The sequence below is a fragment of the Drosophila albomicans genome, chromosome 4, assembly GCF_009650485.2.
Source record: "Drosophila albomicans strain 15112-1751.03 chromosome 4, ASM965048v2, whole genome shotgun sequence".
Lineage (NCBI taxonomy): Eukaryota > Metazoa > Arthropoda > Insecta > Diptera > Drosophilidae > Drosophila > Drosophila albomicans.
This window is the reverse complement of record NC_047630.2, coordinates 477931-693380: the sequence shown is the minus strand read 5'-3', so window position 1 is coordinate 693380 and position 215450 is coordinate 477931. Positions and strand designations below refer to the sequence as shown.

Here is a 215450-nt window from a genome sequence, read left to right as displayed (position 1 = left end):
TTTAAACGCAGTTGTGAACGATAAATCGTTTAATACAAATTTATTAAACACTTTTTTTTTTGCATTTTCTTAAAAAATTTGATTTACTTTTAAGTTGGCTAAATTTTTGATTTTGTTTGTACAATGACCGCCTATCCTGACGGGACGGGGATGTTCTTTTATGCTGCATCTACCATGCGTGAACTTACCCGGTCCTGGTCGGTCGGCATCTTTTATCATTTATATGTAGATAAACACAAAAAATTAAAAAAATGATGCTCCAATCGAAACTCCGTTCTTTGTTAAATTCAAATTAGAGAATAAAGAGACTAACAGGCATGCTCCGGTATTCACTTTTCGTTTTGGGACCAAAACCGAGATTTTCGTTTAGAGGTGCTCCGGTTTTCACAAGTTGTTGGTCATCGTTTTGCTATCAGAACGTTCATTTTTTTACTGCTGAAACAGCTGACTTGTGTTTTGGTCAGAAGTAAACAACGCGAAAAAATGCCTTTCGTATGTCTAATTTCCTGCGTGGATAAAACTCACAAAGGGATAATTCTATCCTGCATGGATGATTTAAGCTTCTCCTGAATGAAATATATTTGCCTTTTGCCCCCTTTATAATCGATTTCAATCCGGCGATTTCAACTACAGATTTCAACTGCCCGATTTATCGGTGCATCACCAAAACGAAAATTGTTGTTGCTGACGACAAAATTTTATTTGTAAATTTGAGGTGGGGTCAAAAATTAGTCGTTTTAAAAATAATTACAAGCCTAATTGATCTTCTGGCGGTCTTAAAATAACGACAATAAACCAATGAGTCAAATATTTTTTTCCTTTTGCAAATAAGATCCGATTTAATGTAGAAAAAGGCACTTACTTTTCATTTCGACAAGAAAAAGTTTCTCGTTTTGCAATTCGAAAGAATCTTGTGAAAGTGAAAACGGGAGCACCAATTTCCAATATGGAAAAGTGAATACCGGAGCATGCCTGTAATTTTAAAGCTAGCGCTTATAAGCGCTCGCAGCGACGTCGCTACGCTACTGCTCATTCTAACAAAGTTTCTTTGGTTTCGGGTTTAACCAACCCATCATCAACGGAAGTCTATGCGTGTGCCCGGAGTCCCAGTGCTCTTACTAAGCCCCTTTAAGCATTTGTCACTACGTGCCCAGTGTTCTAGACATACCCTTATTAGCCTTGCAGACTTAATTAGTGAACTTAATAATGAATGGGGTCTCTTAGGCGGAAATTTGAAACTTGTCGAGGATATTTGTTCTATATAGAGGTGTTCGAAACTTCATCTTCTAGGGCGTCTGATAGTCTGCGTATAGCTAATTTTATTCTGTATGGTTGCTATTGTAGCAAATTACTGTTCTGTAGCCAACGTCACTGCTGAAACTCACGTCTTTATATAGAGCCAGCTTTAGAATTAATCTTTAGTCTGTAATTTAAATCAATAAAGAACGGTTCCAGTTGGAACCTTGATAAAACATTCTTTTATTATTATTTCAATATAAATAATAAATATAAAATATCTGTCGCCCGAGTGGAAAGTTCGCGTATCAATAGAGCAAAGCTGTTTTTAAGTGCTCCATAAAAGATTTCGGTCAAATCGCGAATCGATAGAGCAAAACGTGAAAACAAATCGTGTACCGAGAGTGCAAAACGTCTACTGAGTGCACGATTCACATAAGGTTATTATCCCAAATAGAGATTTGTGATCATCAAAGGATGACTGGGAAATAACAACAAGCCAAAGTACATTAACGACCAGTACAACATTTGCAAAACCTTCACGACCATTAAGTTAGTCGGTCATAAGAACAACTCGATAAGACTCGGCAATTAAGTTAGTTAATAAACCCACAACAAATCGATTAAGTTAGCGGGTGAGATTGAAAGAACTGCATCGGTGGAGCACAAATTCTGTAAGATTTTTTCACAGAATACTCTCAAGGAGGTATGGATCAGTGAGTAGCAGCTGAAAAAAGGAACAACCCCGTCCCATCAGAAAAGGTAGCCACATCATTGTTAATTTAAGTTAGATGTAATAAAATTTTACGGACAAGAAACGAAAATCGAGAACAATTAAAGAAAATTAAATAAACCAAAAGCAAAGCAATCGCCAAAAGCACAAGACTCAAAGAAGTCCATATATATTATCGTAAATGAAATCAGTAAATGAGTACGTAAATCTGTGTAAAACGATAAATTTAACAAAAAGATCCAAACGGTGATATAAGTTATTCCAACTATGTGATTCCTAAGGGAACGTCCAAAGTAGAAGGAAAAAACCATCCACTGCACATTCAAAGTTGACACTTGGAGAATTTGCTGCTTATATTATTTGTGAATTTCGCATTTTCTTATTTTTTATTTTTTTTTTTTAGTTTTTATTTTATATTTTTTTGTTTTTAATCACCTCTAAATCGTTTTCCGGAAAACCATTTGGAATTACCCAATCAAAAGAGGCGTTGACATTGCGATTTGTATCCAGCCAAATTTTTTGTAAGTCACCTCGACGAATAGAAACCTTGCTTGTATCTATTGAAATATTTAACCCCCCCGCAAATTCCCGCAAATTATTTAAATGCTATCTGAATATACACATAATAACTCATACTACCACATAAGTTGTTATTTGAATCCTGTTGTATCTTGCTAGATATGCTCCACGAAACACAAATATTTTAAGGTTAGAACCAACAAAACTACTGCTTACGTATTTCATTAAAAACATGACAACACAAAAGCACATATAATTAAACACTTATACAAATATTATCTACATACCATGCGGAACATTTTCCAATTTAAGGTATTTTAATTGGTCAAACTGTTTAAAAATACGAGAACGCCAAGATTAAGAAACTTGACTAGTCAGCAAGGTTGCACGCACCACGTAGCAAGAACAGCTGACTTTCAACGGCTGGTGCAAGTCGAAGGCTGCACAATAAAATACCAATTAAATATTTTCGATGTCTAGGGACTTTTATAAGCTGGAAATAATTGTAACATTATTGATACATTAACATGAACTTCTTAGGTTTTGGCCAAAATAAAGGAATTTCATCCCAATGTGCACTGGTTATAAACTATTACTATAATCGATCAACAAAAAAATAGTGTTTAATTCGTTCTTCTCGCTTATGACTAATCGTACTAACTTAATTCGAACCCCCATACTAAGTCCCGAAGAAGAAAACAAGCCAGTGAAGCACAAAGACAGCGAACAATCAAGAGACAATACAATAAAAAGTTAAACAGACTACTATTTGAAGCTGGAAAATAACCTCCTGGTCCTATGTCAAATGGACAGAAACGACAGAAAAACGTTAATATACAAACAAACAACGACGAATTGCAGAACCCTCCGCAGAAACTGACGCTCTCACAACTAGCTATGAACAAGCAGTTGTGAGAGCGAGACTCATACAGATGTAGAACAAACAATAGAAGAAAACGATGAACAAGTGGACCAGTATGACAACAAACACGTACGAATTTTATGATTACTCTGTTGTTAATTTTGTAGAATAAATAATTCATCTCTACTTTACTGAATCCAGCAGAAACTACATCAAATCTACATTTGTAAAAACCCTCTTTCCAAATAAAAAAATCTTTTTATGGCGTCTCAATAGGGGAAAGAAAAAATTTTCGAAACAGTAAATGCAATAGTCCCAAAAACAACTCACCTGTCAGAAACTCAGAAAGCAAAGCTTAGCCAACTCTTAAAAAAATTTCCAAATGTCTTTGCCAACCTAAACCAGAAACTCACCTACACTACTAGCCCACAAGGCACAATAAGATTATCATCGGATACCCCTGTACATTCAAAGTGAGCATCCAATAACAGTGAAAGACGAAGTGAATAAACAGATAAAAGAGCTTGTTTGTAGGGGGGCGAGTAGTATCGAGTAGATACCCTGCAGAACTGGAGGTGTCGATTGGCCATGGGTAAGTGCTTACCTCGCCGATCACTACATGGGTACTTACTAAAGTGACCCTATAGTAAACGAACGTCGAACCACCTAGTCGACTCGAGTTTGCGATTGGCCATGGGTAAGTGCTTACCCCGTCGATCACTACATGGGTACTTACTAGATTGACCCTAGTAAACGAACGTCGAACCACGTAGTTAATAAATGTATGCGTATAAAAGCATAAGTACAAAATAACGGCAGGCATCGCTTTTGTTTTTGTTATTTTGTGGAATGGGCATACACAAGATTAAAGACAAAACTTCGATTACGCTTTACATCGTTGTTTGCTTACGCGTCTTTGTTTTATTTTGCTCAAACGCAGCTGTGTTTGCTGGCTGATGAAAGTTTTGCAAGCATTTGAGTTGAGAAGTGCAAAGCGGATCCGCGATCAATTATTTGGTGAGCTACTTAAAAAATAATTTATGTATGTATTATATGTTTAATGTGCACTTTGTCACTATCGATACAAGTACTTACTTCACAGACCCTTCAATGGGGTCCGATGTAAGCACTTATTTTACCGGCCGTTTCATGGGGTCTAATGTAAATACTTTCTTTAAAGACCCTAATATGTTGCGCTATTTGACTAGTTCGTGGGTAATCGAGGCGGTGGCGATTGACCCTATTTGCGGACATTTCGTAAAAAAACGAAATTAAAGTAGTGGTGGTCTGCTGGTAAGTGCTTATTTCACCAGCAACGAACTAGCGCTCAGAGCTGCAGGGTAAGTAAGAACACTTTCACTTTGCTAATTTTGATTTGTAACTTGCACAATCACGTCTTTATTAAAACTTGTAGAAAGAATACTTGTAGTTCACACAAAGAAAGTAGAACATATTATATACTATGAAAAAGGCACTAAAAGTGGTCAGGGTGACAAACATGAGGAGAAACTAGATCAGTGTGACTGCGCGTGTGACCTTCTATACTAACTTTGTCAAACCGTTGGTGCTCGGCAGGATGCCAGATTGAATGATGTGGGGATACACATCAGTGCCGAGCACCAAGGACACCACCGATGGCTGGAACCAGCGTTCGTCGGCAAGCGGAATGCTGCGAAACTGCTCCAAGTTCTCGCCATCGACAGGTCGGAGGGGGTGCGGCGGCAAAGTTGGGAATCAACCTGCAGCAGCACCTTTCGACGGAAGTCTGATGTCCGCGAGCGGATGATCGCCGTGCAGACGCCCTTCGTACCAACGCGGGTGACGGATAGTCGATAGGCCGTTGCTAATGATGCGCTGATACGGCTGGTCGCAGTGCACGGGTCGATCAGTGCTCGCATCTCGAACGTTTTACATCCGGTGTCGATAAGGATGTTGGCCGTCGGCAGGATGCTCACAGCCTGCAACAAGGATGAGAGCGATGTCGGAAAAGCCCCCTCGGGCGGAAGTGAGGCCGGTCGATAGAAGGACGGCGAACGGGAAAGTGACCGTGCTGGAGTTGAAGACCGAGCCGGTTCCGGTTGGTCGTCGCGTCGTCGCTGACGACTGGGGCGCAGTGGTGTCATGTGCGCTTTTTTCCCGTCAGATTTGGATTTTTTTGAAGTGTGATTGCGGGAAAAATATGAAAACAGCGGGCAGCGGGAATTCTGGCTTTTTGACCAAAGTTAAGGACCTTTTTCTTTAGTTTACTTTTACTCAAGTTTTAGTGATGTTTAAATTGAATTTAACAGCTGAAATGTTAAAAATATATTTCTATCGACAAAATATCGATATTTACTTGTATCAAATAACTTCCCTCAAAAGTTTGCACCTAAATTGGAGCGATTTGCATAACTAACATTGTGAAATTCGCTTGCGCTAAAACTAATTGACGATGCCAAAGGAAGTCTACAAGCTACGAATGGTTTTGGAATTTTTTTTCTGTTTTATTTTCTTATCTGATCATTTTTTTTTTTTTTTTTTACTGTATGTTTTATATTTTGAATCTTCTCTTACGAGACTAACAAAATGTGTTTAAATCTTAAAAATACTACATTATTCTAACAGTTTCTTAAACTGTATTTATGGTAGGCGGTCCTAGTAATTGTCGCTGGATGAGACGGTCGTTACGACGAAGGCGGAAACGGCTGCATACTAATGTTAGTGCTCTAGCAAGGTGATTTGGATGGTTCGACAGCTTGATGTAGTAATTTTCCATGTGTTGTGCTATTTCATCTCGGACGGGAAGTATATTCAAGTCTCTCTGAATGTTTTCACTCCGAACGTACCACGGTGCCCCGGTGATAGTTCTAAGGATCTTTGCTTGGGCTCTCTGCACGATCTCTACGTTGCTGTTGCTGGCGCTCCCCCACAACTGAGAGCCATAAGTCTAGATTGGTTTCAGAACGGAGTTATAGAGCAGTACCTTGTAATCCAGACTAAGGGGGGAGCGTGAGTTTATAAGCCAATGCAGACTATTTGCCTTCAGCCTTAGGTGAGTTCGTTTAGCTTCAATGTGCGTGCGCCAGGTGAGCCGTCTGTCGAGATGTACGCCAAGATACGTTACTTCATCTGATTGGGGAAGCACGGTGTTGTTTAGTGTAAGGTTGGGGCAATTTCGTCTATTTAAAGTAAAAGCTACATTTTTGCTCATTTACTTTTATACGCCAGTCTGAGAGCCATTTCTCTACAGCGTCTAGATGGGTCGCAAGTTGCGCTGAAGCTTGTTGTGGAAACTTAGATTGGCTAAGGATCGCGGTGTCGTCGGCAAACGTAGACATAGTCAGTTGTCTACTCGTAGGGATATCAGAAGTGTAGAGTAGATATAAAGTCGGCCCGAGAACGCTGCCTTGAGGAACACCAGCTTCGATATAATGTTCAGCTGACATGACGGTATTGCATCTCACTACAAATATCCTGTTGTAAAGATATGACTTCAAGAGTTTATGCGTGCTATTAGGGAGCATTATTTTGATTTTGTGCATTAGGCCGTCAAGCCATACTCTGTCGAATGCTTGAGAGACGTCCAAAAATACCGCAGTGCAGTACTCCCTATTCTCGAATGCTGTTCGAATTTCTGATGTTATGCGGTTCACCTGTTCGATAGTTCCATGCTTTTCGCGAAAACCGAATTGATGTGCTGGGATACTATTATGTCGTCTTAAGTATGGTATGATACGGGTTAAAAGGCATTTCTCAAAGAGTTTTGATAGACACGAAAGTAGGCTTATTGGTCTGTATGAGGAGGTGAGAGTGTGGTCTTTTCCTGGCTTTGGTATCATTATGATGATTGACTTTTTCCACCTCTTCGGGAAGCAGCCGATTCTTGTGCTGTTAGAGGTTAGCATGACGGGGGTGTCATTACTAACTGGCTGTTGGTTTAGGCCAAAGAGTACAGGCGAGTGGTCTGATGATAGATCCGGTAGAGAACAGGCGCTAATCAGATTACGTGGGATGTTTTTTGTAACTGCGAAGTCAATCAAGTCTGGCAATTTTCTTGGATCCCTAGGCCAGTGAGTTGGTGAACCAGGGGAAACGCAGTCAAGCTTGTTGCTATTGATTTTTGCAACGTTACCCATTTTCGAACTCTGTGGACTTTGTTTTCTTTTAATGTTTACGTAGCGATCCATGCCAGTCTGTATGGTCGAACCTTGCTTTTTACTTGGTGCGTTTGTCAGTGCTAACTCAGCTGACACAGCAGGTGGAACGATCGACGGTATCGGGTATACAGACGAAACTGATGTTGTTGTTGTCGTCATTGCATTTACAGTTGCAACTGACGTCACTGTGCTAATAACCGTGGCCAGACATGTGAGCAGTTGGGGCGAGGCAAAGCAAGGAAGGGGGGAAACACATTTATCGCTTACCTCGCTTTGCGCTGTCGGTAACGCAGACGGAGAGAGAGAGTGCGCCCGTTCGTTGAGAGTAGGCTTGAGTTCGTTTTTCGGTGTTGGGGTTAACGCTCGCGGTTGATCGGCAGAAGCGTTTGTTTTTGCTGATTCGTCTGCATCTGTCGACACAAAAGTGAAATATGCATTGCTAAGAGAGCGCCGACGCTCGTCTAGCTGACGTTGGCGCTGCGACCGAAGCTCGCTTTGGTTCATCACCTTATTTACTTTATGTTGATTTTATATGTTTATTATTATTAGTTACAAAAGTGCACTAGTTTTAAACACAAAATAAAAGTAAGTTGCGACTTTTCATCGCACTAAGCGTCTTTTCGCCGTTTGTCTTGATTGATATCGGGTTTTTTTTTTTTTTTTTTTTTGTATAATTGGTTGTCTTCCGGAGCACAAAGTGAAATAAAAAACACGTCTGCACTCGTTGACGTTCGAATTATAATTATAAATTACAATTATAATTGCAAACCAAAAAATGAAATGAATGAATGAATTTACATATGTATATATTTTATCTTAAAACAGAACAAGTTCCTAAAATCAATCTTAGCTCTAAATATTGTGCTCATCCAAAGCCTTAAGAATAACCTTTTCAGTTTATGTTTTTTTTCACTGTAAAGATGGTCGCACGTGACATCTGTCAGAGAATTACCAATTATATTTTATATTACGTATTGAACTGAGGGTTTATAAATGAAAAACATATACCACATTGCTTTATAAATATAAGCTTTTTTCTTAACTTTTTTCTCTGGAATTCCGCTTTTTTTTAGCTTTTTGTTTTCGCTGATCCAACTTTTTTTGCTTAGAAAAAAATGACACCACTGCTGGGGCGAGCGCTGCGTGCCTCCTTGAAGTGCAGGAGCGTGTGGTGGTTCTTCTGACACACCCTGCAGCTTCCCGCGCTGCGGCTGGATTGCCCGGAGTGTTGGTGGGCCAGACAGTTAGAGCAGTACTTAATAATCAGTACTGCTCTCAACCGTTTCTCAGCTGTCAGCCTGAGAAAGCACTGGCACTTACGTAGTGGGTGGATCCCACGGCACACGCGACACCGGAAGGAGTTGGTGCCAGCGGGGCGGCTCTGGTCGGCGGCTGCATGTGATGGCATGCTACATGGAATGAAACAAGAACAAATGATTATTACATTGTCTTTACATTGTCAATGACACATGGAACAGGACAGTATAGGACAGCACAGGACGACGAATAGAGAAACGAAGTAGGGTGTTTTTCGTCTTTGTGTGTGTGGTTTGTGGTTTGAATGAATGATGGGGTAGATAAAAATTAGGAGTGGTGACGGGCTTCCGGAATGGAAGAGTCACCCGATATCTGCCTCATCTGCTACGTGAAGTTGTGTTTTCGCAGCTAACCCAGCTTCGACGGAATATCCTCCGCCTCCCAAAATTTGGAATTTAATCTGTCGAGTTGATCGTCTGCTTGGATGGTGACTCTCGTCGAAAACGCAGAGACAGCTGTCGACACATTCTAGAAGACGGGGCCGGTGAGAGTCCAACCAAACACGGTTTCTTGCCCAAGGAGTGAGCCACAAATGTTTGGCCGGGAGCCGCTCAGGATGACTGGCGGAAGGATAACCACGCCAATCAAAATGTCTATCTGAGCACCTTTGTAGAAGTATGGATCTGCCAGTTCAATCGCTGGTAGCTCCTTTAGGAAGCCTTTCGGCACACGGAATGATGGCAGCTTGTCTGCCAATTGTGGAATGACGAACGCTGAGGTCTCGATATGGAGCTTCGGCTTCGTTGGAGAACCAATGCTGAAGTTGCATAACTTCTGCGGTTGGCCCGCAATTGCATGATTCAGCCCAGATACTTGGGCTTGCACGGATTAGATGTTCTGATCGTTAATAGCAAAGTAATTTTGCACATTTGTTGCCGAGTGATTCGGAGTGGACTGTATGTTGGAAAGTGTGGCTGAAGTGGAAGAGGCACCATTGTGGGCACTGTCGCCCCGATGGAGAAGAGTGTGGTACCGCCTCTTGCATGTGAAGCAATTGTGCGCACTCGTACACTCTCGGAGTTGGTGACCTCTTGCAAAACAATTCAAACAGAGGCTTTTCTGTTTGATGTAGGTCATCCGATCATTGACCGACATTTCAAGGAAGCTTGGACAGACCCGGACAGGGTGATTCTCTTTTGAGCACAAGTCACACGATTTGCCTTTCTGAGTGACTCGGGCCTTGAAAGAATTAACTCGCTTTGAACTCTGCTAGCGGTAGAGTTCTGCGAATTGAAAGTTTGTTTCACGTCCTCAATAGCCTCCAGTGTACGATAACGCTCGTTGAGGAACGTGCTCATGTCCTGCCATGCGGGAATCTTGGACTTGTTCACCAATGATTGCTCCCATAACGAGAGTGTGAGCTTGGGGAGTTTGGATGAGCAGAGGAACACCAGGATGCAGTCGGCGAAAGGACTAGAGACGGAAATGTCTGAGTGCTCAAGAGCGGTCTAAATCGTGCCATGCAGATCTTTAATCGCTGCCCCCGACTCTTCCGAAACCGTGGACAGGTTGAAGAGTATTTTGAGCTGGCTCGTGATCAATAAGCGCTTGTTTTTAAGGCGCTCACAGAGAGCACTCCAAGCCGACGCGAAACCATCATTCGTAAGCGGAAACTTGGAAATGATATCGTTGGCCTCATATGCGTTTTTAGAATTGAGATGGAAAAGTTTTTCAACCGGAGTCAACCTTGGATTGTTGATGATGATAACGGAAGGTCGGCCACCGCAAGTAATCCCCACGGAAAACTTCGGTGTCGACTGGAGGGAGCCGGCAGCGGACGACAAGCGACGGGCTGTGGTCGGAAGCTTGAGTGAGTTTGGATGTGAATGGATAAATGTATATAATATACATATATATGTATATAGATGTGATGATATATGTGCGTGTATAAGTAAATGTATGGTGATGTATGTGTGTCGTATGTATATATATACATATTTGCGACATTTACATATAACACAACATCTATATTTATATATATATTTTTTACATTTATCCATACATATACATATATATGGAGTGTAGTGGATCTACGCGCGTTTTTCGATGAATGTGCAAAACTTTCTTGAAGAGCTTGCATACACTGGAGTGTGTTAAAGTACATACAAGTACGGCCAACACGGAAAATACAAGCGAACTCTTTTAAACTGTATATATACTTACACATACTTTTACATATATGGATATATATATATATGTATATACTGTGCAAAGTATACACAAAGTAGAAAAGATAGCGGAAATTGCCGGTGGAAACGCTTATATACTTATATATATGTATTCTGTGTCATATATATATGTAAGTAATATAAAAATGGCGTGAACACGACACTTCGAAAAAATGTATGCAAAAAAGTGTATTACTTATCTTTAACCAATTGCTGTTGCTGGAGTCGAGCGATATCCGGCTCGAAGGACCAAATGCTTGTAAGGGGGCGTCGAATAGGTAAGTAAGAACACTTTCACTTTGCTAAAAATTGTAGAATGAACACTTGTAGTGCGCACAAAGAAAGTAGAACATATGATGTATGAAAAAGACACTAAAAGTGGGCAGGGTGACCAACATGAGGAGAAACTAGATCAGTGTGCCCAGTATACTAACTTTGTCACTATCGATATCAATCGATCGCGACCACATTGTCAGCTGTTTTGAGTGGTCACACCTGCCATCTTCTGACATCAACAGAGCTTTTAGAAGATGGAATAATTCGACCGTCTCGGACCCCATACAATTTGCAACCTACATATATAGAGAAGACCGCATTGTCTATTATTAATGTAACGAATTCGTTTGGTGCTGTTGTAGTTTTCATACAGTAGCTGGCTTCTCCTGCTTTGCTCAGTAATATATGGGTTTTGAAAATGGATAATGTGCACCACTATATAACAATAGTACATTAAGTAATCACCCACAAATGGCTAGACTTTGTAAGAGGAGTGGAATGTGGAGGGTACATTAAACAACGATGAAAGAGAAAGGAAAGGAAGGTAGGTTAAAAAAGAATTTGTAGCCACTCTCTAGCACAGCACTGATGTTGTTGTGTGCATACGCCCTGGATTAGAAATACCTAAAGTGCTGTTTTGCCTCTCAAAAAATAATGTTTTATGAGGGAACGAAAAAGGTTTTTTCCATGGTCAACATAACGTCAAACACGTCAACAACTATCAGCTGTCAAAACAAAACTAAGGGCTGAATCGCGCTGAATTTCAACATGGCTACCTAAATATGAATGGACTATAGAAATAGTTAAGTACGAGACATATTTAATTTATAACAATATAACACAAGTCGCTTTAACCCTAACAACATTGCAAGTAGTTGCGCCCATAGGCCAAAATTCAAAAAATCGACATTACCAAAAATTTACGAAAAGTAAATAAATTGTTTCAAAAATGTCCAAGCATCTTAATGGCATACGGGATTTTTCTTAACATCTAACGGAACTTTCTTTTGTGATGTTTTTTTTGTGTTTGTGGACAATTTAATATATGTATTCTTTTTTCGCTTATTTTTATGTTATTATTTTTTATAGCGCTTCTTATAACTGCGAGCTTTCACGCATGTACGTCTTTGATCTTTGATGCACAGAAGAGGGCACGAATGCAGAAAAAACTCGAAGAGTAACTTGTTTGGTAGTAGAAAGCAGAAAGATAATTTAAATACTCTTATACTTATTTTGGATGCTAATAATCAAATTTTAGCACTGCAACTCCAACGAAAATATTTTGGCGCACCATCGGCATATAAGCCGTACTAAGGTTGTATGAGAGCTATAGGACATAGTCTTCCGAGTAGCCAATTTTTTAACTATATACAAAATATTTTTTTAGATTTTTAGCGAAAATTTCATAGCGATATCTCTACGGGAAATATTTATGGCCGCGGCTCCATATAAGCCCAACCACTGTGAAGTGTAAGCATTCACGCTGCTGTTTATGTTTTATTTAAAATATTTTAGATTCCTCCAATCAATATCGATATTTTCGTCTGCTTCCTGGCGGCCTTGTTCACTATCCTGTGGCATAGCCGAATTTTCTCTTTTGTTTGTGCTTTGCTCGTTGGCTGTTTGCTTTGCTCCGAGTCATTGGCGCAAAAAGACTCTGAAGTGACTGCCGAAGCATTGAATAGTATGGGGAGAAAGATTCTAAACACTCACTCAGGCTCCAAACCGCTCCATCTCGTCATATTTCGTCCAAAGTCGACAAGGAAAAGGCAACTTCCTGTAGCTCAATTTCGTGCTAAAATTGATCATCTGTCTCCTTCTGCTACTTCGTCTGTCAAAACTCCTTCGTTGCCAAGTCGACTTGCCGATGCTCCAAAACCACCAAGTGCTGTGCATCGTCAGGTAACCACACGATCTGTAGTAAAACCCGTACAATGGCTCTCAACAACTTCGTCACCGTTTCTGACAAACTGGTCCAATTCGAGAATCGGGTCAGAGGGCCTGCAGCCGAGGACGACAACGTACATGCGTACGAGATCCGTCGTGACCGGCTGCAAGAGCTCTGTGACAATGTAGAGGCCGGTTATGCCACATGCGCTGATGCATTGCATCGAGACGGCGCTAATGAAGGCATAGAAACCATGGGGGCAAAGTACGATCACTGTTATTCAGTGTATGAGCGGTGTCTCGCCCGTGTGAAGGGGCAAATTACCCAAGTATCCGGGTCAAGTGTGACACATCTGCTCCTCCTGTTTATTCCAGTGGCTGCCGGCTCCCTCCAGTGGACACCGAAGTTTTCCGTGGGGATTACTTGCGTTGAACGACCTTCCGTAATCTTTTCACGGCCATCTACGTCAACAATCCAAGGTTGACTTCCGTTGAGAAATTCTTTCATCTGAATTATAAAACTACAGATGAGACCAAAGAGATCATTGCCAAGTTTCCGCTTACGAATGATAGTTTCGCGTCGGCTTGGAGTGCTCTCCGTGAGCGCTTTGACAACAAGCGCTTATTGATTACGAGTCAGCTCAAAATACTTTAGATACGCTGGATCATCCTGTCCACAGCAGAGTACAAAGCGAGTTATCTCTTTCAAGGCGCGAGTCACTCAGAAAGGCAAATCGTGTGACTTGTGCTCAAAAGAGAATCACCCCGTCCGGGTCTATCCGTGTTTTCTTCAAGTGGCGGTCAATGATCCGATGACCTACATTAAACAGAAGAACCTCTGTTTAAATTGTTTTGCAATAGGTCACCAACTCCGAGAGTGTACACCGCGCGTGCACTAATCAATTCAGGGTCCGAAGCGACTTTCATTTCTGAGCGTTTATTCCAACGCATAAAGTTACCATTCCAGTCCGTGCAAGCCCAAATAACTGGCGTGAATCACGCAGTTGCGGTCCAAGCGCAGAAGTTATGTCACTTCAGCATTGGTTCCCCAACGAAGCCGAGGCTCCATATCGAGACCTCAGCGTTCGTCATTCCATTTCAGTCATCTTGAGCGGTTCCCGGGCAAACATTTGTGGCTCACTCCTTGGGCAAGAAACTGTGTTTGGCTGGATTCTCACCGGCCCCGTTTTCCAGAAAGTGTCGACAGCTGACTCTGCGTTTTCGGCATGAGTCGACATCCAAGCAGACGATCAGCTCGACAAACTCATTTCCAAAATTTTGAGAGGTTTAGGATATTCCAGCAAAGCTGATAAAAGAGTCCGATTTCGTTTGAGGAGAAAACTTCGTTAACACAACTTTTCGTAGCAAATGTGGCAGATATCAGGTGACTCTTCCATTCCGGAAGCCCGATGGCATTGAATTCGGTCATTCCAGATCCATAGCGCTGGCTCAATTTCTTAAGAACGAGAATCGTTTGTCCAGAAACGATTCTCTAAAAAGCAGTATAATGCCGTTCTCCAGGAGTACACGGACCTGGGGCACATGCCTATCTGCCTCATCATGCCGTCTTCAAACCAGATAGCACCACATCGAAGGTGTGGGTCGTTTTTAACGCTTTTGGTCCACCCTCAAATGGCAAGAGTCTAAATGATTTCCTTCATCCAGGGCCCATTCTCCACTCGGATCTCACATTGCAGATCCTCAAATGGCGATATTTTCGGTATGTGTTCAATGCGGACATAACAAAGATGTATCGTCAAATCCTAATGGACTCAAAGCACACACCTTTACCAACGAATTCTGTTTCGTACGTCGGACAGTGAGATCGGTGACTTCGAGTTACACACAGTTATATTCGGTGTCAACTGCGTGCCGTTCCTGGTCCCCCGAGTCCTCCAGCAACTCGCTGAAGACATACGCTTGCAGCTTGCAAGTCGAGTCATCTCCGGCAGCATGTACGTGGACGACGTTCTGGCAGGAACACAGACTAAGGAATAGGCCATCAGGAGCATTACGGAAGTGTGTGCAGCCCTGGACAGCGCTGGCTTCCCACTGAGGAAGTGGACTTCGAACAACAAGAGCTTGCTGAAGAGCTGGCCCCTTTCGTTATCCGAGCCAAGATCTTCATGCAGGAGATCTGGCTCAAAACGCTCGACTGCACAGTGGTTGGGCTTATATGGAGCCGCGGCCATAAATATTTCCCGTAGAGATATCGCTATGAAATTTTCGCTAAAAATCTATATGTCCTATAGCTCTCATACAACCTTAGTATGGCTTATATGCCGATGGTGCGCCAAAATACTTTCGGTGGTGCGCCAAAATACTTCCAAGATATGTATAAGAGTATTTAAATTATTTTGCTGCTTTATTCTACCAAACAAGTTACTCTTCGAGTTTTTTCTGCATTCGTGCCCTCTTCTGTGCATCAAAGATCAAAGACGTACATGCATGAAAGCTCGAAGTTATAACAAGCACCTATAAAAAATGATAAGCGAAAAAAGAATATATAAAATTGTCCACAAACACAAAAAACATCACAAAAGCAAAAAAAGCAGCAGATTGCGTCGCAAATTTGACCTTGAAAACAGTAAGATAGCCTAAGTTTATTAATGATTATACACAAATCTGCAAGTATCTGCAGCTACATTTAAAGTTTTTATTTCCTTTAAAGATTGACAAATACACTGATAACACACATTAAGGGGGGATCGGGGCGCAACGTATTTAAAAGTCTATTTAAACATGAAAATGAAGTACACAAAATACATAAAATCAAGTATAAATAATCAAACATATACAACAAATAATAAATCAATCAGATTAATTTCACAAGAAGAATTTGTTAAAGCTAATACCTAAAACTTTAAAGTTTTTTTTAAATTATCGAATTTGGACATCTCTTTCAAATTTTGGAATTGAAATGCCATTTTGTTTTGACGAAAAGCTAACTTAACGCAGCTGCGCTGCAAAGTTCAATAGGTTTTCGCGATTTGCATTCTGTTTTTAGAAAGTTCCGTTAGATTTTAAGAAAAATCCCGTACGCTATAAAGATGCTTGGACATTTTTGAAACAATTTATTTACTTTTCGTAAATTTTTGGTAATGCCGATTTTTTGAATTTGGGCCTATGGGCGCAACCACTGTGGAATGTGACGAACCCGTGGATCTTTTACTTTTACTGTGATGATTCAGAAAGGGCGTATGGAGCGGCGATCTATGTCCGCGTTGAAACGGCGAACAAAGTGGCCACGCATCTCCTCTTCGAAGACAAGAGTGGCTCCTATCAAGTCACACTCAGTGCCACGTTTGGAACTTTGTGGTACAGTCCTCATGGCTGAGCTATCTTCGGCCTTCTTTCTGAATTTTCTAGCAGAGAGTTTCCAGACTGTCTTTTGGATAGATTCAACAATTGTTTCAACTTGGTTGAACAAGTCACCATGCAAATGGACAGCCTTTGTGGCCAAAATAGTCCAAGTAAGCGACTCCAAAAGTTGGTCGCATGTGCGATCCAAGCACAGTCCGGCAGATCTCGCAAGCCGAGGTGTCCTGCCACAAGAGTTGATTCATAACCCTATGTGGTGGCATGGACCAGAGTGACTCCATCTCCAACCGGATCAATGGCTAACATCTTCAAGTTCCATTCCGGAGACTCTGCTGGAGCAGCGAATTAGGTGTAACATCGCCAAGTTACCTCCTACTCCTGATTTCCTGAGAAAGTTTTGGCAGTTTTCGATTTTTTTGATTTGCGGGGGCGGAAGGGGGCGTGGAAAAAACAAATTTGATCTGCGTGCAAACATAACAAATGCTGTCGAAAAAAATTATAGCTCTATCTCTTATAGTCTCTGAGATTCAGGCATGCTCCGGTATTCACTTTTCGTTTTCGTTTTGGGACCAAAACCGAGATTTTCGTTTTTAGGTGCTCTGGTTTTCACAAGTATTTGATCATCGTTTTGGTATTTCTTACTTCTGAAACAGCGACTTGTGTTTTGGTCAGAAGTAAACAAAGCGAAAAAAATGCCTTTCGTATGTCCAATATGCTACGTGGATAGAACTCACATAAGGATAATATTATCCTGTATAGATGATTTATGCTTCCCCTGAATGATATATATTTGCCTTTTGTCTTTTTTTGCAGTTAAAGATTTGAAACTTACGTTAAAAAAATCAGTGGAACGGCAATGTTTGCCACAAAAAAAGGGGATGCCACCTTTTTAATTGATTTCATTCTAGAAATTTCAAAAAAAAATTTATAAAATTTTAGCACTTAAATAATGTAATTAAATAAATTAATTTTTAAAAAACATATTTTGTCCAACTTCAACAAATTTAATGCCATCCGTTTGAATACACAAGTGTTTTTAACTTGCTTTTTCATTCCATTAAAAGTATGGCAACTTAGGCGATAACTCATGGTGTCGGATTTATCGGTCGCTCACCAAAACGAAATTTGTTGTTGCCGACGGGAAAATTTTATTTCCAAATTTGAGGTGGGGTCAGAAATTATTCGTTTTACAAATAATTACAAGCCCAATTGATCTTCTAGCGGTCTTAAAAGAACGACAATAAACCAATAAGTCAACTATTTTCATTCCTTTTGCAAATAAGATCCGATTTAATGTAGAAAAAGGCATTTGCTTTTCATTTCGGCAAGTCAAACTTGCTTGTTTTGCAATTCCCAAAAATGTTGTGAAAGTGAAAACGGGAGCACCAATTTTCCAATTTTTTGAAAACGAAAAGTGAATACCGGAGCATGCCTGAATGTGTGGTCACGAATTTTTATGTTTTTTACAACTTCCGTGCCAAATTTAGGCACATAAAGCTTTCAATGTAGCGTATTAGCCTATTCCTACTGCACCAAAAAACCTCGGTTTTTTCCGTTAAAGTCGAATGTTACGTTCGCCCAATGAGAAAACCCATAAGAAACAAAAAGTCGGTTCGAAACGTAAAAAAAAACTGAGTGCAGTGGAAAAAGGCTATTACTCTAAAATTTGTGGAGCTTGCAAAATGTAGATTTTTTGCAGGTCATTTATTTCGATCATCTAAGAGCGCCTCAATTAAAAAATTATAATTTTTAAAGATCATGTAAATATATTAACATTTCAATCGTACCCAAATTTCTTTTAAAATAAAAAGGCCTCTAAAGGTATTGATGACGTGACTTTGTTGTGGATATTTTTATCGAAGAATTTATAACCTTCAATGGTTTTAGTATTTTTCAATATTAATAATGTGGTCACACAATCATTATAAAAGAGAGTGAGCGAGAGTTCAAGTGTGTCTTTAAGTATGTGAAAAGTAAATATGAATATAAAAAAATAATAGTAACTTTTATTTTATTTGTGATATGTTCGTATATATATGTATATACTGTATATCTACATATATAAAGTAAATTTATTTGAACTACAAATATTATTTTCTAAATGCATAAAAAAAATTTATTCAAACATGTACACACATCAAAAGTGTACAATGTATCTGTCCTATTCGTTTCATTAGTTGGAATGAAATAGTTAGAAGTATAAAAGAAGAGTTGCCACGTTCTGTGTATTTTATATAAGCTATTGTTGCCGATGTTTCACAAAATAATTAAAGAGTGTTTATTATTTTAAATTGTAAAATTTGCATTTAACTTGTCGACTAAATTAAATTTTCATTATCAAAAATGAAAATGCTGCAAGTTGAATGTTATTTACAGTAGGTGGCAACAATGGAAAATCAGCCATTTATATTGTAGTAATTGTACCGTCCCGTTGAACGTGTAGTTTCGAGCATTTTCGTTTTAAAAGAGGTTACTAAAAAAAGGCAATTAAGACTTATACATTTTAGTGAGTACATACGAGAGATCAATATAAAGTAGTGATTGATATGTGCACTTTGGAGCTATTCGGGAAACACGAATTAAATATAACATATAATCATACTATTCAGCATACACATGCATGCAGATATACATAAATTTATGCACATACATACATATACGTACATATGTGAAAACGTTGAAATGGCTTGGCTTCACACAAACATACATATTGTGTATGTGTATATATCCCTACAGAAAGGCATATGTACATGTGTGTATCTATATTTTTATATGAGTGTTTTAGAATATGTGCATAAATATATATGGATATATGTATATATGAAAATACTGAAAAAATTGGATTTAATCGATACTTGTAAAATCATTAAAATTAAAGGGTATTGATAAATTTCTCAATTAAAATTATACTAAAATAAAAAGCTGGTTAGCTAGCTATATATGTATACATATACATATTGTATATGTGTGTGTTTGAAAAAAATAGTTGAGGTTTGCTCAACTCATTTTCAGCAGCTATAAATATGTAGTTTAGATTGTATTGTATAATTACATATTACATACATATGTGCGGATATGTATTTCTAATGCAAAGCATATGTGTGTGTATCTATGCATAAGTGTGAAGAGAAGTACAGACTTAGCGTGATTGCGTCAATGACTGACTGACCAGAGTTGTCAAGTGTGTTATATATGTACATACATACACTCATGAATGTGAGTGAATAAATCCATAGAATATACACGAGCCTTCCATCCATCACTACACTTCTTTCTATAAGTATCGTATCGTGTATATGAACTTCTATATAAATATCGAGTATAACTGCACGTATTTTAAATTGTTTACTTCGGACATTATTAATTTAAATAATGTTTCTTTATTTGTATAAATTTATTTAAAGGCTTCAATACACTGAGCAACGAATCGTATTTTGGAACTAACCGAAATATCAACCATAAATTTTAAACGATCAGGAAAACGAAGATTTAACCATTGAAAACAAAATTTCTACCAAAGGCCGTGTGAGTTCTTTTTATGACAACGATGATAGCGGTCGCCAAGTCGATTCTGGAATAGTCGCGATTGCATTCGGTAATGGGAATGGTACATCATTACCACCCACTATTACTACTACAATTACTGCGAAACATCAATTGGTCAAATTGAACATAATGCGCGAAGCGCTTTTTTCTCAGGACGGTTGGGGATGCCAACATGTTAATCAAGACACTAACTGGGAGGTGCCTAGCTCACCCGAACCGACCAATAAGGATCAATCAGGGGGACCTCCAATCTGGAAACCCAACATCAATAATGGCACTGACTTATGGGAATCGAATTTACGAAACGGAGGCCAACCGCCCGCACAACAAGTACCAAAGCCGTCGTGGGGTCACACTCCATCATCAAATTTGGGTGGGACTTGGGGTGAGGACGATGATGGTGCGGATACATCAAGCGTGTGGACGGGTCAATCGACAGGTAACACATCAGCATCAGCTGGAACAACTGTGGTTGGAGTAAATGCCGCAAGCGTTGGACCATCAGCTTCTGGCCCGCAATGGGGACAGAACGTTGTCGGGGTTGGCGTCAATGTCGGATTGGGATCATCTGGTAATAACAGTAGCGCCACATCTGGAACATTGCCTGCAGTGAGTGCAGGATGTAAGTACATATCTTTTAAGTATTCTGAAATGTTTTAATTACTAGGGGTACTAGGTATATATATATATATATAATATATATATATATAATATATATATATATAATATATATATATATATATATTATAGGTAGTTAGGCAGGCTCACGTTCCTCGCTTCAATGTATATTTCCGTGGTATAGATTTTTTGTTTTGCAGCTTAATACATTTTCACTTACAGCTCACATCTAACGAAGAATTTCAATTTGAAACCGTTGCATAACTTGCAACATGTTAACTTACCCTTTGACCTGTGCGTTTATGGTTCGCTTAGAGAAGACGGAGGATTTTTTACATACGGAAGTTCAAAACGTCATATGTACATATTAGTTTCGCAGCAAAATGTTGAATATCGTTACTATTCATCAAAAAATTTTCATTATCAACTTGATTCACTTACATAATTATACTGAAAAATTCGTCGGATTTAAGAGTGATTTTATTAGTGGCTTTTTTTTAGAAATATTCCTATCTTGTTGTATTTCTTTAATTGCATTAACTGTAGTTAAAGAAAAACTTCATCAAAATAGAATAAAATACAATTATATTTCCTGTTGCCAATAAGAGATAGTAGTCTTCTCCCTTATACCTGGTATAAATATTAATATCAAAAAAGCGCAGCTGCAGCTATCAGGTTTTAGCTGCAATGGTTGAAAATCTGGGATATCTGAATCTCTATATTGTATTTTGAATGTTATAGTATATCGATATACCAAGCATAGCCTTTGGTATATTTTAGTATTCTTTGGTACATTAATTCGGTATATTTTAAGAACATTACAGCACGGCGTAATGGTATAACGGGTCGAGCACACTCGATTGTATATTTTTACCAGCTGATTTCCATATATCCTAATATCTTTTGCTTACATACATTTCTAGGTGGAAGTGGCGGAAACAATATTACGGCACCGGGAACAGTTGGAGGCAATGTTGGTAATGGTGGTAATGGATGGGGAGATCCCCGTGAAATTCGTCCACTGGGTGGAGGAGGTGGTCCCATGGATATACGAAATGTGGATCCGCGTGCGGATACAATCGCAATGCGGGGTGTTGGCGCCGGTCCATCTGGGGGTGATCCACGAGACTTACGCATGATTGATCCACGTGATCCTATTCGAGGTGATCCACGCGGCATATCAGGACGTCTTAATGGTACGTCCGAAATGTGGGGACACCATCAACCAATGGCTCACAATCAGCAACTGCAGTCGCAGATTAACAAAATGGTGGGATCAGGTGTTGGAGCGGCTGGTGGTAATGTGACAAGCTCAAATCTTGTAGCTGGCGCGGTATCTAGTAATCTTGGCGGTCAGTGGGGATCAGCTCAAGCTGTAGTTGGTGGTCCCAAAGATATGACGAAACAGATATCTGGTTGGGAAGAGCCATCACCACCACCACAGCGACGAAATCTACCCAATTATGATGACGGCACATCTCTATGGGGACAACAACAAGCTCGCGTACCTGGAGGAGGTGGCAGCAGTGCACACTGGAAAGATATGAACGAAACCATGGGACGGTCACATTTAATGCGAACGCAAAGTTCCAGTGGCACTGTTAATGCTAACAATGTCCCGGTAGGTGGCAATCCTAATAATCCGATGACAAGCGTGGTAGGCCCGCAAACGCGTCTAGCTAGCGCAATCGGTGGACCAAGTGGACAGCATGGTAAGCCTGACGCGACTGCCATGTGGGTGCATCCAAGTGGTAATGTTGCAAATAGAAATAGTTCTGCCGCGAACTCGTGGGGTGAAGATGGACACGTTGGTAATTCCGGTAATAATTGGATCGATGATAAATCAAGTACAGCTATTTCACAAATTGCTGCAAACTCGTCAAGCTCGTGGAATGATTCACCTGGTGGTTGGGGTAAACAACAAACGAAATTGTCAACAAATGCAACTACTGGATGGAACAATGCAAATGCAACTGCTGGGAATGTTGATGGTGCTGATCTAACATCCGATTGGCCTCATGGCACTGGTCTTGTTAATAAAACACAGCAACAGCAGCAGCAACAAAAACAACTTGGAGGTATTAATGTCAACGTGCTTAGTACGGAAATGGTTAAGCAAAGCAAGCAATTTCGCATTTTGGTGGAAAACGGGTTTAAAAAAGATGACGTAGAACGGGCCTTACTGAGTGCCAACATGAACATTGAGGAAGCAGCGGAAATGCTGCGTGCCAATGCGAATTCATCATCCTTAGCTATGGAGACGGGTTGGCGTCGTCACGATGAAACGCTTGCTTCGTATGCTGACCACTCGAATGCAACAAGCAGTGGAGGATTTCCACCACAACGCTATCCTGTTGGTGGCGGAGCTCAACCTTCGATGTCATTTCCTCCGGTAAGTACTAATATACTAAATATAATCGTGGCGAGCTCAGTCGGTCAGCATGTTCTTTGGTTTTTGTAATTGCTTTTCTGTGAAGACGACTTTGTTTGAGTTATCTCAAAATAGTAGAAAGTTGAATTAAACGAAGAATGGAGTAAAAATTGACTTTTTAGCCTTTCATGAAAAATAATAATTATGTAAGTTGAGAGGACTACTTTATGACTACCATCATCTTTAAGACAAGATAAAATTTCCATTTATCATTATCTGCTTATTTCTTCATTTTCATTCTGAGTATGTGTATCTGTTACCTGAAAAGTTATTATAAAAAAATGATTTTACAGTAGTAACCACATTTAAAAACTTATATCATTCTAACCCATGGGTACACAATTTATAAAAAGCAAAAATTGTTTGAGCGTCTGGCTAAATCTTATTTTCAAAAATTGTAGAATAAGCTCGATATAATGTTATAGTACTGAATGTAATTTATCTTTTGATAAGATGCACTAAAAATGTAACAAATGTGTAACGATTAAAATAATCAGACAGCATACACAATTGTTGATTCCTTCAGAATAATATTGCTGTGTCAAAAGCCGAGATATTACAGTCATCACCGTCCATATGTGCATCAAGATCTTGTATAATTTAGATAGAGCTATATGTATGATAGAGCTATAATTAAAAAAATTTGTTCCAAATATACATTTCGTAATATTAATTATAATTTCAATACAGAGCTCTCACTGTAACTTCTTCTCTTATCGGCAGATGAACACGATCAAAGATCATTAGCACTTTTTTATACCCGCTACCCATAGGGTGGAAGGGTATTATAACTTTGTGCCGACAGGAAATGTATGTAACAGGTAGAAGGAGGCATCTCCGACCCTATAAAGTATATATATTCTTGATCAGCGTCAACAGCCGAGACGATCTAGCCATGTCCGTCTGTGTGTCTGTCCGTATGAACACCTAGATCTTAGAGACTACGAGAGATAGAGCTATAATTTTTTTTCGACAGCATTTGTTATGTTTGCATGCAGATCAAGTTTGTTTAAAATTTTTGCCACGCCCACTTCCGCCCCCGCAAATCAAAAAAATCGAATAACAAGCGTAATTTTAAAGCTAGAGTTGCGAATTTTGGTATATATAATAATAACTATAGTAGTTATGATTCCTGATTTGGTTGTGATCAGATAAAAATTTTGGAAGTTATTAAAGAAATACTTTTCTATGGGCAAAAACGCCTACTTACTAGGGGTTTTAGTTGCTTTGGCTGACAATCTGGTATATTAAGGTATATCGAATGCGGTACTATATCGATATACCACATATATCATTCGGTATATTTTTAGTATTTATTCAGTATATTTTGAGAATAATACCGCAAAATATATTGCTTTTATTCAAAATGGGTAGCGGGTATCTCACAGTCGAGTACACTCGACTGTAGCTTTCTTACTTGTTTTTTTTTTAAAAAAGATCAACATTTTCCTTCAATAGTTTTGTTATGGTCAATGTTTTCATTTTGCAAGTGCACTTGGCGAAGAACTAACTTGGCGAATTTTGATACAAACAATCAAAACTACTGTATTTTTGATTCCTGAAAGTATGGTTGCGTCATATGAAAATTGAAAATGTTAATCAAGATAATAATAAAAATTCGAAATTGGGTGATACTTATTAAATTGCTATCATTGCTTTTGTGGCGTTATGTTGTGAATCAAATACGCATTTTTCTACACTCAGTGGCGATAAGCTCTTTATACCACTTTCGTCGTACTTTATCGGGTCTCTCATGGAATGCCTTTTTCGCTGGAACTTCTACATTCATACGTGCGACACATCCGACCCAGAGTAATAGTTGTATTGAAAAACGACGTGTTCACACACGAATACTTATAGTATATGGAGTTAAAAGCTGCTATCTTAAAATTGTGTGGCTGGGTTTGTTTCTCTTGTCCATATTCATCTATTCTTACGTTGTTGCTCTGGCTACATTAAATTTATTATTAATTTTGTCTTTTATCTTTAGAATAACTTATTGGCTAATATGAGCGGCACTGGCGTTGCAGGAACCAATAATCCGAATATGGCTGCCTTACAAGTGCAAAAATATTTGAATCAAGGTGTTGGGCCACATAATGTCTCCGTCGGTGGAGGACCTCAGTCAGTTAATGTGAATGCAGCAAATGCATCAGTCGCATTTTGCCAACAAAACGCATCAAATGCGATGTCAGCACCAGCAACAGTAAATATCACTTCGAATGCGAACAATCAACCATCCGGTCAGCATATTCGTATGTTGGGACAGCAAATACAATTGGCAATACATAGCGGATTTATATCGAGTCAAATATTAACACAGCCTTTAACGCAAACAACTTTAAATCTATTAAATCAGTTACTTAGTAATATAAAGGTTTGTTTGGTCCTTTTACAAAAATATTGGTAATTTATTAATTTTATGTTAATAAACTTATTTATTTTTTTAGCATCTTCAAGCAGCGCAGCAATCTCTTTCTCGTGGAAGCAATGCTAATCCAATGGCTGTTAATGTGGCCATAGCTAAATATAAACAACAAATTCAAACATTACAAAACCAAATCAACGCACAACAGGCTGTCTACTTAAAGCAACAAAATTCACAACAACAACAGTCACAGCACTCATCTGGACATTTAAATAACGTGTCAAATGATTATTTAAGAAATCACGATGCAATCGCAACTCTTCAGGGCAATTTTTCTGAGCTGAATCTTAACAAGGTATGATCTATTAATGAGACTATTTATCAATTTTATTAATTTTATAACATTTAGTAATCTAAAAACAATAGTTAGACTATTTCGGCCAATCTGTAAGCTATATATAAAGTGAAAACTACCATGAGCGGCCAGCTTTAGTTGCATAACTTACGTCCGTTAGACATTGGCTTAAGTATTTTAGCGGAATTTCACACGTTCAGTTTATTTATTTTTTACAGTTTCCCCAATATTTGTTTGACTAGACTGTTCAGGGCATTTCAATTGTTGGCTACCAGAGAAAGTAAAAATAGTGCCAATGCTGACCCTGACTTCGAAAATTATAATTGATGTAGATGAATGACAGCAGATTTCGATTTGTCTTCTGCATAATCTGTGGCACTAGAAAAGAGTAAGGTTTTTAAGAGGAATCTTTTGAATTTTTTGATTATCAATTTAAACCAATAATTCAAAACGCTGTTTGATCCCGATTCGTCAACCTAGTCACGATATGTTGATGTTCCATCTCTTTTGGTGTTCTGGCCATTGCCTTGCTCTCCTTGGATCCCTGCATTATCGCTATTTATATTTCTTCCAAACATCTTTATATCTGTGTATGTGAGGTTGCGTATCAGCTGTAACTAGACAAATTCATAAAACTAACTAATCCAAATACATAAGATCAAGTTACCAAATTCTATATGAACGGGATGCTCCAATTAAAGCGTTTTAGAAATGTCATTTAGGTTTAAAAATCAAGGAGCACAACAAAAATCTTAAGAGAACGAAACACACTTATTTAAGACCGTTAAAGTAGATGGGTATTAGAACTTGGTGTTTACAGGAGACGTATGTAACAAGCAAAAGATGGCATCTCCCATCATCTGAAGGCTATTACTTTAATATATCGTGAAGGAATGAAAAGATTATATATTCATTTCAATTTGTCTTACTTGTATTCATAATATTTATAGCAAAGTGGATATCAAGGTGCACCCAATCAGCAATCTCGATTAAACCAATGGAAGCTTCCAGTACTAGAAAAGGATAGCATTGCTCCAGATAACACCGATTTCTCAAGAGCTCCCGGTACAACAAAGCAAACTCTTTCAAGCAATTCCAACAACATGGGAACGTTGGGCTTACAAAATGATGGGTAAGAGTGTATGAGAGAGAATATTTGCATTTATAATAAATTTTTATTTTAATGTAGCACTTGGTCAACTGGACGTTGCATTGGTGATGGTTGGCCAGATACATCAAATGATAATGAGAACAAAGACTGGACAGTCGCTTCAACAGCGGCAGCTGCTTATACCGATCTAGTGCAGGAGTTTGAACCAGGAAAGCCATGGAAGGTAACTGTAGAACTGCAGCCTGTTATCAATAACATACCCAAGCAGAAGTTTATTTTTAAGGGTTCTCAGATCAAAAGTATTGAAGATGATCCCAGCATAACTCCTGGCAGCGTAGCTCGATCTCCATTGTCTATTAATCCGACGCCAAAAGATGCTGATATTTTTGCCAACACTGCTGGCAAAAGCTCACCGACTGAACTTCCACCTCTTAGCTTGTCGTCGTCGACTTGGAGTTTTAATCCAAACCAAAATTTTCCTAGGTAATTAATTATATTAATTAAAAATATTCACAAATTTATCAAATTTATATGTGTAGTTGGTCGGACAACGCTCAACAGTGTGCCACCTCAGAGCTCTGGACTAGTTCTCTAAACAAAAGCGCGTCTCGAGGACCTCCGCCTGGGTTGAGCACAAATAAATCTGGTGGGGTCGGTGTCACTACAGCAACTACAGTTTCATCATCCGCAATTGCTGGCAGCTCCAATGGCTGGCTACCTAATCGTGGTATTCCCAACACTAACACAACTTGGACTGCAGCCAATACTTCTTGGAATTCCAGCTGGCTACTTTTAAAAAATCTTAATGCGCAGGTAATGTAAAAAAAATACTGATAAGTTGAGAAATCGATTTATTCTCAATTGCCTTATCAGCGGTGCTCTGGTTCTCACATTTACAAATTGGTGCTTCCGAATTCACTTTCACTAAATCATATCTTGTTGGTGGAATGTAAAAATAATAAATTTAGTTGAAGTAAAATATGTTATTTATAAATTAATATGTTTAATTTAATTTCGTAAATGTTAAAAGTGCATAAAAATTCTAAAAGTGATTAAAATGTGTTAAAATAATAATATTCTGTGGACTTCAATTTTAAAACTATAATTTTTTGTCGGCAACGTACTTCAGTGTTTACAACTCACACTACAAAGATTTTTGTGTAGTTACAATTTTTCAATGATTAAAAGTTTGTGATTTCCCAAACCACCAGTGATTTGCAAGACACCCCTGAATAATATATCAAAATCAAATTAGAAAATGTTGCATCGCAAACCTTGACTTCGAAAATCTCAATTGAATAGGTTGCAGCACTTAAAGCCAGCGGAATGAAAGTTGATTAATAACCGAATCATTCAGCTTAAAATTTGTTGGCGGAATGAGCTGTGGCACCGCCGAATGCAAATCAGGTGTTTTAAAGCGGATGCGATTTCTGACTTACATTTTTAGTTTGCTTACTATAATGAATGATAATAATGCTGATTTATTTTGCTCTGATTTCAGATTGATGGCTCTACCCTACGTACCTTGTGCATGCAACATGGCCCTCTTATCAGTTTTCATCAATATTTGAACCAAGGAGTTGCCTTATGTAAATATACAACACGGGAAGAGGCCAATAAAGCGCAAATGGCATTGAATAACTGTGTGCTCGGCAACACAACAATATATGCGGAGTCACCAGGCGATAATGAAGTTCAGAATATATTACAGCATTTGCCGCCACAGGCTCCGTCCTCGACAAATTCGACAATTACATCAAACGGTAGCGGAATTTCTGCCAGTAACAGCAGCGTTGGCTCTGGTACAAACTCAAACTCCGCCACAAGTAGTACCAGCAGCAGCAGCAATGCATCCAACACTGCAAGCAATTCCAATTCTGCTAACGGCACTGTGGTTTCTATTGCAAGTCCACCTGCAGTCGTCGGAGCGGTTGCATCGTCAGCAGCATCTATTAGCAACAGTAACAGCAGTAACATTAATAATGTAAATTCTACTTCTGTTAATGGGACGGTTAACAACGGCAACAATTCTGCGACCAAAAATTCTTCTAGTGGAGGCAACAATCCAACAATGGCATCAGGACACGCAAATGTTTCTACTGTCTCTGCAGCTGGCAACAATTCAACTTGGCGACAGGCACCTCCGACTCAAAATCAAGCTCTACAACAGGGTGTAAATAGACCCCCCGGTAGGGAAGCTGACTACGATTATATATCTCAATTTGTTTGTTCCATTGTTGATGATTAATTATGTGCAGAAAATCGAGACTCAAAAACCATAGATTTTAACGAAAAAAAAAAAAGAAAAATCACACACACTCACCTAACAAATCTTGATTTAAAAAAGATTGATTCAGTATGGAAGTCTATAAAGTAGATCGACTGATAAAAGAAAACATAGAATTTTGTATGCCTCTAGATTTATTATTTTTCGTTTAATGTTAATAGACTTTAGGGCCTGTATATGTAAGAAAAATATACAAATACACACCGAAAATAATTTCAGCTTAATATACATACCTTAATAACAATTTGTAGACATCCAATTTACCATATATTGCATACAAAATTAAGAGGTTCGCTCAATATCAATAATTGCCCATTATTATTAAACTTTAATAAAATAGTCAAAATGGAAAATATCGAAAGTGGAGTATAAGAAACGTCAGTCTCAGTTATGCAAACATTATTAACTATGTACAAGCAAGCAGTGGTAAACTGTGTGAGTGCCTCCGAAGACTCCAAGTATACATTAATTCTACTGACTGTTCTTTTTAAAAAGAAGGACAAAAATTGCAAATTAATTTAAAAATGTATAAGAAATCGCAAAAAGTTATTTACAAATTTTTAAGTTTTTTTTTTACTATTTTACTGTCAATATTCTTAGACATACTATAACTAACATTTTTGAAAATTTTCGGATTTTAGTCCACTTTTCGAATGTTCACAATTTTGTTGAAATGGGATCTTTCAGGTAGGGCAACAATATTTGAGACTTGGAGTTCTTGGTAATTAACCATATATGCTTATATATATAAATGCTTCCGTTGTCGCGAGATTCACGGATATGATTATCTTTGGTATTTAAAAAAAAACTATTGAAAAAACTTCAAAACCCAAAAAACATCGTTTTTTTGTTTTGTTAAAAATTGTACAATTTGTTGCTTCAAATAGTTTCCCATTTAAATATAATACATTTTATTTAAAAAGAATAAATATCGGAGGTATTGACACGTATTTTAAAGGTTAGATATGCTACCTCTGCTCGCCACTGTACGTAGGTAGTCCCTACGACGAAATGAATGAATGTCTAACACAATGAGTTTATAAAAACTTTAATTAATATTTTTTTTCATTTAAAAAAAGGATGAGAAATGGCAAAAAAATAATACCTGTGTTATATACATAATAATAGGAAGTTATAATCTATTATGGTTTTGCTTTCACTAAAGCATTCCCACCGAAAAATTCGGTTAAACATACACAAAGTTAGCTCACAATAAAAATACCAATGAAGTTAATTAGAAAATCAATCGCCTTTAAATAAATATACGTACACAACATATATTTTTACTCTTGGAGCATAAGTATCGGGAAATAATTCAACTTAGGTTAAAATTGTCAAATTATCGTTCGTATTCATTTTTAAAACACAAGTGCAAAAATGTGGACAACAAAATACTCATCATTCATTAAACAAAATTCCACTAGAACGAAAAACCCCAAAAACAAAGACTCAAATAATTGACTTCAACATACCTATAGATATTTTGAAACCTTTAATTTTTTTTTACTAGTTCGAAATTTTCTTTACTTTCCATATCGTAAACTATATTTTAGTAACCATAAGTCCTTAACAATTGTTCCTCTTCAGGTTTACAGTTTTGGTATACATACATATTACATATATTATGATTGTATGTACATTTTACTTATTTATCTTCGTAAATAGTATGTACGTACTAATTTATTAGAATGGTTTGCATGTTTCCAGTGACGAAAGCGAAATGACGTAATATATCTATGTATGCCATAAATGCACATACATTTGTCGATTCTTTGCTTTGCTTACAATTACAGTTAGTACGAATTTTATGTATTTCAGAAGCACAGTAAAATATTAACATAGTCTATACAACATGAATCAACATCTACATACATCTTAAATATCAAATAATTAGGTATCTTTAACAATAGCAACTAATTTCAATAAGCAATTATTCATATACATTTGTCGTATGCAATGATCAGTTGCAAGAATTGTATTTTCCAATAAGTATACATACAACTAAAACATGCTTATTAATTTCAAATGGGTAGCAATTTTATTTATGTACATTTTTGTATAATGTTTCGCACAAAATGTTTGTAACCAATTATGTACATGTGTCTGTATGTAAGAAATGTTAGTTAAAAAATATGGAATTTACGATGAATTCTAGATTGCATTTTTAAACAAATTCTAGAATTGTTTTTAGGGTAAGGGTAAAAAGAATTCGTTGTTGATCCTAGATCAAATTGAACCTCTAAATGAGTATGAACACAATTGAATTTTTGTTTGTGGTATTGAAATTAAATTTAATTTTTTGTGTTGAAACGTTGTGTTTAACGTTTGATGTCTCGATACTTCTAGAAATTTTCGGAATGAATTTATATAATTTGAAGGTTTGTCATTTTTAACGCATAATAATGAAATTGCAATATACAATATACGGTGGCGCATATAATATATTTCAAGTGTAAAAGTTTAAAAATGAGCAGAACCATTTTAAATATATATACTTTCTTTATATTGTGTGTAGATTTATATGCACTATAAATTTTTTAATAGTTAAAAAGGCTATTACAATTTTCAAGTTACGTTCACTTTATTAAAGCAATAAAAACTTGACATTTCTCACTCAGAAAATATTAGGAGGGAGAAAGACGTGAAACTTTGAAACAATATACATATAACTTAAGATAATGGTCATTCCTATATAATTAACACCAAAATTTGAATTTTCGAGTTATTTCACATGCGACAGGTCTTCGAAATTGAAATGAAAGCTTTGGAATTTTCTCCGAATATATATATCCAATATATATTAAATCCTATAATCGGTATAGAAATATTTTTTTACATTCAGATGATACGATATTCTATTTTATTAATTTTTATGCATAACAAAATTCTAAACTGTATTTTGAAAATAAATCGTTGAATTGACGGTCGAAAGTGGGTGTAAAATAATTTTAAAACACGATATGCCACGATCTTTGCCTTCATCCTTCCTTGATTGATTGTCAATTTGATTTGATTTGATTTTTTAGTCAATATTTTCTCCTTTTCACCTCGTTTTGGTTGTATGCGTTGATCATAAATATTAATACTTTATGGTATCAAAGATTTTTTTGGTTTATTTTATACAATTACTAGTTATGGTAAAAGATAGATAAAATCGGTTATCAAAATTTTAGTAATGGAGAAAAATGCACATTTTTTTTTTAAATTTTGAAGGATGGGCCGAAGAAAATCAATATTGTATTGTAAAATAATGTTGGAGCCAGCTTTGCAGTTAACTTCTAACAAAAAAGATCTGAATCAATTTTCAAAGTACATAGTGCACCGCCGACAAATTAAAAATAAACTAGTTTTGTGTTAAAAGTTACAACCGTAAATATAAACCAACATATATTATTTATATTATGTATATATGTGGTGAGTGTGTGTTATCGAATAAATGTTAATAATGTTTATCTGCAGTAAGTAGTAAGTAGTAAGATATTTCTTTTATTATTAATCGTAAGTTGAAAATGTTAACTGAATGGTAGACTTTGCGTTTTTTGTATTAATAATTGCTAAATGTAAATCTCTCACATCAGAAATGGAATAAAACTAATTATTTTAAGCATTATTGTGTTATGAAAAAATAAATTTTAATAATAAATATATTAAAGTTAGTTACTATAGATTTAATAACTCCTACAAAAATTACATACATATATAAAAGATTTCATAGCTGTATTTAAATTACGTCAGATAGTATTTTAAAGTACATAAAATATTACATGCATGTATTGGCGTATAACTTATATACATACATACATATATAAATTAGTGTCAAATTAAATTAAAAAATCCGATATTTATTTAAGATACAAATCACTTACCTAATACAAATATACATACATATATACTTATTTAAAATAAGCCTTTAAAATAAATATTTAAAATTCTGTGTAAACTCTTTCTTATTTTTGTTAATAAATTAGGACCTAACAATTAACTTTTTAATGTTGCAAATATTTTCCAGCAATATGGAAAATTCGAAGTACAATATTTATTTTAAAATATTGCGGTATTATTTTCAACATATACCGAAAATACTAAAAATATGCCAAATGGTGTATTTGGTATATTCATCGAAAAATACCATAGACAGCACAATATACCAGATTGTCGGCCAAAGCAACTAACCCTAGTTAATATGCGTTTTTGCCCATACAAAAGTGTGTAGGGGGGACGTCTTCCAGATAATAATAACACTCACTTTTTGTATTAGTAGAATTTGTAACTTTTACAATGACTTTTATTGCACTTCAAAATACACTTGTTGTGCCGGTCAGCGAATGTTGAACATACATATGTTATTAGGAAAAAGTACTAAAAGTGGTCAGGGTGACCAACATGAGGAGAAACTAGATCAGTGTGACTGCGCGTGTGACAAGGTCACACATCAGTGCCGTGCACCAGGGAGGTGAGGTCGTTCGATGGGGGTACGGCGAGCGGGAACGTGGCCGTGCTGGAGTTCAAGATCGAGTCGGTTCCGGTTGGTCGTCGCGTCGTCACTGACGACAGGGCATTCACGTATGTAGCTTTGTAGAAATCGGAGAAGAGGAGCAGGAGCATCACGCCATGAATCCCTTGGGGTAATCGCATTCGCGGAACAGCAACTGGAACTGATGCTTAAAGATGGCCACGAATTGCAACATTTGGAAGGTGGTCAGGTACTTCTTCCACCAAATGAACTCTTGGTACTTGGGTCCCATGGCAGCGATTATGTAATAGAAGTACATCACAATGAGTACGAGCGAGTTGAGCCCCATCCACACGGAGAAGGGCATGCAACATGGAATGAAACAAGAACAAATGATTATTACAGTAGCTTCTTTACATTATCAATGACACATGGAAGAGGACAGTATAGGACAGCACAGGACGACGAATAGAGAAACGAAGTAGGAGGTTTTTCGTCTTTGTGTGTGTGGTTTGTGGTTTGAATGAATGATGGGGTAGATAAAAATTAGGAGTGGTGACGGGCTTCCGGAATGGAAGAGTCACCCGATATCTGCCTCATCTGCTACGTGAAGTTGTGTTTTCGCAGCTAACCAGCTTCGACGGAATATCCTCCGCCTCCCAAAATTTGGAATTTAATCTGTCGAGTTGATCGTCTGCTTGGATGGTGACTCTCGTCGAAAACGCAGAGACAGTTGTCGACACATTCTGGAAGACGGGGCCGGTGAGAGTCCAACCAAACACGGTTTCTTGCCCAAGGAGTGAGCCGCAAATGTTTGGCCGGGAGCCGCTCAGGATGACTGGCGGAAGGATAACCGCGCCAATTAAAATGTCTATCTGAGCACCTTTGTAGAAGTATGGATCTGCCAGTTCAATCGCTGGTAGCTCCTTTAGGAAGCCTTTCGGCACACGGAATGATGGCAGCTTGTCTGCCAATTGTGGAATGACAAACGCTGAGGTCTCGATATGGAGCTTCGGCTTCGTTGCAGAACCAATGCTGAAGTTGCATAACTTCTGCGGTTGGCCCGCAATTGCATGATTCAGCCCAGATACTTGGGCTTGCACGGATTGGATGTTCTGATCGTTAATAGCAAAGTAATTTTGCACATTTGTTGCCGAGTGATTCGGAGTGGACTGTATGTTGGAAAGTGTGCCTGAAGTGGAAGAGGCACCATTGTGGGCACTGTCGCCCCGATGGAGAAGAGTGTGGTACCGCCTCTTGCATGTGAAGCAATTGTGCGCACTCGTACACTCTCGGAGTTGGTGACCTCTTGCAAAACAATTCAAACAGAGGCTTTTCTGTTTGATGTAGGTCATCCGATCATTGACCGACATTTCAAGGAAGCTTGGACAGACCCGGACAGGGTGATTCTCTTTTGAGCACAAGTCACACGATTTGCCTCGCTGAGTGACTCGGGCCTTGAAAGAGTTAACTCGCTTTGAACTCTGCTGTCCAGTGGTAGAGTTTTGCGAGTGGAAAGGTTGCTTCACGTCCTCAACAGCCTCGAGTGTACGATAACGCTCGTTGAGGAACGTGCTCATGTCCTGCCATGCGGGAATCTTGGACTTGTCCACCAATGATTGCTCCCATAGAAAGACCAGGATGCAGTCGGCAAAAGGACTAGAGACTGAAATGTCTGAGTGGTCAAGAGCGGTCAAGCACCGCTGAATCGTGCCATGCAGCTCCTTAATCGCTGCCCCCGACTCTTGCGAAACCGTAGACAGGTTGAAGAGTATTTTGAGCTGGCTCGTGATTAATAAGCGCTTGTTTTCGAACCGCTCGCAGAGAGCACTCCAAGCCGACGCGAAACCATCGTTCGTCATCGGAAATTTGGCTACGATCTCATTAGCCTCATCTGCGGTTTTTGAATTGAGAAGGAATAGTTTCTCAACCGGAGTCAACCTCGGATTGTTGACGTAGATGGCCGCGAAAAGATCACGGAAGGTCGGCCACCGCAACTTATCCCCACGGGATACTTCGGTGTCGACTGGAGGGAGCCGCCAGCCACTGGAGTACTCAGGAGGAGCGCATGCTTCACTCCTGGTTGACCCGGAAACATGGGTAATTTGCCCCTTTACACGGGCGAGACACCGCTCATACACTGCATAGCAGTGGTCATATTACGACTCCATGGCCTGTATGCCTTCGTGGTCGCCGTCTCGATGCAGTGCATCAGCGCACGTGGCATAGGCGGCCTCGACATTATCCCAGAGGACTTGCAGCCGGTCATGACGGATCTCGTACGCATGTACGTTGTCGTCCTCGGCTGCAGGCCCTCTGACCCGAGAGTCTTTTCCTCTACAGCAACGGCCAAATCGGAAAATATAAGCGAACTCTTTTAAACTTTATAGATACTTACACATACATATACATATAAGGATATATATATATATATATATACTGTGCAACGTATACACAAAGTAGAAAAGATAGCGGGAAAAAATGCCGGTGGAACGATTATATACTTGTCACATATACATATATAAGGTACGAGGAAGAAAAGAATGGGGCGAACACACTTGCACAAAAAATGTATGGAGAAAAAAAAGTGTATTACTTATCTTGAAAATCCAATTGCTTGCTGGGGTCGAGCGATAGAAAATCCGGCTCAAAAGACCAAGAATGTGTAGGGGGGACGTCTTCTAGATAGTAATAACACTTTCACTTTTTGTATTGGTAGAATTTGTAACTTTTACAATGACTTTTATTGCACTTCAAAATACACTTGTTGTGCCGGTCAGCGAATGTTGAACATATGTTATTAGGAAAAAGCACTAAAAGTGGGCAGGGTGACCAACACGCACAGTATACTAACTTTGTCACTATCGATATCAATCGATCGCAACCACACTGTCAGCTGTTTTGAGTGGTCACACCTGCCATCATCTGGCATCAACAAAAAGTATTTTTTTAATAACTTCAACAATTTATCTGATCGCAACCAAATTTTCAAGAATCGTAAATACTATTATTTGTATTGTACACACCAAAATTCGCAGCTCTAGCTTTAAAATTACGATTGTTATTCGATTTTTTTACCCGCTACTCATAGAGTAGAAGGGTATTATAACTTTGTGTCGGCACGAAATGTATGTAACAGATTCAACCTGGAGCATTTGTTATGTTTGCTCGCAGATAAAATTTGTTTCAAATTTTTGCACACTTCCGCCTCCGCAAATCAAATAAATCGAAAAATATAAGATCCCTAGTAAGAAGGCGTTTTTCCCATACAAAAGTATTTTTTTTAATAACTTCAACAATTTTTATCTGATCGCAACCTAATTTATTATCTATACGGATAGACGAACATACTTTATAGGGTCGGAGATGCCTTCTTCTACCTGATACATACATTTCCTGCCGGCTCAAAGTTACCCTTCTCCCTATGGGTAGCGGGTATAAAAATATATGTATGTATGTACCTACACTAGTCGGCATATTTATTTTGACGAAGGGCTATTTATTTTTCTCTTATTTATAATATCTTAATTGTAACATAAAGAATGTTTTTATTATTTTATAAATTAACAACATATTGTTCTTCGAATAAAAATAATATTTCGGTCCAATAATTAAATTACAACCGAAAATGAATAAAGAAAAGTAAATCCTCTTTTCGAGTCTGTAACTTTTAAGGCGATTAGGAACAGTGACTATCAAATTTCGAAGGATTTCTGGAGATATCTCATTTTTTATTTGTCCTTGGACAAAGGAACTCTCATTTGTCCTTAACAAGCTTCTCTAGAAGTCTACGCAAATGACAGCCTTTTAATTTTATTTGCTTTTGATATGTAGGGCAGATCGTTTGCCACAATTGGCTTTATATAATTTTCCTTTAAGAAATGACGAACACGAACTGATACATTATTTTTTGCCGTTAGATTCCACTGATCTTCAGCTGCTTGAGGCTTAAAAAAAGTACAATAATAATTAAATTTTTCTGTAATAATTCTATCTTTGCTTGGCGTTGTTTTACGTTGAAGACCAGTTCTCTCAAATTTTAAGCATCATTCTGCTTTTTATAGTAAATGTTGTAGTCCACACATTGACGACACACTTTATCTTCATTTGCAATGTCTTTTATTGGTATCCACGCTTTTTTAACCATGACTCTAAATTAGTTTTATTAAATTTGTAGTTTGTTCGTAAGGTTTTATAATCGATTATTCAATCACATTTTCTATTTTATTTGCATTCATCTTATCAGTTTAAAAAATGTAAAGCATAATCAATGCAAATTTTCTCATGCAAAGAGCTAAAATGAAATTCTTTGTTTTGGACAACACATTCGCAATGTACAGTAAGATTAAAACGTATCAGAAAGGTTTGGTCAAAATAAATATGCAGACTAGTGTATATACATATATATGTATATACAAATGTATATATTATATGTACATACATATGTTGTACCATTTTCTACTGCGCTGTTGCATTGCATTTGTAAGTATTCATCATTTCTTCGCGAACAGCATTCAAGTAAAAGTAGAATACTAGCCCAAAAAATTGTTTATAAACTCGGAATCATAAAATTTAGAAAATGGAACTAGTTATATTTATATTAACATACCTTAATATGTTTAGTTTTATAATAACAGAACCAGTCATTAAAGTCGGTAAGTGTGCATTACAATAATATTGTGTTTTAACATTCTTGGAAGACATGAATGAAGAGTACAAATATGTTTACATCCTATTTGTGGTATTATAGACTGACGAACAAAATATCGTCTTGACGCTGATCAAGATGATACATAAAGGGAAGGATGCAGCGTTGCCAATTTGTGGGGAACTCCCCAAAGTGCGGGGAATTTTAAGTTGATTGGGGATTTATTGGGGATTGGCATTATGTGGGGAAAATGCGGGAATTTTTACATTTTTTGATTTCCTGTCCTTTATAAATTTGTGACAGCACAAAAATGAGACGATGAATGGCGAGCTCACGCAATGCTGGATTTTTGTCAACATGGGCTTGAAGTTCAAAATAACATTGATGCTGAATGTTATTGGGGTAAAGTGTTTCGTCTGAAAAACGCTGCGGGAGAATACCTGCTTCCAAATATGTATAAAAATTGTTATTTCGTTGTGGCTGATACTGCCTTTTTCAAATGCATCGGTCGAGCGCAAATTTAGTGTTCTTAAGAATTTGAAAACTGAAAACCGTAATCGACTGAATAAAGATACTGTTGTATCATTTATGGCTGCAAGAGAAGGAATTAAAAAACTAGGCGGCAGCGTCAAGTTCAACCCGTCAAACAAAATGCTATCCACAAAATATGGAAAAGAATATGAATGTTAACTGTTTGAGTTTTTATTTTAATTAATTAAGAATACTTATATGAGTTATACTCAGCTTTTTATTGTTTCATTTAAAAAAAACCTATGTGGGGAATCAGCGGATTTTTGTCCCCAAATTTGGGGAATTTTATCCCGATTTTTGGGGAAATGTATAAATTTGCATTGGCAACCCTGGAAGGATGTCTCCATCTGTCTGTTATATACATACATACATTTCATGAAGGCACAAAATTATAAAACCGTTCTAACCAATGGGTAGCGAGTACAAAAATCGAATAGCAAGCGTAGTTTTGAAACTAGAGTAGAACATACAAAATTAACTACAGTTTATGATTCCCGACAATTTAAATTTCCGTAAAATTCAAAAATTTGCGTTTAGTAGAATCTTCTTCTTCATTTATAAGTGACTATGTGTAAAAGGGAGACCTATCAACTACTGGACTGTCACTGTTATAGAATGACACGAAATAAAATTGGACTTGGTGTTACATATATCAAGAAATTTTCTTTAGATAGAACCTTCCGTCCCATCATTCTAATAGTGGATGAGTGTAAGAGAGGAACGACTAATGTAGTATCATCCATTGATGTAGTATCATCCATTGAGGTCTGAAGAGGTGAACGTATTTTGGGTAATGTTTTGGTTATTTATCGAAAAAAGTGTGTATCGATGTAAATAAGCTTATTATTTCACTTGCTAATTTTGGAGCTTTAAAATCAAATAGCTAATAGCAAAATAGACAGAGGTACAAAAAACAATCGTTTAAAGAAAATCGATTAAAATAATTCGATAAAATCTCTGCAGCTGCTGGGCGCGGTAAGCGGATTGCATTGTTATGTAGCATCCGTTATCGTTCATAAATATAACTTGTTGCTTACATAATGTCACGATTCCTAATATTGGCACTTTGTATTTAGCTTAAGCCTCTTGAATTATCTTCTGAGACACTCGTTGAACGACGACTTAGATAGCAGGTATGACTCTAATGCCATTATTTTGTAGGCATTATTTGCTACTCATCAGCAGACGAAGAGTAGCGGGGACTAATATGGGAGCGTTCAAGAATTTCGTACGACATGAAGGGTTAAGAGGGGTCCGTTCAGTTGAATCTCCCTTCTCAAATCACTCCATTCAAATATTAATGCTCTGTTTCCATGTTCAATAAACACGAGCATGAGATTAGTATTGGATTTTCGAAAGCTCAATAAATAATCCATTCCCAATAAATATTCCATGCCAAACAAATATTGGGAATCTTGGGTAAAGCCAAATTCTTGACAACGCTGAACTGTTGGTCACTTAATACGAATACGAATATCGAAGACTTCTCTTCGGTTTCAAGAATCCTGCGAGAGAAAAGCGTTACGTTCTGCTACGTTTACGTTGATAACGAAATAATATTCTCGAAGATCGAGAAAGCTCATGTCAAGCACGTAGACTGGGTTCAAAAGGGCCAATATGAAGCAAACGTAAGAGTAAAATATAAAAATCAGTGAAAGTTAAGATCATTCCTGGACCGCGCAAGTTATTACAGATACTTTATTAAAGATGTCATGAATTATGCCACTAACGAGATAGAGAGAGTTATTGGTCATTATCTGGACGCTGCACTATATTTAAACTAGATACCCTAGATAGAAAGTATCAATAAATATTTTTGTCAAAAATGCAACCTTGCAATTTTTACAAATGTTTAAAGTCAGGTGATTAAGCAGCTGATTTTTGTGACAAAATTGGCGGGAAACTTTTAATAACTTTAAGCTCTTCGCAAATCCAAACTAAATAATATTTTTCTATTCTTTAAAATGGATATTGAAGTTGGAGGTAAGTGAATTATGAATAATAAACACAGTTTGTGTGGTAATTTGTTTAACGTTATATATGTGTACTGTTTTGTGTTGTCCAATGAAATCAAAAAGCTGACAAAAGTGTTCGTCTTCTGTAGAGGAAAAAAAGATGTTCTGCGTATTTGTGCGTTGTGTAATGTTTGTTAAACAATAGTAGACATTTTATATTAAATTGTAATAACAGTCCGGTTTGCGGCTTTTTGCGGCTTTTCCGATGCTTTAAATATTTAGATGTGCTTGAGTTCTGTCACGCCACGTTGCTGGACGTGTGGATGGACAGCGGGCGCCACTCTTCCGCGCTGGTTGAACTTGTATTTGGTCAAATAGATGAATGTACACTGAGTGACGACAAAAAAGAGAGCAATAAATAAAAAAAATAAAAAATAAATAAATAAAATTTCACGTATACGTCATGATGTCTATATGGGCATTGGAGTAGGCGTGGTCAAACTTACTTGAAAGTTTGCTTAAATATTTAGAGGTGTCTATTAATGAAGTATGCCAAGTTTCAGCTCGATAGATGCAATATTCGATTTTATGCCACCAAATCGGGAATTCGGACCATAGTGCGCTGGGCAAACATAGGCATTACTTATGTGGAGTTAAAGACATAAACACCTTTACTGATCATTAGTCTTTACCCTTCGCCATTTCGGAATTCAATCCTAATGCGACAATTAAAAAGTGGAAGACGCGCTCTGACGAGTCCAATGCACGAAGCTTATTTAATATAAGCCTGGCAAGGAATACTTTGTTGCGCATGCCTTGCGCTTGCACAGCAACGATCCTCAGCGAAATCTTCCTCACCCACACTATTAAAACAAATGATAAACCTCTGAATTGTTCTCAAATCTAAATGGTGCTGGAAGAAGCCCGCTTGCTATTCTATTTGGGAACAAATGGCGACTGTAATCTGGCTAATCTAATCTGACTATTCAAAGAGTTAGAAGTAAATTCGACAATATTAACACGGAAATAATGTTGCTTCTGGTTGTCGCGGCCAGTGTCTTGATCTTTGTTAGCTTCGTCTATTGCCGTATCACCAGAAAGAGAATCGCAGACAATAATATAAACGAGATGGTCGCTGAGATGGCATCGGCTGACGAGTAAAAATGTTTCGTCGGCATTCCCTAATATTGCCACTTTGTATTCAGTTTAAGCATTCTTTATTCAGTTCTGACTAATTTCAAATCAATTAATAAAGTACTTGTTTAATTCGATAATTTTTTGCCTACAGAAAGTTTTAAATAAAAAGAAGCAGAAAGGCCATCGTTTGCTACAGAAACACTTAATTTATATGAAACTTACGAAATATACTGCAATGCGAAACATCATTTATTTATTTCATACGGGAACAGCGCTTTAATACCGTTTATGACACGTGGACAACGTAGAAACCTGTGAGCAGAAACTGTGTGTCTGAACTAAAAAAAACTGAACTGGCGGAAATTTGAAAATAACTCCTCCTGTTAAATAGGAGATGAAAAAGGAACGTCAACTTTTTCACTAGGTGAGCATGTGGATTTTGCTGGGGCGAGGAGTTGATTTTGGATCGAGGTTGGAGACGGTCGGCCGGACGATCTTGGCTTTTTTTTTGTCTCGTGGAGTTGATTTTGGATCGAGGTTGGAGACGGTCGGCCAGAAGATTGTGACGAACGATCTTGACTTTTTTTTTGTCTCGTGGAGTTGATTTTGGATCGAGGTTGGAGACGGCCGGCCGGAAGATTGTGCCGGACGATCTTGACTTTTTTTTTTGTCTCGTGGAGTTGGTTGGCTATCGAGGTTGGAGACGGTCGGCCGGAAGATCGTGCTGACGATCTTGACTGTTTTTTTTTTCCTTGGAGGAGTTGAATTCTGATGAAGTGGTGACACGAGAGTTTGGTTACGTGCAGGAAATAGATTGTGAAATCGTGGCGGAACAATTCAACAAGAAGTGCAAATTACAAGCAGTCGAAGCGGCAGAAAAAAATACTAATCAACGAAATACAGTTGATAAATTAACGTTCGTCAGTTGCCTAAGCGCTTGATTGCACAACCAACAAAAACAACAACAACAGAAGCAGCAGCAGCTTTGAATCAGGCATTAAACACTGACGGTGTAGTGTACATGTGCATCCAACCGCAACATCCAAAGCAACAGCAACAACAACAACAACAGAAGCAGCAACGACAGCTACAACCAGAGCATCATCGCTGGATAAGTGCGGGCAACCGTCGCCGCAAGACACACGGCGCTTCAACGACGTGGAACAGCATCCACGACGTGGGATAGTGGGCGAGGCAACGCCGCCAACGCTGAGGCAGGAGGAGGAAACCGACTGGTGAGCCAGTTCCAGCCCGCCCTATTTTCGACCGCCAGTGCGGTACGTTCAAATACTCGCAACTGTCGTCACGTTGCGTAAACGGAGACAGCAATCAATTTGTTTTCTTGAGATTTGCTGTCTAAATTTTTCTGCTGCTCTTGTAAAGTAAATTAAAATTCCAAAATAAATTAAAGTAAATTCAAATTTATTTTCTTGTAAATAAATGACAGAGTAGGGACGACAAACACCTTCATACACTTATATAAAACATACGTATATAAATTGGTGAATAAATATATACAAACCGCCCGGATGTGTTACATATAAGAGAAGTTGTCCTTTACGCCGTTGCGGCTACATGTTGGTTTCGCTCGTCCTACTGCGTGATTTTGTTTGATCTTGCTCCTTTGCCATTTTGTCCAAATATTTGTATGATATCTGTAAATAAAAATTAATAATAAATTAAATGTTAGTTATTAAGAAAAATTCATGAATTATATAATAGTAATTACGTTGAACATGGTTGTGTGAGTTCTCAGCATGGAGAGGAGGGGAATTCCACAGCACTACGCCGGATTAAGAGCAGCCACTGATATAGTGGCCAACGCAAGGGAGATGGCGCCGATGTGGCCATCTCAGGCAGGGTGGGTACGCCGGGGTCCAACTGGGCCCTATTCAAACATAAAATTGGATCAGTGAGTGTATTTATTGTTGTTTTCTTTGTACTTACCGTCGTCAATAGTTTCTTTTGGATTTCCTTTTGTTTTTGCGTAATTTTCAATTGCGCGGCAGCTGTTTTGTTTTTCTGTTAGTGATGCGTTTCTTCTGTTATAAACAGCTGTTAATATCGGTGCGGACTGCGGGCCATTGATGGAACTCCACCTGAGTACCGATTAGCCAGCCGGCGCGGCCCCAGGGAAGGCAACCAGTCCGTATCAACCTTTACCTTTGAGGTGATCCTCGAGCCGACGCGCCATCATCGGTTGTACGGATTGCGCCTTCTAAAGCTTGCATGTAGCAAGCAGTATGCTGCACTCGGTAAACAGGCAGGGATCGGCGCTAGCTGACTGAAATGTCAGCAGCATTAGTTGCGATCATATTCTCTTTACGAGAGGTTAATTCTAACCAAAACATGTGCGATTTTTCACAATAAACCGTGGTTTTATTATACATATATAAAATAAAACGAAAATGTGTTTTAATTCATCGGGGAAAAACCAAACTGTTTGGATACCCTGCGCTACTACATCATATACAATGCGAACAAGAAGGCGTACTTTCCAGTTAGTTTCTTAAATACGAAGTGACCATCACAGTGGTTCTTAAAATACCAAACATTTCGTTCTTTAAGCTATCGATCGATCTTTTTTTGTATATGGGGTTGCGTGGTAAAAACGCGATTGAATAGCAATTTTTTTTAAAGCTATGAATAGCCCCGAATTTATATATAGCGTCCAACACTTGACTTTGTTCATTAATAATTTTGTATATTTAATTTCCGTTTTAGGTGCAATATTTCCACAAGAGGCGGAGCAAAACTTCAACTATCCGGAAATGGTATTCCAATATGCTGTGCATAAGCTAAATCTTGATAAAAGTCTTTTGCCTGATACTCAAGTCGTGCATCACACACAATATATCACGAATGACAGTTTTCAGGCAGTACAAAAAGGTGTGTTTGCTGTGAATGTTATGTTATTTGGTAATGTTTTTATAATCGGGCAAAAAATATATGTAAGAATGTACATGCAGAAGAAGTATTTACAGTAGGTCACAGCTTATTTCAACCAGCACCAACCGACAACTTTGAGTCAGTGTACTGGCCAAACTAAAAGAGGTATTAACTTTATTTAAACGCAGGATTTTAGTTTAATGTTTTAACATACAAGATACCTTTTCATTTATCCTCTATTTTTTTTTTTTACTATATAAAATTATTGAAAAACAAAAAAATGCCAAAAAAAGTACCACAGCTTATTTCAACCAGCTGAAAATAACTAAATATAAATATGTTAAACTGTGTATATATATAATATATAACACTATAACACTGGCCAATTTTGGTGGCGAAAATTTTGGATTTTTCCGATTTTCCGGACAATATAACGCGCGACGGTCTCATTAAAAATTTCATTGGGTACATTTTTGCTCTTCTAATGCACTATATTTTCGCGAAAAAATACCGTGAATGATGCTCTGCACCGTCTAAACACTTAGATGCATTATTTCATAAATTTTTGGACGGGATAATCCATTCCTTAAAGGAGTTATGACGTCATTTTCCTTCTCAATTGTGGTTCATGGACCCATTTTGTAAAATACGCGTGTCTCTTGAGATCTAAAGCTTAAAATGTCGAAAATCTAACTTCTAAGCATTAAAAAATACTATACACAATGCAATAGATCAATAAAGAACCGTTATTTTCCTAGGAAACTGATCTTTGCACAGCAGCAAAGTTGCTGGTTGAAATAAGCTGTGGTCCTTTTTTTTTTGGCATTTTTTTGTTTTTCAATAATTTTATATAGTAAAAAAAAATTAGAGGATAAATGAAAAGGTATCTTGTATGCTAAAACATTAAACTAAAATCCTGCGTTTAAATAAAGTTAATACCTCTTTTAGTTTGGCCAGTACACTAACTCAAAGTTGTCGGTTGGTGGTGGTTGAAATAAGCTGTGACCTACTGTATATTCTTGGCCAGCGTCAACCACCGAGACAATAAATCCGTGGCCGTCTGTTTATCTATCCGTCCGTGTGAAATACTGAGCCTCAGAGACTATAAGGAGCTATATTTTTTGTCGACAGCATTTGTAACTTTTGCACGTTTTGCCACGCCTACTTCCGACCTAGTAAGAAAAAAAATAGCCTTTAGGATTTCTTATAATTTTGTTACAATCAGATAAAATTGTAGAAGTTATTAAAAAATGTTGCAAAGGAGATACGACTGCTATAGTTTAGCTGCTTTGGTTGGCAATCTGTCATATTTTATACTCTATGGAATGTTTTGTATGCAATAGTACGATATAAAATAGTACGATATAAAAAATTTATAGTTTTAACTTGAATGAGCTTCCCAATCCAAGTGATATATTTTGTAGAACAATTAGCTGCGAATTTGAAAACTGAATTTGCTTGTGAGATGACTTTCTGCAGGAAGCATAATATCAATGTGATTATTGTTTAGGAATTGAGATAACTTATCTTTGTGACGTGGATGACGTTGGCATTCTATAGTTTTGTACGAAGTTCATAGTCCTCTAGAGCTTGTAGTGAATGTATATGCGCGACGAGCAGCTCTATCAAGACATTTTAAGTTCCCATATGATCTTGCATAGTTTTTCGCACAAATGATACAAATTTCATCATACTTTACTGCCTATTACTTTTTTTATTGTGCTAGTTGATTGTGCTCCTAGATTTTAGACGGCTTCTGTTAAAGTATTATAGAAGGCCAGTGCTTTCCAGACCCGATTATAAAGCGTTTGCAAAGTTTACGGATTCCTTAGTAAAATCTGCACTAAGAGAGATCCAGGCCGCTCTGGATAAAAATGCATCGTGAGTAGCAAGTCAGAGACCGCCAATGGTGCAAAAGTTAAAATGTCGTCACAGTAACTAAATCTAAAACGGTTCGCCATATAAAAAGAAGGCTGGCAAGCAATCAAATAGAGTAATTTTTTTTTTAACGTTGTAATAAATATTGAGCATTTTAAATTCCAAAAATGCACATAATGTCAAACGTTTAATCATGTTAATAACATGCAGACGGCAGTGAACTGCTATTTCAAAGAATTAAAAGTGTACTTGAGTAAGAAGGTCAAGTGGTCGTGCTTCATCGGCTAAGTGTTCGTGTGTTGCATCACACATAATACAATGGTTCTCCTAAGCTAGAGAAGACTGTTACAAATAAGAAGCTATTATTCGCTATATAACCCCTAAGATTTTAAGAAATAAACGACATACCATACAGTATCTCACAAAGAAAACAGCTAATGATAAATTAATATCAGCACTGCCTCATGTGTACTTAATCAAAAATTTACTTTTTATTCCCGCTACCCCTAGGGTATAAGTATACTAATTTTGTGCCGGCATGTATGTAACAGGCAGAAGGAGGCGTCAACAGCCGAGATGATACAGCTATGTCCAACCGTCCGTATAAACACATAGATCTCAGAGACTATAAGACCACTCTCACTTTCCTCCGTTAATCGAAAACAGTCTCGATTTTGGTACAATACTAACTACAGTATTTTTGATTCAAAAAATTTGGATCCGATCAGACAAATTATTATTATTAGGTGGCACTACAACCCATTTCGGGTTTTGGCCGACCTCAGCGTCTCCCTCCAGGCGCCTCTGCTCTTCGCGCGTCGCCTGGCCGAGCCAGCGCAGACGTTGTATTGTGATGCGCCGGACCACGTCCACGTCGTCGTACAACTCGTACAGCTCGTGGTTCATCCGAATGCGAAAGTCGTCTCCAATCCGAACGGTACCGAAGATCTTGTGAAGAATTTTTCTCTCGAACACTCCAAGCGCTGCTGTATCTGTCATTGACACTACCCATGCTTCTGCGCCATATAAGAGCACGGATAGGATGAGTGTCTTGTAGAGTGCTAATTTTGTTCGGCGAGAGAGGTTTCTATTGCACATTTGCCTACTCAGACCAAAGTAGCACCTATTGGCAAGTGTGATTCTTCGCTTGATCTCCAGGCTGACGTCATTTTTGGTGTTAATGGCAGTGCCAAGGTATGTGAACTCCTTGACCACTTCGAACGTATAGCTGTCTGATACCACATGGGAGTTTAGGCGCCGCGCCTCCCTGCTTGTCGACAGCATATACTTCGTCTTGCCCTCGTTTACCGCCAAACCCACTTTTGCTGACTCTTTTTCGATAGCGGAAAATGCAGCAGTGACATCACGCTTGCTGCGGCCAATGATGTCAATATTATCAGTGTAAGCAAGGAGCTGGACACTTTTATAAAAAATAGTGCCAGTTCGATGTACACTGGCTTTCCGCAAGACCCCTTCCATCACGAAGTTGAAGAGGTTGCACGACAGGGGGTCGCCTTGTCTGAAACCTCGAACGGTATTGAAAGGTTCGGAGAGGTTCGTTCCTACCTTGACAGAGCTGATGGTGCTGCTCAATGTCATCCTGCAAAGACGTATCAGCTTTGCAGGAATACCGAACTCAGACATGGTGGCATATAGGCGTTCCCTTGTCGGGCTATCGAATGCAGCTTTGTAATAGACAAAGAGATGATGTATGTCAATTCCATTTTCGTGGGTTTTCTCCAGGATTTGGCGCAATGTGAAGATCTGGTCTATGGTGGATTTACCAGGTCTGGAGCCGCACTGATAAGGTCCGATCAGTGTACTGGTGTACGGCTTCAGTCGTTCACATATTACGCTCGATAGGACCTTATATGAGATGGCAATCAGGTACACTGCGTATCTGTAACCAGATTTTCATTTTCATCTCGACAGTTAGATGCTCCGGTCTTGAAACCTTGTGTCAGTCCGCAAGACCCCTTCCATCACGAAGTTGAAGAGGTTGCACGACAGGGGGTCGCCTTGTCTGAAACCTCGAACGGTATTGAAAGGTTCGGAGAGGTTCGTTCCTACCTTGACAGAGCTGATGGTGCTGCTCAATGTCATCCTGCAAAGACGTATCAGCTTTGCAGGAATACCGAACTCAGACATGGTGGCATATAGGCGTTCCCTTGTCGGGCTATCGAATGCAGCTTTGTAATAGACAAAGAGATGATGTATGTCAATTCCATTTTCGTGGGTTTATTTATTTGGACGTTGACGTACTAACGGCAGTACCATCAAGTGGCCCAGCGATACCAAGCACGGGCTTGTTGACGCGCGGACAAAACAAAATAAATTTGTAAACAGCATGCATTAAACGAAAACCGCGAATAAATATTAAAAGACGCTGGACAGCTAATTAATTTAGATTAAAAATATGTTAGAATAAGTGTATAATAAAATAAATAACAATTAAATACTCGATAAATAAGCTAATAATAAGGTTTTAAGCAAAGGAATAGATTTACTAGAGCAAACTACGTTATTGAGATTATTATAGTTCACACACAGAATACGGAAGGGATTATGGCAAGCAAAGTTAGTAGATCTACGTGAAATGACAAGAGGAAGAAAATTCCTAGTGATCCTGACAGGAACTGCAAAACTAATTTGACTTAACAGCTCCAAAGAGTCTATTTCACCATTAATTAGTCTCTGTATAAAAACAGCACCTTGCATAGTTCTACGGTCAGAAAGAGAAGGAAGGTTTAGTAATAAAAGTCTACTTCGATACGGTGGTAATCTAATATTAGGATTCCAATTTAAACTACGAAGAGCAAATAATAAGAATTGTTTCTGCACCGATTCAATCCTATCTTGATAAACCCTATACTGGGGATTCCAGACAAGAGATCCGTACTCAAGGATAGGACGAACCAGTGAGACGTATAAAGTCTTAGTGATGTAGGGATCATTGAACTCTTTCGACCAGCGTTTTATAAATCCCAAAACACCCATGGCCCTATTTACAGCAGACAGAATATGTTTATCGAATTTTAGTTTTGCATCAAGCAGAACCCCTAAGTCATTCACACCTTCAATTCGCTCAAGAGGAGTATCATATAACATTTAGTTATTTAACTGGGAAGAACCCCTACAAAAGGTCATAAACTTACACTTATTGCAGTTCAGATGTAACATATTTACTCTGCACCAAGATTCTAGACGATTAAGGTCACATTGTAACAGTGAACTCGCAAGACTATCATTAAATGTCAGGCAAAGCTTAACGTCATCGGCGTACATAAGTACACGGGAATGCTCAATAACAGAAGGAAGATCATTTATGAACAAAGTGAACAATAGAGGACCCAAATGACTGCCCTGGGGCACACCAGAAGTGACTTGAACACATTTAGATACAAAACCATTAAAATAAACATTCTGAATTCTGTTGGAAAGGTATGAGGATATCCACTCAATTAGGCTATGAGGAAACCCTAAAACATTAAGCTTATACAGTAAAAGGTGATGATTAACAGAGTCAAAAGCTTTACTAAAATCGGTATAAATGACATCCGTTTGCATTTTATTCTCGAATCCTTTAATTACAATAGAAGAGAACTCCAATAAGTTAGTAGAAGTGGATCTAGACTTCACAAACCCATGTTGGTAAGGTGAAATTATAGATTTACACAGATGTTGCAGTTGAGAAGTTATAATTTTTTCAAATGCTTTCGGAATCGCAGACAATTTAGATATACCGCGATAATTTTGAACTTTAGATTTGCTCCCTTTTTTTAGGATAGGTATAATGTATGATTTTTTCCAGATTTTAGGAAAAGAACATGAGTTAACGGATAATTCAAACAATTTAAAAAGCGGTTTACAGATACTACCAGCACAATACCTTAGCACACAACTAGGTACTCCATCCGGACCAGCCGAAAAAACAGGTTTTATAGCCAATAGTTCCGTTAAAATAGAGCTTTCAGTAATTAAAGGACCAAAAATACAATTAGATGAATTTAACTGATAAGGATAAGAAAAGGAATTTTGAGAACTTGGGACAGAATATGTCGTTTGGAAAAAGTCCGCAAATAAATCGGCAACATCATGACCATTAGATACTTTCATATTTTCCAAAGACATAAATGCTGGTGATGACGCGGATCTATGCTTCGAGTTAACGAATTCGTAAAATCGCTTTGGATCACGCTGAAATCTTACTTACTTGATGGAACACAAGCATCAAATAGCGAGTTTAAAGTAGAATAAAAAAATTCCACCGCTATATCCAAGTTTGTAAACAAAGAAAGTTGGGACCAGTCAGTTCGAGATATAAGCAGAGAAAGTTTCTCAAAATCGGGTTTCCGAAAACAACGAGAAAGCTCACCACAACGTACACTCGATTCTGACGCAATAAATGGGAACTCCAACGTAATTTCTAAAGTGGGATGGTAAGGGTCTTCAGGGGAAGATATAGGAGATATTCTCGATAGAGAACATGAATCTGGGTCTAAAACAAAAATAAGATCTAGAGACCTGTTTAAGCAATTTGGAATATCATTAATCTGAGACAATGATACCCCGAAGAGACTATCAATAAAAACATGGGATACAGAGGGGGAAGGTCCATTTATATTCTCGGCTGAATGCCATGACACCCCAGCTATATTAAAATCACCAAGGACAATAAAGTGATCCCGATCAGAAAGCATATTAGAAATGTCATTAATAATAGAAAAATGAGCTAAATATAAAGCATCATCTGTAGCAGGAGGGATATATGAGCAAGAAATAAAAATGTTTAAACTACCAAAGGATAATCTAACAGCCACTAGCTCAATGTCAGAAGTGTGATCAATCAATTCTGAATTTAATTGAGCATCTACTGCGATTAAAACCCCACCACCGCGACGTACCTTGCGGTCACGTCTGTATACGGAAAATCTACTAGAAAAGATTTCCGTATCAAGGATGTCATTTTTTAACCACGTTTCAGTAAAGGCAATGACATTGAAAGGGAAAGATACACTATTTAAATATAAGTCAGTAAGTTTACTACAAATACCTCTTACATTCTGATAGCCAAGAAGTAAAGAGGATGTTAGTTTTTTGAACTGACAGACATAGAAGAAGGCTTTGCAATCAAATTCTTGCCACTACCAGGAAGAGAAACCGGAGACCGATTTTTCTTTTTCGCAACAAATTCTTTAACTAATAGGTGTTCCGGCCAAAACTCTTTACTGCACATCATGCTAAATTGTTCAGCGGGAACACTTATTTTAAAAGATGAAATCTCCCGTTCATACGAGAAATTAAATTTATCTACTTTAACCCTGGCTTGGGATTTGGACTTAATATAAGCCCGAACATCATCAGATGTCGTATCAGGGGAAAGCCTTGAAACGAAAATCTGCTTAAGAGGCGGCACTGCAACTAATGTATTGCGGACAACAGAGGTAGGAGCTGGAGGCGATTCTTGTATCGTTACAGCACTAATGATCTCAACAGAGGATGGTGATGGTTGAATTTCTTCAACCGTCTCCATCTCAGTCGGCAACAAAATCGAAGCCGGAGCCGGCGACTCCAATCTTAATGACGTAATGTCATGATCTGGAACATCCAGAGCTACCGAAGGTTGAGGGACGGAGAACTAAACGACATTAATTCCCCAGCAGGTGGTACAGATAAGCTTGGAACATCAACTGGGACAGAAAGCTCGATTGGGGTAATCGACAGACGCGTATTGGCCTTTTTACGCTTCGGAGACTCGGTCAAGAGCTTCATACTCTTAAACCCAGAATCCAAAGCAGAAAAGCTATCGGAGAGTTTTTTAAAGCCCGCCAATATATCTTTAAAACCAGTTCGCGTCTGCCGTATAAACCCAGCAATATCGCGTTCAGAGTCCCTACAATGTTCACAAGTCCATCTCAATCCAGACTTGGCCGAAATCAAATCAACAATACGGCCGTTAAAGCCAGCACATTTTTCATGTGCAACGTTGTCGCATAACCAGCAACAAACAAAAAACCCATTTTGGCACCAACTGGCACCCGGCATTTCTTGTTATAGCAGACCAACATGTTGCTAAAACAAAGATTATTAAACCAATTAAAAAAAAAACAAAAAAAAGAAATAAATCAAAATAGGTAAATTATTTGCAAACTAATATGATCTGTACTTACGAAGAGCACAAAACACAGAGAGTATGCACAGGTCGAGCGAGACGCAAGATAGGTAGGCAACTACAACACCAAGAGAGGGAGAGTTACTATTCTAAAGAGCGTTGAGAGCACAAAGCACAAGCACTGAGAGTAAAGCGCGGGTCGAGCGAGACGCAAGATAGACGATAGCCAACAACAACACCAAGAGAGGGAGAGTTAACTATTGTAACAGCGTTGAGCGCAAAGAAAAGCAAGTGAAAAAAGAAGAGCGCGAAAGTAAACAAAAATACAAAAACAAAGTGCAGCGGCAACGAAAACAGAATTGTTTTGCTAACAAAGCAAAGCAAAGTTTGACCACACAATTTGTTGTTATATTTTTAGAAAAATGATAATAATTTACTAAATACACGAAAGCACACAGCGATTTAACGATCAGTAGTTAAATACAAGTGAGAGAGTAAAATTAATGTTATAATAATTGTAAATAAATATGAAATTTAATGAAAAATCACAAATTTAAGAGGGAAGAAAAAAAAACACGTCCGACTGCGAATGCGAGAGCGAGCGAATCCAGGATTTGGCGCAATGTGAAGATCTGGTCTATGGTGGATTTACCAGGTCTGGAGCCGCACTGATAAGGTCCGATCAGTGTACTGGTGTACGGCTTCAGTCGTTCACATATTACGCTCGATAGGACCTTATGAGATGGCAATCAGGTACACTGCGTATCTGTAACCAGATTTTCATTTTCATCTCGACAGTTAGATGCTCCGGTCTTGAAACCTTGTGTCAGTCGGTTGACTTGTTGGTAAAATTTTCGAGCATCATTTCTGTTTTGCAACACCTAGAGTTCCTCGCACTCTCGCTTTTCTTGCTCCCGTTTTTTCCGTCTAAAAAGTCGCCTCTCTTCCTTCCTTTTCTCCCAGTAACGTTCACACGTAGCTCGCGTTGCGCCAAACTGAATCCAATGGCTGTTTCAGCGGCAACTCGCATGGAGTGGGATATGTGCGCCCAGAGTTCGCCGGCGTCAACAGGGAAAGGGGCAGGTTGGTGGAGCAGTTCCGAGAGGTGAGTGGAGTAGGCTGTTGCTGTCCGTTGTGATCGCAGCCTAGTGACGTCAAGCTTTCGTTGCGTGATGGGGCGTACGTTTTTCGCTCGGCATAGCCGCGTATCTTGGCTGCGGCAAGATAGTGGTCCGAGTCTATGTTGACTCCACGAAATGTTCGCACGTCCATCACGCTTGAGGCATGCCTTCCGTCCATCACAACGTGATCAATCTGGTTGCGCGTTTTTTAATCAGGGGATAGCCAAGTGGCCTTGTGGATGTCGAGGTGCCGAAATCTGGTGCTACTCACTACCATGTTTCGCGCCGCGGCGAAGTCAATCAGCCTGAAACCGTTGTTCGAGGTGGTCTCATGGAGGCTGAATTGACCGACGGTGCGGTCAAAGATGCGTTCGCGCCCAATCTTTACGTTAAAGTCCCAGAGGATGATCTTCACGTCGTGGTTTGGGCAGCGGTCGTATGTGTCCTCGAGTCTCGCGTAAAATACATCCTTAACAGCATCGTCCTTCTCCTCCGTCGGGGCGTGCGCGCAAATTATGCTAAGATTGAAAAATCTAGCTTTGTCGCGGATTGTAGCCAGCCGTTCACTCACTGGGGTGAAATTGGAGACGTGGTGGCGAAGTCTCCAGCTTACTACAAATCCGCATCCAAATTCGCGCCTCTCCGCATGGCAGCTGTAGTAGATATCGCAGTTTGCTCGCTTGGAGCAACCTTGTCCTGTCCATCTCATTTCCTGGACGGCGGTAATGTCAGCCTTTAATTTTTCGAGGGCATCCGCCAGTTGGATAGAGGCACCTTCCCAATTAAGGGTTCGGACATTCCAGGTAGGTAAATCGTAGTCCTTTTTCATTTTGCGGTGCTCGTAAAAATAAGGGGGGATCCTATCCGAGGCTTTCACTTTGGTTTTCCTTGGGCTTCTTTTTTCCGAGGCGGGTGCCAAACCCTGCGCTCAACCATTTACCGTCCGGATGACTTGCTGCACACATTAGCTCACTATCTAGCGGATGCTAAGATAGCTACCCAGGAGGTGTCACGAGGAGGCTGTGTGTCAACTTGCAATCATTCGTAGACAGGGATCGCACTGGCAGCCGCCAAGTTGACCGCAATCAGAAACTTTACTCTGTACGAATGAAAGCCAAACTCCTCCTGATCAGACAAATATCAGTTATTAAATGATCAGACAAATATCAGTTATTAAACAAATATTTTTGTATAGGGAAATTCGCCACCTACTAGACGTCTTAGTTGCCTTGGCTGACAATCTGGTATAATTTGCAATCTGTGGTATATTTTAAATGTGGTAATATCAATATACCAAATATGTCACTCGGCATTTTAAAGTATTTTTGTGATATATTTTAAGACTAATGGCGCGCTATTTGCTTTTATTCAAAATGGGTACAGTGTATCTTACAGTTGACCACACGCGACTGTAGCTTTCTTACTTGTTTTCATTTTAGTGTTTAGCCCTAATATCCAATCTATTTCATTGGGTAGATATGGAATGAACTGTAAAAGAAAATTCACGGTCTTTACAAAAAAAAAAAAAAATTTTAATTATTATTAATCTCTTTATTGAATTTATATAGTGTGCAATCTCATCCATATTGGCGTTCAGGCGATCTTTAGTCCGTCAAACTCGGCCTTGGCAGCCCATATCAATTCTATATGTGCGGAGCTTGATATACCAGATATAGGAACAGGTCGGTCAACCCAAGAATTTTCCATCAATGTACATCCATCAAAGCAATATGTAAATTACGCTTTCATCGATGTTATACAATATTTAAATTGGACAAGGTTTGGAATTTTATATGAAAAGAATTACGGTAAGCACTTATTTAATGTATTCTTCTGAAAAATATACAGAATATTTCACAGAAAAATGCAAATATTTACAATTTATACAGGTATATTAGCATTAAATCAACTTTCGCGTTCAGTTCAATCTGAACTGCACATTCGACAAGTATCGCCGACATCGTATTTTTCAGTTCTAAAGGAATTTAAACATAAGGAAATACACAATATAATTATTGACACTAATTCAGCTGATATTGCTATATTATTGAAAAATGTAAGTCAACAATAATATACCGGCAAAATGGCAATTTGCAAAACATCAATGTTAAGAAAAATTGTGTACTTGTTGTATTTAATGGAATAACCAACATTCCAAGGCGAATAATATCAACTCGTAATTTGGTCTGCACCTGTTTTTGAATGAGAAGTTTTTATACCCGCTTCCCATAGGGTACAAAGATATTATAACTTTGTGCTTATAAAGTATATACTTATATATTCATCATCAGCGTCAACAGCCGGGATGATATAGCAATGTCTGCCTGTCCACATGAACATCTAGAACATCTAGCACGCTTTTCCAGTTTGGGCAAAAAAGTTTAATTTCTACTTTCTATTTTGAACGTAATACAATATAAATATATAAAGCCGTTTTTTTGACTAAAAATGTGTAGCGGGTATCTTACAGTCGAGCACTCTCGACTGTAGCTGTCTTACTGGTTAATGTATTTGATAATACATTAATATTTATAGATTCTTCAGCAACAAATGAATGAGTACAAATATCAATACTTGTTTACAAGCTTCGATTTGGAAACGTTTGACCTAGAAGATTTTAAATATAACTTTGTAAATATCACATCATTTCGACTAGTCGATATGGGTGATGTAGCGGTCAAGGAAATTCTTAAGGACATTGATTTATATAATCGAAGAATATTTAAGCAAAATCAAACCGTTTTTAAACAACAAAAATCTGCTGTCATTGAGGTAAATATTTATAGAATTTATATTGATGACAGCTCTCAATATATTAAATTATTTTAGACAAATGCAGCATTAATGTTCGACTCAGTTTATGTGTTTGCCATCGGCTTACAATCAATATATCCTTTGATAAACCTATCAAACTCAACTTGCGACGATGAAGTACCGTGGAATGGGGGTCTAAGCTTAATAAATTATATTAATGCGGTATATTAATAAATACACATACATATATAAGTACTTAGTATTTCTTTTCGGATTTTATTAATTACGATAATTTCTACATGTATGTATTAGGTTGAGTGGAAAGGATTAACAGGTCCCATACAATTTAAGGAAGGACAACGAGTTCAATTCAAATTGGATTTGATCAAATTAAAGCAACACTCCATAGTTAAGGTTGGTGAATGGACGCCCCAAAACCATTTAAATATTACGGAACCATCATTATTCTTCGACACTGGGTCAATGAATGTGACATTAGTTGTTATCACAATACTGGTATGTATCATTTAAATATTATGTCTATAAGAAATACTGAGAGTTTTTTTGAGATTTGCATCTGAAACTCGACAAATTTGAGTTCAATATATTTCAATATAAATTTAGATGGGTAAAGTGTGTTTATACCCATTATTTAGAAGTTAAATGAAATCTTGAAAAATAAAAAAAATTTAAGTGAATAGTATAAGATCTTTGTGTATCATAAATTTGGATTTCGGTTGAAATTTGTTTGTTTTGTTTTTCTGTTTTTTGTTTATCATATGTATTCAATATTGTATAAACACTGAATATCCACTGCATTATTTAATATCTAATCGGTCTTCTTGCTATATTTAGTACATTAAATTATATTTTGGAGAATTTATTGGATACAGGGTACTGAGCTTAGCAAAATTTGATTTTCTAGCTTATAAAGATTAACATATAAGTTTAAGTTAGTGGTTTAATAAAACTTGCCATTCTTGTCTTTACCTTTTCGGCACCGGATCATTTCAGATACTCGGCTTGTGTCTTTCGGGTGGTTGTGCTTCGTGCACCCGATCATTTTTGCACACATGACACAATGGCTTGAGTCTTATGAATATCTGCTCAAATTCTGAAAATCATCCGAGTAATTTCTCAGACACTCGAGTGTTTTTCCACCACCTCCTCTCTTAATGCTTGTGAGTCGATGCGTCTCGCAGTTAGATCTTATGCCTATATATGATTTTGGCGAGTTGATACTTTGACAAATGGACAAACAAATAACTAACTAAAACTAATTCATAAAACAGAGAAATTTGCTAGTTCTTTATTTTCCACATATTATAATTTTACCGAGTGCTTGTGCGTTACCGAATACACACACCCGTAACCACCGGCACCGGCTTTACCCGAGTGCGTAAAAACACACATCGTAAATTGCCGAGTAATGCACCCTTTTTTGGTACAAAATAAGTAAGAAAGCTGCAGTTGAGTGTGCTCGACTGTGAGATACCCTCTACCCATTCTGAATAAAAGCTAAATATTATACTAAAACGTATATTTGGTGTATTAATATGGTACTACACACAGTATATACTATAGAGTGCAAAACATACCAGATTGTCAGCCAAATTTGAAAATTTGAAACAAACTTGATCTGCGTGCAATCATAACAAATACTGTCGAAAAAAATATAGTCTCTGGATTTAGTGTTTCATACGGACAGACGAACATGACTAGATCGTCTCGGCTGTTGACGCTGATCAAGAATATTTATACTTTATAGGGTCGGAGATGCCTCCTTTTACCTGTTAGATACATTTCCTGCCGGCACAAATTTATAATACCCTTCTAGCGGATATAAAAATATATTGCAACCAAGTTGTAATATCTCGAATGTTGTAGCCATTCAAATAGGCAATTGTTTGTGGTGGCGTCGAAGATTAATAAAACATTTTTTATTTGGAGGAAAAACGTTACTTTGAATGGATGACGGATGCTTTACTCCTGACTGACCCGGATAATTTGCTCCTTCACATGGGGGAGGCACCGTTCGTATACTGAATAACAGTGGTCGTATTTGGCCTTCATGGCCTCTATGCCTTAATTGTCGCCGCATCAGCGCACGTGGCATAATCGGGCTCGACATCCTAGAAAACTTGTCACCGGTCTGCCTCGGATGGTAATTTGTGAATTCCATCCCAAAAAAACTGCGCCGGCTTGACGGCAAGAACGAATCAGGCCAATTTCTGATACCCTGTTCTGTGTGAACCGTATTCCAATGAGGGCGTTCTGCATCGACCGAAACAAATGATAGTCAGAAGGGGCAAGGTCTGGGCTATAAGGCGAGTGGGGTTACAGTTCCCATTCATTGTTTTCCAAATAGTTTTTAACCGAAATGGAAACATGGGGCCAGCGTTGTCATGATGGAAAATAATTGCATCGTGCCTGGTCGCATATTCCGGCCGTTTTTCGGCTATTGCTCTCTCCGGTTGAGTTCATATGGAACCTATTTTCCATCCTTTCCAATGTATCCGGCTTCTTTCAAACGTTTTGCGATGGCTGCTTGACTGACTCCCAAAGAGCATGCTCACCATAAACTTAAACCAAAATAGGATGACTTTCGGCGGCAGTTTTCTTCATATTGAAGTAATGAAAAAGAATTCCCCTCAAAAACACTTTTCCAGGCACAAACATCGACATATTTAAGTGCATAAAAAATAATGTTCTTTACGCATCAATTGAATGACATATACTGAAACAGATGCACAATAACATTAGCTTTCCAACGCATGTCTGGAAACGATGAAAATTGAAACGATGGTAGAATAGTCATGCGACGCCATCTCTTAGCAAACCGCAATAAATTAAGTTATATACCCAATATTTTTCTTTTCCTATGATGGGAAATGAAAATAGACAAATTTGCTGGGCGTTGATGCTTTATCAGTTATATATGGCCCTAAGTTATAGTTATAGTATTCTACCATATAAAAAGTGAGTGTACAAATGGCTAAATTAATAATAATTGGCTTATTTAGCACGAAGTGATTTCGTGCTGGTTAAAAAATCAATTATGTAAATATATGAAATATTTTATTTACTCGTGTGTGATTCTATGATATTTTCAGGAAACGCCTTACGTTATGATGCGTTACGGAAAAAACTTTACTGGCAATGAACGTTTTTATGGGTTTTGTGTTGATATTTTGGAAACAGTAGCACGTGAGGTGGGATTCGACTACATATTGGACTTGGTGCCAGATCGGAAGTACGGCGCTAAAGATCCAGAAACTGGCCAGTGGAACGGCATGGTCGCAGAGCTTATGAAATATGTTCGTATTAATTTTGTATGATCTTAGATAGTTTAAAAATTTCTATAGAGTTAAGTTAAACGTATACGGTAATAGTATTCCATTTTGTCATGCACAATATAGTAGCACTTTAAAATTTATAGTATTAATAGTCTGTGTAAGCTTGGCTACCCTCGGATTAGAAGTTATCAAAGGAACCAGCTTAAACTTATAGTACTACATACAAAATATAGCTGATTGTCAATCAATGTCTACACCATAAAGTAAATATATTCTTTCGCAGATTCAACGACCGAGACGATTTACCATATCCGTCGTTTGCATACAAATCGATTTTGCTTAAACTTTTTCCCGCAGACAGTGACCAGTGTGAAATGCTCGGCATTTCAACTGTAGTCTTTCCTTGAAATCTGCATGACGTATTCGGTTAATTTTGAAGTTTTGCACGAGTTGGTATTACGCCAGCTCGCGTCCCACTGAAGTCTAGAGCGAACTTCAATTTCCCTGCCTAGAGATCTCAGGAATATCGGCATATTGCACTTGTTGCTGATATCAAGCCCCTCTTTGGCAGGAGTATCTGCGAACTCGTTATGCCTCGATGCCCTGGTGGCTTAGGATCCAGTAGTTACGCACGACCGCAGATGCGTTCAGCGACTCTACTGCCCATCTTCACCGTCCGTGAAGAAGTTAAGGGCTTCGGGGATGCATAACCCCTCCCGCCAGCAGCCCGATTCCACGTATACCGTGTTAATATGGTCAGTACAGGTAAGGGGGATAGCATAGTCAAAATCTATGCTAGTCTCCGTACCAATAGCGCTGTGGCCGTAGCAGGAAACCTAAAGGCCGATTATGATGCTATGGATTGCGCGTAAAGGTATAGGGGTTCGACGCCAGCTATTACATCGAGGGCTTTAGTGGGCGTCGACCTGATGGCGCCTGTGATGCATGGTAGCACTTGACGCTGTGTCTTTTCCATGATGGATGGATGCGTCTATTAATTCGTGGCCTTCCACCACCTTAAAATACCATAGGTGACGATAGGGCGAACAACATAGATATATGTCCACCGCTTAAGATGAGGAGAGAGGCCCCAGGTGCACCTAAGCATCTTTTTCGCCTTGTATCTCCAGTGACCTTCTTCACTCTTTCTAACACGTTGAGCTTCCATGTCAGTATGCTGTCCAGTATTTTACTGCTTGGCTGGGTACATCCTATTTTGTGTGAGGGGTGGGGGTATCTCTTCGTGAAGAGGATAAGATCCGTAAGGCCCTTCATGAGTCAGAATTGACGGTTTGGAAGGCGCCTGAAATGTCCGGAAAAGCTCCCAAGGCATATTCTTTAAAGTGGTCTGCTTTTTCAATGGAGGCTACTAGAGCATGGAGAGCCACCTCAATGGACTTGCCCTTTGTATACGCATGCTGATTGGGGCCAACAAATGCAACGAATTCTTTCTGATGTGCATATCAAGTAGCTACTCCAAAGTTTTTAGCAGGCAAGAGTTTAGGCTGATTGGCCGAAAGTCATTTTGTCTGCACTTGCCCGCCTTAGGCAGGAAAATGACTTTGGAGGTCGTCCAAATGGTGGGGATATAACACAATGCCAGTCACTGTTCTCTATTCCAATACATCCCGAGAAATAAGCTGAGAGCAGCGCCTCAAGAGTCTCTGCATTGCTCTCCGTCCACACTTCATCGCTTGACTTGAGCATACTGGGAGTGGGAGCCTGGTTGGACAGCAGTTTCCTCAGTCTGAAGGTGTCTTTAATGTTGTCCAGGTCTGAAGAATAGGCTCTTCATGAGGACCTTTTAAAAAAGCGGGTCATCTTCGCGTCGGCGTCGTTGTCCGTATCTTAGCAAATTGAAACATGCTAGTAAGCTCGTTACGAAGCGATGAGAGATCTGTATTCCACCAAGATAGCTTTGATCTTCTCGTCGGTCTGGAGAGCCTACAGGATTGTCGAAACCCGGAAAGTAGCTCTTCTGAGAGGACATTAACAGATGCTTCTAAGCCCGGGAGAATGGGGGAAAGCATACAGGTCAAAGTGTCTGATTGCATTCAACTTGGTGAATGCCAGCATGATTCCTGCCACTGCTTTCTTCAAGCCGACGCTCTACCTCCACGTGGTTCTCCCTGAATTTTCACTCGACAGCCGTTGAGTGGCAAACTAAAGCGCGCGACGAGAGTCGTAACTCTACAAACTAGGTTTTGGCGTAGGACTTGTAATCCACCCATGTAAAGCACAATTTCAGTGAAGGAAGTAAGAGCAGCCTCGGAAAGGAAACGATCTAACGTTGACGACCATGTGACATTTTCTACAGCTGCCATCCAGAACGGCATGAATTTGGTTGTGGTATCATTGTAGGTGCCAGGCTGCGGCGCCGAGTCTCTCACTTTCGGCCAAACGAGAGAATTGCAACGATCCGAATTACTGCCAAATTCTTTAACATCAGCCTGATATGCGCACATGCCCCAACAGAGGAAAAGGACGATGCTACCAAGGATGCTTTTTATGCGGAGCTCGACCGAGCTTATGGTCGCTGTCCTTCCCATGACATTAAAATTCTAATCGGGGATTTTAATGCCAAGGTAGGACGAGATGACATCTTTGGTGCCACCATCGGGCGATTTAGTCTACATGAGACCACCTCGAGCAATGGTCTCAGATTAATAGGCTTTGCAGCTGCTCATAATATGGTAGTTCGTAGTACTGGATTCCGTCATTTGGACATCCATAAGGGATCTTGGCTCTCTCCCGATCGACTGACCAGAAATCAGATCGATCATGTTGTGATCGATGCAAGGCACGCATCCCTGCGAGCTTCGGTAGAAGAAGTGCTTGAATTCCAGCGTCCTCTAACAAGGAATCCATGGTACGATCAGGAGTATCATGACGCAACAGCTGCAAAGGACGCCGCCTACAGAAGAACACTGCAGGCTGGGGCGACACGAGCTATTGCGGATGTCTACAGGTCGAGAAGGAGAGACGAAAAACGCCTTTTCAGACGCAAGAAGAAGGAGCAGGAAAGGCGAGAGTGTGAGAGTAGAGAGAGCAGCAGATGCAGGAATGAAGCACGTAACTTCTACCAGAGGGTCAAGCGTCTGACCCAAGGATTAAAGACTGGTGGAGTGGCGTGCAGGGACGATGATGGAAATCTTGTCACAGAAGCAGAGGTCGTGCTGAGGTTATGGAGGGATCACTTCTCGAGTCTGTTATCTGGCTCAAGCACAGACTCTGAAGACTATGATCCACGAACCCCAATCTATGGCACTGATATTGAAGTGCCAATCCCAAGTCATATCGAAGTCAAGGATGCAATCCAACGGCTTAAAAACAACAAGTCTGCAGGTGCCGGCAGAATTGTTAAAGACAGCTGGTGATATGTTGGTAGGGAGCATGCACCAACTAATTAGTAAGAAATGGCTCGCGGAGAGCATTCCCGACGATTGGAACCTCAGCATGATCTGTCCCATCCTGAAGAAGGGTGATGCCACGGTGCGCACCAACTACCGCGGAATTAGTCTTCTTCCAGTTGCATACAACGAGCGTATTGTGTGAAAGACTGAAACCTCATGCTGAAGCACTGATTGGACCTTATCAGTGCGGGTTCAGGCCTGGTAAGTCCACTGTTGACCAGATTTTCACCTTGCGCCAAATCCTGGAGAAGTCTTACGAAAACCAGATCGACAAGTACCATCTCTTCGTCGACTACAAAGCCGCATTTGATAGCCCCCGGCGAGATCGCCTATATGCCGCCATGTCTGAGCTTGGTATACCAGCAAAGCTGACTAGACTTTGCAGAATGACATTGAGCAACACCATCAGCTCTGTCAAGTTAGGAAGTGGCCAATCCGAAACCTTTACTATCAAGTGTGGCCTCAGACAAGGTGACTCCCTGTCTTGTATACTCTTCAATATTTTAATGGAGAGTATTATAAGAAAGGCTGGTGTGCATCGGACGGGCACGATATTAACCAACAGATGTGTCCAGCTCCTTGGTTACGCTGATGATATTGATATCATTGGCCGCACCAAGCGTGATGTCACAAGAGCCTTCGGGGCTATTGAAAAGGAATCAGCAAAAGTAGGACTAGCAGTGAATATGAAGAAAACAAAGTTTATTGTGTGCTCTAGCAGAGAATCGCGGCGTCTTAATTCTCAGCTGACTGCAGAGAGCTATAGCTTTGGGTCCGTCAAGGAGTTTATCTACCTAGGCACTGCTATAACAAGCACAAATGATGTCAGTCTGGAGATTAAGCGGAGAATAACACTTGCCAACAGGTGTTACTTTGGGCTCAGTAGGCAGTTCAATAGTAGAGCTCTCTCTCGACGCACAAAACCACACTCTACAAGACGCTCATTCTTCCAGTACTCCTATATGGTGCGTAGTGCTGGACAGTGACGCAGTCAGATGCAGCTGCTCTTGGAGTATTCGAGAGAAAAATTCTTCGCAAAATCTTTGGTCCAATCTGCGTGGACGATGTTTATCGCATCAGATACAACCACGAGCTGTATGAGCTGTACGGTGATGTTGACGTAGCCAGACGAGTGAAATCTCAAAGACATCGCTGGCTACGCCACATTGCCCGTATGGATGAAGACGCTCCGGCTCGTAAGGTGTTTGATGCGGTGATTGGTGGGACACAAAGGAGAAGACGACCCCGAACGCGTTGGCAAGACCAGGTGATGGAAACCCTGTCCACACTTGGTGTTACCAACTGGCGAAGGCACGCTCAGGACAGAGACGCGTGGAGGCACATTGCGCTTCAGGCCGAGACCCGATAAAAGGGTTATCATGGCCATATAATAATAATAATATAATAATTCTAAGCCCGGTATCGAGTTGATTGTACTCGGTGGACCAAGAAAATTAGAAACGAGACTGGAAAATTCCACCCAGTTCGTACTACGGGGATTTCTAAACGGCTCAACCGTAGATACCCTCATGGGTGCATTTAGTCGCGATGGTTTGCAGTTCCGGTCAGGATCACTAGGAATTTTCTTCCTCTCCTCATTTCACGTAGAACTATTAACTTTGCTTGCCATAATCCCTTCCGTATTCTGTGTGTGAATTATAATAATCTCAATAATGTAGTTTGCTCTAATAAATCTATTCCTCTGCTTAAAACCTTATTAATAGCATATTTATTGAGTATTTAATTGTTATTTATCTTCTTATACATACATATATCCTAACATATTTTTAATTTAGTTTAATTAGCTGTCCAGCGTCTTTGAATTTTTAATCGCGGTTTTCGATTAATGCATGCTTTTCACAAATTTATTTTGTTTTGTCCGCGCGTCAACAAGCCTGTGCTTGGTATCGCTGGGCCACTTGATGCTACTGCCGTTAGTAAGTCAACGTCCAAATACACAATATATATATTTAGAACAAGAAAAAATTGCATACTCTGGCATGCTCCGGTATTCACTTTTCTTTTTTGCTTATACTACGAACGCTACAGTAGAGCGTCTGCCTGCTATTTCCAGTCAAGTTCATAATATCAAGTACAGTAAAATAGTGGCAGTCTGATTACCCTTTTGCATATATAATTGCAGCCCGCTTCTTCCACCCTCGCCCGTATCGAAACTCTTAGTTCTTTGTAGTATCAAACATTATTACATTCGAGTCTGGCGCAATGTGTACAGTGTGGTTCACGGCGGAGATGCATCTGCGTGCAATAGTTATCAGTAAGTATTCCCGCAACTGATTGGCGCATCAATATTCGGGGTAATCCTGCCGCATCATGAGAACTTGTCGGGTCTGCAACCAGACATCGGCAGTGTTTTACTTTTACGACGACACATAAATACATATCTAATTTATTATATTATTATTATTAAATCAGTAAGTGAATAAATTTTGAGAAAATAATATATATATATATATACGCTAAAAAAATATAGGTAGATAAATAATTAATAATAATGAATATAACATGTATAAATCACATTGAATGTGTATTTTTAGAAAGCTGACTTGGCTGTTGGCTCTATGACTATTACTTACGCAAGGGAAAGTGTAATTGATTTCACTAAGCCATTTATGAATCTAGGTATTAGCATATTATTTAAGGTATGTAATACACAACTCACCGGAATTAAAGTTACTTGATTTTTCCACATTTGTTACTTGCTTACCAAAGCTTTATGTCCGATTAAAAAATAAACAATTTGTATACACGATACCCACAGGGTAGAAGAGTATTATAACTTTATGCCTGCCGGAAAAGTATGTAATACGCAGAAGAACTCATCTCCGACGCTCTATGATCAAGACGATAAAGCAATGCTCTTTGAAATTGAATAGCAAGAATAATTTTAATTCTAGAGCTGTGATTTTTGATAGCTTCTGCCTGTTATATGCCTTTTTTGCAGGCACAAAGTTATAATACCCTTCTACCCTATGGATAGCTGGTATTCAAATTGTATCTCGAAAATCATATTTAAAAAAATTTTAATTGCAGGTCCCAACAACGCAACCAAATCGATTATTTTCATTTTTGAATCCATTGGCTATCGAAATATGGATCTACGTGATAGCAGCATATTTGCTTGTATCGTTGACCATATATATTGTCGCAAAGCTTTCACCTATGGAATGGCAATTTATTATTCCATGTGATTTAGAGAATATAACAAAACGCAATCAGTTTTCGTTTTCGGATAGTTTGTGGTTTACAATTGGAACGTTGATGCAACAAGGATCCGATATCCATCCAAAAGCGGTCTCTACTCGTATTATTACCAGTATTTGGGGATTTTTTTCATTAATTATTGTTGCATCGTACACTGCCAACTTAGCAGCATTTTTAACTGTCGAACGAATGATGAATCCTATAGAAAATGCTGATGATTTAGCAAGCCAAACCGAAATATCTTATGGAACCTTAGAGAGTGGATCAACAATGACTTTTTTTCGGGCAAGTAGTACATTCTTTTGAGAAAAAATTTTATTATTCAAATACAAGGTAAAAATGTTAATATTTTTAAATTATAATGTAAAAATAATGGAGATAATGATAGGTAATTTGTGAATCGCTTATTGACTTTAGTTTGTTTGTTAATATGTTCTTCTTTTATATTTACACAACAATATTCACTAAAATTACCGTTTATAATTGTAGTTTCATTTTCGATTTTATTCGTAAGTCCTGTTTAGTGTTACCTGTCCAACATTTTATCACTATCTTTCTTGCGCATTGAAAGTAGCTTTCTTTTTCTCCAGCTCGGTGCACAATCTTAAAGGGAAAGGCTTCAGACTTCTTTGGGGGGCAAAGTATACTAAATTGAGGCAATGCCCCTCTTCCGTAGCATCATCCTTTCTCTCGTTTTTTTCTTTTTTTTTTTTTAGAACTTTGCTTTTACTTATTGAATCTTTTTCTGGTAATTGACATTGTTGTTTCATTGCTGTTGTTGTTGTCGTACCGCTAAAATTGCTGGCTCTGAATGAATGAAAATCGAAAGAAATCGAGAACTCGCAAGCGTAATTTTGCAGCTAAAGTTACTAATTTGTTTACAATCAGAAAAAAAAATTTTAGAAATTATTTAAGAATTAATTTTGTATTGCAAAAAAAATGACAACTTCAATCTTAGTTGTTAACAATCTGGTATAATTTGAATATAGTTCTATATATATTTCTCACAGTCGAGCAGACTCGACAAAACTAAAAACTTTGGACAGCTTGGCTCTCAGTTTAGGCCACCGTGTATTTTATTTTTTTTTTATATTTTTCATTATACCATTTATAAATTCATAAAACGAGGTTAAAATAAGTTTTTATTGGTGCGGTTAAATTTCAATCAGTTTGTATAATACGTAATACTCCGTCTAGGGATTGGTTTCACATTAAATACAATATAATCCAAATGAAATACCGAACCAATTCTTAAATGACTGTCTTCATTAGGATTCGATGATTGAGACGTACAAAAAAATGTGGCGAATAATGGATAATAAAAGGCAGTTGGCATTTACAACAACTTATGAAGATGGCATACGTCGAGTGAACCAAGGTAACTACGCATTTTTAATGGAATCCACAATGCTTGACTATATCGTTCAACGGGACTGTAATTTGACACAAATTGGCGGCTTATTAGATACGAAAGGTAAATAAATTTTGTTTACTACTCAAAAACTTAAATATTTATTTATATTTGGAAGCCTGTCTGCTGTTTATATTCTTTGTTACTTTTATCTAAATTTAATAATAACCTTTAATGCTTTAATTAAACTCACGTGGCCTATTAAAAATCAATTAGTAATTAAACATATAGCTTAAATCTAGGATAGGCAAACGGCCGATTTTTCAATCTCTACATAAGTTTTATTGTTCGTAACTGACTTATAAGAAGAATTTCGTTTCTTCAACTTTGCAATATGGCTATAAGCCATAGGCGACTTGTTCCGACATATATGCACTATGAGTCTTATTTACGAAAACATCGTAGATATTAAATAGTTGCCTTCGTGATTTAATCCGATTCAGTAATTGTAAGAATTTCGTTCACTCGCCTAATGTATGTATTTCGTTCGTTCCATATGGGCTTGCTATCGTTTTTCGCGTTTCCGCTGCATTCGATGCATTTTTGTAGTTGCTACCAAGATTGGCGTTAGTTTGAGCAATATGCAAAGCACTTCTACACAAAAAATAGGGTGTCATTTTTGACGCTGCAGTTTATGACTGTAGTAAGGCTTTGGGGTAAACTGACAACTGACAATTTAAAATCATTTGCTGATGGTGAATTGGTGGTGCATTTAAACCTAGTTGAATAGTCGTCGTTTAATGTGGTGCATAATGAGCTTTGAAGAGCTTGATTTTAACCAAATTGGAAGCAAGGAGAGACAAGATTGATGATATTTTTGTATCAATGGAAGTCTGTCTGCAGAATGAACCGCATCTACCGGCGAGCTCTACATTTAGATTTCCACAGCTAGAACAGCCGCTGGAAAAGGTAGCTGCTTCAAAAAGTGGACACGGGAACACAGAGTAGCTGGGAGGAGAGTGTCTTTTAGGGCACCTTTTCCGACTTGCGAGCAGTTTACGCAGTTTTTAATAAAGCGCTGCCATGGAGAACATGGAGCATGACATCGTCTCTTACGTGAAAGCACCATTGAAACACGTCATTGGTTGTTACCGAGCCTAGTGCTGTGGTTTTTGTGATCGCCCGAACCATTTAATTTATAATTGTTCCATCTTTTTAATTTTATCGGCTCTGCGTCTTAAAGAAGCAAAAAAGCTTATGTCTCAGCTGCCTAAATAAAAGGGCATATGCTTCGTGTTGGTAGCTTAGGTCCCTGTAAGTCTTGCGAAGCTAAGGATCACACCTTGGTTCATTTAAACAATTGTGTTCCACAGACGCAATGCGTTTCAATAGATCAGCTGAAAATCGTACAGACGTCTTTGTAGATCTTTCACGCGCATAACAGGTGTGTCCAGGTATGTCGTTCAGCACTGATGGCCATGTGGTATCAATTTGTTTAAAGTCTCAAGTTTCGGATAATTATACCGTTGTTGGTGCAGACAGACAGCCCAGCAAACGTACGACCGACCGAACCTCAGTTCTTTAAATCACAGCGTATTAATTTGCTTCTTAGGGCTAGTTTATTTTATGATTTGCTCTGCGTTGGTCGAATTTAGCAACAACGTATTCATTGTGCTCACTAACAAAGAGCTCGATTGCGATTTTTGCCGACTGGGTGTCGTTTGCCTGCGTGCGACACCGAAGTTTTGGGAGGCAGTTACACTCGCTGGCCCACTTTCAGTGACTTATTCACGGCAATTTATATCCGAAATCCGAGTCGGAAGTTTCGAAGTTGCTCCATCTCAACTCCAAGACCAGCGATGAAGCCCAAGCCATTGTGTCAAAGTCCCCTTTGACCAATGAAGGATTTCAGTCGACTTGGTCCAGCTTGACTGAGCGTTTCGAGAACACACGGTTGCTCGTGAACAGTCAGCTGAGAATTTTGTTTAACTTGCCCTCCATTGGGCAAGAGTCGGGTTCGGCTTTCCAGGAGCGGCAGAGCACCATTCAAGGGTGCCTGACAAACTTAGGTAACTCGAAAATCAACATCAAGAATTGGGCTTGTACCCTGGTCTTCTTGTGTTCTTTGAGGCTTCCCAAGTTGTTCCTTTTCCCTCTGGGAACAATCCATTTAAAACAAAAACGACATTCCAACGTGAGTTCACATCACTTTTCTTCTAGAGAGGTATCGGACCCTAGAAGCGATAGCGGAAGTGTCATCAAGCACGAACGCTCAGATGATTTCAAAAGCCTCTCGCAAGGAGGCCCCCGTCTCTAAGCAGGTCAACTCATTTGAGAGTAGAGTGACCACAAAGACCTAGTCCTGCAAATTGTGTTCCCTGGAGAACCATCCGATTCGATTGTGCCCTCGTTTCATTTTCAAATGAGTGTCAATGAAAGGGTCAACCACATTAAGCAACAGAAGCTGTGCTTTATCTGTTTCGCACGAGGCACAACTGCGCACAGCTGTTTTACGTGCAAGGGTCGTCATCATACACTCTTGCATCGACCCGACGCCGACAGTCAATTATCCCACTCCAACTCACTTTCCAAATCATGCAGTCCACTCTTTCCCCATCAGCTAATGTGCAATGATTCGGTGTTGCCAGTTTAGCTTATTATAAGCTAGTATTAGCATATTTGAAAGTAAAAAAAATATGCTTTATGACATGAAATTTCGGAGCTTGTTCTTTTTTTTTGCCGATGGTTATGTGCAGTTCATATGATCGTCAATTTATTTCTAATCGATAGTGTCATCGAAGATCGATAAGTTGGTTGAAGTGTTACCACTAATCATTTGGAGTTGTGAAATTAAATAAAGCGTTTGGTAAAATGCCGAAATTGATATGTGTATGTATTTATAAACAAATTTTTCGCAACATTGAAGAAGCACATGTTAGCAATCGGAAATAATAAGATATTTAATAAGATTATTCTTCACACATACAAAAAACTGTTGTCCATCACCTTTGGATTGATGTTTTTTCTTTTGAAAACTGTCGCAATGGAAATTTAAATACCTAATCAAAAATTGCCACCCACATAAAAATATAAAAAGGTTACATGTTTTCTCTCAATTGCGTGTAGCTTATTTTTCAGCATTATTTTGTTTAATTTTGGTTTATTCTAGCTTATTTTTTTTTTTTCAAAAGTCTAGCTTTTACGGGTGCTCAAAACCTGGCAACACTGCTGGCAGTTAACACACAAGGTGTTCTGCTGAGAACAGCTGTTATACACGTCTGCCATTACGGCGTTCGGTATACAGATCGGGCTCTGATCGATTTTGGTCAGAGGCCACCTTTATGTCTGAAAAGATGTACAAGCGCTTGATGCCATATACATTCGTTCAAAGCCACGTCTTTGGCCTGACTCAAGCTATAGCAGCCCAGCCCCGAAAGTATTGCCAATTCCTAATTGGCTCCCCGATGCGATCAGATCTGCAGATTGAGGCGTCGGCGTACGTCCTTCCCGAATCAGCAGGAAATCTGCCGTCCTGCTCTGCCTCACAAACAATCCTCGACAATCTGGCCGACCCTAAGTTCAATGAGAGTTAGCAGATAGACGTGCTTTTAGGCGCAGATATCCTCCCATCCGTTCGACTCTAGTCCGAACGTTTGTGGGACCCTCAGGTCAAGAGACTATTTTCGGTTGGATCCTGACTAACCCTGTGTCGGAATCCGTTTCTAAATCCATCTCGTCCTTTTCGACTCGACTGTACGTTGATCTTACTTCTACGATAGTAACTGTGACGGGACTCCCTATACATCTATTTCAGATTTCTCGGCTATATTGTCCGTCGACGTTCTGTGACGGGACTCCACTCTGAACCCTTTTCGTCTTGACAGTCCGTCGAATGAACCCCTACGAATGTTACTGTGAACCCCTACGAATGTTACGGGACCTTATTCTGAACCTAGGTCCAACGAACCTCTAAGATCGGTTCTGTGTTAGGACGTTACTTAAATTCTATTTCGACACCTTCGGCTCGACTGTCCGTCGAAAGAACTCCTATGAAGCGAAATGAACCTTTCTCCAAATGTGTGGAGGAGGAGGACCTTCAACCTTCCGGCAAATCCGTCGGAAGGATCGAACGTTGTCAAATTCTATCAAATCCTGCATATCCATACATGACACGCTAAGTGTGGCGGATAATCGACGTTTATCTTAAATTCGACACATTATCGATCAAAATACTTATGTATAATAAACTAAACACATTTTTTTAAAACGCGATCCATATCTATTTGTTTTTATATCCGCTATTATAATTTTGTACCGACAGGAAATGTTATGCTTTTTAGTTTGCAATTAAGTTTGTTTCAAATTTTTCCCACGCCCATTTGATAATATTTTCAAAACCTATCAAAATAATATACCACAAAAATACTATAAACAAGTAAGAAAGCTACAGTCAAGTGTGCTCGACCGTGAGATACCCGCTACCCATTTTGAATAAAAACAAAACATTGCGGTATTATTTTTAAAATATACCGAAAATACTACAAAAATACTAAAAATACACCAAATGGTGTCGATATAGTATCACATTCAAAATATACCATAGACGCCACAATATACCAGATTGTCGGCCAAAGCCACTAAGACCCCTAGTAGGTAGGCGTTTTTGCCCATACAAAAGTATTTCTTTAATAACTTCCACAATTTTTATCTGATCGCAACCAAAATTTCAGGAATAACAATAACTACAGTTATTATTATATATACCAAAATTCGACTCAAGCTTTAGATTACGCTTGCTATTTGATTTTTGTCGAAATTTTAAATAAACCTGATCTGCGTACAAACATTACAATAGCTCTATCTCTTATAGTCTTTGAGATCTACATAGGTGTTAATACGAACAGACAGACAGACGGACATGGCTGTTGACGCTGATCAAGAATATATATACTTTATAGGGTCGGAGATGAATGTTTCGGCCTTCCGTCCAGGTATTGGGTTGCGCCCCTCGGGGAGTGTCGTGGTGGTTGTGGTTAGATGGGCCCCGCTCCCCACACAGGAGGAACTGTCCAGTCCAAACAACTAACTGGCTCTTCAATTGTGTACCTTCAGAGAATCTTCAAGGGGGCGCTTATCAACGCCAATTCCAAATGTGCTGCATTTTGTCCGACCAAGTGTCATCTCATGTTTTTTCATCTCTCTGTTCGCTGAATACAAATAACAATTCACACATAGTTATAATATATTGTAAGTAGTATTAATGTAATTATCTATTAAGGATATGGAATTGCTACACCAAAGGGTTCTCCCTGGCGGGACAAGATATCATTGGCGATTTTGGAGCTGCAGGAAAAGGGAGATATTCAAATGTTATACGACAAATGGTGGAAAAATACAGATGAGACGTGCAAACGCAAAAGCAGTAATAAACATTCAAAAGCAAATGCCTTAGGGCTTGAAAGTATAGGTATAAATATATTCTAATATTTTTGTTACCTCTGTATTTGTATCTCTTGTATGCCTTAATATCAGGTGGAGTCTTTGTTGTGCTTATTGCTGGAATACTGATTGCCTTCATAGTCGCATTATCCGAGTTTTTAATAAACTTTCGTAATCAAGAAAATACAAAAAGAAATCACCAATGCATCAGTAATAAAAATAATTGCAATACAAGCACCGCATCAATTGTTGGAGATGCGCAGGACGATTATAGGCAACCACCACGATCGTTATGGGCAGAAGTTTTTGAGGAATTACGCTTTGCTTTGTGGTGCACTAATAAACGACAAAAACCACAGCTTAGAACGTGCTGCGAGAAATGTCAAATAAATAAATAATTAAAATATAAAAACAAGTATTCAAACTTATATTTGTTTATGCAACCAATTGGAGCTCAATTAATTATTAGCGCAACTTTATTTGATATATAATTGTTCACAATATAAAAATTACTTATATGATATCAAAGCTGTAACTTGTGGGATTTTATAAAATAAAGTCAATTATCTTACGCTAAGATGAGTCTCACTTGCCGCGGACAAAATATAATTTTTAATTTTGAGTGTTGAAGCAAACGCAAGTCCATAGTAATTTATTGCTTAATAACTCGGTATACACATTTTTATCGTAGCAGATAGCTATCAGCTATATCATCTCAGCGGTTGACTAATAACGAATGTACTTTATGTGTCAAAGATGCCTACTTCTACATGATACTACATACATTTTCTATACGCATCAAATTATAATAGCCGATATAATGATACATAAACGAATCTGCAAGCCCTGCTATTTTCGGATCGGCCTACTGTCTTGTTAAATGTATTCTTTAATACGATTGTATTTATTCATAAGTCCTAGAATTGCAGTCGCTTAAAGTTTAACATGGTGGTTATAGTAATAATATAATATAGACTATCATATAATCCTCATATCGTTTAAAGCGTTAAAGATGGGTCTTCTGTTTATAACACGTATTTCCGTTCGTCACAAAAATCCTCTATGGGTACAATATATACATAAATGACTTCAAATCAAATTTGTTCAATTTTATCCCACATACTCGTAATAAATACTCTACCCTTTCTTGCAAGTAAATTTTATTTTAATTTGATTACCAAGTAGATGCTCTATATATTTAATAGTTAATCACATTGCATATATGTATGTACCTGTACCTTGACATGTAACAATTAAGTGCATATGTAACAACTGACATATGTGTGTAAATATTTCCCAGTGAGCTTTTTCGATAGAAAAAGTATGTTGATACAGTACTACATTGAAAGAGTGCAAAATATAATATACCAGATTGTCAGCCAAAGCTACCAAAAAAACCGTCTTCCCCATACAAAAGTTTTTCTTTAATATCTCTTACATTTTTTATCTGATCGCAACCAAATTTTCAGGAATCATAGACAATAGATATTATGGTCTGGCTATAAAATTCAATTAGTTATTCAGTTTTTGTCGATTTGCAGAGGGTGAAGTGGGCGTGGTAAAAATTTGAAACAAACTTGATCTGCCTGCAAACATAACAAGTGTGGACGAAAAAAAAATAATATCTCTGTCTCTTATAGTTTCTGAGATCTAAGTGTTCATACGGACAGACGGACATGGTTATATCGTCTCGGTTGTTGACGTCAAGAATATATATATATTTTATAGGGCCGGTGATGCCTTCTTATGCCTGTTATGTAAATTTCCTGCCGGCACAAAGTTATAATACTCTATGCATAGAGGGTGGTAAGCATTTATCTAATTACGGTGGAAATCATCTAGTACATCCTTCAAATTGGCAGCACCGAGATGTGTATAAAATGTTTCTGATAACACGTTGAACGTTTTACAATTAATCCGGGCAAACATTCAAAAAATATAATTTTCTATAATTTGTTGCAATATTTCAGGTGTGCAGGTTTAAGCTACTGCACGATATTCTTATACCGTTTACAAGTAGATTAAAATGTGTTCAACAGACAGAAGGAGGCATCTGCGACCCCATAAACAATATACAAATGAAAAAAATAATAGAATCGAGCACGCATAATTGAAAGCTGAAAATTTGCTTGCGATCCTAAATACAAAAAGTAAGAAAGGCTACTTTCGACTGTGCTTGTCTGTGAGGTACCCGCTACAACATTTAAAATATACCACAGAGTGCAAGATATACCAGATTTTCAGTCAAAGCTCTTAGTTGCTAGTAAGTAGGCGTATCTGCCCATACAAAAGTATTTCTTTAATAACTACGACAATTTTTATCTGATTACAAACTTTTTGGGATGACAAAGACTGTAGATATTATTGTATGTCATAAAATTCGACTCTATCTTTAAAATTACGCTTGTTATCTAGGTTTGTTTATTTGTGAAGACGGTAGTGTGCAAAAATTTGCACACGGGTACAATCATTCCTTATATTTGGAGTTGTTGATATGCTTAAAAATTTTGACACTGTAATTTATGTAATTTCAATTTAATTAGCTCCATGTCTTTGGAATCAATATTTTTAGCGACAATAGTCGCAAGGAATAAAGATGCTTGAATGCTCAGAATATGAAGTTTGATCAATTTCATGCAATAAGTGTATTTTTTCAAGTAAAAATAGAAACTTCTTTTAATTTTTTTTGTCATTTTATTGCATTTTACATAAATATACAACAGAAGCCTATATTTTTCAGTCAATAATAAAAACTTAAGAAAGACAAACGAATTTTGTCATGATGATCTTTTCAATTTTTATTAATGTTAGTAGTTTGTAAAACTTGTCAATAGTGTAATGTAAAATGCTTAACAGAATACAAGAAAATTGCTGTTTTTTTAAATCTGAATTTAAGCAAAAGTTATTTTTGTAATTTGTTTGAAATATCATTATATAACTATTACATAAAAAATAATCTTTCAATGTCACAAAAGGAACACTGAGCATGTGCAATAGAAGACCTACTCTATGCGCAACCCTCGCTTGCCGATGTACATAAACACCAACTGGGGTGACTATAATGTAAAACGGGTTCGGATCTGCGACATTTATAAGCTGCCTGCGTTTGCGTATATTTTCAGAGATTATATGCATCTGTCTGCGAACTAGAACACCCGCAGTAAATCATTATTAAATTAAATTGTATTAGAAATGACTGTCAGTGTTGTTGAGCCGATGCTTCACTTAAATTACTAACATCTCTTTTGATTTGGTTCATATATAACGAGCATTTATTTCCAGAGTCTAAAACACACATAAACATTCAGTTTGATGTAAGCTAGTGGACTGTGTGGATGTCGTGGGTGCGTTTTTAAAAATTTGTTGGAAATAATTAAAATTTAAAATCTAGAGTAACCAAAGTTCCCTGTGCTTCTATAATCGAGGTCCGGTGTGGTACTCTTTTATTTTTATAAAATGCCAATGATTTACTGCTAAACATCGAATTATTTGAAACCTAATAATACGTTCATTTTAAATATGCTTATCAGTTCATAAAGCACCACGAATGTGCGCTTCTCTGCTTATAAAAAGAATTTGTGATTTTTTACTCAATTACGCACCTATTTATATAGTTATCTATTGATACGTTAAAATTATATATCCTTAAAACTTTGCAATATACTTTAAACATCATTAAAACAATTAAGAAAGCTACAGTCGAGTGTGCCCGCAACCCTTTTTAAGTAGAAGCAAAATATTGCGGCATTAATTTTAAAATATACCAAAATAAAAAACCGCAAAAATACTAAAAAAAATTTGTCAAATGGTATATTGATATGGGGCTACATTCAAGATATATTATACCGTGCAAAATTTGCAAGATTGTCAGCCAAAGCTATCCGTTTTCAACCATATTTACCAGAATATCAACTTAATATACCAAAAAAATTCTGATATTGAATAAGTTTATGGTGACGGAGAAGCCTCTGTCTTCCTGTTACATACATTGTAGGCACAAAGTATAAAACATCACATGCCAGTTGGAGATTTATTAATTTAAAATTAAACGAAATTAATTTAAAATAAATCAAATTCTTCTTCGTTAGGAAACTATTCAATTAGCGACCGTGTTTATGACTGACCTTACAAAGTCAGCCAGAAAAAAAAGACAAAGAGAGATTAAGAATCGCGTAATGTTAAAAATAAACGCTAGTTACAATGATAAACAAAAAATTAGGTTTATTTTCACCAAACGATGCGCAAAAGACTGTAATTTATTTAAATGTAGTAATTTCTCAAAAATTATATTATTCAAAAATTGTAAGTATACAAAACATTGTTAAACAATAATTAGCAAATTGTTGGGACTTTAATTTACACCACTTGAATAGGACTTTAGCACTTTAGCTGAAATCCACTTAAAAATATTCCAATTTTTTTTCCATTTTTTAAATTAAATTACTTAATTATAAATTAATAATATGTTATATTTAAAAAAAAAGTTTTAAATGTTTGAGCAACCTTTTTTCTGCAAAATTTCACACATTCGGTCCGGAAGGCAAGCATACAATTTTTACAAAGAATTGCTGACCATGCACTTGACGTGTTAGCCATCACATTCTCAATGATATTCAAGTCTGGCGAATAGCCAGCTTAATAACTTCACGTTTTAGCTCGGCATTAAACTATCCGGGCCGTATGTGAAGGTGTATTGTCATGCTGGAGTATGTATGAAGGTTGGAACAAATTTAAACGCACAGGTGTAATAATAATAATAAAAATGGCCGCCCACACTATAATACCTCCAGCACTGCTCTGTGACTTGTTAAGATGTAGTGGTTCTTTTCGAAAATCGTAAAAATAATAGTCGTAACCATCGAAACCCTCCAAATAAAAACGAAAAGACAACACGTCGCCACGTTGATTTTTAGTCTCTTCAGGTGTTGAGTATTATCTATAACACGCCGCATGGTTGTCAAATTTGCCTTAACGTTGCATTTTTCCATTTATATGTATATTTAAATAATAAAACCGCAATATTTGGCTTTTACTAAAATGGGTACCGGGTATCTCACAGTCGAACACACTCGACTGTAGCTTTCATACTTGTTTTTTTTTGTAGTTTGACAATAGATACCCCAGAATCCTTGTTAGCTTGGATTTTTTCTTCTACCCACTCAGATAATGAAGTACCATGCCCCATTTGAATTATTTTTTATTTAATATAAACTTCAAATAAATCAAATTATACTTTATGTTGTACACAGATAAAATTGGACTGTGTCACTCAACTAGAGCCTTATTTCATAATTTTTGGTACAAATATGTACATACATATTTATATAGAACATTTTGAGTACTCACAGATAGACGACAGCATAAACATAAACAACGAATATAAGCAAACAAGAGACGAAATTTCTACAAAATAATATGTCGATTAATTGTGGAATTGATAGTGATGGAGGAGGAGATAGACATGTGCACTGTCAAATCGAGATGAGTAAAATTGTATGTCCTAAGAACCTAACTCCAGGATTATCTGCAAAAAACATTACAGACACAAACACAAATCAACAAGTAAGTCATGTAAAAAAATACAAAAATACCGAAATTTATCTATCGTGGCATTCACCATCAACTTGGTACTTGGTATTTCATTATCAAAAGTTTTTCCAGCAACGTAAATAAAACAAATTAAATTTTCAAATCTATTTACATATATCGGGGAAATAAAAAACTTCTTTTTGTGCTGAAAATGACAGAATTTGTCGATATCAAAGATTATTAAACATAAAAAACAAACGACTCACGAGGCGAAAAATAATCAACTTAAAACCCATGTTCTTTTAAATATTGTATTTTAAAACAAAGAGTATTTAATCAATTTATTAAAAAGTGATTACTGGTCTAAGAACTAAGCACTAATGAGTATAAAAATAAAAATCAGAATCATTATTCCTTGTCATTGCCATTAATTGTAATTTGAATGCCACAACAAAAATATTGGGTTTCGGTGTAACCAAAAAATATGTTTACCACTTTGGTTTAAACGGATAGTGATGACTTAAATAGTATTTATATGTTTCAAAATTTATTGAGGCTGGGATTTTCGCTTAAAGGAGCGGTTTAACATTTAACTTTAGTAGTTCCCCTCCTTCTTGCATTCTCGCCTAATATACAAATTTCTCCCAGATAGCCACAGTTCAACTTCCAGACCGCGGAAGTTGGAGCTCGAAATTGGATTTTATCTTATCTGTCGTTGGATTAGCGATTGGTTTGGGAAATGTATGGCGTTTCCCATATTTGTGCTACAAAAATGGAGGTGGCGCGTTTATACTTCCCTACATCATTACATTATTCCTAGCTGGCATTCCAATGTTTTTTATGGAGCTAGCACTTGGCCAAATGTTAACCATCGGTGGATTGGGGGTATTTAAAATTGCACCAATTTTCAAAGGTATGTGACATTTTAATTTAAGAAATATATAAATTTTGTTTTTGTCTTAAATATAATGCTAATTGTTGTGACATGTGTGTCTCCCTCACGTCACATCGTTGTTTCACGCATAACCACGAATTTAAAATATCCATTTATGAGGTTTCATTAGAACTAACATGTCACCGTAAGGAATCTTAACTCATTTTAAACCAGGGGTGCTTAATCTATTGCTCTTGATGCTAATTTTCTTTATGTATATGTATATAAGAAAATACATATGTACATTGTATGTGGGCAATCGTCGTAAGTATATGTATATATGATGACCATTACATTGGCCAACCAAAAAATACCAACAATTTTGTCTTCTCCACATCGGCAAAATAGAAAGAAAAAATTGGCATATATTTTCTAATTCTGCTTATAGATCGACATACACCATCGGCATCAACATAGACCTACACGTTTATATATAATTCTAAAGGCTCCTTTGGCTAAGCATTTTTTTATGGAAAGGAAATGGAAATGTTTATCTTTGTATTCGTACCATATATAAATACCGTCTACCCATATTGAATAAAATATACCAAATTAATACCGCTAAAATACTGAAATATATCAAAGGCTATTTTTGAAGCTGGCGAAAAAAATTTTAGCTCTATCTCTTATAGTCTCTGAGATATAGGTGCTCATACGGGCAGACAGACAGACGGACATGGCTAGATCGTCTCGACTGTTGACGCTGATCAAGAATATATATATATATAGGGTCGGAGATGCCTCTTTCTACCTGTTTCATGCATTTCCCCCCGGCGCAAAGTTATAATACCCTATGGGAAGCGGGTATAAATATATGCGTACCTTTATAAAAAATTAAAAAAGTTATTCAAAGGGAACTGTCGCAAACAATCAGCATATTTCTTAATATTTTATCATGTAGTAAATTTACAAGAATTCCATTAATTAATCTCAAATTTCCATAGGAATTGGTTATGCTGCAGCCGTTATGTCCTGCTGGATGAATGTGTATTACATTGTTATATTGGCTTGGGCTGTATTTTATTTCTTCATGTCGATGCGAGCGGGTATGTTTTACTATTCAATAGTTTCAAATCATTAAAAAAAAAAAAAACAAAAAATATTTGAACATTTCAGATGTACCATGGCGTACATGCAACAATTGGTGGAATACAATAAATTGTGTCAATCAGTACGAACGAAAAAATTTACTTTGTTGGGATAAAATCGTTAATGGCACTACTAACAAAGTTTGCAATGTAGCTGCCACGAATATTTCATCTTTGGAGCTTACGGATCCAGTTAAGGAATTTTGGCAGTAAGTAGAAATTACCGTATAGATAAAGAGCTGTTCCCAGCATAATATATATTTCACATTAATTTTAGTGTGACCTTTTTAGCAACCTTTCTGACCCTTAACTTGTCGCTGAAATGGTAAAAAATAAAAATTGATATTTAAACAGATGAAATTACATTTATTGCCTATTTCTATGGAGACAATATCCCATGAACATATTAATGAAACTTAAATTTTTATTTAATTATCCTTCTTTATATTTGTGTTCACTTTGCTGGTAAAAGTCCAGAGTAATAGGTAGTCTATTTCTTCGTCTGTGGCACAACTAATTTGACATCCACATACATACATTCCAGTATCGGAGAATCGATTCGCTTAACATTTTTTCTTTGAGCTTGGAACAGCGAAATGATGCCGAAAATTTTTTTCGCAGCCTTTGTTATATAAAATTGCGCGGAAAAAACACGATTTCGCTTATCTGGGAACAACACTTAAGATTGATTAAATCTCAAGACTCTCAAGCATTTTTAAAAGGTTGTAGATATAGAAAACAAAAAAACCCAAAATTGCTTATTAGCCAGCGGTGCTACAAGACCGTTGTATATAAACGTTAATTACGAATTTCATAGTGAGTACTCTTTGTTATTTTTAGGCGCCGGGCTCTACAAATATCGTCTGGAATTGAGGAAATAGGCAGCATTCGCTGGGAACTCGCAGGTACTCTTCTACTTGTTTGGATATTATGCTATTTTTGTATTTGGAAAGGAGTCAAATGGACAGGAAAAGTGGTCTATTTTACCGCACTATTTCCATATGTACTACTAACTATTTTATTAATTCGCGGGATTACGCTACCCGGTGCGTTGGAGGGTATTAAGTTTTATATTATTCCAAACTTTTCAAAACTTTCCCATTCCGAGGTACGTTTGATATGAAATATAAATAAAATCAATTAATCATTGAGATATTTAAAGGTCTGGATCGACGCGGTTACACAAATTTTCTTTTCGTATGGACTGGGACTGGGAACATTAGTGGCTCTTGGCAGCTACAATAAGTTTACTAATAATGTGTATAAGTAAGAACATCAGGTTTTAAATTTTAAAATATTAGTTCTTAAATTCGAAATTTTTAAATCTAGGGACGCATTAATTGTTTGCACTGTAAACTCAAGTACAAGCATGTTTGCTGGTTTTGTGATTTTTTCGGTTATTGGATTCATGGCGCATGAACAAGAAAGGCCAGTGGCAGAAGTGGCAGCATCAGGTTCGTATATTGAATTTAAGTTTACAAATATCCAGGTATGATCATGTATTTTAATAATTTACAAATAATTTGTAAATCCCATTCTTACATTTTATAATTTTTTTTTTAGTAATTACGGTTACGTGAGTTTACTTATAGTATTTGGGCTTAGCAGTCAATTACGTGAAGAATCGAGTCATAGTTGTACTTTTTGTATGTAATTGGCTTGCTTCGTTTTTTTAAAAATTCATTCATATACTACATATGGCAGTTTTGCTTATTATAAGCTAGTAATAGCATATTTGAAAATATAAAAGCTTGTAAAATATAGTATGTATCTAGCTTATACTATAGCTTGAAATATAGCTTATTTTAAAATTCATCTAGCATATTCTTGTTTTAAATATATTTCCGACATAAACGGTTTGTTTTATAAGAAAAATAAGAAAATAGCAAAATAGCAATTCACACAAAAAACTATTATAAATCCATCACCTTTAAATTGATGTTTTTTCTTTTGGAAACTGTCGCAAAGGAAATTTAAAGACCTAATCATAAATATAGCCCTCAAAGATTTTTTCCTCCTACATAAAAAGATAATAAGGTTTCATGTTTTCTCTCATTTGGGTGTAGATTATTTTTCTGCATTATTTTTTTTTTAAATTTGGATTGTTCTAGCTTATTTTTTCAAAAATCTAGCTTACACAGGTGCTCAAAACCAGGCAACACTGTTCATATGGTGTATTTATTAATTCTTAATTTTTTACCTTGAATGGTTTGCTTCATGATGCACCAATATTTTTTTATATTATATACATTTTTCTTTAAATATATACATATATAAAAAAGAAGATATAAAATTGATTTCCACTTAATATAAAGCATCAGGTTATTTTGCTCAATAATCCATCATTCCTGAACATTAGTTTTTGCATTCAGCAGAAAATTTCACACTCAAAAATGTAAAATTATATTGGTATCACAATAAAATACCATATAATCAATTTACTGATATTTATCGGTGAACAGTTTTTTGCTATTCCGGGTTCACATTTTGTAAATAGTTAATTGAATAACTGAAAAAGTTAAATTTTGATTTGAATTTTGAATTTTATGTAAAATGCATATTGATTTAGTAACATTAATTATTAATTGAATGAACTACATACCGTTGAAAAAATTAAAATTATTAAACTGAACTGATTTCTGATCGATCATAAAAATGTTATAATTTCTGATCAGTATTATCAGTTAAAAATGCCTAAAGGTCCGTTTTATTGTTTTATTTTGATACGAGTATTTTTCATGAAAAAAAAAACAATAATATTATAGAATCCTGCATACATGATAAGAGCCGCGAAACTTTCAAATAGACATATGTATGACAAAAGTATATATGTGTTGCAAAATATATATATATTTTTTATTAAATCTTAATTCACATGTTTTTTTTTTTTGTTTTATTTGATTTCTTTAGGACCTGGATTAGCTTTTCTTGTATATCCCTCAGCAGTGTTGCAACTTCCAGGATCTCCAATGTGGTCTTGTCTTTTCTTTTTTATGCTTCTTCTAATTGGTTTAGACTCGCAGTTCTGCACTATGGAAGGCTTTATTACCGCTATCATAGATGAGTGGCCACAACTATTAAGAAAACGCAAAGAGATTTTTATAGCTGTAGTGTGTTTGTTGAGCTATTTAGTTGGATTGACCTGTATAACACAAGTGAGTTTTTCCTTAATATTTCATTCACCAAACCTATGTACTTATTTTAAGAGCATTTCGCTCACACTCTGAATGGACAGGTTCCAAAAGAAAACACCTCCGACCCGACGTTCTTGATCAACGCCAAAAGCCGAGACGATCTAGTCATGGCCGTCTGTCCGTATGAACACCTAGATCTCAAAGATTAAAAGATATAGAGATATAACTTGTTATGTTTGCACGCAGATCACGTAAATTGACAAAACTCGAATAACAAGCGAACAACAATCTGGTATATTTTGGTATATTTATAATGCCGCGCTGTTGTACTTTTATTCAAAATGGTTAGCAGGCATCTCACAGTCGAACACACTCGACTGTAGCATTCTTACTTGTTTTTTGTTATTATTGTACTATGTACAATAAATCGAAACACTAACTTTAAGATTACACATGCTCAAATCGATTTTTTTCAAAAACAGTACGGTATTTTTCTCATAATATACCAAATTAATATACCGAAAAAAAATACTAAAATCTTCTGAAGGCTAAATCTTGATCTGCGCTACATAACAAGTTCTGTCGAAACAAATTAAATCTCTATACAAAAGTTATAATACCCTCTCACAAAGTTATAATGTTGTATTAACATTTTTCGAGTACGATTTGTACTCTTTTGGAGTACCAAGCGGTTAGTGTGTTCAAGTACTTGTGCTGCACAACTACTACCTATGTACGCTATTAAATAATAAATTATCTTACTTTTTTTAATCACTTTTTCTTAGGGTGGAATGTATATTTTCCAAATTTTGGATTCGTATGCTGTTAGTGGCTTCTGTCTACTATGGCTGATATTTTTCGAATGTGTTTCAATATCATGGTGTTATGGCGTTGATCGCTTTTACGATGGTATTAAAGACATGATTGGATATTATCCGACTGTGTGGTGGAAGTTTTGCTGGTGCGTAACAACGCCGCTTATATGTTTGGTAAGATTGCCATTACAAAACAACAATCTAAATATAAATTATTGAATTGTATCATGTTTAATATAAATTTTTTTCCAGGGAGTATTCTTATTTAATATAGTGCAATGGACGCCAATTAAATATCTAGACTACAATTATCCATGGTGGGCACATGCATTTGGCTGGTTCACAGCATTGTCGTCGATGCTATATATTCCGGCATATATGATTTGGTTGTGGAAACGAACGCCTGGCGACCTATGCGATGTAAGATTTAACTTAATCCTCTAGTACCTACAGCCTGTGTGGGAACTAAAGAGTTCATTCTATAGCATAATTGTCTGATAGGAATAGAAATAGTTTTAAATATTGTATTAGTGCTAACAAAAGTATTAAGGCTTTATACAATTTCCTTTTGCGAAAACTGTATTTAGCTGGCCCATCCTACAAACGACATTCATTTTGGTATGCATGAAAACCAAATCGAGTGGTCGGATAAAAAAACTATTATTATCTTTTTATGTATATAAATACAAAAAATTAAATATATTTAATATGGTTCATTTTAACGAATATTACAGAAAATTCGGTCGATTGTTCGAATTGAAGAAGATATTCCACGATTACGTGAGAAAATGCAGAGGGAAGCCATTGCAAAGGAAATTGATGCGGCTTAAATGTAATTATTTAAGTAATTTTAGAAATATTTTAACATCCCTGCAAAGTGATTCTGCAGTTACAGTTATAGAAATAAATTTCGATTTTATTGTGTTCTTATCTTAAAGCCAGAAGAGAAATGATGATAAGCATTTCGAATATACATAATTATGATAATTTTTATTTTTTGAATTGTAAGTTGAAATATTTTTAATTAGTATAGAAAACTTTTTACTGTATACTATTGTAAAATATTTTGGCTTGAAGAAAACAAGTACCTAACGATTATTATCACTGGTAAACGATTTTAGCACAAATAACAAATTAATAATTTAGTTATTTTAATCAAATTTATGATTATCTATTTCTGGTTATCTATTGATTTATTGTTAAGTCAATGGCTTATTAGAAAGTAAACATATTTGTTAAATCTAGAATTTACTTATTAATAATAATTTAATAATCTTTAATCTATGCCTATATTGTGCTCGCAGGACTTTATCGTAGTCTATTTGTAAAAATTTAGACGTTAACTGTTTGTGTCAATTAGTTTTATTTTTTATATGCAAAAAAAAAAAATATATATATATATAATTATTTTTTCGCGTAACGCGAATGTTAAACAAAAAATAAAACAACGATTTTATTTTTAAATAACTTATAGACGAACTTTATTGGTATTGGAAAATTAGCGGGCTACGCGTCTTGTCTGAGGAAAGTGTCTTTAAAAACTAACTTTACAATATGTTGGGTTTGAACAAGAAACTTCATATTGCGACTTAGTGCTAACATGTTGAGTCCCCAAATTGCAATGGAAAATTTTAATTGATCTTTGGACTTTGAAAGTGGCGTGAGGTGGATCTTTTTGTTTGTGACGATTGGTCGCCGTCGCGACGGGTTTTATGTTTAGAATATGATCTTTATGTGAATGCAATAGTATCTTTTGGAAGATAGGGGAATAATTACGAGAATGTGTCACATACGAGAAATGAGTGTGGTGGTGGATATGTCATGTGTTTTCTTACTTGCTAAGTAGTATATAACAATAAGAATTAAGATTAATACAATTGTTATTGTTGAATATTTGTAGATAATATTTTCCTTATTGTTATACAAAATCATTATACCCGCTACCCATAGGGTAGAAGGGTATTATAACTTTGTGCCGGCAGGAAATGTATGTAACAGGTAGAAGGAGGCATCTCCGACCCTATAAAGTATATATATTCTTGATCAGCGTCAACAGCCGAGACGATATAGCCATGTCCGTCTGTCCGTCTGTGTGTCTGTCCGTCTGTCCGTCTGTCCGTATGAAACACTGGATCTCAGAGACTATAAGAGATAGAGCTATAATTTTTTTTCGATAGCATTTGTTATGTTTGCACGCAGATCAAGTTTGTTTCAAAATTTTTGCCACGCCCACTTCCGCCCCCGCAAATCAAAAAAATCGAATAACAAGCGTAATTTTAAAGCTAGAGTTCCGAATTTTGGTATATACAATAATAACTATAGTATTTATGATTTCTAAAAATTTGGTTGCGATCAGATAAAAATTGTCGAAGTTATTAAAGAAATACTTTTGTATGGGCAAAAACGCCTACTTACTAGGGGTCTTAGTTGCTTTGGCTGACAATCTGGTATATTGAGCCGTCTATGGTATATTTTGAATACGGTACTATGTCGATATACCAAATATACCATTCGGTATATTTTTTTTAGTATTTTTGCAGTATATTTTGAGAAAATACCGCAAAATATATTTCTTTTATTCAAAATGGGTAGCGGGTATCTCACAGTCGAGTACACTCGACTGTAGCTTTCTTACTTGTTTCTTTTGTTTCTATGTTTGATAATGGCACTATTTTAGTTACATTGTATTCTGTAAGCATAAGTGTTGTGAATTGTTGGACTCTATTTGATAATTTTACATTTTTTAGTTCGATTGTACAATTAAATATTTTGATTATTTTATCCTTTTCAATGTAAATGTCTAAATTGTTACAATTTTGGTTTAGTTTGGTTTGTTTTATATTCCAAGTTAATACAATATTTGGTTATACTATTTGGATAAGATCTTGTTTGCGATCTTTATTGAAAGTACAAACTGGTGTTTCATAACATATTTTATTATATTTGCAATGCATTGGTCATTTATGAACTTTTTTGAAATAGTATATCTAACAAAGTTATTATGTAAATAAAATTTCCCTTCAATGTTTTCATTAATTTCCGTCTGGGTATGGAATTATTTGGAAAGTTGTAACTTCGAGATTGCCAATTGGTATATAAGACGTCAGAAAAATTTAATTTGTTATTGGATTGAACCATGCTGAAATTTAATTTTTCATGATTAATATTATCTATTTGATCATGTTTAAATAGTTTCAGTTTAAAGATACCTGAGCGGGTTGATTGTAATATTCTCTTTTATTAATTACTTTCATTTTAAATTTTGATTTATAACGGGCTACTTTTCTTCCTCTGTTTGTTTCTTCAAAACGATTTTCGTCAAGTTTCTTTATATTACCTGTATTTTTGAAAGGGTTCGTTGTTTTAGACTTTACTAACGGGGCTTGTCTAAATCTTGTATCTACTTCAACTTTGTTTTCTTGTGAATTATACTCAGGGGTTCCTGCATAAATAAAAATGTCTGCTGGGGTTCTATTAGTAGCTTTATGCTTTGTTTTATTATTATTTATTATTAGGTGGCACTACTTCCCATTTCGGGTTTTGGCCGATCTCAGCGTCTCCCTCCAGGCGCCTCTGCTCTTCGCGCGCCTCCTCCAATTGGAAATACCCAGTAGATTGAGGTCCTGCTCTACTTGGTCCTTCCATCGGAGATTTGGACGTCCCCTTCGTCGTCCCCTGCTTGTCGACAGCATATACTTCGTCTTGCCCTCGTTTACCGCCAAACCCACTTTTGCTGACTCTTTTTCGATAGCGGAAAATGCAGCAGTGACATCACGCTTGCTGCGGCCAATGATGTCAATATCATCAGCGTAAGCAAGGAGCTGGACACTTATGTGGATTTACCACGTCTGAAGCCGCACTGATAAGGTCCGATCAGTGTGCTGGTGTATGGCTTCAGTCGTTCACATATTACGCTCGATAGGACCTTATATGATATGGCAATCAGGCTGATTCCCCGGTAGTTGGCGCATATCGTCGGGTCGCCTTTCTTCAGCACAGGACAAAGGACGCTGAGATTCCAATCGTTGGGCATGCTTTCTTCTAGCTATATTTTGCAGAAGAGCTGATGCATTCACCTTATCAGTTCTTCGCCGCCGGCCTTAAACAACTCTGCAGGCAGTCCATCAGCACCGGCTGCTTTGTTGTTTTTGAGTCGCATAATAGCAACTCGGACCTCGTCATGGCTAGGTAGTGGTATATCCACATTGTCGTCGATTGGTGGTATCGGGTTGCTTCCTCCAATGGCGGGATTGGTGCCGTCATCGCCTGCTAGCAGCTTGGAGAAATGCGCCCTCCATAACCTCAGCGTGCACTGCGTATCTGTAACCAGATTCCCGTTTTCATCTCGACAGTTAGATGCTCCGGTCTTGAAACCATGTGTCAGACGGTTGACTTGTTGGTAAAATTTTCGAGCATCATTTCTGTCTTGCAACACCTCGAGTTCCTCGCACTCTCGCTTTTCTTACTCCCATTTTTTCCATTTAAAAAGTCGCCTCTCTTCCTTCCTGTTCTCCCTGTAACGATCACACGTAGCTCGCGTTGCGCCAGACTGCAGCGTTTTTCTGTAGGCGGCGTTTTTTGCCGCAGCTGCGACGCGACACTCCTCGTCATACCATTGGTTCCGTGTGGGTGGGCGCTTGAACCCAATGGTTATTTCAGCGGCAGCTCGCATGGAGTGGGATATGTGCGCCCAGAGTCCGCCGGCGTCAACAGGGAGAGGGGTAGGTTGGTGGAGCAGTTCCGAGAAGTGAGTGGAGTAGGCTGTTGCTGTCCGTTGTGATCGCAGCCTAGTGACGTCAAGCTTTCGTTGCGTGATGGGGCGTACGTTTTTCGCTCGGCATAGCCGCATGCGTATCTTGGCTGCGATAAGATAGTGGTCCGAGTCTATGTTGACTCCACGAAACGTACGCACGTCCATCACGCTTGAGGCATGCATTCCGTAGAGTGCATCCTTAACAGCATCGTCCTTCTCCTCCGTCGGGGCGTGCGCGCAAATTATGCTAAGATTGAAAAATCTAGCTTTGTCGCGGATTGTAGCAAGCCGTTCACCCACTGGGGTAAAATTGGAGACGTGGTGGCGAAGTCTCCGGCTTACTACAAATCCGCATCCAAATTCGCGCCTCTCCGCATGGCAGCTGTAGTAGATATCGCAGTTTGCTCGCTTGGAGCAACCTTGTCCTGTCCATCTCATTTCCTGGATGGCGGTAATGTCAGCCTTTAATTTTTCGAGGGCATCCGCCAGTTGGATAGAGGCACCTTCCCAATTAAGGGTTCGGACATTCCAGGTGCATATCCTTAAATCGTAGTCCTTTTTCATTTTGGGGTGGTCGTCAACATAAGGGGGGATCCTATTCGAGGCTTTCGCTTTGGTTTTCCTTGGGCTTCTTTTTTCCGAGGCGGGTTCCAAACCCTGCGCTCAACCATTTACCGTCCGGATGACTCGCTGCACACATTAGCTCATTATCTAGCGGATGCTAAGATAGCTACCCAGGCGGTGCCACGAGGAGGCTGTGTGTCAACTTGCAATCATTCGTAGAAGGTTTGTAAGTCAATTAATTTCAAACTTGTTTTCATTACTTTAGTTAAATTATTCAGACTTATTACTTCTAAATAAGCTCTTTGAAAAATTGGAAAATCTATTTCGTTGTGAAAATAGACAATACTCTTTTTTGAGCAAAGATATTCTTTTATCATGTTTAATTTATGGAAATAGCGAGTTGTCTCGACTTTGTTATCATCACCTTTTAGAAATTCTATGTGTTTGTCAAAATAGTTTAAATGCCTTTCGGTTATAGGTATGTGATATTGACTATCTGCTTGAGCGCTATGTATAGTTGCTCCTGAGCCAACTGCATCTTCTCCTAGGAAGTTTTCTTCTATTTTGATACGCGAAAGAGCATCTGCTACATTGTTCTCCTTTCCTGGTAAATATTTGATTTCATAATCATACTCATTTAATTGGATCTTCCATCTTTCCAATTTCATATTAGATTCTTTAATATTACAGAGCCAAACTAATGGTTTATGATCACTTAAGATTTGGAAATTTCTACCGAATAGGTAAGAACGGAAATATTTAGTTGCCCATGTTCATTTAGGGTTCGACTTGCATAGCAGATTGGTTTATGTTCTTGTGACAGAACAGCGCCTATAGCAAAATTGCTAGCATCGGTTGTTAATGAGAACGGTTTCTCAAAATTTGGATAAACTAATATTGGATCGGATGTGATTAAAACTTTGAATTTTTCAAATGCTGCCACACATATGTAGGGTCTTTAATATTTATAATTGCGTTTTTCTTTAATTTAAGTATCGTTGGCTTTGCAATGTTTGCAAAGTTGGGAATGAATTTGCGGTAAAATCCGCATGACTTGATTTCTTTTGACGTTTTTGGTATTGGAAAATCAACAATTTGATTTTGTTTGGGTTTGGTTTTATTGCCTTGCGTGGTAATTATATGCACAAGCGAATTCTGTTTCCTTTTTCATAATTCACACTTTTCAAGTTGAAATTTCAAATTGGCTTCTCGAAGCCTTGAATAGACTTTAGAAAGAGATATATACATATGTTCCTCCAATGAAGTGGAGTAAATAATGATATCATCTAGATATACAAGACAATCGTTGAAGATCAAGTCTTCAAGTAAGTTATTCATACTGCGTTGAAAAGTCGCTGGAGCATTTTTAAGCCCAAAGACAATCCAGATTGGTGAACAACAGGGGAATTTAGATTTTCTAATTATACCCTGCTCTATTATTTCATTGATTTGTTTGTTGACCTCATGATCATAAGCTTGTGGATATTTATAAGGTCTCTTGTATATTGGATCTTCATGTTTTGTTTGAACTGAATGCTTGATCGTACTAGTGAGTCATATTGTCACTTTCCCTGTACTGGATGTCGCGAAATTCGTGTAAAACCTTTTTTAATTTTTCCACTTCACCTTTGTTGAGATGTTCTAACTGAACTCATTATACTCTTTTAGTTTATCTTCGATTGCAAAGTTGAAGGGTCTATCTTTAAGGGTGGATTTGTATAGTCCTCAATATAAGTTTCTTCGGAATTTTCTTCACTATTTTGAAATGTGAATTTGTAGTCTCCTAATGTGACTGCTTCGTTTTCGTAATCGATTTGAGATTTACTAGCTTTTAAATACTCCCTTTCTAATAACATATAGTAATTTTCAGAGAATTCTTGAATACAACATTTTTGTTTTATAGGACAAAGTCTACTAGGATCGAAAATATATCGCTTCTCGCGCGCACTCTGACATCAGCCTTAGCGGTCACGACTGTTTGTTGATTTATAACTTTTACGGCATATCCTACCGGCTGCGCCAATTATGACTTATTTTTAAATAACTTAGAGACGAACTTTATTGGTATTGCAAGATTAACGGGCTACGCGTCTTGTCTGAGGAAAGTGTCTTTAAAAACTGACTTTAAAACTTTGGGTTTGAACAAGAAACTTCTTTTTGCGACTTAGAGCTAACATATGTATAATGTTTTGTGTATGTGTTAGTGTTTTAATGCTGAGTCTTCAAATTGCAATGGAAAATTTAAAGTGACGTGAGGTGGATCTTTTTGTTTGTCGTTGGTCGCAGTCGCGACGAATTTATGTTTAGAATATGATCTTTGTTTGAATGCAATAGGACCTTTTTGTTTATTACTTGTCGCTGACGCGACAAGTTTATGTTTAGAATATAATATGATCTTTATGCGAACGCAATAGGATATTTTGAAGATAGGGGAATAATTACGATATGTCACTATATATATCTCTTCGAACTCTAGAGCACTTTGCACTTTGAATGTTTCACCAATTGTTATTATTTATTAGGTACTTCACTAATTATTTATGCAAATCAATTGCATTCACAACACTAAGCGAGAGTATATGTATCTCGCCGGGGCCTCCAAATGTTGAGCTACTAAGCTTTTTTAGTAACTTTTATTCGCAAGAATATTGTTTATAAATAAAACACGCGAATTCAAATTAAATGTTTATTGCTGTGGTACATATGTACATATATGTAACCACTTATGTTTTGGCTGTGACTTGAACACTTTCAAGCTTCGCCACCGACACGATATACAACAGAGTAACAATTCAAGAGTGAAAAGGCAATTAGCCGAAATAAATGTAATGTAACAGTGTCAGAGAGCATACAGTGCTGCCGGCAGAAGCAGCGCTGCTGGCAGACGCTGTCACAGCATTACATTAAAATGCGCCGTCTGTTGCTCCCGACAATTGTAATATAAGAGTTCCAAATTTCCAAACTTTTTTTTCTGTTCTAAATATTGACGCACCCTAACGTAGTCATCTCACTATCTGCACTTGCTTATCACTGTCTTCGCAAAGCTCTTGCAAAAGCTCGGCTTACCATGCGGTAGAGCAGTAGAGAAAAGCAATTAGATAATAGCAATTAGATACTTTGTGCCGGCAGGAAATGTATGTAACAGGTAGAAGGAGGCATCTTCGACCCTATAAAGTATATATATTCTTGATCAACGTCAACAGCCAAGACGATCTAGCCATGTCCGTCTGTCCGTCTGTGTGTCTGTGTGTCTGTCCGTCTGTCCGTATGATCACCAGATCTCAGAGACTACTTGTATAAGAGATAGAGCTCTAATTTTTTTCGATAGCATTTCTTATGTTTGCACGCAGATCAAATTTGTTTTAAATTTTTGCCACGCCCACTTTCGCCCACGAACATCAAAAAAATCGAATAACAAGCGTAATTTTAAAGAGTTGGTATGTACAATAATAACTAGAGTAGTTATGATTCCTAAAAATTTTGTTGCGATCAGAAAAAAATTGTCGGAGTTATTAAAGAAATACTTTTGTATGGGCAAAAACGCCTACTTACTAGGGGTCTTAGTTGCTTTGGCCGACAATCTGGTATATTGTGCCGTCTATGGTATATTTCGTCTATGGTATATTTGTTATATTTTTAATACTTATGCAGTATATTCGGTATATTTTGAGAATAATACCGCAAAACATATTGATTTTATTCAAATTGGGTAGCGGTTATCTCACAGTCGAGTACACTCGACTGTAGCTTTCTTACTTGTTATTGTCTCTCGGCAACCAAATTTTTATAACTCCACGTTCTACAATTATATAATCTGGCAAAGGAAAAAAACAAATCAACCTCAACTAGTGACAGTATATGCTAGGAGATACGCATATATATAAATATATATATAATAGTGCAGTGCTAAATTCGATAACTAATACAGGTATGTGAAAATAATTGTGAGTGCAGTGATAACCAATATCTCTTCATTATACTGACGGAGAATCCCCAGCAGTTCGTCTCATTTAGCTCAGCACTGGCGGATGGTAGCCTCTCTCTAGCGGTCCATTCCACCTCTACCACAACTATAGAGCGCTGACCCTAGTGAACATAATCTGTAATCCATTGGGTGCACAGATTTGGTTGGATGTCATAACAAGGTTGGCTGGTCATCGGAGCACCAAAGACTCTGATTCTGAAGGTCCACCACACACACACAAAGATCACGGACTGGCATTACATTGATTATTAATAAATCCTATGTGCCTGAAGACCAGGAATACACTGGATGAGTAGCGCATAGTACAACAACAGTACAACAATCCACAATGCAACATGAATAAATTCATTTATATAGTATCAATCATTCCTCTTTTGTTGCTATGATTTGCTGAAAAGCGACAGGAATTTCATCGTCGGTATCTTCTAGTTATTTTGTATTAAATTAGAAAACATAAAATTAATAATTCTAATTGAAATTGTTGGGGCATACTCGTGGATACAACAAAAAAATTAAATAATTCTGATTTTGGTACATTTATATTAATCATCTGTATATTTTTCAATATAGTACATTATCATCACAAACAAAATTCAATCATTCATTCGTCACTCATCTTCGTCATGGTATGACAGGAAGAACGACATCTGAGTAAAAACTACAAGTTACAAATGTATCATAAAAGATATACAAATGATTATATAAATGTGCCAATATGTTAAATGAATTTGTCCCGAGTACGCCTCAGACCTTAAGTCATTTTGTAAATATTCCTATAGATATAATCATATCTAATTATAAATATGTATCAATCGCAGTATCTTGAATTATTTTTATAATTAAACAAATCACATGAAGTACTGAATGAAATAATGTTTTTGCTAAATTTTCTTAGTATGGTCTGTCGAGTAAACGAAAAGAAGATGTCGAATATATAAAAAGAATTAAATATGAACTAAAGTAGGGGTAACTCATAAAAAATTCGACAGTTACCATGGTCGGGAGGGTAGAGACGAGGAACAAAAAATCTAGATTCCTCTACTAGGTAATTTCTTAGAAGGAAACTCCACTGAATCGTTAATTCTTCATTTTTATTTTCTATAAAGCTTTTTTGTGTATAATATTGTACATACCGTTTGCGTATTACTATTTGGATGTGTTAGCGTAGCCGCAAGTGATCGAGTGAGAAAAGACCCCGACCAATCCGACGAGCTAGATCCGAGCATATTAAGAATACGCAACCTACCAAGCTCGATGACGGACAATCAGTGCCTTTTAAAGCCTGATAAGGTTTTGATACACTACAAACAGAGGACGACAACGTACATACGTACGAGATCCGTCGTGACCGGCTGCAAGTTCTCTGGGACAATGTCGAGGCCGCTGATGCATTGCATCGAGACGGCGACCTCGAAGACATAGAGACATGGAGGCAAAAAACGATGACTGGTACTCAGTTTACGAGCGGTGTCTCGGCCAAGTGAAGGGGCAAATTACCCAAGTATCCGGGTCAATCATGAGTGGCACATCCGCGCCTCCTGCCGATTCCCTCCAGTTGACACCGAAGTTTTCCATGGTGATTACTTGCGTTAGCCAACCTTCCGTGATCTTTTTACGACCATCTATGTCAACAACCTAAGGTTGACTCCTGTCGAGAAATTGTTCCATCTTAATTCCAAAACTGTAGATGAGGCCAACAAAATCATTGCCAAGTTTCCGCTCACGAACGATGGTTTTGAGTCGGCTTGGAGTGCTCTCTGTGAGCGCTTTGAAAACAAACGCTTACCGATCACGAGCCAACTCAAAATACTCGTCAACCTGTCCACGATTTCACAAGAGTCGGGGGCAGCGATTAAGGAGCTGCAGAGCACGATTCAGCGGTGCTTGAGCGCTCTGGAGCACTTAGACATTTCCGTTTCTAGTCGATTCGCAGACTGCATCCTGGTGTTTCTTTGCTCCTCAAAGCTCCACAAGATTATATTCTTATTATTGGAGCAATCTTTGGTGGGCAGTCCAAGATTCCCGTATGGCAAGATATAAGCACGTTCTTCAACGAGCATTATCGTACACTCGAGGCTATTGAGGACGTGAAGCAAACTTCTTGTCGAATGTGACAAACCCCTGCCCGCGGATCTTTTGCGCGGATCTGGAGTATCTCGTGAGCTGACCTGATCTGAGTAAGATCCGGACTCCAGTACTACGGGTTCTTTGATGCTTCAGAAAGACCGTATGGAGCGGCTATCTACGTCCGCGTTGAGACAGAAAACAGAGTGACCACGCATCTCCGTACTGCGAAAACAAGAGTGGCTCCTGTCAAGTCACCATCAGTGCCACGTCTGGAACTGTGTGGCACAGTCGTGTTGACTGAGCTGGGTCCTCTTCCTGAAACTTCCGACCGAGAGTTTCCAGCCTTTTTTTTTTGAATGATTCAACAATAGTTCTGGCTTGGATGATCGGAGACTCTGCTGGAGCAGCGCATTAGATGTGTAACATCGCCAAGTTACATCCTACTTTATTTCCTGAGCAGGTTCTCTGACTTTACTAGAGCACTTCGGACTGCCGCCTACATTTTCCGTTTTATTGATACCATGCTCTACCGTGGTCCACGCTGATGAATTGTCACAGGACCAAGAGCGATTGATCATCATATCTCAACACCAAACCTTTCCGAAGGAATACCACTGTCTGCAGTAAGAACAACAGGCTTCTCCTTCAAGTTCCGTCCGAAACTTGAATCCATTCCTTAATGGCAAGGGGATTCTATGGGATTGAGGGCGTCTCGCTGCGCTGTGATGAAAGTCATCCGGCGTAAAGAATACTCTTTTACAAGGCGAACAAATATACGTTCGAAGAATTTGAGGCCGGTCTCCCAGATGTCCAAAGACCCTACGGACCTACTAGCCATTTTCTAGTAGAAGGCCCGCTTATTTGGGTGCTGGAACCGGAAATTAACCAACCGGCCACCTCCATCCTATATCGATGGCAGCGACTGAAGGTTCTTCACCAACAATTCTGTTTTCATTGGAAGGATGAGTACCTGAGGGAGCTGCATAAACGGACCAAATGGCAATCCCCTACACGGAACCTGCAGACCGGTGACATGGTCGTCGTGAAAGAAGACAACTTTCCCTCCAACGAGTGGCGCCTAGGACGGCTACTAACGACGAGTCCAAGCACCGAGACAAAGGTCGAGATCGTAGATTTGCTCACGGCGCGGGGTACTATCCGCCAAACTGATTCTACTCCCAATGGAGGACCGCAAAACTGACACCTCTCCGTCAGAAGGAATGATAGACAAATAAGTTTATATTTCGTCTCTATATTCGTCGTCCTGTGTTGTTTTATTGTACTAACATGCATGTTCATTGGAACTTATAAAGAGGCTACTATAATAATCATTGTTTTGTTTCCGCAGCAGCAGCCCAACAGAGCGTGTACCCAGGAATCCATCCGCTGAGGAAGTGCCAGCGATTTCTCAGCTGTCAGCTTGATAAGTACTGCTCCAATTGTCTAGCCCACCAGCACTCTGAGCAATTATACTGCGGCCCGGGAAGTTGCAGGGTGTGTCATAAGGACCACCGCATTTCAAAGATGCACGCAGCACTTGCCTCAGCGGTCAGCGAGGACGCAACGAACAGGCGGACCCGGCTCGGACCCCTATCCAGGCACGATCATTTAACCACTCTCGCTCGCCTTTCCACCATTGAAAGGACTCAAATTTACACGAGGGGGCGTTCCCAACGTCCCTCATATCCCTTCATCAGGACAAAGCTGTGAGCATCCTGCTGACAGCCAACATTTTTATCGACACCGGATGCAAAACTTTCGAGATGCGAGCGCTGCTCAACTTTTTCAAAGTATGACAAGTATATTTTCAAGTGCGACAATAAAGTGCTTTAAAAAATGAAATTTTATACAAAAGAAAAAGTGTTTTTATTTATTTATTTGCAACATTTTCCGAGTCCTCGCTTGGTATCAAAAACAGCTTTACAAAAAGACAAAAATATGGTACGTGGTGATAAGGTGAAGTTAGTGCCTCAGCGTGTGGTTTCAGTCTATCCCCCAATACGCTCGTAACAACCTTATATGCGACATGAGTCAGGCTTAAGCCATGATAATTAGCACGCCCAGTAGCATGGCCCTTGGTGCATGCTCCCTAACAACTCATCGCAGCCAGCCCTGAACAATTAATCTGATAGGCCATCCGCACCATTTTCTATATTGTTTTTAAGTCTATGCACTCAAGTGCGATTTCTGCTTCTGTGACCAGGTTTCCGTCATCACTCTGCATGCATGTCTACTAGTTTTAAAACCTAGGGTCAGACGCTTAACGCATAGAAGTTGCGAGCGCCATTCCTGCATCTGCTGTTTTCCACGCTTTCACACTCCCGCCTTTCTTGCTCTCGATTCTTGCGTCTAAAGAGACGTTTTTCTTCTTTCTTCCTTGCCTTGTAAACTTTAACAGTAGCTCGTGTAGCATCAGCGTGGATGAGCTTTACGGCACTCCTCATAAACCATGAATTCCTTATGGGTGAAATACAATCATTTCTTCAGCAGAAACTCTAAGGGAGCCCGAGAGTCTAGTGGACGTACCCTTTGGTTGTTGTGATTGCAGTTTTGCGATTTCCAGCTTTCTCAGCATACATCGACGTTCATTCTTCGACACACTTAGCCGTCTGCGATCCTTGGATGCAAGGACCACGACACGATTGTATGCCGAGAATGCTAGATGCATGCTTTCAATCAATTACAACATAATCAATCTTATTTCGAGCCAGACGACTGTTGTGTCAAAGATACTTTCTCACTCAACTTTGCCATTTAAAACAAGCAGAATTTTAGAGTTATGAGATGAAAAGCGACTATAGACAGCAAGGTAATGGCGTGCGTACATATCAGGGTGATGCTGGAAAATTTAACACTAATTCAGATCGTTGCAAGTCTCTCATTCTTTGGCAAAAAATATAAGACTCGGCACCGTATCTTGGCACAACTAAACTCATGCCAATCTGGATGACAGCTGTAGTAGATATCCCTCGCATTTCGTGGATAGCAATAATGTCAGCCTTACAATTTGTTGAGGAGCACCGGTCGTTAGTACATTTATTATTTTCGTCAACACTTCTAGTCTTTTCCGATGTTATGTTTTTCTATTGATGGATCTCAAGTCTTACGCCAAAGCCTAATTTAAAGTTTTAGGAAACCCGATGCGAATTTGAACGGGCATTGAGAGATAATTCTGAGAAAACCATGAAGATGTAGTTCGTTGGCTTGAAGAGAGTAACGCAAGGACCATGCTGGTAATCACTATACACAGAATACAGTGTGCATACAGCCAAATAAAAGAAAACGACCAAAAATTTTAGTTAAAGTTAAATTTATCCCGAACAGGCAAGACCGTATACCTATCAAAGTGAATAATACCACTCTCCCGGAAGTAAACGAAGTAACTTACATTTCTTTATGAAGCCGTTTGGTTTCCACGGCTGTCAGTTGTGCGAAAACGCACAGAGCCCAATCAAAAATCTTGGGTATTATCACCGGTGGACCGCGGCAGATTAACACACATACAATGTGACAATGGACGGAGTTGAGGTGTGGATGGAAAAGGATAATGGAGGATAATGGCTTCATCTGGCCGTTGCTCTTATTAGCAGATGGAACCCTAATGAGAAAATATCGACAGAGCGGTGGCAGTTGCCTCATGGCAAACCGGTCATTGTCAGCATGGAAAACACGCTAGACATCTCAATGCCTACTTTCGAAAGAGACCATCACCAAACTGAACACCTTAAGGAATGGTGTCATAACTGGAAGACTTGGAAAAAGCTGCTAGTCATCATTCTCACCAATATCCCGCGAAATGAGATTTGAGCAGCGCCTCCGGCGCACACCTTGCCTAGTTCTACGCTCAGAATGAGAAGGAAGATTTAGTAATGAAATTCTACTGCGATAAGGTGGTAATCTAATATTAGGATTGCAATTTGCACTACAAGAATTTTTTCTGCACCGACTCAAACCTATCTTGATAAACCCTATACTGAGGATTCCAGACAAGAGATCCGTACTCAAGGATAGGACGAACCAGTGAGACGTACAAAGTTTTAGTAATGAAGGGATCGTTGAACTCTTTCGACCAGCGTTTTATAAATCCCAGAACACCTATGGCCCTATTTACACCAGACAAAATATGTTTATCAAATTTTAGTTTTGCATCAAGCAGAACCTTTAAGTCATTCACACCATCAATTCGCTCTAGGTGAGTATCATATAAAACATAGTTATTTACCTGGGAAGAACCCCTACAGAAGGTCATAAGCTTATATTTATTGCAATTGAGATGTAACATACATATTTACTCTGCACCAAGATTCTAGACGATCAAGGTCACATTTCAACCGTGAGCTCGCAAGACTATCATTAAATGTCAGGCAAAACTTAACGTCATCAGCTTACATAAGTACACGGGAATGCTCAATAACAGAGGGAAGATCATTTATGAACAAAGTGAACAAGAGAGGACCCAAATTACTACCCTAGGGCACACCAGAAGTAACTTCGAAACATTTAGATACAAAGCGATTATAATAAACATTCTGAATTCTGTTTGATAGGTATGAGGGATCCACTCAATTAGGCTATGAGGAAACCCTAAAAGATTAAGTTTATACAGTAATAGGTGATAATTTACTGAGCCAAAAGCCTTACTAAAATCGGTGTAAATGACATCTGTTTACATTTAATTCTCGAATCCTTTAATTACAATAGAAGAGAACTCCAAAAAGTTATTAGAAGTGGACCTAGATTTCACATACCCATGTTGGTAAGGTGAAATTATTGATTTACGCAAATGTTGCAGTTGAGAAGTTATGATTTTTTCAAATGCTTTCGGAATCGCAGACAATTTAGATATACCGCGATAATTTTGAACTTTCGATTTGTTCCCTTTTTTAAGGATAGGTAAAATCTATGACTATTTCCAGATTTTTGGAAAAGAGCATGGGTTAGGGGATAATTCAAACATATTAAAAAGCGGTTTACAGATACTACCAGCACAATACCTTAGCACAAAATTGGGCACTCCATCCGGACCTGCCAAAAATGTTGTTGATAGTTCTTCTATATTGGCTATCATCAACTTATTGACTGGAATGAAATCGATTACTGATTTACCCCTTTCATTAGCGTCTGGATTTTCCCAAACGCTATAGAAGTGTAAGAAAGGTTTTTTTGGAGGAGCAGGCATGTCCCGCAGAACGGGAAGTGGCCACATAGCAAGATGCTATGAGCATTCGTCCTTCAAAGGTCACCATCACTGCCACAATTAGATTACCAGTGCTAAAATTAGATAGTATATGAGTTTTCAACTCCTTCCTGACAAGGATGGATCTAGATACCACTTTACCCGATGTGCTTGTAAAACAGATCCTCAGTCTTCTAATTGATATGAAGGAGAAAGTGCTATCCGCCATTGTTATATAAGATGGACCAATCGTTCGTTGAAAATGCCGAATATTGCTTTTAAGGAGCTGAAGCGCTCACTCATTCTGAACAATTACGAAGAGGTTTTTAATCCTTGTTGTCTATTCTCTGTACGGTTTTGCTACCTTTGGAGGTCCTTTTCGGGGCTCTCAGCAGGACGTTGTTCATCGTGGACAATTCTTGGTAGTATTTGGAAGGAGGTTAGGGTGGTTGTCATGACAAGCGTCGGCCCAGGCAAGTTTCTCTTTGTTTTGTGCAGATAGGCCATCTACGCCATCAAACCGAGCCCGAATGCGGATAGATGCTTTGTTTTTGGTCTAGAAGACCGAAAGAGGCGTTCGTCTTCATCCATAGAGATTGACGGCAAGCTTTCTTGGTCAGTTCGATAAAAAACCTGAGACATCGGGGAATAAAAGAGATCTGCTACCAGTTAGGCACCCTTGTGGAGGATTCAGTAAAGGATTTTACCTGCCTGACCGCAAGTACATTAAAATAAAAATCCTATCTTGATAACAGAGTTATTTACCTGCGGAACCCCTAAAGAAGGTCCAAAGCTTTCATTTATTGCAATTGAGATTTAACGTATTTACTCTGCACCAAGATTCTAGACGATCAAGGTCACATTTCAACCGTGAGCTCGCAAGGCTACCATTAAATGTCAGGCAAAGTTTAACGTCATTAGCGTACATAAGTTCACGGAAATGCTCAATAACAGAAGGAAGATCATTATTGAACAAAGTGAGCAATAGAGGACCCAAATGATTACTCCGGGTCACACCAGAAGTAACTTCGACAGATTTAGAGACAAAGGCATTATAAGGCATAAAGGCATACATTCTGGATTCTGGATTCTATTGGAAAAATATGAGAAGATCCACTCAATTAGGCTATGAGAAAAATTAGATAATTTTGAACATGGGATTTATTCCCTTTTTTAAGGATAGGTATAATATACGGTTTTTCCAGATTTTTTGAATAGATCATGAATTAACAAATAATTTAAACAATATAATAATAATATATCCGGGGCCTGCCGGAAAAACAGATTTTATAGCCAATAGTTAAGTTAAAATAGAGCTTTCGTTAATTAAAGAACCAAAAATAAAATTATTTGAATTTACCTGATGGGGATAAGAACGGAATATGTCGTTGGGAAAAAGTCAGCAAATAAATCTGCAATGCCAGGACCATTAGATATTGTCGGCTATACGCTTCGAGTTAACAGAGTCATAAAATCGTTTTGGATCACTCTGAAATCTTATTCTGCACCTTCTCAAATAATCATTATAACACACATTGTTATTAGTGCGGAAAGTTCCTTGAGCAACAGCAAATTAAGGGAAGAGCCAGTTTCCTTGAGTTTTTTCTCGACGATTTTTTAAGCTCGATAATTTCTTAGTAAACCATAAGGTCTTATCAGACCTATGTAGAATTCTTGATGGAACACACAATAGCAAGTTCAAAGTAATATAAAAATAATTCAACAGCTATATCCATGTTCCTAGACAAAGAAAGTTGTGACAAGTCAGTTTGAGATATAAGCAGGGAAAGTTTATCAAAATCGGTTTTCCAAAATCAACGAGAACGTTTAACTAGACTCTAAAGCGTTTTATGTCAGCTCAAGCAAAATCACTAAGGTGGGATGGTTAGGATATTCAGGAGAGGATATTGGAGAGTTTCTTGATAAAGTACAGGAATCTGAGTCTAAAACAAAAAAAAGGTCTAGAGATCTTTTTAAACATTTTAGAATATCATTAATCCGAGACAACGATACACCGAAAAAATAGCAATATAAACGTCGGATATAGAGGGGCACAGTCCATTAAAAATCTTGGCGGAATGCCATGAGATATCAGCAATACTAAAATCCCAAAGAGCTATAAAATAATCACGATCAGAAAGCATGTTAGAAATACTATTAATTATAGAAAAATTACCTAAATACAGAGTACCATCTGAAGCAGAAGGTCAGTATCTGGGCTTGAGAAGAATTCGGAAAAATTTTAATGTTATCTATATCTATATATAATCCAGGCACGTGTCTGCTGGATCAAAAACATAGGCATACTTCCATTGCCATTGGTTTAGGCTTTGCCATCGAAGCAAATAGCGCGGTGGTGAAGCGAATCTTGGTCTGTAGATGGCTCCCTATTGTATTGCTGGGTCATTTTGTCGTTAAGGGAAAGGTATGTAAAGGCTCAGATGAAAAGCAGAATTCGGCTATGATGTTTGTGGTCGAGGTCCCTAATTTTGTCGATTAATGGATATATAGTATAACGATGTATGAAATTTGTGGTCACTGTTGGACAATTGACAATTCGATGGTTGGTCTTGCACCTGACTAGGTGGCAGTGAAGATGGTATTTGCCTAGACTTAGGAGAAAAAGAGTTTCGGTGTTTCTGGTATTGTAACAAACTGCATATGATAAACGCTGAGCATGGCTTAGATCGCTTGGGTCTTTGATAACCAATAGACTCTGTTGCTGATTTTAATAGCTATCCAAAGTATTAACAAATCTTCGCTTTTTCTGATTAATACATGTTGTTTTAAAAATTAATTTTGTTTGTCCGCACGTCAACAAGCCCATGCTTGGCATCGCTAGGCGACTTGATGATAGTTATGGCGTCCAAATATTGTGTATAGGTTTGACGCCACTCATACTCATGGACCCTTGGAAAAGAGATTTATATCCATTGAAGCAGGCGGAAAAAGATTTATATATATTGGGGGTAGTCTTGGCGGTTATGATACAAGGAGCCAGTCTCGGCATAAATTAAATTTTACCGAGCATTCTTCGATCCATGACGAAGTGCATGGCTGACTTTTAAAGCAAGTGCTTCTCGCCGTGCTGACTATGCAATTTTAGATGGATTTCGGTATGCTACTTTCAGCTATGAAATTATTAATGGTTTTCATTCTTCAAATTCTGAAAAATATTTTCAATTCCAATTAAAATTGGACTAAAGCAATTGACTTTTAGATATATGTATTTAGGCAGTTATTCCCTAATAATTTTTTCCGCTTACCTTTTGGATTAATACAACGTAGATAATTTCATTTATCATTTATTTGATTAAATGTTTTATTGCTTAACATATAATGTGTACACTTTTTGGCTTGCAAGTGTTAAGTAGAGTTAAGAGTTGAACAAATCGTAGTTAAAGATTCTAATCTAATTTGAGATTAGCAACAAGGTATATACTTGCGTAATTATAATTTTCCGCCTAAGGTCAACACTGAAAATTAAGTTAAATAATTTTACACAGGTAAAGTTCAGTTAAGTTATTTTATTGTTTAGATTATTTTTCTTTTACTGAACGAGTTTACGGTTAACGACTAATCGGACAGTTTTCGGGAATAAGGGCTTATGGCTCTTGCTGTCTTGTCATGTATGCGGCTCATATTCGCGCGTGTACAATTCGTGGTTAAGCTATGTGCGATTTGGCGGCACATGCTGAATATGCTTTATAAGCATTATGCGACTTGCTTTGCTTATGCAACTTACTTTGTAGTCCGCAATATGTATGCGACTTGCTTTGTTTATGTAAATTACTTTGTAGTCTGGAATATGTATGTGACTTGTTTGTTGGGAGCTTTGACCAGATATGTTAGGTAAACATAAAATGTCTAGTAGTACGCTTCTACTGGGTATGTTATGTTACTATATACATATATTTTATATTCATTAAGTATTTACATATTTTCTTGATCACCGTCTATAGCTGAGACTGAGACTCTGTCTATCCGTATAAACACCTAGATCTCAGAGACTATAAAATCTATAATTTTCGACACTTTTTATACCCGCTATCCATAGGGTAGAAGGGTATTATAATTTTGTGCCGGCAGGAAATATTTGTAACAGGTAGAAGGAGGCATCTCCGACCCTATAAAGTGTATATAATCTTGATCAGCGTCAACAGCCGAGTCGATCTAGCCAAGTCCGTCATTGTTATGTTTGCACACAGATCAAGTTTGTTTCAAATTTTGCCACGCCCACTTCCGCCCCCGCAAATAAAAAAGAATAACAAGCATAATTTTAAGGCTAGCCACGAATTTTTGTATATATAATTATAACTATAGTAATTGCAAAGTTATTAAAGAAATACTTTTGTATGGACAGAAACGGTATATTTTGAATATGGTACTATATCAATATACCAAATATAACATTTCAAATAAATTTAGTATTTTTGGTATAATTTGAGAATACCGAAATATTTTTCTTTAATTCAAAATGGGTAGCGGGTATCTTACAGTCGAGCATACTCGACTGTATCTTTCCTACTTGTTTTTTTTTTTTGTGTTGCTTGGTATTGGTATTTATCAATAAATATATTGTGATAATTATGATATATTAAGATAAATAGAATTGACTGCGATCAGATACAAATTGTAGAAGGTATTGAGAAACGATTTTGAATGGCAAAAGACGTCTGGCTTGGGTGATAATCTGGTATATTTTATGATTTATTTTAAATGTTGTACTCTATTTATGAATCAAATATAGAATTTGGTATATTTTAGTATTTTCCGGTATATGAATTCGGTATATTTGTAGAATATGGGTTTATTGAAAATGGGTTGCGGGTACCCACAGTCGAGAAGGAAGTCTAAAGGCCATGTATGCAGTTGTATATGTAGTCACGAAGACTGTAAACCCAGAAAATAGAAATTACAAATAAAAAAATCCAAATATTATAGTTTGTTAATTAAAGTGAGAAGGAAGAGAACCCATCAAAGAAGATATCAGGTTATCTTTTCGTCCGAGAAGTTTCTTTTGTCGTACACATACCTATTCTCAACTAATAATTCATATAATTTCTATTTATATTTAGAAACATTGCTAACGATTTTATCTCTTACTTTAAAGCATTGTGAAAATGTGAATATAATTGCAGATTTAATTTATAAATTAACGGAGATGGGCCCATTTTATTTATTTTGTACCTTATTCATATATGTGATTATATATAAAATTTGGAATAACGTCTGAATTTCAATTATCTATGATCAATCAATATATTTCATAGTTTAACAATTGATAAGCCCCACTTAAATGTTATTCGTTCATACATTTCCTTAACTTAAATACATATATAATTATATTGTTAGTGTTGTTCAACCCAATCGTTAGCGCTATTAAATCGGATATTCGTACAATTACTGCTTAAGTCACAATCCTCAACAAACTCAACGTGTGTAAATGGAAAATGACCCTTGCGTCCATTCAACTCGCCTTCCCATTGACCATTAATATTGGTTTTAGTGACTTTAATGATATCACCAATTTCCAATTTGAGCGCAGTCTTATCATACGCGTTTGGCACTCTTGATTGCTTAACACGTGCTCGGGCTGGGAGCTTTCGCTGAAAGTAACATTTTTATTAGATAATACAAAGGAAAACATGGGGCAAATATTACATTCATTTACTTACGTTTAAGTCTGTCCGTTTTAATGTACTAAACTGACCAGTCGATACGGTAGGTGGGTCGCAGTTTGCACTATATGAAATATTGGTACGTGCTAAACATGAACTGATGTTTAATGTTGTCGGCTGATCCACATTATCTTCACCTATAGAGTCATCATAGAACTAAAAAGTTATAATATAAAAGAAAATATTTATTCCAATAGAAATGGTTCAATCAATGAAACTATTGTTAAACATTTCATCATAATGAGAAATCTGTTAATCGATTGGGTATCGCGGTTGCTTAAAATGTAGCGAACCTGTTTTCTAAAATACAAAATATAAATTCCACTGAAAATTGCGTAATGACTAGATTTTATTTAAAGTGAATATGGCATAAAATTAAGAAATTTGTGTAAAAAGGCAACATACTTTTTGAACGTAGGGAACCGGTATTTGTCCAATTTGTCCCGTAGAGCTGCGAGCAGTCCACCATTGATCCTCATCTTTTCGAATTATAGTAAGCACTTCGCCTCTTTGAAATGGTAAATCATCTTGATCCTTACAAGGAAATGACAATTACTAATACATCTCAAATTCAATAAATACTGATGGTATTTTTGTTGTACATACACTGCCAACGAAATCAAACTTGGCAATAACCTTTTCAATTTTTTTCAGAGCTGGTCGTCTTAATGGTGTGGTGTCCAGATAATGTAGTGTGTAAAACGTAAGCAGTTTTGGTAAATTTTCAAATGACTGATCACCGATGCGGAAAACAATTTGGTCTTGTTGCTGCACTTTGTTAATAATGTAGTTGCTCACTTTAGTGTCTTCTCTAAATTAAATGTATATTGAAAACAACAAAATCAACAATTTGCTCACTTAGTAACAATAAATACCTAACTACTGTATAATGGTATATAAGTATTGTTTACGATTACCTCACGCAAAGCACATAATCGCCTTCTATTGAATTGCTGTCACGAACCAAAAAAACTCCACGTTCTCGTTCATTCATTAACACCTCAGTTGCTTCTTGCCGAGACATGGATCCAAAGTACCAACTACACCAATATACATCGCGATTAACCAATTAGTTCATAAATTTTAAACTCATATATACTATTTATAATATATATGTATGTGTATGTCAATACATATGCAAATTATGTACAAAACAAAACTAAATTTATATTACTTTTTAATAGAAAGTACATATACATATTGAACATTCCTACCTGCTTCTATCAGATACATCAAATGTATCCATATTAAAATAGAATTTATAATGATTTTTTGGCGTGCAACAGTTCGATTTTAGAATGAAATCTTTAATTTTTTCTTTGTGTATGCTCTAACTCTTGTTCTTATTTTTGGTCTCAGTTTCAATTCGATACTGCTAATAGATATTCGATTACAAATGTTTCGATTTCGATATTTTTTGAAGAATTCAATTTTATGGATACGTTCATCCATCAAATATTATGAAAAGAATGCATAAAGGCACTAACTCAATAATACGTAGATACTCAAGTCTAGAATCAAAAAGTATAATTTGCAACGGTATTATTGCGACCCTAGAAAAGCTGAGCGCTGCTATTAGAACCCCAGAGCCTCTTCGGCTCATTTTGAGATTCAAGGCTCTAACGCATCGCACAGCGTACGTCACTAGGTTCAGTCGAAGGTCTCATGTGAAACTACGAAAACAACTAATATACCAGATACATTACATTTTTAATGTGAATATTAAAATGGATTTTACCGACTATAATTTTTAAAAGTTTAGCTTACTACTTACTATTTTAAATATTCTATTTTCTAAAAAGTTATTATACAACTGCGCGTTGCAAAACTTCACATGCATACACATCCCAATATAGGCGAGCATGTGTGTAGACGAAAACATATAAACAAAAGTACAGCGCCACGAAATGCACCCATACACATCGTTTTTTATGCGATCTGTGACTGAACTGAATGTATGACGTACATATGCTATTCGCTGTTACTAACTTCGAAATGAATAATATCGTAATTTGGATATTAAAAAACGTCTATTAATATCTCCATTTTTAAATTGTTTTTGTTAACACTATTAATTGTATGAAGATATAAAACGACATAAATAAAAAATGTACTTTTCGGGAAGAATAGATTAACTGCATTTGGATCAGAATAAAGTTGTTTGTCTTGTATGCTTCTGAAAATTTGTATAGTTTATTATTATTATTGTAAAAATTATTTGTAAAAATCATAAAACGTTAATAATATAAATTATATATATGTTTTTTTTTTAATGGGATTAATTTGTCGCAATATAATACAGAATGATATATAATGTTTTTATACCCGCTACCCATAGGGTAAAAGGATATTATTACTTTGTGCCGGCAGGAAATGTACGTAACAGGTAACAGCGTCAACAGTCGAGGCGATCTAGCCATGTCCGTCTGTCCGTATGACCAAAAACGCCTACTTACTACGGGTCATAGTTGTTGACAGACAATATGGTATATGGTGTCGTCTATGGTATATTTTGAATGTGGTATTATAATTATATACCAAATATACTATTTGGTTTTTTTTTTTTATAGCATTTTTGAGTTCTCGGTATATTTTGAGAAATATATCGCAATATTTTGATTTAATTCAAAATGGGTTACATCGACTGTAAATTTCTTTTAGCTCATACAATAGTGGGTCGAATTCTGAAACACACCAAATTGATCGAAATCGCGTTCTTTCCGCCTAACTCCATAAACAAAAAAAAAAAAAAAAAAAACAGCAGTCATTTTCAATCCGCTGTTCCCAGCGCACTAAAAATTTTGCAGCTCGATACTCCGATAATGCAATGTAGATATCAAATCAGCTGTTTCACAGACGAAAAAAAAACACAACCTATTATTCGGCACTTATATCGGCAAACCAAACACAAACATAAACCCTGGTAATTAAAAAAAATTAAAAATAAACGCTGCATTTTCTCTTGAAACAGCTTTGCTTAAAATTGTGGAGTTGCAAGGCTGCATTTGAAATTTAAAATCAAAAAAATATTGCAAGTTGCAATATTTGTTTGGGATTGCATTTATTTAATAGACAAATGTTGCAGTGGTGTGGTCATAAATATTTATTCGTCACGTCATAATTAATTAAAACATGTACTAAACACGCTTATACGCAATGCAGAGTTCGAACAAGATTTTCGAGAAAAAGCCCAGAAGCTGTAAACTAAGTTTCTAATTTGTCAATTGTTGGAAATAATTTAGAATAATTCTTGAATAATACTATTGCTGAAAGAGCGCACATACTCGCCTCAAAAGTTATAAATAGACAAATTAGTCTAAAAATGCAAAGCAACTGAAACCCAACAATGCTGATAGGTTAAATTTTAACAATTGTATGTGTAAATTATACCAACATAAAGTTAATATTCTGTAATTATTAATCTGCTGACAATATGTGAACTAGATTAGCTTAAACATCGATATAGTTTATGGAAAAATATATCGTGGCTAAACTGTTTACACTACAATCGATAAGTCGATTATTTTTTGTTCATCTTTATAAGCATCGCCATTTTGTGTAGAAGAAAAAAATTAAGAAAACAAAGTTTTTACCAATTTCATTACCGATGAAATAAAATCAAATTCGATTAATCATGTCTTTCCCTGTGAATTAAATGAATTAAATTAAAGTGCAAGAATAATAATTACAGGATGCCAAGCACCCATATACTTTTCTAGCGTATGTGTATGTTGTAACAATGCATCCTTAGATTGATATGTACATAATGTATATGTGTGTGTATGCATGCATTTATGTGCATAAGACCACTATTTGGAAATGCATATACATGTGAAATTAAACTTGTTTGCTGGTAGATATGTATCTACATATGTACGCACAAATCTGTTATTATGTGAATGCGCATTTGAATGCAAAAAATACTGAACTTTAAAAAATATATGTTATTTTACAAATAGATTTATAGACTTATGCGATAATAAAATGAAACGAACATTAATCAATGCTATACGAATGTTGCATCGATTGCCTATCAATTAGTTTGGAAGTTTGGATATATATTATTCCTACAATATAGTGTAAAGATGACAAGTAAGTGAACCTACATATGTATGCATATGTGAATATAACATGTATGTATGTTCTGTGGCATACTTTATTTTAAATAGTATTTTCTGCTTCTATTATTGTTTTTAAAATCGTTTAACACTTGAATAATTATTAAGGTCCATGAGAATCTAAGTATGTATGAATTGCTGAACCTTATAGATTTTTTTTTTAATTTTTCATAGATCATGTAGCATTGATTTATAATAATCATTAAAATAAATGTCAGTGTAATTTTATGGAATCTAAAATAAAAAAGCTGAAATGCATTTGGCACATCTATTACAACTTTGAAGTAAAAAAACCATTTATTTTACGTAACGGGCAGAAGGCTGCTTTTCGAACGTGAACCCATAAAATATGGATCAACGGCGTGATAACAGTACTAATAGTACTCTTGTGTTTGTTTACATTTTATATAGTATGTTTTAGATTGTTTGGGCGTCATCTAAGTATACCAAATACATCGTATATTTTAACGGCCCATTTTCGACAAAAGACTCGATTTCCACAGAGACCTCACATTTTCATTCACCTTTGATCATGATTAGTATTGCTAGATTCAAAGCAAAAGGTAAGTTTTAAGGGCGACCGCTCTCACGCAAAACAGCTGCCTCAAATGCGAAAAAAAAACTTCGGGCAAAAAATTTGTTAAAAAACCACCGATTTAAACATATTCTAGGTGATATAAATATATTGAAAGCAATAGTTTAGTTATATCACTAAAATTTATTGTTGTAATCTTTGTATACTATGTTGGTTTCACAAATATAAAACTGTCGTATCGGAAAAAATGTGTTGAAAAAATCGAGCATTAGAATGAAGCCAAAGTTTTAACATATTTCTCACGTTTAAAGTATTATATTATATATATATATATATATATATATATATATTATATATTATATTTTAATAAAATCGATAGTTCAATAATAAACATTTTATGGTTTGTGGAACGTATTAAATCTCTAAAAAAAAAATTCCAATTCTTTTTATATTTTCAGTGTTGTATATTCCCGAAAGTGAAATATAATTTATAAATTAAATGGCTGGATTAGATTACATCAATAGCGTTTGGTCTTCAATATTTTGAACAAATTGGCAAAAACGATGAGCGAAGAAAACGAGACTAACAGTTGTAGTAAAAGGCAACTCCGTGGCTTGAAAAACCATTACATCCTGGCAATGCCACCATCCTGTAGAGCAAACTGTGAAAGAATCAAATACAATATGAAATTTGTCTTAATAATTTCATTTTATCTAATATGCTCAACGCAATGCATATTAGTTGAAGAGCACAAAACAGCTTCGGAAGAATTGCTAATGGCAATTTCATCACCTAATAACAATACAAACAATAGTTCAACTTTCTCTAATAATGGCATGAATACTACCAATAATATTGGATCAAATGTCATTCATTCATCACCCGGAGTAGGATCGAAATCATATTTGGACAAATTGGACAATATGGAACGGAGTGTAGCGGCTGTGATAATTAAAGTCGCTTATGGTACAACTTCAACAACCAAACGGAGTATTCCGGACAACAGCTATGTTTTGGGGTTGACCACTGTTGCAACACCTCCTTTAACCACTCTCCGGTAAGTTGCAAGATATGAGACCGGAATTGCATTAAACAATTTAATTTTTCTGATTAGTTATATCAGTATCTCTTTTTACTATATGTTAAAACGTTGTAATCATTTTTGTGAATATTAATATTTTCATCCAATTTGTTTATCAGCAAATGATTTGTTTTCTTAGTATTGCGTTAAGTAGCAATGACAATTTATTTGTATTTTAAAGAATTTGATACAAGTAAATTATTAAATAATTGAAAAATTGTAATATAAATACAGAAACTAATTGCTTTGGTTGACAACTCGTCCGTGTGTGTTTCGTTCTGTACTCATTGGTACACTTCTATGATAGTGATATATTTTCATAGTTTTTTCAATCGAAATTTGATGTAAGGTATTGAACAAAATATGCATGAACAAGTTTATTTACAAAAATCTTTTAATTATTGTGCAATTTGTGAAAATATTTGAGGGAATTTATGCTTTTGTCAGGTTACATCTTGAGTGCATTGAATCTCCCAATCACAAAGAGTTCCTAGAAATTGGTAAATATGTTATAAAGTTCTTGAGTTACTTTTCATGTGTTTCGAGACAACTTTTAAATGTTTTATGAATTTCAATTTATCAGTTAATTTGATAAATGAATAATAAGAAAATTAAAACCAAGGGTTGTAAAACGATAAACATCTAATGAAAAGATATGGATATTTAATTTGACAGATGACAGCCATGGATATCCAAGTTCGAAATAGTTGGTAAAATTGCTAAAAACTTTCAAAAATTTCTGGTTTTGGGAGCGGAATTGCCGTTAGCGGAATCAATTCAAACGCCTTAAAATGAATGGTTGTCAAATATATGTTTAGTGATCTGTTTGTTGCGCTTAACCCATATTCCTAGTTTCTATTTGTAGCCAGCTTTGTAAAACTGGTTTTAACCGTTTTAGGCAAACGTCTATACGTCCTATATTTGCATCGCTGATATGATTAATTTATTTGACTTATTATACAATTGCATTACCCTTTTCACTACGAGACCGTGGCTATCTTTCAATGGTTTGCCCATTTCCACAAACCAGATTTTGGTAGGACGGCTTAACGGTATATTAGAAAATAAATTTCATAATCCAGCCCTTTATTTCTAGTACTCTCAGCGAGAGATTTGCTAGTCAGAATGATGTCTAAGCTTCTTGCCTGAAATTAATAAGTTACTCGCGTTGGCCTTTGACTTGACTGAAAGAGTTTATCAACTGTTTGTTCTATATATTGGTTAAAGTCGCTAAAGGTTACTTCAGTCAGTCAGTTATACCGGATAGAAGGGTGTTATGACATTATGTCTATATAAAATTTATGTATGTAACTTGCAGAATGTCGAGCACTATAAAGTGTATTTCTTCTTGATCATCATGTCCGTTGTCTGTCTGCCCATTACCTCCATTGTAAATCGAAAAAACCTAATAGATTCACGACTTTCGGTGCATACAATAATAACTAAGAGAATTGTATTCGTTATTATACATTGGAATAAAAGCAAAATATTGCGGTATTATTTTCAAAATATACCTAAAACACTACACAAATAATAATAATATACCAAATGGTGTATTTGGTATATCGATATTGTACCACATTCAAACCATAGACGTCACAATATACTAGATTGGCAGCCACTAGTAAGACCACTAGTAAGTAGGCGTTTTTGCCCATACAAAAGTATTTATTTAATAACTTCCACAACTTTTATCTGATCGCAAATTTTCAGGATTGATTTGATTTTCAGGAATCATAAACACTATTGTTATTATTGTATACACCAAAATTCGCACATCTAGCTTTAAAATAACACTTGTTCGATTTTTATACGCGCTGCCCATAGGGTGCCGTCAGGAAATGTATGTAACAGGTAGAAGGAGGCATCTTAGACCCTATAAAGTATATATATTCTTAATCAGCATCAATAGCCGAGACGATCTAACCATGTCCGTCTGTGTGTCTCTCCGTCCGTTCGTATGAACACCTAGATCTATAAAATATAGAGCTTTAATTTTTTTTCGACAGCATTTGTTATGTTTGCACGCAGATCAAGTTTGTTTCAAATTTTTGCCACGTCCACTTCCGCCCCCGCAAATCAAAAAAATCGAATAACAAGCGTAATTATACCCGATACCCATAGGGTAGAAGGATATTATTACTTTGTGCCGGCAGGAAATGTATGTAACAGGTAGAAGAAGGCATCTCCGACCCTATAAAGTATATATATTCTTGATCACCGTCAATAGCCGAGACGATATAGCAATGTCCGTCTGTGTGTCAGTCCGTCTGTCTGTATGAAACACTGGATCTCAGAGACTATAAGAGATAGAGCTATAATTTTTTTTCGACAGCATTTGTTATGTTTGCAAGTTTGTTTCAAATTTTTGCCACGCCCACTTCCGCAACCGCAAATCAAAAAAATCGAATAACATGCCTAATTTTAAAGCTAGAGTTGCGAATTTTGGTATATACAATAATTACTATAGTAGTTATGATTCCTGAATCAGATAAAAATTGTCGAAGTTATTAAAGAAATAATTTTGTATGGGCAAAAACGCCTACTTACTAGGGGTCTTAGTTGCTTTGGCCGACAATCTGGTAAATTGTACCGTCTTTGGTATATTTTGAATGCGGAAGTGGGCGTGGCAAAAATTTGAAACAAACTTGATCTGCGTGCAAACATAACAAATGCTGTCGAAAAAAAATGATAGCTCTATCCCTTTTAGTCTCTGAGATCCAGTGTTTCATATGGACAGACGGACAGACACACAGACGGACATGGCTAGATCGACTCGGCTGTTGACCCTGATCAATAATATATATACTTTATAGGGTCGAAGATGCCTGCTTCTATCTGTTACATACATTTCCTGCCGGCACAAAGTTATAATATCTTCTACCCTATGGGTAGCGGGTATTACAATATACAAAAAATATGTCTTATTTTAGTGTTTTTATACCAGATTATCAACCAAAGCAACTAAAACCCGACTTATACTAGCTCTATTATTTATAGTATCCGAGATTTAGGTGTGCAAATTTGTATCGTCCTAGCGTTTAGGCTAAGCATTGTTAGTTATAATATTTTCTACCTTATGGGTAGCGGGTATAACAACAGTATTACAATATACAAAAAATATATCTTATTTTAGTGTTTTTATACCAGATTATCAACCAAAGCAACTAAAACCCGACTTATAGCTCTATTATTTATAGTATCCGAGATTTAGGTGTGCAAATTTGTATCGTCCTAGCGTTTAGGCTAAGCATTGTTGGTTCAATCTTTCAGTCAGTCATTAGGTCAAAGGCAAACTATTATTATAAATGTTTATATGGGTAAACATGTTTGCTTTACGTAAGGATTAAAATTGTTCTAGAATTTTAGAGTTAAATTTTATGCAAACATTTTTTTTTTTGTTTTTCTGTTATTTTGATCTTTTAACATATGCGCACCACATGTTGGATGCATTTTGAAATTGCAGGTTTTGGTTTTCTTCCTCGAAAAGAGCCGAAATTGGTTTTAATTTTATAAAAAGTGAGTTTAATTTAGTTCATTATTGCAATTTATATGACAATGACTATAACTATGCAAAAAAAAAATTATTTTAATGTCTAAAGTATTTTATTGCTCCAAGGGAGAGAGTAGGTCCTTTCATGGGCTTAGGAAAGAGGGAAAAACGTATAAAAAAGTTCTATGTCGTTTAAACTTTTTTACCAAGATTTTTTCAGTGACCCAAATTATGAATTGAAGCTCGTAAACCGTGGTGCGATACGGAAAACCACAATTTTAGAGAACCGATGCATAGCGCTCTTCAGCAAAACTAATCCTTTTGCATCCTCTAAGGATATTAAATAAGAGCTGGTCTGGAGAATCAGTGATGTGGCTATTAGCCGAAGACTGGTGGCTATAAATTTGAGTACCTGGAGTCCAGGGAAGGTGCCATTACTTGGTGAAAGACATTTCAAAACTTGTCAAAACTGGTCACTATCCAAATGGCGTAATATCCTTTGGACAAATGAGTCTAAACTGGTGTTATTTGGTGGAAAGGTACATGACAATATGTCCGTTGACCACCAAACACCGAAAACGACCTAAACTATACCCTTAACACCGCTAACCATGGTGGTCTTAAAATCATGATGTTTCTCATACAGTGGTGTGTGACCTATAAATATGATCGATGGTATCATAGACCAACAAGTCATGCTGAAGTATTCTCAGGATGAAATGTGGACTTTTCAGCAGAGATCCTAAAGACACCGGCAAACTGGTCAAGGAGTGGTTTAAGCAAGAAAAAACAAGTAGAAAAGCTACAGTCGAATGTGCCTGACTGTGAGATACCCGCTACCCATTTTGAATAAAAGCAAAATATTGCACACAGTTCCCGTATTTAAATCCGATTGGGAACTGATGGGGGACTTTAAGCGTTACGTTGCCAAGAAATCCCCTACATCTAAGCCACACCTTCGACAAGTTGTGCAGGAGGTATAGGGCCAGAATCCCTGCGAACGTTGCGAAGACTTGGTGGTCTCCATGCCACGTAGGTGTGAGGCTCTAATAATCAAAAAAGACTATACAAAAAATGAAAAGGTCGTATTTAACTCGTAATGTGGTAGGATTAAGTTATTTATATAATATTTTTAAATTTTTCTTTTGACACTGTTATTTCAAAGCTATTCATTAAGCACCCAATTTAATTTGTTATTATCCATATTCGCTAAAATATTGAATTAGCCAAATGGAAAAAAGTGGTTAATTACTAAAAATTAAATTATTTAAGCTGTTATAACTACATTTTATCTGAAATTTGTATTTATAACAGTATTTTTCAATTTTAAACGCACAGGTCGTCGCTAGCACTGCTATTTCAAAGTTCACATCTAAACAAATTTAGTTAATTTTTGACAGGTGCACTACTAATTTTGCTTGAAATATGTCTAGGTATCAATTGGCCCACCATAAACCACAAATTACGAGCAACAGTCGTCATAGGAATTACGAATTGGATTTAGAAAGAGATCATGCGCTTCCTACATCTGCGCCAAACGCCGACATTTTGAAGAGCAATAATAATCCAACATATCCAAATCCAAATCGTCATCATAGCAGTAGTACCAATAATCATGACAGAGATCGACATCGACATACAATGCAATATAATTCAACACCGATGCCATCATGTAATTATGCATTTGCGTTTTTAAATTTTTTAAATTAACGTCAAATACTTTTTTTTCAGTTCCGAATTTATTAAAGAAGAACCACCCAAAAGGACAGCCAACAATACCTATGTACCCAGGAGATATACCATCGTATTCACCGCCGTCCCGATCATTTTTTACTCCTCCATTGCCGCCCGAATATCAAAATCCATTCGCTGATAAACCAACACTGCGAGGCACCAACAACGAAGGTTTGATTGCCGGTAATACTGTTCAATATAATAATCGACGTCCTATTCCACCTCCAAGTTTGACGCCTGGTCATGAGAGAATACCATTTCGTCCCCCAGATTTAACTGGTGAATCAAATGTGAATGGACATCCAAATATTAGTTACTCAAGCCATATTCTAGACGTGAAGAAGAAGGCAAATGCTTCATCGAATACTGAATTTACAGGTGATCGCAAAAAAGCACTGAATACGCCATCCCGCAGCACCAGTAATGAGCAAGATATTGCAGTCGAAGCAACAGACATTAATCATAAAATTAATACGCATATTGATCACAAATCAAGCCAAGATGTCAGTGATGGCAATGCGATAAAGCGGCAAGAAGTGTTGCCAAATATACGACGAATTCTTGGTTCAAATGGCAAAAAAAGCGATATACCAGCAGTGTTGTTACGCCAGGTGACTCAGCGTCCCATTGTCAGCTACCAAAAACCGCCAGCCTCGGCAATTGTTGCTGTGACGGCAAATGAACATACAAATATTGATGAAACCACTAAGGAAAAGAATAATAATGATGAATCTACGAATGGTGCTGGCTCAAATATTAATAAGAGTAAGCAAATGGATCACAATGATTTTGCAACTCATGATTCATTTGCTAACAATATAAGCAAAGTTGGAGTTACCACACCATCTGCGGCAGCTGCTGCCATTGATGATGCAGTTGCCACATCTTTCACATCAGCGACAATGCAGCAAGCGAAGCCAACAATAACCGCAAAAGATGTTCCACGAAAAGCATCATCAAGTGACGGATCAACAGCATCCACTGCCGCAGCTACAATTTGGACGTGGGCATGGCACGTCCACATCTATCTTTCCGTTGTTTTATTTACAATACTCGCAGTTTATTCGCTGTACAAGCTGCTGACTTACAACAAATTGACACACTTATTTGCTCAATCATATTTTGTATACATTCATCTCATTCTAATTGCAATTTGCATAATGCGAATATTTTATTTATGCTTCGATGCATACAATGTACATGGTACTTTTCATATATTTGTTTCTGAGCTGTTGTTAAATTTGCCAGCGACGTTTTTAACGGTTGCATTTTCAGTTTTAATTTTATTTTTATTTTTGAAATCATTGAATCACAAAAACAATCGATATTCGGCATTAGTCCGACCTTTGACTGTAGTTGTCGGATGTGGTGTTCACGTGTTGCTCTGTATAACGTTGCATTATGTAGAATCGTATACTTTGCAGAATCATCACATGTACTTTCAGCAGCAGCAACAGCAGCAATATTTTCGCCGGCAACAGCAGCAACAACAGCTCCAACAGTTACAGTTGCAACAGCAGCATCAATCGCAGTCATTATCTTCAGCAACAATAACGTCTATTACATCAGGGTCAGCAATTACAATGTTATCATCAACCAGTTTGGCTAGTCCACAGCCTCCGCCTCGCGTTCTTTCACTTATCTGCCAAATTATTTATATATTTATTTGCCTGAGTCTAGGTTTACTGTACCTTTATTTATATCGCATACTTAAGCGAATACTGCGCAGTAAATCTCAGAATTATATACATGGCTATCAGAATCTGTCATATGCTATTCATATTACTATTGCAACCGCGTTGTTATTCGTTTTGTTGGCCACGCTGCAAATCTTTGGCGCGGTTTGCATCTCGTCGGTGCGTACTAGTCTTGGCGAAGTCGATGTAGATTGGATGCAGTGGGGCTATCAATTTTCATTGCGTCTCATTGAGATTGCTATAATTACGTTGATTTCTTGGGTCACGGGTCTCAAGCACAATGTGAACGGCACTAATTCAAATGCACCCAGCGCTGTAAATGGCGATGTTCATATGATTGGCCACTCGGCGGTTGCTGCAGTTGGCACTGGGACTGCGATAAGAGAAAAGCATGGTGCCGTCGCACATCAGCACTCCAATGTCGCCAATTTCTTTTTGCCATGTACATCAGGTTCGAGTCAGGAGCAATTTGAAAATGACTATCCAACGATTTGCAATGCAAATACAAATCTACATACATACACAATGCGTACGGGGAAGCTCATTTATGATGATAGCTATGCGCTGCACTCATTAGGTGGACCAAGCGCTGGAGTTGGTGCAGGGGCTGGAGCAGTTGGCGTCGTTGTCTCGCCGGAATATCAGATGCAAGAGCCAACGTATCAAAGACCTTATGATACGGGATCTATTCGTAGCGCTCTCAATCATAATATGAAATCCGCTCAGACTTCACAACGCTATCATCATCATCAACATCAACAAGCTACATATATAACTACCACCGGCTATATGACAGATGCGACAACGGATCATTATGAGAACCCCAATTTTGATTTAATAACCAACTCCTCTACAATGGGTGGCAGAGTGGAAATTGCTGTTCCTGGAGGCGGTGCCAGTGCTGGAAGTTGCGGTATGAAGTTGAGCAAAAATACTGTTAGCTCTGGGTCGGCATCAGTAACCGGTTCTGGATGTGGTTCAGGATCTGGTTCAGGTTCTTCAGGTACTTCACAACAACAAATGTTGTTATTACAAAGTGACAGCTGTTACTCAGAGCCCCTACAAGAGAACTCTAGCTATGAATTCCATAATTTTGAGCGGCCCATATTTAAAGAAGAGTCCCATGCCAGCGACGAGTGTTGGCCGGAGCGGGATCGGGAGCGAGAGAAACACAAGAAGTGTAAGGGTCGCAAGCAAAATAACGTTGGAAATCTAGAGCGAACCACATATGATAACCAGGAACGACGCAGTTCCAATTCAACAAATTCGTGTTCCTCTTCCTCAAATAATGGTGTCGTCGTCAGTAGCCGGTATGCGAGCTATAATTCATATGAACGTAAACATCATGATGGTATAAGAAAGAGTGGCACTCTTAACAACATTGTGAATGGTTCGACAATGGGAATAATGATTCCTCAAGGACCAGCTCAACGTCATGGAGTGATGCAATGCGGCAAGCGCTCCATAAATGGTACTCAAACTTTGAATGAACGTTCGCATTATTATCAGCGCAGTACTGCACAACAAAGCAGAAATCGTTGCAATGATTTTGAACTGGCTGCACCAATCCCATCAACTCCGACGGCTCAAAATGAATTGTCCCTTAAGAAACATCAGCAACAACAACTGCAGCAACATTACAATCATCACAACTCCGATGATGAAGCAGATGAGGAAGAAGAGGAGGATGATGATGACGAAATGATGCCTGGTTGCAATGTTGAAAGCGCAAATTTGATAACAAATAATGACAACAATAGCATCACATCTAATCCACTTACAGTCCATCTGCATCATCACCTACCAAATGTGAGCAATGCAAAATCCATTCATCATCAACATCAGAATCCATTGGAAATGCCAGAGTTGAGTGTGAATTTGGGATCGGCATCAGTAACAGCAATGGCCACTGATAATTTGATGGTTTCTGATCAGACTTATAGGAGATCTCGTGCTAATAATGATGACGAAAATGTCGATCAATTAGGAGCTCGAACTCATGCTATTCACAACGTGCTGCATCAACCAACTCATAGCATTCCCAGCACCTCTTTATTGCAAATAAATAGCAATGGTATTGATTGCTAGAGGCATCGACAGACAGCTAAATAATCAGAAATAGTTTATAGATTATGCTGTATGCGCAACATACATATTTTATGTCTGCTAAAATTGCGTCGATTGCCAACTGCTGCCGCTTACTGCCAATATAGTTAATATCGCCACTTTCTACTCTCTTCAAACTTGTGATATACATACATATATAAAGAACGAAGAAATCTATAAAACTAAATATAACATTAAAACTTACAAGCTACCGAATACATTTAAAAATATTAGTGAAGAAACGGCAGCTTACAATAAATTAATCGGTTATTGTCAATATAAGGATGATGAAAATGTTACAAAATTAAAAAACGCAACAGAAATATGTAGTATAATGGTCGAGACTTTAATGTGTACGTTTTAACATCTTATTCAGTACACATCCATTTCTTTCAAATATCATACTACATACCTATAAATGCGTATTAGTTAAAAATTATAACATTACAAAAAAAAAAAAAAAAAAAAAAAAAACGACAACTTATCCGTACATACTAAGTAAGTAAGTACTATGTAAGTACAGAGTGTATTAAATTCTATGTAGGTATATATGTATAGTATATAGGTTTATTTCATAGTTTTACAGAAATCAATTTAATGTAAATATTAATAATGTATATTGAACCTATTAACTTTTAAGAATAGAAAAATACACCTTATTTTAACTTTGTATTTTATTATCACAAATTTAATACATATTAAAATACATATGTATGAGAATAAAATATGAAAAAGTATAACGCTGAAACTTTTAATATTTAAACATTTATTTTCTTTATTAAATTAACTAAATCTAATTACGAATTTTAATTTATGTAAAATGTATTCAAGTGCACTGAAATAATTAATATACATTACTTATTTGCTTACATTTTGATGATACTACATGAAATATAATATTTTTGACTGACATTTATTTTGAGAAGCTTTGTAAACGAATCAGTTTAAGTTGTCTATATGAAAACATTAATTATATTTAAAAATATAATAACTACCTTTAATTTGATGAACATTCTTATAAAATCCTAGCGCTATTACTACTGATCAGGAAAAGGCTTCTGCATTTTTAATGTAAAAATTAAATGTAAATCATATTTCATCATCGATGTTCGCACATTACACTTAACGTGCTTTTAAGGACGGCGCATTGGAAAATATTTATATCCATAAAATCTGAAATGAGAATAAAAGAAAAAACTAATTCAAATTATAATTACAAAAAATAAATATATTCAAATCAAGGCGCACTACATGATATACCAATTGAATTGAACACATTTTTATAATATAATTATATTAATAAAGTATTTCCATTTACTATAATACATGTATATTAAACAATTACTCTATTTAATAAAAATGGATACAAACGTATTAAAAAAAAATTTTATTTTCCGTAAGCGTCCGCATTTAGTAAGTAAGTTATATAGATAAAACAGTGATCGAGAAAATGAAGATGGTGGCTCTCTTTGAAGTTAGTTTAATATAACATGACACAATGTGCAGGGATCACATTTTTATACCCGCTACCCATAGGGTAACTTTGTGCCGGCAGGAAATGTATGTAACAGGTAGAAGGAGGCATCTCCGACCCTATAAAGTATATAACATATATTCTTGATCAGCATCAACAGCCGAGACGATCTAGACATGTCCGTCTGTGTGCCTGTCCGTCCGTCCGTATGAACACCTAGATCTCAGAGACTATAATAGATAGGACTATAATTTTTTTTCGACAGCAGTTGTTATGTTTACACGCAGATCAAGGTTGTTTCAAATTTTTGCCAAGCCCACTTCCGCCCCCGCAAATGAATAAAATCGAATAAAAAGCGTACTTTTCAAGCTACAGCTGCAAATTTTGGTGTATATAATAATAACAATAGTATAAAATTTTACTGCGATTAGATAAAAATTGTGGAAGTTATTAAAGAAATACTTTTGTATGGGCAAAAACGCCTACTTACTTAGTTGCTTTGGCCGACAATCTGGTATATTGTGCCGTCTATGGTATATTTTGAATGTGGTTCTATATCGATATAACAAATATACAATTTGGTACATTTTTAGTAATTTGTGTTTTTGGAATATTTTGAAAAAATACCGCAATATTTTGCTTTTATTCAAAATGGGTAGCGGGTATCTCACAGTTGAGCACACTCGACTGTAACTTTATTACTTGTTTTCTATACGTTTTTTTATTGTTTTGCATTTTTGCAAATCTAAGCGAAGAGTTGGATACATTTTTAATTTGTTAAACTACTGTACGATTTTTATATATGCTACCTGTGTGTAATTGGCAGAAGAAGTCATTTCCGACCCCATAAAGTATATATATTATTGATCAGCGACAACAGCCGAGGCTATACAGCCATGTCCGTCTGCTCGTTCCATGTCTCTCTGACCGCATGAAACACTGGAACTCAGAGACTATAAAAGATAGAGCTGTTTTTTTCGAATGCACTTGATACTTTTCTACGCAGATCAAGTTTGTTTTAGATTCTAGCCAAGTACATACATACATATGTACATACATACATATAAAGATAATATGGTATTATATTTGCGAATGTTGATAGTTTTTAGAATTCGTCTAGAATACTGAGACAAATTATAGTACTATCTCATGATTTGGATAATAAGAACAAAATATGTACTTTTTCAAAATCTGGATACCTGGAAGTGATGTTGCACGTTCATTAATTTCACGAAGCATACAAAATGTTGAACAATGTACTGAAAATAATGATGTATGCCCATGTTGAGTATTTACATTAAGCTTAAAGCTTCTGTAGAGTTGAGTCGTGGTATTGTTGCTTTGTTTGTCTGAAAATAAAAATTACACTTGTTTTTATATTTTAGTGGGATGTAGTGAATTATGTACATATGTATGTACATATGTGTTATCAAAGATTACACACATAAACCTTTCCAATTCAGTATGTAAGCAAATATAAAAATACAGTATAAATTGAAAAAGTGGTTATTGCCGTTAAGTTTTTTTTTTTAGATTAACTAAATAACATTTTATTAAAGACAAAAGTGTAAGGAAAAAAAATCAAAAATGGAAATCGAAACAAAAATATACGCATGTACATACAAAGGTTTAGTGTATCAGCTGATTGTGTCAGACTAAAAGCTGATTGCTGTAAGCTTCAAGTCAAAGACGCATATTGTACGGTCAGTAAATAATAATAAACAAAAATCATTTAGCTGTTTACACATATACGTATGCGGATGTGTACATACAAAGATATATTCGAAAAAAAGTATATAACATGAAGTGTGTAGTACATCAACGCAAAATTGTTTGTAATTATAAGTTGCATTGTAATTAGTGCAGAATTGCATATGCAGTACTTATGTACATACATAAATACATGCATATGTTCCGAAAAATACGTATGTATTATAAGTCTCAAAGTTCAATTAGTTTTTTCTGTTGATTAATCTCAAAATTAATGTTGGTCTTTTACGACGCTGCTTATACTTTTCTTATCAAAAAAGTACAGAAAATTCAAAGTTCATTAAAACTAGCACACACTTTATACATTTCTGTATACAACATTTGTACCTACGAGGCAGCTTCGCCCGGTTTCTGGCTCAGATTGCATTGGTGACAATTTTTGTTTACCTACAGCATTTAAAGATGTACATACATACATACAAAAATACCTGTAATTGTTAGTGAAGGAATGAATTTTCATGAATTTTGCTGTTTGGGCTGTGCTTTGATGTGAGTAAATGAAAGAATTTTGGCGAAGAGATTCATATATGTATGTACATACATATGTACATATTTGTCCTGAATTACCGAATTAACGCTCAGCTCAAATGATAATAGATATAGACTTATGTATAAATCGCAAAAGTTCTTGAAACAAGAGCGCTTCCAAGCAAGAATTTTGTTGAGATTAGTGATTTCTTTAATTTGAGAGTCATGATCCTGTTAGTGTTGGATAGTGCTCTTATTCCATTTCTATGCAACGGCTGCAAACAAATTTATTTATAATTATTGCACGCTGATCATATTAAAATAATAATTGAACATTTATTTGTTCGCTGTTAGTCATGACCGATCCATCGTTCTCAGTTTTAAAATACCACTAACCCTAGTGAATACATGCTTTTGAAATCTCAAAATATGTACATACATACATATTCACATACATATCTATATCTTAATGATTTAAAAAAAAACTTTTTATGCCCGCTACCCATAGGGTAGAAGGGTATTATAACTTTGTGCCGGCAGGAAATGTATGCAACAGGTAGAAGGAGGCATCTCCGACCCTATAAAGTATATATATTCTTGATCAGCATCAATAGCCGAGAGGATCTAGCCATGTCCGTCTGTCCGTATGAAACACAGGATCTCAGAGACTATATGAGATAGAGGTCCAAATTTTCGACAGCATTTGTTATGCTTGCACGCATATCAAGTTTATTTCAAATTTTTGCCACGCCCGCTTCCGCCCCCGAAAATCAAAAAAATCGAAAACAGCTCTGAATTTCAGTATATACAATAATAACTATAGTACTTATAAGTTCTGAAAATTTGAATGCGATCAGATAAAAATTGTCGAAGTTATTAAAGAAATAGTTTTGTATAGGCAAAAACGCCCACTTACTAGGGGTCTTAGTGCTTTGGCCGACAATCTGGTATATTGTGCCGTCTATGGTATATTTTAAATGTGGTACTAATCGATATAACACATATACCGTTTGGTATATTTTTAGTAATTTTGGTATATGTTGAGAATAATACCGCAAAATATATTGCTTTTATTCAAAATGGGTAGCGGGTATCTCACAGTCAAGCACACTCGAATGTAGCTTTCTTACTTGTTCATATTTTAATGAATCAATAAATTGAAATTTGGGGAATGATTTCAAATTTTTAGCAAAATTGAGATAAGTTGCTGGTTTTTTTTATACCCGCTACCCATAGGGTAGAAGGGTATTTTAACTTTGTTCCGATAGGAAATGTATGTAAAAGGCAGAAGGAGGCATCTCCGACGCTATAAAGTTTATATATTCTTGATCAGCGTTAACAGCCGAGACGATCTAGCCATGTCCGTCTGTCTGTCCGTATGAACACCTAGATCACAGAGACTATAAATGATATAGCTATAATTTTTCGACAGCATTTGTCATGTTTTGCACGAGGATCAAGATTGTTTCTAATTTTTGCCACGCCCAATTCCGCCCCTGCAAATTGACAAAAATCGAATAACAAGCATAATTTTAAAGTTAAAGTCGCAAATTTTGGTATATGCAATAATAACTGTAGTAATTGTAATTTGTTTGCGATCAGATAAAAATTGTGGAAGTTATTAAAGAAATACTTTTGTATGGGCAAAAACGCCTACTTACTTATTGGTCTTAGTTGCTTTGCCTGACAATTTGGTATATTGTGCCGTCTATGGTATATTTTGAATCTATATCGATATACCAAATGTACATTTTGGTACATTTTTAGTATTTTTTGTTATAATTTGAAAATAATACCGCAATATTTAGCTTGTATTTATTCAAAATGGGTAGCGGGAATCTGACAGTCGAGCACACTCGACTGCAGTTTTCTTACTTGTTTATTATTAAATTAGGACTATAGTTTGTTGGATTTAAACTTTAAAAAAGTTTCAATAAATTTTTAAATTTAAGTATTTAGAGGACATTAGTAGAAGTTTCTTTTTTTATTATTTTTTTTTAAAGAAATATTCAAAAGCAAAATTTAATAATTATTTGCATTTAAAAGTCAACATTATGAAAATATTCCAAAGCAGATTAAGATGCGGTAAAATCATGCTAATATAATCTTTTTTATACCCGCTGCCCACAGGGTAGAAGGGTATTATAACTTTGTGCCGGCAGGAAATGTATGTAACAGGTAGAAGGAGGCATCTCCGACCCTATAAAGTACATATATTCTTGATCAGCGTCAACAGCCGAGACGATCTAGCCATGTCCGTCTGTCCGTCTGTCGGTATGAACACCTAGATCTCAGAGACTATAAGAGATAGAGCTATAATTTTCGACAGCATTTGTTATGTTTGCACGCAGAAACATAGAAACAGAATTGTTTGAAATTTTTGCCACGCCCACTTCCGCCCCCGCACATCAATAAAATCGAATAACAAACGTAATTTAAAAGCTAGAGTTGATTTTGGTATATACAATAATAACTATAGTAGTTATGATTCCTGAGAATTTGGTTGCGATCAGATACAAATTTTGGAAGTTATTAAAGAAATACTTTTGTATGGGCAAAAACGCCCACTTACTAGGGCTCTTAGTTGCTTTGGCTGACAATCTGGTATATTGTGCCGTCTATGGTATATTTTGAATGCGGTACTACACCGATATACCACATATATCATTTGGTATATTTTTAGCATTTTTGCAGTATATTTGGTATATTTTGAGAATAATACCGCAAAATTTATTGCTTTTATTTAAAATGGGTAGCGGGTATCTCACAGTCGAGTACACTCGACTGTAGCTTTCTTACTTGTTTTTTTTTCATTTTCTTGCGGTTTGTAAATATTTAATGATTTGGAAATATATTATGAGTCCGCTGAAATTGGGGTTAGTTACCATTATCTATACTGAATAGTCTAAGTTTCAAAGATCAATAACATGACCAAGAACTGCAAAGAAAGCAAAAAGAAGTAATCTAATCCAAAAAAAAAAAAAATTATCAGCTATTGTTGATTAAAGTAATCTAACCATGTATTATTGCACCTATTAGGAATAGCTCAATTTTTTTGAAATAGTTATGCACAGTTCGTATAATCCCTTGTGAGTAGTTTTAGTTTCTCTGCAATTTATATTCAAAAGTTTATATATGTATAAAGTTTTCTTGACAATTAATAACATCGTCGTATAAAAAGCTTAGTTCTTCAGTAATATATGTATGTATAAATCTGTGTTAAAATATAATAATTTTGCGGGTCATTGTTTTGTTAAATATTGACTGACCATGTCCGTCTGTCTTCCGCGCCTGTAGATCGAAAACTAATAAAAAGCAATCGTAGCTAGAATTTTTTGGTACACACAATAATAACTATGATTTTTGAAAATTTGGTTTCGATCGGATAAAATGGTTATGTTATTTAAGAAATACTTTCGTATGTCAAAAAATGCCTACTGCACTCGGGTGTTAGTTGCTTTGTCAATCGATCTGTTATGTTTCATACTCAATGGTATATTTTAAATGTAGAACAATATTGGTATACCAAATATAGCCTTTGGTATATTTTACTATATTTTTAATATACAATTTTGGTATATTTTTAGATATGTTTTTTATTTAAAACGGGCAACGGGTATCACACAATCGATCACATCCGACTGTAGCCTTTTTATACCCGCTGCCCATAGGGTAGAAGGGTATTATAACTTTGTGCCGACAGGAAATGTATGTAACAGGTAGAAGGAGGCATCTCCGACTCAACAGCCGAGACGATCTAGCCATGTCCGTCTGTCTGTCCGTCTGTCTGTCTGTCTGTCTGTCCGTCCGTCCGTCCGTATGAACACCTAGATCTCAGAGACTATAAGAGAAATGCTTCGACAGCATTTGTTGTTTGCACGCAGACCAAGTTTGTTTCAAATTTTTGCCACCCCTCCTTCCGCCCGCGAAAATCAAAAAAATCGAATAACAAGGGTAATTTTAAAGCTAGAGCTGCGAATTTTGGTGTATAACTAATAATAATAATATAATAACTATAGTATTTATGTGTCCTGGGAATTTGATTGAGATCAGATAAAAATTGTGGAAGGTATTAAAGAAATACTTTTGTATGGGCAAAAACGCCTACTTACTAGGGTCCTAGTTGCTTTGGCCGACAATCTGGTGCATTGCGCCGTCTATGGTATATTTTCAATGTGTTACTATATCGATATACCAAATATACCATTTGATGTATGTTTAGTATTTTGTAGTATTTTCGGTATATTTTGAAAATAATATCGCAATATTTTGCTTTTATTCAAAATGGGTAGCGGGTATCTCACAGTCGAGTGTGCTTTCTAAATTGTTTATTATTATTATTATATTGTTTTTAAGAATTATTTTGATTAGATAAATTTTGTATATATTATTATTTTGTGGAGTAGTGACTAAAAACGAGTTAAAAATACGAAATTACATTTTCTTAAAAAGCTAAAAAGTAGCAAAGTGATTTCTGCTATAACTGTAAAACATTTGCTATAAAATATATATTAATATGACTCATTAATTTTTATTTGCAGCGATAAATTGGACATTAGTCTTCCCTGATTTTAAAATTTGGGTTGGATAGTTTTACTTTCATATATACTGACAATGGCAGTAATATCAAAATATGTTGATCGCATAGCGGAGAAATGTGAACAATCTGGATTGTCAATACAAGCATTTAGTTATGCCCTAGTGGGCTCAGCATTATGTGCATTAACCATTAAGTTAACAGCCCCATACATGAAAAACACACAAAGTTCCAACAAATATAAAATTAACAAAGGGCCACACACGCCGTTACCCATTGATGGCTCTGATGATGATATGAAGTTGGCTGAGGCTGAGAAGCTGTTGGTTCAACAGGAATTAAAAAAAACAAATTTGCAAATGGTTGAGCCGGGCTTAAACAAGGAGTTCCTAAAGCAACTCAGTGCGCTTGTTCAGATAATGATTCCGCAAAAGCTATGCTACGAAACCGGACTGCTAACTATTCATACATTGTGTCTCATCTCACGCACGTTCCTCAGCATTTATGTGGCTGCATTGGAGGGTGCGATTGTTAAGTTCATTGTTCGCAAGGAAATTAAACAGTTTGCCCTTGTATTGCTTAAATGGTTTGGTATCGCGATTCCAGCAACATTCGTCAATTCCATGATACGATTTCTGGAAAGCAAACTGGCTTTAGCATTCCGGTAAGAGTACAACTTTCAATTATAATATTTTCGAAATGCGATGTGTGAAATTAGCAAAAATATGTATTTATTTCAGTATTTCTTATTATCTTTTTGCATTCCACGTAGATAAGTTCATTTTGGTTTTTTACTTTCCAGCAATTTTGTGTTTATACACACATATATATATATATATATACGATAGTAAACCATCCAACCGATTCCTATGGTTCGGACTCTGTCATTTGTTGTTAATCTTCTATATATGTATATAAAAGAAAGTCTATAAAGTTTCACCACTTATAAATCAAGAACGGCAGAACAGATTTGAGGGAAAATTGGTAGGGAGGTAGCTTAGTGCCAGGAGACTGCTATGGATACTTTTCATCCCTTTCGACAGCGCGAATTTTACTCTACCGACATGGCTGCACTTATAGTAACAAATAACAGTAAATAGGCTATGAAAAATCATTTTACAGTCAGAAAGGGCGCGAGCAAGACGATCAAATCTTAAATAATGAAAAAAAAAAAAAAATAAAATAAAATAAAAAATTTGGCAGTTTTAAATCTTCTATCTATTATCTATCAACAACAACGTCGATCAAATCTTAAAAATTAAAAAAAAAATAAAAATAAATAAATAAAATAAAATTAAATAATGAATGGTTGAGGGAGCGAGCAATTTTAGCGGAAAAAATTATAAAATCGACACAATTTTAAAAATCGGAAAAATTTTAAAAAATGAAAAAATGTAAAAATCGGCAAAATCGGCAAAATTTCGGAAATTTAAAAAATATGTAAAAATCGGCAAAATTTTGGAAATTGAAAAAAAATGTTAAAATGGGCAAACTTTTAATAATTAAAAAATAAAAGTAAAAATCGGCAATATTTGGAAATTGAAAAAATAGTAAAATAGGCAAAATTTTAAAAATTAAAAAAATGTAAAAATTTGCAAATTTTGACAAAAAAAATAATAAAATAATGAATGGTTGAGTAAGCGAGTAATTTTAGTGGAAAAAATTATAAAATCGACACAATTTTAAAAATCGGAAATATTTTGGAAAATGAAAAAATGTAGAAATCGGCAAAATTTCGGAAATTAAAAAAAAAAGGAAAAATCGAAAATATTTGGAAATTGAAAAAATAGTAAAATCGGCAAAATTTTAAAAATTAAAAAAAATTTTAAAATCGGCAAATTTTTAAAATTGAAAAAATTTTAAAATCGGCAAAATTTTGAAAATTGAAACAAATGTAAGAATCGGCAAAATTTTGGAAATTGAAAAAAAATCTTGGAAATTGAAAAAACTTAAAAATCGGAAAAATTTTAGAAATTGAAAGAAAATGTAAAAATCGGCAATAACAATGAATGAAATAATAAAAAAAAAACAACTTCTTAAGGGCGGAACAAAGTTATATGTTATTTACATATTTTCATGGAGTTTTTGAAAGCTTCTTTTAGAGGAGCGTCTTAATTCTTCAACTCTTGGGTCATAGGTGGGAACGGAATTTTTCCCTAATATTACATATTTTGCGTTGTTTCGTGTAGGCCAATTATTGTTTCTGATGTGATTTCTGGTTGACAGGGAAGCAGCTAACTAACCAGCTGGCTCGTAGCCTAGATCGCAGCTAGATTTTTCCATTCATAAATTCTTAAAACTACAAAACTTATGAAAAATGTCACATTTTAATCTAATCTTCAGTTATAAATTCAAGAGGCGGTGTTAACTGTAATACAATTTTGAAGGTGGTATGAAAGACACTTGGCCCTCGCTTAACACGGGTTTACGTTCCTAGAAATCCTCGTGTTAAGCGAAACATGGATTCAGTACAAAATAAGGGGTTAGGTTCGCAAAATTCAAAATTGGTAGAAAAAAAATTTTTTTATTGTTCAAATTTGGTGTGTTTTTATTTATTTACATTTGTCCAAAATTAACCAAAAGTTATTATGTATATACCTTTAATAAATGCATAACATTCATAATTTCAAAATTAAAAGTTGGTATTAAATCAAAAAAGATGCTTCATATAATTAATTAACAAGTTAAACTTTATAGAAACTTAATGTTTCTATTTCTATCAAATTTGAAATGCATTTGGTTTCATTTATAGTCAAAGCCAATTTGTTTCAACATGTTGTCTCAGTTTTGTGGCTCCTTATCAAAAAATCGTGTAAGAACGAGGTTTTAGCGTGCTAAAAGGAGAATGACAGCAAATTTATAACCGTGTGAGAGTCATGCTAAAAGAGTCCGTGTTAAGCGAGGGCCAAGTGTACTTATTGAATAATTTCTAATTTATGTTTTATCGCAAAATCGAGATCCTAGCTTTAATATGACGTTGAAGAAAATGTACATATGGGTAATTCTCCAGTGGAATTTGTCACGGGCGGCACTATTTTTCAGTAAAAGAAACATAAACTGAAACCATTTAAAAATTTAAAAGTTATTTCTTTAGCTCTGGATTAAGATTAATTTTAGTAACTTTTTCTGTTTTACCATAAACTATATAATTTTTTTGGCTAATGAACGAATTTGTTCATTCTAACAATTATATTAAAACAGCAAAAAATAATTTCAACTTCATTCTTAGCTCTAATTAATGTGTAAATCAAGAGCTATAAGACTTATCTTTACTCAATATAAAAAAATGCTTTAGTATATGATCTTTCACTTTAGATAATATCGCATTTTCGCCAGAGAATTACTCATATATGTACATATATATAATGTAAGGAGATGCCTCCTTTTGTCTGTATCCCATGATTTCTGTTGGCAGCGTATTATAGTACCCTACACATAGGTTAGGTCAGACCGGCCGGCATGGGCAGTCGACAGACAGTGACCAGTTAAAATCTTTCCTTGAAAGCTGCATGACGAATTTGGTTGAGTTATTGTTTATTGAAGCACACATCAGCCTGCAGTTTTGCAAGCCAGCTCGCGTCGCACTGAAGTCTATAGCGAACTTCAATTTCTCTGCCTAGAGATCTCAGACCTTAAGCCCTACCCCCTCTTTGGCAAGAGTATCGGCGATCTCTTACATTATATATATATAATGTAAGGAGATGCCTCCTTTTGTCTGTATCCCATGATTTCTGTTGGCACCGTATTATAGTACCCTACACATAGGTTATATCAGACCGGCCGGCATGGGCAGTTGACAGACAGTGACCAGTTAAAATCTTTCCTTGAAAGCTGCATGACGAATTTGGTTGAGTTATTGTTTATTGAAGCACACATCAGCCTGCAGTTTTGCAAGCCAGCTCGCGTCGCACTGAAGTCTATAGCGAACTTCAATTTCTCTGCCTAGAGATCTCAGATCTTAAGCCCTACCCCCTCTTTGGCAAGAGTATCGGCGATCTCTTACATTATATATATATAATGTAAGGAGATGCCTCCTTTTGTCTGTATCCCATGATTTCTGTTGGCACCGTATTATAGTACCCTACACATAGGTTAGATCAGACCGGCCGGCATGGGCAGTTGACAGACAGTGACCAGTTAAAATCTTTCCTTGAAAGCTGCATGACGAATTTGGTTGAGTTATTGTTTATTGAAGCACACATCAGCCTGCAGTTTTGCAAGCCAGCTCGCGTCGCACTGAAGTCTATAGCGAACTTTAATTTATCTGCCTAGAGATCTCAGATCTTAAGCCCTACCCCCTCTTTGGCAAGAGTATCGGCGATCTCTTACATTATATATATATAATGTAAGGAGATGCCTCCTTTTGTCTGTATCCCATGATTTCTGTTGGCAGCGTATTATAGTACCCTACACATAGGTTAGGTCAGACCGGCCGGCATGGGCAGTCGACAGACAGTGACCAGTTAAAATCTTTCCTTGAAAGCTGCATGACGAATTTGGTTGAGTTATTGTTTATTGAAGCCCACATCAGCCTGCAGATTTGCAAGCCAGCTCCCGTCGCACTGAAGTCTATAGCGAACTTCAATTTCTCTGCCTAGAGATCTCAGACCTTAAGCCCTACCCCCTCTTTGGCAAGAGTATCGGCGATCTCTTACATTATATATATATAATGTAAGGAGATGCCTCCTTTTGTCTGTATCCCATGATTTCTGTTGGCACCGTATTATAGTACCCTACACATAGGTTATATCAGACCGGCCGGCATGGGCAGTTGACAGACAGTGACCAGTTAAAATCTTTCCTTGAAAGCTGCATGACGAATTTGGTTGAGTTATTGTTTATTGAAGCACACATCAGCCTGCAGATTTGCAAGCCAGCTCGCGTCGCACTGAAGTCTATAGCGAACTTCAATTTCTCTGCCTAGAGATCTCAGATCTTAAGCCCTACCCCCTCTTTGGCAAGAGTATCGGCGATCTCGTTACCATCGATGCCCTGTTGGCTTGGGATCTAGTAGATGCGCAATGGCTGCCAATGGCAAAGACTTCCGCCTGGAAGATGCTGCACTGGTCAGGGAGTTTATAGGAGGTACATAGGACCCCAATACCTCTTCGTGAAGAGGATAAGTCCGCGTTAATACTGAGCCCGGCTGCTTCGGCCCATGCCTTAACTTCCCGCACATTAAGTTCCATTACGGGACTGAGGGTGGCTGGGCATATCCCAGTTATCAGAATGCTTATGTCGTCCGCATAGGCAATTAACTTGGGAGCCCGTCTAGTGAATTTTTGTAATAGGCTATTCACAACCAGGTTTCAAAGGAGAGGCGATAGAACCGCACCCTTGGGAGTGCCACATCGCACTTCTTTTGTAATGGTCGAATTGCCTCACTTGGCCACCATCCGCCTGTCGCTAAGAAATCGGTTGATCCATCTATCGATCGAACTTTGAAATGGTCTACTTTTTCAATGGAGACTTCAAGAACATAAAGAGCTGTCTCTGTAGACTTGCACTTCGTGTATGAACGCTGGTTTGGGGCAATCATATGCAATGAACTGCTCCTGATGTGCATATGAAGTAGGTTCTCCAAGGTTTTTAGCAGGAAAGCGGTTAGGCTGATTGGCCGAAAGCACGTGATTGCTTTTGCCCGCCTTTGCACAGTGGGCGATTTGGTCTCGCTAGCGGCATTTAATTCAAATTTTGAAATTTAAAAAGCGTTGATATTTTTTCACAAATCGACAACAGATGCTTTGATTAGATTTAAGCGTTTTAAAAGCTCTACGATCAACTGATCATCAGCTGTGAACGGTCAAACACACCATATGATTTTGCAAAGAGCTCTAGAAAATTCTTTCTTTTTTCGCGCATTGATTTCGAGTTCCTCGGAAATTTACAATTTTTATTGAATTTGTTAAAAGTTTGGCTTTTTATTATCTTTAAGGTATGTATTACAAGAAAATCAATGTTTGTGACCGGTCTATAAATGTGTAGCTCATAAAACGTAGTGGTAATTCAGTGTATTAACAACGAGTCCGGATTAGCGTACACCTGTCTTTCGTGGAGTCGAACTTACTGGATTCAAGTGGATTCAGTCTAACTCTTTTATTAGCCAAAAGTGTGAATCAGTGGCGTCCAAAATGTGTAATATGAACTGCTATTACCTGCTAGCCTTCAAACTATGGTACTTTTTAGGCACAGTGTTAGTACCAAAAAGGGATCTTTTTTTAGTATTGCACTCAGAAGTTATCCCATTTTTTTCCATCGTCCCATCATTTTTTAGATAAAGTTTATATATGAAATTTGTTAATTGAAGTTTTAAAAAAATAAAAGTAAAACAAAATTTTATATTTGAATAATTTTTTTTTTATTAAAAAAAAATAAAAAAAAAATTTTTGTAACTTCAAAAAATCTATGCCTTTTCTCTGATCAATGAAAAAAAACCTTCTCAAGACATATATTTTAGTATAGAAGTTATTAATTAAATGCCGCTAGCGAGACCAAATCGCCCACTGTGCTGCAGCCCGATTTTAAAGATTGGATTAGCTGACATCAAGTTTAGTGAAACAAAGTAAAATTTGTTTCGAGCCGGTCAAATCTTCAGAAACTTGTCGCCAAGAAGCTGCAATAGCTATGCCCAGCATTGTGCTAGTGAGCCGGTTGGCCACCTTAGAGTGCACTTATTAAAAATACAGTGTCTGTGCACTTTAATGAAGATCTGCGTTTTGGGCAACGAAAAGAGAACATCGTCAATGTCATCATTGCAAGCTTCTAAACTTTGATTTTTTGTAGATTGGTTGCTTCCAATCACTTTTAAATATTGTTCAGGAATTTCATAATCATGGCAATATACGCCTTTCCAGCGTAGCCCAAACTTAAAAAGGAAAAAACAATTTTAATAAATGTGTGAAACAAAAGAGTATTAAAATATTTACCTGATCGATAAAATCGCATTTAAAGTTTTTATTTGCAGTCGGTTGCGCAATTTGGTTTTTACAAAATTAGCTTGGCTAAACGCTCAACTTCTGCATTTTTGATCACGACACACCTGCACCAGATCCGGCTGATTTAGCCATGAGTGCTTGTAAACTTCTTTTGGCATCTTTCCCGCACAAATTTCACAATAAAAGTAACAACTGATAGCACTGTTTATCGATATATACGATTCACGATTACAACGGGGTTGCATTAATTTAAAAGTGCTGCTATCGATATAAAAGTAATGTATATTTGGATTACTTTTCAGCACTACACAAAAATAAAAAGCAGATTAAAAAGGCCAGACCAACATTTTTTAAATTTTTTCCGGCTGACGCAGTTAATAACCGGACAGATCGGTCCGGAAAAAGGATAAAACGGCAACACTGCATCTCAATCGCAATAAATATAAGCTTATGACTAAAACTCACTGGTTCGTCCTATCCTTGAGTACGGATTTCTTGTCTGGAATCCCCAGTATAGGGTTTATTAAGATAGGATTGACTCGGTGCAGAAACAGTTTTTAATATTTGCTCTTCGTAGCTCAAATTGGATCCCTAATATTAGATTACCATCGCAGTAAACTTTTGTTACTAAACCTTCATTCTCTCTCTGACCGTAGAACTATGCAAGGTGCTGTTTTCATTCAGAGACTAATTAATGGTTAAATAGACACTTTGGAGCTGTTAAGTTAGTTTTGCGGTTCCGGTCAGGATTACTAGGAATTTTCTCCCTCTTCTCATCTCACGTAGAGCTACTACTACGCTTGCCATAATCCCTTTTGTATTCTTTTGCTCCGGCAAATCTCTTCCTCTGCTTAAAAGCTTCTTATTAGCATATTTATCGAGTATTCAATTATTTTTATCTTCTTATACATATATCCTAACATATTTTGCTTCCCTATTAATATAGTATTTCTACATAGTGTGTTTAATTAGCTGTCCACCGTCTTTTTAATATTTATTCGCGGTTTTTGAGTAATGCATGCTGTTCACAAACTTATTTTGTCTAGTCCGCGCGTCAACAAGCCCGTGCTTGGTATCGCTGGGCCACTTGATGGTATCGTCGTTAGTAAGTCAACGTCCAAATAAATGAATAAAAACTTATAATGATTACCCATAGGAAGAAGGGTATTATAATTTTGTGCTGACAGAATATATGTACATATGTATGCCGAGACGATATAGCCATGTCTGTCTATCCGTATGAACACCTAGATCTCAGAGACTATAAGACATAGTGATATAATTTTCGACAGCACTTGTTATGTTTGCACGCAGATCAAGTTTGTTTCAAATTTTTGCCACTTCCGCCCCTGAAAATCAATAAAATCGAATAACAAGTGTACTTTTCAAGCTACAGCTGCGAAAATATACAATAATAATAATAATAATAATAGTATTTCTGAAAATTTTATTGCGTCAGATAAAAATTGTGGAAGTTATTAAAGAAATACTTTTGTATGGACAAAAACGCCGTCTATGGTATATTTTGAATGTGGTACTATATCGATATACCAAATATACTGTTTAATATTTTGTAGCATTTTCGGTATATTTTGAAAATAATACCGCAATATTTTGCATTTATTCAAAATGGGTAGGGGGTATCTCACTGTCGAGCACACTCGACTGTAGATTTCTTACTTGTTTGCAATACAAAAGTATTTCTTAAACAACTTCTACAATTTATTTCTGATCACAACCAAATTTTCAGAAAGTGTAAGCACTGTAGTTATTATTATATGTACCAAAACTCGCCTCCAGCTTCAAAATTCCGCTGACTATTAAATTTTTGCCGATTTGCGTGCGGAACATAACAAGTGATCTGCGTGCAAATACTCGTATAACAAGTGATGCAAGGAAAAAATTGATAACTATCTCTTATAGCCTCAAGGAGCCAGCGTTTCATTAGTACAGACGGACATAGCTATATAATTTCGGCTGATCAAGAATATATAATATTTTTGGGTCGCCACCCTATACGTAGCGGGTATAAAAATGATAAGGGACAAGCTTGCTGGTACAATACACTGCTGGTCTTGGGTTAGACGCACTCAATTTTCCACACAAATTTGATTTATATTGTGGTGGCGACTTAAATATAACATAGCTCATCTTTTCGCAAATCATGATAATAATATTGAAAACCATCGGGGCCATCTAAATTAAAACGTTTTTCATCAGTAAAAACAACAGAACGCCAATAATTAAGCCGAGTGTCTGTTTGAACATTCCACGTCATGTATTCTTTCGCGAATTGAAGCCGTTTTTCTTTGCGTATTGCATTCAGAGGAGATTTTTTCTTGATTTTTAGTCGCTTTAGGTGTTCTGCATTTCTGATTGTACGCTGAACAGTTGAAAGGCTTGCTTTTACTCCGGCTAATTCCTTAATCTTAGCTGCGGACTTAGTCGAATTTGATGCAATTCTAACAATTTTGCGTACTGCTTGTTCAGATAGTGCTCTTTTTTTTTCCTTTGAAGTTTTTTCCATATTCCTCTGGATCTTTTAAATATCTATCAACAGTTCTGGAGCTGCGATTTATCTTTTTGGCAATGTTTCGATTGGACAGTCCTTGCGAGTGAAAAAGTCTACTTTTTGACGTTCTAATAAGCTCATAACACCAGCTTTTCCCATTTTTACTTTAAATATAGCTCTAAAACAATTAATTTGTTTATTTTTAATATTTTATCAATACAAAAAACTGGACTTTTTTATGCAACACAAAGAAATCTAAAGTGCGTCTATTTCATTGAACAACCGAAAACACGCGTGATTGCCATAGAACTTTCTGGCATCTTCGAATGTACAGTTATTTTTTCGCAAATCAACTAGCTGTGAGCAAATATTTTTCGAACAAGATTCGAACTATGATAAGAAAAGCTTTTTGGACAATTATAATAAGCATTATTATAAATATAGCATTTTATTTAAAATAAGAGTGGGTGCGTCTAACCTAAGACCAGCAGTGTATATAAAACAAATTATCTCAAATTATTTTCTTTCTTTTTGTTAAACAGGACTCGTTTGGTGCGGCATTCATATCGATTGTATTTCAAAAACCAAAATTACTACAGGGTGTCAAATTTGGATGGACGCATCGAAAATGCCGATCATAGGTAAGTAACTAAACATTTTTAAGTCTAGAATATTTAAAGTAATATTTTTGGCTGATAATAAGAAATTTTTCTTTGCTTTTGTTTCAGACTTACCGAAGATATTTCTGTTTTTGCAAGCTCTGTAGCTCATTTATACAGTAGTTTAACTAAGCCATGCTTCGATCTAATGTTAATTGGTTTGGCATTAATGAGATCTTCTAGACAAATGAAAGCAAACATTTTATCAGGTAAAAATCCTAATTTTGTTGAGAAGATATTTGTATACCATTCCTTCATATTTGTATACCATTCCATTCATACATAGTTGACTCTAACAAATTACATAACGTGTGCTTAACTTCAGTTTGAGAAAAACCCAGTTTCTATATATTGTATTAAAATTATGTATATTAAAGTTATATTTTACAACAAATAAGTGGTAAAAATTAGCTTAAATTGTATAGCAACATCTTTTTTATCTTTGCCGCAGTATTTTGTTCATGCTATACATCACTATATTTTTATACCCGCTACTTATATGATAGGTTAGAAGGGTATTGTAACTTTGTGCCGGCAAGAAGTGTATGTAACAGGCGTCATCTCCGACCCTATATATTCTTGATCAGGATCAACAGCCGAGACGATATAGAAATGTCCGTCTAACCGTAAGAACACCAAGACCTCAGAGACTATAAAGTTTGGTTGCGATCGGATAAAAAATGTCGAAGATATTAAAGAACAACTTTTGTATTTCCCATACAAAATTACTTACTAGGGGTCTTAATTGCTTTGGCTGGCGATTTGCTATATTTAAAATGAGTAGCGGGTATCTCACATCTTATCTTAGCTAGCTTTACGTTACCAACAAATGAATTGATTGCAATTCGGATTAATTGATTAAACAACTTATTTAAAAAATATTACTCCAAGTGCAATTAGCAGGGAGACTAGCATAGACTAGCATGTACTGACCATATTAATACGATATATGTACGTAGAACCGGACTATTGGCGGGAAGGGTAATGCATTCCCGAAGCCCTCAACCTCTTCACCGACGGTTCGAAGATGGATGACGCAGTCGGCGCGGCCGTATACTGCCCCAACCCAGACACTCCTTTAAACTCCCTGACCATTGCAGCATCTTCCAGGCGCAAGTTTTCGCCATTGGCAAGGCTACAGAAGGGGCTCGGGTATACAGCACAATTACAATTCTATTAACATCTTTGTTGACAGCCAGGCTGCAATAAGATCAATACACTCTGATTTGGTCAAGTCCAAAGTTGTCCTGGAAAGCAGAAGCGCAGTAGAGTCGCTGAACGCATCCGTGGTCGTACGTATGTATCTACTGGATCCCAAGCCGCCAGGGCATCGATGGCAACGAGATCGTTGATACTCTTGCCAAAGAGAGGGTAGGGCTTGATGTCGGTAACGTGTGCAATGTGTCGATATGCCTGAGATCTCTAGGCAGGGAAATTGAAGTTCGCTCTAGACTTCAGTGGGACGCGAGCTGGCGTAATACCAACTGGTGCAAAACTGCAAGGCTGATGTGTGCTTCAATTAATACTAAGTTAACCTAATACGTCATGCAGCTTTCAAGGAAAGACTGCAGGCTAATGCATTTTAACTGGTCCCTGTCTGTCGGCTGCCCATGCTGTAAAGATGGGCATCACGAACAGCGAACAGTGCAAGAAATGCAACGAGTCCGGAAATAAGGAAGCACTTGACCATCTTCTTCGTAGATGTCTAGCGTTATCCCGGCTCCGGATGAAATACCTTGATCGCCGTGTCATAACGAACTTCGTGATGTTTCAGGGCTACCATTCAGGATGCTGCTGGCCCTTGCCAAAAATGCATCCATACTGTGCGCTACGGTCTATGCTTCGCCCCCGACGACCGGTCCCACCTAACCTAACCTAATATATTACAAAAAAGTATGAAAGCTACAGTCGAGTGTGCTCGACTGTTGGGTACCTGCTACCCATTTTGAATAAATGCAGAATATTCAAGTATTATTCTCAAATTATACTGAAAATGCTGCAAAATACTAAAAAATAACAAGCAATATGTTTGGTATATCGATATAGTACCACATTCAAAATATAGCATAGATTTCTCAATATACCAGATTGTCAGCCGAAGCAACAACGACCCCTAGTAAGTAGGCGTTTTGCCCATACAAAAGTATTTTTTCCATACCTTCGACAGTTTTTATCTGATCGCAACCAAATTTTTAGGAATCACAATTACTATTGTTATTATTGTATATATGAAAATTCGTGACAATTGTAGCTTTACAATAACGGACAGACAGACGGAAAGACGGACATGGCTAGATCGTTTCAGCTGTTGACGCAGACAAGAATATATATACTTTATAGGGTCGGAGATGCCTTTTTCTACCTGTTACATTTTCCGCCGGCACAAAGTTAAAATACCCATCTATGGGTAACGGGTATAGACATTTTATACTTGTCTTGCTCGTCAGATTTTTTGCCACAATTTTTTTGCACCAAGAACGAATTGAATGCGTTCAAAAACTTTTTTATTTATATTTATAAATTGAACATTCTTTCCGCTTTCATATGAGAGAGGGGAGGTTTTTTTACAATTGGGTTCCGCGCTTAACAAACATTTGCTTGGTGTCGCTTGGGCCACTTGAGAATGTACTTTAAAGTCAAAAAAACTAGACAGGTTTGTTAAACCTGCGTGGTTTATATAATATAACGATACGCACGTTTTAAAAAAATAATTTATTGGTGATATACGGGCTATATCACCGAATATCAATGCTGTCTACGAACCCGAAAAGTCAAAACTGCAACATACAATGACTCGAGTAAGGCTTTGAACTCTGTTAACCATAGCCACATAAACCACAAGCTTTAAGAAATTTGATTTGTAAGGGTTTTCTAAAAACTTAATTCTCCTCACGCCTCACCATTAGAATTCAATTAGTTTATTTTCATGGCTTCCTGTAAAAATCTATTCAACTTAACTCAGGGTAGTTTTTAATTTTTCATCTTTATCTTCCTCCTGCTATAGTAGTACATCTCTTACTCGTATGCTTTAAAAAGCTTTCGAAATCGCTTTAGATTCGGGGTTTAACTGAGTCTCCGAAGCGAAAAAGGCAAAACGAGCTGTCATTGCCTCGAGAAAGCTTTCTGCTTTCAGAACTATCGCCATTAAGTTTTCCGTTTCATTCAAGCCTCGGTAGTTGTTTAGGTAACACATAAGGACATTTCACAATCATCTGTTAAAACCATTAGTCTTTCAACTATTGAAGAATAACCTCATGATTCTAATTTATTTGTTCAACACGTTAGTTGTGGTGATGTAGTAATTTGGCAAAATTTTTTACAAAGAATTTTGGCCGGAACACTTATTTATTAAAGAATTTATTACAGAAGAAAAATCTCCAAATTGGCTTCCTAATATTAGCAAGAACTTTTAATTTTAAAACTCCTACTATCTCTGCAAATTCAATAAACTAACATTCTCTTGACTTGTTGGCTATAGAAATGTAAGAGGCATTTACATTACAATTACATTTTTTCCTATTCATAACATTGCCTTGGCTGTAAAATTACGCTTTAGATTCTAACTTTTTTATTAATATATCCCTCCTGTTGCTGATTATATAATTTATAACATTTCCAATAGGCGAGTAATCGAAGTTACAATATTCAAACCAGAGAACGGCACGATTTTTTTGGTATCAAAAAAAAATTTTTTTTTCTTTCAATTTTTATTTACTAATGACTAATATTTATACAACAGGAATATCAGATTTCCAGTGAGAGCTGCTATTAAATATAACTTCTTGTTTAGATAAATTTACCTTTCAGGAAGATCAAGACTGTGAAATCTTTTGAGTCTTCTATAAGTTGAGCTATTGTCTAATAGACCTAGGGCTAGATTATTTACATGATTGTGAAGTCGGTCTGTATATTTCTTACTATATTTGTTTATCTCTTCTTTTATAGTTCGAATATTTAGGTCCAAACTGGCTTCAAAATGGCTTTGTAGAGGAGAATTTTGTTTCCCAAAGTGGCTGCTGATTTTCTACTCAGTGTTTTTTTTTTTTTTTGATTTTTTGATATTTCGCTTTTATGTGCGGTTTCCATGTTAGTCTGTGTTCGAGGTACATGCCAAGATACTTAAGGTATCTTCTGGAATTGCTGAGACGTAGAGTGTGACATTTGGGCATAAGCAAAAGTTATTTGGACAGACTTCAGGGAATTAATTGTAATTTTCCAGCGATGAATACAGGCTTCAATCAGACTGAGCTCACATTGCAAGAGTTGAGGTGCTTCGTCTCGAGATGAGCTTGTTGCCAGAATGGCTGCATCGTCAGCATACGTTGCAATGGTGTAGTTGTTTGTTTTTGCTGGCATATCTGCCGTGTATAGAGTGTAAAGGACAGGTCCCATGAGGAACACCTGCGTTTATTAGAAATAGTGTTGACGTTTCATTCATAGATAAGTAGGATCTCAGTAATAGATAGTATGAAACAGGTAGCCATTTCTTTATCTTGTAGAGTAATCCATTGTGCCAAACACGATCAAACGCTTGTTGAACATCAAGAAACGTAGCAGTACAGTATTTTTTGTTCTCAAGTGCAGATACAATTTCATTGAAAACCCTATGACATTGTTCAGTGGTGCCGTGGCCTTTTCTAAATCCGAATATTCAGGAATGATGGCAAGTTCGTTCAAAATTGGTAACATCCTCTTGTCAACAGACTAATGGGACGGTAAGATGGTAGTTCAGTTTCAGGCTTGTTTGGCTTGAGGATCATAATGATTTCTGCACATTTCCATTGACTTGGGAAATGGTTTAGCCTGAGAATAGCATTGAATACTAGCTTGAGAAATCGTATGCATTTGAATGGTAGAGTTTTAAGAGTGATGCCATCTATCTTATCCGGGCCTGGTGATTTTTTATTGTTCAACCATTTAATTTCTGACACGACTTCGTCAAAGTGAATTCTTTTAATAGGCAAGTTCATTTGACAGGGTGACCCAAGAAAGTTTTCTATTTCAGCTTCTGTCATAGGATTTGTTGAGCCACTAAGCTTTTTTAGTAGCTTTATTTTGCACGAATATTGTTTAAACACCCGAATTTCAATTAATTGTTTATTGATATGGTACATATGTGCATATATTGAACCACTTAATATTCTTTGGCTGTGACTGGAGCAAGGGTCCAGCTTCGCCACCGACACGATTAAAAGAGATTACAATGCAACAGTAAAGGCAATTAGCCGATCGAATTGCAACCGATCGCTAACAGAGAGCATGCAGCGCTGCTGGCAGACGCTGTCATAGCATTGCATTAACATGCGCTGTCTGCTGCTCCCGACAGGATTGTTAATGTCGTTTGGCTGAAACACAGAGTGCAGATGTTGTGCAAATGCCTCAGCATGTTCAGCTGGTATGTGTGGAACTTGACAAAATCACTAGCAAGAATTTTAACGAGGGACCTGTATTCATCAATAGACTTAACCATAACTCTCAGTTGGCCATCTCGTTGAGATTTATAAAGGAAATTTTCTTTTTTAATTTTCTTTTCGAGGTAGGCTAGCATACTATTTGTATCACTAACATGCGATAAGAAGATAGGTGGCGGCCTGGCAGGTTCATCAATGTTGTTTTCAGCTATCATGTCCAGAGCTTCGTTTTCGTCTGCATCATTACCTTTTTCAGTTGTTGAGCGTTCCGATAAGAAAACGAGTTTATTGCAGCTAGTGTTGGGTCCGGTGTCCAGGGCAAATTTTTTCTTTAGGAGAATTAGAGAATTTTTTCTTTTGATTCCCTTTGATTTAGGTTTAATTCTTAGCCAGCTCCAAGGCGTCTTTTACGTCGCTCATGTTAACGACAACTCTTTTTGGTGCTTGTCAAATGAGAAATTGAAGGTTTATTACCATTTCACGCTTCCATTGGCGTCATGTTCTTCAGAGCGCTAGTTGGTCAACGATTCCGCAAATACACCGCTGTGTATACTGCCTCGCCCCACAGTGAAATCTTCATTCCAGATTGTACCAGCAAGCATCGTGTGTGCGGCATCGTCAGTTGCCGTGCTATGCTATTCGCCTTCAAGTACTCGTCAAATGCTTTGTTGACATACTCGCGGCCGTTGTCGCTGCGAATGCATTTTATATTCTTGCCAGTTTGCCGTTCAACAAGTTGTTTGAATTCAACGAACTTCGTGAATCCTTCGTCTTTGCCTTTTATGAAATACACAAATATAGGCCGTGACTTGTCATCGATGAACGTAAAGAAGTATCGATTGCCGCCTATCGATTGTTTATCGAATGGCCCGCAAACATCTGTGTGAACCAGATACAATACTTCGCTCGCCCTCTTCTGGGAACTTCTGAATATGTATTTTACTCAACATGCATGTTTCATCTGACCCATTGGATGTGAAGCTTGTTCCTTCCAGTCCACGCACCATGTTCTTTTCCACTAGATCCTACAAGCTACGATAGTTGAGATGACCGTACCGCTTGTGCCATAAAGATCCATCATTATTAGCAGCGCAAAAACACTTGCTTGTTTTGCCTTCAAAAACGTATAAGCTGCCAACTTTCTTTACGTGTAAGATGCACTCTCCATTCTGTATGATCTTCGCCTGATGTTCACCGAAATGTACTACATTGCCATTAGCCACAGTTTGACTAACCGAGATGAAATTTTCCTTTATCTCTGGCACTAATACGTTGTTCATAACAATCGTATACCGATCTGTCTTCAGCTTTACTTATTCCTATCGCAACTAGGAAAACGTCACCAGCTAGACCTCTCCTCTCGGAGTGCTCTTCCAACTCTTTTCGCAACACATATGGCTTGTTGCCAGTGTTGCCAGACCCCCTGGAGCAATAATTGCTAAAATTTCACAAAAAATAGCCAACAAAATTGCTAAATATTTTAAATGACATTATTCATCAAGTTTGTACATTTTTAATTCATTTAAGAATAAAATATTGAAATTAAAAATAAAAAACAGGATTTCGTATTTTTATGATTTTGTTAACACTTAGGGGGCAAATATTACACTTGAAATGCAGTTAACTTTTCAAGTCAGTGAACTCAAGTAGCTCATATAATCGAACCACTTGGTTAAATACAAGCCCCGATTTCATTGCAAACTGTTAATCGCAATTTTTGCAGTGAATGACAAAAGGAATTCATAATAAAAAGGATTGAAGTAAAATAGCTAAAATTGCCAAAAGAGAAATAAAAAGTTGCTAAATTTGTAGCTAATAGCATTTTTAAGTTTAAAAGTTGCAAATTAACTAAAGCAACTAAATTGCTAAACTGGCAGCACTGCTTCACAGTTTCACAATTTGTATTTAGCTAATGAGTGAACGAACTAAGTTCGCACATGAACTATAAACAGAATCGAACTATAATGCAAATTTTATGAGTAAACCTCAAAATACATCCTATCGGTAAAAGAGCTATCGGAACTTTTTAAAAAGTGCCAAAAGTAGCCGAAGCTTTGAAAAAATGCTAGATTTCTAGCTAATAGCATTTCACAAAATCTTATAGCTTTTTCACTTTCAAAATAGCTAGATTTAGCAATAAATTAGCTACAATGGCAACAAGTTGTTGCTCCGCTGTCTTCGCACCACTTTGATCGTTCGAAAAAATGAGCGTCAGCTGCACATAGCAAACTATAGTTTTTATTATTGTCTCCTTTGTTCGTGCTCTCTTTAATTTCCTTTTGCAAGCATTCGCTTCGAAACTCTGTTTTCTTGTGACCACGCTTGCCACACTTAAGGCGAACTACGTTTTTTGTTGAATTCCTCCTTATGCCGTTGCTCTTATTTGTAACGGTGAATACCTTTTCGTCGCTGCTTTGCCGGTTTGCCTGCGTTTTGCGCTCTACCTCTTCCCTCACTTTTATGCATAGAATTTCATAACTTGGCAATTCATCGCGAGTTTCGATCGCCACCACGAAATCCTCATAATTTCTTGGAAGACTGGAAAGCAGAATGATTGCTCGTAGCTCGTCACCAATCTGTATACCAACCCCTGCAAGTTGATCAAAAACTTCTCCAAATGTCTGCAAGTGTCCACTGACATCTCCACATTCTGACATCTTAAGTCCCAACAACTTCTTATACAGTGAGACCTTCCGTACTGGTCCACTAGGCAGATGCACTTCTTTAAGTTTTGTCCAAGCAGCAAACGACGTTGTAAAGAACTGTATATAACTCAACTGTGATGTTTTCACACTTAGTGTCATCATGGCCTAGCATCCTCGAGCTTCAGAGCACCCGATGCCAGCTGCCACAATTCCGTATGTACCAAAACACGCCGCATGTGAATCGTAATTCTTTTCTTCAAGTTTTTCAATTTGATATAGAGAATTCATTTTTTAATGGTATTAAAAATTCACTTTCGGTCGCGTCCCTTTTTCGTTAACAAGTCCAACTTTTCTTATACATACACAAAAGCACCGCGCGTGCCTGTGCCCATAACCTGTAAAAGTTATACTTGGCTGTGTGTGTGTGTATGTATAGAAAGAAAAAGATCGCCGAGCACGTCTGCTATGTACGAAATTTTATTTGTGACTGACTTCGTTAAGGTTTCATGACAATCGGTTAGTGTTGCAAGTTACGAGCGCAATGAATTTAAATTTTAAAACAAATTTGTAGACAAAATTCGAAATTTTTAACCTTATGGTAAGGTGGGCGGGAAGGAAGGCGTGGTCCAACTGGAAAAAAATAAATCCGAAATTCTATCTTTATTTTTTAGGTATATGTACAAAGTTTCATATTTTTATCTTTAAAAATGGTAAAAAATCCAAAAAAGCTGAATTTTTGTCCATAGTTCTTTGGAGCGTTAATTAACCTTCAACATATGTAAATAATATCTATGTATTACATATATATAGTATGTTTATACAAGCTTAAACAACATCGAAAAATTTAAAAAATTAGTAAAATCGAAAATTTGGAAAAAATTCTTCCGGAATTGTATTATTATTATATTTAGTAAGTGAGGTATTAAATATATTATATTATATTTTTTATATTTTTCGTCTTTTTATGTGTATAAAAGATGAGCAGTTAAATATGAGTAAAAAATAATAATTGGGACTTGCGTATCATACCATACCAAACACGTTAATTGGTCGTGAACCTATAGAATAGATAGATAATCATAATCTAACATGTTTGGTATGTAACTAATTAAAAGATATAAAGTTTGATTAAAAACTTTGTATGTAATGGTCAAGAGACCGATTTTTTCTTATGCTTTCTATTTTAGATTTTCGAATAAATAAATAACCAATTACGACGTGGAAGATGATAAAAATTAGAAATACATAAAAAATAAGTTACTTCAAATCCTTTTTAAAAGAAAAACTTTGAAAATGGTGGAGCGTTTTAAGTCATGCTAAATGGGGCCCATAGTGAAATGTAAGATATTTTCAATTTCAATGAGCAAAATATGGCTCTGCTGATATTAGTGATCTTAAATGGGAACTCATATATAGTATATTAAAACACTTGTAATTACACATGTCAATTGAAATTTTAAAGTTTGTGAGTAGATTTTTGACTAGGTTAGACGACCGCATAGAATGTGTTTACTTTTGCTTAGCATGATAAGGCTGAGAATTATAATACTTTTGATTTTAGCCTTATAATCAATAAATATTTTATGATTTAAGTAAAGATTTTCCATTAAATCTTAATTGCTTAATAATTCGAAGCCAATGTGAAGAAGCAATAAACCAATCTTCATATATAAATTAATTGAATTTGTTACTCACTGTAACTTAGATGGATACCGATTAGATTCTCGAACTTTGTTCATGAGTAAAATAGATTGAGAATTGAAGTTTGGTTTGTTTATTAATGAATCGAAGCGATCTGTTTGTTTCAAAGACAATTTCAAGACTAATTGTTATAATTTTTTGTATTATAAAAGTTTGGCAATCGTCTCATAGCAGTCGCTAAAATATGCAGTTCTTGACGTCTATGCAACGACATCCGGACCAATGCATTGGTGCAATGCTTATTCAGCTCTCGTGGTGTCGCTTTCAGTTCAGCATTTTTGAGAACGTTGACTTATATATCACTCCAAACTTAGGTCTAAATTCGTGAAATTTTTAATTTGTATTAAAAAAAAACTATTTTCATGGGCACGCTTACTTTACCAAATTTATTCTAAGGGCCGTCCTTAGTTGAAATAAACAAACCGCAGCAAAAAATCTTATGAAGTTCAGGAGTTATTAATAAATACCAACAAAAGTGGTCTCCTGGAACAAAATGACAATGTTTTTGTAATACAGTAGGCTTATTTGTCAAGTCTTCGTCAGTCGACAAATTTGAATTTTTAAGTTGAAATTAAAACTGAATATTTTTTTGCCAGCAGAAAAGTCTTACATTTGAGAACGTGATACAAGTTTTCCTCAATCCGGTACTTGAAAATTAACGAAAAAACATTCCGCAAAATTTAATTCATTTTAGGAAATTACATTCTGTTAGATGATAATTTCGTTTACTTTCACCTTTTTTCGTTGTGGGTCCCGAAGTTGCAATATGTTGTTGTTAAGTTTCAATATTTTAAGTACATTTGTCGTACCCACGACTGATTCTAGTGTTGAAATTGGATTTGTAACAAAATATGTTTATTTTACCCCAATATATTTACTTTCTTTTTAAGAAGAATTTAACTTTGTAATTGGGAAATCCTGGGTCGCACTCCTGCAACGGACAAGAGTTAAATTATATAACAATTAAATATGTTTTTAACGAAACTATACGATTTTCATCATAAGATCTCGAAAGCTTTTTAAACCCTGGACTAAAATGTTAGTATTTTTTCTTTATTTTACGTATTAATCTTCAAATAGGACCTGCTCTGTCGATAACAGTTATTGCACTTACGGCACATATATTACGGATTGTCTCTCCGAAATTTGGACAACTCGTCTCGGAGGAGGCAAATCGCTACGGTTACCTTAGACATATACATTCCCGTATTATAACAAACGCAGAAGAAATTGCCTTTTATGGTGGACACAAGGTGAGATTTTATATTCTTTATGAATCAATAAGTACGTAAGTATTAATTTTCTAACCGTGTAACCGTTTATGCTGGTATTGTTTGCAGAACTTTAGTGTAGCCTTATTTTTTGTATTTTGGCAAAATATTACCACTGCTTGCGATGAGCATTTAAATTTGCTACGCCTACATCTAAAGCAAAATCGCAATTGCGTTCAGCTCGTCTGCTCTCTAGGACATCCTTCGATTTTACCTCTTCAGAGTGAATTGATTTCATGGCTTCTTGACTATCAACATATTTGTTGACGGAATTGTATGTGAAGCCAATACTTCAAGCCACTTCTTCAGATTTACTGATTGTGAAAACATGAAAACGCTATTACGCGCATATTACTCGGTTTATTGTTTGTGAATATTGTTACGATGGACGGGGTCTGAATGCACAACATCAGACCGCTGGCATCCTGTCTTCGCGTCGCCAAAGAGTAAGTGCTGTCGAAAATTTAGCTCTATCTACATATATTGTTTCCTATGGGCAGACAGACAGACGCATGTGGCTATATCATCTCGGCTGTTGACGCTGATAAAAACTAGTATGAAAGTTACAGTTGAGTGTGCTCGACTGTGCGATACACATTTTCAATAAATCCAAAATATTGCAGTATTTTTCTTAAAATATACCAAAACAGGCGTGGTAAAAATTGGAAACAAACTTGATCTGCGTGCAAACATAAGAAATTATAGCTTTATCTCTTATAGTCTCTGAGATCCAGTGTTTCATACGGACAGACGGACATGGTTAGATCGTCTCGGTTGTTGACGCTGATCAAGAATATATATACTTTAAAGGGTCGGAGATGCCTCCTACATTTCCTGCCGGCACAAAGTTATAATACCCTTCTACCCTATGGGTAGCGGGTATAAAAGTATCATCTCAAGAATAATAATAATAATTTATTTATTTTCACTATTTAGGTGGAGCTTCAGCAGTTGCGACAGGCATACAATCGCTTAGTTACCCAAATGAATAACATATTTACTCAGAAGCTGTGGTTCGTTATGCTCGAACAATTCTTTATGAAATATCTGTGGTCTGGCACTGGCATGGTGATGGTCTCTCTGCCAATACTAACTGGTTCTGCAACTCCTTCTTCTTCTTCCTCCACATCAACGACAACATCGCCAAGTGAAGCGAATGCTTCACATATCAGCGAGCGAACACAATATCTAACAACGTCTAGAAATTTACTTATTTCGGCAGCGGACGCTATAGAACGATTAATGTCATCATATAAAGAAGTTGTTGCATTGGCCGGATACACCTTTCGGGTTGCAGGAATGTTGGATGTGTTTACAGAAACATCACAAGGCATTTATAGCAAAGCAATAGTTGCTGAGCATAATCGGGATACAAGTGGAATCATTGAGTATAGAAACGGCAAACCGATAGCCAAGGGTCGTATTATCTATACTGATAACAATGTGATGTCGATTAATTTGTGTGCAGTACCGGTTGTGACACCCAATTGTGATATCGTTGTTCCAAGCTTGACATTGTGTTTTGAACCTGGTGTTCATGTATTGATAACAGGACCAAATGGATGTGGAAAATCAAGTTTGTTTCGTATTTTAAGCGGATTATGGCCAATCTATGCTGGTGAATTGCATATTCCGCGCCCATTTGAAAACAAACCCTGCATGTTTTACATTCCCCAACGACCATATATGTCCATTGGCAGTTTATGTGATCAAATCATATATCCAGATACTAGAGATGATATGAAGCGCAAAGGAATCACTGAGAATGAATTAAGAAGCATATTAAAAATGGTCAGCCTAGAGCATATTGCGCAACGGTAAATACAACATAAATACAAATTTACATATTAATTAACTATTACATTCTTTTTATGAATGACATTTAAATTGATATTATCTATGATACTTATTTTAGAATTTATTATACCCTGTTTCCATGAAAACTATAAAAATATTGTATATTACGGTAATGCGAATGTACATATGTAGCAGGCAAAAGAAGTATTTTATAATATACTCCTTATATAGTGTTCCAAATTTAGCAATGATTTACCCAAATTTTTGAGCCATATTCCAACAAATTTTGTTTACTTTTTTAGTTATTTTATAAATTTTATTCAAATAAAAAAAAAATAATAATAAAATACAAATAATGACTAAAGTTAAATAAAGTTAAAAAAAGTATTTCGGAATCCATTAGATTAACAAAATCTTATCCCTCGCGTGGTCCTAAAATTTGGTAACTTTATTGTATCAGAGATGTTTTCTTTTGCCTGCTCATGTATTGCATTTAAAAAAAAATGTATTATAAAACCCTTTTACCTTGTGGGTTGTAGGGATATAATAATAATAATAATATTCATATTAGACGACATTATATTTGTTTGTTCGCCAGTGACAACTTTGAAGTTATACGAGATTGGAAGGATATTCTATCGGGAGGTGAAAAACAAAGAATGGCGGTAGCGCGACTTTTCTATCACAAGTAAGTCTGATGGGGATAAATCCTTTTGATGATTTAAGTAATTAGAATTGATAAGTAAATTTTGCTTGGAGCAGACCCCAGTATGCACTTCTTGATGAATGTACAAGTGCAGTATCAATTGACGTTGAGAGCTCTATATATGAAAAAGCAAAAAACATGGGTATTACACTGCTGACGATAACACATAGACCCACCCTCTGGTAAGAATAAATAATTATAATTTATAATTTATAATGTATATAAATAACATTAAGATTATAAATTATTATTCTTAATAACATAATTTTGTCAACATTTTTTTTTTTATGAAGGAAAATTTCACACTCATATTCTTGAGTTTGACGGTCAAGGAAGTTGGAAGTTTAGGAAAATGGAAACAAATGAAGAACAGAAAGATCAATTCATTTGTTAAGCTTCATGATGTATTAGAAAGAGCATATTGTAAATAAAGTCATACATTTAATGATGTATTCACGACGATTTTAAAATAAATATCTGCAAGCTTGCTTTGCAAATTATTGTTTTTTATAATAAGTGGTTTATTTAAATGAATGAGTGATATCAACAGCGTTATATATATATATATTTTTTTTAAAGAGCAGAACCGGAAAAGATTAGGGAGTGCGGACTTCTAGATGTTTGGATATAAATATACAAAAGCATAGTTCCATTAAATGTGATGCCAAAAAATACCATTTTTAACAAGAAAGCTGCAGTCGAGTATGCTCGACTGTAAGATGCCCACTACTATTCAATAAATCCATATTTTAAAAATATGCCAAATTAATATACTATAAAATTATACATCCAGATACTAGAGATCATATCAAGCGCAAAGGACTCACTGAGAATGAATTAAGGGGCTGTTCATATATTACGTAATCACGTTTTTTTGCGATTTTTGACCTCCTCCCCCCCCTGGTAATCAACAATGATTACGTAATCACAAAAAAAAAAAAAAATATGAAAATTTGTTCTTTTAATCTGTATTTTCAAAAGGAGATTCCTGCCAATCTTTAATATTTTTATACCCGCTACCCATAGGGTAGAAGGGTATTATAACTTTGTGCCGGCAGGAAATGTATGTAACAGGTAGAAGGAGGCATCTCCGACCCTATAAAGTATATATATTCTTAATCAGCGTCAACAGCCGAGACGATCTAGCCATGTCCGTCTGTGTGTCTGTCCGTCTGTCCTTATGAAACACTGGATGTCAGAGACTATAAGAGATAGAGCTCTAATTCGACAGCATTTGATATGTTTGCACGCAGATCAAGTTTGTTTCAAATTTTTGCCACGCCCACTTCTGCACCCGCAAATCAAAAAAATCGAATAACAAGCGTAATTTTAAAGCTAGAGTTGCGAGTTTTGGTATATATATATTTGGTTGCGATCAGATAAAAATTGTGAAGTTATTAAAGAAATACTTTTGTATGGGCAAAAACGCCTACTTACTTAGCTGCTTTGGCCGACAATCTGGTACATTGTGCCATCTATAGTATATTTTGAATGGTGTACTATATGGATATACCAAACATACAATTTGGTATATTTTTAGTATTTTTAGTATTTTCGGTATATTTTGAAAATAATACCGCAATATTTTGCTTGTATTCAAAATGGATAGCGGGTATTTCACAGTTGAGCACACTCGACTGTAGCCTTCTTACTTGTTTTATGAATGACATTTAAATTGATATTATCTATGATACTTATTTCAGATTTTGTTATACTCTGTTTCCATGAAAAACTATAAAAATATAGGATATTATGTTAATGCAAATGAATGTAGCAGGCAAAAAAAGTTCTCAGACAGTCTACATTTTAATAAGTTTTACCTCTAGTAAATTGCAAGTCTAAAAATGTTTAAAAAAAATGTGAGGCATCAAATTTAGCAATGATTGACCCAAGCAATGTCCAAAATTTTTATTTTACCTTTATACATACATATATATATTTTAAATTTATATCTTTGGACGTTGACGTACTAACGGCGTACCATCAAGTGACCCAGCGATACCAAGGGGTTGTTGACGCGCGGACAAAACAAAATAAATTTGTGAACAGCATGCATCAATCAAAAACCGCGAATTTGATTGAGACTGGAAACCTGATTGGATAACAGTTTCCTTAGTTTAAGGTGTCTTCTTGTTATCTAGGCCTGAGCAGAAGGCTCGCATAAAAACCTTCTCGATTAGCAAATCATCTTCGTCTAGAAGTCCTAACTTCTGGACAAAACCTGTACTTATCACAGACATAGACGTTGTCTGCCGTCTTAGAAAGTTGAAGCATGCTAGTGAGCTCACCACGGAGTAATCACGGATGTTTCTGTGTCCTGCACCGAATTGATTGCTGTTATAACGCCATTGTATAACGAAGGTAATGTGATCAGTAGGTGTGAAACTTTATCCATTTCATCAATTTTAGCGCCTGCAGCTGACAACTCATCGATGAGTTCATCAAAAATAAAGAAAAAATTTAAAAGTGGCATCTCGCTCGAATGTTTAAGTGTAAGAAGTCGTTTGCGCACTGATAGTTGCGAAGCCAAACTTTTCCGTTCGTATACGGCATCTAAGTTCTTGAAAACTTCACGAGCTGTGGCACCACTAGATGCAAAACCTAAAAATGAGTCACCCAAGTGCGACATCCTCTGGGCCAAAACCCTTTTGAAAAATACACCCAATTATATTAATAAAATACACGAGCTTTCTATTTTAATTATTTAGTTATTATTTATTTAGTTATTTTTACTCAACATCAGACCACATGCACGCTCTTCAAAATTACGGACGAAGTGAGAGAGAGCACATCAGTGTGAGCAACATTCCCAACAATCGATATACTTAGATAATATAATAAATGGTGTTTTTGTCTATTTGAATAAAGTCATCTTTGCGAAAATCCAATGTAACACTTGGGATATTTTGCGATTGTTGCTGCGCCAGATATCGGAAATATTGGGAAAAGGGTAACGAACGGGGAAAAGTGTTAATTAGCAATGAACAATGGAATTTATCGGTACAAACTGACACGTACTATACTTTGTTTATGTTAGCGGACGTTGGGTGTTGGGTTGTTTTAACCCACAAACACAAGGGACTCATGTTATATTTCTATAAAAATACGCATTAATTGGACATTACACACAATTCGCAGTCTTAGACAACACATAAATGTAATAAGTGTTTTATCTGGAGTTTTTTTTTATTTTTTATATGCCAAAATAATAATTGTTTACCAGTGGACTTCTAGACTTAGGTCAGTTTTTCCAAAGGCTTGTAAAGCAAGCGTGTATTCATGAAATCAGCCAAGACAAAATTTGCGTTAGGAAAATATCTTTGAACAAGAGTCAATTGATAATTTTTAACAACAAAATAACAAAATCATTGAGAGTAGCGCTACTTAACCCAGTGACCCAATATAAGGTCACACAGGCATTGCAAAAACCTATTCAAAGCGACTTAGTCGCGATTCCGATACCAAATAAAAATGCCAATACCGCGATGGCAATATTTGAAACTTTTATTCTAAGTACGGTCCAATAAATACGTTCAATACCGACATGCGAACCGAGTATAACAATTATTAATATTAATTAAATAATTAGCGATTTGTACAATTATCTGAATAAAAATAATATAACTTCTATTGCACAACATTACTAGACAGTTGAAACAGTCAAATAACTTATAACGAATATAGACTTTCATACATATCGGTTGATAAAATTGAATGGGACGTATGAATGCAATATTTCGTATACAGTTTCAACACAACTCCGTCTATGGCACATAATTATTGTCCCTATAAACTTGTTTTTTTTGTTTTTTGTTTCACATACGAGTTTCTCGTCCTCAGAAACTGCGATTGGAAGAAATAACTCGTACTGTTATTTAACTTAAATAACAATATACTAGGCTATAATCTCATAGACATGTACCTTGTCTTATGTACTGTACTCCTCTATATACATATACATATGTCATGCTTGCAACTAACACGCAATCCGAAATAAATTAAGTTAAATTAAGCTATACATTGAATTCATTCCGTGCGCAAGTGCAAGCAATACAGATTTACGCGGCACAAAAAATTGGAGTTTTATTTAACAATTATTAGTGTTGCTTCCTACAGCCGACATATATACATTTTCGGTTGCTTTCGGTTGGGCCCTGTGGCATAACCGAACTTTCATTAAGACTCTGAGGTAATTCCCAAAGCATAATATGACCGAAGGCTAAAAGGGTGCTGATAAAGAGTCCAAGTTCTCCCTCAAGGTCCCAACCGCTCTAGTTCTTTGTTTGTCGTCCGCTTCGCCCGCTCCTTCTGAGTCCAAAACGATATTCTCGTCGAGGCGACTCCTGCAGCTCAAATTCGCATCAAAAGGGATCGTCCGTCTCCGCCTGCTACCTCGTCTGCAAAAACTCCTTAGTCGCTGAGCCGACTCGCCATGCGCCACAGCGAAGCTTCCGCTTCAAAATCAGGCAACCACACGAGCTGTCCAATCCAAACTGATCAGAAACCAAATTATGGCTCTCAACAGTTTCGTCACAGTCACGACAAATTAGTCCAGTTTTTGAGTCGGGTCAGAGGTCCTGCACCCGAAGTCGATGACGTACATACGTACGAGATGCGTCGTGACAATGTCGAGGCCGCTTACGTGCGCAGATGCACTCCAACGGAACGGTGACAATAAGGGCATGGAGGCTAAATACGACCACTGTTATTTAGTGCACGAGCGGTGCTTCGCCCCTTTGAAGGGGCAGATTACCCAAGTATCCGGTTAAGTCAGGAGTGAAAAATTCACGCCTCCTTTGGGGGCTGCCGGCTCCCTCCGCGGGACACTGAAGTTTTTCACGCAAATTTATCCATTTATTTTCCATATCAGTTTCAGCTAACAAACGACGGTTTTGCGTCGGCTTGGAGTACTCTCTGTGAGCGCTTCGAAAACAAGCTCTTACTGGAAACGAGCCAGTTCAAGATTCTTTTCAACTTGTACATGGTTTCACAAGAGTCGGGGCAGCAATTTAGAAGCAGCAGAGATATCGGGAGACTCTTCCATTCCGGAAACACGATTGCATTGACTTGGGTCATTCTAGATCCATAGCGCTAGCCGAATTTCTCAAGAATGAGAATCATTTGACCCGAAACGATACTCTAAAGGAGCAGTACAATGCCGTCTTGCAGGAGTATGTGGACCTGGGTCACATGACACCCATCTCACAGCAGGCAGTGGTCACGACTCCTAATTTCTTTGTGGATTCGAAGCACACACGTATTCTGTTTCGCACATCGGTGATATCGGTGACATAGAGTTAAACACTGTTACGTTCGGTGTTAATTGCGCGTCTGGGCCTACGGGTCCTCCAGCAACTCGATGATGATATGCGCTTGCAGTATCCTCTCGCAAGCCAAGTCATTTCCGACAGTATGAACATGGACGACGTACTAGCAAAGACACACACCAAAGAAGGGTCTGTCGAGACCATTACGGGTGTGTGCAGCCGTGAACACCGCTGGCTTTCCGCTGGGGAAGTGGACGGCAATCGACAAAAGCGTGTTGAAGGCTATCCAAACCTTTCCGAAGCAGTCCAAGCAAAAGTGTTCTCCTTTAAGTTCGGTCCGAATGGTAAGGGAATTTTATATATAGTAAAATAATATAGTAAAATAATTGGCTACATGGGAAGACTATATCCTATAGCTCCCATACGACGTTAAAATGGTTTATATGTCGATGGTGCGCCAAAATACTTGGGGCTGAGTTTTTTTTTTTTTTTTTTTTAGGTGGCACTACAACCCATTTCGGGTTTTGGCCGACCTCAGCGTCTCCCTCCAGGCGCCTCTGCTCTTCGCGCGCCTCCTCCAATTGGAAATTCCCAGCAGATTAAGGTCCTGCTCTACTTGGTCCTTCCAACGAAGATTTGGTCGTCCCCTTCGTCGTCGCCCGTAGTCGACTCTCGCTTCGAATACCTTCTGAGCTGGAGATTCTTCATCCATACGCACAACGTGTCCGAGCCAGCGCAGACGTTGTATCGTGATGCGCCGGACCACGTCCACGTCGTCGTACAACTCGTACAGCTCGTGGTTCATCCGAATGCGAAAGTCGTCCCCAATCCGAACGGGACCGAAGATCTTGCGAAGAATTTTCCTCTCGAACACTCCAAGCGCTGCTGCATCTGTCATTGACACTACCCATGCTTCTGCGCCATATAAGAGCACGGGTAGTATGAGTGTCTTGTAGAGTGCTAATTTTGTTCGGCGAGAGAGGTCTCTATTGCACATTTGCCTACTCAGACCAAAGTAGCACCTATTGGCAAGTGTGATTCTTCGCTTGATCTCCAGGCTGACGTCATTTTTGGTGTTGATGGCAGTGCCAAGGTATGTGAACTCCTTGACCACTTCGAACATATAGTTGTCTGCTACCACCTGGGAGTCTAGTCGCCGCGCCTCCCTGATTGTCGACAGCATATACTTCGTCTTGCCCTCGTTTACCGCCAAACCCACTTTTGCTGACTCTTTTTCGATAGCGGAAAATGCAGCAGTGACATCACGCTTGCTGCGGCCAATGATGTCAATATCATCCGCGTAAGCAAGGAGCTGGACACTTTTATAAAATATAGTGCCAGCACGATGCACACCGGCTTTCCGCAAGACCCCTTCCATCACAAAGTTGAAGAGGTTGCACGACAGGGGGTCGCCTTGTCTGAAACCTCGAACGGTATTGAAAGGTTCGGAGAGGTTCGTTCCTACCTTGACAGAGCTGATGGTGCTGCTCAATGTCATCCTGCAAAGACGTATCAGCTTTGCAGGAATACCGAACTCAGACATGGTGGCATATAGGCGTTCTCGTGTCGGACTATCGAATGCAGCTTTGTAATCGACAAAGAGATGGTGTGTGTCAATTCCATTTTCGTGGGTTTTCTCCAGGATTTGGCGTAATGTGAAGATCTGGTCTATGGTGGATTTGCCAGGTCTGAAGCCGCACTGATAAGGTCCGATCAGTGTGCTGGTATACGGCTTCAGTCGTTCACATATTACGCTCGATAGGACCTTATATGATATGGCAATCAGGCTAATTCCCCGGTAGTTGGTGCATATCGTCGGGTCGCCTTTCTTCAGCACAGGACAAAGGACGCTGAGATTCCAATCGTTGGGCATGCTTTCTTCTAGCCATATTCTGCAGAAGAGCTGATGCATGCACCTTATCAGCTCTTCGCCGCCGGCCTTAAACAACTCTGCAGGCAGTCCATCAGCACCGGCTGCTTTGTTGTTTTTGAGTCGCATAATAGCAACTCGGACCTCGTGATGGCTAGGTAGTGGTATATCCACATTGTCGTCGATTGGTGGTATCGGGTTGCTTCCTCCAATGGCGGGATTGGTGCCGTCATCGCCTGCTAGCAGCTTGGAGAAATGCGCCCTCCATAACCTCAGCGTGCACTGCGTATCTGTAACCAGATTCCCGTTTTCATCTCGACAGTTAGATGCTCCGGTCTTGAAACCATGTGTCGGTTGACTTGTTGGTAAAATTTTCGAGCATCATTTCTGTCCTGCAACACCTCGAGTTCCTCGCACTCTCGCTTTTCTTTCTCCCGTTTTTTCCGTCTAAAAAGCCGCCTCTCTTCCTTCCTTTTCTCCCTGTAACGTTCACACGTAGCTCGCGTTGCGCCAGACTGCAGCGTTCTTCTGTAGGCGGCGTTTTTTGCCGCAGCTGCGACGCGACACTCTTCGTCATACCATTGGTTCCGTGTGGGTGGGCGCTTGAACCCAATGGCTGTTTCAGCGGCAGCTCGCATGGAGTGGGATATGTGCGCCCAGAGTCCGCCGGCGTCAACAGGAAGAGGGGTTGGTTGGTGGAGCAGTTCCGAGAGGTGAGTGGAGTAGGCTGTTGCTGTCCGTTGTGATCGCAGCCTAGTGACGTCAAGCTTTCGTTGCGTGATGGGGCGTACGTTTTTCGCTCGGCTTAGCCGCATGCGTATCTTGGCTGCGACAAGATAGTGGTCCGAGTCTATGTTGACTCCACGGAACGTACGCACGTCCATCACGCTTGAGGCATGCCTTCCGTCTATCACAACATGATCAATCTGGTTGCGCGTTTTCTGATCAGGGGACAGCCATGTGGCCTTGTGGATGTCGAGGTGCCGAAATCTGGTGCTACTCACTACTATGTTTCGCGCCGCGGCGAAGTCAATCAGCCTGAAACCGTTGTTCGAGGTGGTCTCGTGGAGGCTGAATTGACCGACGGTGCGGTCAAAGATGCGTTCGCGCCCAACCTTTGCGTTGAAGTTCCCGAGGATGATCTTCACGTCGTGGTTTGGGCAGCGGTCGTATGTGTCCTCGAGTCTCGCGTAGAATGCATCCTTAGCAGCATCATCCTTCTCCTCCGTCGGGGCGTGCGCGCAAATTATGCTAAGATTAAAAAATCTAGCTTTGACGCGGATTGTAGCCAGCCGTTCACTCACTGGGGTGAAATTGGAGACGTGGTGGCGAAGTCTCCGGCTTACTACAAATCCGCATCCAAATTCGCGCCTCTCCGCATGGCAGCTGTAATAAATATCACAGTTTGCTCGCTTGGAACAACCTTGTCCTGTCCATCTCATTTCCTGGATGGCGGTAATGTCAGCCTTTAATTTTTCGAGGGCATCCGCCAGTTGGATAGAGGCACCTTCCCAATTAAGGGTTCGGACATTCCAGGTGCATATCCTTAAATCGTAGTTCTTTTTCATTTTGCGGTGGTCGTCAACATAAGGGGGGATCCTTTTCGAGGCTTTCGCTTTGGTTTTCTTTGGGCTTCTTTTTTTCCGAGGCGGGTTCCAAACCCTGCGCTCAACCATTTACCGTCCGGATGACTCGCTGCACACATTAGCTCGCTATCTAGCGGATGCTAAGATAGCTACCCAGGAGGTGCCACGAGGAGGCTGTGTGTCAACTTGCAATCATTCGTAGACAGAGATCGCACTGGCGGCCACCAAGTTGACCGCAATCAGAAACTTTACTCTGTACGAATGAAAGCCATCCCATCCCTAAGGGCTGAGTTACAGTACTAAAATTTCGTAAATAGCATCCAAGATATGAATATTTAAATTATCTTCAACAAACAAATGGGGTTCTCTAGTTCTTTCAATCATATATAGGAATAAATGTATTTAAATCATAAAAAATTAATTTTTTTGCACTTATTGCAAAAAGGATTAACAAAAATCTTCTAATAAATCAAATGTAGAGGAAAAAAATTTAAATTTTTTTTTGGTAAATTTCATTGACTTGTTGTAAAAGGATTTCTTATAGCTTGGCAATATATTGCATGAAGCTTCACTATTGAAGAATTCCCGACTAAGCAAGTATTGGTGTTTCGTGATTACAAGTTTTATCATGTCAACTGCGTAGCCTTTGTTTTTTATGCTTTCTTCTACCAACTAGTTAATCTAGTTTTTTTGCATTTGTACCCTCTTCTGTGCAAGAAAGATCAAAGATGTACATACATACATGCGTGAAATCTCGCAGTTAAAACAAGCTTCCTATTGAAAATGATATCATAAAAATGAGCGAAAAAAATATGGAAATTTGTCCACAAACACAAAAGAAACATCACAAGAAGAATTTATTAAAGTTAATACCTAAAACTTTAAGGTTCTTTTTACATCCTTCTCGAGACCATTTCATATTCAAAGTGAAAAACTACACCGGCCGAGCCTGCCTCATAACCAAGAAGTACGTCTGCGTCATTGTGGCGACGTCAGACCTCACGACAGAGAAATTCCTTGCTGCGTTTTCCCGTTTTATAGAACGGCGTGGCTGTCAACAGAAGATGCACTTTGATAACGACAAGAACTTCGATGGAGCCAAAAAGATGACCGTGACCGAATTCTTGGAAGCGACCAGAGCGGTCGTCAACTCGAAAAATGGCCACCAGAACCTATCCTGGTTCTACATCAGGCGCCCCACCTATGGGACAGTCATGAGAAGCCGGCATGAAAAGTTTTAAGGTTTTACAAGACGACTTCAACGAACAATAGTTCGAAGAGCTATCCTATCGAGGCCGGTCTCCCTGATGTCCGAGTGCCCTACGGACCTACTGGCCTTGACTTATGGCCATTTCCTAATAGGTGACCCACTTATCCAATCAACCGGCCACCTCCATCCTGAATCGTTAGCAGCGACTGAAGGCTCCACCAACAATTCTGTTTCCGTTGGAAGGATAAATACCTAAAGGGGCTGCATAATCGGACCAAATAGCAATCCCTCACGCGGAACCTGCAAATCGGTGATTTAGTTAAAGGCGACAACCTTCTCTCCAACGAAATGCGCCTCCGATGGGTGCTAATGTCGTGCCCAGGCACCGACACTAAAGTCCGAGTCGTCTCAGACCTAGCGCTAAGCTGATACTACTTCCAATAGAGTAATCATACGGTCACGTACATCCGACTTCAGTCGAAAGATGCTGCTGGAAGTTGATCCCCAACTTTGCCGCCGTACCACCCTTCGGCGTGGGAGGATGTTGATGGCAGATGTGACCGCACTTACCAGTTAACAGTGCACTGAAGTGTTGTTGTGATCCACATCGAATGGTTTTCGATAGCGACAAAGTTAGTGTATTGTGCGTGTGGCCTTGTGCCACGCAAAGTCGCACGGAACGAGATTCTCCTTGTGTCCACTTTTTGTACTTTTTTACATACATATGTTCTCTTTTACAAGTGCACGACAAGTGTTTTGCGGGAAGAAAAAATAAAAGTGATGTTTCGAAAAGAGGAGTTTTTCTACGAGTTTTTCTTATTCTTTCGACGCCACCCCACGATCAAATAAAGACGATTACGCTAGAGAAAATAAATATAGACGTAGCATATAATAGAGCGAATTATACTGGAAAACAATAAGCCGAAAAATATAAAAATGTTGAAGTGAAAAGGGACGTAAGCTAGATCCCACAAATTTAGGATAATATAATAATTAGAGATACTAGAAACAAAAAAGGTTAGGTTAGGTGGGACCGGCTGCCCCTGTACGGGACAAAGCATAGACCAGTGGAGGTCCGTAGCTGTACCGGTAGCGTATCTTCGTCTCAGAAGTCGCACAGTATGGATGCATTTTTGGCAAAAACCAGCAGCATCCTAGGATGTAGCCGTGAAACGTCCCGAAGATCGTTGTGGCACGGCGAATTAAGGTATTTCAACCGGAGTCGGGATAACGCTGGGCATCTACAGAGAAGATGCTCAAGTGTTTCCTTAATCCCGGGCTTGTTGCATTTCCTGCACCGATCACTGTTCGTGATGCCCAGCTTTACAACATGGACAGCTGACAGACAGTGACCAGTTAAAATGCATTAGCCTGCAGTCTTTCCTTGAAAGCTGCATGACGAATTTGGTTAAGTTTTTGTTAGTAGAGGCACACATCAGCCTTGCAGTTTTGCACGAGTTGGCATTACGCCAGCTCGCGTCCCACTGAAGTCTAGAGCGCACCTCAATTTCACTGCCTAGAGTTCGCAGGGATATCGGAACATTGCACATGTTACCGACATCGAGTCCCACTCCCTCTTTGGCGAGAGTGTCTGCGATCTCGTTGCCATCGATGCCCTGGTGGCTTGGGATCCAATAGATACGCACGACCGCAGATGCGTTCAGCGACTCTATTGCTCTTCTGCTGTCCAGGACAACTTTAGACTTGACCACATCAGAGTGTATTGATCTTATTGCAGCCTGGCTGTCAACAAAGATGTTAATAGAGGTGTGATTACGCTGTAAACCCCGAGCCAATTCGGCAGCCTTGCCAATGGCAAAAACTTCCGCCTGGAAGATGCTGCAATGGTCTGGGAGTTTATAGGATTGTTTGGAGACCGGGTCTGGGCAGTATACGGCCGCTCCGACACCATCATCCATCTTCGACCCGTCGGTGAAGAGGTTGAGGGCTTCGGGAATGCATAACCCTTCCCGCCAGCACTCCGGTTCCAAGAATATTGTGTTAATATGGTCAGTACTGGTAAGGGGAAAGTATAGTCCAAGTCTCTACTAGTCTCCCTACCAATGGCGCTGTGACCATAGCCTAGCAGACCCAGATTGCCAGTTGCGGCAATCCGTAAGGACGATTTTGCGGCTATGGATTGCGCGTATAGGTTTAATGGTTCGACACCAGCTATTACCTCGAGGGCTTTAGTTGGCGTCGACCTGAGAGCGCCTGTGATACACAGTAGCGCTTGACGCTGTGTCCTTTCCATGATGGATAGGTACGTCCTTTTTTCCGTGGCCTGCCACCACACTAGAACACCGTAGGTGAGGATAGGGCGAACAACTGAGATGTATATCCACCGCATTAGATTAGGAGAGAGGCCCCAAGTGCAACTAAGCATATTTTTCGCCATGTACAAGGCTCCGGTGGCCTTCTTCACCCTTTCTAACACATTGAGCTTCCATGACAGTTTGCTATCCAGGAACACACCTAGGTATTTTACTGCTAGGCTCGGCTTTAGCATAGTGCAGCCTATTTTTGGGGGGGGACCACGCAGGTACCTTATACCTCTTCGTGAAGAGGATAAGGTCCGTTTTGTCCGCGTTAATGCTGAGCTCGGCTGATTCGGCCCATGCTTTAACTTCCCGCTTTGGGCAGGAAAATGACTTTCGAGGTCCTCCAAAGAGTGGGGATATGACCTCATGCGAGGCACGCCGAATAGATACCCGATAGCCACGGAACAATTGTGGGCTTGCTGGCTTGCAGCATTGCTGGCGAAAGTCCATCGAGACCGGGCGACCTGACCTTCGCAAAGGAGTCGATAGCCCAAATTATTTTGTTATCTGTAATTAGACCGGCAGGGGGTCTCATAACTGGGAGACTAGGAAAGAGCTGCCAGTCACTGTTCTCTATTCCAATACATCCCGGGAAATGAGTTGAGAGCAGTGCTTCAAGAGTTTCAGCACTACTCTCCGTCCACGCTCCATCGCCCGACTTGAGCAGACTAGGACTGAAAGCCTGCTTGGACAGCAGCTTCCTCAGTCTGGAGGTGTCTTTGATATTATCCAGGTCCGAGCAAAAGGTTCTCCATGAAGACCTTTTGGATGATCGGATCATCTTCTTGTACGACTTCAGGAGAGGCCTATACTCGTCCCAGACATATTCGTTATCCTCCTTCTTAGCAAGTTGAAACATGCTAGTAAGCTCCCCACGTAGCGATGAGAGATCTGGGTTCCACCAGGGTGGCTTCGATCTTCTCGTCGGTCTTAAGAGCCTACAAGATTGCCGAAACGCTGAAAGTAGTCCTGCTGAGAGGACATTGACAGTAATTTCTAGATCCTGTACCGAGTTGATGTTACCCGGCGGACCAAGAGACTTGGAAACAAGGCTAAAGAATTTCGCCCAGTTCGTGTTACGGGGATTTCTGAACGGCTGAGCCGCAGGTACCCTGTTAAAAGGAATGGTGAATAGAATGTACTTGTGATCCGAGAAGGAGGGTCTATCCAGGACCCTCCACTCTTCTACATTGGTACACTCAGTCGCAATCGTTAAGTCCAGCACATTACTAGAGGTGGGACCTACATAGGTAGATACCTCACCTCTGTTGCAGTGTTGCCATATTAGCTATTTTATTGCTAGATCTAGCTATTTTGAAACTGCAAAAGCTATAAGATTTTGTGAAATGCTATTAGCTAGAATTCTAGCATTTTTTTTTAGATTCGGCTACTTTTGGCACTTTTTAAATAATACCGATATCGCTTCCATCGATAGGATGTATTTTGTGGTTCACTCAAAAAATTTGCATTATCGATCCTTTTTATAGCTCATGTGCGATATCGATAGGATGTATATTGAGGTTCACTCAAAAATTTTGCATTATCGATTCCGTTTATAGTTCATGTGCGAACTTAGTTCGTTCACTCATGAGCTAGATACAAATTGTGAAATTTTTAAACGGTGAAGAATCTGTTAAGCGAAATACTGGTGGAAATATTTAAAAGACAAGTTAGATAATGTCGAAAGTTATCTATAAACAACATTTTCACGACGCGTGGTTGCAGAATGAAGAGTTTAAGGATTGGATACGCTAAGATGTGACAGATACAACGAAGGCGCGAAGCTGCATGACATCAAGTCGTATTTAGCCAAGTGCAACTTGTTAAAACTAAAGTGAGGAATGGAAGGCATTTAAAAACTCTAAATGCTATTTTAGCCATAAGGTAGGCTACATTAATAACTACAATTCTAAGATTTACACTAATAAAATGAATGTTCATTTACAGATATGGACTCAAAAGAAGTGGAATGTGTTGTTATAACTACACATTGCCATCAAAATATTTAAAAATGATATCTGAATCAGATAAATATAAAGATTCGGTTGAGGACACCATCGATATAGACCGAATTTCTGTTTTATTTTAATAAAAACCATTTAAAAGTAACACAAACATTAGTAATTTTTTTTTAGCAGTTTCATATTTTTTTTGAGCTTTTCTAGCATATTTTTTCTATCAATTTAGCTATTTCAGCTCATGAAATTCTGGCAACACTGGTTGCATGTGCGTATCGGAACATTGACACTGCGTAATTAAGAGAGTTATTTGCGCTGTGATTGATTATCTGCATTTTGTCGCTTTGACAAGTACAGTTATTGCGGTGCGACAGCGTCTCGTCACTGTAGCCGAGTGTGGTTCGATGGCTATGGCGTATGCAGTAAAGAATCGAGCGAGCAGTGTGCTCATGCAATTGCCTGTGAAAGTATCGGAACGCGCTTCTCGATAATGAGCGAACAGACTTCGGCAGAACACACAAGCATACATATGTATGTATGTACATACATATGATTGTGCCTGTCCACTCATAATTTTTTACCGAGTGTTTGTGCCTACCGGATAGACGCACCCATAACCACAGGTACCGGCTTTACCCGAGTGTGTAGAAACACACAAAGCAAATTGCCGAGTATGCCTCGGCTCTCGCACAATAAGTGTCGTGCCTTTCTTGATACCCATACTCATGAGTATAAGCCGGTGTCTAAAAAGACTTATACTCATGAGTATGCGCCTTTTTTGACAACCGTTGTCATGACTATGTGAATTTTTTGATACTCATACTCATAAGTACATAAGTCGTAAGTACATACTTATAAGTCTGTCGAAAGGCACATGAATAACCGGTGCATCGGTTGTGTGTGTAAGTTATTAAAATCATCAGCTCCAGTGTTGTGATTTTGATGTCCGCTGGGAATCCTGGGTGATGAAGTATGGTGGAGGAAACTATTACCCTTTAATCACTGGCCTTGTGGCTCAGTGAAGTTTTCAATAAAAAATATGTTAGGTCGATGTAACGATAAGTACCGGAGCGTTTATTCGTCAGCTAAGGCTGCTGTGTAGAACAAGACCAAAACTTATAAAATAAACCTCTACAGTTAAAGCTAAGCATCGCAAGTGGAAAAGTACTGGCTCCTCCTACAAATCCGTCGGTACTTGCTAAGGATAACGGTGCACAAGCATTGCGGCACATGAGACTTATGCGCGCGGGTCGCTTAATAAGTTGCCGGCCCGCGCATGCGAGGGCTGCTCAATTAATGTTGGGAAGTGTTGCTTCTTAACTTGTATACCCGTGCCGTTCTCTGGTTTACACAGCTCCAGTGGCCCGATGACAACACGACCACTACAATAGTAGACAAGTTGGTACTACCCAGGGAAAAAACTTGTTATGTGTGCATATAACAAGTGCTATAGGACAAGAAATTATGGCTCTATCTCTTATAGTCTCTTAGATCCACGGACAGATGAAGACGGCGATTTCATTTCGACTGTTGGGGCTGATCAAGACCGATATACATTATATACTCGTACACCACAATTACTATAGTAATTATTGTATATACCATTAAAAAACACTCGACTGTGAGATACCCGCTACCCATTTTTAATAAAGGCAAAATATTGCGGTATCATTTTCAAAATATACCGAAAATACTTAAAAATACTAAAAATATACCAAATGGTATGTTTGGTATATCGATATAGTACACCATTAAAAATATACCATAGACGGCACAATGTACCAGATTGTCGGCCAAAGCAATTAAGACCCCCAGTAAGTAGGCATTTTTGCCCATAAAAAAGTATTTCTTTAATAACTTCCACAATTTTTATCTGATCGCAACGAAATTTTCAAGAATCATAACTACTATAGTAGTTATTGTATTTACCAAAATATATACCAAAATATATAGCTTTAAAAATTAGACTTGTTATTGATTTGCAGGGGAGGAAGTGGGCGTGTCAAAAATTTGAAACAAACTTGATCTGCGTGCAAACAACAAATGCTATCGAAAAAAATTATAGCTCTATCTCTTATAGTCTTTGAGATGCAGTGTTTCATACGGACGGTCGGACAGACACACAGACGGACATGGCTATATCGTCTCGGCTGTTGACGCTGATCAAGAATATATGTTATATACTTTATAGGGTCGGAGATACCTTCTCCCTGTTACATACATTTCCTGCCGGCATAAAGTTATAGTACACTTCTACCCTATGGGTAGCGGGTATAAAAAGCACAGTCTGAAAAGCATTCCCGTCCACCTAGAATTTTAACTTAAAATGTATTATTTTTCTATTCTGTTTTGTTCTGGTTGTTCCAAGATCGTTCTGTCGTTTTCAGTGAGGCAAAAGGTCTTCTATGTATGTATGTGCGTATTCGATGTGAATAAAACAAAGGAGATCGCCAATAAAATAAGTTCCTGTCGCACTTTATGCAATTCGCTGCGCAAAGAAACATATAGTTATAAAAGGTTATATATACATTTATACTTTCTCGTTATTAACGAGCGCTTGTTTTCGAATCGCTCGCAGAGAGCACTCCAAGCCGACGCGAAACCATCGTTCGTCAGCGGAAATTTGGCTACAATCTCATTGGCTTCATCTGCGGTCTCTGAATTTAGATAGAAATGTTTCTCAACCGGAGTCAGCCTCGGATTGTTGACGTAGATGGCCGTGAAAAGATCACGGAAGGTCGCCCACCGCAAGTAATCCCCACGGAATACTTCGGTGTCGACTGGAGGGAGCCGGCAGCCACTGGAGTACACAGGAGGAGCGGATGCTTCACTACTGGTTGACCCGGAAACTTGGGTAATTTGCCCCTTTATACGGGCGAGACACCGCTCATACACTGCATAGCAGTGGTCATATTTCGCCTCCATGGCCTGTATGCCTTCGTTGTCGCCGTCTCGATGCAGTGCATCAGCGCACGTGGTATAGGCGGCCTCGACGTTGTCCCAAAGGACTTGCAGCCGGCCACGACGGATCTCGTATGTGTGTACGTTGTCGTCTTCGGCTGCAGACCCTCTGACCAGACTCTCGAAGTGCACTAGTCTGTCAAAGACGGCGATGAAGTTGCTGAGAGCCATCGCACGGGTTTTACTAAGTTTAGCTTGGACGGAACGGGTAGTTGCCTGACTACGTGGAGCAGTGGGAGGTTTACACAACGAGGGAGTCTTTGCCGACGAAGAAGCAGACGGCGACGGACGATCAACTTTGACTCGGAGTTGAGCGGCAGGAGTGGCGGATTTGGACCCCGAAGGAGCGGGCGAAGTGGACGACAGGCGACGAACTGTGGTCGGAAGCTTTAATGAAAGTTTAGAGTCTTTTCCACTCTTTTGGCTTTCGGACATACTATGCTTCGGCAGTCACTTAAGAGTCTTTTTCTCGACAAAGACTCAAGATAAAGCGGACAGCCGAAAGCAAGCACAAAATTTAAAGGAACTTCGGCTATCACAGCATACTGAACAAGGCCGACACAAAAAACAGACGGAAAGATCGCTGTTGAAAAAAAATAAAAAATATTTTCGGTGTTGAGAAAAACACAATGTTAAATAAAGCACAAACAGCAGCGTGAATCAAGTAAGAAAGCTACAGTCGAGTGTACTCGACTGTGAGATACCCGCTACCCATTTTGAATAAAAGAAATATATTTTGCGGTATTTTTCTCGAAATATACCGAATATACTGCAAAAATACTAAAAATATTTCAAATAGTATATTTGGTATATCGATATAGTACCGCATTCAAAATACACCATAGGCGGCACAATATACCAGATTGTCGGCCAAAGCAATTAAGACCCCCAGTAAGTAGGCGTTTTTGCCAATATTATTTCTTTCATAACTTCGACAATTTTTATCTGATCGCAACCAAATTTTCAGGAATCATAAATACTATAGTAATTATTATATATACCAAAATTGCAAATGCAACTCTAGCTTTAAAGTTACGCTTCCTAGTTGATTATTTGATTTGCGGGGGCGGAAGTGGGCGTGGCAAAAATTTGAAACAAACTTGATCTGCGTGCAAACATAACAAATGCTGTCGAAAAAAAAATATAGCTCTATCTCTTATAGTCTCTGAGATCCAGTGTTTCATACGGACAGACGGACAGACACACAGACGGACAAACACACAGACGGACAGACGTACATGGCTAGATCGTCTCGGCTGTTGACGCTGATTAAGAATATATATACTTTATAGGGTCGGAGATGCCTCGTTATACCTGTTACATATATTTCTTGCCGGCACAAAGTTATAATACCCTTCTACCCTATGGGTAGCGGGTATAAAAAGCAGACAAAACGCGAAACGACAGAAATGTAACAAAGTACATTCAACAACGGCCAAAACGGAAAATATCAGCGAACTCTTTTAAACTGTATAGATACTTACACATACATATACATATAAGGATATATATATATATAGTACAGTTTATATATATATATATATTGTGCAACGTATACACAAAGTAGAAAAGATAGCGGAAAAAATGCCGGTGGAACGCTTATGTACTTATATATACGCTGTGTCAGATACATATTGTATAAGGTACAAGGAAAAAAAGAATATGGCGCGAACACGACACTTGCACAAAATGTATGGAGAATGTACATATGAAGAAATTGTATTACTTATCTTGAAAGAACCAAAGCTTGCTGGGATCGAGCGATATATCCAATCCGGCTCGAAGGACCAAAATGTTTAGGGGGGCGTCGAGTTGATAAATAAATAACACTTTCACTTTGAATTTTGTAGAATTTGTAACTTATTAATTACTTTTTATTCAAACACTTGGAAAGACACTTGTCATGTGCGCAAGAAAATTTGAACATATGTGGGAATGCAGAAAAGAGGGCAGGGTGACCAGCATAAAGAGAAATCAGATCAGTGACAAGGTCACACGCACAGTATACCAGCTTTTTGTCGCTATCGATAACACTCGATCGCGACCACACTGTCAGCTGGCCTGAGTGGTCACACCTGCAGTCATCTGGCATCAACAAACCCTATACTGCGGATTCCAGACAAGAGATCCGTACTCAATGATAGGACGAACCAGTGAGACGTACAAAGTTTTGGTAATGAAGGGATCGTTGAACTCCTTCGACCAGCGTTTTAAATCCCAGAACACCCATGGCCCTATTTACAGCAGGCAGAATATGCTTATCAAATTTTAGTTTAGCATCAAGCAGAACTCCCAAGTCATTCACAACTTCAATTCGCTCTAGATGAGTATCATATAAAACATAGTTATTTACCTTGGAAGAACCCCTACAGAAGGTCATATACTTACATTTATTGCTATTGAGATGTAACATATTTACTCTGCACCAAGATTCTAGACCATTAAGGTCACATTACAACAGTGACATCGCAAGACTATCATTAAATGTCAGGCAAAGCTTGACGTCATCAGCGTACATAAGTACACGGGAATGCTCAATAACAGAAGGAAGATCATTTATGAACAAAGTGAACAAGAGAGGACCCAAATGACTACCCTGGGGCACACCAGAAATAACTTGGACACATTTAGATACAAAGCCATTATAATAAACATTCTGAATTCTGTTGGACAGGTATGAGGAGATCCACTCAATTAGGCTATGAGGAAACCCTAAAAGATTAAGTTTATATAATAAGAGGTGATGACTTACTGAGTCAAAAGACTTGCTAAAATCGGTGTAAATGACATCTGTTTGCATTTTATTCTCGAATCCTTTAATTACGATAGAAGAGAACTCCAATAAGTTAGTAGAAGTGGACCTAGATTTCACAAACCCATGTTGGTAAGGTGAAATTATAGATTTACACAGATGTTGCAGTTGACAAGTTATGATTTTTTCAAATGCTTTCGGAATCGCAGACAATTTACACACACCGCAATAATTTTGAACTTTAGATTTGTACCCTTTTTTTAAGATAGGTATAATGTATGACTTTTTTCAGATTTTTGGTAAAGAGCATGAGTCTACGGACAATTCAAACCATTTAAAAAGCGGTTTACAGATACTACTAGCACAATACCTTAGCACACAACTAGGCACTCCATCCGGACCTGCCGAAAAAACAGTTTTTATAGCCAAAGGACCAAAAATACAATTAGATGAATTTAACTGATAAGAATAAGAAAAGAAATTTTGAAAACTTGGAACAGAATATGTCGTTTGGACAAAGTCCGCAAATAAATCGGCAATACCAGGACCATACTGTCATATTCTTCAAAGACATAAATGTTGACGATGACGTGGATCTACGCTTCGAGTTAACGAAGTCGTAAAATCGTTTAGGATCACACTGAAATCTTATTCTGCACCTACTAAAATAATTATTATAGCACTCATTGTTATGAGTGCGAAAAGCAGCTTTATTTTAAATTCTCGACTTACGATTTTTTAAATTCGATAATTTCTTAGTAAACCATAATGGTTTCAGACAAATGTTGAATTCTTGATGGAACACAAGCATCAAATAGCGAGATCAAAGAAGCACAAAAAAATTCAACCGCTATATCCAAGTTCGTAGACAAAGAAAGTTGCCACCAGTCTGTTTGAGATATAAGCAGGACAAGTTTCTCAAAATCGGGTTTCCAAAAATAACGAGACGCTCACCACAACGTACACTAGACTCTGTCGCAATTTATGGGAGCTCATACGTGATTTCTAAAGTGGGATGGGAAGGGTCTTCGGGCGAAGATATAGGAGATGTTCTCGATAGAGAACAGGAATCTGGGTCTAAAACAAAAATAAGGTCTAGAGACCTGCTTAAACAATTTGGAATACCATTAATCTGACACAATGGAACTTCGAAAAGACTATCAATAAAAACATGGGATATAGAGGGGCAAAGTCCATTAAAATTCTTGGCCGAATGCCATGATATACCAGCAATATTGAAATCACCAAGGGCTATAAAGTGATCACGATCAAAAACCATGTTAGAAATGTTATTAATTATAAAAAAAAAAAAATAAATACAAAGTACCATCTGAAGCAAGGGGATATACGAGCAAGAAATAAAAATGTTAAAACTACCAAAGGATAATTTTACAGCAACTAGCTCAATATCAGAAGTGTGATCAATCAATTCTCACCACCACGACGTACCTTGCAGTCACGTCTGTATAAGGAAAATCTACTAGAAAAAATTTCCGTATCAAGAATGTACATATAACTTAGTTACAGATTCAACTCAATCAATTTTGTAGGTATACTTTTATTTATAAGATTACTTTTTTTGTTTACAATGTTTAATTATTATGTAATAAAATTCACAATATATTCCTAGGATTATACATGTATATGCATTTCTTAATATTTATAATAGTTAACAATGTCATCCTTGTGTATTTTCCATATGCTCGAAATCATCAACCATGCGTAGAGAATTTCATATATATATTAGGCATACAATATGTGTTGATAAATATGTATTTATACTTGTATGCTATGATAAGAATATATCAATAATTTGTGTATGTTCAGAATATATTTTATTGTCACGGAACTTACATTTAAAGATTTATTGTCAGGTGTTTATTGATACGTTTTGTATACATTTTTTGTGTGTTTTTCATTGTCTACTACAAGCAAATATTTTACACAATTGAGTATAATAAATAAATAAAGATTACTAGCACTTGATAATACCCATCATTGATTATTGTTTTATAATATTACACATTACCACAAATATCTTCAGTAATATTATTCCAATAATTGTTACGTAGTAGATAAGTTCGCAATTTTAGCCGCAATATACAGTATCTCCTTTTCTTGTTTTTGTTGTATTGAAATAGTTTAAGTTCGATATGTTAAATTGACATTTATTTCATATGTACGTTTATTAATAATATTGAATAAAGATTTTAAAATAATGAATAAAACAAAAATAAAACCCGTACATACATACATAGGAAACATGGATATGGTATGTTCAACGAAAACAAGTATAATATGTTTTCAGGTTAAGTAACCACTATACATATATGATAAAGAAAATGTAATATTTATAAAAGATGTTAAATAGTTTTAAGAGTTGTTTTGTTGGATTGTTTGCAATTATATTTGTCATTATTTGTTGTTCTTGATTGTGTATGCTATTTCGTTAATATGATTAAGTTCAGGCACAGTCAGCTTATGCTTACATACCCATATGGAAATAAATGTGTAGTATAAGCGTGACCAGTGTCTGTACTATTTATGCAAAGTATGCAGTCAATTTTAATTAATAATAATTTTATTCTACATACTGGTAGTTTTTTCATCAATGAATTCTGAATCTTAGCTACATTACAAATCAACCACTCAATCTCTACTTAATCGAAAAACTATCTATTTACGGATCATTTTACACCACACACTACACGCTTGAATTTTTTTTATTATGGATGATTGTTTTATATTGGAAGCCTTTGTTAACGTTTAAGCAAAATGTCTAGTATTTCAATATATAAATTATAAAGAAATGTAAGTTAATACTTAACTAAATAATACGTCTAAGTGCAATGTTGCAAAAACAAAAAAAATCTTAATGGCATCTAAATATATAACCGTTTTACCTGTTAGCAGTGTTTAATCATTAAAATAAACTTATTTGAAATATTTACATATATTCGATTATATACAAATTTTAACTAGCATTGCTAAAAATAAAAAAAAAGATATAGGAGATAATTATTTATGAGCAGATCTTTTTAATTATAATAGTAAGAATCAATATAATTATTTTTTATATGGGGACGATCAATTGCTTGATCGTTTTCGACGGCGGAATATAATTGAACATTAGGCTTCATAATGTTATATTCAATTGATTTTAATGGTCTTAGCTGATTCTCATTTAAATATGCTTTAAGAAATTCAAACTCCCTATTCGATCCCAATTTTCTATTCTCTCGATGAAAATAGTCGTCACCGTTAGTATTCTATAATTAAAAATTGTGATTTTAATTTACGATTTAGATGTATGAATTTTCGAAATTCGTAAATGAAAACTAATAAAAAGATGCAAGTGAAATTAAAAATAATTTATTTAAGATATACCTGTTTAAAAAGAGAACGATTTCTTTCCCTGAAATGGGATTGTCGAATTGGATATGTCATTGGTATGCCCATTACAGCATGATCTGATAATAATTCACTCAAATCCACGTCTGTTACTGGAATCGAACTGCGAGCGATAGTATTTGCCGGACTAGACTTTCTTAGAAAACTGACTTCTTTATGTGTTGGTCCAGTAGCATGAGTTGCAACTCCAAAATTACTTCCAATTCGTCGTGTTGAAGCTCTCCCACCAGCGCTGTTTCGATGCCCAGAATTTTTATTATTGGCATTTTTGACATCGAAAGATTGGCCGCTTGAAATCGACAGGCGATTGGCATGTATATATTGATTGCCACTATTATCTGGACTGCGGTTTTCATCCATCAGCAATGAGTCAGCTAAGTTATTAAAAGATGTTTTGTACGATCCTTGCATGCTGAAATTAGTAAATTAATTAATAACTATTATATAATTTTTATTTCTGAGCCTGACTTTCCAAAAGCAATTTATTGACTATTTTTTAGCTTTTTAGCTAAAATAAAATTTTGAATAACTACATATATATAAAAGAAATGTCATTGGCCAGTTATAACTTTGTGCCGACAGACAATGTATGTCAGAGCCAAAAGGAGGAATGCCCAAACATATTCCCACTTCCGCAGAACTATTTTAAATAAATAAATAAAATGATTGAATTAATGGGATGGATGAACTCTTCCAGTACAGTTTCCATTGCCATTGTCACCTATCTACACTATTCACAGCAAATACTTGTTTAAAATTCATCGCTCCGCTGCTTGCATAAAAGTTTGTGTATCAACAGCAAAATGAATTTGGAAGCTTAAGTAAATAAATATTTTTAAGGTTTACTAACGCAAGACTAAAAGTTTTACTTTGGTATTAGAAAAATCGATTTTGCTTTTAAAACTAGTTTGTCTCTTATTACTGACTTACTTTTGGCCATTTGCAATTTCCTTCAGTACAGCTGCTCGCGCAGCCAGTTCCTCGGCACGCCGTTGCTGCGTTAATTCTTTGGCCCTCTCTGTCCAGATGAGTTCTTTGAGCTTTTGAAAGCTACCCTGAACTGCCGCTGAATTTTGGCTGCCACTTAAATTATCGCCTGAGTTATACGGTACACCCATATATCGGTTTTTACTTGCTCGACGGGTTGACGATGAAGACGACGAAAGTGCAGACGATGTTTGGGATACGCCTGAGGCACTAGTGATTGGACGTGCTTCTGAACTATATAATCGAGTCTGCCCAGGATTAAAAAGACTACCATCAACAATAAGACGCTGACGTTGCTCAAGTCCTCCTCCGATATGCTGAGGAATTGTGGGTTCTCGACTAACGACTCGGCCGAAAACAGGTGAGCGGGCTCGATCCCTTGATCCCGTTCGAAGTCTTAAATTGACAGATTGAACAGTTTAGTCATGTTAAATATTTTTTTTTTTTTATATAATACTTACGATCCAAAACGTCTAGAATTGGAGTATATCGGATCCCAAATATTATATGTAAACGGGTCGCGATATGTGGGTATTTCATTTGTTATTTCTGCTGCCCGAGATTGTCTCTTTGAAAATCTACATTATATTTTTGGTATATATCAAACATAGAAAACATCTTAACTGTGTATTTCAAGAAAGAGTTAAATTAAGTACAAAGGTTATGAAGGTGATCATCTCAAAAGTACATTTTTGTATTTCTATTATGTCATATTTGAAACTATTTTATATGCAATTGACGTAATTGTAAATTACCATACAAAGATGCAATTGTACTTGATGATTATATATTATACATATATTAATAATATGTATTTATATTTATATATATTGGTTAGTAACAAGTTTAAACATAAATCGAGTATTTTAAATACCAACTCACATCCACATGGCACGAAGTTGTTCACATGATGGCTCCTGCGAACTAAGCGAAAATGTTTTTGGTACAAATACTTCGCCAACGGAACTTCGAGCGCTGCCATCGTTTGTTACCAAGCCGTTATTGACGTTTGGCCTTTGTCCATCTCCATTAGCATTCACTAATTTATTGGTTTGCGTATTTCTTTGCACTCCATAGTCTCCATTACGTCCATTTAGATAGCTACCATTTCCATATGCTTGGCATATTAAGATGACTAATGTGTATATGTGAATATTTGATTTCTTAAAAGACAAAGATGTATATATAAATAAAAATTGAAAATTGTATTCTATATATTATATATAAAGCTTTTTTGTCCTGCCTGATTTATTAATTTACTGACTGAGCTAACCACCACAGACCAAACGTTAAGAGCTATAAGAATGTAATTTTTACACAACAGCAATAAGAGTTGGTTTTTAAAATTCCAAACCTTATTATACTAAAATAGTAATTTAAGTTTAAGTTATTCCAAAATTTTCAAATGCTAACTCACATTACCAACCGCGCCAACTAAGCCTTTTAATCTTTTGCTAAACAGATTTATTTTGCTGATTGAATTCGAAACAAGAAGCTTGCGTTTTTATGTTTGTCTCTGGGTGCAATTTGCGAAAACAAAGCAATTGTAGAAGAGCACGACAAACATTTTTGTTTAAATTAAAGAAATTTAATTTTAAATAATTTAATGATAGGCCCAAAAAAAATCCGTTTCGTTCGATTCTGAAAATGGATCAATTTCACAGATTCTTTTTTTTTGTGCTCTTCGATTGCCATTAATGGCGCAATTGGAGTTTTCAATCAAAATATTTAGACCGGCCTAATTTAAATACAGTCGTTAACAACCAAATGCATCTTTAGCCGAGAGTTGCCAAATAATCTTTAATCGTTGGTTGGGTAAAATTTTACAATTTTTTTATTTAGAAAAAAAAAAAAAAAAAAAAATAACAAATGCTGTTCATACGGACAGCCAGCAGACGGACATGGCTAGATCGTCCCGGAGATTCCTTATGCCTGTTACATACATTTACTGACGGCACAGTTATAATAATATAACAAGTATTGCTATTGTAATTCAAACGATACAGTGATAGGCCTGCTCTATCGCCCGATGTAGGCCTTTTTGTCTATTTCTAAAAGAAAACTGTAGAAAAATACATACATTTTCTTGTTTAGAGATAAAAAAATTGACTAAGAATATTATTTGATTTGAAAGATAATTTATATTTTATGTTTATCCAAGTACTTTTAGATACGCAACGCTACTAAAATTACGCCAAACGCTATACAAAAAGTAGATAACTATACCCGCAACCCATAGGGTAGAAGGGTATTATAACTTTGTGCCAACAGGAAATGTATGTAACAGGTAGAAGGAGGCATCTCCAACCCTATTAAGTATATATATTCTTGATCAGCATCAATAGCCGAGACGATCTAGACATGTCCGTCTGTCCGTATGAACACATAGATCTCAGAGACTATAAGAGATAGAGCTCTAATTTTTTCTACAGCATTTGTTATGTTTGCACGCAGATTAATTTTATTTCACTTCCACTTCCGCCCCCGCAAATCAAAAAATCGAATAACAAGCGTAATTTTAAAGCTGGTGTATAAATATGATTTCTGATAGTTTAATTGCTATCAGATAAAAATTGTGGAAGTTATTAAAGAAATACTTTTGTATGGCCAAAAACGAGTAGTTACTAGAGGTCTTCCGGTATATTGTGCCGTATATGGTATATTTGGAATGTGGTGCTATATCGATTTACCAAATATATCATTCGGTATAGTTTTAGTATTTTTGTAGTATTATCGGTATATTTTGAAAATAAAACCGCAATATTTTGCTTTTATTCAAAATGGGTGGCAGGTATCTCACAGTCGAGCACACTCGACTGTAGTTTTCTTACTTGTTTAAGTTATTAAGTAGGAAATTCAAATTAAAAAAATATATCTAAGTTAAATAAATTTATGATGCTTATAATTTTAACGCCAAGATGTAATAAAATTTTTTAAAGCACCAGTCCTTAGTTATTCTTTTCTTTTCAATACTTCTAATTGAATTTGATTTTTTTAAATAGTTCCTAAAGTAGAATTGGGATTGATTAAGGTCTCGTGTAGTAAACAGCGATAGAAAAAAAGGTCGAATGAATAAAAAATAACAAGTAGAGAGCAGTCTGCCATAAACCATACGTATGTAGCTGCAGGGGCTTGATGACTTAATTAATAAAAACAAATATTAAATTAGTTTGTTTTCAGATTAAACGGGTCAAAGGAAAGAAGAAATTTGTTGTCGCGCGCTTTCAACTTAAGCTTTTCACTTGTCTTCCTTTTAATTTAAATGTTTTCTCTTATTCATCAGTATTTGTATCCCTGTAACAAATAAAAGAATATGTTTGAAAGTAATATTATTGTTAGTAAACTTACCAAATTTGAACTAATAAACATTTTAATTATTTATTCAATAAATATCCACTAATGCGTGTAATTCATGAAAAGATAAAAGTCAATTTTGGTTGTACCAATTCATATAGTTGTATATTTGTTGACAATCCAGTATATATATTCTCTGCAGGGTAACAAAGTGAAATTTAAAATATATTAGTACACTTCGAAGACATTTATTACATGCATGCAGGCATTCAATAATTCTATACTTCTAAGCCTATTGAATAAATAAAAAGTATTATAAAAACATATCATAAATTGCTATCATATAAATATGAATGAATGTTCTCGGCCTAATGAATTTGTAGATGGTTGTGAGGTGGCTAAGGCTTCTAGATGGCGATAGAGAACGATGTCAAACATGAAAGTTAGCTGCGAATAGAAAATCTACAAAGTAGATTCATAAACTCCGCACAACTCCCACCACATAGTGCCTACCACCATCATGAAGGTCATCATATCCTTAATAACCGTCAGCGGTGGAGCCCGCGCATAGCATGATGATGATATCTTTTGGTAAATCGGCGTATTTAAGGCACTTACAGATGTCTCAACCAGTGCTGCCAGTTTAGCAATTTAGTTGCTAGATCTAGCAACTTTTCAAAAAATTTGCAACTTTTTTTTTGTAATGCTATTAGCTACAAATTTAGCAACTTTTTATTTTTTTTTTTTAGCAATTTTAGCTATTTTAGCAATTTTTCATTTATACTTTACCTAAAGCCTTTTTATTTTGTATACCCTTTCTCCTATTCACTGCAAAAATTCACAACGAAATCTGAACTTGTATTTAACTCAACGGTTCGATTATATGAGCTACTTGAACCAAAACCCTTTTAGTGATTTAGCAGATTTTGCGCTCAAAATCTTTTCCCTGCTATGGTCGAACGCTGAAGTTGAGCGTATATTCTCACAAATGAATATAGCAAAAAATAAATTACACAACTGTATGAGCCTTAAAACATTAAATTCGATATTGCATATAAGGTTAGTTTGAATTTAAATAATTTAAAACACGAGCCGATATAGCGACAGGTTTCTAACCCATAGAAGCAGACTCGCTAGGAGACTCCTACCAGCCAGACCGTTGAGGCGATTGAAGCGTCAAGGTTTTGCGAAAACGTTCACCCAATCGTAAACTTCACATAAACTCCTTAAACTAATATGAGGTTTGGTCCAAATAAATACATTTTTTACCTGTGTTGTTATAGTACTATTTTCTTCCTGCTGTACTGGTTCGATACTAAATAAAGAAGCTAATTATTTGAAAAAAAAAAAAATAATAATTAAAAAAAAAATAAATATTAACTTTATATATGTATTGGACTACAATGTTGCCATAATGATGTACTTCCCTACGAGCACTTAGTTAAAATTTCAGGAAACGAAAAGTACCCGGATAGTAAGGAAGCAGAAGAATTGGGCGAAATTTTAAGTATTTTGTAATGTTAACAAAAGAAGATATGAAATCCTGTTTATTTTAATTTTGATTTTTAATTGCAATATTTTATTCTCAAATTAATTAAAAATGTACATACTATTTGAAAAAGAACATTTAAAAGATTTAGCAATTTTTTTTTTGCAATTTTTTTTATAATTTTCAGAAACTTTTTTTTCTCAAATCTAGCAACTTTTACTCCGGAGAATCTGGCAGCACTGGTCTCAACTGCTGTTGTAGCATCAGTCTACTTTCCTGGCTATGTACCGAGTTGACCTGTGACAATTGCGGGACTTATCGAGTACTTCGAAAGAAAGCACATCCCAATCGTATTGGATACGATGTCAATACTCATCATAATGGTTATTTGCTTATCGACTTCGTTTGTAATAATAACTTTAAAATATTTATGTAGGTTCTGAACTGACATTAGAAACAAAGGTCTTACCGTCGATGTCAGTCTCTCGAAAAAGACGGAAGTGTAAAGTTCTAACCCATCAACATAACAGGTGCATTTGATAAAAGCTGCTGAAATGCCTATTGGTGGGAAACATAATCAAGCGAAAAGAAGTAGTGTGGAGCGAGTATAAAAGTATCCTAACTCAAAATAACAAATAATTAGGAATGCTTAGCGGAAGAAGATATGAGATTCTATTCAGTAGTCAAGCATAAAATGGCATCATCTCCAACGACATTGATTAGCGTCTTCGAGTTCTATAAGATACTCTCTTTCCAAGCAATATTTCGAACAGTGATATAACCCCGTGGAAAAAGCCTCCTATTCTATATTGAGAAGTATGCCTGTCAGATACGACCCCTTATCAATTATGCCATGGCTTGAGCAGTACAAGAAATAGGAATGAAACCTCAATGACAAAAGGGCTCTAAGTCCAAAGCTCAATATGTGAATGCAGTTCCTTCTAAAATTTTGTCTAATATATCACATTTAAAAAGTGTTTATCTGAGCAATAAACCTTGGAGAAATCAATCATATTATTCCCAGCAGAAGTATGCCCGATTGGGAGATGTGTCATGAATCTTGCTCGCATGTATCGATAAGCATCAGTGAGCAACAGTCTAGGGTGTCATTCATTGAACCAGACCCGTTCTATTGAATAGGCAAACACAAGACAGGAGAAATTATGAAAAAGGTGAGAAGTAATACCGACGTTTCAGCTGGTATAACCAGTGACTTTAATACTTTAAAGATTAAAAAAGAAGTAAAAAACCTACAGTCATGGTGTTCGAATGTAAGATACGAGTACTCGCTACCCATTTTTTAAGTATTCTTAAGACGGCTACTTCTGGTATATTAATAGACTATTACATTAACATTATGCACCAGGGCCATATCGGCTAATAATATATATACTTTATGTGGTTGGAAATGACTTCTGCCGTTTACATGCGTTTTCTGTAGGCACTAAATTATAATACCCTTTTCCCTACGGTGTCCTCGGACACGAAGAGTACACCTTTAAAAATAACCTTTAAAAACAGTATAGGACTATTTAAAGAGTTAAATATATAGAATATCTCTAAGCATGTCGCAGTTATTGCAGATTTGATTTGAACACATAGAATTTAAATGATTAATTAAAGTATTGAAAACTATTCTTTCGTATACTTGATTAAAAACATAGTTCTCGCTTTCATCATCCAGAGCAAATTATGTTATTAATAACCTTAAAATTTGTTATTATTTCTTTATAATGCTTCGCTATCATAGTTGTTAATTTGTCTTTAAAAATGGCCATATGTTCGAGTATATGTAAATATTGGCAGAGAAGAAGAGTTACAAAGAATATGTACTAGGAATACGATTACAATTAGTAAATTAAGTTCATTTTGTGCAAGTGCTGGATAAGAAAACAATTGAACATTTTGTGCACTTAGTTGATCGTGAGTTAACTTAAATGTGACTTAATTTTTAAAAAATTTGAATTACTTTTCTGTTTTTATCATATTTGGCATTTTGCTTTATTGGTTTTCCAAATAAATAAGTAAATTATAAGTCGAAATCGAAATAAGTTGCACATCGCTGACAGTCGCATAGCATCGCAATTTTCTGTTGTCTTATGAGTATATATTGAGTGCGACGCATTACCGTAAGTCTCAGCCATAATTCAAGCTGTAGGGAAAATTTAATTTCACATTTACATGTTCTTACTTGTTACTCAAATCCCAACAAACTAATTAGAATAAATGATCAATTTTAATTATAATGTCATTAAAAAAAATGTTTGAAATATTGTCATTTGTATTATTCTTAATTTTAAAATTAACATCCAAAAAATTAATGAATTAAATTAAATAAAAATCAAATTCATTGATGTTTGAAATAATTTTTTTTAAATAATATAAAGAATATTTCAAATTAATAAAATAATTTTCTACTAATAATAATAAATCTTAATAATTACTTAGAGCGTTGGTATATATTTGAAACCCAGCTAAGGAGTAGCCAACTGATGGACTGACTGCCCATTCAGAAAATATTCATTCAGACATAAAAAGCTTTATATAAAGCTCACTCTCATGCTGGCATATGTACATTTGGATATGTAAAACAACGACAAAGGTGCATACATATGTATGTATATAGATGTTTCAAACATTCATTACCAATGTCTCTTTAAATATGAATGAACGTATATTTGTATGTATACTGTGTTCATATTTTGTAGTCCTAAATATACTATGCATTTTATTTGTCAATGTATGTTGGCTTTCATTCATTGTCCTTCATATAATTTAATTTCACAACATACTTACATTTATAGCCACGCAATTATATTACAGAAATTCTACGCAAGCTTTTTTTTACAAATTCAATAATTTGTAACTACTTTGAAAACTTGATTTGCATTTTTATTATATAGCCTGCTTTATGTTAGTGAACCGCTTCGACGCGTCACGAAAACTGGACTAAATGTTCCTTCCTATCATGTGAACTTCGACACAGAATCCACACAGCATCCCTGACAAAACCCACAAGTTCCCACATACTTCCAATTGCTCGGTTTGAGTTTCCGATTCGGGTCGAATTTGTTCAGTTCAGCCTACACAAATTTATGCATGCATACATACATACATACATATTTCCGAAAAAAGTTCGCGCACGTGAATGAATATTTGACCAACAATTTTTAGCAAGGCTCTACATAATACTTATACTAAAGTCAAACCCCCAATTATCTGCAGTTGTCTACCGTTAGAAATGTACAACTTCTATATGTTATTTCAAAATATTAAGTTATTTTAATAATATTAAATGTTTTGTTCATATCGGAAATATTTATTTACGGGATAGAGATCCATTTACCAATTCTTACCAAGTAAACTTTAAGTCAATGTTTGTTATTTACACACAATTGAAAGTGCGTTAAGGTTGCTTAACTGTTACTTATATTGTATGTAAATTTATCGATAACAATTTTTTTATTAAGACAAGCAGTTGTGAACTCATACATTAATTTAAGTCTATCAAAATTCGATCTAAAATTTTTGCATTAGATTACCCAAAATACAATTTTTTGTCAAATAAATATTTTACTAAAAAAAAATTAAAACAAAAATACCGAATATACAGAATTCATTTGATCGGGATTTTTTAAACCATTTTAATGTGTTCGATTCATTTTGCTTGTCAAATACATAAAAATGTCGGATAAACAATTGACAAATACGTGATCAATCTCTTATTAAATTAAAAATATAATAAACATTGCGCTAGTTCAATAACTAACATTCTTACAGTAATAGCAAAAGGAAAAGGCAAAATGTTCGTAATTTATTGATTTTTAGCAATTGCTGTGACTGAAAAACTGAACAGATCCTAAGTAAATGCATTATTCTGTTCAATAAATATTATACACATTTAAATTAATTTCAAATACATTAAAATACGATCATATTGTTGTCGTTCACTCTTAAATTAAAAATAAATAATAAAAACAAAAAATTCTATTAATAAAAATTGTGTGTGTGTATCTTGTAAATGTGTATCTCATGAGTTCATGCAACGGTTCAAATGTATTTATATTGATACACACATCTGTTAACACATGCACATATATCTACTTATGTGTATATTAGTATATATGTATGTATGTACATATATGCGCTTAAACATCTTAGACATATGTACATATGTATATTCACATATAACAGTTCAATGAATTTATCTGCAATTCATCTTGTGTGTTAAAAATCTCATACCCTTGCAGATAAAATTTCAAAGCCACTTTTTTGCAATTTCTCAGATCTATAACTTTTCTGCAAATATGATGCCTCGAAGTATCACCGCTTACATCAACCTGAGCATAATAGTAAGCCTTGCACTTTATTCATCAGCATCTTTTAGTGGAATGGTTACTTCAAACGAAAACGAAGAGGACTTCCTAACACGAAGAGGTTAGTGTTTACAAAAATACATAATAAAAGTACTATGGTACGTTTTAATATTTTAAGTATTTCAGAATGTATCGTAGTATGTAATAGTTGAATTACTGTAAAAATATATGAATTTACTTTATCACATAATATAAGTAAACATTCTATATTAATGTGATTTCTCCAAATTGATTGAATAAAACTGCAAACCCATACGGTAAAGCGTTGAACTTACGAAACGGACTGGACGCTACCCATAGCGTAGAAGGGTATTATAACTTTGTGCCGGCAGGAAATGTATGTAAAGTATATGTATATATATTGATCAGCGTTAACCTCCGAGACGATATAGCCATATCCGTCTGTATGTTTTGTTACGCTCACTTCCGACCCTCAAGTCAACAAAAATCTAATAACAAGCGTAATTTTAAAGCTACAGCGGGTATTTTTTGGTATATTTCAGTTTTTTTGTTTCTTTAACGTATAATACCGCATTGTTTTGCTTTTATTCAAAATGGATAGCGAGCATCCCACGGTCGAACATACTCGACTGCAGCTTTCTAACTTGTTATGTTCGTATCTAAAAATTCTAACTACAGAACTAAAGTCGTTAGCACCATCCCCGGTATAAGCAAATATTCTCTACTATGTAGTTAAACTCAGGTTATTGAATTACACTAGTCGGCACAATTAATTGACGAAACTCTTTTTAGACTATTGAACTTAGCTTTGCTTGAAATCGTCAAATAACGGTGCGAAAATGAGGCTCAAAACAAAGAATCTATTTTTAGCTATGTGCACGCCAAATTTTATATCGTTTACCTTTTGCATTCTCTTTCTGCTGATAAGAATGCATGCAGACAACGGCTTTTTACGTGCCACAAGTATTTTGAAAGCATCTTTATGGAAATATTTTCACACTTTTAAGCACGCGATATAACTTCTTTGAGCAATATTCAACGTTGTTAGTAAAATAGAAAGTTATTAAAAATTAATAAATTAAATGGGTATAACTACTGAGCTAAGTTTGGTTACCAGATCCTCAATGGTAGCCAAGTTTAACGCTGGAATAGCAGTCAAAGACATTACCAATGAGTTTAAAGTGTCGCGCCAAACTGTGTACTACCAAATTAAAAAGTTTAAAAAGCATAATGACATGCGTAATTTAAGAAGATCAGGTGCTAAGCGCAAAACAGATCTCAGTGAAGACAGAGTCCTTGTACGGGAATTTAAAAAAATGTTTTTCTAAAGCCCCAATCCGCAGCAGATCAATTTAATTTGACAGCTAAAACACCAATTAGTGAGCGCACAGTCCGTCGACGATTAAATGAATGTGGATAAGACTTATAAAGTCATGGAAGTACCATATATAACAAAAGCAAACAAGCTCAAAAGACTGACTTTTGCAAAGGAAAGCAGTTCTAGAGGAGCGTTCTATGGACAGATGAAAGCTCCTTTGTGTATAAATCATCAAAAAATAAATTTGTTGTAAGATTACCAATGGAACAAAGGCAGAAAGGGCGGCCCGTTTGCCAAAAAGTAAGCCATGGTGGAGGCTGTGTGATGTTCTGGGGATGTGTAGCGTATAATGGACTGGGTGACTTCGTTCCTGTCACAGGCCTGATGAACCACGTGGTTGTTTACTTTTGACCAAAGCACAAGTCAGCTGTTTCAGCAGTCAAAAATGAAACGATCCGATAGCAAAACGATGACCAAAAACTTGTGAAAACCGGAGCACCTAAAAACGAAAATCTCGGTTTTGGTCCCAAAACGAAAAAGCAAAGTAAATACCGGAGCATGCCTGTATATTTGCGCATTTGGAATTGCTGAGTTGACCTTCACATACACTCCAGTATCGGAGTATCGATACGCTTCAAAATTTTATTTGTTCTGGGAACTGCGGAACAAAATGAAAAACGAATTTTGGAAAGTCGTTCTTTTTATAGGAATTGCACGGTAAAACACGATTTCGCGCATCTGGGAACGACTCCTAAAACTGAAATAAGTTATGTCGATATATACATATACATATCTACATTGGCCCACAAATCAAATCTATAATGTTCATTTAATTTGCTTCTATTGCCTTTGATTCTGTACTTTTTCCTACCTAAGTTTGTTTACTTTTTCACCATCAAACTTTTATTTGCATGATGCGGCTTTGGTGTAAGCACTTGCATCAGAGAATCGAATCATTGAAGCAGATGCACTTGGTCTAAATAGGATATTAGAGTAACTAAATAACTGCTAAATTGTTACTGATACATTTCGAAATTTAAAATATATTGCAGAAAATATATTGGAGAATTCGTATCATGGATTGATTCGAGAAAATGAAACATATGTGGAAATAACACCTTTAATTAAAGTCAACGAAGAAAAAATCTGCAATTTTCGCATTCTTAAGAAGCCATATCACGAAATTCCTTTTCAAGTAAATTACATTAACAACACTATTCAAATCAATTTTAAAATAAAACAATTTAATTAAAATTTTAGATTGAGTTGGTCAACAATTTGGGTATTCTAAAGGCACGGCGAACCTTGAATTGTGAGAAACGTAAAAGTTACCATTTTGAAATTGTTGCGATTTTTTGCGATGGAATGCCATCAAATTCAGCCAATGTGCATATCACTGTTATTGATATTAATGAATATGCGCCAACTTTTCTTCAACAATCATATGTAACGGAAGTCGACGAAGGGCGATTGTACAATGAAATAATTCGCGTCGAAGCTACGGACAAGGACTGCACGCCTCTTTTTGGCGATGTCTGCAAATATGAGATATTAAACAGTGATGAACCCTTCACCATAGATAACGAGGGTTCCATTAAAAACACTGAACCGCTTTCGCATAAAATATCCCACAATCATATTTTATCCGTGGTAGCCTTTGATTGTGCCATGAAAGAATCAATACCAATAATGGTCAGCATCAAAGTACGACGTGTTTGCGACGCTAAATTCCTTGGTATTCCGGAACGCATTGATTACACCGTAAGTGCTTATATCTAAAATCGACTTGTGTCTGTTTCTTCAGTTAATACCTATTAGATGTATAGGACAAATTAAAGAAGGATGTATATTTTATAGTAATCCAATCACTTATAAATTTAAAGAATCAAACATCGAGAATTATTTAATTTTGTTTTTGAAATTAATTGGTTAAGTAAACTTTTGATAAGAATTTAAATTTTTAGTTTATTTTAGGTTAAAGATGGGCTTAGGTCGATCGACCTCAAAAATAAAAACAGATATGGAATAAATGTGATGTGTTGAATGTAAGGAAGGGACATCTTTACCAAGGCCGGTGGTCAGCGATGTATGTAGCTTGTGCATGACTGCTCAGTTCTTAAAAGCATGGTTTTCCGAAGAATTGGAATCGTCTCCAAAGAAATGCAAGAGATTCCCAGAAACGGTGTTGGGCACTCTCTATTTCTTCCTCGCTTCAGAAATTCTTGAGGTGTTATCCTTAGATGCAGAGGTTCAGTACTACGCTTATTGTTCCGTCTTTTCGGTCACAGTAGTTTCTATTGGAAGTAGAATTGTATTGTGATCTGTTACACTACAATTGATTGTATTTAGATTGTCAATAGATTGTCTTTAGTTGATTAGGTTAGACTTTAAAACAAGCAAACAAACATATTTAATTTTCTGAACAAAACTATTTTTTTAAATTAATTTAAAATCTACGTAAATATTCGAAATACTTATTTCTGATCATTTACAGTCTGGTAGCACTGAAAATTTGCAATTATTTCCTAATGCTCGATTGGATCTCTGCAATATATTATGTACTACTGAGGACCTTACTATTAATGCAACAATTGCTCTAAAGGTAAGCGTAGTTCTAAGATATTGTTGTAATGCAAATAATTGTAGCATAAATAATTTATAGACCAAACACATATCGTTTGGATGTGATCGAGATATATCCAATTGTTCAAGTAACTCCAACTTAAAGGATCTTTTGCCACAAGATGCTATCTGGACTAAAGAATTGAGCTATGATGAAGGCCGTGAACCGATATTTCATTTCTCTGGATCAACAGGTGCTGTTGTGCCCAATAATTTGATTGGACATCATGACTTCTCCCTACTTCCATTCAGCATCATTACAATTTTCCGACATAGCAGTCAAAGCTCGAACAATAAACACGTAAAGGAGCACATAGTATGCAGTGCTGATGACCATAAAATGAATCGTCACCATATGGCACTATTTGTGCGTAATTGCCGTCTCATTTTGCTTCTTCGTAAGAATTTCAACGATGGAGATTTGAACATTTTCAGCCCTGCTGAATGGCGGTGGAAAATACCGCAAGTGTGCGATAATGAATGGCATCATTATGTTATCAACATTAATTATTCATCCAAAGTTGAACTATTTATTGATGGCATACGCTTTGAAAGTTCTATAGAGGAGCAACGCCATACAAATCCAGAGGTGATCGATGATTGGCCGCTACATGCTGCACATGGAGTGAACACGACGCTCTCTGTAGGTGCTTGTTATCAAAGTTCTGAAAATCGTTTAAAACATGGTTTTAATGGAGACATCTCGGAAGTGAAGATCTCTCTAAACAGTGTACTTTCAGTCGAAGAAATTAAATGTGGCACAAGCTGTGCTGAGCATTTGCTGCCATCAACTGAACTGCAATTGGACCAGTCTTTTGACTCATCTGATAGTCAAGTTCAGGTTAATGCACAAATGAATGAAATTTATATTCAAACACAGAGCAAGCAACACATTGAGAAGTTGATGCGTAGTCTTCAATATATTAATGATGTAAAAAAGAATCCCACAATTGGTCGACGTAATATTGAAGTTCGAACAAAAATGCAGTGTGCCAATCATAGTATAATTCGCCTCGCAACAGTTGAGACTTACATTATGGTTAACGAACCTATTATTGCTCCTGAATCAGTTTATACAGAAAATTTCTCTACTAATTTAAGTGGAAAATCTCCCTCCAGTGATTTTAATGTTATTTATAAAGTCGACAAATTCGAATCTCAAGTTAAGCCAGAAAATGACGTGCCATCCAAGTTTTTGACATCAGCAAAGATCACGATTACAGGTAATTAACCAATTAACTATAATATAACAAAGTATTCACGCACAGCGAAATTTTAAGCGCTTTATTATTTTACCTATGAATACCCGTTTTATTGTCAATAAGCATTATTATAACTGGCTGTTATTGTGGCTTTCATTTAGTAAGTCAACTAAAAGTCATAATAATAAAAAGCTCAGAATAAATAAACCTTCTCTATCACAATGATTGTTGAAAAATAAATTCAGTAAAATGAAAATATTCAATGCATTCAATGCTGGCATAATCTGTTGAAGCTCAATAAAACAAGTTAGGTAACTAACTGTGAAAGAAACACATCTTTACTGTTACAACATATACATACATATAACAAAAATCTACTACAATATTACAAAAATAATTTTTAGTGGGCAAACCATCAGTTTTAAAAGTTGCCATAATTTACAAAATATACTAAAATATCAATGAATGCATTCCAAAAAAACTAATAAAAACTAAAAAATGAATTAGGAAAAAAGTACCAGAGCTATTGTCAACACAGAGAAACTAAACATTTCGATAAAGACAGCTTAGTTGCAGAACGAAAGTAATAGTTCACAATTAAGAACGGGAATGTATTCAACTGCAATAATTTATATTAATACATACATATGTGCTATTTACGATCTTTTTGTATCTTAGGCGCCCAAAATAAACTAGTCTCGTATCAGGAAATCAAAACAGGCGTACGAATTTTGGATGGCATTCACATTGGCTTCTCAATAGATGGCAAATATAATAAAAATGTAAGCCGGAAAGAGAGTTTGGATTCATGCAGCGTAATTGTATTTCCGTCACTGAATCCGGATCATGAAGAGATTCAAATTGATGGCGATGAATCTTTGTCATCCACCATGGATATTCGAACAAACATCAATAAGGATGGCGTCGAAATGATTGGATCTGATTTAATTATAAATTATTTAAGCGTACTGCGGGCTTTGGTTTATAGCAATAAAAAGCCAGCTTATTATTTAAATCGTGTTTTTAAGCTATCTTGCATACAATTAAATTTACAAAATAAAAACGTCGACTATACGTTAACCTTGACCGTCCTACATCCAAAACAATCACAATCAAAGACTACAAATTTACCATCATCATCATCATCTTCGCCACTAACAAATTTAGATGGCAACAACAAATTATTAGCTTCTCTACATAATAATCCCCCAAGTGGAAGTGGAGCAGATCAAACACAAGGTAAATACATAATTTTGAAACACTTTATTTCCGCCTACATATTAATTATCTTGCAGATGGGAAGCTTTTCTCATATTCATTGTTACATACAAATATTGTTCAGGAGCCAAAATTACATGTCCATTCGTTTGTGCCCCGAGGTTAGTACTGATAAACAACAACGCATAATAATTAATTGATGTACTTATTTTTAATTGAAGCTGAAGCATCACATCCAACCATGCTTATTATACTGATCTGTGTCTTTATCGTCGTTGTGATTTGTGGCGTTTCGATTGCACGCTTAAGGAATAACCAAAAGTATGCAGATCGTCACCAGCCTATACCAAAGGTAATTATGCCAGTCATATAAGAAATTATTTAATTTGTCAATAAAAATCTGCTTCATTCGGCTCTTACTTACTTTGACTTTTATATTATACGGTATACTTTGAATGTAATAGTATACAGATATACCTAATATAGTCATAGTATATTTTAGTATTTTATCGATATATTAATTATATATATTTATCGAGGATGGGTAGCGGGTATCCACTCCGCTGTAGCTTTCTTACAAGAGAAATTCAACTCAGTTTATATTCAGCCATCAAGGCAAGACGACAACAAGGCAACCACGACTTAACAATAACACTCTGAAAAAAATGTTTTTAAAATGGGAAATAAAATTATTGTATTCACCTAAAATCTAAATTGGGACTCAGAACTCCCCATATGCTATGTATATGTTTTATCAGTATAATTTAAGTTGTTGATATTTTGGACACAATTTTATATTCATGGAACATATTATTTTATTTAAATGCTAGGTAATTCCTGTATCATGCTGCAAGTTTTGTGCTATATATGAAATTTAAATCATATACAATTAAATCGTATATTCTTCCCACATTGCGAATCAATATTAAAAACTCTCGGTCTTTTTTGTTGTGTTGTCTACAGGTTGCTGATGAAGGTTTGATCTGGGATGATTCTGCATTGACTATTACTATAAATCCAATGCAAGCAGATGTTACATCTGAAGATAGCTCGGATTCTGAGAATTCGGATTCGGATGACGAAGAAGGTATGTATATTCGCAAGATATAAATATGTTGTTGATGTATTATCTAAGTTATCTGTATTTTGTATATTCGACAGTTATAAAAGATGGATTCGCACACATTAATCAACTTGAATGGGACAACACCAATATGTTTTCATCAGCAAACTAATGAGTACGTGCGTGTGAGATGAAAATGCGATTATCAATAAAAAAAAAAGTTACAAATAACAATATGTAAATGTGCTTTTAAAATATAAAAAATTACACAATCTATTTATCCTAAAGTAACCCGCTAATATACTCCTCTATAGGGTGCCAGCACATCAGTGCATACATATGTAACCAAATCAACATACTAATCATGGCTGCAAAATAGAAGAAAAATGTGGAATAACTTTTTTGGAGGTATTAACATTCCAAATTATTAAAAAAGTTTTAATATTCAATTAATTATAATTTATTGAAATAATTAAAATATAATTATTTCTGTAATTAAAATAATTGCATTTCATTGTATTAAAATTGAATTAACTATAACATTTGTTGATTTTTTTGTGTACCAATATTTCCACAACAAAAAAAAAAATATATATATATATGTATGTATGTATGTATAGTATGTTTCAAAATGCACAGCTTCCTTGATAATAAATGTATAGCAATTACATTGGTGGGTTCTTTAGGTGTGTATGTACTGTCATTCATATCGAATTAACTGTGCAGATAAAAATAATCTATGTAACTGTAACTAGCATATAGTACAATTACAAAACATCAATGGTCAAAAACAGTAAACTTATACATTCTAAATAAACAGTCTAAAGTAAACACATTTGGTCTGCCAAAAATTTGATGTTTTTTTTAGTTAAAATAAAACTGTTTTCTTATACTGTGAAAATGAATTATTTAAACGAAATCGTGTTATTATCGACAATGCTTCGACAAATAATGCTAAAATAATATTCAGGTGGTGCTTTGTCTAAATTAAACGGTGGGTGGATCAAAAGTACATTATCAGACTCTTGCAACTTTTATCTTGACATAAAAAGAAATGAATGGTTGTTTTAGTACCGTATTTTTTGCCCTTAATGCGCAATTTTCAGCTGCAGGGCCATTTTGTTTCGCAGTTGCCAGCATAAAATTAATGTTGAAGCGTATCGATTCTCCGATACTGGAAAGCAGGATGTCAAATCAGCAGTTCCAGCATTAAGATGGATAGTGAAAAAAAAATTAAAAATAAACCGTCTGAGGCATTTCTAGCTCAGAGAAAAATCATTAATTATATTAGAAATTTAATATAAAAAATACTGTTCCAATATTGGCATTGCATATGTATATTTTTTTTGGTTGACTTTTAATAACATTTTCATTGATTAGTGGACTAAACCATGCCGTCTTTTACACATAAATAAACAGTGCCGCTTGGCATCTACATATTTCAGTGCACTAGATATTGGTAAAATAGCTTAATGTTATAACAAAATCTACAGTTATAACAGTCGTATACCAACCATTTATAATAATAATTTAAAATTCATACTATACATATGTATGTATGTCTTTTCCAACGATTGTTTAGTGATGTTTGCCTTGATTTATTTGCAACTCTTCGAAATGCAGGTCCAAGTCAACATGTGGGTACATTTTTGTCACTTCTGACTTCAAGGTATTGTAAAATTCTGAAAAATGTATTAATCGCCTTAATTTATCTTTTCCAGGAATATTTTTACATTTACACTATAAATAAAAGGAGCAAATGTTCAAATTAAGAGTTGTTTCTATTTTGTATTGCATTTTATTTTAACAAGTGAGAAAAGTCGAGTGTGCTCGACTGTGAGATACCCGCCATCAATTTTGAATAAAAGCAAAATATTGCGGAAAATACTACAAAAATACTAAAAATATAACAAATGGTATATTTGGTATATCACGTTCAAAATATACCACATACGGCATAATATACCAGATTGTCGGTCAAGCAACTAAGACGAAACATATGGACATTTTAAATGACTAGAACAATTCTGGATGTTCAAAATTAACCCAATGTAAAGAAAAACGAAGAATATCATATCAAATGAGCGAAAAAGCAAGTGTTTCATCTTTTATTAAAATAGTAACCACGGACAGAAAACTATTTATCTTTCTAGACAGTAAAGGGTTCAAAGAAATAATGGATCCAATATATAATGCACTTGGCATGCACCATTCAAATGGTCCACGCAAACCTGGCTTAAACCGATATTATTACAAGGACTTTAGGCATGATTGAGCTCGGAGAATCTGACTCTGGAATATACATGAAGAACATAATTCTAGAAATCTTAGATGATTATGGAATATCACTAGATCAAATCTACAGGTAAACACTACATATACATAATTATTAAGAATTTTCATATTCATGCACATAGCATTACGTCTGATAATGGGCGAAATATGATAAAAGCCAAGTCCAAGTGTTAAATGATGCCACAGAGGAGTCCCTTTTTGAAGAAGATACAGAAAGAGAGAATCTTCTGAATATACTGGATTGTATTGAACTTGCTAATATACACAAAGGAGATCGCCAATAAAATAAGTTCCAGAAACATATAGTTTAGTAATAATAAGTTGTATATAAATATGTATGTATGTTATATATATATATATATATATATATATATATATATATATGTAGTGACATAACCACTACCACACTCATTTCTCGTACGTGACACATTCTCGTAATTATTCCCCTATCTTCCAAAAGATCCTCTTGCATTCACATAAATATATTCTAAACATAAACTTGTCGCGACAGCGACCAATCATAACAAACAAAATGTGCCACTTCACGCCACTTTCAAAGTCCAAAGATCAATTAAAATTTTCCATTGCAATTTGAGGACTCAGCATTAAAACACTAACACATACACAAAACAGTACAAATATGTTAGCTCTAAGTCGCAATAAGAAGTTTTTTGGTCAAACTCAACATATTGTAAAGTTAGTTTTTAAAGACACTTTTCTCAGACAAAACGCGTAGCCCACTTTCTTGCAATTCCAATAAAGTTCGTCTAAAAGTAAATTAAAATAAAATCGTTTGGTTTATTTTTCATTTACCCTTCGTGTAACGCGAAAAACACAATTATATACGGTGGAATCCGGTTATAGCGACTTTCAAGGAACCGATGATTTTACGTCATTGTACCCGGAAGACACACTTACCGAAAGGAGCAAAACAAATTTTTGTTTGGTTTTCATACCCGCTACCCATAGGGTAGAAGGGTATTATAACTTTGTGCCGGCAGGAAATGTATGTAACAGGTAGAAGGAGGCATCTCCGACCCTATAAAGTATATATATTCTTGATCAGCGTCAACAGCCGAGACGATATAGCCATGTCCGTCTGTCCGTCTGTGTGTCTGTCCGTCTGTCCGTATGAAACACTGGATCTCAGAGACTATAAGAGATAGAGCAATAATTTTTTTTCGACAGCATTTGTTGTGTTTGCACGCAGATCAAGTTTGTTTCAAATTTTTGCCACGCCCACTTCCGCCCCCGCAAATCAAAAAAATCGAAAAACAAGCTTAATTTTAAAGCTAGTGGAAAATCACAAGAGTATTTGTAATATATTTTTCCGCTTTGCTCGCGAACGAAGAAAAAGGGACCTAATTGCTGTTGAGCAACGAAACAAGAACGATAACGAAAATGACGACGAGAGCAACTTGAAGGCTTTATTGCGCTCTCGCTTCGCCCTAATTTTAACAACTTCATTTTTGATGCTCTTAAATTAATTCAACCAACTGCGCCAACACAAGCCCCTATGAACGGCTGTGCCTTCATACAACTGGCAGAGGCGCCAGTTCGTATATTGGCTGCTTGAACATTCCTCCCGCGCCAGCTCGCACGTCTGCGACGCGCACCGCCCCGTCCTTTCCTGGGTACACCGCCACGACTCGTGTCACCATCCACTGCATCGGCGGCTGGTTGTCCTCTGCGACGACGACGAGCTCTCCGACTTGAAGATTTGGCTGCGACTGGTCCCACTTGGCCCGTGCCTGCAGGCCCAGCACATACTGCCAGAACGCTCGCTTGAGCGTCAAGACAGCTCGTCATCGCCTTAAGCAGCTCAGATCCTTCTGGTTCGGGGTCCGCGACGCTGTCGGTGCCACCAGTACGTGCCATGGGGTTAATGCCTCGCCGTCGATTGGGTCTTGATTGACGGCACCTAGCGGGCGGGAGTTGAGAACCGCTTCGACCGCCACGACCACGGTCTGCAGTTCCTCGGCCGTGAGCAGAGCGTTGCCCACCGTCCGTTTGAGTAGGTGCTTTGCAGACTTTACACCTGCCTCCCATAGTCCTCCGAAGTGAGGAGCCCTCTACAGTATGAACGCGAATTCGCATCCGCTTTTTGACTCGCTTCCTTAGCTCCTCCAGATGGCGACTTGCTCGGACGAAATTCGTCGCGTTGTCGTCATGGACTCGGCGCGGGCATCCTCATCGACCAACAAATCTTTGGAAAGCCGTTAGAAATGTATTAGAGGACAAATCAGACACAATTACTAAATAAAAGCTTTTGACGAAAACAAACGAACAACGCTATGTACGACTTGTAAGGCGGCTTTCCGCGAATCCTGTAGGAGGTCTCAACTGGGCCACAAAAATCTACGCCACAAATTGAAAATGGGCGGAACGCTCGGAGCCGATCATCAGCCAAATTTCCCATAATCTGGGTAAGCAGAAGAGGTTTGCATTTAAAACAACGAATGAATGATCGGACTGTCTGACGGCAGAGCTCTTGAGAATTGCTTAACCAAAGTCGTTCTCTAAGAATGCTCACGAGCGGTCTTGGGCCAGCGTGACAGTTGGTCAAGTGAAGGTACCTCACATAGCTACGGGAAAATTGTGTATAATTTCTACGATTTTACTGAATGCTTCTTTCAGTTCTGATGCCGTTGGAACATGTTCAAATTGAACTGTTTTGTCTTTACATCTTCGAATAAAACGGAACACATAAGTGAACTCTCAACAGACTTATGTGCGACGAAGAATTTTCGATCGATTCCACTAGATCTGACTTTACCACCATAGCTTTCAGTCCAACAACTGTTTTGCGCACTTCCAAATTTTACGACTCTTCAGAGACGAAATGGTGGTTAATTGGCCATGCGTCGTGTGATTCTTTTAAGAATGACGGACCACTGAACCACATTGACGCGCCCAGTTCAGTTACATCGCAACCTCTCGATACAATGTCTACGGGGTTTTGCTTAGTTGGAACATGACGCCATTCCAAGCTCTCTGACCACTCTTGAATGTCGGCCACTCGATTCGACACGAATGTCGCGAGAGTGGAAGGATGTGACCAGATCCAATGAAGAGTGACTTTTGAATCTGACCAAAAAACTTTCCGTTCAATTGGTGATCGGATTAGCCTTCGGATGCGGTGGCAGAGTTCTTCAAGAAGGTGAGCTGCACACAACTCATGTCTAGGAAGGGTCTTAGTCTTAATGGGCGCTACTATTGATTTGGAGGTTAGTAACAATGTTTTGCAACCTTCTGCAGTATGAGCGCGAACGTAAATACACGCCCCATACGCTCTTATTGAAGCGTCGGAGAAGCCATGTATCCTTATCGGTGCCGTAGGCTCTGCAAACAAATATCGTGGCACTTTTAAGTGTTGCAATTGCGTCAAATTTGAATTAAATTGCTGTCACGATGTATCCAATCTCAATGGTATGGATTCGTCGCACTCCAACTTTTGGAGCTAGAGCTCTTGAAGCAGTATCTTTGCTTTTATAATTAAGGGACTCAACAGGCCAAGCGGATCGAATAACCGCGATGTCACCGAGAAAATGTTCCGTTTTGTCTCTCTAAGACCCATGAATGATCCGGAATTGGAACACGTCTTCATTTGGCAACAAAATCACACCTAGAATCTTGGTTGTGTCAGTCTCTGAGATTGTTATCGCTGATAGTTTCTATCAGCCTCGTGCACCATATCTTGGCGGTACATCTTTTTGATGTCGGCCGTGAATGCATATTTATGCAATCGAAAACGAAGCAAAGTCGAAAACAGCTCCTCTTCCGACCATAAGAACGGCCAACGGACAATAGGTCAAAGAATGTTCAGCACCGATAATATCAATTTTCTGCGGTTTGAAGAAATAGGGATCCGCTAGCTGAAGATTATCAGGTATCTTCCAGCCACTGACATTCACAGTGTGATCTGGCTAATATCCTGATTCACCAATGCCAAGCAAACTGAGGCACGAGTCTTCTCTACGCAAATGCAATCGCTGAGCTAGTTCCTCAGTCACAAAATTAATTTGTGACCCAGAATCCAGCGAAGCTCGGGCTAAGACGAAATCGCCTGAATTCGTCTTTCTTTTTATGACTGCTGTGGCCATGCCTTGCATGCGAAGTGGATGGACGCTCAGGCTAAACAGCGGAGGGACTCGGGGGTGGTAACACTACTATTTGTAGTTGCAGAATATATGTGAAGCAAAGTATGATGTGAACGGCTGCACACACGACACTATTTTGGCTTACATTTGGTGACAGTGTGACCCATCCGAAGACAACTTATGCATAATGCAGTTGTTTTTGCGTGGTCTATGTTTAAATGCCAAGGCAGCAAACATAGAGCAAGTAAATTTGGGTCTTTTGCTTATTAAGCTGTTCGGCTTGACTATCAGACTTTCTCGAATTCTTAGCTAACAAGTGCTGATATCGACGATTAAGCACAGTTTCACATTCACTCCATAATGGAATCTTCGTGTAATATAGCTGCTCATCCCACTTTATTTTGCCACTGCATCAACTTTGTGCATGACCAGGTGAATAAGAATTGCATTTTCAATCTTCTTATCATCACCTGTCGACAACAATAATCCTTATATCGCAGAGACAGTGCCAATCAAGTATCTCAACGCTGAAGCGGAGAACTACGAAATCTTTGGCAAGTTGAAAAGAGCTGCTATATTTTCATTAAATATCAAACAATCATTGTCATATACTCTTTACAAACTTGCCATTGCTTTCTCAAAGTTGTCCTCAGTGACTTGAAACGCTCTCACCATTCCAAGAGCCTCACCAGAGAGACATGCAATGAGATGATTGAACTTCTCAATGCGCGGAATCGAATGGTCATTATCAACAAGAGTCTCAAACAAACTGATAACATTTTTAAACTTGGAATACTTTCCGCTGAACTTTGGCAATGACAGCTTAGGCAGACGGGTGCGAGGAGCGGCAATCGGCTGAATTGATGTATTGGTGGATGATGTATCGGCCAACAATTTCACCACCGCCTTCAGCCTTGCCTTTGCCAACAAAAAAAAAACTAGAAAAGAAACACTTTTTTTTATACCCGCTACCCATAGGGTAGAAGGGTATTATAACTTTGTGCCGACAGGAAATGTATGTAACAGGTAGAAGGAGGCATCTCCGACCCTATAAAGTATATATATTCTTGATCAGCGTCAACAGCCGAGACGATCTAGCCATGTCACCTAGATCTCAGAGACTATAAGCATTTGTTATGTTTGCACACAGATCAAGTTTGTTTCAAATTTTTGCCACGCCCCCTTCTGCTCCCGCAATTCAAAAAATCGAATAACAATCGTAAATTTAAAGCTAGAGCAGCGAATTTTGGTATATACAATAACAACTATAGTAGTTGTGATTCCTGAAAATTTAATTTAATTTAATTCCAAATGGCGTACAACAACAATTAGGGAGCGCCACCCGGGAGCGCCATGCAAAATCAAAAAGAGTTTTTGTAATATATTTTTCCGCTTTGCTCGCGAACGAAGAAAAAGAACGATAACGAAAATGACGACGAGCTGTAACTTCTGTTTTTAACTGCTTTTATAATTTCAATGCTAAGTTACATTAAGCCTAACTTAACTAAAGCGGCGAAGCGAGGCGAATTCGCTCAGAGAGCAACTTGAAGGCTTTATTGCGCTCTCGCTTCGCCCTAATTTTAACAACTTCATTTTTGATGCTCTTAAATTAATTCAACCAACTGCGCCAACAACTAGAGTCGAATTTTGGTATATACAATAATAACTATAGTAGTTGTGATTTGGTTGCGATCAGATATGTTATTAAAGAAATACTTTTGTATGGCAAAAACGCCTACTTACTAGGGGTTTTATTAGCTTTGGCTGACAATCGTGAATATTGTGCGGTCTATGGTATATTTCGAATGCGGTACTATATCGATATGCAAAATTTGGTACATTTTTAGTATTTTTGGTATATTTTGATACCACAATATTTTACTTTTATCCAAAATGGGTAGCGAGTATCTCACAGTCAAGCACACTCGACTGTAGCTTTCTTACTTGTTAGTTTATAACCAGTAGATGTTTTTTTCCTTCTACTCCTACTTCTAAGGAATCGAAAGGAAGGAAGTTATTATATGACCGTTTTTTTTTTTTAATTAATCGTTTTACACAGATTAATGTATTCCTTTACTGATTTAACTTACCATATTCTATATGGACTTCGATGAGTCTTGTATGCTTTATCAATTACTTTTGCTTTTTCTATTGCTAATTCTGATTTTCACTATTCATTTTATTAATTTGTTCTCGATGATAGGATTGGGTTGATTCTTTTGGCAACTGCTACCAGAATTCTGTGATCGAATCTTACAGAATTTATGCTTAGCCGATGCAATTCTTTTAATCTCACCCGCTAACTTAATCGGTTTGGTGTGGCTTGTTATTTTCCTGTCATCCTTTGATGATCACGGATCTCTATTTGGGATAATAATCTTATGTGATTAACGCACTTAGTAAACGTCTTGCACTCTCGGTACACAATTTGTTATCACGCACTAAGAAACTGTTTTGCTCTATCGATACGCGATTTGACCGAAATGTTCTTCGACGCGCTTAAAAATGGTTTGCTCTTTCGATACGATGATTTGTATTGAATTAACATAATTACAACAAAATACTTGAGCAAGGTTCCAACTGGAACTGTTCTTTATTGATTCAAATTAAAGACTAAAGAATAATTCTAAAGTTGTCTCAATATAAAGCTGTGAGTTTCAGCAGTGGCGTTGTCTTCTGATTGGTGAGTTGGTTGCATTTCGTAATGTTCTTGGAATGGCAACTTGCTACAACAGCAACCATAAAGCGAGGATCAGAGAGAGCTAAAAGACGTCCCATATATCAACATCTGCAAAATCCTAACTAAAATGAGGTACATGCAGACTATCAGAATCCCTAAGAGTAACGGAAAGATCCGAACAACGCTATTTAGAACAAATATCCCCAACATTGCTTCCACAGACATGTGCTGGATGTGTTGGCCAACTTGGCTTTTGGTCTTTATGGAATCTTACAGGAGCGCGCAGAAAGTTGGACAGACGCTAATTTTGGATATTAGATGTGTGGGAGTTGCAGGTCGTAATATTTCAGGTTGTAACTTACATACATATGTATATTACATATACATGTGGTAATCAAGGCTATTCCCAGTGTCTTAGCAATGTACGATACATCATGAAATTTCTGGCCCAATTAGCACTTTAGGGTACCACTATCGAATGGCAAATCCTCCTTTTCGCAGCATCACCTTGGTATCACAGTAAATTCGAGTAACTTCTGCAGTGAAATGCCCTCTTCCCACAGATCTAGATTTATTGAATATGTGTAACTTTCATACTTTAGCATTACCTCCCCGTAAATTTGCGCAAAATCCGATCTTGCATCGCAAGCAAACTCAAGCAAGTTCAAATTGACGGTATTTATACTCAGTGTTCATCTGTTCCACAGTTTCCAATCGCTCTTCAGTCAAAAAAGCGTTTAGTGTAGCTAATTGAGGCTTCAGTCCCGACCACTTTGACTTGAATGATTTAGCATTTACTTCTCGCACTGTTTTGCTCACCATTGGAAACAAATGCGTTAAGTTAATAAACTGCACTTTAACACAAAGTTGTCAATAGAACGAGGAGACACAGCAATGACCGACTACCGTTGTAATATATTCGCTCTCGACCGTGAGAGCAGTATGACTGTGTGTGTGTGATTGTGGTTATGGTTGAGGCGGAACCAATATATAAAATCGTTGTTTTATTTTTTTTTAACATTCGCGTTACGCGAAAACATATATATTATATGTATATCACGTTGAGGTTCACAAGGTTTCTCGCCCACTCTGCAATACATTATGTGAAATTAGATAATACGTTCCCTAATAACCTGTATATACACATGCATACCTACGAGTATTTATGAATCCTGAAAAGTTGATTGTTATTAGACCGTTTTAGAAGTTATCTAAGAAATAACTCAATACCAGAACACGACCTCTGCAGTGACACTGCAATATTTTGTACTCGTATATTTTGAATGTAATAGTATATCGATATACCAATTTTAGCTTTTAATTTATTTCACTATATTAATTTAGTATCGCACAGTTTTGATTTTGAAGATTTTATAGATCGCATTTCCAAGTCAAGCAAACTCGACTGTAGCTATTTCTATTCAAATAGCCAACGGTTTACATAAGTTAACACCAGCGTTGGTTGCATAGAACTGCAAGTTACAAAACACACCGCAGCGCATAACCAACGACACGTGCGCGGCGTCAGCTGTATTTCGGTCATTAACGTCTGGGAACCAGACGGTAACCCGATCCTCTAAAAGCTAGCGGAAACGGCAACAACAACAACCACACCAGCGAAGACGCAATACCGCCAACTACAGATACAGCAGTTGCAGCGGTACGATAACAGCCACGAACCAGCAATAGTAATTGCAACAACTACAATTACAACGGAAACGAGAACAACAACAAAGAAGCAATGGGAACGATGGACAGAGCAGCGCCGCCGGCAGAACAACAAGCAGAGGTGTCTTCATTCTTTATCAAATCATAATTAATGTTTAGTTTATAGTTTGGAATCAATAAAATAAGTCGAGCTTGTCTCGCATTTATATTTTTTATAAATTCAAAGAACCATCGTTCTTATTTCATTAAGTCACCTCTGACCGCATAAACATAAAACTATGATTTTATTGTTATTTTTCTTTTCAACACGTTATTTTTGAATGAAGATCAAGTTTGTATTAGATTTTCGTCATGCCAACTGGTTTCCCTGTAAATCGACAGACAGACTACTAAAATCTTCATAATAACTGTAGACAGTGAATACATATATATTTATTTCACGATCAAATGTAGAAGTATTTTTCGCGTAACTAGCTTAAACCATTCTGAAAATTTTACACTTTCCATTAAAAAAATCAAGAACTATTTCTAATTATTAAGTTCTATATAGATGGGTTTGAGTCCGGCAAGACACATGCCGATTAATTTGCAAGTGATCGCGATCAAAAACGAATCAAAATCAAAAGTTTTCAAAATTAAAAATCAATATTAAATATTCTACTTCGAAGACAGTTTAGTACACCTTTTCCACATCTTCCACGATTTTGAATACATTTTATTATTTTCGAAAATTTTTATTATATAATCATGTAGTAATTGTTTATATAATGTATATATTTATTTTTATATAATATATACTTTGTGTAAAGTTTTTTTATAATCGACATCAGTAATATATCTCGCCGTTAATGTCGATTAAAGTTAATTTATATGAAATGTATTTTTAGAGATATACTTCCTTACGAACACAATGCGGATATTCATTATGATTACTATTTATTTTAGTTTTATTTTACCGTTACAAATGTATCTTTCGGTTTTAATAAGAAACATTTATAAAATATTCGTTGTAAATATTTTAACTGCCATCTACACAATTTATGTAAAAGCTTATATTTTTATTCTGGTAAAAAAATATTGTCCATGCAATTCTGAATGCATGGGTACAAATAGTTTAATATTTAGTTATTCCAATATATAGAAAAAACTGGAAAATAAATTTAAGTAAACACCTTGTTATAGTAGAAAGAATGTATAAGAAACTAAAGAAATAAATAACTAGGTACCAACCATCGGAGTTACAAAAAATTTAATTATTTATTTTGATATATTTTCTGCCAATCATTAATATAACAACTAGTTAAAATTAAATGATAAAAAATAATTCAATAGATTTGTCTATAAATAAAATAAATAATTTTTAACATTTTATAAGTACTTCATAAAATGTATAAATAATTTTACTCTTTGTATTTATTATCAATTTTATAATTAAAACTTAAATCTACATCTTAGAGTCAAATGTATAAATTTTTAGTTTTTTTTTTTATATTCAGACATAGAAAATGTCTTTTAATGAAATAAATTTTATTAATTGAAAGAAATGCATTTTTCTTGAGTAATTATTAAATAATTTATTCTCTCACTCTTTATTTGCTTTAAGGGTTTCAAGTAACTAAAAAAGAAAAAAAAACTATGTAAATTGTCTTAATATATAAAAATATATATTCTGATTCTTATTCATAATTTTAGATACGATTTTTTTTAGTTTATATTTTTTTAAATTAAAAATGGACGAAAGACAAATTAAAAAATTCTTACACAAAATTAAAAAAAAATCATTAATATCTCATTAACTAATCTGATTCTCACTGCAAGATATACTATTGGTATGAACCAATCTTTCATCTGATTGGCTGTAAATATATAAGTCTTATTATTCACATTAATAGTGTAAGCAATGTATAAATTATAAATGTATGTAGATATATTGTTTATCCTTGCATATTATTTCACATATTTAAAGAAATAAATATATGGATATTATAAATATTATATGTAATATATGCTCGTATATATGTGATTTACTTAATATTATCTGCTTATTTATCAGTCATCTTATCCTAATACGTTTTATTTTTTTGTATTTGTTTTGACAACGAAATTATAGAAAGCCAAAAACCTATTAAATCTTAATATTAAAATCAATAGTACATTCAAGTCTACTACATTCGAATGACAATATTATTTTTTTGTATTGAACATTTATATTTTTGAATTTGATTTATATTTTTATCATAAATAAAGTCGTTGAAAGCAATTATTGTATAGTATTTTTCTAAAATTTCAATATTTTTTTAAATCAGTTTTCATGAAATGCTATGCCATTAAATTGTTTTTAATATTGGTATATACATTTAAATAAATAAGTCACTATTATATATATATATATATATATATATATATATATATACATTTACATAAATATGTTAATGAGCGCTTTTTCATTTTAGCCTGCTAAATAAATTATATAATTTTCATGATACCCTGTTATAGCATGGTGCAAAGGATTATGAAAATACATTTTTGTGATTACGCATGGTAATTATTGGAAGTATATTAGATTCTTAATTAAAATCAATAAGTAGCCAGAGTATCTTGTTATATACACACTAATATCATCTAATAAAATAATTGTAGAAGATATATGTAAGTATAAAATGTCAATTTATTAAAAATGTATTTATATTATGTTATATCCAACCGAATAATAAAACTTAAAAATATTAATGTGTCGTTTGTATTTGGCGTTATAATAAGATTATTCCATATAGCGATATGATCGGCTTTTCATTATAATAATTATTTATATCCTGACTAATCAGCATAACTAATTATCTTTGTTTATATACCCTCGCAGAAGATACTTTATTCAATCTTGGACTTATTGAAAACATACGTATATTGTTAAAGATCGATAGTGAAATATATTTTGAAATTGAATTCTATCAATATGTCGCCACCAGAGTTTAGGAACTTTCTGCAAGGGTATTTTCTTTTCAGCCTATTCAAAACAATCTAAACTTTGGTTCAATACCTACTATAATACTATGAGTAATTATATATGTATATTCATAAATAATATGCGAGTGGAATTTCTAATCTTTGTTGAAATGTTTGAATTTTGAATCATTGCGTGTACAAACCAAATCAAAAAGACTATATGCTGCAAATGATTTAATGCAATCGATTTAAGCTAAAATACGCATAGCGTGGTAGACAATCGAGTGACAGATTGGACATATAGATTCCATAGAGACGCAGATTTGATTAGCGCAGTCCATGCAAAACATATTGTGTCCACAAGGAACTAAAGCTGTAGTCACTTCTCTTTTATTGCACACAAAGCATTCGCGATGTACTTGATGCATTTTAAGAGGGCTGCCTGAAGGGCGTAGCAGTAGATTATGGCATGATGGTAAATCTTGAACAAGACTCTTTGTCGTTGTCTTTAAAATGTGTTGTTCCGCAAAAAGTGAGTCTGTTGGGCTTATCGAAGCAGTGGGCGAGCAATGCGAATGCGATGCCGTCGTTGTGACCACATTTACATTAACTCCAGTCGTTGGCTGATTCCAAATGCTCGGCGAATCACCAATGCCCTCATCTACGTCAATGGAATCACTTAAATTCTTCCAAATGTTTAAGAGCTCTGGAGGTGTATTGTTCATACTTTGACTGCTATTGGCGCTATTATTTGTGCTTTTTGTTGATGTTGTCGATGAGGCCGATGAGCAGGATCGAGTCAATATATTAGCCGAGCTTAAATTGCACTGAGCAGCTACGTTTGCATTTGCACTCGATATAGCTGATACAGATATAGATGCAGGCGAACAAAAAGATAAGCTCTTGTGCCTATTTATACCATGTGTCGTATTGCGACATGAGCTACTCGACTTCGCACTATTATTCGAGTTTGTTAAATGATTTCTGGCATTCAAATTTTCATTTAATTTATTTGGGGGATCATTTAGTTCACCAACAGTTGACGAAGGTGGCAAAATTGACGTATTTACAGCAGTAGCAATGTCCACTAGTTCAACACTTTCAAAGCAATTTGACAAACTTGTAATTGTTGAAGTTGTAACTAAATTCGAAATGTTTTGTGTGTTATTGGCAGAAGTGAAATTACACGACATTGCATCTGAATCAATCGCATACATAGAAGATAGTATATCCGCGTTAATGTCATCGTTCAATATTTGCGACATTGTATTTATAGTATTCATAGGTGATGTATAGTCAGTCGACGAATCTGTTGATTCAGTACCATTTTCACTGCCCTGTGTACTGTTGTTACCCGTCCTTAATGCAATGTGCGCCTCAATTTGCTTGCGTGCCGTTTCGACATTCTCGGGCAGTCCGGTTACCTCAAATATCGGCTCTTTTTCCCTTGACGGCGTGACAATATATGTTTGTGTCTCCTGTTGTATATGCTTGATGGTTGCACCTTTAGGTCCAACCACCAAGCCCACCACTCTATATGGTACGCGAACCTGTATGGTAATCTGGCCTGGTAAACATGGTGGACCCGTCTGGGTTGTGCGAGCAACAATACCGATGCAACTATTTAAGGACAAGCACGTTGTACTATTTTCCGTTAGAGCGGTGCTGCTACTATTTGAACCTTCCATCGAGGGCTTGCGCGACGCCCGAATTAAACTAAAATGATCCGCTGCTGAGAGTATTTCACGTTTAGCCTTGTTCACATCCTCCTTGCGTCCTGTTACCACAAATACAGGTTCTTCACCCCGAACTGGGGTCTTGATATAAGTATTTGTTTTTGCTCTCAGTGCTTTAATTTTGCATCCTAATAATAAGAAAAACTTTTTATAGTTGTGGATTAAAGTTTTTAACTATAGTCGAAAATATTCAACTTTATCTTAGAAATAACCAGTTAATATTTGCCCTCAAGTGCAAAAATAAAGTTAAATACGAAAAAACTACAGTTCAGAGGCTTTAAATTTGGGAAACGTTCACATATTTTAGAAAAAAGGATTTAAAAAAATTGTTATTTCAAATGTTGTGCTGTTTCTTCATGACGTTTAGCACTGTTAACAGAACGATATTATTAACCTTACCGTTCTATAGTAAGAGTGATCGTTCAACAGCAACGTCGAATGCTAAATAACAGAGCTATTTCAAATTGTTTTTCCCATGTAAAACATATTTTCTGTAAACGACAAATTTAAAAACTAAGAATAAATATCTGAATAAGGGATATACGCAATATTTTCCAATAGAAACAATAGCGCTACTAAATTATAGTGCTTATCTTGTTCTATACTGGCAAACAAGATTTAAAAAAAAAATTAAAAAATATATATAATTATTTATAAAAAACATTTATTTCCATCATTTTAATAAAAAAAAAATTAATTAAATTTTACAATGACTAAAATTTACAATACATTAAAAAAAAACAAATACGATTTGCGATCACAAAAACTTGATAATCATGCGTGCTCCGGTATTCAATTTTCGTTTTCATTTTGGGACCAAAACCGAGATTTTCGTTTTTAGGTGCTCCGGTTTTCACAAGATTTTGGTCATAGTTTTGCTGTCGGAATGTTTAATTTCTTACTGCTGAAACAGTTTACTCGTGTTTTGGTCTGAAGTAAACATCGCGAAAAAATGACTTTCGTATGGCCAATTTCCTGAGTGGATAAGGATAATTTAACTCTGCATAAATGATTTATGCTTCTTTGAATTTTTTGCAAAAAAAAGATTTAAAACTTAAAAAAAAATCAGTGGAACGGCAATCAGCTGTTCCCCACAAAAAAGGGGAAGCCATCTTTTAATCGATTTCATTCTGGTGATTTCAACAACTATTTTTAATACAATTTCGGCACTTATCATAAGTAATTAAATTAAACAAATTTATTATTTGAAAACATATTTTACCAACTTCAACCAATTTAATGGCCTCCGTTTGATTATACAAGTTTTTGTAATTTGCTTTTTCATTTCACCAAAAATAGGTCGCTCACCAAAACGAAAATTGTTGTTGCCAACGGCAACATTTTATTTCAAAATTTGAGGTGGGGTCAGAAATTTGTCGTTTTAATAATAATTAATTGATCTTCTGGCGGTCTTAAACGAAACAGAATAAATCAATGAGTCAACAATTTTTTTCCTTTTGCAAATAAGATCAGATTTGATGTAGAGAAAGGCATTTACTTTTCAAGTCGGCAAGACAAACTTGCTCGTTTTGCAATTCGAAAGAATCTTGTAAAAGTAAAAAGGAATCTTTCATGTACAGTATGTACATATGTATGTAGATAGTAATTGTATTCTCCTTTTATATGTTTGTGAAAAGTGGTACCTTAAGGTCGACACACAGGTTCAAAAATGCTTTTAAAGGTAATTATAACAATTTTTATCTTGTTAAGAAAAAACTTAAAAAAATATATTTTAAAAATATACAAATAATATAAATTTGACCAAATCGATATTCAACATAAACCCAAAAGTCATGTTACCAAATATGGAATGTCGGTTGTAAGCTTATTTTTAAAAACACAAAAGTACGTCTTGATCACACTTTCTTTTTTAAATCATATTACTTTTCCGATTCTTTTAGCTTACTTTTGGATAGAACATTTTGTTAAGAATAGTGTTAAGCAAACCTAAAACACCTCCTTATTAAAATTAAATACTTTTGTCTTTTATGGGTACATAAAACCCAGATTAACAAAGGTTAGGAAAGACAGTACTGTTTACTTATTTAAATTAAGATACGTGTACATGTATGTTCATATTATGTTATACACATTTTAAAACTTAATAAAGTTTTTTGTCTTGGTGACATATACTTAAAAGGTATGTCCGAGTTTTTTTTTACCTACCTTGTCGACCTACAATTTCGGCAACGTGTTCAGAGCTTGGTACAGGAACACATTCCGTCATGTTTTGTGACTTTTTCGATCTATCATCCAACCCGGCTGATGGCATCAAGATGCTAGACCCAGATCCGAACCCAGTATTTATTGGCATATCAGTCTTCGCAGCATAGCCGGCAGATACTAAATTAATAGATGCCAATTCATAATCACCCTGCGAGGCTAATGGATGAACAAAGCTATTTGGATTGTTATTGTGTTGGTGTTCATTCAATCCAACTAACGATAATTCCAATGCCAATTGCAACGTGCGTGGATCTTCCGATAATGGGATTTGATGTACTTTTTGTTGTTGTACTTGTATCATTTGATGGTGAGTATTCTGATTATTAATTTTATGAAATGCTGCATTTTTAGTAATGTTATTATCATTAAGCATTTGTGTATTTGTATTTACTGAGACGGCATTACTAGACATTGTTGATGATGATAATGTCGATAACGATGACATTGATTGTTGCTTCGATAATGTTTTAAATTTAGATATTTCAAATTGAATTTGTGATTGAACATTAGTCAAACATCTTTAATTTCAATGCTCCTTTCATATGAACTCGACGCTGTAGCTGGATTGTTTTAGCTGGATGTGGGCGATATACAAAGGAGTGATAAGTAGATAAACTCACACTATTTAACTCGTTGGAGTATATCATTTATAAATGGCTACAATTTGTCGTATATCATTAAACCTTCATTAATAATCATCAAATTAGATAGGCACATACACAGTTCGACAAATATTTCAATGAAAATCCAAACTCCACTTTTTTAAAGTATTAAAGATTGTTTTCATTCATAGCTGGCCTTCTTATTCATAATACATAATACATACGATTATATTCGACTTTTTTATTTTGTTGTTTTTCAAGACTCAGAAATTTTTTTAAGTGGCATATATATTCCTTTTTCTCACTTCTTGTTCTGGACTACGCCACCCATTTCCTTTTACCCTTCGTTTTGCCTTAGTCGTTTTTCTGCAATGGATAAAAATACTGAAATGCATTTGGTATATTTAGTATACACACACGCATACATGACATGGATAGACATACACATTTTCAAACACACCCATTCTTATCTGAACATAAATATACTTACTTGCGCCGCTCTTCGGGTATTTTCCAAAGGTCAAACAAAAAATAATTTGTATCATTTTATACGTTTTAATAAGTATACAAAAATCACAAATAACTACCGCGAGATCAGTAGTCATTTAGATTTTCTTATAGCTTAGATCATGTTTGAACTATGTTGATGTCATAATACTCCGCGTTATTTTCGCCATCTCATTACAACCCCTAACACTTGCGATGTAAGCCTTGTGTCACTCACCCTTTATTACTTCAATCAAATTTGATCTGTATGGGGAAATACAGTGCACACTCAAAATACTGAATTTTGTATAGCAAATTGAATAAATGTTCACTTTTTAGGTACGTCCTTATGTACATATTAGGTATTCTCTTTTAACATTATTCAGAAAAGTTATATGTTCACATATGCATATATATTAATGCATATTTTTATAGGGAGCCCCCTTTGCAGTCACACTGAGCTATTTATCTGTATATGTTGACAAGATTGTACGTACTACGTACATATCTGTATGTACATGTTCAATTCAAATGACAATTACTTAAAACATTCTTAATCATGGATTAGATTTTCACTATAGACAGTAAATTAAGTAAACTTATTGACATAAATAAAAATAAATGTCAATACTTATAAATAAATAAATTCCGGCACTCAATTCACGGCAACGCCTCTCGATATAATGCGTGTGTACATATAATTGTGCATTGAAATATACATACATAGGCATGTATGTATATATAAGCCATAGGTACAATCTTTAAATTCCACTAACAGCATTATGCACGTATATCACAATCACATTTCAATAATTTTAACCCAAAAGATCACTGCTAATTACACTTTATCCTATTTTTTTAAATAGCTCAAATAGTTGCCGGCTTTGACTGCACAAACAATCTCTAAGTTTCACAGTAAAAGCGGTGAACGTCGTGACACTATCGATAGATCTGTTTTTATTTTTGTAAATATCGATATTCTTTGGAATTAATCGACTATTCTTTAGAGCTAAAACACATTAAGCGTTTGTATCGCATTTTTTGGACGCAACTCCATATAAAGCACTGTTCCCACGAAATAAAAATTTTGAACGTGCTGAAAAGCAATATATTTCGAAAGTTCCACAAATTCAACAGTGACCGTTTTTGGCAACTATTAGAACTTTAATTTGGCACGGAAATGGTAAAAAACTAAAATTTATGAATGATCCAAGGACTGAACCTGAGAAGGAATAATTGTTTTCTAGAAATGGCCCATGGGCGAGACTCTTGAAAGCTGGAGAAGCGTAAGAGTAGTCCCCATTTTTAAGACAGATTCGCACACCTCAATAGTAAGCAACTACAGGCCAACAATGACCCTTTTAAAATACTAGAGAGACTAGAAAAACAAAGAATGGAGGAGCACACATTCGCACAAACTCGATAATCCCATAGATTTACAGCCTTGTGCATCAAACAATTTAATCAGCACAGTTCAATCGCTAAAGTCCAAGCCAAGTTTTACCAAGTTTTAGCAGCCTGTTTAGACCTCAAGAAAGTATTTGCCTTCGTGAACATAAACACCTTCCAGAGAATAACTCTAGTCAAAGGAAATTGTAAAGTGACAATAAGTAAAGGTGTGTGCCAAGGTAGTTGCCTCAGCCCAACTTTTTTTAATTAGTATACGGTAGGACTCCATAAGCTATGTATGTAAATGATTCAAACTGCACTCTTTTCCAATACGCGGCTGATTTTTTTTACTTCGCTTTCACACATATTTTAATTCTGTAGCCGTACTACTTCAACAGCTTTCAAATTATTTGCAATAGCTTAGATTTACAATTCAACGCAGCCAACTCCAACGTGATTCACTTTAGCACTTAAAGAAGACCTCTCCTCATTTACCATCGAAACATGCCTTTATAATAAGTTAGCCAAATTAAATACCTTGGCAGAGTCGTTTCAGCTCCTCATCGATCTATGAAACAACCAAAGCGTGTACCTTTCTTCGGTTCCTAAGCTTATTTTCGGCTTACATGCATCACAAAGCTTAACTCTCTACAAGGCATTTATTTATAAGAACAAATTGGAATATACTTGCTCTTCTTACAGCAACCTTAGC

The 215450-nt window shown here is 36.6% G+C and overlaps 12 protein-coding genes and 2 long non-coding RNA genes across 54 annotated transcripts; 6 read left to right on the top strand and 8 right to left on the bottom strand.

The window, feature by feature from the left end:
• The first annotated feature begins 18314 nt into the window (after positions 1 to 18314).
• LOC117573165 (protein Gawky) lies at positions 18315 to 29232 on the top strand. 3 transcript variants are annotated; one of them, XM_052006269.1, is made up of 10 exons: positions 18315 to 18417; positions 19860 to 20623; positions 21543 to 23011; positions 25041 to 25427; positions 25501 to 25773; positions 26724 to 26905; positions 26963 to 27107; positions 27168 to 27367; positions 27424 to 27697; positions 28386 to 29232. In XM_052006269.1, the coding sequence occupies exons 2-10, from the start codon at positions 20131 to 20133 to the stop codon at positions 29130 to 29132; spliced, it is 4170 nt and encodes a 1389-aa protein (XP_051862229.1). In that variant the 5' UTR covers positions 18315 to 18417; positions 19860 to 20130; the 3' UTR covers positions 29133 to 29232. The 3 variants fall into 3 exon arrangements, with proteins under 3 accessions (XP_051862229.1, XP_034112019.1, XP_034112021.1); XM_034256128.2 differs by lacking the exon at positions 18315 to 18417 and adding an exon at positions 18859 to 18961 and having other exon boundaries at positions 27177 to 27367; XM_034256130.2 differs by lacking the exon at positions 18315 to 18417 and adding an exon at positions 18859 to 18961.
• Positions 29233 to 38121: 8889 nt separating this feature from the next.
• LOC117573166 (glutamate receptor ionotropic, kainate 2) lies at positions 38122 to 78817 on the top strand. 6 transcript variants are annotated; one of them, XM_034256131.2, is made up of 13 exons: positions 38122 to 38279; positions 44620 to 44784; positions 55464 to 55703; positions 55785 to 55951; positions 56431 to 56667; positions 56725 to 56871; positions 56962 to 57165; positions 59763 to 59966; positions 65914 to 66018; positions 66410 to 66865; positions 67853 to 68054; positions 73210 to 73398; positions 73464 to 73831. In XM_034256131.2, the coding sequence occupies exons 1-13, from the start codon at positions 38204 to 38206 to the stop codon at positions 73766 to 73768; spliced, it is 2697 nt and encodes an 898-aa protein (XP_034112022.1). In that variant the 5' UTR covers positions 38122 to 38203; the 3' UTR covers positions 73769 to 73831. The 6 variants fall into 6 exon arrangements, with proteins under 6 accessions (XP_034112022.1, XP_034112024.1, XP_051862238.1 ...); XM_034256133.2 differs by lacking the exons at positions 73210 to 73398; positions 73464 to 73831 and adding an exon at positions 78719 to 78817; XM_052006278.1 differs by lacking the exons at positions 73210 to 73398; positions 73464 to 73831 and adding an exon at positions 78699 to 78784.
• Positions 43376 to 44264, bottom strand: LOC127565785 (uncharacterized). The gene is made up of 3 exons (XR_007955181.1): positions 43843 to 44264; positions 43625 to 43783; positions 43376 to 43550 (listed from the first exon to the last, which is right to left on the bottom strand). It is a non-coding gene; the product is annotated as an uncharacterized LOC127565785 (long non-coding RNA).
• Positions 78786 to 86246, top strand: LOC117573169 (sodium- and chloride-dependent GABA transporter 1). The gene is made up of 11 exons (XM_034256140.2): positions 78786 to 78932; positions 79548 to 79812; positions 80778 to 80879; positions 80950 to 81130; positions 81762 to 82029; positions 82084 to 82187; positions 82251 to 82375; positions 83832 to 84076; positions 84841 to 85044; positions 85123 to 85290; positions 85605 to 86246. Exons 1-11 carry the CDS (start codon positions 78786 to 78788, stop codon positions 85698 to 85700), a joined length of 1905 nt encoding a protein of 634 aa, XP_034112031.1. The 3' UTR covers positions 85701 to 86246.
• Positions 86247 to 87835: 1589 nt separating this feature from the next.
• On the bottom strand, positions 87836 to 90532 carry LOC117573172 (uncharacterized). Its single transcript, XM_034256145.2, has 2 exons — positions 88080 to 90532; positions 87836 to 88009 (listed from the first exon to the last, which is right to left on the bottom strand). Exon 1 carries the CDS (start codon positions 90185 to 90187, stop codon positions 89333 to 89335), a length of 855 nt encoding a protein of 284 aa, XP_034112036.1. The 5' UTR covers positions 90188 to 90532; the 3' UTR covers positions 87836 to 88009; positions 88080 to 89332.
• A 16126-nt stretch (positions 90533 to 106658) lies between these two features.
• LOC117573171 (adapter molecule Crk) lies at positions 106659 to 108458 on the bottom strand. Of its 2 annotated transcripts, none has more exons than XM_034256144.2 (6): positions 108311 to 108458; positions 108014 to 108136; positions 107733 to 107907; positions 107502 to 107630; positions 107094 to 107252; positions 106659 to 107024 (listed from the first exon to the last, which is right to left on the bottom strand). In XM_034256144.2, exons 1-6 carry the CDS (start codon positions 108340 to 108342, stop codon positions 106767 to 106769), a joined length of 876 nt encoding a protein of 291 aa, XP_034112035.1. In that variant the 5' UTR covers positions 108343 to 108458; the 3' UTR covers positions 106659 to 106766. The 2 variants fall into 2 exon arrangements, with proteins under 2 accessions (XP_034112035.1, XP_034112034.1); XM_034256143.2 differs by having other exon boundaries at positions 107703 to 107907; positions 108311 to 108457.
• A 2175-nt stretch (positions 108459 to 110633) lies between these two features.
• LOC117573164 (uncharacterized) lies at positions 110634 to 122585 on the top strand. Of its 4 annotated transcripts, none has more exons than XM_034256126.2 (5): positions 110634 to 110816; positions 111056 to 111188; positions 112208 to 112807; positions 117758 to 117996; positions 118056 to 122585. In XM_034256126.2, the coding sequence occupies exons 3-5, from the start codon at positions 112314 to 112316 to the stop codon at positions 121841 to 121843; spliced, it is 4521 nt and encodes a 1506-aa protein (XP_034112017.1). In that variant the 5' UTR covers positions 110634 to 110816; positions 111056 to 111188; positions 112208 to 112313; the 3' UTR covers positions 121844 to 122585. The 4 variants fall into 4 exon arrangements, with proteins under 4 accessions (XP_034112017.1, XP_034112018.1, XP_051862226.1 ...); XM_034256127.2 differs by having other exon boundaries at positions 110634 to 110822; XM_052006266.1 differs by adding an exon at positions 111626 to 111777 and having other exon boundaries at positions 110634 to 111188.
• A 161-nt stretch (positions 122586 to 122746) lies between these two features.
• Positions 122747 to 125689, bottom strand: LOC117573173 (uncharacterized). 10 transcript variants are annotated; one of them, XR_007955176.1, is made up of 4 exons: positions 124780 to 124943; positions 124535 to 124684; positions 123826 to 123887; positions 122747 to 123034 (listed from the first exon to the last, which is right to left on the bottom strand). XR_007955176.1 is itself a non-coding variant. In XM_052006286.1 (4 exons), the coding sequence occupies exons 1-4, from the start codon at positions 125470 to 125472 to the stop codon at positions 122961 to 122963; spliced, it is 345 nt and encodes a 114-aa protein (XP_051862246.1). In that variant the 5' UTR covers positions 125473 to 125500; the 3' UTR covers positions 122747 to 122960. The 10 variants fall into 10 exon arrangements, 1 of the variants encoding a protein (XP_051862246.1); XM_052006286.1 differs by lacking the exon at positions 124780 to 124943 and adding an exon at positions 125433 to 125500 and having other exon boundaries at positions 124516 to 124684; XR_004572652.2 differs by lacking the exons at positions 123826 to 123887; positions 124780 to 124943 and adding an exon at positions 125673 to 125689.
• Positions 124666 to 154263, top strand: LOC117573167 (ATP-binding cassette sub-family D member). 6 transcript variants are annotated; one of them, XM_052006280.1, is made up of 9 exons: positions 124666 to 124801; positions 130115 to 130774; positions 140100 to 140198; positions 140286 to 140425; positions 151054 to 151226; positions 152181 to 153061; positions 153640 to 153729; positions 153804 to 153930; positions 154043 to 154263. In XM_052006280.1, exons 2-9 carry the CDS (start codon positions 130188 to 130190, stop codon positions 154139 to 154141), a joined length of 2196 nt encoding a protein of 731 aa, XP_051862240.1. In that variant the 5' UTR covers positions 124666 to 124801; positions 130115 to 130187; the 3' UTR covers positions 154142 to 154263. The 6 variants fall into 6 exon arrangements, 5 of the variants coding, with proteins under 5 accessions (XP_051862240.1, XP_034112028.1, XP_051862241.1 ...); XM_034256137.2 differs by lacking the exon at positions 124666 to 124801 and adding an exon at positions 124948 to 125038; XR_007955174.1 differs by lacking the exon at positions 124666 to 124801 and adding an exon at positions 125142 to 125260 and having other exon boundaries at positions 153785 to 153930.
• Positions 150184 to 150901, bottom strand: LOC117573174 (uncharacterized). 2 transcript variants are annotated; one of them, XR_004572655.2, is made up of 3 exons: positions 150584 to 150901; positions 150355 to 150456; positions 150184 to 150289 (listed from the first exon to the last, which is right to left on the bottom strand). It is a non-coding gene; the product is annotated as an uncharacterized LOC117573174 (long non-coding RNA). The 2 variants fall into 2 exon arrangements; XR_004572654.2 differs by having other exon boundaries at positions 150350 to 150456; positions 150584 to 150898.
• A 20946-nt stretch (positions 154264 to 175209) lies between the features above and the next one.
• On the bottom strand, positions 175210 to 212290 carry LOC117573078 (uncharacterized). Of its 4 annotated transcripts, none has more exons than XM_034255958.2 (8): positions 185650 to 185806; positions 184823 to 185005; positions 181419 to 181560; positions 178953 to 179233; positions 178532 to 178648; positions 178014 to 178466; positions 177060 to 177495; positions 175210 to 176941 (listed from the first exon to the last, which is right to left on the bottom strand). In XM_034255958.2, exons 3-8 carry the CDS (start codon positions 181437 to 181439, stop codon positions 176711 to 176713), a joined length of 1539 nt encoding a protein of 512 aa, XP_034111849.1. In that variant the 5' UTR covers positions 181440 to 181560; positions 184823 to 185005; positions 185650 to 185806; the 3' UTR covers positions 175210 to 176710. The 4 variants fall into 4 exon arrangements, with proteins under 4 accessions (XP_034111849.1, XP_034111852.1, XP_051862259.1 ...); XM_034255961.2 differs by lacking the exon at positions 185650 to 185806 and adding an exon at positions 185298 to 185348; XM_052006299.1 differs by lacking the exons at positions 184823 to 185005; positions 185650 to 185806 and adding an exon at positions 212202 to 212290.
• On the top strand, positions 186498 to 195448 carry LOC117573077 (calsyntenin-1). 5 transcript variants are annotated; one of them, XR_007955182.1, is made up of 12 exons: positions 186498 to 186658; positions 187140 to 187290; positions 189561 to 189703; positions 189769 to 190269; positions 191003 to 191110; positions 191171 to 192353; positions 193011 to 193571; positions 193628 to 193711; positions 193772 to 193902; positions 194514 to 194637; positions 194712 to 194850; positions 194928 to 195448. XR_007955182.1 is itself a non-coding variant. In XM_034255957.2 (12 exons), the coding sequence occupies exons 2-11, from the start codon at positions 187161 to 187163 to the stop codon at positions 194783 to 194785; spliced, it is 3039 nt and encodes a 1012-aa protein (XP_034111848.1). In that variant the 5' UTR covers positions 186498 to 186658; positions 187140 to 187160; the 3' UTR covers positions 194786 to 194788; positions 194928 to 195448. The 5 variants fall into 5 exon arrangements, 4 of the variants coding, with proteins under 4 accessions (XP_034111848.1, XP_034111846.1, XP_051862251.1 ...); XM_034255957.2 differs by having other exon boundaries at positions 194712 to 194788; XM_034255955.2 differs by having other exon boundaries at positions 194712 to 195448.
• LOC127565787 (uncharacterized) lies at positions 198275 to 204837 on the bottom strand. Its single transcript, XM_052006301.1, has 2 exons — positions 204297 to 204837; positions 198275 to 199114 (listed from the first exon to the last, which is right to left on the bottom strand). The coding sequence occupies exon 2, from the start codon at positions 199003 to 199005 to the stop codon at positions 198397 to 198399; it is 609 nt and encodes a 202-aa protein (XP_051862261.1). The 5' UTR covers positions 199006 to 199114; positions 204297 to 204837; the 3' UTR covers positions 198275 to 198396.
• Positions 207787 to 214268, bottom strand: LOC117573187 (RNA-binding protein MEX3A). Of its 8 annotated transcripts, XM_052006297.1 has the most exons (4): positions 213354 to 214268; positions 213169 to 213229; positions 212202 to 212835; positions 207787 to 210163 (listed from the first exon to the last, which is right to left on the bottom strand). In XM_052006297.1, exons 3-4 carry the CDS (start codon positions 212704 to 212706, stop codon positions 208548 to 208550), a joined length of 2121 nt encoding a protein of 706 aa, XP_051862257.1. In that variant the 5' UTR covers positions 212707 to 212835; positions 213169 to 213229; positions 213354 to 214268; the 3' UTR covers positions 207787 to 208547. The 8 variants fall into 8 exon arrangements, with proteins under 8 accessions (XP_051862257.1, XP_051862255.1, XP_051862256.1 ...); XM_052006295.1 differs by having other exon boundaries at positions 213088 to 214268; XM_052006296.1 differs by having other exon boundaries at positions 213169 to 214268.
• Between the last annotated feature and the right edge of the window lie 1182 nt (positions 214269 to 215450).

Bases quoted from the DNA above. Each gene is read 5' to 3' on its own strand.
- LOC117573165 (XM_052006269.1), top strand. From the start codon at position 20,131: ATGCGCGAAGCGCTTTTTTCTCAGGACGGTTGGGGATGCCAACATGTT. The intron at 27,108-27,167 runs GTAACTGTAGAA...TTTATTTTTAAG, and splicing joins AACCAGGAAAGCCATGGAAG to GGTTCTCAGATCAAAAGTAT. The intron at 27,698-28,385 runs GTAATGTAAAAA...CTCTGATTTCAG, and splicing joins TAAAAAATCTTAATGCGCAG to ATTGATGGCTCTACCCTACG.
- LOC117573166 (XM_034256131.2), top strand. From the start codon at position 38,204: ATGGAACTAGTTATATTTATATTAACATACCTTAATATGTTTAGTTTT. The intron at 44,785-55,463 runs GTGTGTTTGCTG...GAATTTATATAG, and splicing joins TTTTCAGGCAGTACAAAAAG to TGTGCAATCTCATCCATATT. The intron at 68,055-73,209 runs GTAAATAAATTT...TTATCTATTAAG, and splicing joins CGGCTTATTAGATACGAAAG to GATATGGAATTGCTACACCA.
- LOC117573169 (XM_034256140.2), top strand. From the start codon at position 78,786: ATGTCGATTAATTGTGGAATTGATAGTGATGGAGGAGGAGATAGACAT. The intron at 82,030-82,083 runs GTACGTTTGATA...AGATATTTAAAG, and splicing joins CAAAACTTTCCCATTCCGAG to GTCTGGATCGACGCGGTTAC. The intron at 82,188-82,250 runs GTAAGAACATCA...TTTTAAATCTAG, and splicing joins TTTACTAATAATGTGTATAA to GGACGCATTAATTGTTTGCA.
- LOC117573172 (XM_034256145.2), bottom strand. From the start codon at position 90,187: ATGAAAAAGGACTACGATTTAAGGATATGCACCTGGAATGTCCGAACC.
- LOC117573171 (XM_034256143.2), bottom strand. From the start codon at position 108,342: ATGGATACATTTGATGTATCTGATAGAAGCAG. The intron at 107,253-107,501 runs GTATGTTGCCTT...ATAACTTTTTAG, and splicing joins CGGTTCCCTACGTTCAAAAA to TTCTATGATGACTCTATAGG. The intron at 107,025-107,093 runs GTAAGTAAATGA...TGTTACTTTCAG, and splicing joins TAAAACGGACAGACTTAAAC to CGAAAGCTCCCAGCCCGAGC.
- LOC117573164 (XM_034256126.2), top strand. From the start codon at position 112,314: ATGAGCGAAGAAAACGAGACTAACAGTTGTAGTAAAAGGCAACTCCGT. The intron at 112,808-117,757 runs GTAAGTTGCAAG...AAATATGTCTAG, and splicing joins CCTCCTTTAACCACTCTCCG to GTATCAATTGGCCCACCATA. The intron at 117,997-118,055 runs GTAATTATGCAT...CTTTTTTTTCAG, and splicing joins TTCAACACCGATGCCATCAT to TTCCGAATTTATTAAAGAAG.
- LOC117573173 (XM_052006286.1), bottom strand. From the start codon at position 125,472: ATGCAATCTGAGCCAGAAACCGGGCGAAGCTGCCTCGTAG. The intron at 124,685-125,432 runs GTACAAATGTTG...TTTTATTTTCAG, and splicing joins CGGGCGAAGCTGCCTCGTAG to ACAAACAAAGCAACAATACC. The intron at 123,035-123,825 runs GTAAGTAGGCGT...TTCTCATTTCAG, and splicing joins TTGTCGGCCAAAGCAACTAA to ATTTTATGGATATAAATATT.
- LOC117573167 (XM_052006280.1), top strand. From the start codon at position 130,188: ATGGCAGTAATATCAAAATATGTTGATCGCATAGCGGAGAAATGTGAA. The intron at 153,062-153,639 runs GTAAATACAACA...TTTGTTCGCCAG, and splicing joins CTAGAGCATATTGCGCAACG to TGACAACTTTGAAGTTATAC. The intron at 153,931-154,042 runs TAAGAATAAATA...TTTTATGAAGGA, and splicing joins CACATAGACCCACCCTCTGG to AAATTTCACACTCATATTCT.
- LOC117573078 (XM_052006299.1), bottom strand. From the start codon at position 181,439: ATGTTTATTAGTTCAAATTTG. The intron at 178,649-178,952 runs GTGAGTTGGTAT...AATATAATGTAG, and splicing joins CAACTTCGTGCCATGTGGAT to ATTTTCAAAGAGACAATCTC. The intron at 176,942-177,059 runs GTATATCTTAAA...TTTTAATTATAG, and splicing joins ATCGTTCTCTTTTTAAACAG to AATACTAACGGTGACGACTA.
- LOC117573077 (XM_034255957.2), top strand. From the start codon at position 187,161: ATGATGCCTCGAAGTATCACCGCTTACATCAACCTGAGCATAATAGTA. The intron at 187,291-189,560 runs GTTAGTGTTTAC...AATATATTGCAG, and splicing joins GGACTTCCTAACACGAAGAG to AAAATATATTGGAGAATTCG. The intron at 193,572-193,627 runs GTAAATACATAA...ATTATCTTGCAG, and splicing joins TGGAGCAGATCAAACACAAG to ATGGGAAGCTTTTCTCATAT.
- LOC127565787 (XM_052006301.1), bottom strand. From the start codon at position 199,005: ATGCGAATTCGCGTTCATACTGTAGAGGGCTCCTCACTTCGGAGGACT.
- LOC117573187 (XM_034256172.2), bottom strand. From the start codon at position 212,706: ATGTCATCGTTATCGACATTATCATCATCAACAATGTCTAGTAATGCC. The intron at 210,164-212,201 runs GTAGGTAAAAAA...TCTTATTATTAG, and splicing joins CGAAATTGTAGGTCGACAAG to GATGCAAAATTAAAGCACTG.